This window comes from Dermacentor andersoni, chromosome 8, assembly GCF_023375885.2.
Source record: "Dermacentor andersoni chromosome 8, qqDerAnde1_hic_scaffold, whole genome shotgun sequence".
In the NCBI taxonomy this organism is placed as follows: domain Eukaryota; kingdom Metazoa; phylum Arthropoda; class Arachnida; order Ixodida; family Ixodidae; genus Dermacentor; species Dermacentor andersoni.
Window position 1 is genome coordinate 34010118 of NC_092821.1, and position 288358 is coordinate 34298475.

At 46.0% G+C, this 288358-nt stretch overlaps 8 protein-coding genes and 3 non-coding genes across 12 annotated transcripts in view; 5 read left to right on the top strand and 6 right to left on the bottom strand.

Annotated features, from left to right (window-relative positions):
- Positions 1-4135: 4135 nt before the first annotated feature.
- LOC140219783 (uncharacterized) lies at positions 4136-23548 on the top strand. Its single transcript, XM_072289628.1, has 8 exons — positions 4136-4519; positions 7005-7248; positions 10094-10326; positions 12454-12573; positions 17659-17880; positions 20525-20704; positions 22226-22327; positions 23380-23548. The coding sequence occupies exons 1-8, from the start codon at positions 4343-4345 to the stop codon at positions 23518-23520; spliced, it is 1419 nt and encodes a 472-aa protein (XP_072145729.1). The 5' UTR covers positions 4136-4342; the 3' UTR covers positions 23521-23548.
- A 2890-nt stretch (positions 23549-26438) lies between these two features.
- LOC140219784 (uncharacterized) lies at positions 26439-35534 on the bottom strand. The gene is made up of 6 exons (XM_072289630.1): positions 35336-35534; positions 34954-35047; positions 34730-34835; positions 30525-30729; positions 28660-28850; positions 26439-26703 (listed from the first exon to the last, which is right to left on the bottom strand). Exons 1-6 carry the CDS (start codon positions 35478-35480, stop codon positions 26644-26646), a joined length of 801 nt encoding a protein of 266 aa, XP_072145731.1. The 5' UTR covers positions 35481-35534; the 3' UTR covers positions 26439-26643.
- A 612-nt stretch (positions 35535-36146) lies between these two features.
- TRNAI-UAU (transfer RNA isoleucine (anticodon UAU)) lies at positions 36147-36238 on the bottom strand. Its single transcript is given in 2 exon segments — positions 36147-36182; positions 36201-36238. It is a non-coding gene; the product is annotated as a tRNA-Ile (tRNA).
- Positions 36239-37053: 815 nt separating this feature from the next.
- Positions 37054-90178, bottom strand: LOC126526454 (spermatogenesis-associated protein 20-like). 2 transcript variants are annotated; one of them, XM_050174367.3, is made up of 13 exons: positions 89858-90178; positions 87426-87578; positions 76143-76207; positions 73506-73660; positions 69883-70029; positions 64711-65103; positions 62678-62857; positions 59701-59910; positions 51233-51425; positions 45964-46132; positions 42882-43090; positions 40947-41146; positions 37054-38916 (listed from the first exon to the last, which is right to left on the bottom strand). In XM_050174367.3, the coding sequence occupies exons 1-13, from the start codon at positions 90007-90009 to the stop codon at positions 38656-38658; spliced, it is 2487 nt and encodes an 828-aa protein (XP_050030324.2). In that variant the 5' UTR covers positions 90010-90178; the 3' UTR covers positions 37054-38655. The 2 variants fall into 2 exon arrangements, with proteins under 2 accessions (XP_050030324.2, XP_072145730.1); XM_072289629.1 differs by having other exon boundaries at positions 90095-90168.
- A 494-nt stretch (positions 90179-90672) lies between these two features.
- Positions 90673-95433, top strand: LOC140219785 (cathepsin O-like). The gene has a single exon (XM_072289631.1). The coding sequence runs from the start codon at positions 90916-90918 to the stop codon at positions 92026-92028; it is 1113 nt and encodes a 370-aa protein (XP_072145732.1). The 5' UTR covers positions 90673-90915; the 3' UTR covers positions 92029-95433.
- An 11069-nt stretch (positions 95434-106502) lies between these two features.
- Positions 106503-147671, bottom strand: LOC126526451 (E3 ubiquitin-protein ligase ZNF598-like). The gene is made up of 6 exons (XM_050174364.3): positions 147321-147671; positions 136978-137235; positions 132842-133053; positions 124885-125102; positions 114649-114742; positions 106503-110442 (listed from the first exon to the last, which is right to left on the bottom strand). Exons 1-6 carry the CDS (start codon positions 147483-147485, stop codon positions 108780-108782), a joined length of 2610 nt encoding a protein of 869 aa, XP_050030321.2. The 5' UTR covers positions 147486-147671; the 3' UTR covers positions 106503-108779.
- Positions 147672-147937: 266 nt separating this feature from the next.
- LOC140212843 (synaptogyrin-like) lies at positions 147938-167029 on the top strand. Its single transcript, XM_072289632.1, has 4 exons — positions 147938-148641; positions 155292-155511; positions 156944-157083; positions 159017-167029. Exons 1-4 carry the CDS (start codon positions 148543-148545, stop codon positions 159239-159241), a joined length of 684 nt encoding a protein of 227 aa, XP_072145733.1. The 5' UTR covers positions 147938-148542; the 3' UTR covers positions 159242-167029.
- Positions 167030-175606: 8577 nt separating this feature from the next.
- LOC140219786 (guanine nucleotide-binding protein G(o) subunit alpha-like) lies at positions 175607-205034 on the bottom strand. The gene is made up of 10 exons (XM_072289633.1): positions 204596-205034; positions 199654-199887; positions 195508-195599; positions 192309-192401; positions 189822-189982; positions 188725-188853; positions 187171-187300; positions 185429-185500; positions 183367-183454; positions 175607-178774 (listed from the first exon to the last, which is right to left on the bottom strand). The coding sequence occupies exons 2-10, from the start codon at positions 199775-199777 to the stop codon at positions 178584-178586; spliced, it is 1080 nt and encodes a 359-aa protein (XP_072145734.1). The 5' UTR covers positions 199778-199887; positions 204596-205034; the 3' UTR covers positions 175607-178583.
- Positions 205035-205286: 252 nt separating this feature from the next.
- LOC140219787 (uncharacterized) overlaps positions 205287-288358 on the top strand; it is a 103774-nt gene continuing 20702 nt past the window's right edge. Inside the window, exons 1-3 of the mRNA XM_072289634.1 lie at positions 205287-205484; positions 282390-282779; positions 287554-287755. Of these exons, the coding sequence (XP_072145735.1) occupies positions 282724-282779; positions 287554-287755 (258 nt within the window). The 5' untranslated portion in view covers positions 205287-205484; positions 282390-282723. The remainder of the gene's footprint in view (positions 205485-282389; positions 282780-287553; positions 287756-288358) is intronic.
- Positions 246773-246935, bottom strand: LOC126526520 (U1 spliceosomal RNA). The gene has a single exon (XR_007598589.2). It is a non-coding gene; the product is annotated as a U1 spliceosomal RNA (small nuclear RNA).
- Positions 252995-253157, top strand: LOC140213050 (U1 spliceosomal RNA). The gene has a single exon (XR_011889987.1). It is a non-coding gene; the product is annotated as a U1 spliceosomal RNA (small nuclear RNA).

Consider the following 288358-nt stretch of genomic DNA (forward strand, 5'->3'; position numbering starts at 1 on the left):
ATGGGAGTTCGAGGCAACTGGCTGAACGTGATTCAGTGTTACCTCTCCAATCGCACGTTCCGTGTTAGAGTTGGTAACGTTCTGTCTCGCCCATTTACGCAAACGGCTGGTGTTCCACAAGGTGGTGTGCTGAGCTGCACTCTTTTTTATTGTCAAAATTAACTTGATCCAGACTGTCATACCAGGTATTATGTTTTATTCCGTATATGTGGATGACATCCAGATAGGTTTCAAATCATGTAATCTATCTGCGAGCGACAAGTACAGCTTTGCATAAATAAATTGTCTAAGTGGGCTGACGAAAATGTTTTCAAGCTAAACCCACAAAAAAGCACATGCGTCCTGTTTTCTAACAAGAGAGGCATACTTGCGGACCCCGCAATAGATCTAAATGGAGAACGGCTGTCTGTGAGCCATGAACACAAATTTATAGGAATCCTGTTAGACAGTAAGCTGACTTTTGTACCACACCTGAAGTATCTGAAATCAAAGTGCCTCAAGACTATGAATCTCTTGAAGCTCTTGTCACGTACATCTTGGGGAAGCGACAGACGGTGCCTTTTAAAACTTTACAAAAGTCTAATAATAACACGGCTTGACTACGGAGCAATAGTCTATAATTCTGCTGCACCTAGCGCTTTGAAAATTCTAGATCCTATTCACCACTTAGGTATCCGCCTTGCTACAGGTGCCTTTAGGACTAGTCCTGTGCAAAGCCTCTATGTCGAATCAAATGAATGGTCATTGCACTACCAAAGGACATATTTAACTTTCTCCAACGCCCTGAAAGTTAGCTCAGATGTTAAACATCCTTGTCATTCTACTATATGCGACTTGTCCACTCCTAGGCTGTTTCGTAACCGCCCAGCCACTAGGCTTCCTCTGTCCCTCCCAGTTGGAAGCACTCTCACAAAATACACGGGTCCCTCTTTTACACAATGTCCTAATGGCTCCTACTCGGCTTCCATCGCCTTGGGAGTGGCAGACTATCCAATGTGACATCTCTTAGAAATATCGAAACGAGCCCCGGAGGCTCACATATATTCGCATTTTCTGGAACTTAAGGAGAAGTACTCATGTGATGTATTTTACACAGATGCTTCGAAGTCTCCAGCTGGTGTTGCTTACGCAGCTCTAGGACCCTCATTTTCAACATCTGGAGCACTAAACACATACACACCAGTATCTTTACAGCGGAAGCATACGCTATACTTAAGGCTGTTCAAGACACACGGCTCACAAATATCGCTAAGGCTATTGTCTTCACAGACTCATTAAGTGTAGTGAGAGCCCTAATTAGCCTACGAAAACACAAGAACTCCGTTTTGAATGAACTATATGCCTTGTTGGGCTCTGCAAATGTGTGCAACCAAGTGACCGTTTTATCGTACCTGGCCACAGGGGTATAGAAGGCAATGGGGCTGCTGACGAAATGGCTACGTCAGTGAGATTTAGCGACAAAGATGGAAATACCCCCATCCCTGCCACAGACCTAAAGCCTTTTCTGCGCGGTAAATTGAGGAATCATTGGCAAAGCGAGTGGGCTACACAAGCAATGAATAAGCTTCACATTGTAAAACCAAAACTGAGGAACTGGATAAGTGGAAAAACAGCACAGTACAAGGAAGTACTTATTTCCCGATTAAGGATAGGCCACACATATGGTACTCACCCTTATCTCTTCACTGGGGGCGACCCTCCAACTTGTATTAAGTGCGGCAATAGTCTCACAGTGATCCATGTTCTTATTCAGTGCCCTGCCATAGAAACAGAGAGAAAAAGTATTTCCCGCATATCGCGAGAATATACCCCTTCTCTTCGCATTTTTTCTTAGCGATGAACCACTTTTTAATATGCAAACAGTTTTAGATTTTTTAGCCGAAACCGACACCCTGAAAATCATTTGGCCAAGCAACTTTTAGAACGTTACTAACAGCCCTGCATTCAAGGGCTCTCTTGAAACTCTCGTGTCAGTGTTATGCTTTATTGCATCATGTTTTAACGAAAGCCCATTGCCATAGCCCACATCACTGCTTAGTCACCGTCATTATTTTAGCACCTATACATTCACGCCACTTGGAGCTACAGGTTTTAGACCCTTTTACAGCCATGTCACATCTACCATGAGGAATTCATTGTGCACGCCACCCATAATACATCGTCAACATTACCACTTGTCATGGCGCTCTTTGGCCAGACCTGGCCCTTGCGCCATAAAACACCACACATCATCATCATCATCATCATCATCATCATCACAAAGCTCTGGTAACGGCACGTTAGGTGTGTTTGCGGGGAGGGAAGGGGCTTCGGCATCGCCCGGGGGGAGGGGGGCTAAGCCCCCTCCCCCGTAGTCGGCACCTATGCATATGTTTGCAAAGTTCGAGCGGGAGGTGGTGCGTTATATACCTGGACCTGCGCGCCTTTCCAGATCGGCTTCCAAAAGGCAGGTCCCTTTGTGCAGAACGCGGAACAGCTCTACCCACTTCCACAGGTGGACCCTTGTCTTTCAACTTATATCACAGGCTGTCCAGCAGCGCCATACATATGCCTTCCCTGCATCAAGGAAAGGGGCCCACTGTTCCCGCCCTTTGTAGCCGTCCCAGTTACGTCCAAGTAAACCTCAAAGAGGGATGAGAATGACGATAAAACCACGCTCCTTCGATATTTTTCATCTGGTCATGAAACTCCCCTGAAACTTTCATATAGGGACAAAGGGTGGCACCAGACGCCCGAGAGTAAGAAGAAGGTAAAGATGGTAAAGATTACCAGAGAAGGAAAACAGAGATGTGTACAAGAATGCTAGAATGAAAAAGCATTGATAGCATACCTGAGTAACTCGAGCATGCTAGGTGACGATTTGTCCCCGCCCCGTTTCAAAGGGGATGCCAATAGATCATCATCATCATCATCGGTGGACAATCTGCCGCGCCAGATGGCCGGGCTGCGCGATCATGCAAATCTTTCACGGGGAAAGAAGCCTCGCCCACATTTATTTCAGTATGTTTGTAGAGTGAACATGCAAAGGGAACTTTTGGGAAAATATTTTAATGTACGATGCGTTTGTGTTCGAATTATACACGGTACCGTTTTATGATTGACGTCACCCCCCTCCCCCTGTAGTAGCCTTCCTTGCACATACTGTTTCGTTCGGTTGTCTCTGCACTTTGTACAGTTAGCTAGTTGTAAGTCAGTGATTTGGTTCGCTAGTTCGGTGTGTTAGTTATTAGTTGATTACTTAGTAAGTTACTTATATTTGGTTAGATATTATGGTTAGGTAGGAGTGAATCATTTTGTTATGTATATAATTTGCTTAATCAGTCAGTTAGCTTTGTTAGTTTGATTAGTTATTTCGTTTTGTTAGTCACCTTATTTATTCAGTTAGTTTAGTTGGTGCATTAGTTATTAATATGTTTTTAGCTTATTGGTTAAGTTGGCTTTGTCACTGCAGTTTGTTACGTTACTTATTTTTTAGTTTAGTTAATGTATATATGTAGTTGTCAGATTAGTAAGTTTGGTTAGTCAGTCATTATTCGATAATTTGTTTAGTAATTGCCTATTCGTTTGGTTAGTTAATGAGTTGGTTAGTTTTGTTAGTTTAGTGATTACATATTTGTTTGGTTAGGTAATCAGTTGGTTAGCATTGTGTCTTTGAAACGCATTTTTTTAACGAGAAATGACATAAAAGTGCGACGTGAACTTCCTGTGTAGTTGGTTTCTAACGATGGAGTAGTTGAAGTGTACAATTTGAATTATAAATAAGCCGCCATTGAGAATGCAGTTGAACCAGGAAATGAAACAAGGCGTTGTAGTTACGAAATTGTTCGCGTTTAAGTTACTGAACACTATACAGAAACAGGGCGACGATTTGCACGTTGTATCGGCAATATTCAGACGCCGAAACAGGCAGTTGACCCTTGCGTATTAGCGAACGCCTGTGGCGTCCGTTGGGCGTCTGCTCCAGTCTACCTTCTTTAGTTGCTCTAGCGTCGTGGTGCGTTCCCTACGCGGATATGACCAGATGAAAAGTATTTATGGACCCTGATAAAACTTATTTAAAAAAAGAAGTTGAGAAAACGAATTGCGCTGACACAAATAATCGTTATCATTATCAATGTTACCACCATCGCCATTGGCATCAGCATTGTTTACATGGCGGCCTTCGCAAAAGCAGTGGCGTTTACGTTCGCGTGTGTGCCTCGTGCGTTTTCGCGGTTATACGTTGCCGCCAGCGTCCCGTGAAGATTGTCGACTGCATCTGTCACGGCGAAGCACTGTGCGATCGTTGCTGACGGACGACAACGCGCGTACGTCGTTCGGCGGGCCACAAGACGCGACGACGATGCCGACCGCCGAGATGCCGGCTGCCGCGATCGAACCGCAAAAGCTCAAAGCCGTCGTCGCCGTGCTTAGCATCGTGGTGAACGACTACTTGAGCAAAGTGAACACTCTCCTGCAGGCGGTGCAGCGGCAGCGGAAGTTGCTCCACATTCTGGCTGCGATTCGGCAAAAGAAAAGGGTGACAAACTTTCTCAATCTCCTCCGCATAACGGTTTACGTTTTCGCGATCGGGCATTTCTTACCTGATCCGCTGGAAGGTGTCCAGTTAGCGTCGACGTTTTATGGTGGAAGCTGTGGTTGTGTACGCAGTGATTTGAAACTGGAAATTTGCCGTACTTTCGTCGTCAAGCACGTAATGCAGAGCGTGCAAAAAAGCAGTCCACGGGACGTATTCTCGGGCGATCACTTTCGCGTGACGCGAGCGGTTTTGCTCAACCAGCCAATCAGCTCAAGCGGTCTTGCTCTACCAACGCGCACTGAAAGTAATATCTCCGAAAGTGACCATCCGCGAATACGTCTCCAGGAGCAGAGTTACCTGCGCTTCAGGTCCAGACAGGGCTAGAAATTAACGCTACGACCGTCGGACTACGAAAAGACAGTTGCAGTCTAGCGTTTGTCCGGTCCGCCTATTCTTTTTCCTGTCGTGTAACGCTTGTTACTTTATTTCAGCATACTGTTGGCCCTCAGGCCGTTACAGGGGTGGGTTACAGTAAAAATATTAATGCAAATCACCCGTACAGCATTACATAAAGTACGTAATTCAACTTTTATTTAAAAGTATGGCTTAGTAATGCAGTGGTGCATCGGTGCAATTAGTACGTCAATTTTACGCAATCGCTGCAGTAACGCAATCAAATTTCAGTTAACACAACATGAACATGGAAAAATAATATCGGCTTTGTAAAGCATTTAGTACCTCAACATTTTTTAGTTAGCACAATGTGAACATGAAAAAATAATATCAGCTTTGCAAAGCAATTATACATCAATTTTTTTTTGCTTAACACAACATGAACATGGAAAAATTATATCGGCATTGTAAACCAGACTACGAAAAGAATTTCTTGAGCCCTTTCGGAAAATTTTCTGATGACCTACTTTGGAACAGAGATCATGGCAATGAATTCCATTGTCGAGCTGTTTTGGGGAAAAAATAAATTTGCATATACATTGATACGCTGTTGAGGTACTTCATGCGTATGTTTAATTATTCCTCTGAGAATTCTTCCTCGGTGCTATGTTAAGTATTGTGTTATATCTATGTTTAGCTTATCTTTTGACAATAAGTAAAAGAATTTTAGCCTAGCCTGTTGTCGACGTTCTGCTAAAGTGGGAAGTTCTAATAGACGTAACATTTCTGTTACTGAATCTCTTGAGGAGTATATTGAAAGAATGAACCTAGCGTCCCTCTTCTGTACTCTCTCTAGCATTTTGATGAGCCTAATTTCGGAAGGATCCCATGTAATGTTTGCATATTCCAAAGTTGGCCGTAATACGTTAGGTACGCTGTTAGTTTCACCGGGGTGGTAGCAAGCTTCAATTTCAGTCGTAGGTAGAGCAACATTTTTTCTACTGCTGAACAAGTGTTTTCAATATGTATCTTCCGTTTTAATTTGCTTGATATAGTTACTTCTATTTTATTGCATCAACTGTAGAAAGAGGTGTAGAGCCTACTGTATAATTGTAAATGAACATGTCTTTACTCTTATTTGTCACACGTAGAGCAACAGTTTTGGATTTATTTATTTCCATTTTCAAAGTAGCGTACCAATCACTGATGACTGCAACAGTGTCATTAAGTGCTTTCTGGTCATATGCATTGTTTATAACTTTATAAATTAAGCAGTCATATGCAAAAGGTTGTACCGTTGTGTTGATCATTGTTACACGTAATATCATTTATATAGATCAGAAATAGTATTGGGCCTGTGACAGAGCCTTGCGGGACTCCTGAAGTAAATTGTAATTGATCAGATTTGTAACCATTTACTTCCACACATTGTGTTCGTCCAGTAAGGTATACGCTCCTCCATTGTACAATGTTATGGTTTATGCCAAGGTACACTCATTTTTGTATTAATTCAGGGTGCGGAACCTTGTCAAAGGCTTTTGAAAAATCTAGGCATATTGCATCAACCTAGCTTCTGTTACTAAAAGCGTCATAACTTGCATCATGCATCATAACTTGTTTAACCAGGTATCCCGTCTTAACAGGTTTATTAGCTAAGCAGCACAGAAATTCACATTCGCGCAAGGACAAACAAAAAATGCAAAAAGAGTGCAGCTTTTGTGCATGCTGGTTAGCTAGCATAAATTCCTAATTCCAACCCGCCCCGTACAGCATTTTATTAAAGTTACAGCATCAATTGAGCATGGGAGAATTTGGCACACTTTAGGAAATGCAACATTTGTGAAACCGCCACCTGTCCTCCAGAAAAGGAGGCCAACAGACAATACATTTTTATTACATGTGCGTGCACTGAGTCACAGCGAATAGGCTTCGGCACATGCCAGAAACCCGATCGTCAGAACTGTTTCTCATTTCCTGGTTACTTTTGCCACCTTCTCGTTGACAGCAGAACAACCCTTACATAAACAGTCAGGCACATCGCAAGTTTTGTAAATCTGCCCTCCGCTTATCCAGACGCATTTGTGTTGCGCAGGAGAGACCGACCACGCTTCCTCGTGTTCCTGTCAACTGCTGCCCCGCGGTGCGCACCCTGCTGCTCGACTACCTGCACGACGAGACGCTGGCCTTCGAGCGCCACTTCCGGATCAGCCGCAGCACCTTCCGGCGCATCTCATCCATCTTTACGCGGCCCAGGGTGTCGGGCTGGGCACGCGAGCTCGAGCTGCTCATCTTCCTTCACTGGCTCGCCATGGGGACGTCGTACCGCGCCATTGCCAGTCAGTCGCTGCCTTTGCTTAACCACCCGTCATAACCGGAGCTGCGCTCACCCTATCAGTATGTGATGTGGACAAGTATGACGAGTCGCACTCGTCTGCACCGCAGTTTCCATTGCTTCAGTCCCCTCGAGCAAGTCGCATGCCTGCTTGTCCCAATGCCTACTACCAAGTTTGGGCATTTGTGCATATTGCTTTGTACATATTGTGCGTTTGTTTTGCTGTTGTGCCTTGAGATAATATTATGCAAGACGCTTGAGTACTGCGCAAGAAACTTTCTACAAGAAACACAGTTTCTTATTCAATGCCTTCAATGTGTACAAGGAATAGCACTTATTGTGAGCACTTAATGCGCTTCATCTTCCTCATCTGTATGTGCACATCATCACCTGTTGTCAGCTTCTTCACTTCGCACCACTCATGCTTAGAGAAAAAAGCACGCCGGTTGCTGCTTGAAAAACGCTCTTGCATAAGTGGCGGAGGATTGGTTTGTTTAACTAGCACACTATGTGCAAACTCAATGAGAAGTAAAAAAAGAAAAAATATGGAATATTTTTTGTTGTTTTACACCGCACATCTTGGGAGTTAAACGGTTAAAGGAATACAGACATATCATCTTGAAGTTGTATAAACTCGCTACCACACGCGACTCGCTTGTAAAAGGATGACACTCGCCGAACACAAAGATTGGAAAACACGTACAAGATAATTTAATATGATGCTAAAGCTCCTCTAGAAACGCCTCCCTGGTGTCTTTGTCGTTATCGTAGCACCACAACACAGAGCAAAATTCGCCGACTTCGCATAGCAACAGAACTAGGTATGATGACATCACTCATAAAGTTACAGCCAAAGTGCAGCACGCATGTCTTCTGGCTGCACTTGCATGTAGCAGTTGCAGTGATCGCAAGCACAGACTGAGCCATGTCATGACATCACGACACATCCACCACCAGTGTACCAAAGCCTAAACCAGTTTTTATAAAGAAGCATTATGTGTAGTAAATAATTTATGGCTCTCTGATGGTGTGCCAGTATTCTTTCTAGGCTTTAGAACCCCACCTAAGTTAATACTGGCAGAATACTTTCGACTGTTCCATTTATTTACTTATTTTGCACTAAATGTATGTCCTATACCTCTAAACCCCAGAAAAAACACTGACAAGCCTCAGAATGCCCCAAGTAGTTTCATATAATAGTTTTTCTGCAGCCAGTTTCGGTTCCGTCTCTACAGTTGTGATGTGTCGCAGAAGGTGGTCACGTGGGAGCAAGGCATTGCAAGGTTTCGACTCTTGCTCGCTCGGTCATCTGCTGTGTTGCCGCATTTGTCCTCACCGTCGCAATGTCGTGCTCCCACGCAACAACCTTTTCCTTCGTGATGTCACAACACTATAGAAATGAAACTGGAACTGGCTGTTAAAAATATATTAATATCACACTTATTTAGGGTACTCTGAGACTTGCGAGTATTTCCTCTAGGCTTCAGAGGTTCCGGACCTTTATTTAATGCAAACAATGAGAAGTTGGAAATATCACGTCAATACTCCTTTAAGCTCTATGCCTGAGTACACCCTCCTGGCTTCCACTACATACTCCTGGTTCAAGAATTCAAGAATGCTAGATGATGTAGAAATTCTAGAACTTCTGAGCTGTGATTCAGGAGACTTCAATGTTGATTATGAGGTGTCTCTAAGCAACAATGACAGCGATGTAGAGGTTGTTTTGCCTGAGGAACAATAAGTATTCTAATTAGTATTATTAATATTTGTGGAATTTTTATATTTAAAGAACTCCTAAATAGTCATTTGCATATAGCTAATAAATAGTATTTTAATTTAAATCCTGTTAATTTGTTACTTAGACAAAAAATAGCTGTGTTGCTCTTCGGAAAAACACCTAACGCATGAAAGGTGTAGCAGTAGTTTTCCAACATGACACACCTTGTACTTTTCTGCCAGGAGTGCTATGTGCTCAACAATGCACCCCAAAACTTTAATTAAGCAAAAGAAATTTACGCAGGATCAGTGAAATTGTCATTGTGTTTACTGTTTAAAGGGTGTAACGTTCTTGAGGGTGCTTGCAGAAAGCTATACAATGGCTTCAAATACTGTGTCTGTTCCATTATAAAAGGCAGACAAATATATTAAGACCTCATTATAACGAAGTTAAAGGGTGAGCCAGAATTACTCCATTACATGTATTACTTTGATATATGCATTATTTCATGTACCACACTATGAATCTCTATAGGCACTTCGAGGGAAATTTCACTTCGTTATATCCATTATTTCATTATATCCAGTTTTTTTTAAATGAGGTTTGACTGTATTATGTATAAGTATGCAGCTTATGTTAATTTGCTATAGTGTTTATGTGATTTTGCAAAGGTAATGTTCACAAGTCGGTATAATTCAGAGTGTATAACAAATCAACTTTGTCTGCTTAAGGTGTCCCAATCTGCGGAGTTTGCAGAATTGTGATGTGATCTTTTGTAGATGAGTAATGAAGTTATGAACTCAATGCTTAATTTATTATTAAATTTTAGATCTTTGGCAGTATCTGTAAACAGGGAACTGGTGGCTTAAATAAAAGAATTTCTCCTAGCATTAGAGGATGTAGCTTTTTTTTTTTTTTTCAATGTGGACATCTTCATTATAATTGGTCAAGGGGGTGTCAAGCAAAGTGACTTCCTCGTTTATGTTTATTTATATAGGAGTTGCCTAGGTAAATGTTCCTCATAACTTCAAGTAATGTTGAGTAATCTCCTATACTTGGTGTTATGAATGTTGAACTGTTGCCATTTGTTCGGTGGTTGTGCATTCAACAACGCGGTCCTGGTTCCACGCAGACACTTTTGGCATACCACGCTCGACTATTCATGGCGTGGTGTACCGTTACGTGAACAACTTCGCCGGCCAACTCAGCATGCTGATCCAGCCACCCCAGACCGAGGCGAAGTTGCGCGCTGTGGCCGAAGGTTTCTCAGAGCTGTGCTCCAGTGAAAGCTTTGGCGCCGCCGCGGGAGTGGTTGACACTTGCTGCATCACGACGGCGTCTGGCGAGACCTCCGTTCTTGTGCAGGTGAGCGAAAATTCCACAACTGAGAAGCAAAAACAGAGAAACTGGCATGCAAGAAGTACAAGCTCAAAAAAAGAGAGTTACGCTGATCCAACACACATGTCAGAATCTATGTGTAGCGAACCTTAAGTGAAATGGTTAAGTAAGGGCTCTACAACTACCGGTGATGCTTACAAGTTTGTTTGCTTTCATACGATGCAACATGTAATCTAATGCAATGTTCTATGTTTACGCACTGCAAAAGTCACAACTTCATTGCAGTTGTTTTTGATATGCAGTGCTTCCTATGAGATAGCTACTTCATGTGTTACAACTTTTGCACGTGAGGTTATGTCACATTGCGTTTACGCGTGAGGCTATGTCAAATTGTGTATGTATTACCTTTGAACCATCGTACTTCCTATGTGACGTGCTATGGTTTGGCCACAAGCCATGCGCTGTGGCCGCTTGTCACACAAATGCGCCACTTCGCTAGTTTGGTGGCAAAAAGATTCAGATCTAAGACTACTCACAATGTAATATTATATAATATCTTGCGACATAAACACTTAAGGCTTAATGTTACATCAAATTACCTGATGCATTATTATACCTTTCTTTCATCTGTGACAAGCTATCTTTATTTAGCCGCAAATGCAGGTTGTGAGAGAAGTCTTCCTAGTGTTCATAGTGTTGCTTGCTACGTATACAATGGAGTATAGAAACCCTGTATCATCGTGTTAACCTTAACGCTGCATTTACCAACATTTATTTGTGCTGCCTTCAACACTCTACGAATTCTTGTTGCGACAACCGTGGTGCTATAGAAACAGTTGAGCATGTCCTATTTAGAAAGTCCAGCCTATAGAGATGAAAGCCATTTTGGAAGATGAAACAGACAGCACCACTGCTATAAAAAAGCACTTCAGGTTCCATCTCTTGTCTGTCTAACGCAGTAACAACCAAATGAAGCCAATGGTCAGTGAAGCATTTACGTTTCCCACATGTAAATCTGAATTTGTAGGTATGAAAAGTGATAAGTACCAAAAGCTTTGTGGGGTTAAGCGTGTTTTTTCCTTGAAATGTTTTATTTTGTCATCATTGTTTCCATGGCATTAGGAGTCGTAAAAGTCACTTTGAAGTTTTTTTGTTTGTTTTTTCCCCCCATATGGAGGTGGCTGTGTTTTAGCCTTGCTCCATGAAAATATCGTTACGTGTGTCTTTCCGCACGTAACAATATTTTATGTGTGGAAAGACACAGACGAAAGATGCTATTTACATGCTATTTACACTGGAGCCAGGCAGCCAGGCTGACACTCGCTCATGCCAAGGGCACCGAGCAACTTCTTCGTCGTTCTCGCGGCGGCTCGTCTCTTGAGCATCGCTCCATGATAGCGTAATAATATCTATGAGGCGAAAATTTTCCCCTTGTAGACTTTGTTGTGAGTGCTAATTTTGATGCATTAAGCTCTATGCAACACAGACAGGGGAGTATGAAGACTTTATTGAACCAGAATTTGTAATACATCCATTAAACTGTGCAACAACAGAGTGCTTTAGCATAGCATCACTGTCTTACCGTTAAAGGCTGCCGTGACTGCGCATGCACAATTTGCCAGGATGGCTCCGACCAGTTACCGTGGTTGTTTAACTACATGGCAGTGCCCAGGCTTTTAGCTTCGATCCTAATGCGCTCGGATTACTTGATCTCACTCGTGACAGCAAGAAATATGTGGCAAAATTGGCCATTGCTTAGTCTTACCTCATGCCAAGGCCAAACTAAAACGGATATTTTGTCATTAATATTGAGACTGCATGTTTGTTTCAACCTAGGGAGGTGGCAGCAAGGCAGGAAAGTATGTTGATTTCCACCTAACAAATGGCACCACATCATTCAACATTGAACAATGCAGTGGTCCCATCTGGTAAGTGGAAATCGACACACTTTCACGCCTCAGTTCCATCTGCCATAACTCTGTAAACTCCACGCATGCACCGCCATAGCAGCCGGTATTGCTAAAAGTAAGGTGGTAACGCCGCGCTAAAACTCTACAATTTCAGCCTGCCCGGCATGCTCTTCTGCCACTGTTGTCCGCGAGCTGATTTAGAGAGAGCACCGTCCATTGTTGTCTGACCAGCCCCTTGTCCCAGGCCCTGTGTGATTCCCGTGGCCACTTCCTCGACTTCTCCGTGGGATACCCTGCAAGCATGGAGCCAGCGGACGTCTTCCGGGCCAGTCCACTTTATGAGAAAGCCAGCTACCCGCCGCAGGTGAGTGGCTGATATGTGCAGACGGCAGTGCACACCAAGTGCATATGTGTGCGGCTTGACACGATCCCAAAAGCGCATTATGCTAAACGTGGCAAACAGCATAGGGGATGGCACAAGTGATTAGAACTGGACAGATGCGCTGTTCTCAACATCAGCGCTGTTCACTACGCCAGCGCAAACCCACTAGTATATTCTAATTCATACACAGGCAGCGCCATGGAAGCTGTGGAAGTAGTGCAATCATAGCCTTCTCACTCTGCACAGTTAGCAGCGCAGTTGTTTTTGACCTGCCATACTTTCCATGGAATAACTACTTTGTGTATTGCAACTACAGCATGTGGACATAAGGTTACGTAAAATCGCAAATCATTTTTGAGCCCTTCAGCACACAATGCAGTATATCTTGGTCGCTTGCGCTGTGGCTATAGGTTGCATGAGCATGCCACATCACTCGTTTGGTGATGAATAAGTTCAGATCTACGACACCTTCCGTGTGATAATTGCATCATACGTGATGTACTATCTTTTGGTCGTGAATGCGAAAGGTATGAGCTGTAGCTCTAGCCTTCATAGCATTGCCTGCCATCTACAGTGAAATCTCAATATAACGAACGTCAGTGGACCGCAGTAAATTGTTCGTTATTCCGAAAGGTTGTCATTGAAAGCCTTAAATTTAACCAGCCCACCCATCAGTTCACAAGTCGTCACCAAAACGTCGCTGCAGTAAACATTATTAAAATTGTTTGACGGCATGATTCAAACACAGGACCTCTAGCACAGATGCCTGGTATTGAAACCATTACACCACGGACGCATACACCGACAAGCGATGTGAAACGCCCTTATGAATTTATCACAGGCATGCCAGTGCCTTGAGACGCTTCGTGCCTTTCGATTTGGTAACCTCGACAAGCTCAATCGTTGCAATTAGTAGTGATTATGCATGTTCGCAGCGTCTTCTGCACTTCAAAGACTATAGATTGCTCTGAAGTTTACGACAATGAAGGCATACAATGGGTAATATAAAAATCCGCAAGAACATTTGAATCCACAAGCACAAAGATCAGGCAAATCCATGTACTTCCCATCATTCCCATGGTGGGTCAATGACTGCAGTGCCACAGTTACCTCTAGTACAATGTAGGAAACTTTATGTTCTCAGTGTGCAATTTCCCGCTACTTTCTTTTTCTTAATCCAGTATACATCCATTGTTTGGTGCTAACACAAACATGAGCATATGCCATGCCTTTTTTTTAATGTGCTTCTTACCGTTCCCTTTCCATTCCAGTGAACTTGCCAGTATCTAGCATCAACAGGTTCGTAGACAAATGCTTCATGACATTAGCGTAGCGGCGCGCACGCGCGAGCATCTCAGTGCACACTTTCTGCTACTCACCGCAAACATCACAGCCCCGACGTCGTAGCAGAAATCTTCCTCGCGGAAGTGCTTGCTACACACTCGAGTTGTAGCCGATGGCTGTTTGCCGGTTATAAGCTTCGCAATCCAAACTTTGCGCAGCTTCTTGACCTGTGGGTACATGCGAAGGCTGACACCGGGTTTCGTTCCGTACGTCCAGCGTTGCAGTACCGAGCAGCAGCCTACAGTGTTGGGGGCCTTGAAAGGCAGCCACTACCTATTATAGTGCTTTCGAGTGTTGTTAAGCAGACACCTGAAGCGCAGAAACCTCTGCACTTAATCAGAACCGCAGTGCAGGTGGGACTTTAAACTTTCGTTTTCAGCTCACTTCGCCACTTTTGAAGCAGCTGTGTCTACGTGGTTCCTCATACCACATCACGCCAACGGTGCCGCCAGCTTTTCAAGTGGTGGAGCTCACCCTCAATATTGAACGACGCGCGGGCACTCCATCGCTTTTCCTCCGATCCGGCGAGGCTGGCAGACTGCCAAGTGCCAAGCCAGCGCGTGCGATGCATAGCGAAAGAGCAGTTGAGTGAAAGAAAGCCAGGGGCAACTGCAAAAAGTAAAAAAAACGGCCAAGAGCTGCCACGCGTTTCTTTTCTAGCTTTCACTACGTTGCCAGCCTTGTGCACCTCTCTCCTGTCGTCCTTCCACACATTCCGGAACATGAATGGAGCGCCCCTCATTCTGCACAGTTCTGCCAACCAAGTCACTCGTGCTCGTCTTTGTTGGGTCCGTCGAAGTCATTCCTGGTCATGTGGTTCCTCAGCCTCATTTGACTCGCCACCAAAATGGAAGACGACTGATCCACCCACTGATCGTCAGCAGTGCATGATCAAGCAAATAAAGTGCACCGCTATCGAAGAAGAAAGCGGACTGCTATAGATTTGTAAATGGAGTGCTCCTAACCGATGAGGCGATCTTCGCGAAGTGCTTGCATCGGATAGCGACGGTGATGACGCAGTAGCGCAGGCTGCCTCAACGTTGTCCTCAGAGGAGGCCCTGCGTGTGATTCACTCCCTCCGGGGCTTTGTTCTCGCGAGGGACTGATCTTTCACACATGGACAACCTCAACAAAATAGAGATGAGCGTAATGAATTTCCTGGCTGGACACTGGAAGCGAATGAAGCATACTGACTTTTTCTCAGCGAACTAGATTACTTTTTGCACATAAAATAAAGTAAAAGTTACATTTATCATTTGTGGCAAATTACATAGGCTAGCTATAACGGCATGGAGTGTAGTAGAACCTCGTTGATAGTTTAAGGTAGATAGATTTCTGAAAAGTTCCTTAATCTGAAAAGTTTGTTAATGTGGTGTTTGTAGCAACAATGTTTCACTGTATGAAGTGGAGCAGAGCGCAGCTGAGGACACTTCATGCTTGTCAGGTTATGGCATCCACAATAACTAGAGAAGTTCCAACACCTGGAAAGAGAAACGAGCCTTGATGAATCTGGACAAAGCAGCCAATAGCAAAAGCTCAGGCATCTGCCGTAAAACTGGAGTGCCGAGTTACACTAAGAAGAGACGAACAACCAGATGTATGATCAGTCAAAAGTAACCTTTATTGTTTGTGCCAACCTAAATAGGCTAGCTATGGTGTCATGGAGTGCAGTAGAACCTCATGGATAGCATCCTGTTTCTTTTGATTTCCCGGTGCCAACGTTCTTGAGTGAGAGCAGAAAACATCACCCAATACAGTTATGCTTCTTTTTTACCGGTTAATGCTTTCTCAAAAAACATGATTTTTGGGCACCAACACTTAGTAAATCGCCAAAGTTTGATTGTATGATACATTCTCCAGCTACTAGACACCATGTGAACAAAGAAAGGCACAAGGCCCACAAGGTGCTCGCCGCAGCAGCTTCCCCGCAGTATTCACCTGCCCGTGTCCCGTGAAAATTTCGGCACACACTCAGTTTCCCCTTCCATGGTACCAACAGATCTGCTCGCGGGTCCTCATACATTACATTCACAGATACTGCTGCCAACCCTATTATGATATTCATCTGCAGAGATCTGTTTCACAGCACTTGTAACCTAGTTCTATTGGAAGCGTACTGCATGCTTTTAATAGGGGATAGTCCAAACACGTCGCCGGCCGGTGCAGCAGGCGTTGCAAAGTGAGCGGCATGTTTTGCTCTGGCATGGCCCACCAGCTTGACTTCCTTTATATTTCCCATCAGCGCTTTAAAGCACTGTGCAATAGAAAAACAATAATACGCCTCCCGAGCTGCTTTGCCCCATCAGAACAGCATGCGTCTGTGTCTCATGCCGCAAACCATCCCCATCTTAAACACTATGCTATAGGAAAATGACAAAGCGCCTCCCGGGCCGCTCAGGCCTAACCTGCTTTGGACACATCGGCAGCTCGTGTGACAATTCTTGCCGAGTAGGCACTTCAAAACTTCCCACCAAAATGCCCCGCCCGAAGAGGCTACTGATTCAGCTGAATTCTAGAAGCTCAAACGTAAGGTTTCCGAAGCCACAAAAATGACAACACATGTTGGCGTCTCGTGATGCAACGATTTGCTCAACACTTTGCATTACATAGATGTCAACTACAGTTAAGTCGGCCAATTTTCTTGTTGACTTTAGATTGTGCATTTTCCAGGTTAGTATGTTGTATCTAAATTTTTTTTCCCCAGATCGTATCATTGAGATTCCACTCTATGTGTTAACGATAATAACTGTTAACATTTATGCAATGCCTAGGGGCTCAGTTCCTGCTTGCGTTAGCGCTCTGTTATCACTTGCTTGATTGCATGTCAAATGCAGCGACCTGTGTTTTTATTCCTAAAACACACAAAGGATTTATGCTTACTGCTCATTTGTTTCCAAAACAAGCTTGCATTTTTGGGGGCTGGATCGTTCAAAAATATGGGTGCCATGGGGAACTTTACATAATTGAGCAAGTCGTAAATATCAGGCTTCCGAAAAAAGTCCTGTGAATTTTCTTGTAGCAGGGCTTGGCTGTACAGTACATGGCTTTGTTATTAGCCATGTTACCTGAGGAGTTTTTCAAAATGCTCTTGTGCAACCATGGTAGCAGCTGCACAGCTTGAAATCTTGTATGGTAGTTGATGCCATGGATCCCAAAGGAAATACAGTTAAACCTCGATATAACAAAGTCTGTAAAATTGGCAGTGGGCTCGCAGGCTGCACATGCTGTGAGCTGCACTGACAGCCATGACCACGCTAGGAAAAGATATGCAAGTCGACCTGCTCCCTTGCCCTTCTTGTGTGAGAAAACACTCAACTAGCCTCAAAGACTCATCAAACCACCGTTCTTTTCAGTTCATGCTCACATACTTCCACTCACAACCAAAGCATACAGCGTGCAGGACGCAATAGGATGTTATTGCACTTGTACTTTATGCGGAATGTGGTGCTGCTCCACTTCAACGGTCAGCCCAGGTGCCATTTGAGAGGTTCATCCGCAAGCAGCCGCTTGTATTTCAACCATTTGACCACCTGCATCCGTGGAATTTTGTTATATGTATAGGTTTCTAAATACATGGTTTTCTGTGAACAAGAATATATATAAAGTTAAATACTTTGCTGTATGGATCATTTTGTTATACTGAAGTTCGTTATATTGAGGTCTAACTGTATCAAATTATGCGAAGTTTCAAAGCATTTTGGGTTTCTCTCATGTGCCATTCAGGGATACTTTCTAATTGCGGGAGAAGGCTACCCGTGCCTTATGGAACCCTTGACGGTGCTGCCGCCCTTCCGCAAGCCACTCCAAGACGAAGCCGAAGCCAGCTTCAACGCCATCTGCAACCGAGCACTGACGGTGTTGCACGACGCACTGACCCAGATAACAGGCCGATGGAGGCTGGTGTTCGAGAGGCGCCTGCAGACGGTCAGGCAGCGGACAGCAAAGGTACGCAGAGACCTGTAGTGGGCGGGTGGGGGCACCGCATGTTGAAGGGGCCCGCTACAGTCTTTTCTACAAAACTACTAGAGGTAACTCTGGTGGTAGCATCATTTCAGCCACCGTGGGAATGGGGGTCAGTATGTGGGCTTGTCCGATCTTTGTGCTTGTGGCTTCAGACATTCTTGTGGATTTATTTACTACGTTCTGTGTGCCTTCGTTGGCCAAAGCAATCCATACTTTTTCTAAATGCACAAGGCAATTGGACTCTGCGAGCACACATGATTGCTACGTAATTGCTGTGGTTCCACCCTGTCGAGAGTCCCAAATCAGAACGTGTGAAGCGTCCTAACATGCTGGCTTGCTTGCAAGAAGTTATTTAGAGGGTCCAAACTAGTTTTTTATAGAAGTAAAAAAATGCATTTGATATTAAAATGCACCATTTCAAAAACACTTGCAGCAAAAAAGTATTTCAGTTCGTTCAGCCAAAGTAGAGTTATTGACAATCAAAGGTCGCCTTTCATCCCCTTCGCGCCGGTACCAAGGCATTCTGCCGTGCCGTAGCACTGGATCAGAGCTGATCAGATCTTGCGACCACAAATATAATGCAAGGGGGGACATTTGGTCTCTCCAAAAGAGATAAATAAGATCTGCATATTCTGATCATACATGTCATGACCCTGAATATAATGAAGGGCGGGTCCCGAGGCTGGAAATTCAAAAGAACTTCCCATTGAAATTCATGCAAATACAGTAATTGTCATCTCAAGTTTGCTGTACAGCATTGATTTGCATCATTTACCTTCTTATTTCAAGCATTGTATTGTTTTCAGCACGTTACAAATAAAATTAATTCTTTAAAAATATCTGCCATAGTCACCTACGGTAAGTGTCACTGCCTGAAAGCCGTTCAGATCTAGCGGTGTGCATACTTGCACAATATTAAGACTTATTCATGCAAATTGTGCGTGACTAATGAAGTATTTGCCAACTTAAAACAATGCACTGTTCTTACAAAGTGTTTTGTGTCTGGCACGCAACACAGCTCAACCACAAGGAACAACAAAACAGAACCTGTAGTTTGCTTTTTCAACGAAGCCATGGCAAATTGTTGGAAAATCCATCATTCCCACTCGATGGCTGAACAACTATGGGCCAGATTTCCCCATGCTAATTTTAGTAGGAAGCTCTATGGTGCGGCATAGTTTCTTAATCCACCCACCATGGCTCCGAGTGGCTCTGGCTAACACTGGCTCACACTCCTAGGGCTAGACTTAGCAAACATAAACACCCAAGTTAGTGTACAGATTGATAGCTGTCACTGTAGCACAATTGGTAGTGCAATGCACAGGTTATGCAGAGGTTGTGGGTTTCAGCTCCCACTGGCGACAAGTTATCGTTTCGTCCATTTTAATTTCCCTTTTCTTCATTATTTTCTACATTTAAACTGCAGCTAATGTCCCCAATGCTTTCCTTGGCTTCATTGTCTGTTAGCTTTATGCGGTCATAATTAACAAAGTAGAGCCCCTCTGTGTCCCTTCTTCTCTTGTTTCTTAACGTAATTTAGTGCTGTAAATTTAAAGCATAAATTAGTGCTGTAAAAAAATTAAACCCATTGTAGCGGCTCCTTTCTCTCCCTCGGTGGCAGACCCGGTTGGCCGAAGGTGTTGCATGTTTGGATGACGTCCGGGTCGCCACGCCATAGGGATCAAAACAAGGCCTTACAGCCCTTGGGACGTGTCGTGGGCTAGGCCGACAGGTAGACGACCATCCAGAAAAATCGCGGTTTCACCATAAGGGCCTAGCAATGAATGCAATAGCGGCATGTTATAATATTGCACAAAGCGTAAGACTCGTAGCTGTAGTGGGGGCATGAATTGAAGTAAATGTAAGCTAAGTAAAAATGAGTTGTTGGGCTAGGGGTCCTCTGCTTGAATCCTGCCATCAGACAATTTTATTTATGTTTATTAATTAAAGCAAACATCTTCCTTAGCGACATTACGACCACTTTTCCGAATCGGGCATGCTTCAAACCTCTCTCCTGTGCCAATCCCAGAGGTAGTGCACAGCTGCGCAATATAATTACATCGTTTTCGGATTTGAGCTCTGTTATTGTTTTGCACTTTTAATATTTAAGTCTGAGAATATTTAAGATGAAAGGCATGTGCTGTCGGTGTTTTGTTTCATGACATTTGTTTGTGGGCTGCCATTCTCAAAATTCTGAGGAACAACCTTGTCAAAAATGTAAGGTCTGGTATGAGCAACTTTAGTGATAGAATGGTGTGGCAACATAACCCGCATATATCGCATGTCATATAGCATGGCATGGCATATAGCATACATATATGTAAATATATATGGAACCTCACAGCGATGGAAAAAATTTCCTTGAAGTGTCCATATATTTGTTCTAGTGGTAATGGAAAGCAAGACAGAACTGATTTGTTATTCTTCTGAGTACATGCCTTGAGGAGGCTGAGCAACGGCATGTTTGCCGTGCCACTATCTTCGTCATTGTCACATCATCATAAGTGTTGTCACCATGAGGTGGTGACCATGCTGTTAAACTCCTTTTCTCGGTGAACGACTTCAGGCTGTTGCGGGTACTATATAACTAAGTCTCTGTCTGCTTGTTGTCCTCCTCCAAACGCAGGTGGTGGCCATCTGTGCCATGATCCACAATCTGTGCGTTGACGAAGGCGACGTCTGGTACGACCTGCAGGACGAGCCGCCACTGGGCATGGAGCCAGCAGGCGACTTCTCCTGGTGCGTGCCGGGAGACGAGGAACTGGACGACGAGGGTGGCCTCTTCGCACGCACAAACTTGGCACAGGTGGGCCTGCCCTGCTCACTCGCGTGCCTTTTTCATGGTTTTTCTTTTCTTTTTCTTTAATTGTAGAGGGGGTTCTCAAACTACCTAGCATTGGGTTCAGGAAACCCCTCCAGCCTTTGCACATTGCCAGGCAATTCTGTGTCCACGTGATGTATTGGAATGCTGTCGATGTGTTCACTTAGTTTCTGGCTGTTATTTTGTGTTTTACGTTAAAAAAAAAAGACGTAGTGCCGGCTGTTGGGCGCCATTTTACTCACCAACAGCAGTGAAGGGCAGCAATGGCATATGCAGCATCCCAACTCCTTGCTCATGGGCAGATCATTTGAATTGCGCTTGAGGCATGCGGAACCTTCAGACCGATTTTCAATCAAACTGCCGTAAAATTCCGAGCGAGCACCCCTGCCCGTGCAAGAGCCCCCCCTCAGCTTTACTGCTAATGTAAAATTTCCGTGCCGTTCTGGAAAAGTGCTCCACCCCCCAACCACCCTCCTCCACTTTTCGCCGCACCCTGGCAACACTGGCCTGCCACATCCAGGTCACGAAAAAAGTTTCCATGGCCTCTTTTTTTTTTTTTAGGCGCATCCTTGTTAGCAACATGGCAACTTGCCACACGCCGTTTGCAATTCGCGAACCACCAGCTGACAGCGGTCTTGCCGGCAACCGGCAAGGTCTACCTGTCACACAGTACAGAGCATCTCCCTGCGGCTCAGCAACAAGGCCACTCAGTGACAGAGGAGTAGTCACGGCTACACGCTGGCGTCCCCGTAGCCTCACGCTGATCACTCGCCAGGCTTTTTCCGGTTCCTTTTGAATCTGTAGCAGATGGCGCTTCAGAACGAACCACCGACACTCCCAAGCAGCAATGTTTCGTTACCAATATTGCCGCTTTACCCTCTCCCCACAATAATTTCACACGAAGAAGAAAAGTTGCTGATATTTGCGGCGCTGTCAGCTGCGATGCGAGCATGGCCAAGCTGTGGTTCGCTGTCCGCCGCCGGTAGCCATGCACTGCAACTCAGCTTGACTTGTATTGGAACTCTTGTTAGTGCTAAACATTTGACCGTGGGTTTCAAGCAGAATGCTGCGAACATTTTTTTGAGACCGACTTGGAGGAATATTTTAATTGTTTTGAGAGTGATAAACAGCTCTAACAAATCTTTGGCTTAGTAAAATTTTCAGTCTATGCCTACTGCGACTTTTCTTTAATTTTTCTATTTTGTTGTCACCATCTTAGCGCCCCCTTCAACCCCCCCCTCCCCACTTTGCCAGTAATCTCGACTTGCTTGAGAGGGGCTGCTTGCTAAGAATTTAACAGTAAGTGTTTTCTTGGCACGAACCATGCACTGCGTGGTTTCTGGAATGGTATTTTGATAGTCCACATTGACATAATAGTATTTGCCTTCAGTGTCCCTTTAAGGCGTGTACCAGGGAAGGATTTACACAGGTGAAATTCACATTTGAACTTGGATGTAGCAATACGTATTAGCCAAACATGTTTTTTTTACTCTCTCTTTTCTACAGGCCCTCCTGGCTGAAAATGCTTCATGCCAGGTGCAGTTGGAGCATGACTACTGCGGGCCGGAAGACGAGTCCTTGCCGGAAAACGCTGATGAGACAATGATGGTGCGAAACTGTTTGCCTTGCTGGAAACGTTCTTGCATGATGCACGCTCTTGTACGAGTCTTGGAAACTGCTTTCAAGAGCCTCTCAGCTGTTATTCTTGCGATGCCCTGTAGCACAACCAAGGCATTCTTTGGTGTGTAAAGAATGTGGAAGATCAGTTCTGCAAAGTACTGGAAATATCGCTTATTGTCATTCATCCAACTGTATCACGAAACTACGAGGAACACCCATATTGGTTTCACAGAAAGAAAGCCCTCAAACCCTACATTATACAGTCGGGTGGATGACAGTCTTCCCTTTCGTAAGCTTCCCTCCACCTTGCTGGCAAGACTTCCACAGAACTGATTTGTCACATTCTGTGTCCCCTTGCTCTGGCCTGTTGATTGATTTGCTTTTCAATCTGCCCAGCCGCCTGGCTAGCTGAGATGGTAGAGCAACCACTCTGAAAAAGCATTTTTTCTGCGTACGATCCAAACAGGACAAATTTTCTTTTTCTTAACGTGCAGCTTAACTTCTGAGAAACCCATATGGGTTTCCTTTGTAGTTTCGTGCTACGCTTGGGTGGATGACAGTTTTATTGCAACAGCAATTATATGGACACTCCAGGTAAATTTCTGCTGTCATCTTCACCGTGAGGTTCCATATAAAGTGCAAGTGCGACAAGATTGCAGCTGCACCCCGTATGCTGTAGGTGCAAGCGAAAGCGCAGGAGGATGAGCAGAGAAGGATGGTGGCTTGACAAGGCAGCGTCCTCTCGCGTACAAAGGCTCTATTCTCACTACGAATGACGAACTTGCTATAATAGAAGCTTATTTCTACACTCTAACTTGGCTTAATATTTTTGTTCGTGTTGATTAAAACAACTGTAAGTAAAGCACAAGAACTCCAGGTACGAGGGGATGTAAAACATCTAAAGTGCAAGCTAATCTTTGTATGCAATTTGTTCGTGGTGACATTCACAATGCTTCTTTACCCCATATTTGCTTTTTATGCCGTGCGCCCATTGTGCTTGACACCTGTACCAAGCAAAGCCTCGGTCTACTTGAATGCAGGAGGTGAGCATGGAAGAGGGCAGCATGGTGCAACAACCTGCCGAGGTCGAGGGCACCGAGGAGCCCCAAGATGAAGAAGGGGAGACGGAAGAAGGCGTCATGAATCAGGATTACCTAGTCGCCGCTGAATTCACCGTGTGACGCATTAAAGGATCACAATTTGTACAGAGCCAGTGTGCTGGTCACTCTTTTTTACCTGCCTCCTTTTGCAGCTCCTGCGAGGAACGTAGGAGTTGGAAGACTTGCAAGAGAAACTGTGCAATGCGTACGAGCTGACACAGTGATAGCCGAGCTTGCGCTTCTCATTTGTACTGTTGCTATTTTTCGTGCTTGTTGGTGGTTCATTCGAGCAGTAAACGTGGTGCCTATCGGACGTGGATAAATGAAGTAGAAACTGGACACGTTCACCACCGTACGTGTTCGGTTCCTTCTTTCAATAACGGTGATGGCACAAGGAGTGTCGCTGAAGCCATCATTTTGTCAAGGGGCTTTGTCTTTGTCAAGGCAGCAACTGTTTTCCTTGGCAGCGTATTTATGTACGCCCTGCTGACCCTTCGTTATTGGGAGAGGAGGCAAGTAAGCTGGTGTGGAGAGTAGGATAAAAGGAAGTTAAAGTGTCAGAAAAGAAATAGTTTTGTGGCACAGCCATCCTTTAGAGATGATTGGCGACATAAACGCGATTAGCAATCTATCTTGTGATGGGTGCAGTGATATGTTCTGTATGTTATGATGATTATTATGAAAAAGGACACATACCCAAGTTTGGATCAAAGAGGTTCATCAAGGAGTACTGTTGTTCATTCTTCCGGAAAGTGAGGACGACAAAAATTTGACAGGCTCAACTATAGTTGTCTAGTAATGCGAGGCATTCGTGATTTACACAGAACAGATGTAGTATGAATGATGTAACTCTTGTGTAGTGAACAGTTATGTAGAGGTTGTAGTGTTTAAATTTGTAATAACGAAGACAGAATATTTGCACTATGTAGTGGAATATATGCAGTGGCCCCAGTGCACATGAATACAGTGCAGGTATACAATACAGGTACATTGCAGAATTGCAATTTTGTATCTATTGCTAAATTACAGGTCTTTAAACTTCAGTACTATCAAAGTTCTTTTTTAATCTTGCACTGCTGAGAACTTTTCCACAAAAAAACTTCTTAATAAAAAAAATCTTCCAACAGTTGGTGGACTTGAGCCTTCTTTTAAATGCAACAAACCTCATCAAATTCTTGTCAAGATCACCGACATGCCAGCCTCAATGTTTCTGATATTGTAACAAAGAGGTTGATAAATGCTTCACATTCCATTCCAAAATTCTGCCGGCTCCTCTATTTCTTTCAATGCCAGCCAGATGCGGCCGATCCGACTATTCACCGCTCTCACCTATCATCCTTTCCTGCTCCCCGGTCGGCTAGCGTTTGCGCCTGCTTTACGATTACGGGGGAGAGTACCATCTGGGTGGCACCTTACGATGGAAGTCTGAGGAAGACAGATGCGTGATAACCTGACAGATGTGGGGACAGAGCATCTACCGCTTCTCTAGCAGGACGGCAGCGACGCAACCGCGACGAAAGCAGTCATACCAGTGGCACCATCTGGGTAGCGTCGCATCGCGACAACTCGCTGAACTAACTTTTTCGTATTCGCAACTTTTTCAAATTCATGCAGTTGGTTAAATTTGGACCAGTACTATCAGTGCAAGTCCAAACGCAAACAAATTGAAAACAATGAAGGCATCTTTACACTTGCAAGTTTACCTGCATTCATAACAGTTGCTTCATTCATGCCTCGGAACGTCCCGTATTTACCTATTCTAACGTGCCCTCTATTGTAAAGCTCATCTGCATTTTCTGTTTCTGGCCGTGAAAGTTGATGTCCTAAATTGTAGCACGCACTTAGATTTTAATACTTTACCTGCTTTGGTGGTGTAGTCGCTCTGGTGTTGCTAAGCCCGAGAGTGGGGAATCAAATCCCGGCCGCATTTTATCGGGGGTGAAATGCTAGAACTCCCGTGTACAGTGCATTGGCTGTGCGTAAAGAACCCCAGATGGTCAAAATTAATCTGGAGTCCCCCACTACGGTGTGCCTCAAATCATATCGTGGTTTTTTGTCCTGTAAAGCCCAAAAATTTGTCAGATTTTGATACTTTAAGCTCTTTTGCATCATCCTAGTATCCTGAATCCTAACCGGAAATGGCCAAACTATATTTAAAGGCCCCAGCTGCCAACATGTTTTACTTCCTTCTCCAGAATAAACTTGCTGCTGCTTGCACTGCACCAAGAAGCACGAAAAGGCACAGGGACAAAGCCAGCTCGACCTCGACAGTTTTTTTACTCGAAACGCGCAGACGAATGGAGCTACTATAGGTAGCTATGCAAAACAAACTCTCCCAAATTCTGCGCTCCTGTACTATACCCCACAGCAGCATGTGGACTGGATTGTATTACAGAAATTTTTAATGCCAAGAATAGCTTGTTACTGCAGTTCTGACTTCATAAATCCAATACACGTCATTAAAGAAAAAAAACAAAAGGTGCTACATTAGAATTGAGTACAGCACTTTTGCAACACCATGCAGACGCCGACACGGCACATGCGTCAACATGTGTTATTATTTGTTTACAAGTTATTTGTTTGCCTTGTTTGTTTACAACAGAAGGCACGCCAAAATGTTTCCTCTTACAACCTCCGTTGCTCTGGCAAGCGTTCGCACTTTCGTCTAGTTCATGCGTCTTCTGTCTGTGATCAAGAATGCGCTCGGCATCGTCACAAATTTAATCGAAGCATAATAGGAACCAGCCGAATGTTACATTAGAAATCTGCTACAAGGTGCTTGCACATCGCATTCTCTTGTAATTACACTTAACCCGTGTTCAGGTCAGTTCTTTTCCTATTTGCGTTTCTGCTTAAGTTGACACTACCTGTGCCCGCAACGTAAGCGACCACAACGGCCTTCTGCATTCACAACCATAGGACAGAGGTCCAGCAGTGTCCAAAGCATGCAAATGCAGCCACAAGGGTGTAAGAAGCGAGAACTCCAAATTTAAGCAAACGCCAACCAAATACTTCACTTTTAATGCTAAAGCGAGTCAAAAAACTTTCTCAAATGTGTACATAGAAAAGAGGTGGAATGACTGGTGCATTTCTCTAAACAACAAACACAGTTTAATGCCCCTTGAAGAAAATGAAAAGACCAGCTGTCCTGCACAGCTGGCCGGTGGCACAGGGTGGTGATCGCAAAAGCAGGCCAAGCGGGCACTACGTCGTCTTGCAAATTTCGTCTGCCAGCCGCTGCAGAACAGACAGGAGGGCATTCCCCTGTGCAAAAGAAAAGGTTGCAAAAGTGGACTAAGTCAACAAGCAGATTGACTAATGCGTACTGAAACCTGAGCCAACACTCACACACCAATATTTGTGCAGGCTGTGTGCCCAGTCACATTCCTACTTGCGCAAACTCGTATTAATCACTTCTACTCACACTTAGTGGCGCCCAGTCACGCTCATACTAGCATCCACTTGTTCACATACATACTCATATACAGGTGAGGACAAAAAGTAATCAGAACATGGGCGCTATGACCAAACTGCATCACAGCGCCCTCTGGTAGCCGCAAATCTGCCAGAAGGCAACAAGGTTGGAGACCAGGCTGGTTGGTGCTTCAAGATACGTACAGTCAACGACTGAATTTTCAGACGCCCAAATTTTCGGACATGCCTGATATTTCGGACGTCTTCGCGGCACCGCCACGAGCCCCATAGAATCAATGTATAAGGACATCTGAAGTTTCGGACGCTCGAACCCCCCGCCGTCCAATTTTCCGGACTTTCTGGCTCCTCGCACAGCACCCTTGCGAAGGAAATTGACTTGCAGCCCAAGCATATCACCGCTTTGAACCACAACTAGCCGAATCAAGCCGTCACACACCTATTTGGTCTGGCAACGCTGGCTATGTTCATCGCCGCAAATGGCCATACTTCCGCCTCCGGCGGAGTTTCCGGAGCGGCGCTATATAGGTGTTCTGTGGTGCTATTTCGTTTGTTTGCGCAGGCCACGTTTTGGCTAGCGTGGTGTGTGGTTGTGCTGTTGTGTCAAGTGTGCTCTGCGACGCTAGGCCTAGGTGCTTCGACGCTCGTCAGCGAACTCCACTGTTCGCAACTTGAGGATTTCGCTTGCCTTCGATGGCCCCCACTTCGTCTTCGTCGTCCTCGCCGATGGCATCGAAGCGCGGAAAGCAGTACCGTACCCACGGAAATAACTTTTGAACAGTTTGTTGACGCTGACAACGAGCTCAACTTCTGCGCAGAACTGACTGACGAGGGAATAGTCCGTCAGGTTGTGGGGGATTCAGTAGACTCCGATGTTGAAAATGAGGAGCCAATGCCTGCGCCGCCTACAAGCACCGAGTTGACGCGAGCACTGTTGACTCTTTCATCGGTGTACAGTGCTGACATGACCCTTGCTCAGATCGAGGTGAATATGATTGCATGCAACCGGAACGCCGTCCAAACAATCAACAAGTTCTTCAAGCCACTGCAGCAATAACACTGGCTGCCCGACGATGGACATGTACATAATAAACCGGCAGTCGGCTGCATACAGAGTTTTTGAACGCCTCTTTTTATAGCACGTTCATTGATGCTTTGGCAGGGTTTCGGAAGCATGGTACTTCGCCCTTTACCTCTAGATCCGAGAAAAAAAGAAAAGAGGTGCGTTTTTTTGCATGCATTTCATTTTTTCGGACTGCCTGAATTTTCGGACGTTTTTACGTTCCCTAGAGGGTCCGAAAAATGCAATTTCGGACCGTCTAGGGACATAATGCAATTTCTTGCTTCCCCCTGAGGCTGCTAGAAGGCATTGGGATGCAGTCCGACCACAGCTCCTATGTCCCAATTACTTCTGTCCATACCTGTGCATTCACACTCGCCGAAAGTAACTCACTTTCATACACAAGCTCACCATCACTAATCACCATCAGTTTGTACTGACCTTGACTGGCGCTCATTCCTATTCCCACTCGCGACACTCAATCTCATCGGCAGTCACTCCCCTCCATACTTGCACATTCACTCGCACCCTTTGTTACTTACTACACACTTTATATCACACCTGTGAAATCAGTGTGGAGCAAATACTATCATTTTGCTTGTGAGTGAGTAAAGTAGCATATACAAACTTCCCAAAATTTCCAGGTTTCTTTGGTAGATTTGCCACTTTCCTCTGCCTTAGTCCAAAAATCCTGAACAGTGTCCGACACAAGGTGGGCATTTCCTCACCTGAGTCTCAACTGTGCGGCTCACTTTCTCCAGCGTATCGTTCCCTGCCTCAACTGCCTTGAGGAGGCGCTCTTCGAAGGTCAGCTCTCGGCGGATGCGCCTCCGCGCAGCCGAGTTGAGGTGCGAGGCAAGTGGGGTGGGCATCGACTGCAGCGCTCGGGCCACGCCACCTTCCACGGGTTCGTAGACCTCTGCAGAAGCAAAATGACAGCTGCACTGAAGAAGTAGCCTCCTACAAGTCAATAACATATCTCAACAACACAAGTAATATTAACAGCCCTGCCAACCTTAAAATGCAAGAAATATTAACGTTGAAGCCAATGAAACACAGTGGACCTTTTTTAAATGGAACCTTAAGGGACCAGAGAAATAAGTTCTGCTTATCAGGAGTTCCATTTGCTTAGACTGAGCTCAAGGATACACAGGACGCTCTTTTGAGAATGACAGATAAGTTATTGCCAACAGCAGATAACAGGTGTAGCAGATTTGATTACAACACTGCTGGCAAGGCCTTAACTTGCACGCAGCTGCTGACTACAGCTAAGAGCACAAAATGTACCACATATGTATGATTCTACCGTGTCACTGACTGTAACGCACAGCTATGTTACCAGCCAAATATATAAAAAAAATAACTTGGTGCCGATTCTACCGTGCACATCAAATAACGAAAACGTAGTCGACACGTACCGTATTGAAACAATTCGCACACACTGCTCAATCTTAGCAGCTAGTGGCCATCGGAGTCCGATGGCACCTCCTTTTCGCTGACCACAGAAAGCAGCCTTCAGTTCCATTTATTGCACTAGAAATGCTACACTTCCAGAGGCTCGTACAACCATCGCCTGTGGGAGGGCATTCCCCACACCATGGGCCACCTTGCAATGTGGCCGAGCGCCACTTTCTTCGTACGACCCATTCCTCGCAGTGTGGCTAGCTACTACCTTGTGTTGATCTTAAGTAAGAATCGGCTTCGTTACTAATTAGTTACGATTGTAACATGCATGCAAATTTGAACACACCTTTTAATCAAAAAAGGTGCGCGTTAGAATGGCACAAGTACGGCAACTGCAATAAAAAGTTTTAAAAAGCTGCCTTTGTGAAGCAACCTCTCTTGAAGTCAATAACTTTAATCTTTGCCTCCAGCGTGAGTGCATTGCAAGTGCTGTCATTGGTTACAGTAAGCAAAATCAAAGCGCACGGACGTTGGTACCACAACCACGGTGAATCGACCCTATAGTGTCGGGAAAGGCATAATAGAGATGCATATTTGCAATGCTGTTAATATTCGGTAATATTCTTAGTTCCATTTAGTCAGAATTAGAAAAAACATTGTTCCATTTAATTAGTTTTTTTGTTGCATCGCCTTAATGCAAAACCAACCAAATTTAATTCCACTTTAGCAATATACATTTACAAAGATTCTACTGTATTTTGGGTTTGGCAACAGCTACCAAAAGGTTATATCAGATGCACACTGTGTACTGAAAAAAAATTTGCTAACTTAGTTCGGTAGGGGCACTGTGAAAGGCAAGGCTGCTTTATAATTGCATCAAAAATAATATGCACCCCAGAAAAATGGAAATGCTCATGAGTACAAAAGATTGCAAGCAGGGTATGGGGCATCATGTGCACTATTCTTAAAACTTTCTATGGGCATTTACATTTGTTCTTCCTTTGCTCCCAGCACCCTAACTGTGAGAGACACAGCAGTTGTGGAGCTGCAGATAAACTTCAGCAACCCGAGGTCTTTTTCAGTGCACCTAACCCTAACTACAGGGGCATTTTTGTGTGCCAAGTAGCCCACAACAGCGAAACCTCTTCAAGACCACCTCGGCAAGGTTTGCCGCGTGAGTGAAGCGCACCTGTCTCGACGAGGGTCTCGCCGTCTGCCGTGCTCTGGATGCTGGGGATGGAGTATCGCTGCTGGAGGAACTGGACGCGTGGCTGTGGCGAGGGCATCAGCACAGACAGCGTGCCGTCAATGTCCTTCATGACTGTGTCCATGAGCTTGTAGTACGGCCAGATGAGGCCCTCAGGCACGGGGTCTCCCTCGCGCTCTTTTTTTTCCTGCAAGACACGGTTTCATACATGTTGCTAGACTCTAGCTTTACCACGACTATAAGTGTGCCATCGCTACAGAACCACTATGCGACAACAGATAAGGCAGCACCTTTCTCTTTAACACAATGCAGACATGCTCCACATGCTGAAATGAAACATGCCAGAGACTGCAGACCACCTAGTTGTGCACCGCAGTTATCTCACCTCCAAGAAAAGGCACAGCGACATTGCACACAAGTAATCATCTGCACAGCCACTACAGGTGTGTGGGTCACAGACTCTGTTCTCTACAAAATTACGCAACGAATTTACACAGCCGAATCATTAACACTTGCTGAACCGCTGCCCTTGCCATCTGCAGGCAATCCTGCCATGGTATTGTTGGCAAGCTGCATGTGGCAAGTGAATACCCCGGTGATTGGACCATAGATCCCCTGGCGGCACCAAAGCCATGCATATAAACTGGCAGCGAGCATGGATACTACAGAGTGATCCAGGCAGCCAAATCATCGACATGTGCTGAACTGCTCCCCTTCCTATCTGCAGGTGGGCTGGAGACCACTCTCATTTTCTTGTTTCCCATATAGCAGCTGCTGGAGTGCTCTCATTTTGTGGGGTTGTTACTTGATGTTTTGACAAACTTTGGCCTCGCATAATGGAAACCAGCAAGATTGACATTCTCTGAGATTTCATCAAGTCTATTAGTGAAAAAGCGCCAGGATCCATAAAGGAAGTGGTCAAAACCCTGGTTGAAATGACCATGAAATTTGCCGATGCTTTGTCAGACTTGAAAACAGAAATGAGAAATAATGACCGATCCAATAACAGCATAAAAGCTGAGGTTAAGTCAATAGTAGCCTCAATGGGCTTTATTAATAACAACTTTGAAGAGTTCAAGCTTGAAACTGTAAACCTTCACCAAGAACTCGCAGACATGCAGAAACAAAGCCTCATCTGTCAAACGGAAAACAAGAAGCTAGGCAAGGAACTTGAAGAAATTCAGAAACAATTGATTGAATTGGAACAATATAGTCAAAGAAACAATTTGGAGATGAAAGGCATCCCTGCACTGAAAATGAAGTCCTCGGCAATGCAATGCTAAATATTGCAACATTCCTGAATGTAGAACTCAGTGATAGTAGCATTGAAGCCAATCATTGTGTGCAAACAAAAGTTGGTGGACCAGCTGATATTATATAGTAGTCAGGTTTAATTCATGCCAGTGGACTGGGAGAGTGTCGAGGTATCTGTACAGGAAAAACATTGATTCACAGTGGAAGAACTAGGAAGCTTATCAGCAAGTATGTGGCCTGTAGGGTGAGCAAGAAAGAAGGCCAAGCGGAAAGTCGGAGGCTGAAATAATCTCATGGGTGGCGGCAATGGAAAAGAAACCTGCTATGAGTAACCACTTATGAGGAAAAGCGAAATGATAATGATACGATAACTAAAAGGGAAGCTCGTTACTTTTCGAAGCGAGATCAGGATGCCCTAGAACACGCACCTATAAAGAGAGATATAAGGAAGAAGAAGCATGTGCTTGCTGCAGTAAAGCTAGGGGAACGATGGAGCATGTTTTATTGGAATGTGAAGATATCTGCCCAGCGGTCGATTTAGGCACCACTGGCCTCCTTGAAGCCCCTGGGTTCAACGAGAGCAGGGGGAAAGTAAACATGTCTGCAATAGGAGACTAGTAAGAGGCGATGGGAAGATTAGTGGAAGTATGGAAGCGACAAAAAACTGAGACTTACAAAAACAAAGTTCGCAATAGGGAGTCAGAAAATTTGCTTATGGGAACTCATCGTAGGGGGTGGGGGGTTCTTCTTTAACCCAGGTAGGACATTAGGCAGTATAATAGCAAGAGCTTGGTGGCACAACCCACCACCTCGTTCCAAAGGAGACACTCATAACATCCATCCATCCATCCACACAGGGTCAACTATGGTTTCATTCATACCAATTCCAGCAAAACTGCGGACTCATGGCGAGTTGGGGTTAGTATTCGCTTATTTATTTCTGCTCACCTGCTTTATATATTTGCTTTGTGCTCTTTACTGTGTTTAGTACAGATGTTCAGAGTGTTGGAAACAAACTGCCGAATCTGCAACCTTACTTCAAAGAGCAAACCACGGATCGAAAGTTTGGTGTATTTGACATAGTACACTGGGCGTTACCACTTACAAATTGGCACTTCTTTTGGTTGTGTTCCAGCATGGATACAGAGTTCTTCAGAAAGAAGCCATTTTGTCTCTTGCTCAATGCTCTGGATGCAGTTGAGAATGCAGAAAACATAGAAGTGGACAGTGATATCACGGCTGTGTTGCAAGAAGCAGCTGAAGACAAGGATGAAGAGGAAGGCAATGATGACTACACCGATGCTTTCACCATGAATAACATCTGCAGTTAATGTAGGTCAGCAAAGCCTGTAACAATATTCCGCCAAAATCGTTTCACTGGTATAGTATTATTAAAGACACCTTAGCCGCACTCGTGATGTCGGCATTACAATTGCCATGCTCGCTGGGTTTCACTATATGCGTGTTTGGACGCTCATGGCCGATGGTCACGGTCACTACCATGAAAAAAATCGGGAAGCAGTTGTGATGCCGATGTTTTGTCACACCTGAGCATCATGGAGATGTGAGAACTGCAGAGCCACTTTGTGCTTCAAAAAATGTCATACAAGGAGATACGAGCACAATGACAAGTGCCTTGGCCATTGAAATCCCATGCACCCAGTGTACTATATTTAGCACAGCAGTGTAGCTTGGGAACCAATAAATATTTCTCAATCATTTCTTCAAGACGTGATATTCTTTCATTATTCAGACACTTTGATCAAAATAGCCCTGGCAGTTTTATTATGGGTCATAATAGGTTAGCGCTGCATGCCCTGCACTTCCAGGTCACAAACAGCGTGCGCATTATCAGCATGACAGCATTCTCGACAGGAAGGTAGCAAGCGCCCAGAGTTTTGAAGAAACACTAGCAAACAAACCAGATGACGATTATTTGTTGTGGGACAATTTTAAGCCCCAAAGGGTGTAATACTTTTTAAGAGTGCAAGAAAAGTGCACCCTTGAAGCATATTTTGCTTTTAAAAAATTAATTGTTATTAATCTTCAGAGCCTTTCCCTTGACATCGTGCACCTGGTACTTTCAGGGTCACAAACAGCATATGCATATCACCATGAAACAGCATTCTTGACAGGAAAGCAGTAAGCACAATTTAAAAAAAAAATGCAAACAAGACAGGTGACAATTATCATTGTGGGACAAAGGTACACTCCAAAGGGTGTAGACTGTTTCTATAGTGTGACCCCGGGAAGCTCAGACAGACATGCAGATGCATTCAGTTCCTTAGACAGCGTGGGAGGTTCCAAAGAAATACTCAAAGCGTATACCTGAATTTAAAAGAAAGACAATGCTGGCTGCATGAGCAAGGAGGGCTTATCTTCTTTATGAATTGCACATAAATTCAGAATAATCTAAATGTGACTACAGGGACCACATGTTCATATTTATCCACCTTCAGCCCCTGCAAGGTAGCCAACTGGAACTACCGCTTGTAAACCTCCTTGCCTTTCTGTGCATACTTTCTCCCTTTACCACACAATGAGAGTACAATACAAATGAATGAAAAGATATTTTTTTTTTACTCAGGGCCATAAATAATATTTTTTGAAATGTTTACCTGAATTATGCACTTTTATTCTGGAAAAACAATTGCTACCTGGCTAGCAAGCCAGTCTAGGTGGCCACAACAGCTATTCTTGACTCCATCCACTTCATTTACGAACAATCTAAGGAAAATCGTGTTATGGGTGGTTCACATTGGAGAACGTCACTTTCGAAAGTGCTGATTGGCTGGTCAGCGGGCAAGAACGCCAGACGCTCCGTCACCCAAAAGTGAAAGCATCCTCAAATGCGGCGATGAATCGAGAACCGACGCTCATTCACACGCAAATTTCAGCGTCTGTACGCGGAATCGACGAAAGTCGCTACTTACAATCTCCGCCTTTTCAACCCGGTACTTGGCCATTAGGTTGTTCCACTTCTTGCGCGCCTGGTCGGCCGACACGACGCCTCCGAGGCCGATTTCATCCAGGATTTGCCTGCGGAACACGTACGACGGTTCATCGAAAGGCACACACAGGCCAGCTAACCAATGTTACGCGCTAAGAATAGGGCGAACTAGCAGGAAAAAAAAAAGGAATCGCAACAGCGACGTACTGGTACAATGCCTTGGTGGTGTTTCGTTTGCCATTGAAGAAGCGTCGCTTCTCGTGCCGAAGTAGGATGAACTGTTCGGTGACCGCGGGCGACCCTGAAGAGAAACACACACACACACACACACAACGACGTCACGAGTTGTTCAGCGCGTTCGCTTTCAACCGCAAGAATCAAATTTCGTGCGCTCGAACCCGCTGCCATCTAAGCCGCTACCTAAGCAAGGCGAGACGCTCGAAAAGCTCGCAAGCCACATGCAAAGCGACTTTTTTTTTCGAAAGCTGCCGCGACGGTTGCACGTAGCTCAAAAGGGGGGGAACGCGAACCCTTGCAAATGGCGCCAAACGGTCGAGGACGGGCTCGGACCTGGGGGCTCGCTACTTACATTTCCTCTGTAGTGTGCTTTCGGTCGGGTCGTCGGCGAAACGTATCTCGTAGACTGTCGGCACCTCGACTTCGCCGTCGTGCGCGACCAGTGCCTGGTGGCTTGAGTAGTCTTCAGATACGGATTGGGCTATGATTTCCGCCATGATGGCCAACTTTCGTTCGGATTGCGCTCTTTGGCTCGGATCAGATTGGATAGGCTTAGGCTGTGGACGACGCGAGCGTGTGTGCGCGCAGAGCCTTCTGGGAAACGTGACGTCACCCAAAGGAAGATCTACCGATGGGTGTACCGTGTCTTCCACTACATAACAGCCATCTGCTGCGACCACGTTGGCTGCGGCTGAATCCATGCACGAAAAGTAGAATTGGTAATCATAGGTACACGCCTTTGTGCTATCATAATGGTTACATTCGCATCAGATGTACCCTGTGATAGTTGTAATAAAGCAAGTCGCGCGTAAATATTTCGGAGTGCGCACATTTTTCACGACCAGAGCTTCTAAACTATCGCTTTAGTTCATCGGTTGCCAGTATATTCTTCTTTTTCTGAGAATGAGCCTAGACTGGACACACAGTGAAGTGAGAATGACTGTTATTCGTGGAAACTAAATAACAAAAGACACTTTCCGCGCGGCTTTATAAAACCTATGGAAAAGATTCTACAATGATGACATGCGCGGATTGTGTTGCATTGAGACAATTTGCATTTTCTTACAAGAAATTCAGGCGCAATCTAGTCGTATATGAGGTCGAAGGTACTGTTTCTGCAATTAGAAAATAAGAGTAAAGTTTTTGGACGCACAAAAAAAACATTCCCCAGGTGAGGCTCGAACTCACAACCCCGGCATAACTCACAAGTACTGTCTTATAAGTACCGTGCGCTAACCAATTGCGCCACTGGGGAGATGGTGACCGGCTTTCTAAAAGCCATTATAAACTTAAATCCACCATTGTTCAAAAGTTTGCGTTGCCGTTAAAATATCCTGCAGCTTGCTCTAGCACCAAATGCTGGCAGGTTTCTGCGTCCTTTCAGCTTCGATATTTCTGAGAGCGGAGTGTCACTCTTATTACATTCGACAGACCTCGTCTAACGATCCTTGCACCATTCTCACGCATCGTTTCCAAAGAAAGCTTTTGAAAGCGCAACCTTTGTCAAAAAATGCGTAGCTGGCTGTGCGCGCGGTAAAACTAGCGAAACGATTTTTTTTATGCAAGCCGCCTTCTTATTGCTTCGCTCTCCCATAAAATTTTGGCCCCCTCATTCGAGCTTGTTCAACACACATAAACGAATGTGTCGTGGATCGGTACCCTCGATACGTCAAGTTTCGCAGATTTGTAGCCCATGCGACACCGATGACAGTCGGCAAAGATCGCCTGCTCACGACAGCAACGTTCGGTTTGATGCTTCGGTTACTTACCATGATTATTACTAGTGCAAATTCGCTGTAGGCGGACTTCGATAATTATACTTTCAGTGCAGTGAAGTTGGCGCGAGAAAGTTTGTCCGACGTACACCCAGCAACGAAAAAAGCCCCCCGCGACTTCTGCTACACCAGTCTGAACCTTGCCGTGAAGCTAACCTTCGCGCTTTTGGAGGGGTTTCTCGCCGTAAGGAAGACGCTCGCAATACTTAACCGCCGTGAGTGCCATGCTTGCGAATGTTGTGCGATGACAAAGCGTGCCAGTCATCTATATCAAAGTATACAAGCACAGACTGCATTGAAGAAAAGAAAAATGGTTCGGAGCTTTATTGCGCGATTAAATTACTGTTGCATGTGCTTACGATAAGGTGCGTGGGCTCGCGCTCGCAACATTTGTGGCCAGTTGGCCTGTACTCATTCCAACAAACCATTGCTTCAACCACTTCACATAATATGTAGCACTTCACGTTTCTGACTCGTAAATACACATGGCAATGTGTAGCACAGGCAACCTACAGACCCTTGCACTGTTGTTGGCATTGTGGAAGTTATGGGTTAACCAAGATCACAAGTGCATGCAGTCACCGGCACACACACATAATTACTCAAGAACATACTAGCACTGCAAACACTTCAACCAGGAAATCGGGGCACTATTGGCAAAATGCAATATGGCTAACTGCAGTACAAGATTAACGTTAGGCCATTGTCTCAATAGTGTGGACGCACACAATTCTCCAGCACTCTTGCCAACTCTTGCCCTAAACTACAATGTCAACACTACTATAGAACCCTAACGACACTAGCTACCATTTCAGGTCAAAACATAATTTATGCATGGGAAGAGCTAGCCACACATACAATTTCAGTTCCAGAAGCTATGGTCACTGTTTTTGTAACAGCAAGAACAGGGCTTCAAGTTTAGGGTATAAAGTACAAAGGCAAAAAATTATGAGTGGCATTCTGCAGTAAACGCGGAGTTGAAATGATGACAGTTTCACAAACATCAAAGCAGTCGTCAGGCTTCATGACTCCATCATGTCTGAGAGATTGGCTAGTTATATGCAATTACATAATGTAAAAAAAAAAAAAAAAAACATGGACAAGAATTGGAAGACAGCAAGCACTGCTCCTGTGTCCATCGTATTCTATTCTTGTCTGCATTTGTTTCACTATTTTTCACATTATAAATTCAGGACTCCAAAATGGCATCATGCCACATGCCGTCTATTGCTTTGCAATTTACAAGCATACACTTCCACAGCTGGAATAACTGATACTGCTGCATAACACACACATGATGCTATCAAAGATTCAAAACGTCTGCTTTACCGTCACATATAGTATACGATGAGGCACACTAGATGCACCAGTGCTACAAAAAATTCAAAATGGTGTAAGCAAACCAAACCTCGATATAAAGCAGCAAATTTTTTAAAATTCTTGACGATATCAGCATGTAACAACTATATACTTGGAACGAAGATATGTTCGTGGTGGATGCAAATTTGTTATAAAGAGGTTCGACTGTATACTTTTCATATAAGAACACCAGAAGTCTTTCAAGCAGTAAGCCACACTGAATAAGAGAAGTGGGAAAAAAATTGAATCTTTATTCTTCAATTCCCACTGCCAAGGACACTTCTCTATAGAACAGTGCAACGAGTGCCCAAAAAAACTGGGCCACCAAAACACGCTACAAGGGCATAACAATCGCCTCAACAACCAACATCCTGGGACACATCAAAAACAAAAGCTCAAACAGATGAAGTAGAAAAAACATGGAATAGACTATGCATAAGAACTATTTCTTGACCTACTACACAAGTTTGTGCTATAGCTGTGTTGTGTGCCCTATAACAGCATGCCCAAAACGCTAAAATGCTACATCCACAGGTAGCTACGTCTCCTTAGGAGTTAAAAGCGCCTCGAGCTCGGCCGCAGTCGTGACTGGCTTGGAACACTTGAAGTCCTGGCAGACGTATGCAGCAGGCTTGCCGTCGACGCAGGTGTAGCTGTCGAAGTTCTCCAGCCGCTCGTGCAGCGGGTTCTTGGGATCCTGGTCAGCCAGAATGACGGTGACAAAGGGCAAGAAGTGTTGTCGCAGGCAGGACAGCAGTTCCTTTGTGCCAGGATCATCCCGGGGTCCTGCAATCACCACCTAACAAACAAGAAGCCAGCCATCAATAAGAGCAGTATGCCATCTCAGTCAAACAGTTCAGGTACTGACTGCACATAATTGCTGAATGCATCTGATATACACATATACATATAATAAGTATTTAAGTGTCCATTTCGGATCGCCAGACATTCTGCGACAACCTGTGCCCAAATTTTTTCATCTTTGTTTGCAAACCTGCCTGCCTGTCGCCATACCGCCTTTGTCGTTCCACTGACATTATTCCTTCTTCGTCATTCCATCGTTATCACTGCATCGGCATCATAGAGTCATTGTTATTCCGCCATGCTCATGAGCAACCTCTGCAAGCAAGTGCCATAGCAAAATGGGATGATACCGGAGTATGTCGCCATACCGCCTTTGTCGTTCCACTGACATTATTCCTTCTTCGTCATTCCATCGTCATCACTGCATCGGCATCATAGAGTCATTGTTATTCCGCCATGCTCATGAGCAACCTCTGCAAGCAAGTGCCATAGCAAAATGGGATGATACCGGAGTATGTCGCATACAGCCGAAGCATTGGAAGTCTTAGAATGACCACCACAGATGTTAAATAAGCATGAGTTCACAAGTACGGGGTGTCGCTACATTGCGCAAACGCTGATCGTTACCATCGCATACGTTACCATCGACAGTCACTGTGGGATGAGTCTTGCTGTAATTTTATTCTGCTGAGTTGCTTCCAGGTGCCCTAAACTTCTAACCATTCGAAGGTGTCTAATGATAACACTTGCTCTTATTTTACTGCATACATTACTTTTTTGACAACACATATTACCATTTACTGGCATGATTTTTCCCTTTATTAACCATTTACTAAGTTATTGTGCAATGATATTCCATTTCTCATTTTGCTTCTCACACCTCTAATACAATATTGTAACTCCACTTACTCAGTGCCCTATTTGGCCTGTAAGGCATGTTAAATAAATAAAATAAAAACTGTCTGATCACTCCAAAATGTGGGATTCAAGATGAGATCACAATTCTTACTGCCCATGACAAATGGGTGGTGTTGAAGACATGGCGTCCATGATGTGATCCCAGGTGCCAAATCACTTCTGGCGTATGCAACCAGCAAAAGCATAGCCTTTGAGATCTGGTTCTGTTATCCCCAGACAGCCATCGCTGGGGAGTGGATTTGGACACCAGCATCAAAATTTGAGCAATAATTGCTGATACAATCCTTAATCAATAATGAGTAGTAATGCTATCTAATTGTAATTCGAGGCAGTATGTTTGCAATAAGTAATGTCCGAAACATGGCAACCATAACATGTTTGTGACATCTCCAATCACTTCTGGTGCCTGCACTCTGCAAAAGTACGACCTTCGAGACTGGTGTCCATATCATTGAAGGAGAAGTCGTAGGATGTTGCGATGTGGACATCACCTATTGCACAATCCAAATCAGCTGGCAAGCTAGGCAGAACCACGCACAAGAAACCGTGTACCTGTCTTGAAAATACAGACTCAACATGCACTATGAATCACATTACTATTCCAGTTAAAACTCTCCCATGCTGCATATTTCTGCCGTGAAGGAACTTGCCATGTGCAGTCACGAGCAAAAGTGTTGTGACCATGGCAACAACAAAACATTAAAATTTGCTCTAACACAGCTCCACCATGTGGAACTGAAAGTGTACATGCAGGCTGCATTAAAAAAATTTTGTGGCACCATTGGTTTTCAAGCTTTTCCTTGCCCAGTCAAACCTCAATTTAACGAGCACGAATATAACAAATCACCAGACGCAATGAATTAAATATAAAATGTTTCTCATCGACATCAGTGCGAAATGAATATATGCCTATAAGGAATGTCAGGTATAACGGAGGTATCTTCATGTCAAATAGGACTTTGTCATAGCAAGGTTTGACTGCAGTACATATATGTAGTGCACCTGTCACTCCCAATCAGACAACAACACTCGGTGCAAGCTAGTCACAACTGCAAGCAATAGCGCTACAATTTTGGCCGGCAGACGGCTTCGGCCGAGCAGGCTCACCTCCTGAGGCCCAGCCTGCAGCCGCATGAGCCCGCACACCATCTCGGGCAGGGCGAGGGGCACCAGGATCATGCGCTGGCTGTACGCAGAGGCCAGCTTCTCGGCACGCACGCGCAGGTCGTCTCGCTGCAGCAGCACCGACAGCCGCACCAGGTTGTTCAGGGACACCGAGTTGGAGCTCGGCTCAGCCCCGTCCTGGTCTGCAGGCAGAGAAGGCATCGCCAGGTCACGCTGCCTTCGCGGAACACACTAGCGCAACCTAACGTGTTTACCCAAATATACCGATCGGCTGGTTGATCACAAAGTTACGCACGCGGAGTGCTACACGTTGAAGCAGCACCGCCACTATCCCAATGCACCAAGACTGACGCAAGTGCGACATCAAGGTGTTTTTTTTTTTACTGCTAAACATGCAAACACATGCGTAAGCCAATTTCCAGTGACCTGAATATGTCTCGACACTGTTATCGCACTCTTGTGCTTCCCATGTTCCAAGACAACCTCATAATTTTCCTGCTTTCTTTGTATCTTTCCTGCATGCTTCGCAATAAGTACAGTAAGTGTTCATTTGGCTCACAATGTGCCAAGTATACAACTGAAACCCATGGATGCTGGACAAAGACGATGATGCACAATCCTATTTAGAGGCTGTCCTGCTTGTCAAGCTCTGTTGTCTTTGTCCGGTGTGTTCTTCCATGGGTGTGAGTTGTAGTAACTGGCCCATTACAACATGAAAATGTTTGGAGCACATATTTCATGTTATTTTCCAATAAACTTTCACTTGGCACACAGTGCTTGTCTTGCCTTCTTTCACTTTACAACTAGTTCCTTATGTGTGGCATTAATGGACAAGTGCCAGCTTGTCCAGTCAACTGTTCTTTTGAATGGGCAAAAGCCCTTGAAAGCCCTCTAGCTAAACAATAAATTCATACTAAACCTTTTAAAGCTTACATTCAGCGAACCATGCATGACCCTTTTAGTTCACTATCTGCCTATTCTCCCTGGAATAATAAAGGCAGCCAATGTTGATGCATGCATTTCATAAGGGCTTCCAGGTCATGAGCTAAACCAAAGCAAGGTTTTTGAGATGTATTAAAGTCAGTGCAGACAAAATGTGCATACAGTATGGCTAACTGTTAAAGGGAACATTACATTAGTATTTCGCAACTGTTTAAAGCTCGGGTTTGACGTGAAAGCCCCATCAATAATGTTTTGTCGTTATAGGTCTGCCTAACATGTCACATCAAGCATTTTTTTCCTGTGAAGCTCTAACGTTCGAGTTATGTTGCTCTGAATACTAATTAGGCGTGCCCTTCAACAGCAGATCATAGTGTGCAGTCCTCGTGATGTTTGCCATGTAATCAGCAGCATTTTATTCAGAGACTCACTTTCAGGTATCCGGCAGATTGTTGCTCTCCTGACTGTGCAAACTTCGATACCCAAAGTTCAGTGAGCTAGAATCTTAGCTGGAATATTGTCCGACCCCATGTGACTTCTAATTTCAGTTAAGATCCCCCACTTTATCTCCAATCCCAGTCGAGATTTTGAAACAAGTGGAGTTGGGCAGGTCACCTTTGTTAGATGCTGATCACTGGTGCCCTCTTTATGTAGTTTCCATTTTCGTATAGATAAGCCTATTTGCGACTGGTGCACGGACACTTCAATGACTAATCCCATCCTGATAAACAACAATGTTGTGTGCAGAAGAGATAACTTGTTGTCTATCGGAGCAATGGGTGCTCAGGGAGGGGAAACACAGCACGAGCAATGGAGGAATACATGAGTCGATAAGAATTTAAACATTGCTGGCAAAAGCTGGGCTTGGTTGATGCCCAAACTGGAGATATCCTGGCGAGGTCATTGTGTAGAAGTTAACTTAAAAATGGGTCGATTACGACTCCTGCACACAAACGCCCTCTGGCAGCCGTTACACACCGTCCTTAAGACGCAGCACAACCGTGGAATCCTCGCCACTGCTAAGAAAGTAGCCCATGTCCTGGGTGTCCCAGAAGAGGCTGTTCTGCGTGTCCTGCAGCTCCTCGGCCCACATCAAGCAGGACACGTCGAAGGAGGCTTCGTACACGTCCAGCAATGCCTGGATCATGAAGGCGTAGTCCTCCAGCACTCCTCGGATGGGCTGTGACCTATATGGGAAAAGACAGCTGGTTATAACTGCAGCATTCTTATTTAAAGGAACTCTAAAGAAAAAAAAATACGTTGAGCTGTATGACATCATTAAATTTGACGGCGCCTGCTCACGCTTAGTGTATTTTTTTGTTGGCAAAGATGGACTACGTTGTATTCTTAAGGAGCCAAAGACTGAACTTGGCAAGTTTCAAGAACCTCTCCTGGACCACAAAGGTACAAATACGAAGAAGTACACTGAAATTTGTGGCATCACGCTGGCTTAATGATACTGGGGTTTCAGTGTAAAATTCGAGAACTGGAACTTTGATCTTCACCTTCTGTTCTAGAAATGAACATATTACCATGAAATCAACGACACTAGTTTTGAAAGGCCTATGAACAAAACTACAATTACCACCTCTCTCCTAAACGACTGTCTCAATTTATTAAATACAGGAGATTAGAGACAAAATGATAATTTTTGCTGATTCAGCTTCATGGTAGGGCTGAACATCAGAATCTGTGTAATAAATGCCAACACAATTACTAATTAACCAATTTATAGCAATTAACTTTCTCCACATTAAAGATATTATGGGTCATGTTGTGACTGCAGAACCCGAAGTCAGCCAGTATTCAGAGGCTAAACTTTTGGAGGAAGCTTTGAAGTTTTGAGAAGTACAGACTCAAAAAAATTTACAGCAAATTGCATTGCCATTTTAGTTAATACTTCATTGCACTGCGCAAGCAGAAACTTCCAAAATTATTGCAATACGTTTGTACCATTCCTTTAATGAGCACACATTCGTCCAATAGAGAGGAAACATTTCTCGCAAGTCATCATCCATCTGCCAGTGTGTGTCAGTAACGTCCACATGACTATATGGATGCAACGATGGTAAAGATCATGCCAACCTTGGCAAGGGTAACGTGAGTGCGCAAGAAGCAAGGTTCCTCCTCTTCGGTATTGGCGAGCCAGCACGAGTTATCCTAACCATTACTCTTCTTTTTAAGCTATTCACCCCCGAGAAATAGCTTTGCAGCAACATCTCAAACTAAACCTGGACTGACCTGAAACCTGATTCTGGTCCTTTACAGAGCCAAGCACACTTGCATCTATCGAGGTCTACAATGTTTTCTCTTTTTTTTTAATGCAGTCAATGGGAAATATCTCTTTGCAATCAACAGCCTCGTCAGGCAAACACTGTGAACAACAGAAAAACTTTGATGCAAGAAAAAAAGCTAAAAATTTTTGTTGGCTACACTTAAACTAAATGAAAGTTCTACCATATAACTAAACTGAAGCAGTGCCCAAGATGATATTGATTACAGCAAAATGTTTTTTGTTACACACAGTTCATAATACTATAGGTGCAGGCACCGGCAAAAAAGTGTCATGGTTTGGAAAAGTGCCTCAAAACATTTCCTCTTCCATACATCCGACTCACCTAGAGCATGAACGCATTCATCTCAAATGCCATCTCAAATGCTTGCACCACTTACAAACAGCAAGCAGGGCGCATCTCAAGCAAACGATCGACGTTATGCAGTTCTGAATGAAATCCCAACAAAATGGATGCATTCACACTTAACTTGTGGGTGGAAGCGTGTGCCAGTGCTTACCGTTTATATCATTATGAATATTTCACACAGTTAAACCTCGAAAGGACATAGTTGATAAAATCGGCACTTTACTTTGTTACACAGAAATTACGTTACGCCGAAACTTGGCATTTTATGCAAATAGGTACACTCACCAATGAATTTTTCTTACACAGAAGGGGCCATAAATTTTCAGTTATTGGGCAATTGGAAAAAACGAATTTCAATAACAAAAAAATATGTATTTTGTTGAATTTGAAAGCTGCCGACCAAAGGTACGGTCTCCTGCTGTGTCGACGATACTTTCACATCGGCAGCAAGCGTGCGACGCATTTGCATACACTTCACCACCGCAGCTGCTAGTGTTGCTCGCAGTGGGACAATGAGCGCAGGCAGAGAGCGCAGGCGCGAATGCTTCGTTTGCTTCTAGCTTCAATACGTCTCCGAAACTTGCGATTACGCGACCTCTAACGCTAACAGGTAGGAAGGCAGAGCACATGTAGCAACGCTGATCACGTCTCGCACCCCCCCCCCCCCCCCCCTCTCTGCAACTACCGCAGATTACCTCGAAGATAGGGCTGGCTGGCCGTGTACACGCTCAGCCATGCACCGCTACAGCCGGGCTAGAGGAGACCTATGCTCAACACGTATGTATGTTTTACCGCATATGACAAACATATTGCGGCAAAGCTGACTTTAGGGCACTGGCTGCCACTGTGCAACACAATTAGACTAGTGACCATTTTTACTGCTAAAAAATTGGGTGTGCATTACATTTACACTTTGTTTAGAAGTTTTAAGGCGGGCACAGAGAATGTGGACCTATGGCATGACACAGTATCCTCCTGAAAAACGAAACCAAAACTGCGTACAGGACAACATTCATTTGGGCTAGATGGTGCATACTTGAATTAGGAAGGAACAGCGCCAACTAAGACGATCACAAGTGGGGAGAACGACACAGGACAAGCGCCATCCTGTGTCGTTCTCCCCACTTGTGATTGTCTTAGTTGGCGCTGTTCCTTCCTAATTCAAAACTGCGTACAACAGCTATTATATATTGAATTATTAACGGCCCCCCTGAGGCCTGCTACTATATTTTTTCTAGGGTATAGAGGTCTAGGGCCTTCATCCAATGCAAAAGAAAGAAAACATATTTTTTAAAATATTATGTCGGTACCTCTATAAGTGGAAAGTCGAATTAACCGAGGTCAGATAAATGGAAGTCAACTGTATGGGTGAAAGACTGTGTGACCATGAGACAAGCTGAAACGTGCCCGTGACTCACACTTGCACAACCGAGTCGTCTGCTCCTCGGTAGGCACTCCGGATCAAAGTCTTCTCGTTGGGGTTGTAGAGATGCTTCTTGATGAACTCCACACACTTGAGGGCTCGGTCCAGGTAGATCGGCTGGTTCAGTGTCCGGGCCGCAGTTGCAAAGCCGGATATCATAAGCCCTGCGAGCAAAAGGCAGAAGAGACAAACAGGCCACCTGTTGCGAATGAGCCCCCAAAAAGCCCTAAGTTCCCAATCACAGCAAATGGAGTCTAGTGAATGCGTCGGTAGACGATATCGTTCAATGTCCGAAATGTTACAAAACGACACCAGCGGCAATCCGGCGAAAAACAGTCACCATCAAAAAGCAAAGCAATGTGCATGCGATGATATTACTAAACATGACTGAAGCTAGTGCAAGTGACTTTTAATGCAATTAGCTTTCTTTAATTTTTGTGCGCAGACAACACGGGCCACTGCGTTTGTGCCCGAACAGACCACCTTGGCACTGAGTATGTGATATTGGTATGTGCCTATTCAATCCCCAAGGACGAATGTGCCAAGGTGACACAAGGGGAATGTAACAGGGGTGTGCGAATACTGAATATAGTCACACCGTGATATGACAAACCTCGATTCAACGAAATTCGCACCCTCTCCCTCTAGAGCACGTGTCTACTCCTCTATCCTTGCATTGGCTGCGCATGGCTGTCCATGCGCGTGCCACGTGCCGTATCCTGGCGATAATCTTGGCAAGTGCAAAGGCCAAGCCAAGATGGCTGGTGTTTGAAGCGCACTGTGTTCCCGCACGTCTAGTGCAGATGGTCGAGTAATCTCAAGTTCCTGAGACACGGTGCAAAGCGTTAGCTAACGTTGTGACAGCGAGTTTTATGGAAATGAAGTGAGATCTGTTCATGTTTGCCTGGGCATGTGTGACACCAATAAACCTATGAACTTCACTTCATGTAGTTGTCTCTTTGCGAAGGAGATACCTCCTTCACCGTCTCCGCCTTCCTGGTGAAAATGAATTTTTGTTTTTCTCAGGACAAACATCTGTATATTTTTACACCTTTATTTTTAATTTGTGGGCACCATCTGATGATGCCTGCAAGCCATCCAAAGCGCAGTCAGCCATGGCATCCAAGATTTACGGCAGTGCGCGATGCACCATGCGCAAATCTCGGACGCCATGAGCCACGCCGATGCCTTGCTCTCGGCACGACCTGCACCACATATGCCGACGCTCATAACCGACAGCCACGCTATTATGGCACTAACTCCGCGCAATTTGTTTATCAGTGCTTACTGACAAGACACTATCCTCCAGGAATGTTCAGGGAATTTGTGAAATTATTTTTCACTGCAAGTACAACTTCGTCATATCGAAGTCTGAGTTAGGAATTGAATACCAAATCGAATCAAGAAAAAGAAAGCCAAATATCAAAGTGAATATTGAATATGAGAAAACATATCACAACATTCAATGCTTACAAACTTTTTGCTACAAAAGATGGTGCTGCACGTGCTTGATGGTCTTCTAGCATTGCATAACATGAATGTAACAAGCTATCAGTAACTTAAGTACACAGAAACGAAGATATACAGTGTGGTCTGCATTTATTAAATGGAACTCAAGATAAGTATGCAGGCACTGATTACAGCTTAGGTCTAGTATATGAAGGTCTGAAAAGTTTTTTTTTTTATCTATAGAATGTCTGCTGAATAGAATCAAGTGCTGTTTTTCCCTCTGAAGCTGAAAAATTAGTGACGTTGTGCTGTAATGAATACGAATGAGGTTCTCAGACTAGTGGACTTGTGCTTTTATAGCAGTCTTTTATTGCATAGAAAATTTTGGTTTTAGTTTTCTTCCAGAATACAGAAGGCCTTTCCCATCTTTACGGCAGGTGGGTTATCATAAGGGCAATCTACACAACAGACGAAAGTGTGAACCGCACATCATACGTGACTCGATCACCATTCCGCGGATCGACTGCAGTCGGCACCGATGGTAAGGAGCAGGCACCTTTTCATTGTTAAGTTCCGTGTGATCTGCCCCCTCACAAAGAATCTGAAACCTGGAGGGTCACGACAGGTCCGCACGATGCCCCCACCCCTCCTTCCTGCCCCCTTTCTCCATCTGCCAACCGCACAAATGTATGCCACCTGGTAGTCGGCTCATAAGCCACATGACTAATTTGTGCCTGCCAGATAAATTAAAAGATTGTCTTGTGATGGATTGCTCAAAGCTACAAAAAGAGACCGATGGGCACCTATGAACGACGTCAGGAATAAGAGGCCGTCATACGGTGTCACAAAGATGGCGGCCGTGAGCAACTTTGTTGCCATCCCATATATTTGATTTCATTTGAGAGGTGGTTTGTCTGCTTTCCGAGTGTCGTGTGGCTGCTGTGAATAGAAATGCATCGATCGAGTCCCAAACCACAACTTCGGTCATTGACGCCCTACGTTCACCATCCCCGATTAGGCCCAATGGCCTAGAGTGTGGCCGTGACAAAAATTCACCACTGGCCAATGTGGTAACGGACCGCAAGCCATCGTGGAATGCTTGTTGCTATAATATGTTCATACGGGTGATAGGTAACATCAGTGATTGGTTCAAAAAGCACACATTCGAGTTAGACTCACGGCTGCTGAAGCCAGTTGAAGCGGTGTTAAGTTTGTCGCCATGAATCCAATACAACAATACAATCTACAAACCACCTGGCCGCTAATTGGCTCCATCTCTGTACATGGTTTTGCACTTTCTGAAATACGTGCTATTTTCATTGATGTTCCCTTTGTCTTTGTTCGCGTCGCATTTTCATTTTCATCTGTCCTGTCGATCTGTGTGAACCTTGTAACAACAGAGGCGGCCCTCGGGGATGCGGCACCATTCTGCGATTAGCGGCGTTCGGGCAGTACGTGTGATTTCTGCATTGGGCAGACATTGGTGAGCACATGCAGCAGGGCAGAAGCGGTCGCAGAAACAAAGTTCATTATTGTGTCAGCTGGGGCAGCCCGTTTGCACAGACTCAGCGCTTCTTTCGCGCCGAAAAAAACTAAGTGAGACGCCTGCTTGTGCAGCATCAAGTGTGAGCGCCTTCGCAGTGCACGCGACATGCAGCACTGCGAGGGTCTCTACGCCGAATATGCCGAATGTTCAAAAATTCAAACAGCAGATATTCGATTCGGCGATATTCCAGTATTCACACACCCCTAGTATGCAGCCCCATATATATCAACCCTTTCAGTGTCAGGTGTTTTAGGAACTGACGGAGCTGACGGATATTATGGAACATGGACACAACAACTTATTTTTCGTTGCATAGAAATGAAAATGGCAATTCTCTCTTGGTGTGGTCCTCACATTCCTATCTAACAAAATGAATGTCAAAAGGAACATGGCGAGTCATAAACGTGGAAACACACCGGTACGTCAGTTATGCTGAAAGCGTTAAAGCGATAGACACCTCCGTGTCGAGCGCGGCCGCTTGATGGGATAGCCATTGCAACGACGATGCAGCCAGAATACTAGGGATGATGGGGGTTGCTACAGAGTTTCAACTGGGGTGCACTGATTAGAACAAGATACACTGTGTCGTGTTATCATTCCATCATTTGGCATTGTGGTTGGAAGCAATATCGCCACTTCCCGTGTCTGCTGACGTGCCCACAAGGTTTCGTGATTCACAGATGGCATGAAGATGCGGCATGGGGATAAAACAATCATCGTACTAATCATCATAACATGTAAAACATACCATTACCAATTACATACCCATCATAAGAAAAATTGCTAATCGCATTAACAATGCCAATCACCTCCAAACGATGGATGTTCCACCAATTTTTCACCCAGGTAGGACACTCAGAGGTTGTTTGAACTTCTTAAATGTTGAATTGAAAAGGGCATTGAAAATTTCTGCAAGGCTTAAATGAAGTCGATTTTTAAATTTCACTACAGCTGTGTAGATTTTACAACTGGAATGAGAAATAATTTGTTTGCCTCAATTGTCAGAGCTTGGTTACTTTCAGAAGTACAAAACTGGCACTAATGGTGGCAGTGACACAAGCGCTCGTTGTCAAGTTTCTAAAACATTTCAAGAATATCGTGGAGCATCCTGGTGTAGTGCCAACGCAGCTCCTTTGAGAACAATGGGTTGAGAAATCAAAAGGCTGCTGCCTTATATGACGGCGTAAAGTGTCCGCATGATACGAATATAGTGGTGGGTTCATATGATGGCCCTAATAGTGACTGGCCCAGTCACATATGAAGGCAAAGAGAACGTCTACAGTGAGCATTCACACGACAAAGAAGAAATAACAAACACGGGGTGAATGCAACTTACTTGAGTCCAGAGCCAAGACTGTGGGATCTTTAGTAGAGAGGTTTAGGTTAGGGAATGCAAGCTGCACCCAACCGTTGGGGGATGCAAACTCCAATGCGGGCCCTTCACGCTCTTTTGTGCTCGCTTTGGGTTCTTTTGTACACCCAGTGGTTTGCGCTTCCTGACGTTTGGATGCAGCTTGCATCCCTTAATCTAAATCTCTCTAACAGAGGATCCCAAGTCTGGTCCAAATGATATTGCAAATTGGCCGGCTTGGGCAAGTTGAGAGCAGCGGGCGTACGTGATGCATGATCACGTTATGCATTCTGCAGGCCCCTCTGTCACAATTAGATTGTCCTATATGTCACGCAGGTAAGCACTTCCCTAATCACATTTACACCACAGTGGTGACAGCGGCGGGCCAACAAAAAAACAACTTACAAAAAGAAAAGAAAAGTGCCCCAAAGCGATGTGCCACACCGCACAATCGGAGCAACACCAGCACCTGCAGAGCCATCTCATGTGACACGCTGCGAGACGGCCGAGACTTGAGATGTGTGCCGTGCAGAACAAGAAAAGCGAGGGATGCAGTGACGCTTTGTGTTGCGCGTGTGCCATGTACCGAAGAGACTATGCCATCACGACCGGTGTAAATAAATAAATTAGATAATAAACTGAAAAATGCGACTGGACTCTCTTGCCGGATGGCAGCAATAGTGCCATGCACTCGCATAAGCAGTTTACTACAGGGTACAAATTTACATGCATGTCAATGTTGCACTCTGCCACGCGCCACCAGGGTGCACAAACTTCTTCTGATCTTTCATCGTAACGTCTTCGTGTCGGTGCCCCCAACATCGTGTAATTGTGATGAATAAACTGAATTGAAGTGAATTTGGTCACTATGTGACCAAAGGAACAGGATGTGAATGATGAGAATACTGTGGCACTCGCCATTCCACGACGTGAGGAATTTGTCGTCCAAGTGTGGCTTCGGCCTCTGCAGCCGCGCCTTGAACAGGGTCTCCCTTGCCCGCTCCAACAAGGCGTCCAGCACGTCCACCTCGAGGCCGTAGCACGTGGCCAACGACTCCTTGGACTCTTGCACCATGAGCACGTTCTTCCTCTTGAGCTCGTCATGAGGATCCTGTGGTTACGGCAAGAATCAAAGGGTCACTATAACGAAATGCTAAATTAGTTTAGGCTCATTCAGTGTTCTTTCGGAGCTCTACGTTAGTCATTTCTGCGGTGAAGAGGAAATGAAGACGGACAGGTGTGTCCAGGATAAGTTGGGTCGGGCACGTCCGGTGACCGTGTTCAACATTGATGAAAAAAAATTCTATTTGGCAGTTTGAGCACCAAGGACAATGAAATCAATCTTGATTTCGCGAGAACGAGAATTTGTCTTCACAAAAATAATACAGAAGTGCCCAATCAGTCAAAAGCACCTTTTACGGATTTTGCCAAAACCTCATTTTGGTTAGATCCCAAATATAAACTGTTGCCCAGCTATGGCTAAAAAAAATATTTCGTGATGGACTGCGGGTAAACATCACTACACATAATTCTAATGAATCACCATGGAGTATCAACGCCATGATATGGAGCAAGAAATCTCAAAAACATACCATTGCGCAATATTAGACAAAGTCCCAATTTTTTTTTTTTTTCCACATCTATTTTCTGCGTCTCTTTCTTCCTTTACAACATCTAAATGTTCCAGAATGGTTCAGAAACCACATGTTGACAAAGCTGAAAATTTCTAAACACACACACTCGGCGCGTTTCTGGACAAGGATCGCAAAACGCGTGTACGGGCACAGCAACAGAGTGCAGGGGCATTGTCACATGGTTTGTAGCGCTTGCTCTTGACATCGGGCATTTAAGCGCATATCCTTCCTGCACTTCATAAGAAATAAAGTGAAGAGGATGTGAGAATGACGTTTTTAGCCGTACACAAGTTGGCAACTTGATTAGTGGTGAAGCGCACAGCGGAACTTGCAGTACACCTCATTGTGCCAACACCACAGTGGGCCACGCACCGCGATCGGCAACCAGGAAGGAATGGTCTACGCACTGAATCGAAATTTCAATTTCCCGGTGCCTATCTGATAGACTCTGCTGTTCTTGGTATCTCGCCAGACATACAGGGTGTCCCAAATAACATAGAATAACCTCTAAAAAATATTAATCATTTTACGCAAACATAACTAAGTAGATACTCCTCAGAGTTGAGTTGAGAAGCCACCACAAACTTTTTTGTTGATTATGCTCAATTCAGTAATTAAAAATAATTATCTCACTCATTACTTACTGTGCCAATTGACAAGACGTCAATTAAGCACTGTGCAAAGCAATAGGAAACATCAAATAGTGATTTTTTCCAGCTGGTAAAGAAAACCCACAAAATATGAAAAAAAGCCACGTGATTACGCACCCACCCGCACCAGAGAGCAGAGTTTTCAAACCGGATCCCTGGGTACGAAAGGTATTTCGAAAGATATTATGGCACATGCATTCTTTCGGCAACATACCATGAGCTTTCAGCGCTCATCCCTCACCAACAAAAAGCAACAGCACTCCATTGGAAGGGGTGGAACAGTTAAAGCGGTAGCTCATTTTCGTGAGGTTTCCCATGCTTCGCATACATACATACGTACGTACGTACGTACGTACGTACGTACGTACGTACATACATACATACATACATACATACATACATACATACATACATACATACATACATACATACATACATACATACATACATACATACATACATACATACATACATACATACATACATACATACATACATACATACATACATACATACATACATACATACATACATACATACATACATACATACATACATACATACATACATACATACATACATACATACATACATACATACATACATACATACATACATACATACATACATACATACATACATACATACATACATACATACATACATACATACATACATACATACATACATACATACATACATACATACATACATACATACATACATACATACATACATACATACATACATACATACATACATACATACATATATAGTCATATCATAAGAAGCCAACAAACACTGACACCAAGGACAACATAGGGGAAATTACTTGTGCTTAATAAATGAAATAAAGAAACGATAAATTATTGGAAATTAAAGTGGATGAAAAAACAACTTGTGGCAGGTGGGAACCGAACCCACAACCTTCGAATTTCGCGAAATGCGAAGGTTGTGGGTTCGGTTCCCACCTGCGGCGAGTTGTTTTTTCATCCACTTTAATTTCCAATAATTTATCGTTTCTTTATTTCATTTATTAAGCACAAGTAATTTCCCCTATGTTGTCCTTGGTGTCAGTGTTTGTTGGCTTCTTATGATATGACTAATAAAAATCGGGCCCCTCGGTTAACCCCCTTTCTTCTCTTATATATATATATATATATATATATATACACACACAGCATCTTCCATATTTGGCCGGTGGACTTAAAAAAGTTCCTGTCCACAAACTACCATATTTACTCGCATAATGATTGCACTCACATAATGATCGCACCTTTAAATTTTGTCATCAAAATTAGATTTTTTTTCTTTACCATGTAATGATCGCACTCGCAGCGATATGTTGTGTGCCAAGTCTAGCTAATGATGATTGCACTTACCATCTGTCGAATGCTATGCGAACGACTATTGAAGACATACCAAGCGGTCAGCACGCAGCCAACATTCTTAAGCAGACGCCCCATTTCATTCCTCTCATCACTTTCCGCACTTCCATGAAAAAAAAAACTACAACCAAGCTCGCCTCGGCTTTATTATTTGTAGGCTTCATAATGGTTTTGGTCAACAACAACATAAAGGGCGCCTTTCGATTCTTCTCATCTGTACTCGTGGGCACGCAACAAATCGCGAGCAGCAACGATAGTGGCCACGTTTACACTTATACGTAAGAAGTGTGCCCTATTCATACGACGACGCTTGTAATGCAGCTAAGATGTTCGTTCCCTTAGCGGAAATGTGCCATATTAGGATAGTAGTGAAGACAAATGCCACAGTTTCCGCAGCACGCCCGCCATGTGTTTCTATGTCACTGGCAGCTAAGCACGCCCATCTCGGTTTCTGTCCCCTCAAAGTGGACATGGCTATGTTATTGTCGCAAACTTGCCGACATAAACAATATTATTCATTACTGATATAAAAGAAACTATTTCAATGTGCGCAATGTACTCAAGAGAAGAAAAATAATTGCGTTCGGCGCGTTTGGCTTGCTTCGCCGGCTGCCATATTTGTTTAGGTGTCCCGCACTGACAGCAGCAGCTGCCTGCTTGTCATCCCGTAGCAAATGCGGGATGAAAAAAGAAAATGTTTCTTTTTGTGGGAAATTTAACCCACATAATGATCGCACCCCTGAATTTGCGTCAATTCTTTTAGAAAAAAGTGCGATCATTATGAGAGTAAATATTGACACGTGTGCTTATCTTTATCGGGCGACCACGTTTCGCTGCCTAACAAATGTTATCGGACAGTGCGGGACGTGCCTGCATGTCCCCAAAGTTTCTGGAAAGTTATCTATGCTTCTATCCGCTGTCTGTTGTTGCCGAACCTTGTGTTATCTGATTTCATCACCTGACGCAAATGGTGTAGAGCTTTGTGGAAGGCACGTGGGTCCCAACGATTAGTCTGGAACATTCGACGACTGTTGTATAAAAGCCGACACGCTTGACCCGCTGATCAGATTTTCGACGATGCGCCGACCGTGTTCGCCGCTATCATTGTGCTATAAGTGTAGCCCGTTTTTGTGGGCACAGGTTCGCCCAATAAAAGTTCGTTTTGTCTTTCACAGTATTGCTACTGTGTTCTTCAACATCACCACCACGTGACAATATGGTACTTGTCTAATCGAGAGCAAACATAGCTCACAGGGTAGCATATTGTAGTCTAAGTTGTTTGAGATGTACTTAAACATCGGTAATTGCCTGCATTTTGTAGGATGAAGCAGAAATTGCTTCTGGCTATGCGCACAGATTTTGCAGATGGGAGCCAAGCTGCTGATACGACAGGATGCGCCATCTGGCGGACAGCAAGGGAAACAACTTCTCGAGTTGGGGGGGGGGGTTATAGGAGAGAAGCACGCTAGCTTCGAAGATGCAGTTCTTCTGCCCATTGAAATGAATGTTGCAAGAAAAGAGTGGCGTAGGACATGCCTATTTCATCAACTGCACGAAGTCGACGCGGTCTAGGCCAATCGTGTGCGGGGCAACTGAATTCGTGCTCCGAACAACGATCCCCGATCGGGCCCCAATAGTGGTGCAGTAAATACGCACTTAAAGCTTTACACAAAGTATTTATTTATTTGGCTGAATGCACTGCAACAGTGTAGCCTGCTTCTTATTGGCAGCCGTGTTGCTTAAACACGGAGTCCTCAACATAGTCTTAAAAGATCCTAAGCCAGTAGCGCTGTAGAAGGGCCAAAGCAGCTACAGCCTCAGTTGAAGTCGGAAGTGGGGAAAGATCAGCGCTTGTGAGATCAACCTTAACAGCATCTTCGTTTGACCGCTGTTTCTGTTGCGATTGCCACGTCCGTCAATCGAAGCATTTTGAAACACTGTCAATAATAAAGTATGAAGTGGCATCTGCCAAGGCGTCTATGAGTGGGCTCAGTGAGCACGTGTTGTCGGACGTCTTTGCGGATGCAAACCGCCATTCCTCGCGAGGTGCTGTGGGCACAGAGCGTGGCACCGAGCAGGAGTCAGTGCGGCAAATGCAATGCGTCGTTGACGTTGTTGAACTAGCCAAGCCGCCTCGTGTGTACGCCACTATGTTCAAATGGCACCCTCATCACAATCGTTGTGCAGCAGTAGGGAACGCCCATCGCACTATCACGATCTTCAAGAGTTGCAGGAAAGCTCACCACCTGTCAACAGAGTGCATGTGGTCTAGGGTGGCAGAGTTCGATATATCCATTTTACGTCCCACACCGTCTGAAATAAAATATTAAAAATACACGCGATTTTCCAGGTGATATAGAAAGTGTTCGATATACGCAATAATTCGATATATCCGTGTTTGATATATCGAGGTTTGACTGTATGTATATACACATATATATATATAGTTCGATATATCGATAATTCTAAATATAAAATATGCATGTCTAAAGCTTCTCTAACCACTCCACACATCTCAAGGCAGTTTCCCGATGTCGTGACTAACGGGAACTTACCGATCTGTGCCTCCAAGGCGCGTAAGAAACAAAAACACAGCGCGGTGACCAGAGCAGTTTATTTCGGAAGAAAAAAATCTGTGACCTTTGCTTGCTTTTTCTTCTGCACCATCAAGTTCATTAAGCTGTCCTCAAGCTTGTTGACAGTGTCCAAATGAGAAAGGTCAGCTCCTTCCATTCTGCCATAACAGCGGCGAACAACGCTGAAAGCTGATACAAGTTCAGCTGCAGTGCATGGTGGTTGATCCTCTTCGTCGAAACCTTCGCCGCTGCTCGAGCTGCGTCCTCGTCACCCATGATGTCAGCCACAATCTTCGCATCAGTGCGATCCGCTACAGCTTGCACGCCGTCATCAGCGCTGACGAAATTGCATGTTGTAAAGCCGCCTGGGATGGCGCCTGGGAATGCCGAGAGCTCGCGAAATTCGCTGTCGAGGCAACCAGCGTCATCGTCTTCACTGTCAAGACATCCGTCATATGCAGCTACCACAAAGCCTGCCATGCGGAAGCAGTTCACAATTGTGCTTTTCTTCACGTCGTTCCAAGCACCAGCCAGCATTTGAATGGCTCCGAGGAGGTCCACCTTGAGTTCAATTCCTAATCGAAGGTTGATTAGGAGCCTCTGCACCAGTCATCATCTGTACCTAACTTAAAACGGTTTCGCAATGCCTTAGTCGAGAGGCTGAAGTTTTGCCGTTGTGTTTGGCGGTAGAAACTTGAGGGTGATCTCCTTTAATGGGCAGACGACATGATGGGCCGAACAATTGTCAAGAAGCGGACAAACTTTGCGGCCAGACTTCTCCAGTTCGGCACCCCACGCCTGTAGCCACTCAACTGCGTGTCATCGAAGCTTTCTTATTGGACACGTACCAAACTGGGAGGCCTTTGGCGTTCTTAAAGCAGCGTGGCGACCTGCTCTTTCCGATAACAAATGGCCATAGTTTGCATGACCCATCCATATTTGCAGCAAGCAAAATCGATATGCGCACATTGCTGTTCTTTCTACCATGGCATGCAGAGCCCTTCAGATGCAGAGTCTTGTTTGGCAGCATTTGCCAAAACAGTGCCGTCTCATCTGCGTTGAATATTTGTGACGGCGAAAAGCTGTCGGAAATATTTGGCCACTCTTTGGACAACCACATCTGTATGTGACTTGTGCTAGTCGCCTTGCTTTCGCCCAAAACGGTCTTTCTGACGATGCTGTAGCAACTCCTAAATCGCTGCTGCCGACCAGTGCCACCAGTGAAGCTTTCTTCTCCGAAGGCCACAGCAAACCATTTGGCCTTCTCCATGACCACTGGGCCATCAGCAGGTATGTTCTTGGCACGTGTCTCTAAAAACCAGGCGTACAATGCCTTCTCGACTTTGTCAAAGGTTGGGACGCGCACACGACACGCTCCAGGGTGACTGGACTGCACTGCCTTCAGCTTAACATCGGCTTTGTTCTTGAGGATCGTACTCGGGGTGTTGCGAGGAATTCCGAACGCTGCGGCAACCGACGACTTTTTCTCGCCAGCCTCCACCCGTCGAATGATGTCCGCTTTTGTTGAAAAATCCAAACAATAGTGCTATACTTTTGCATGGGATTTCCAAGGGGATTTTTCAACTGTTCGATATAGCCAATAACTCAATATATCCAGGTTCGATATATCCGGCTTTGATATATCCTGGATTGACTGTATATATATGTGCGCATGCCAGATGAAAAGCTCCAGCAAATCGATTCCTAAAACACTTAATTTCCCCTTCCTCCTTATTTGGAACATACCCAGAACCCACTGCCACCATCAAACTGTCACTAGCTCGAGACTAGATAGGGAGCACAATAGCAAGACTAGGGGAGTAGGACAGGCAGAGGAACGCTGCCTCCCAACTGTCTCTGTCTGTCCTGCTGTGCCTTGTACCTTGACCTTGTCATTATAGAATATACTACCAACTACCCCGCTCCGATACTTTGCTTAGCCCTTTGCGGTCGCATGTCAGGCCCCCTTCCTGAAACACGAAAACATAGTTTTTCTTTTTTTCTGGTTTCCTTTTAGTGTTTGTTGCCACTAGTCTCAGAAACTTTTACAACCACTGTTAATTGCATTTCCCAGCATCTGCATACGAGGGCAATGCTTTAAAAAACACAAAAAGAAATTTCTATGCACTTTTTGTTGCGCAAAGCATCGGAGGATGGAAATTTTCTCTGCATGTATTTTATGGAAAGAACTCGTGTGATTTCATTGATTCTAAAGAGGATCTTAGTGCCAAGTAGGTATTGCACCTCCAGATGGCTTCAAACTTCCTCAAGTGAGAGCGCCGAAGAAGAAAGTGAAGACAAGGGTCCTGTAGAAAACGATTCCTGTGGTGGCTGCTGATTTGATGCTGGCTGGAGACTGTAAACGGTGCAAGAGCCTCAGGAACACACACAATAAAAGTCGCAGTTTTACCCGAAAGCCAAACCATCAATTGCAATAGCAAATTAGTGGACAGATATACAAAGTAAAGATAGCAGTTTTATTGGCCGTATAAACTTGTAAACATAGGCATACTAACTAAATTAACAAGCATGGTGCCACGCACACACAAGCAAACATGACCACATCTCACTCAATTACCGCAGAAACTCATTGTCAAAACGCTGGAGTGAGAAAGTGTGGTAGCAGCAGCAAGCGAATTGACCTTCGTGCTGTGTCTTGCATCAGCGCAAACTAAGCTGTGAAAACACAGCAGCCAGAGCGAGTGGGCGCAACAGCCCAGGCCACCCGGAGTAAAATGCGCCCTCCTCACCCCCCACCCTCCCCGTGGAGCCTTGTGCACGACGGAAGAAAGCGCCCTTCCTCCTCACTTTCCTGGCTTGCACGCATGAGATTGAGCAGCAATTGCCACTCACCCTCACACACTTTCATTCACACAAACAGCATACAGCATGGAGCAATGATTTTATCGCCCTTGGACTTTATACGGAATCTCAAGGCAACACTAACGGTGATGACAGAAAACGCACCTGGAGTGTCCATCTAATTGCTGTTGCAATAAAATGTCTGAAATAAGCCACTCACTATGCAACTGTTCACACAAATTCTCTTCATGCACGGTGTCCGAAATATGCAAGCTTGTTCCTGACCGAAACAATTGCAACGCTGGAAAATGCTCATAACTGGAAGTTGTAGATTACCTGCATAGGGTCAACATTGCCGTTCTTTCGGATGTCGTAGTAGCGGCACACAATGTCAGCGACAGTCTTCTCCGAGCAACTGGGCAGTGGCTCTGTGAGCAGAAGACGCACTTGTTTCTCCTCCCAAACGCAGAAGGCGCCCTCCCTCTTCTCCTTGTCCCCTTGCTCGGGGTACGAGTCGGCGTCTTCCGCGCTGTAGAAGCCGCCACTCTGCAAGCACACAAATCTGCATTCCCACTCCTCTCTTGTCATACAGGGAAATTGCAGCCCGTCACGCAATTGTGCTGGGACAACAGGTAGCAGCAAAAAGACAGGGAGGGGGAACAGATAACACACGGTGCACCTGCCAACAGAAAATGTTGTGCAAAAACCATCAACGATAATTGTCAATGAATGCGAGTAGCCAAACACTTCTGGAAAGCTATATCGATTTATCGAAGGAATGATGCAGTTGAAAACGTATGTGTTTGTTGCAGTGAGAATATTTAGGTAGTGTTTGGTTTTTCATTGTCACAGAACAGAGCCGTTAACCAACACATCTATAGCCATAGTCTAAGTGGCTATACGTATAAGCCAATTTGTCACATTTGTATTATCTCGAGCAACACGAGCACCAGTGTGGAAGATGACTGTCATCATCCTCTCTCGCACATGTGTCTCAAAGAGTTATAATAGTTGGTGTTCGTCAACAAACCTGCACCACAACTTGGCTGCGTGAGAGCACGCACCCTTTGCATCGGTGCCCTTTGTACTGCTGGTGAAAGACCAACCGCTAATCACCAACCACCGACCACAACAAAAACGGCCAAAAGAGCCAAGGAAGGCTATTCCCTTTAAAACGTTGCTATGATAAAGCTGAATCGGGAGTCGAAATTACTTCGTCATACCCATTGCTGTCCGCCTTCACAGTCAACCCTGCCCAGCACGTTAAAGCCAAGGTACAGTGTCTCGTGTGCACAGTGTGTGTGTGTGACTTGCAGTGTTAGTAGTGTGCAGTGGCGAGAGGGCGACAGTAAAGTGGCCGCCAACTCCACAGCACCGCTGGTTTGCCATGTTACCAAGTGGGCGACAGCTCACGGGAGTGATTGGTTAGCAGCATGACGTGAAACCCTATTTTGGCCTTTGAGGTAAAATGATCATAAAACCTTGGCGATAAACTAAAACAGGTTCACAATACCCACTTCTAGGAAATTCTTGCTTCATTAAAGCAAGTTTTTAAATACATCGTTTCATACGGGAATTTCATGGGGATATTCAACTACTTCATTATATTCGTTATTTCATTATAACCTACTCTGTTATAACGAGGCATTTTTACCTCTACTCAACTCTCCCAGTGTGACCAACCACTGGCCTAAACTACTGCCTCAATCAATTTAATCTGGCCCTCAAGTGAAAGATAAAGCCGATATCAACCAATCGGAAGCATAGCTAGGCAAATGAAACTGTCGCCGTCTGCTCAGCCTCGAGCCCAGTCTCAAGTAATGAAACACCACTCGCAGCTTCCAGTTCAGTGCCACATTACCTCAAAATATTACGCTAAAGCTGATCATATCATTTGACGCACCTCTAACTGAACAGCTGAAACTAAATGATTGATTGATTGATTCCAAAAGCAACAATAGGGCAGTGAGAGGAGCCATAGTGCAAAGTTCTGGAATAATTTACACCACCTATGATTGTTTACTGTGTGCCTAAATGTAGGTACTACACTAACACTTCTGCATTGTGCCCCTGCAGGAAAACAATCACAGGAAAAGATTTGCAACTGCCATCTTAGTATGTTGCGTCAGAGCACAAATAAATGCACGAACACTCCCAAGAAAGGATGCTCCCCCCAACACACTTTTTGAAACAAGCGCAAGATGCAGCGCTTGTGTGAAAAAGTGAGGGGGGGGAGCATCCCTTCTTTGGGTGTGTTCGTGTGGGTGTTTGTGTGTGAGTGTGTGTGTACATGTGAGTGCGTTCTTTTGCAATCTCAAGCAACTTACTAAGATGAATTACCAACTAGCTCAGCTACAAGTTCTTCTGGTAACTGCTTGACATGAAAAAGTTGCAGGTTGCATGACAAGAGCAACCAGCGGGACACCAAGCTGTCATCACTACAGTTTATGCAAAAAATGAGTTTTAGCCGAGTGTTTACAGAGCACTCCGCTCAGGCCCAACGATATGTGCACAGCTGCTCGGAGGGAATAGGCAGGCACACAACAGTCATGCCAGAAGCAGAGGCTACTGCCAAGCTGACTGCACAGTGTCTGATGAGACATCCCACTTTGTTTCGTCGCTGTTTTGCAGTCAACCTGACTGTGCATTGCTCACGTCTTTGGGAGACATGCTACAACATGCTTATCAAAAAGGTGAAATGAACGCAGTTCTCTGCAATGCCTCATCAGGTGAAATGTGAGTGAAGCGTATCATAAGTGACGCTCAGCTGAAGCTGTCTAATACGATGGCATGAGACGGGTTTTCACACTTTAGTACACTTCCACAATTGCCGAAATTCATATATATAAAAAAAATAACAATATTATACATGTGATGTCTCTTCTGGAGCGCGAGATTGACCTGTTAGAAAGTGCCTTACTGTGAAAGTATGTGCAGGCAGGTTTGCTTTTTGTATGAACCTTTCTTTCTACGCTCTCAAATTTTAAATGTTAGTGTGAGTACTATCCCTGAATGTCATCCTGCTCATGTCTACATATTATATTGGTCATTGCTTCTATTAGTCAGTGCTTGTCCAACGCCCTACTGTGCATCTTCTCTCAGTTGTCCACTGTATTCAACACAATTTGATTCAATCCCACTGGAGTGTACTTTTGACTCTGCAAACGAGTGTCGAGTGGCCAAGCGCACACTAGATCAAGCATTTTGGGTGCATTTACAAGCATTTGCTCAACAAGTTCTTTCATCTCGACTCCAAATCAATATCTACCGTTCCTTGATTGTTTCACCAAAAGGCAAGTTCCGCATGACCCACCGGGTGGCTGAGGTCCCGTTCGACGTAGCACAGGATGTCACGTGCCACATCCAGTAGCCGCCGGTCGTGCGTCACCTGGTAGGCCTCGCTGTAAGCACGGGCCAGTTGAGCCTGGTCGTACAGCATCTTCTCAAAGTGCGGCACGTGCCATTTGCCGTCTGTCGCATAGCGGTGGAAACCCTGCATGACACAAACAGAAAGCTGGTAACACATTTTTCCAACACTCAGCTTCACGGCCATCAGGGCTGTAAGCATAGCGCCAACCTGCAAACATTGAAATTCGTAAAAATCCTGCAGACACAACAATAGGACTGGGGGAGGGAGGATAGCATGCAATCATTTTCGTGTTAGCCCTGAGAGTACGCCTTTTGTGGGATACATACGACAGAGTTTATTCTTCATGAAACTTGTCGTAATGTTCGTAAATTAAATTCATAGAACAATTCCAAATTTGTAAACCTTACGGAAAACTTGGGAAGTTGGCAGGTATGCAGGAGGATGTAGCCGCAACATCACTGTACTTCATCACAGCACCGGGGAAAAAGAGGTGAGCATGCTTTCGTGGCAGAAGACAAATATTTAAGCAGCCCTGAGCAGACTCAAAAATCAACATCCCAACATCTCTGCTTTGGTCTTGAAAAATCACCCCTGATGACTGTAAGGCCAGCCCTGACAGCTGTCCCTGCACACAACTTGTTGTCAGGGTATCCAAGGACACTCTGGTGATCAAGAGTCACCTTTAACCTAAGCAGGGTGCAGAAGACGAGGGATAAAGGGAAAGATGATGACACACTCTTCCTGTCTCTCATCTTCCGCAGGCTGCGCAAGTAAGAAATGAACCACAAGTACCAGCTAGCTTAAATGTAAGTCCTGTTCAAGCACCAAATCAACTAATGACGCTCAATCTTAGGAGACAATTCAACGCCGACTCAGATTTCCAAATTCTCTACATGTCCTTGAGAAATATACAAAAATCTATACTTCCATGCATTCCCCAAGTATTCAGATATTCCCAAAGTATGCACGTCACTTTTCCTAGTTTTTCTTTGTAATCGCCATGTTGTCCCCTCTGTCGTTTCATTTTCCACTGAGATGAAACTCTTGATTTTTACGCACAATGTCAGTAAATGTTATGGCACACATTTCTTCTAAGCTTCCTTAAATAAGTTTTAATTGTGCAGTCATTTACATGCACAAAGACCAACCACAGTCAAAGGATCAAAAAAGAAAACCTCTTCTAAATGGAACTACACGGCGTGCTCTCAGAATGTGGAGCTTTATTGTTTTTGTTTTTTTTCCATACAGACAGTGATGACTCAAAATGCAATATGGCCCAAAATAAATCTACATAAACAATGAAAAATATGTCAACAACAAAAATGGTCCCTACTGCACATATTACTAGCCAAAAGTGAAAAGCCCAGTGTAAAATACTGAAATTTCCTAAAATTTGAGCAAATTTCCTCCTTTCCCCAAACAATGCTCAAGATCCCTACATCTAAGAAGTTTCTCAAAGATTAGTTAGTTTCTCTAGTTTCCCTAAGAACAAAGCATCATAGTCATTGTGCTTCTAAAGCGGCCTCAAGCAGCCTCAACCTTTATCTTCCAATAACGTTCCTGGCAAGAACTGAAAAAAGAAATGCAAAATTTTCTCTTACCTCCAGAGGGTTTGCACATAGCGTGCTCATAAAGAAAATAATAAATACACGTGCTCTATTCCTCATACTCAATGAGGACACTGAATAACAAACTGTGTTTTGAGAAAGGTAGTTCTTGCAATAATACATAAGCGTCTTCAGTTATGTTCTCTCAACACATGACAATGAAACAAATATACACTACAAAACTCAGCAGCAGGCAGTGGGATGAGCAAACCCACTCGACTTGTTCCCGATGACTAATGCAAGCAATTGAAGACGCAGCAAGGACGAGAAGAGCTCACATCCCTGACAATAATGGTACAAATTGTTAGGACGAGCATAGCTCGTGCTTGGGGTTTAAACGGTTAATGCCCAGTCAAAGCGTGCGCTTGCCTTGCCAATGTGGTCGTGAATCCCGCCCTGCGCCATCATGATCAGCGTGTGGACAGTCATCTCGAGCGCCTTGTCCACGGCTGCCTTCACTTCCGACGGGGGCAACCCCTGGAGGAGCACGGCGCGGTATCGCAACAGGAAGTTCAGGTTGACACACTGGGGGAACTTTGGGGCACGCCCGAAGCCCCCCATGATCATGTCGTACGACCGCTCCAGCTGCCGGTAGCAGGTGGTGGCAACATCGGGCGCGAACGGACACCTCAGGTTTCCTTCGCTGCCTCGAGGGGAGGCGGGCACGCCCTCCCCGCCAAACACGCGCACGTCGGACGTCTGCTGCAGGATCTGGAAGATGCGGTCTCCCTGGTCGATGAGCTTGGTCCGGTTCTGCCTCCACTGCAGATGCGACGGAGTGGTGGGTCAACACTGAAGGTCACTGCAGTAAGCAGCATCTGCCACAGACGACATAGCGAGTACAAAACATATGTCACACTGCCAGGCCAGCGCTCAGGCCTTCACTATGACTCGTCAGCCTACACTACATCGACGGCTGGTCTCTTCAGCCCCTGAACGTGGAACGGCCACTTACGTCTTTTTGGACGTTGTCCCACAATACTGAAGACATTAACATACCTATAAGTGAAGGCCCACATAAATTTTTTAAAGAAATTAAATTGCACGTTATAATGCACCGAACCATGCACAGCAGGTTATGAGGGACACCTTACTGGAGGACTGCAGATTAATTTTGACAACCTGGTATTCTTTAACATGCACTTAAAGAAAGGTTCATAAGCACATTATGTATTTTGCCCCACCGAAATCTGGCCGACAGAGCTTGTAATCGCGCCCGCCACCTGGTTTGCAGCAGCACATCGTAGCCAATGAAAAGTGGAGGCAGTTTACATATGTAGTTTTTTTGTACTAGTACTGAATACAAACTATGCTAACAGCCTGAATGTTGTAGCACATACCTGTTTGTCTTTTTGCACTGACAGTTTAAACAGCTGCTAACATAACTGTTAATGTCATCGCTTGGCACAAGATGCCATCTGCATGTATTGGAACATTCTCAACTGTTGTCGCCGATTTTATATGCTGTCTATGTTATTGCCAAATCTAGTGTAATCGTATTACATGCACGACACAAATAGTGCTGTGAAATCTGCAAGGCTCATGAGCACCAATAGTCATGCTGGAACCTTCGACAAGTCACGTATAAAAAGTCAATGTGTGTGACCCGCAGGTCAAATTTTTGACAAGCAATGAGTGTGCTCACCCCTATCATTGCACTGAATGTTATGTACTTGTGTTGTTGGGCACAGGTTCGCCCAATAGACAGTTAGTTTCGTGACTTGCATTGTGCCACTGTGGTTGTTCACTGTCACAGCAATTTAACAATACAATGCGTGGTACTACATTCGCAAAAATACTATTACATACAAGAGTTTTCTCACTGACTAGTGTTTGAGAGTTTGCCACTTATGAGTGCAAACAGCATGCTAATGAGATTATTGTTACATTCATGGCCAACTGTGAATGACATATGCATAAGAGAAACTTTATCGATAAAGTCCATGGTTCCCCCCTAAGTTTCACCATAGCAGTATGTATTTTCTTTTATGCCTGCCTAATGACATAATCAGGGACCACTTTTAAGGCACCACATTCCCAGCAGTTGGTCACAGTTTATGGCACAAAGTTAGGGCCACGACAGCTTTCTTTCATCGCATGTTACGTGAAAGCAAAGGAGCAGGCACAGAGTGGCAGCACCCATTGAAAGTTGTCCATGCTCTAGCAACAACAGGTATAAAATGTCTGGAAGTGTGACGCCGTCGCAAGGAACCAGCTGGGCAGGCATTGCGAAAATACACGGGGCGATGTTTTCATTCATCTTGCTTTGTCTGATGAGCGCAGAATACAGGAAGCCGACGACAAGTACGTTTGGCGGCGAGCAAAGAAACAGCGTGAGAGAAACCTCGAGCTCGTGCAATCAAATAAATTGGTGGTGCTCGAGAAGGCTAAGAACTGACTGGAAGCTCGGCTATGATGGCAGGGAGGTGGCAGTGAGGCTCGAAGGTCAATGACCCTAGCCCTGCACTTGCTCACATACCTCTGGCCTGCCTCGACTGTTCCCAGGTTCCCAAAGCCATACAGGGTTTCCTACAAAAAATATACTAGAGGGATCTCTGGTACCATAATTGTTTAGCTACCACAAGAACGATGGTTAGTACATACATAGATTTATCTGACCTTTGCGCTTGTGGCTTCTTAAGTTTTTGTGTCCATGATTTACAGTAGAACCTCATCCATACGTTCTGGGAAAAAACATGAGAGAAAAACATACTAGCCGGGAAAACATACGATTCAAACTAAAAAACTTGACAGACTCAACTATTGTTACATCTGCAAAATGCAAAGCGTCGTGTGGATCGTTGTGGCACGAGACGCCGACGCGCGTCGAGCTGGTGGTGCTCCGGTGGCCCGAGACACTTTTTGTTCTATTCCTATTGCGTGGTGTTTTAAGAGGGCGACGGGAAAGTGAAGTGAAATCGAGCTGGTGGGCGACGCTGGATGCCGCCAAAGCAAAATGTGATGCCCACATTGTGCCGCCTGCAGCAGGGAATGACAGCACGTTTGGATTATCGCCTACTAAAAGCATGCAGTAGGCTACCAATAGCACTACACGCCATGCGCTGTAAAACAGATGGGTGAAAATGCTTGTCGCAATAGATACGGCAGAGATAGCTGTGAGTGCGGCGTGCGACGACCAGGGCAGAGATGTGCTGGTACCAGAACAAGAAACTGTGTACACCGTCATTTTCACATTAGACGGACAGCTATATACTGTTCTCGATCGTGGGCTCTGGGATCATATGGAATCACATGGCATCTAGCGGATAGAAAACTTTTACGACCGCAGTCTGCAGCAGGGAACAGCGGCACGTTTTGGTTATTGCCTATTAAAAGTGTGCACTACACTCCCGACGGCACTATGCACTGTGAAACAGATAGGCGAAGGTGCTTATTGCAATAGGATTGGCAGTGATAGCATGTGAATATCGCGTGCGACGACGCCGGAGAAGATTTGCTGGTACCGAAATGATAAACTGTGTGCGTGCCAGAGTTTTCGCGTGAGACAGGTGGGCAAGTATTGTGGTCAAGCTGCCGCGGCAGGCAGCAATATAGTCTTCTCGATTGCACGCGCCTCGCAAATTTTTTTGTTTACGTGGGATCTAGCGACCGGAAAACGTATCATGCGATCACACTTTGGTGATGTAGTGAACGTTGGCGCCTAAACATTGAGTTTTCCGGGAATGTATGAACCAGTAAAAAACGAGTGCAACTCTATTGAGTTATTTTTTATGTTCTCGATTGCGAAAGTTAGTGCCGGGAAAACGTACGTAACGGGAACATATCAACGACGTTTTACTGTAATACCCTTCATCTTTCCAAATTTCCAAGCAATCATAGTTTTCCATACGCAGCAAAGCAATGGGTCTGTTCAGATGCACAATCATTGCAAATTGTAGTTGCATCTATAACAGGATATCTTGCAGAAAATTATCAATATCCAAAGTCAAAATGCCATTTGATCCCAGATAGACGATGTTCAGGCGAATCTGCGCTACAACCATCATTACCATGCAGGCAGAACAACCACACTTGCTGGCTCCAATGGACATTGGTGCCACAGTTCCCTCTAGCGGTTCTCGTAAAAAAAAAAAAAAAAAAAAAAACCTTTATACTCGAAGGTTCCCAGAGGCTAGCTTATCTACTGAAAAACCTTAACGGATCATGCCATTAGTGTTGTTATTGCTACATGGGTGATGTGTTCCATAGTCACACACCTGTGCCAAGTTGTAAGGTCCCAAGATAAAAATGTAGTCACAAAATTTCTAAAGTAACCCCAATAGGCTGCCAAATAATGTTGTAAATTCCCCTAATGCTAATATTTTTGTTCACAAAGTTGAATTATTTCTCGAAATGGTGCTTGACCACTGATGTTGGCTGATGGTGATACATTTTGTTCTGCTCCTTTATAGTAGTATGAGTGAGTCTGACGATTATCTCACTGCCCTCGCGACACTTGACACTTACAATGATGCGACCATGTTATAGTGAAGCAGTACCAATTTGGACGGTGCACCCAGTTGCCAGATGAATCTGTGGACATATACATTACAGCTGCAGGCGAGTTCTCAGCTTCGTGCAACACTGGGTTGCAGGCAGGCAATTTTATCAAAGATCAGTTGGTTGCAAAGGAACAAATGCTTGCTACAAGAGAGATTTTTGCTAGCTGTTTCCACACTGACCTTAGACCATGCCCCTAGACATTGGCAGAAGCTTTGAGGAGACTTCACTGTATTTCAGGGAGCTATCATCGCCTGCAGACACCCACAGTGCTGGAAGGCATCGTAGTTGAAAACTGGATGCTGACCACGAAAACAAAAAATAAGAGACGTGACGTGCATCATGTACATATAACAAGAAAGAGAGCCACGCCTGCTGCCACTTGCATCACAGTTGTGCCCTTGCTACTATTACCGGTGCCACATTGGAAGTCGCGCACTCGTTGCTATCTGTTGTGTCGGGCTTATGGTGTGAATGCAGCCCAAAGGAAGAGCCTCAATGTTAATAACACAACACCATGACAGATCATGGAAGATCCTAAGCGCAATGAATGGGCTGAATTTTGTGAGAGGGGAAAATGCGTTACAAGTTCTTGTTTCTTTTCCAGGTGGTGCAACAAGTGACCCTCTCACCTCGCATAGTAGCCAACAACAAATAAAGGGGCAGTTGCCGTTTGGCTCCAGGCAAACACAGTGTGTTTACAGTAAGGCGTATCAGCATGATGCAACAAATGAGTTCATTATGTTTACTGCGCTATACTGTTCACACAATAAAAAAAATAATAAGACAGACACATATTTCCATTTGTTTACTTAAAACACATGCTCATAAACACATGTTATAATCACATGTGTGATAAACGCACATTTATAAACACCTTTAATTTATTTCATCCTTCATGTGAACAGCATAGTACAGTAAACAGAATGATGTCATACCAACTAGACACGGTCAAAGCCTTGCTGAACAAGGCTCAACTTTGCCATTTGCCATGCGCACTTCCTCCCAAATGCGCAGCATAATTACCAACTTTTGCCATACCTGCTCAGCAATGTTGGTTAGCAGAGTCTTGAACCCAGGCTGGCCGAAGTACCGGTCATCAGGAGGAAAGTAGGTGCCACCGATGACCGGCTTCAGGTCGGGTGTGAGCCATACACTCATGGGCCATCCACCGCCTCCGGAGGTGGCCTGCGGCAAATGGAGAAGGAAGAAATGTTCGTACCTCAAATAACCAAAACAACACAGTTAAAAGCATCGAATTCACTCGAACATTTCTTCAAAGCAACAGGCATACTTAAAGCGTACTAGGTGCCATGCTGGATAGTAACCACATTGTAAGCACACCCCTTTTCCATTATTTGTATTTATGTATATGCTATGTATATATTCATGTATATTAGAGTCGACTTTCATTACAACGGACCCCGATAATCTGGCAAAAAATTTGTTTTACCCGGAGTCCATAATATTCAAGACACCTCACTTCTGAAACTTCAGCCACAATGTGTAACAACCTTATTGCAAAGAGTGAGTGACTAACGTCTAAAGTAAAAGAAAAAAAAGAGAAAAAGTCACAGTTTCCTCTGAAAGGTGAAGGAGCGATTGCAATAGCAAATTAATAGGCAGCTATGCGAAGCAAGGATAGTAGTTTTATCAGTTGTATAAAGTTGTAAACATCCACTTACTAACTAAATTAAGAAGCATGGTGTCACGTGCACACAAGTAAATATGAACACATCTCGCTCGACGGATATGGAAAGTCGCTGTCAAAATGTTGGAGCGACGAATTGTGGCAGCAGCAGCAATCTAGTTGACCATCGTGCATCTCTCGCTTCAACGAGAATGAAACACAGAAAGCACAGCACATACAAATCTACCGGCACTATGCGCACTCTGCAAACATCGCGGATCGCTTCCAAGATGAGGTCCGCGTGGGCATGCACTTTGTCCACGTCGCAGATCACTTTCAAGGTGCGGTGTCCCCTTCCTGTGCCTCGCGCACATAAGACGGCGCGCTTCCGCCCTGCTTTCCTCCCTCCCTCTCTCGGGCGCACGCGCCTGATATTGAGCCGCGATTGTTGGCTGACCCTTGTAAGTCAGTTGGCAGCCGGTGTCTGCACGGTAGAAGTCCATTTTATGCACCCAATTTTGACAAAGATTGCTGCTAATTTCGTCAGCTGTAGCCGATAGTCCACTGTAGCGCTGTCCGTTTAAAGTGAACTTCGTTGCATCAATAAAATAGGTTGAGCAAACTAAGGTTGAAATATGGTCCGTTATATGCGAAAGTCTGTTGTACGCGGGCTCTCCACTTGCGTCCCCCCTTAATGATGTGGCAAGTGTAGTAACTGACATTACTAACTGTTTTAGAGCTCACGAGAATGACATCGAGAGCTGTAGAGAATGTCTGAAGGAAAAGGACATTCCACGTGGCCAAAGAAAAGGCAACAAAAACGAGCTGCACCTTTGCCTCTCTGTAGTGCAGAGTTTAACAACACAGTTAACAATGCCGTAATAAATACAGTTTCGCCAGACGAGTACAATAAACATAAGTGCGCATAGATAACATACGACATAACTAGTTGTCCCGACTTTCCGTTTCCTTTATATAGTTATTTCTATATTCAAATTAAACGTGCCAATAAACTTCCTCTATATTGTATCTGCCTTCATGATCTGTCACTCCGTGTGGTAGTGACTAACAAAAAATCGAGTGCCGACCTTGTTATTTTTGCATTTGAGATGGAGGAGCATGACAGAACAGCGACACATCAAATGGGAACACAACACACAAGAGCCAATGGGCTTTAGGTCAGAACCATCAAAGCATGACAGAAAAATGCAGCAACGAGGAATTTGCCAATGGTGTTCTATTATACCTCTTGAGAATACCAGTAAGTAAGCTGTAATTCATGACTTGAGAATGCTGACCTCATGCACTTCAAGTCATTTTTATTCAACTCCCAATCTGGCCTTGTCAACTGGAACTTGGCCTTGTCGCCTACTACCAGCCTCATTGCTTATTACCAGCCAAAATAGTTTACAACGTGACCATGGGAAGTGATATGCTACCATTGGCATAGCCGGAGAGGTGGGGGTCGAACACACTCCCCTCCCCCCCAAAAATTTTTTTTGACGAACGTCCCCTCCTTCATCTCTCTTTCCCATGAAACAATGTTTCAGGAGGTGGGCTCCGAAAGAGCGACATGGTTGAAAGGGGAAGCTTGAATGTGAAAGCAAGGTAAGGGCTAGTGGCAGTCCGAAGGGGGGGGGGGGGGGGGTGTCATGGGGGCAATCCCCTCTCCCATGCACACAGCATTGCGGCCCCATTCATGACGCGCCTCTACCTCATTACGGTTCATGTTGACCATAACTGCTGAGGGGGGATCAATGATAAAAAATTCCACACACAGATAAAGATGGTACGAGCATGCGCATCAAGCTCGGAGGCATTGTTGCTCCCCACCAGGCCTCCGTGTTGTCGAAGAGCTTCTCATTTCTGGTACTGTACTTGACCGAATTGTCGATCACACTGCGCGGAAGAAAAGCATTCCAAAAATATTGCACCTTGCTTGTCTAGGAAATGCATAATAAGCACTCCCCCCATTCTTTCTTCTTCTTTCTCTTTCCCTTGACTCTGACTTTCATTCTACTAATAAACTTCTAAGGAGCTTGCTAGGAGTCATGGCAAAAAGACTGGAAAGTCAGGCAGCAAAAGTTTTTTGCGTTCGAATTTTCAGACCTCCTACTACATTGACTCCATGGGGTAGATGGCAGTGCCGCGACACTAAAACAGAAGTCACTAACACGGCCGTCACTAACAAAAGTAATTGGTGATGAGCGCCTGCACCCGCCTTGCACACATTTTTCCGCCATGTTTTTTTTTTTTCCGCGGGCGGCGTTGAGGAGTCTCTCCTAAGCTTTTCGTCCCTGGTGGGGTCAGAGGAATGCTGGTCGGAGGCGCAGCCGCGTAATTTGGCCCGCTGCTGAGAGCATTGTCGAAGCACAGCATGTTCGAATTACCCGCCACAAACGTGTGTGCATTCATATTAACGTGATTCTACTGTGTGTGTGTGTGCACGTGCATGTGTGCATGTGTGCATTATGCACGTTTCTGTGTTGCTGAAACAACACTTTGCTTAACTTATGACTAAAGTTTTTCATTGCTAAGGCATGCAGCCCCTTTGCATCAAATTACGCTATGATCCTTGTGCTATTTGGAAAAACGGTTATAAAAAAAAATTATCAGTGGCATATATATATATATATATATATATATATATATATATATATATATATATATATATATACATGCCACTGATTACAACTTCTGTGTTTTTATCGAGCGCACCTTCTATTTAGGCCTTATTTCTTCCCCTGCATCCCATTCCATGCAGAGTAAGTAACATGCAGACAAAAAAAAAGGTCGTAGTTTCACCCGACAAAGGCCGGTCCCGTGGATGGAATGTCAGTACGGTCTTGTTATTTTTTTCTGTGTTTCTATTCTTTGAACCACACACACACACACACACATAGAGAGAGAGAGAGAGAGAGTGAAGGAGTGGCAGTTGTCTGCAGAGAAGCCCCCCCCCCCCCTCCTAAAATAAATTTATGGCTGCGCCACTGTATGCTACACTCAATCAAAGGTGGCAGTACTGCTACCACACCTGGATGTAGGTCATGTAGACACGGTCGACGTCCGGCCGTTCCTCACGGTCCACTTTGACGTTGACGAAGTGGTCGTTCATGAGCTTGGCAATCTCGGCATTCTCAAAGGACTCCCGCTCCATCACGTGGCACCAGTGGCACGTTGAGTAGCCTACTGCATATGCACGCAGGCAACATAAGGTTAACGGGGACAGACAATGGGAGGGTCACAACCAACCAACTATTCCAACTACTCCCTTTCACTAACAAATAATAAATAACATTAAATAACTAGAAGAAATAGGCCCCGCTTATACAACATGAATCAGGGGTACTGAGGCACTCAATATCCACCATATAAAGCCAACATATCATACTGTCACATTGTAGTGATGGTCGAGAACACAGTAGCGAAACTGTGAATGATGAATCGAACTCTTTATTGGGCAAACTTGTGCCCTGAAAGGCAAGTGACATTCAAAGCACAACAATAGTGGTGAATACAGTCAGCAGACAATGAAAATCTGATCTGTGGGTCAAGCAGGCATTGGCTTTTATACATGAGTCATCGAAGGTTCCAGTGTAATCACTGGTGCCCGTATGCCTTCCAGAAATTACTACACAATTTGTGTCACACATAGTACAATGAGATTACACAAGGCTCGGTGACAACAGACAACGAATAGAAGCATCGACAACATTCGAGAAACTTCGATACATGCAGGCACGTCCTGCGCCTGGCGATAACATTCAACATTTGTTAGCCGGTGAAAAGCGGTCACCGGAGAAAGATAAACAAGTACACGTGTCAATATAAATCAAATCGAATTGCGACATTTAATGTCCCAATGCAACACACTGGCTGTGAGGCATGCCGTAGTGGGGAACTCCGCATTAATTTTGACAACCTGCCTTTTCTTTAACATGCAACTAAAACCAAGTCAACCTCTGGCAAAATGTAACCACCAGGACCGGGAGTTAAACGTGTGCCCTTGGGCTGAGCAGAAGAATGCCCCAGCCACTGAGCCATGGCCAGTGGGTCTCAACATCACGTAAAGTCGTACAGCTACTGTATAAAGCCAACAGGTCCTGAAGCCACAGAAAAGGTGAAGAAAATGTATTTTCTTTTGTTAAACTGTCTGAGTAACTGTATTGAATATTGCAGGGGAAGCTCAAGGTGAAACAATTTTTTTTTATTATGGTAATACTGCCACTTCCCGAAATGTCAACACAATTTCAGCTTTTACACCTTAGTTTAGAGCCTACATCACCTAAGATTAATATTTAAAAACTGAATTAATGCAACTTCTTTATATTACATGCAAACTACTACTTACCTACGAGGTTAGAAACCTGGACACACAAATAGTGACAAAAACGTCACTGTCATTTATATTGTTCTAATTTTAAAGGTATGCAGCTAAAAGAACACCTGCATGCGCAACCTTGGTGAAAGACAGGGATAATTTAAGATCTCCATAAAAGGCCTTCATCCTTCAGTGGACAATACACAAAGATGATTATGATGCATAACACAGCCCTGGGAATGCTAGCCAGTATCACTTGTTGCCATGGCAGCAGGTGTGGAACATCCACTGAGCCACGGAACACATGTGGAACATGGGCTCCGAGCAGGCAAAGCCTATAATGTCTCAAGCCGCCTAAGTCATCAAGTCTGCTAGAGTTGAGGCCCTTACAATGCTACATGTGAAAAGAATCAAAGGAACTCGGGCACTAAGTAATTAGTCAAGTAACCATCCTTAAAAGTCCACAGACATTGATTGCACCTCTTTGCTTTGTATGGTGAACAGTGCATACAGCCAACAAAAATCAGTCATTGACAAAGAACGACATTATACTTAATTACAGTGTGCGCTAATGTAACAGTGACAAATGTCCTGTTTTTTTTTTTACAAGATTCGGCACAAAATGTCATGGGCTGTCTCGTTGAGGGGCACATGTAATTTTCTTTATTCACTACTGCCAGCTGCCTTTTGGCAGCCAAGGCAGGAGTGGTACAGGTACAAGAACAAGTGTAAAGATAACACAAGTCATCAGTTCAATGTTACAGATACATCAAAGAGTAGTACAAGAATAAAGTAACAAGCAGACTCTGCAACAAGTATGAAGAAAGATCGCAGGCACCAGAGGCAGTTGACCAAACTAGCGAAAGGAAAAGAGAAACGCATGATACAGACCCCAACAAGTGACAAAAATAAATGCGAACTGCTACAGAAAATGAGACACTGCCAATAAAATAAAGACTTGTGATGTCATCCATGTCACATCTATCTATCATCATCACAGGTGGGAGTACGTTCCATTCCTAGCATTTCTTGGGAAAAAAAATTAAACACAATAGGCATTCACTCCCATTTGCACTTGCATAATATTCCTATTTAGTTCTTTATATCCTTTTGTAATTTGATCTTGTGTATACCTTTGTATTTTGAATCTTGTGTTCTTTCTTTCTTTTTACATGGAACATCCCTTAAAAGGAAAAAACACAAATTTTATGTTTTTTGCAAATTCTTTTTAATACAAGAGGAATACAAATTTTGTTAAAGGTAGCAACAGTTTTGTGCATGTGTTGATCTAGCTATAGTGCCTTAGGCTGCTGACACCCACAGAAGAAAAGCAACCAAGACTCAACTTACCAGACAAGAAAATGAGTTTATCCTCATCTTTGGCCTTCTTGAAGGCATCCTCACCCCATGGATACCTAAAAATGAGACAGTGCATTTTCAACCATCTTCTTTTTTTCTTTCTTTCACCCCTCATGAAGCCTTTCTTTGCAAGCTCAAAAGAAATTGAAAACAGTTAGCATTCTCCAAAGATTGTTAAGCAACTGAACTAGGCTAATTGGTTATAAATAACTGTGATTAGACCAATCCCACATATGCCAACCAACTAGGTTTATTAATATTTTATAATCTTAATCCAGTTTCAGAGTTCTTTCCATTCCATTATCAAGGATGGCTATCACCAAGGGTGACATTACCTCCGGTGATGGACTGGGAACAACTCCAAAGCTTTTTGAACACTGAAAATTACATGCCACTTTTGAACTTACTGTGGCTCATAACAATAATCATTATCAATGTTTGTGCACTTCATTTATTAACATTCTGCCCTCACTACTTTCATGACAAGAAAGGAACGAGAAGTTGTAAGAAAGATTGTTGACGATTGTTATTGTGAGGCACCATATATCGAAACTAAAGGGTGTTTCGTACTGTATCCCATGTCCTCGACAGTTACACCTTTTTTTTTGTATGTCAGCAATTTATAGAAGTATTCACTAGGTATTGGGAAGTGCTCGCATTTGTGTTGTGCATATCACACGTATTTGTGGAGGCGGCCAAGTAGAGGAAGCCACCATGGCCAGGGTTTATTAGATCTGGCCAACCGTGGTGTTAATGGCCCTGGGGAGTGGCCAGTGGATGTGACGTCGAAAAGTTTGCCTTTGTTTATGGGGATACAAGCTGCTGCCAAGATGGCACTAGCATAAATTTGTGTCGCCACCTGCTGGCAGCAGCAGAGAGCAGTCATTAAGGGAGGGTTGTGCAAGTTCAAGAGGAGTGGGTAGCACACAGCAACCCTGCCTGAACATCTGGTTTCTGCAGATGCCACGAGGTGGCGACACAAGTTTATGGTAGCACCGTCTCTGCAGCAGCTTGTGTCCCCACAAGCAAAGGCAAACCTTACATTTCTTCCTTACAAACCAGGCAAGTAACTGCGCCGAGTGTTGCCTTGAACAATGCGCACCTCAACATACAGTCTTTCTGAGAAATTTGAGCAAGAACAGTGCAGCAGTAAGTGCAAACTCTTTTTTCAAAGATTTTAATTGAAATGCACACATTCCTGTGTGTGAATTTGTGCTTCTTTAGAGAAAACGATCAGTCTGTTGGCTTCAATTTATCTGTTCATCCTGCCCAGGAGGATATCCAGCAACTAGTGCGGTGGTAGCATCCTTTTGGAATGCGCATGCCAAATAGAAAAGTACATTCATGATGTACATTAACGGGGGTGCACATTTATGAGCATTTTTCTGCAGAGTACAATCAGCCTCTCTATATGGCTTTCATAGATTACGAAAAGGGATTTGATTCAGTAGAAATACCAGCAGTCATAGAGGCATTACGTAATCAAGGAGTGCATTGGAAAATACCTACAAAGATTCCACAGCTACCTTGGTTCTCCACAAGAAAAGTAGAAAGATACCTATAAAGAAAGGGGTCATGCAAAGAGACACAGAGACACCATCTCTCCCTATTCACTGCATGCTTGGAAGAAGTATTTAAGCTATTAAACCAGGAAGACTTAGGAGTGAGGATCAACGGCGAATATCTCAGCAACGTTCAGTTTGGAGATGACACTGTCCTGTTCAGCAACACTGGGGACAAATTACAACAAATGATTGAGGACCTTAACAGAGAAAGTGTAAGAATGGGGTTGAAGATTAATATGCAAAAGACAAAGATAATAGTAAATAGCCACGCATAGGAACAAGAGTTCAGAATCACCAGTCAGCCTCTGGAGTCTTTGAAGGAGTACGTTTACCTAGGTCAATTACTCACAGGGGACCCTGATTGTGAGAAGGAAATTCACAGAAGAATAAAAATGTGTTGGAGTGCATACGGCAGGCATTGCCAGATCCTGACTGGAAGCTTACCACTGTTAGAATCTGGGTCGCAAGCCCCAAGGGTAGCGTTGGCCTGGCGGCCTGGGGCACAACTGGAAGCATCCGAAGGTCCTGGCAAAGCATGAGTCGACTGGTAACAGAACAACTGGTTTATTCTAACATCGCAAAAGAGCGGGCGGTCAGGTCGACCGAAGTGAGAGACGGGAGAGCACGTAACTCGACAGAAGAAATCGGAGCCTCTCTCTTGGCGTCCGGGGCAGCTGCTCTTATACTTTCGCAGTTGAGGGCAAGAAGGAAGGCCTCGTGACGAGACCACGTGACGGCGGGTACGGACAGACTGAGAGACACGTTGAGACGAGTGTAGTGACGCATCGCCAAGCTGGCGCCTGTCAGACCTCCTCGCTTCACACTTGGGGAGCTCCTCTCCCCGGCTGCCGCGCTTTGACAAGCGTGGGCACACACACACACACGCACACACGAAGACACGTGGCACTGAAACACGCCTGGACGCGCTTGGCGGGGAGACTGCGGGAGCTCCGAACGGGCCAAAATGTCCGCCGCTTTGAACGAAGCTCCGGCGTCCGTTGCATCCGCGCCGGCTATACCGCGCGTTGTAGGCGAAACGTAACAGACCGCCCCGCCGGGGGAAGGAGATCCCGATGGTCAGGGGACTGCATCCGCTGTCCGGAGGGATGTCGCTCGATGATGCTCATAACCGAAGTCGGGCGTCCTTCGGCGTTTCTTGAGCGCAGCGCACAGAGAAGGCCTCGTTCTCTCGTTCAGTTTCACCCAGGACACTGCAAAGTGACTTCGGGAGAGTTGACATTTTTGTTCTCGTTCCCGGCAAGCGTTAGAACTACGCCGAAACTCAACCGCTCAGTCAGCAAGCACGGCACAACCCTCACTAAGCCCTGCCAGGCTCTTTCCCCTTTTTTACTACTGCCTAGTTCCTTACAGTAGTTTAGCAGCACTCAGAACACGTCCACAAATTGGAAAATTGCACGAGAAAGCACATCATCACTTTGAAACACTACACAAAAGCAATATGTTAAAAATCCTGCCTCAGGAAGAAAAACATCAGTAACAAACAATTTTGAGGCTGATTCCCACGTTAGGGGCTTCGACTTAAGCCATCGGCGTTACCGTTGAGACTCCCCTTTTTGTAACGCACCTCAAAGGAATATTGTTGCAAAGCGAGGCTCCAGCGCAGGAGGCGGCCATTTTTGGGAGAGATGGTCTGCAGCCATTGGAGAGGGCAGTGATCCGTCTCAATGATAAACCTCGAGCCGGCTAGGTAGCATGACAATTTCTGAACGGCCCACACGATACACGCACACTCTTTCTCGGTGGCGCTGTACGCCTGCTCACGACTGGTCAGCTTACGACTAGCATACAGGACGGGGTGTTCTACTTCTCCATTTTCCCGTTGGCACAGTACAACGCCCATGCCTCGCTCACTAGCATCACACTGAACAACGAACCCTTTTGTGTAGTCGGGCGATCGTAGCACAGGCTGGCTTGTTAGGGCGCTCTTTAGGGCGCTAAAAGCTTTTTCCTTCGTCTCATCCCAGACGACTGTTTGCGGCTCTGTCTTTCTTAGAGTATCCGTCAAGGGAGCCGCGATATCAGAGTACCTGGGGATGTACCTCTGATAGTAGCCGGCGACACCTAAGAACGACCGAATATCGGTCTTCGTGCGCGGTTGCGGGAAGTCTCGCACAGCGGCCACCTTTATTTCAGAGGGGCGGCGACGACCCCGACCAATCACGTGACCGAGGTAGACAACCTCGGCCTGTGCTAACTGGCACTTGGGAGCCTTGACTGTCAAGCCCGCATCGCGCAGGCGGGTTAGCACTGCCCGCAAGTGGGCCATATGCTCAGGCCAGGATGCGGAGAATATCGCTACGTCGTCTAGATACGGTAAAGCGAATTCTTGCTGTCCCCGCAACACTTTATCCATGAGGCTTGAAAAGCAGTATGGCGCGTTCTTCAAACCAAAACTCAAAACTTTAGGACGGAATGTCCCCATTGGTGAAATGAACGCCGCATACCTACTAGCCTCTTCTGTAAGTGGAACCTGCCAATAACCCCTGACAAGATCTAGGGTGGAAATAAACTGAGCGCTACTCACTCTCTCAAGGCGCTCCTCGATGTTAGGGATCGGATAAATTTGATCCTTAGTGATGGAATTAAGCCTGCGGTAGTCGACGCAAGGACGAGGTTCCTTGCCCGGTACCTCAACTAATATCAAAGGGGAGGTATAATCACTCTCACCCGCCTCAATAACACCGAGCTGTAGCATTTTCTTTACCTCAGCCTCCATAATATCGCTCTGGCGGGGTGACACCCGGTACGCCTTGGATCGTACTGGCTCTGGGGAGGTAAGTTCTATGTCATGAGTAAGGACAGAAGTCCTACCAGGCCTCTCAGAGAACAGACCTTGAAACTCTTGTAAGAGCTGGTGTAGTTCGGTTTTCTGCTCAGGCGACAGCGATGCTTTACTGATTAAGTCACTAATGACTTGATCGGTGTCTTTCCTGTTCGTTACTGAGCCTAGTCCCGGAAGCTCGACCGGTAGCTCTTCGGGAGCGTTTACCATCATACATACTACTGCTTCCCGTTGCTTATAGGGTTTGAGCAGATTACAGTGGTAAACTTGCTGTGCTTTCCGTTTTCCTGGCAGACTGACCACGTAGTTAACGTCCGACAGTTTTTGAACAATCCGTGCTGGGCCCTCCCACTGCACGTCGAGTTTGTTCTTTAGCGATGTGCGCAATATCATGACCTCATCGCCCACCTCAAAACGACGGCCCCTGGCTGTCCGATCATAATAAATCTTGGCCCTCTGCTGGGCCTTTGCCATTGCTTCACCTGACAACTCCTGTGCCCTTCTTAAGCGTTCGAGGAGCCTAAGCACGTACTCCACCACGACTGGGTCGTCGCCCCTGCCTTCCCACGATTCTCGAAGCATGCGAAGCGGAGACCGCAGCGAGCGACCGTACACCAGCTCAGCTGGCGAAAACCCCGTGGCCGCATGCGGCGCGGTACGTAATGCAAACATCACCCCAGGCAGACACAGCTCCCAGTCAGTTTGATGTTCAAAACACAATGCTCTCAACACGCGCTTCATGACGGAGTGGAGCTTCTCAACGGAATTCGACTGGGGGTGGTGCACTGAGCTGTGTAACAGCTTTACCCCGCACCTTTCGAGAAAGGCTGTCGTCAAAGCGCTAGTAAACACTGTGCCCTGATCTGATTGGATTTCCGCAGGAAAACCAACTCGCGCAAATATGGACAGTAGTGCATTGACTATCTCAACTGAGCTGAGTTCTTTAAGCGGCACTGCTTCAGGGAACTTTGTCGCTGGGCAGATCACAGTCAAAATGTGTCTGTACCCCGTGGCTGTTACCGGCAGAGGTCCCACTGTATCAATAACGAGCCGTCTAAAAGGCTCCGTAATGATAGGTACCAACTTCAACGGCGCCCTCGATTTGTCCCCTGGTTTGCCCACCCGCTGACAGGTGTCACATGTCCTCACAAAGTGGTCTGCGTCCCGAAAACACCCTGGCCAATAGTACTCTTGCAAGAGACGGACCTTAGTTTTCTTAACTCCTAGGTGTCCGGACCACGAACCCCCATGCGACAAGCGCAACAGATCCTGACGGTAGCACTGAGGCACGATCAGCTGATCGAACTCCACTCCTCTGCGGTCTAGATACTTTCGGTACAGGACCCCACTTCTTTCCACAAAGCGAGCATTTTTCTTGGCGACACCTTCCTTGACAATGCAGCGTATGTTTTCTAGGCTGCCATCCTTCTTTTGCTCGGCTATCAAAGCCGACCGGCTGACTTTTAGCAACCTATTAAGTCCGTCTGACGTAGGCGCGATGAGCAAATCTGCAGATAGCTCTTCTAACTTTCCCGCATCGGGAATTTCCTCTCCAGTATCTGGTGCCTTTAACGCTACAGGCTCAATTTTATTCAGTTCGGGCGTGCTCTGAATATCAGCTTGCTGCGCCTCTGACCCTTTCTCATCGTTCGACAACGTCGGCCCCGCAACTACCGCCTTTGCAGCGAGCTCCCGAACCTTCGATCTGGTTAAGGCCTGAACGCTAGCCTCACCAAACAAAAGCCCCTTCTCGCGCAGGAGGTGATCAGACCTGTTCGAAAATAGGTACGGGTACTGGGGGGGCAGCATAGATGACACTGCGGCCTCCGTCTCAAGCGCTCCGAAAGGTCCTTCAATAAGCACTTTTGCTACGGGCAGACACACGCTGTGAGCTTCCACGGCTTGCTTGATCCATGCGCACTCGCCCGTGAACATATCGGGTTCTACGTAGGAGGGGTGAACTACATCCATCGTAGCTGCGGAATCGCGAAGCACTCGGCACTCTTTCCCGTTCACGAGGAGGTCTCGCATGTAAGGCTCAAGAAGCTTCATGTTCTCGTCAGTGCTGCATAAGGACAAAAACACGACTTTTGTTTTTGTTTCTGGACACTGCGCCGAAAAGTGACCCGGCTTCTGGCACGTATAACAAACGCGCGCTTGCCTCGTCTCGAACCGCTTTCTGCGTTCGGCTTCGGCTGCCGCCGTCTCCTTACGTTCGGTCGGACTGCTTTCACTCGCATCCGCACTACGTCTGTCCCCCTTTGCTCTCATGGGCGTGAACTTCGGCCTCTCAAACTTGGAGCCAAATTCACCCTTTTGACCGTCCTTAGCTCCGCGAGCCCGACGCGTCACAAACTCCTCGGCTAGCTCAGCGGCTCGAGCCACCGTACTAACGTCTGGCCTATCCAAGACCCAGTACCGCACGTTCTCAGGTAACCGACTATAAAACTGTTCCAGCCCGAAACACTGCAGAACTTTCTCGTGGTCACCAAACGCTTTCTCTTCTTTGAGCCACTCCTGCATGTTTGACATTAGCCTGTAGGCAAACTCTGTATATGACTCACTTCTGCCTTTCTCATTTTCCCGAAACTTCCGACGGAACGCCTCCGCTGACAGCCTGTACTTTTTTAGCAGACTCGATTTCACTTGGTCGAAATCCTCTGCCTCCTCTCTCTTCAAGCGAGCGACTACGTCGGCCGCCTCACCGGGTAACAAAGTGAGCAAGCGCTGTGGCCACGTTTCCCGAGAGAACCCCTGCTTCTCGCACGTTCGCTCCAAGTTAACCAGGAACAAACCAATGTCCTCTCCAAGCTTAAACGGCCGCATCAGGTCAGTCATTTTTAACGATACTCGTTCTCCTGCACCGTGTGCCTGACTTCCATTACGAGCGCGTTCCATCTCTATCTCGAGACGCTTCATTTCCAAAGCGTGTTCGCGCTCTTCTTTTTCTTTCTGCTCTTTTCGTTCGCGCTCCTGTTTCTGTTCTTTAAGTTCGCGCTCCTGTCTTTTTGCCGTCTCCCTCTCCTCAATGGTCTCAAGGCATTCCGACAGCTCGTCATCCTCAGCTTCTAACTCAAGAATAGCCCTCAGCAGTTCTGGTTTTCTGAGTTTGTCTGAGACATCCAGACCCAACTCTCTTGCAAGCTCCAGCAATTTCGGTTTGCGCAACGACTTCAAATCCATGGCTGCTCTGAATGCTGCTTTCTCTACTGCCTACTATTGTCTTGCCGCAAACTAACCCGGCAGCAACGACAACCACAATTACCAGCTCTGTTTCTGACACTAACAAAAGCCTGGCAAAACTCAGTAGAAGAAAGTCCCGCACTCACCAAACCTCGCAGCCAAGAATTCAGCGCAGTCGTTCCGCTGCAGGCAACCAGTCATCACACAGGGCTCGTTGCACTGCTCCCGGATGGTCGTTGTGCTGCTCAGCATACAGTCAACCGCATATCTTCGCTGCTGGCCTCCGTTGTCGCGATCTCACCGCTGGCAACCAGCTGTTAGAATCTGGGTCGCAAGCCCCAAGGGTAGCGTTGGCCTGGCGGCCTGGGGCACAACTGGAAGCATCCGAAGGTCCTGGCAAAGCATGAGTTGACTGGTAACAGAACAACTGGTTTATTCTAACATCGCAAAAGAGCGGGCGGTCAGGTCGACCGAAGTGAGAGACGGGAGAGCACGTAACTCGACAGAAGAAATCGGAGCCTCTCTCTTGGCGTCCGGGGCAGCTGCTCTTATACTTTCGCAGTTGAGGGCAAGAAGGAAGGCCTCGTGACGAGACCACGTGACGGCGGGTACGGACAGACTGAGAGACACGTTGAGACGAGTGTAGTGACGCATCGCCAAGCTGGCGCCTGTCAGACCTCCTCGCTTCACACTTGGGGAGCTCCTCTCCCCGGCTGCCGCGCTTTGACAAGCATGGGCACACACACACACACGCACACACGAAGACACGTGGCACTGAAACACGCCTGGACGCGCTTGGCGGGGAGACTGCGGGAGCTCCGAACGGGCCAAAATGTCCGCCGCTTTGAACGAAGCTCCGGCGTCCGTTGCATCCGCGCCGGCTATACCGCGCGTTGTAGGCGAAACGTAACACCACTATCAGTGGAAAGAAAGGTATACAATCAGTGCATTCTACCGGTGCTGACATATGGGGCAGAGACTTGGTGACTGACAAAGAAGCTTGAGAACAAGTTAAGGACCGCACAAAGAGCGATGGAACTAAAACTGTTAGGCATAAGAGACAGAAAGAGAGAGGCATGGATCAGAGGGCAAACAGGGATAGCCGATATTCTAATTGACATTAAAAGAAAAAAATGGAGCTGGGCAGGCCATGTAATGTGTAGGATAGATAAACGGTGGACCACTAGAGTTACAGAGTGGGTGCCAAGAGAAGGGAACCGCAGTCAAGGATGGGAGAAAACTAGGTGGGGTGATGAAACTGAGAAATTCACATGCGCAAGTTGGAATCATTTGGTGCAGGACAGCCATAATTGGAGATCGCAGGCAGAGGCCTTCGTCCTGCAGTGGACATAAAGACAGGCTGATGATGACGATGATGACATTTATGAGCAAAAGTTTGCAGACCAATGGTACCGCAATTTTTTTTTTCAAGTGAGACTTTCTTCGCCTACCTACCCAAGTTCGGCTTGGCTGCTGTCAGCTGGGTCAGTCAGTATCTCAGCAAATTTATTTATGTTAACATAACCCTTGTATGCTGACCAACAAGGTAGTGCGAGTGGTGCATGTCTGTGCTGTGTAGCAAAAATATAAACTTCTACACAAAACCTGAAGATATAATGTCGGCTCACATGCATCTCCAAAGCACACTGACCTGTTAATGGAATGGCTCATCATATATAATGGATTCATTAATTTACTTCATCTTCTAATTGATTTAGCCATTCAGTATGTGGCGCTGTGTGTGTGTGCCGGTTCTTGGGCAATCCTCCAGAATGGGCATGTACCACTGTGACACAGGAGGTACATAATCCTTAAAGTGTTGCTTGATATGTGCCCTACTTTTCTGTGCATACACCAGATTTGGAGACATACCTTGTGAATGATTCAATGCATAAACATAAACATTGCATGTGATTGCACATTGCATAGGATGAATGTAATCAAAATTGTATGCATTGTGGTTAGTTATAAAGCATTTAAATCAACCGTTCTCTAAAGCTTCACTTCAGACAGATTGCAACCATGTGCGTTGCATCTGCATATTTTCTTTCAGTTTTTTTTTTCTTCTTTTTTTCCACATCCTGGGCATAGTAGCTGGAATCAAGTGGCACAGCTTGTGTCTGCACATTGCCCCAGTGCGGTGTATTGAAGCAATTCCACGTTGCGGACCTGTACCAGAAAAATGTAATTTTTTTTTTTGCCGATGCCGCGGTCTCTAAACTTTCGATTGTGACTGTACATCTCAAACGAATCCGACCAGGGCCCCGGGATAACATAAAACTATTTCCCTCTATTTTTATTTCAAATTAATCATTAGCCCGGTGTGATTGGTTAAAATTTTTTGAGCCACACCCACATGGGCATATTCGAAATGTTTTCTCTTCCACTTTGCCCATTTTGTGAGATTTTATCATTCCCATCTGATATCTTATTTTCCCACAATGCAACTCATCGGAAGACTAATAAAACTTGTTGCACCAGTACACGTCTATTCCTTTCACATTTGTCTGTATAGTGCCATATCTTTCTCTCAGCATAGTCAAAAGATAGTTGTCATATCCAACGTGCATCTTACAATAACATCATTACACAATGCTGTCAACCGATATTGATTCCTAGCTATAACAATTAGCATTTAATAGATCCTACTACTAATAAATTAATGACAGATTCACCGTAACTTTAAAAAGCTTAAAATTGGCATGGATGTGACAAGAAGTGGTTATAACAATCAGATTTTAAGTATTTTTTTTATTGTCATACAAGTGAACTGCATTGCTACTGTTTTACATTTACAAACACCAAAGCAAACAACTGATACTTCTGAAGTGGCTGGCTTTTATAGGAAACGTATTACTTTTATACATGATACAGCCAAATTTAGAGAGCCCAGTATGTACTTACCTGCAAAAATTTATTTTTTGTGTGTCTATGCTAGCCGATTGAATGGGGACCGAATAATGTAGTCATTCCATACATATCAGTCCAGTTCAACTGTTTTTCATGCTTCGTCACTGGCCTGAATACTTTCACCAGGATTGGTCACTACATAGCGGCGGATCATATGAATTGAATTGGAACATCAGAGTTGAGACATTACATGAGCCCTGTAATGTGAATGGGGTTACCGAAACACAAATTTGGCACTTCCTCCAGCGCATTATGTCTGGAGGCCTACCAATCTACTGTTAGACCTTCAATTGAATATGCCAGCATTGTATGGGACCCATACAGAGCAGCCGTATAAATGAAGTAAAAGAAGTAAAATGTCTAGGTGTTCAGTTAATATATGAATCATCTTAAATGCTGAGATTCTCCAACTTCGATGCCAACATTGGAAAAACTTGAGCATTTGTCGGAGCGAAGAAAAGCTACCAAGCTAAAATCCTTTCACCGACTCTACTCCTCAAAATTAAACATTCAACAGGTAGATCTTATAATAAAGACATAACTGGGCCCTCCCGTCATAAACACAGTCTGCAGCATTAAACCCATGTTAGTCTACACAGGCATACACAAACACTCATTTTTCCCTAGAACAATAGCTGATTGTAGTCCCTTGCCACACAATTCATCCCTTCTCAGTTCTGTCGTTTAAGCTGTTTTATGTCTATCCGCATGACATTATTGCTACTGCAACCAAAACACAAAGATCAGCATGCTATGCATATGTGTCCACATCTGATATCATACTGACACACTAACGTAACAGTTGTAGCTCACCAGTCGACAGGGTTGCTGGCATGCTGCAGGAGATACGGAGACTTTTCATTGGAAAGCCGATTTTTCCTGCAGCTAGCTGAAGCTGAGCCGTGTGCTGAGGAAGTAGAAGAAGCCGCCATCTCGCCTAAACAAAGCAGTGGTCGCCTGCAGCGCCTGCATGCCCACGGGCAAGGAAGATATAACACCAGTTTATCTGGCAGACACTCTTAAACAATATGCACTCTTCCCATGCGTGTAACGCACTTTGCGAGATCTTGCATATACGTGGCGTCACATCACCTTTCATTATTGTTCTTGTTTTTGTGTATTTCATGCAGGTTTTTTTCATTTTCTTGTATTTCGTATTCACACAGGACACATATATGCTAATATTCTAAAATAAATAATGTGGAAATCAGTGCAGTTCTCATCTATCATTGCCCAAGTCTTTTTGTTATTTGTAATCACAGTGCAGGATTTAGCCACCGCAGGAAAAGTTAGGAATACTTCCACATTCGTGACAACAAACTGTCAAGGTTCTAGTGCACCTTATTATCAAAGCACAGATAATACTGTGTGTCTGGAACCCACTCTGCAGATAACCAGCAGGCTGTGTTGAAAATGGAGGGTAAGTCTGTTTTCCTTTTGACACTGGAGACAATGATAATTATTGTATGCTGCAAGCACTCAAGCACCCTGCAAAGCTTAAAGTTATATGGTCGACAGGACATATTATTTTTTTATGACAATATGAGCACACAGTTCTTATAGGATAAACAAAACACCAGATGCCCCAGCAAAGTCCACAGTACAATGGTATATAAATCAACTGTTTAATAACAGGAGCCCACCCACTGATGTATGTACTACTTGGAGTGCATCATCATCACTTCACAGGGTAATATTAACTGCAATGTAACAAAACTAGCTCACATAATGGAGCGGAATTCACGAAGTCCTACTCTGCCCTGTACAAGTTTGTTTTTGGTGAAAGATCAGTGTCATGGTGATGAGGCAAAAGGCAACAGTATCAACAAGAACGCCTCTTTCTGTATCAGTGAGGCACCTGGAAGATTGTACACTGCGAAGTATAACTTCATGAATGTCGCTCTAGGACCTGCACAAATCTTCTTACGTCATGCATAGTATTGTGCAGTCAGGCAATTATGTGACGGGGCACACGCATGCCTATATCATGTGTTCCCCGTAACTGATGCCAAAATTTAAATATCTATGCAAGTGACACGTAGCTGGACAGAACCAAGTTAATGTTATTTGCCATTGCTTAGAACGAATCAGACAAATTTTTTTCTATTTTGCTTAATTGCATAATTAGTTATAATTAATTATTCAACTGCTCAAATATTAAGAGTGATAGAGTCAATGAGAAAATTGTAGACCACCCTGAAAAATTCCTCATCCAGCTTTCTGTTCCTCAATACATGCTACATGCAAGTTTTTTTCCAAGCCTTAAAAAAAGCTCGCAAAATACGAAAGTGTCTCGGAACTCATTGTGCAGTACTTTTCAGTATTTTTGGTGCAGTTGATAGTAGTGCACATCTTTGTGCTTTCTGTTTCTTTAAGCACATTGTGCTGATACATCTCAGAATGTAGAAGGGTTTTTTATTATAATTTTTCCATTACATATCATTCAGTCTTATGTGGACTTGGTCAAACAACGACTAAAATCATAAGTATAGACTGTGCCTATTAAATATTGCACAACTTTGGGCATGCACAAGTCTGAGAACTCAGTACAATGGCAAATTACGCATGGTCTCAATGCATTTAATCAAATTTTGGTTCATTGCAACACTAAGTGCTGTTCTTATATATCTGCACACTTCATATATATAGAAACATATCAGTGTCATTCCAGAAATAGAAACATTTTTGAAGTGTGCCAGCCCCAGGATCAGCTTATAGCGTTCCCTAAACAAACCTGATCGATAGCAGAGCACAGCTACAAGGGGAAACATTTCCGACATCATATGTTAAAGTATCACGCACGAAAAAGGTTGCAAAACTAGCGCCAAGCTTCTGAGCAAAGGAAGGCATGCACTGTTAAAAGCAACAGTACGTTAAGAAAGCAACGGCACACAGTACACTTCTCACTGTGTCAAGATGGGCGAGACAAGTTTCGCTTCATTACACGATCAACGGCGGACACGCGATTCGTTAAGCCCATACTTCATATACAGGAACAAGGATCCACGAACACTTGCATACATAACATTCACCGCAAGCGAATGCAGAAAAAAACACTACACCGAGCACTCAGCCGAGCTGCGTACGAGTAGAGGCTGCTGCTAAAAACAGCCCACTAAGAAAGTAAGGGCCGGTACACCGCTCTTGAATCTGTCGCGTATGTTGACGACCACAACCTCAAGCACAGAACTTTCACTTGAAGCGAAACCACCCCGCACAGCATGTGTCGCACAAGTGCAAGATACCTTGGCAATGCGTTCGCGAACAGAGACCTTCCAACGGCAACGTAGCAGAAGCACTTTCGATTCTCAAGCTCGTGCAAGCGAGGGCATCGACGCGAAAGCGAGTGGACGCCGCTGTGCCCAAGCAAGGATGTCACGCGAGCCCAGCAGTTCATTTAGGCGCGTGGGCACGGACTGCGCACACACCGCATCATCACACACACATGCGGTTTCGGAAAAATAAATAACGCGACGTTGTACCTGCTGCATGTACGTAAACACGCACACACGAACGAACACCACGGTTACACACGCACACTCTCTCCACAATCGTAACTCTCGCACCTCTTTGCGAATGGGGCAGCCGGATTGGCACGATCATTATTTTTGTTTGGATGGTTTCGGTCTCTAGCTTCGGTCACAGCCAGTCACAGCTTGGTTCCCATCTCGTAGAGTTACGAACATAATTTCTTGTGCGAGTAAAAATAGCTACATTTTTACATGGATACGTCGCAAATCAAAGCAAGAAGCTATCTTGCATTTTTTTTTAATTTAACCCCATAGGTGATAGAGAAAGGGAGGGAAGGGAAGGAGGTGAACGCGAGCGTGTTCTAGAGCGCGAGTTTCATAATTGTGATTGTGTACAACAGAATAAACTCGTATTAAACAACGCTGCAGCGTCTTTTATGAGGCGCAAGACCGCTCGAACTGTTACCCCAACAAAACAGGCACGCTATATTTTCGTTGACGGAAGCGCAGCTTGGCCGATGTTGCGTCAGTTGCATAAACCCACACGTGCATAAACCGTACCCACCCACTTCCGCAGCAGCTGGCAATCGCGCGCGCGTCTGCGTGCGTGTCGGGCCAGTCTGGGACGGCTGCTCGGCCGCCGCTAGCGCGGCTTTTGTCACGAGTGACCGCGCGACCAACGCACGATAAGAAGTGTACCACGCGAGGCGATAAGGGCGCGGGGGAAGCGAAACTTCGATATGTGATGTATCCGAACGAGAGAGCAGCAGCAGCCCGAGTCGTCCGGGAGTGCCGGACACTTAGCTCGACCGATCAGCGGTCCCACTGCGACGATGCGGCCGACCCCGCTCGCGCTGCTGCCGACGGTGCTGCAGCTGTCATTCGCCGCGGCCGCTTCGATCACGATCCCGACGGATGACTCGCGGCACCCGATCGTGGCGTCGAGCGTCGAAGACGCGTTCGCCCAGTACGTCGTCCGCTACAACAAGAGCTACGAGCCCGGCAGCGCCGAGTACGACCGGCGGTTCGCCGCGTTCCGCGACAGCCTCGACCGCATCGCGCGCAGGAGCCGCAACGCTACGGACGGCTCGGCGCGCTACGGGCTGACCCGATTCTCGGACTTCACGCCGGACGAGTTCCGCCGCGACGTGCTGTCGTCGCCTCCGGCGGACCTCGACGACATCGTCCGACAGCTCTTCCCCGACCTGACGCTTGGCGACGACAACGACATAGGCCCGCTCCTTCTACAGCCGATCACCCCGAAGAAGACCCAGCTGGTGCGGGGCCAATACCCGGACCACTTCGACTGGCGCAACCGCAGCGTCGTGACGCCCGTCAAGAACCAGCTCAACTGCGGCGCGTGCTGGGCCATCAGCACCGTCGAGAACGTCGAGAGCATGTACGCCATCGCGACGGGCCAGCTGGTCGAGTTCAGCGTCCAGCAGATGGTGGACTGCTCCAACAACTCCAACCACGGCTGCAACGGGGGCGACACGTGCTCAGCGATGCAGTGGCTCCGCGAAAACCGCATCAAGCTGGTCACCGAGGGCGCGTACCCGTTCACCGCGTCCACCGGGAAATGCCGGCACACCACGAGTGACGTCACCGCCGAACTCGTCGACTACACCTGCGAGAGGCTCGTGGGCAACGAGGAGCGGATGCTGGACCTCATCGCCAACGTGGGACCGCTAGCCACAGCCGTGGATGCGACGGCGTGGCAGGATTACTTGGGCGGTATCATCCGGTACCACTGCGATGCGGGGAGGAACCACGCGGTGCAAGTGGTCGGGTACGACCTGAGGGGTGAGGTGCCGCACTACATTGTCCGCAACTCGTGGGGTGCTCAGTACGGTCACGGCGGCTACTTGTACATAGCCGTTGGCAAAAACCTCTGCGGCATCGCAGAAGAGGTCTCGACAGTTTCTGTCAAAAAACCATCAGGGTAGTAGATATTGCCTATCTCTGGCAAATCAGTTCTGCGGCAACAGCAAAGTGCGGGAAGTTACATAAATTCAAGGGGGATATTTGCATCCATCTTAGAGATGGCATGAAGCTGCAAAGGAAGCTTCGCAGTTGAAGATAAATTTGTCCTTGTCTGCGAATCTAACCAGAGACCAATACCTTTTTAAGGCGGTCGATCTACCCCAGGGACCAGGACAAATTTTTCTTCAACTGCAAAGCTTCCTTTCTGGGAAGACCATATGGGTTCCCGTTGTACTTTCGTGCTACGCTCATGTGAATTATAATTTTTTTTCCTTTCGGATGATCTATTAGCATCAAAAAGTTGGCAGCATAACTCTTCAAAGCAAAAAAAGTCAAACCACATTTTTATAGAGCACTAAATAACCTGCTGTAAGCATCATATGATAAGCATATAATGATGCTTTAGGTTCTGCTTGACAGCTTGTTTAATACAAGGTAGACGTGCTTTTCTTCTATTTTTCTAAAATGCCTCATGAACAAATTAGTTGCTTTTTAAGTACTTAAAGACAGTCAAATGTACGCATGACAGGCATCAACATCCAGGAAACCGGAATATGCCTGTGAACATTATATTCTACTTACAGCACGCACAAGGGACAAACCACAAAGACTATGGCGAATACGCACAGCACTGACTCGCAGCTACAGTAAAAGCTCGTTAATTCGAACTCGTGGGGGACTGAAAAATTGTTCGAATTAAGAGGAGTTTGAATTAACGAGCGGGCGGCAAAAAAAAAAAAGATGGCCATTGCATTTGGCTGCTAGGGCCGAAGCCAAAATAGCCATATCTGGGATCGTAATCGAGGAATACGCACTACTACTCTTTGAGGTCGGCGATTGCGGGTATTAAAATAATGCGAGTCCAAACACCAAAGGAAATAATTTTATTTATTTATTATTTATTCTCGTCGCTGTGCATATTAAAAAAAAAAATTTCAATGCATTGTACTCGTTACGAGGCGACTTCTATTTACGAGAAGCAATGTCGGCTGCCGGCTCCTAGTTCGAATTAACCGACGTGAGTACCGGTACGTTCGAATTATCGGGCGTTCCGGCCCATTGATATACATAGGGCTTTGCAGGGACCCGGGCATCAGTTCGAATTAACCGGCGGTTCGAATTAAGCGATTTCGAATTAACGAGCTTTTACTGTAATAGGTTTACTGTTGCTAAACGTGATATGAATTACCAGAGCAGTTAAACATTTAACTGCCATGGGAAATTTTGAGAAATTGATGAAAAGTGTTGATATATTATAACCTGAATTTATTCTGGTATTTCTTTCCTAAAAGACATGATACCAGGAATGCCTATAGCACTTTTACTACTCTAATTGAAAAAAAAATAGCAAGAAACATTGTGTATTATTTATTTGTGTCAAAATTACAAGGTAGTACAACCTTTGTCATGGCATGTTAATTTGTCATTGACAGTAGTTAACGAAAAGAAATGAAGAACATGAACAATAAATGACATGGCGAGTTACCTACAAATGATGTTGGTTAATAGAGAATATATGTACTTTGCCATATTATTCACCAGTTGTGTTGATTGTCTTTCTTTCTTTTTTTTCTGTGCTTATTTATATAGTTTAGTGCCAATGAATCTTTTAGCTGCGAGTCAGTGCTTGTGTGTCATATTCTTTTTTTTGTGTGTTTGTCTCGTTCTTGCGTGTGCTGTAAATAGAAGATTGTGAATCACCACGTCACCCTAGCCATGAACATTATGTAGGGTTGGTGACGCCCGCTGAAACAATTGCTCTCTGATACTTGCTGTTTAAAGCAGTTTGTCAAGGCGGCCGCTCACAGATAGCAAAGCTTGATGTAACAGTGAACAAAACTAAGTAGCAGCAGCAGTTGTCTGGCTGCTGGCTATAAAAGAATGGGTTAGCACGATCAGGGACAATTTGGACTGAGTGAGATCAGTCATGACAACATGTCTATGTACATGGCTAGGAATAACGAACAACGGAAACCATTTTGTGTGATGGCTGCAACGCATACATTTTATCTTATCACCTGCATGATAATGCTATCGCAACTGACCTGAGCGAGGCACCTCGCTGATTTGTACTGTGACCGGCAGAGCTGCCGTATACTGTAAACAAAGGTTTGCTCAACACATCTGCTGTCTTAATAATATACAATGAGAAACACTGCATCCTTCATGTGCAAGAATGGGCTCCGTGAATAGCGACACAGGGCAGCCTAAGATCATCAACCTGAAGCTTTGAGCTAGAACAAAAAGTGGGGCTGAGAGAGTGTCTCACACCAGATTTTGAAACAATTAATTTCGAGGTCCCTCCTCTTTGCCTTTCGTAAATGAATTGCACCTGCTTTTGTGAAACATTTTTGCATGGATCAACCACTTGGTGCGAAAGGTGAAACAAATGAACAGAAATGAAAGGAACAAATCACCACCTGCAAGCCACCTGCAAATGCTCAATATTATTGCACAAGCCCAAATATATACTCATTTTTGAGTAAAAGCTCTGTTCTTGTTTTGTGGGCAAAAATGTATGCTCAAATGCTGACTCCCTCCAAGTGACAGAAGGAGGGCAGTCATTAAACTGTGCCAAAGATGTCTGTTTACTGATGGCGTTGCTTGAGGATGTTGTCTGATGAATGCTAAGACAGTGATAATAAAATGTGTAGACTACAATGACGTTGCTCCTTTTTAATTGCTGTTGTTAACAATCCAAAGCCTAGCCTGTATCATTTTTCTGTGCTTTTACTGTACAGCAATGTTTTGTTTTTCTTTTTACCGTTGTTTACAAGTACTCCACCCCAACCTTTCTTATCGCCTGTATCCTTGTTGTTCCTCGATCAGCCTTGCCTTATCACAGCAAGTCTGTCGTGTGATGTGTATGCATATTGCATCATCCAGTTGAGTGCATTCATTGCGTTGGAGGCAGGCTGTTGGTAGGACAACCACAAAATGTTTTTCATTCTGAGGTGTGAGCACCTCGTTGGACTCATTGTGTTAATGTTTGCTATTTTTTGGCTGTTTGTTAACTATGTCAGTACATTCTAGGTTAGGAAAGAGTTGCGCATTTATACACAACTGTTGTTACTGTTCTCCCCCCAAAAAAGTAACTGGTGTGAATACATTATGTGCAAACTTTCTCACTCTAGTAACACAGTCACATAGATTAACAGTTCTTTAACCTAGTGCAGATTCTTAGATTTAAGAGCTTGTTTTGAGGTGTGAAATAACAAATCTCTTCGAAGACCCCTGGACAGGTCCAGACATTTGAATGAACAAAGTGTGTTTTGCGCCCAACTGTACAAAATTTGTAAAATTGCATAAACAGTATGTATTGCTGTAAGTACGTTACCATGATATCAAATAAATTGACAGGAAGAACAGCAGTTGCAGCAACACTTTGTAAAACATAATGTTTTGTCCAAATGTGCTGCGTTGGAAACATTTTTTTGCATCAAACAGTTCCTCTTGCTGAAAAAGCGAGCAGTCACGTCTTATTGAACTTTTATGTTACTGCCAGTCTTTTATACCAGTAGATATGCAGGATGTGTCATTGCAATAAGAATCAATGTTAATCAAACTTAAAAAAAAAATAGATTTTTGCACACCTTGGTTGAACATGACATCACCAGATGTCGCCACAAATGCCGTTGTCTCCTTCACCACCTCTGGTGTCATGGTAACGCAATAACGGTAATGTCATTTGTCAGATGTTGTCTGTTATTAACTTGACACATCACAGGAAACCTGTTAATTAGAGCAAACGCCTTTCTGCCTGACAGCTGTGCTGATGCCTTCAGTGCAAGTTGACACAAGCAGTGGCACGCATTTGCATTGGATGTACTACTTCATCATTGGCTGCAGGAAATTCTATGGCAGCTCACAATGTTAGCAGAAACACTAAGTCACTGCAGAACCTGCATATAGCAATTGTGGCTGGGAGCGTTGATACATGGAGATTCCTACAAAAATAAGTTGTTGCACTGTGATAAAAAGAAAAACTATAAGAAGTGCGCACCTGTTATGCGAGACTCTTGTGCATGCTTCCGAATGAAGCTTACGGGCGCGTTAGAGCAAGAACACGTGCTGTATGCACGAGGGGAGAGCACACAGCAAAATTTTTAATTGCTTTGAACACCTGTAGCTCTGTGGTCGCTGTACTTTTTCAAAAGAGTCTTGCAGGAGAACATTCTGAAGAGAGTGCCTTAGAGCTGCCAGTTTAAAAGAAACTTTTCGCTCAACTTTGTGTTTCGGGACCTTGCTTATGGTTTGGACAAAGTGTCCCACTTGTAAAATAGTCCATCCTTGTCTTCAAGTTGTCAGTTATAGAATATATCTGAGAGTAGGTCTGCATGTTTGAACATTTTGCCTGCTGGCCTATACACCCCGTATGTCAGTGAACACTAAAAAATTTTTTAAATTGCCTGCAGTATTCTTCTAGCACTGACCCACGGAGCCTAAACTTTGAGGATAACAAAGGAAATCTGAGAAGATGCAAAGGACCTTACAACGAGCAATGGAACAGAAAATGATATAGACATAATTTTATCATACAGCATCCATGGCATACACTCATCACGTTTTGAGACTGTGTCCTGGTACTCTGAATATTAGGCCAAACTAAACCTGAATGTTCTAAATGACTTTACCCATTGGATTATGGACAGTAAATGCACTAACTCATTGCTGCAGTACTTGCATCACACAGGGCCGCATGCATTTATTTGATGTCCTTTTATTCATTTCCTTACAAGTTATGTCTTGTGGCAAATCCACCCCCTCAGAAAAAATAAAAAGAAATGGCAGTGTGGATTCGACGGCAAACAGGTACAGCTGATATTCTAGTTGAAGTTAAGAGGAAGAAATAAAGTGTAGTGGGTGTAATGTGGTAACGCAGATATAACTGGTGGGAAGAGAAATATAGTTGAAGATGGCCGAGGCTTAAGTGATATGATGAGATAAGGACATTTGGAGGCATAGGATGGAGTCAATTGATCCTAAACAGAAGTTAATTGGAAGTTGTCAGAACAGAGAGCTTTGTCCTGAAGTAGATGCGAAATGATAATGACCTACACTGTTGTTGCCAAGTCATGCAATGACACTGTCTGGGTGTCCTTGGTCATTTGTAGTGGCACTGAAACATCCTCAGCTTATGGCTTAGCGCGGCCCGAGACAAGGACCAAAGAATGGAAAACACAGGTGTCTGCATTCATTGGTGCTTGGTCCCTGTCTCTTGACGTGCTGTATCACAAGCTACGAGTAGCTCCAGCTTAGCCCACTCCCGTACCTCGTTAAAATGTGTGTTTTTTTTTTTTTTGGGGTGAAAACTCTTGCGCCATCATTTCGCAGCAACCACAGCCACGTGCACTGCTCACGTATAGTGCGGACACGCAACAATAAATCTCGTGGCAAAATGTCTCACCAAGTATGCCGCCCCTATTTCTTGGAGGCTCGGCTGCACAAGAGATTGAAACTTGATGTGCATCCACTGCAAAGTCATCATGCTATCACGCACGACCACACACAGAAGACAGAAAATCAGTTCTGCAGAAATGTACCTAGTTAAGTGCGAAGCCGCAAAGGAAGGCCGATATGGGTTTCTCAGAAAGAAAGCTTCGCAGATGAAGAAAATTTTGTGTTGGTCCGGGGGTTGAACCAGGGATAAAAGTCTGTGTGCCCCTGTGTGAACCCTGTGTGCACAGAGTGCACACAGGGTTCACTGGCAGGCGGTCTGCCTAATGCCGCATGACTGTACAAAACCATTCACACAGGGCAAGTATTTAAAGATACAAATATCTTTTCTGGCTGCTCTAAACTTACTCCCAAAACAGAGGGAATCTGCATTGCAAAGTCAGCTGGAGAAGCTTTTGTCCCACTTCAGGCAAAGGTTGGCTTGCTTTTAGCTGACTCACCCTCAGAACAATGTTCATTCCTTTGTCCACATAAATGTACTTCTGCACAAAGCCTTTCAACATAGGTGCGCTCAGAAAGACCAGTGCTCAAAAGTTGGTGGCCCAAAGAACATTTATACGTGCTAGCTATATTTCTCTGTGAAAGTTTTCAGTAATGTTACGACTGGTTGTTGCGACATGTATTATTCTGGCAATAAAATAAAGTGCCTTTATATCATCAAGTGTGCTTTGATTTGGAAAGTATGACAGAACATCTTGCTCTCAATGCACTTCATACTTTGCTGCGAATTTTCCAGAGTACTTCTCCGGACTGTTTAACCCAATTACATGTCCCGGCTTCCCTTCCTTACACCTGGCAGACCTGGCCCACTTCACCACAAGAGCTGCATCCTACACTATGGCCTCTGCTAGTTTAACACATTGACACATTAACATTTAACACATTAATGGGTCCGGATAACCAGGGCAGCGTTCTCTAGCATCTCATTTAATTTTCCATTCATTTTAACCTTCGTCATCGGCTCGGAAACAACTTGCACACTGCCACGCGCAGCCATTATCACTAGCATCAGTCACATGGCATGCCACATGGTGCTGAATGAATAATGCAATGGAATGTTACAAAATGCGGGCTCTAGACTCCGCAGCTCAGCCAAAGCCCAGCTAGACTGTGACAGCAATGACTCGAACTAAGAGTTCCTCAGAAGTAAAGCTTCTCTCTCTTTCTGTCATAAGGCAGTTTATGTTGCAAAGATGAAAGGCTGTGTGCCTTTGAAGGTCACGCAGTCAAGATATTTGTGTAGTGCATTGCTCTCACTGAAAATCTGTCATGCAGAGCTTTTTTTTTCCCACCAAACAATGGCAATGTTCTGATAAGTTATGGCCAGGCAGGTCCATCTTACACTGGGCTTGGCGTTGCTAATGTGTCCCATCCCAATGTAGAAACTCGCGATTGGTACGTCTCGAAACTCGGACGACCAGCCAGAAGGGTTCTATTAAGGAAATGGGTTCTAAGGCCATCTGCTATTTCAGCTCCGCACACTGATTACATATGTCTGTTTTGAGTATGATTATCCTTTACCACAGTTCCCTTCCCTAAGCACCCATTCTGTAACTCTTAAAGGGCCTCTCACAAGGTCTGGCCATTTTGAGGTGACAATTAAGCGCCGTGCATACAACGTGCACTAACAATCGTGTCTGCCAAGTATTACAGCACTACGTGCCACATAAAGAGCTGAAATTTCAAACTGAACGCCATTTGCCCTTCTCCTCGTGGACGCCGTGCTCCCAGAGCCGGAGTGTCAATGCATATTGCACACATGTGCCTACGTACGTGGCCGTGCTGTGACATCGCTCATAGTGGCAGGTGAATTGGAGGATTACTCAAGGCAACATCTGTTATCGGCGTAATATGTTGCTTCAGCAGACAAATTAAAGTTTAGAGAAATAATAAATCACACAAACCTAATGTCTGCATGTTTTTGTTTTACTTCGTACCGTAGCAAGAGAGATGTACTTCTGTTTTGTTTGCTTGTTCCCACGTCGTGCAGTCGCACGCGCACACAACGAAACTCTCATTTTCTGCCATGTTCCAGCGCGCGATCATGCTTTGTGATCCACTCGTGTCTGCATCAATATTCGTGTAGCACTGAGTTATGCTGCTAGTCAGATGTTCTCGTGCATAGTGCGAAACGAGACAAATGCAACAACTCGTGCTCATCACTGTGAGCCACCCGTGAGTGGAAGTGCGCGCCGCACAGCAAAAAAGCGAGGAAAAAGATTGCTGGATCTCCCATAATTGAGAGTAGATATAAGCATGAAATGGCTACCGGCAAAGCAGATTGGTTGGAGATGGTACTAGCCACTACCTTAAGATGGGTGTAGTGCATGTTCACAACGGCACACCCCACCACACCACACTGCAGCACACAATGCTGTGCACTGGTTCATATGGACGCTGCCCAGCTAGAAGAAGAAAACCGGCTGAAGGCAGCACGACAGGCAGCAAAAGACGCCAGAGAGACAAAGTGCACTGCCCAGCTAGAAGAATAAAAGTGCCTGAAGGAGGTGCCATACAGCGTGGCACCACCTCTCGAGGCGATGCAAAGCCCACGCCGTGGAACTCACGGACCGCTGGCGTTCAAAAGAGCACAGGCAAGCCTGTCTCAGCGCCAAAAGATGAAAATGAAGTGTATGGTGCCTTGTATATACCTTTTGAATGTCGCTATTGGAAATGACAAATAAAACTTCAGCATACTAAAGTTACAGCTTGATTGATATTGTGAACAAACATTAGGAAGAACTCGGAAGCAATATTTTTTGTAACTTGTTTGGGCAGTAACTACCATATGTAACGCTGTCCTGTACAAAGGGTTGACTGCATGGCTGCCTGCATGATCTAGTTTTGTTCTCTCAACGATGCCTGGATAACGGCTCTGGCTTTTAGCTCAAGGTCACTTGAAGGTCGCCGACAATGGGAGCTAGAAACATTTCATGCTTAATAAAAAAAAAAGTCGCAGTTTTGCCCGAAAGGCGAAGCATCAATTAGTGGACAGCTATACGAAGAAAGGCCATATAAACTTGGAAACATTTGCTTACTAACAATTAACAAGCATGGTGTCAGTGTGTACTAGGAAACACAAACACATCACACTCTACGAGCGAGGACACTCGCTGTCAAAACGCTGGACGCTGGTGTGAGCAAGTGCAGCAGCAGCACCGAGCGAAGTGACCTACACGAGGTCTATTGCTCCAATGCAAGAGCGGATAGGACACAGTGCACACAAAGGTATGAACCGTCTGCAGATCCCTTTCAAGATACGGTGCACGTGACTGGCTGTGAACGTACAAAGTAAAAAGGGGCTTTAGTGCAATGTATGCACTTGTTCGCAGAGTCGAGGCAGCCTCCCCTTTCTCCCCATTTTCCTCCATATATGGAGCAGAAGAGAGAGCCACGGTCGTCAGTTTTCCTTGCACCCGGTCGTGAAATGCACTGTTGCAGCCGGAGCACAGCACCAGCCTCCCCTCCCATCATCCCCCGTCCTTTCACACGACGAAAACCGGCACATCAGCTCTCCGTTTTTTCCTTCGTGCGCATTGAGCTGCGATCGTCGGCTTCCCTTGCGTGCTTTCGCTCGCACATACAGCATGCGATGTGAGGTGAAGGCGTTATCGCCCTTCGGCTTTATACGGAACATCACAGCGATGCCGACGGCAACAGCAAAAATGCGCCTGGGGTGTCCATATAATTGTCATCGCAATAAAGTATGAAAGCGGGGCTCGTGACGTATGCATCACGCGATCCTCGAGCTCCCATATGGGTGAACGCAGGGAAGAAATCTCATTTGCGAAGGCTAGACGAGGCAAGTGGAGAGTGTGTTTCTTGAAAGTGGCACTTTCCTCTTGAAATCATGGATTCGCGCGACGCTGAAATAGTATTACCTGTCTCGGCTATTAATGAACCAATTTGAAAAATTATTGTGGCAGAACGCTCCCTAGAGGGCACGCAACAACTTCCAACGTATAACCGAAATTTGCTATGTGGCCTGGTGGGGGGGGGGCGCTTTAACACAGTTAAGTGTCTATTCTACGCATATGAACTACCTGGCTTCACTTGTTTTGGTGGGGCAATGACAGGTCAAGAGTGTGCAGTAGTGAGTTGGCATGGTCCGTTGGAATCTGCTGTTCTAATGCGCTCTGATGAGCAAGCAGGCGAAGTTGGGACTATGGAATCCCCACAGAGGGCCATAAAATCACTGCTGTACTTTTTGAAGACGACTGGGCTCTGGGAGTTGCCTTTTATTGCACGGTGAACACTTGTGTGTGCATCACTTGCTATTCCTTTTCTAGCCCACTTCCCCCTCCCTATGTAGGGTAGTGAACCAGGTGCAACCTGGTTAACCCTTAACTACCAAGCTTTAGCTGTTTGTACCAATATCGCAAATGCAAGTTGTACTCGTCCATATGACAGCTTATTCTAATTTGCTTGCTGGAGATGAGCAAACTTTGCGATTAAGATGAAGCTTTAGCTCAGGCCCAACTCTAATGCCACCTATCCAAATACACGTAAAATGCAAAAATGCTTTTATGAGGCAAGTCCTGGACCAATTTGAATGAAATTTGTTGCCACTGGGAGAGAAATGTTAAATTCTACTGACTGCAGAAACAGAATTTAGGTTTATTTTATTAAAATTGCCGAAAATCACTAAATTAAAGAAAAAAGATAGAAGCACAAAGTTTACAAGCTCGTAATTGTGCACCAAAAACAGATATCACAGTGTTATAAACTGCATTGGTTAGAGCATCTAGAGCAGGCATATTTCACTTATGAATTTACAACTTACGTTAATTCATGACAATGTTTACAAGTGTTCTGTAAAAGCTTACCCACATTGTGGGTTATTTCAGAGCAATGTACAATACATCAAATTTGTCTGCTTTAAGTGCATTATTTGGGGTAGTTTAGAGAATTATATCATTTTTCATTGTAGTTACATAGTTGTAAATTTGATAGTTCTGCCTTAATATTTTGATATTGTTCAATATTTATTTAAAAAATCAGCAAACTAAACAAAAAGTTTGCTTCCATCAGTCACTAGATATTGACATATTAATTTTTTTAGTGCAACAAACCTTATCGAATTCAGTGCAGTGGTCGTCGAAAAAACAAGTTCTCCACTTCCATGTATTTAGATGGGAGTTTCAGCACTTGAGCACAATCCTGGGTGTGTTCGATTCCTTTTGTTAGTGTCTGCTCAGATAATTATGCTCGAACTTTTCACATGTGCCGTGGGAAAAGTCTCTTTCAGAGCAGATCTCTTATAAACATCTTTTGAGTGAATACAGGAGATAATTAAATCCCATTCATATCTATCGAATCAGGATATAATGAGCAATAATTTTCTACAATTAAAAAAGATAGTAAAGTTTGTGCACATTTTTTTACAAAAGAATCTGGCAGGTAAAGGGTCATTAACCTCCTTGCCTATCCTTCTCTCTCTCTTGCTGCGGTGACTCAGCAGCTAAGGCAGTTGTGTTGCCATCATGCCTATAGGTCGCAAGTCTCATTCCCAGTGATAGTAGCTGCATCACTAAGTGACCGGAATGCAAAAACGTTCGTATATCATGGTTCAAGCATGCGCGTTACATAACCCCAAGAGGTCAAGATTAATCCAGAGCCCATCACCACATAATCCCCCACAGCCTGCACATTGCTTTGGGATGCTAAGCCCGATCAATCAACCAACCACTAACCCCACAAAACTCCACCCCTAGAGGGACACTAAAGAAAAACATCAAGTCGAGCTAGATGGATAGATTATTCGTCTAGAAGTCTATCATCATTTTCTGTGTGCCAATATGTCGCTATATTGTGTATGAAATTGGTGCCGAAGGTCCCTATGCTGCTCTATCAATTTGAACCAACAACTGCAAAACGGACAAGTCAATATAATCTCCATGTGACTGCCCTCTACGGTGCTCTCTCTGAATCAGCTAGTGCCGAGGTTAATGGACAGAGGTGGCGCCACTCCAATTTTTCATTTTTGTCAGTTTGTTGCCTGCAAAACTTTATTCTCGCTACAATGAGGAATTCATTATTGCAGATGCCTAATCTTTCAATCTTGCACGACTTAATTCATTTAGCGTCTCTTTAATCTCAACTAAAATGCCCTAGTTCTGTGGAAACCTGCAAGGGTTTCCAGAGAACTATGCTGCAATCTATACTTGATATGTATAGTATTAGGTGGTCCTCCCCCTGACAGTGTCATAATTAGTATGGGACCACAGAATGTAATAACATCACTAATGCTGTTATAATGTATGCAAGAAAATTTTAATAAACTTCAAACTTGTTGATAAGTTCGACTTCGCCCAGCCATCTGCTAGCTGCCTGGTTAGCTCAGATGGTAGAGCAGCTGCCCCAGAAAGGCGGCGTTCCCAGGTTTGAGTCCCGGACCAGGACAAATTTTTCTTCAACTTAGAGGCTTTCTTTCGAGGAACCCACATGGGTTTCCTTTCTAGCAACTGCTACGACTGGGTGGACATCTCATTTTCCCTTTATTAATCAACTAATACTGTCAACCCATGTTTGATCTATGATCCACGATGCTGTCTGACTGAAGACTGTGCCTGTTCTCCCCCCAACACCCCAATTGTTCAGTGCCTGGTTGTTGGCTTTGACATTCTCCGTTATACTCAGCAAGATGAGAAAGAGGGCTAATACATTGTCGATCATTCATACCTCTTAACTGTCTCCTAGGCAAGGTAATTACTGTCTCCGTTATAAAATCATAAATTAAATCTGAGCCAAACCAACAGCTGACTACTGATAGAAGACAGATTAATTACAGTAGAACCTCGTTGATAAAATTCTGGTAGGATTTCCAGGCGCCAACATTCTTGATTGAGAACACAAAAGATGACCCAACAGAGCTGCACTCATTTTTTACCAGTTCGTACGTTCCCGGAAAACACGATGTTCGTCTTTTCTGGACATTCAGTAACATTCATTAACATTCATTAACATTCAGAACATTCCGGCAACATTCAGTACAACATTCAGTGCGATCATATGATACATTTTCTGGCCACTAGATCTTTGTAAACAGGAAAATGCGCGAGATGTATGCGACCGAAAACAGCAGCCACTCGCCGTACCAGCTTCCCCACAATGTTCACCCACCCATCTCATGTGAAAACGCCAGCGTGCACTCAAGTTTCTTATTCTGCTGCCAGCAAATCTCCTCCCGGGTCATTGCATGCTGCGTTCACAGCTAACGCTGCCAAACCTGTTGCGATAAGCATCTTCATCTATCTGTTTTACAGCATGTGTGGAGCATAGTGCTGTTGGAATTGCGCTGCATGTTTTAAGTAGGGGATAACCCAGCCCCACCGCCGTTCCCTGCTGCAGGCGGCGTGATGCGAGGGTCACATTTTGCTCCTGCGACATCTGGCACTGCCCACCAACTCGATTTCATGTCGGTTTCCTGTCGCCACCTTAATGGGACTGACAACTGGCCAGAATGTATTGTGAGACATTGATGGAAACGGAATGACCATGATTTATGGTGATGGAATGCAGCATGCTGTTCGCAACTTAAGTAGAAGTTTAAATTCGCAAAGAAAGTTTTAAAAACCGGTAAGTGGTGAGACCTGGCGGTGAAATCTTGCTACTTTGGATGTATTCGATGCGATCGCTGTATGTAAGTCAACGGTTGTTAAGTACAGCAGAATTGTTGCTTAAAGATTGCAGTTGGTATATTATTAAGACACTCGCGCATTATTCTACGCTTCGGAAATAAAAAATGCACGTGCGGCTACGGCAACACGCTGAACTACGTACCACGTGTAAAGGCATCGTTTCGTTTTCGATATGATTAGTTTCATTTTGACTGGTTAATTTAGCAAAGCAGTTGGACAGGAAACCATGAAAAGACGTAGCTATTATCACAGATATAATTTAACAATTTGGAAAACCTGAATCACAGGAACATTGACTTGAAAACAAAATTATACTTTGCTACAGCTACAGCCACACTTGTCATCTTCCTCCCACTAATGCCGACGTACAATCACTATCGCACTCACCAATCACAATTTTTAGCATGTTTCCAGTGAATGCTACATCCTCACTAGAGATCTAAAAATTCTGCTAAAAAATGTTCCATGAGATTTTCCACATTAGCACTTCATGATTAGACACTCTGAATGGTAAGCTTTCCACTACACTAAAAAAATTGGTATCCTGAACATTGGTTGCCAGTCCCTTTAAAGACCCGCAGTGGTGGCTTAGTGGCTATGGTGTTGAGCTGCTAAGCACAAGGTCGCGGGATCGAATCCTGGCCATGGTGGCCGCATTTCGATGGGGGCAAAATGTGAAAACATTTGTGTACCTAGGTTTAGGTGCACGTTAAAGAACTCCAGGTGGTCCTAATTTCCAAAGTAACTCACTACGGCGTGCCTCATAATCAGATTGTGGTTTTGGCACGTAAAGCCTTGTAATTAAATTAATTAGTCCCTTTAAAACACTACACAATAGTAAAACAACCATGTGTGTCTCGGTTCCCACCAGATCGGCGCACGTCAGCAACTCGTGCTGCGATACTTCACACAGCGCTTTTCATTACGTAGATGTCAACTACAGTTCAGTTTGTCAAATTTTTTAGTGACTGTGAATTGTATGTTTTCCCGGTTAGTTTCGTCGCGAGTTTTTTCCATAACGTATGAACAAGGTTCTGCTGTATGTACTTTTCTAAGATGTTTGCAAGCTGCTGCTCGTAACTCAGTGGTGCCCGTTAAATACTCAACTCATCTCTGCATATTTGCAGACAGCGTACAAAAAAAGAAAGAGGGGGTGGCACCTGGTCTGTTCGAATGCGCCCGACCCTTTCTTATGCTTGTTAGGAATCCAACATTCTCTTTACCAACTTGATGTATCAAAGTACCTTACTAAGTCGGGAACACCCTGGCACCCAAAACTACTACAAACGTAAAGGCTGTGAATGTGTACTGCACAAGAAGGCACAATAAAAACATTTCACTTCCAAACGAAACAAATAATTTACTCCTCGAAAAAGCACCTCTCTCACCATCTGTACAAGCAAAGTACATGTTGTGTGGCAATCACTCTGCCACCAGCAGAATTAAAACAAGCGGTGCAGCAGACAGACAAGCAAAAAGAATGTTTCTAAATTCTGCATAGCTGTGAACACAGTGCTGCATGCCAGCCTCACAGGGTCTGTCGGACAGTCCACCAAAAAGCTAAAGCAGGACAAAGGAAAAAAGAAAATGTGGCCACGCATTCTTTTTAAGGTTGTCAATGTTAGCGTGGAACGACTCTCTAGGGAAAGACGAGAGTACTTCTCGACTCGAAAGTGCAACGACCTGAGACGGTAGTCTGCAGGCATGAAAGACAAAGGAACTTGGTTCAAATGAAGCAGTTAGGAAGTTATGAAAGGATAAAAATAAAATGCTGCATCAAGGCATACCTGGTGATGCAGAGCTATGGGAGCTCTGAACAGTTTTGAAATGAGTAGATTCGAAAAGTGGGCAGCGCAGCTTTTACGATACGCACTGATCAGTAGTCCCCCTCGGCACATCAAAAATGCAAAGCATATCTTCTGGAAACCATATATAAAAAACAAAAAAAGGGGAGGGGAGAACGGAGGGGGGTCAACCGTTCAAATTCATTATTACAAAAAGAAAATTTCATTCGATCTGCATGACAAGGACAGCTACGAGCAGAACACACAAGGATTGACATATCCACCCAGTAATGCAGGCCAAATTGATTCGGCAGCAAAAAACATTCAAAAGAAAAGAAAAAGAAATGGAAATAGCAACAGTGAACTTGCAAAAATAATTATCAATGTTGGTCTTCATTGAGCTGGTGGCAAATGAGCCATTGCGTTCAAGGATAAAAAAAAGAAATCAGTTAAAGTTCACTTAAAAATGATTAATTTCACTCGTGTTTACGGAATATGTCCGATGTGCAAAACCCAATGAACAGGGAAAAGTTCATTATGAATGTGAACAAAGGCGCCCACAACATGAAGCGAATTTGAAGGAAAATCGATAGGCAAAACAGAAAGAACAGAATGCTTTGATAATCCATCTGCCCATAAATTATATTAGCCAAGACGTGCTATCTGCAAGGACCGGTAAGCTAGACAAAATAAACTAGTGCAGAAACAACCAAGATCCAACTTAATGATGGTGCCAGTCACCCCCCCCTCAAAATGCTGCTAGACATCTCTCCAACTAAGATTGTGTGTATTACTATTGCTTCTACAAAAGTACAAAGGAAAGTATGCGTAGGAGGAAGTGTGCGCACTGTTATTGATCCAAAATTGTTTAGACATTAAATAATCCGGCGTTACGGTGAAAGGCACACATGATCACAGTTACAAAGAAAGAAGAAAAAAAAAAAGTCTAAAAGCAAAGGTTTAATAACAGAAACGGGACTTGTTAAGTAACAATCAACGATCCACGCAAATGAACATGAACAACAACGGTTTGAAAGATCGCTACAGATGACTTAGTCCAAAGCAATCGCGGGAAATTGCGTTAAGCAAGAAAGAAGAAAAAAGGCCCGCAAACACGCTGTTTGTTCAGCGGTCACACTTCCTTTGTCTTTCGGCAGACTGGAACCAGTGCATCAATGCCTTTTGACACTACGCATCAGACTAGCAACATTGGCATTCACGTCTTGCGCCGACGTAAGTGGAAAAAAAAAAATAGTAAGGTTGAGTCAATTTCCACAGCACTTTATACCCGAGTACTTCACCATTCCATCATGCATTTGGTGAGTTCAGAACAAGACAAGACTGGCCATCTTTAGACTGGACATTACACAAGCCTAAAATAAAGATGATGGAAGCGATCAAAGATGGCACCACTATCGAGCAAAGCAATGAGGTTAGTTAATGACCTTTACATTTGCGATGAGTGAAACAGCGAGAAGGGGAGGGGACAGTACAAACAAGGCAGCGAAGCCACCTGCTTTTGATAATAAAAGAAGTTCTTTATGGGAAATACCAGTTCACATCAGTCCCAAGCACTCACAATCGGCGCTTCGAGTTGGGCAAACTTCACTTGGCATCCTGACACCAGATGTTCAGAAGCCCAAATGTGCGCCCGACTGAACAGCCGATGGCGATGGTGGGAATGACGGTCACTCTCCTTAAGACGACCTTCGGTGGAATTGCCAGTGGCATCACAAGTAATCCGGCGACATCACCAGTAATTTTTTGGCATTACCAAGTTGTACCGAGATGCTGAAGTGAAGAAGGCACTTGGATGTATGCGGCAAGTTCGAGTCACGAGGGGTCGTGCACAGTGCGGTGACTCCGGAAGTCCTCGGCAGACAGCACCTGCTGGCAGGTTGCGCACACAAGCAGTTGCACAGGTGACCCTTTGGGCAGTGCGCCAGACGTCGCCGCCTGCGCCCTCCGGTGTGCGTTGAACGTGGCCATGAGCTCCTGCTGCTTCCGAATGTCCGGCAGCAGGAACAACAGCTCGGGAAAGATGGCAATGAACTCCTTCTCGGAGCCAAACAGCTCGATGCAGCGGGCAAAGTACTCGTCGGCGGTCAGCACCCCCTGGCGAAACGAGCCCGACAGCGACTTGAACTTGGCGAAGAGGCCGTCCTCAGAACGCTTGGCCAGGATCTGCTGCACGTCCTGGATCAAACTGAGATTCCGCTGCTGAAAGCCTGCTGGTGGCATGTACTGCGGTGGCACGGCGGGTGATGCAGGAGTTGTAGTCGTGGTCACGAGGGAGGACAGTGTCCCCATCGGTGCGTCGCATGTGCTGGGTCGCGCAAACCCGGGCGGTGGCTTGGGTTTGGCAAATCCCGGCGGAGGTGCAGCGGTTGCCGTTGGTCGTCCATTGAGACAGGGAAAATCCGAAACCGTCAGCCTCGGCGGCCGTTCGTCAGAGTCTGAAGTGTCGCCGTCGGAGGCCAGTTCGTGGGTAGGTGTGGGAGGTGCCTGGATAGTGGTCCCTTTCCTTGCTGCTGCAATTAGTTGGAGTAGGTTGTTTGTGGGAGCAGCGGTGGATGGCGCTGTTGATTCAGTACTCGTCTCAGATGGCTGTTTGCGTGCAACTGTCAACGATGCCTTGGCAGTGCTGTCGGTGCTGTTGTTGTTGATTTCAGCCGCCAGTGGGGGCTGCGACGACTCTGTTTGTTTAGTCTCCTCCCCCTTTTTCTTTTTCTTTGTTTTTGCCAACTTCCCCGTGTTCCAAGGCGGTTCCGACTGAGGTGGAGGCGTTGGTGAGGAGGAGATTGAAATCCGGGCAATGCTACGCGTTGCCAGCGTCGGAAAGTCCTCCTCGAGCGCCATTTTTGATGAAGCCTTGGAGGCTGGCTTGTTTGCCCTGGATGGCTCCGGTGCAGGTCGCGCCGTCACCACCACCGAAGCCATCGGCAGCTGTGGTTTCACCGAGCCACGGTCTCCTGATGCCTGTGCCAACCAGTTCGCTACGGATTTCCCTCCAGTACCATTGTTGTTTGCATCCTTCTGCTGCTGCTTCTGTTGTTGCTGCTGCTGCTGCGGCTGCTGTTTTGTGACCGACCCTCGACCCGGCGGTATTCCATTGGCCTGGCCTTTGGCTTGTGCCTTGGCTGCCTTGCGAAGCGACACCATGGCTGTTGTTTGCGGCATAGCTGGCACCTGCTGCGTCGCGGAAGAGGATGACGGGTTGAGCGAAGGAAACTCGTCGACACTGTTGACGTTGACCTTGTCCGGTTTCCTGGGCGGGTATGACGAAGTTGCCACTGGAAACGGGTCAACGGACGCCTTGTGCCCAGACGAAGTAGATGTAGATGATGCTGGTGCGGCCCCGTCACTGCCCAGCTGCGGGAACTCCTTCTCGCAGCGATAATCGACTGGTGGCTGCAATTCCCATGTCATGTTCAGATTCTGCGGCCCCTGCGATCGCGACTGCGCACCCTGCAGATTCCGTGCCATCTGTTCATCCCTGCAGAAAGAAAAAGGTAGCTGAGCGGAAGAATTTTTATAAGGACTCAAGGAACGTCAGTAAATCAGTTTCCATAGTGGCAAAGCACTAGTTAAGGATTCTATATGCACTTCTCTCGGAAAAAAAGAAAAATAGGTTGGTTGTTAGCAAACAAAATGAACAGCAAAACTTCCATTTGTAACCTTTGTGCCCAAACTGCAACGGTGTTGTGTCAGAGGGACATCACGTATGTAGCAGCTTTTCTGCATGTCCATGACCAGGCCTAAGAAAGCAGTGACTATCAATACTGGTGAAAAGAACCAAGGTTGGCCTAATAAAAGGTGTCAAGAAAATGCACATGCCAATTCAGCCACTGAGTCAACGTAGTCGAGCAGAAATGCGATATTTTGAGATGTAGCTGGCACCGCCTCGAAACCGAAAGTAAGGGTCTGCCTAGTCACCAAGTCCATCGAGTCAGAGCCGATTCCATCCAAAGTGCCGCACAAGCCAATTTGAGCCGCTAACTAGAGAAGGTCTGCACCTACAGCCTGTTGTGCGAGTTCTGCGAGTCCAGGTTTGTTCCTTTAAGTGTTAAATTGTGACATGGTCTTAGGCAACTTGTTTAATTGCTATCACAAATTTTTGTTATCAATCAAGCAGCTTCAAATGGCCCCCAACTCCACCTTTGATGTCTTCGTTGAAGAAGGCGGCAATTAAGCGAGGGAACTGCCACACAATGACTGTTGTGAAAAAACACACGATCATATCGCTACGAGAGTATGGTCAGCCTCTATTTAAGATGCAAGGGATGGAGATTTGGTGCTATTTGGAGACCGTACCTCTGCTTCTTAAGCTTCACCGCGATACTTCACGTATGCTTCACGCGTAACATCGTTGTGCTGAGGCGAAGCTGCCTTTCAGGAAGCGGCATTATGCAATGCACCATGCTTCCTAAGCCAATTGCGAGGATTAGAGGCATAGTTGGTGCCATTACAGACAGCGGAGAATTATTTCAATGAAAAACACAGCACCTAATGGCAAGAACCTTAATAGCGAATGTTGAAGCAGCTAAGTCTTGCGTTGCCACGGTGGTGGCTACGGCTGCCAGTGGATCTGCGTGCGAGAGCGCTGGTTAGAGGCGGCGAGATAATCAAAACGGCGGTGTTGGCTTTGATTAATGCCGTTTCAGGCCTGCGGGCACGACAAAGAGTCCGGAAAATTGGACAGCAAAGGTTCTTGCGTCTAAAATTACAGACATTCTTATACATTGACTCTATGGGGCATGTGGTGGTGCATCGAAGCTGTCTGCATTATCGGGCATTTCCCAAAAATCGGGCGTCCGGAATATCGGGCATACAGAAAATCGGTTGTTGACTGCACACAGGCAACTCCTCCAGCCGACGTGGCAGTGTCAAAGACGATTCATTACAATTCATCTCTTTTACTCGAGCCAGCAGCAGGGCGACTTTCGTTCCATTTCAATAAAATGACAGCTAATTTTTCCTGATAGAAGCACAAATTCCATCAGTTTTCCCTGAGTTTTTCACCCCCGGCCGCGGCGGCCGCATTTCGATGGGGGCGAAATGCGAAAACACCCGTGTTCTTAGATTTAGGTGCACGTTAAAGAACCCCAGGTGGTCGAAATTTCCGAAGTCCTCCACTACGGCGTGCCTTATAATCAGAAAGTGGTTTTGGCACGTAAAACCCCCTAATGTGTATGAGTTTTTCCAGACTATTCAATATCCCTGAGAATTCCTGGTTTTCCTCGTTGGTAGACACCCTGAGTTTCTGGTTTAATGGGCAAACTTGGCATGGAGCGTCACATAACGAAATGTGCACACGACATGCACAGAGCCGCTACTAGGCTTCAGGCGACACACTCAACCAGAAGTTCATGGCGAGTCCGTCAGTGTCACATCAACTAGGAATACAAACGAGACTGGCGTTTCAGAGTGCAAGAACCGGGAAAGCGTAACAAAGAAGAACATATCAATTACGTATTACTGTATTAGAAAATATTGAATACCGTATTTACTCGCATAATGATCGCACCCCTGAATTTTGTCATCAAAATTGTATTTTTTTTATTTCCCGTGTAATGACCGCACCCCGAACTTGCTGCAGCGATATGTCGTGTGCCAAGTCTAGCTAATAATGATCGCGCTTACCATCTGTTGAATGCTACGCGAACGACTCTTCAAGACAAACCAAGCGGTCTGCACGCACCAAACATTCTTAAGCAGATGGCCCCATTTCATTCCTTTCATCACTTCTATGACAAAAAAAAAAAAAAGAAACTACAACCACACTTGCTTTTATTATGTGCAGGCTTTATAATGGTTGTGGTCAACAACAACAACAAAAAAGGCGCCTTTCGATTCTTCTCGTCTGCACTCGTGGGCACGCAACAAACCGCAAGCAGCAACGATAGCAGGCACGTTTACACTGATAGGTTAGAAGTGTACCCTATTCATACGCCGACGCTTGTAACACAGCTAATATATTCGCCCACCCTTAGCGGAAACGTGCCATATTAGGATAGTAGTGAAGACAAATTCCGCAGTTTCCGCAGCATGCCCGCCATGTGTTTCTATGTCAGTGGCAGCTAAGCGGGCCCATCTGTTTCGGTCCCCTGAAAGTGGACATGGCTACGTTATTGCCACAAACTTGCCGATATTAACGACATTATTCCTTACAGATACGAAAGAAACTGTTTCAATGCACGTAATGTACTCACGAGAAGAAAAAAGATCGCGTTCGGTGCGTTCGGCTTGCTCCGCCGGCCACCATATTTGTTTTCGTGTCCCGCACTACATACAGTGGCAGCCACCTAATTGTTGAGCTGTTGTCATCCCGCAGCAAACGCAAAATGAAAAAAAAAATTTTTTTTCTTTCGGGAAATTTAACCCGCGTAATGATCACACCCCTGAAATAGCGCCAATTTTTTTTTTTTTACAAAAAAGTGCGATCATTATGCGAGTAAATATGGTACTCACACAAGCCAATTTTTTTCCTCTCCCTAATTCTGAGCAGATTAATCAATAGGAATATAGGGATCAATAGTTTTATGAAATAGAAAAGGACACTATGCTACTAAATGGAGAGGTGACATGCACTGCAATATTACAGGTACGATGGCTCGCAGAGTGTTGGGAATTCGCAAAAATCATGATAATTATGTGTCCTTGCGGGAACCAGCAAGTACGTCAATACGGAGTCTCTGGAACGATTGAATATTGAGGGACCGCTGGTATACATTATCCCTGCGTAGTTTAACAATTTCTTGTCCGTACTTTTTTTTTTAATGAAGCGGAAATTTTATGTTATGTGCATATCTATACGACAAAGGATGGTAAGAAATTCTCGCTAGAGTTACTGGCAATGAACTGATAGTTGTGTTTCCTCCTGAACTGCCACAAACTGATGTGTTGTAAGCAGCATGTGGTTCTTCAGGCATTCTCAATTCATAAACATAACAGAGTGAAGTTTGGACTCAGATTATTATTGTGATAGCAATTACATGGACGCTCAAGGCAAATTTCCACAGGCGTTGCCGTCGCCCCAATGTTCCATCAAAAGTCCAAGTCCTATAAGGTTGTGGCGGCACACCATATGCCGCAGGTGCAAGCGAAAGTTTGCAAAGGTGAGCCGAGAAGGATGGCGATACAGTGTGTGTGTCTTCTTGTGCTTGCTAGGGACAAATGTGGGGAGGGTGAGTGCATTATGTGCTTGTTAATTCAGTTATGAGCGAATGTTTACAGCAGTTTATGCAGCTGATAAAATGACTAACCTTATTTTGTATAGCTGTCTAATGATTTGCTACCGCCATCAATGCTTTGCCTTTTGGACAAAAAAATGACTTTTGTGATGACTATTTTTGTAACCATCCAAGGCAGGTGCCATGCATTATGCAGCGGGCTCCAAAGACACAGCACAGAGGCCTAACCTCGGCTTAGTGCCACTCAAACATTTGTGAAATGTCAGGGACAGTCACTTCTAATTGCCAGCACAAAGTCGACAAATTACGTAATTTGGCATTGCCGACATTCACGTTTGTGAAAATATCTTTGTTGGTTGTTTTTCTGGATGTTGGATATTTGCTGCAGAAAACTAAGACTCCCACAGGAATCATTGGCCCAACAAAGTTTCGGTGCCTGGCTGTACATTGACCAGAGTTCCAGAGCTCGCCGAAAATACATGCCAGTGCACCAGGATGCCAAAGTATACCTGCTCGTGTCTGGCGGTGGGCCTCTCCCTGACCGCGGTTGTCGCAGTGGGCGTCGTCCGTGGCTCCCAGAGTCATCGTGGTAGCTGCTGGATGCTGCACGCCAGGCCATAACAAGGTAATGTTAAAGGGACACAAAAGAGAAACATTAAATCACTTTATATTGATAAAATGTTCACCATGGAAGTAATATTCAGAGCGTTAAATACGGACAAGAAAAAGTAGATGACAAAAGTACTCACTGAACTAAAATTATTTGAAAGAAAAAAAATGAAAGAACATATTTACATACACAAATCAGTCAAATGGTAGCAGCACATGTGCAAAAGAAAGCTGATGATCTCTTTCCAGCTAGACAATCAAAGTCTTTATCGAGTAGTGTATACAAGGGCAGCTTATGCAATGGACTCATAGTTTCATATGGTAGGCGTTGGATATCTCTCTGGTATGCCGATGTATGTCCATACTTAATGATCGCCTACTTGAGAGGAGGCAAACAGCCGCACAATAAATTACTCTTTCAGAACTCTACTTTTGTTTATTTTGCGGTAAAATATTGGTCACTAAAGAGAAAAAGAAGGTCAAAGTTTCATTTTTAGAATTTGGTGCCGAAACCCCAGGCCCAGTATGCCACAAATTTTCAAAGTCTCTTTTCTCATTTGGGCCATTGTGGCTTGGTAAAAGTTCCCGAGAACTTCCCGAGCTATGCCTTTGACTCTTTTAGAACACAATCTACAGTCCTGCCAAACCAATAAGGATTTATTTATGCTTGAGCAGACGCGGTCAAAATTCATCACACGACGGCAAGCTGGTGCGGGAACTACCACCTGCTTTTCGTTCTTGTATCTTTTAAGGCAGCGTCTTCTTGCAGTAAAAGTGACTTTTTGGTATTGTAGAAAGATTTACTAAAATAGTTTGTCTCCATAGACCATTTTATCAGCGGGGAGGAAACATAGCCTAGAGCCAGCGCGCCGCGCCTCTCTTCTCCTCGCAATGGTATGTGCAGATTTCCATTTCTCCCAGTGGCAGCTTGGCACAGTAATGGTGTCACTGTGAATTGGTGCAATTCTAACATGTCCCGTCCGTGATTCCTGCAATGTCAGATGATGCAAGGTTGACGGGCTACCACTGCGCTATATTTGACAGCAAAAATAACTTTCAGAAGTGAATGTGAAGTGCATCTTCAGCAGCAGCAGCTCTGTGGAGTTCACCGTTGTAGTTGCGTACAAACATCGGCTTTGGATTGCCAGCATAAACACAACAGTGTTGATGCCATCACCTCTGTTGCGTGTATGTTCAGAAAATTTTGTTTCCAATGAGCGCATGGCAATGGACTGGGCACCCATGATCAAACTGGGATGTGAATGAAAGGTGCATATTCGAATCGGTCAGCTAGTGCCAGTGGACAAAGTCAACCATTTTACGGGCATGCACATTAAAGTTAATCTGTCCAAATGTGTTCGAATATAATCATGCTTGGCAACCAACGTTCTGGTGGAAGTTGACCGGGGAAGTATTGCGAGAACAGTACATGCCGACAAAGGAAACGAAGGTGTGTTCTTTTTCATTCTGTAACCAAAGCTATGCCTACTGTGTGTTGACTGCCCATAGTTCACGTGGGCTCTGTTACGCTTCCGAATCATGCCGCCGCACATCGCGCGCTGTGTTACTTCTGGAGATAAAGTTGCCATTGGAGAGAGTAGCTTGTTTTTCAGCTCTCTCAAGTTGGTGATGTGCCCTTGCACAGGCACCACTCGAGACCTAAGAGTGTGCATACTCTTTCAATGTGTCGCGTGCATCTGGTTGATTGTGGCATATTCGCCGCCACTGTCACCACGTTGTTTTATCGAGTATGTTTCCTCGGAGTTCAGCTAGTTACCTGGATTTGGATGTACACTGGTGTGGCACACCACATGGTACACCACATGGCACACAGAAACACCTCTGATTGTTGTCACCTGAGTGATAATTTATTAGAGTTCAAGGCTAGATATACAATAATAGCACATTGCATGTATTGCTAATGTTCTGTCTTGACTCGCCTCCTATTTTCATGGCAGGCAGTGCTGTAGCAATGCCTCTAGGCCTGTTGCCATTCGATATTGCGACTATGTTGAAGCTCCAAGTTTAGTAATGACATGCTAAGGAGTTTCCCAATCGCAAGAACTTGAGACCTCTCAGAAAAATGCGAAAACCACCTGTCAACAGCATGTTCGCTGTGCACCCACCAGTGGGATCCCACATACCAGCATGGCACCAGACGATAGACAGTGCTGTGATCGCAAAATGGCGGCATCCTCGATAAGACGGTCTATGGTGTCTCATTATTCGCCCCCGATTCGTAAGGGTGGATATTAACGGACTGTGTTTAAAACTGCCTGCTAGACATGCCCTTTTGGTAGCACATGTGCCCTGTAAACACATTATCCGAGTACAGGGTGTCTACCAAGCAGGTTTTCCCTGAGCGCTTTTGCAAAATTCACTGAGTGACATAGAACCTTGTTTTATGTCAAGGCAGGCTGACACCATGTTGCCCAATGCTATCACTCTCCAGTAAGCATGCTAAAAAAATAAACAAAGCGACTTAATTCAGGGAGAAATATTTATTTTATTAAAAAAAAAATCCGAAGGGAGAGGTTTATTCACTGTGCACTTTACTAATTAGTAAAGTGCACAGCAAATAAAATATATTTGAATAAAATAGTAAAACTCATTGCAAATGGAATTGAACATTATCAATATGAATAAAAAAGAAATGCATGCAGAAATAAATATTTTCCAATATCCCCTTCAGTCACGAATTGATTGACTGTCGATACATGCGTGAAACATAGCTGTTGCTTGAGACTCCACTGAAAGCAAAAGAATGTCTCTGAGCATATTATGATGAGTCATTATAATTACAGAGTAACTAAATATTTGAGTACTGTAAAGTCAGACATGCTACGTTTCTTCATAAAAAGGATTAAATCCCCTGCTCGAATTACACGCACAAGTCATTCATTGGCCTCAAGCATTTCAAGAAAGAATATATACAGTCGAACCCAACTATATCGAACCCGTTTACATCGAATTATTCCATATATCGAACAATTTCTGGACACAGTATAGTTACAATGAGTATATATAGCAAAAATTACACTTACATCGAACAAAACTACCGTATTTACTCGCATAATAGGCGCACTATTTTTTCAGAAAATCCGGCGCGAAGTTCGGGGTGCGCCTATTACGCGGGGTAAAATTTACGAAATTTTTTCAACTCGCATTCCCGCGCTTTAAATTTTAACATATGTCAGGAATATGGCTACTCTCACATAATTCACCAATAAATCCAGCATAAAAGGGAAAATAAAAGCTACCTACTTACCTTTTAATGAACAGGCGAGAGACGTTGACTGAACACACACGTAAAATTTATTAAGACTATTCAGAGTCCGAGTCCGAGAGAACATCCTCATCACCGCCGGGTGGAGATTCGTCTTCCTTGTCTGAGCTCCACAGCATGTCGTCTTCGCTTGCATCCAGTGCATTGGAGATCCCAGTCTTCTTGAAACTTTTCCTGACGACGTCATCCGAGATCTCCCGCCAAGCTTCCACGATCCATTCGCACAGCATTTCCATAGGCGGCCTCTTAATTTTGCCACCGGGGGTTAGTTGACGCTGTCCTCCAGCCATCCAATAGGTGTAAAGCCTTCGAACGTTGTCCTTAAAAGGTTTATTTAGGGAAACGTCCAAAGGTTGCAGCACGGAAGTGAGGCCTCCCGGAATCACGGCAATATCCGTACGCACCTCTGACAACTTCTCTCGGACACGTTCTACAAGGTGCCCGCGAAAACTGTCTAAAACGAGCATGGCCGGATACAACAGGCCGCCCGGCCGCCGGCCCCAGACGGTCTTGACCCAGTCCACCATCAATTCCGCGGACATCCAACCTTTCTCTTGGACCCTCACGTGTATGTCTCGAGGGAAATTTCCCTTTGGGAGCGTCTTTCTCTTAAAAATAACATAAGGCGGCAGTTTGCGTCCATCCGCAGTCACTGCCAACATGACAGTACACCTTTGTTTTTCAGCGCCAGATGTTCGAATAAGCACACTCCGTGCACCTTTTTCCTCTACTGTTGTATTTCTTGGCATGTCGAAACAGAGAGGAGTCTGATCTGCATTACCTATTTGTGACAAAATGAAGTTTTTTTGCTGCCGGAGCCGTATGACGAAACGGTGGAAATCGAGTACCTTGTCCTCGTATGCTGAGGGCAAGCGCTGGCACAACGTTGTGCGCCTCCTCAAGGTAAGTCCGCGGCGTCGCATGAAGCGCGTTGTCCATCCGGAGCTTGCTTTGAAGTCTTTCGCTTCGATGCCCTGCGCTCGGGCAATTCTGCGTGCCTCCGTCTGCACTATGTCGAGAGACACTGCACAACCGTCCTGTCGAAGGCCCCGTATGTGTTGAACTAGTTGATCTTCCACTTGCGGATACTTCCCCGACTTTGCACCGCGGAAGGCCCGTCGCGACTTCTTTGTGGCCTGAAGTTTTTCTTGCTGACCTCGCCAGTAGCGAATGCTTGTCTCTCCGACACTGAAATGCCTGCTTGCAGCACGGTTCCCATGCTCGAGTGCATACTGCACAGCTTTCAGTTTGAATGCAGCCGTGTAGCTGCCGTACTTGCCCATAGCGGAACACGCGACCACACGAACTGCACGCCGTTTGTAAAATGGCGAGATGCGGCGATTTGTCTTTTCTTTGCCTGTGTCGGCATGTGTAGAGCATTGATGGCGATGGCACTGTCGCTTGTGTCGAGTCGCCCGGCCTCCGAGAGTCGCCCAGCTTTCCGAGCTGCCTAAGCGAAGGTAGCGAAAAGCTTATATCCGCGCGGCGGTTTGGAGAGGAGGGGGGTGTTATCGATAGTTGATGTAAGAATTATTTTTCGCTCGTTGATGCGTTTTTTTTTTCTTTTTACGGACGCGTTAAGTCCTCGTGCTCGCTGGCTACGCGGCGGTTCGGGGAGGGGGGTGTCGGTAGTTAATGGAAGAGCTAGTTTTCGCGATGTTCCATGTGCTGTGGGCCCTCAGCAGCTGCGACGGCAGCAACACTAATGAGACTAGTAGTCCAGCAAATGCGTTGATAAGCTTGGGTTGTGAAATGTGCTTGCGTTTCTTTTTTTCACCCGAGATGGAGGGGGCAGGAGGGCGTCGGCTTGCAATAGTGTAAATGCGGTACTGACCACAGTGCCAAGTTCGGGGTGCGCCTATTATGCGCGGAAATAAAAAAATCAAATTTTCCGCGACCAAACTGGGGGTGCGCCTATTATGCGAGTGCGCCTATTATGCGAGTAAATACGGTAGTAGCGACTCCCGATATATCGAACGTCAAGCGGCGGAAAGTGCCCCCGGAAGTTGGCTTTCCCTCGCAGTGATGGGAAAACCCGGCGGCGTGGCTCCATCCAACCGCTCTCCCTACGTGACCGCGCTACCTCGGAGCCGCCGACACCCCCCTACAAAAAATGATCCTGGCCCGCCCGCCCGCAGCGCTTGCTCAGACAGCCAATCAGAGGCTCTTGTGCCCTCGTCATGCAAGATGGCGAAAGCAGCGAAAGTGCGAGTTGTCTCGCGGCTTATCTGATTCATTGTGTGCGCCTTCTCCCGCAGTGTTGCCGTGATGAAGCGGCAGAATTCGCCTTTCATCGTGGAGCTCGAAATCATAAATCGGGTCGAACGCGGTGACAAGTCGGATGTCCCCGCAACGTACAAGATTCCGAGGTGCACTCTCGGCACGATCTTGAAGGGGGAAATTAGGGCTAAAGCGGCCTAACTCGCGACCCGGTGCCCGTAGTTACGCCCGTGGCGCCCGACGCGTACGCACGGCCGTGTACGAGTGCTTCATCCAAAATAGCTTCAGCCGTACCGACTTCCGCATGCTCGGTGATGACTGTAAATTCTGATTAATGCGACGAAGCCGTTGCCGTTGTTACCGAAGTTTGGAGCGAGCTGTCAGAATTTCTGGAAGCTGTTGACGAATCAACGGTGGACAAGTTTGTGAGCGCAAATGATGGTGTCGCGACCACGGGAGAGCCCGGAAACGAAGACTACATTGCTGACATCATGCCGAGCACAAGTGAAAATGGGCACAACGAGGAAAGCAACGACCGTCTTTGGCCCACATCCTCCGAAGTGATTGGTGCGCTCGCACTAGTCCGGTGCTTCTGCGCGAATGCGGAATGTTGCGGCCTCAGCTGCTCCGACTCCTTAAGGGGGGAGGAGGGGATCAGAATTAACTTTTTTGTTTCTTGACAGAAAGGGCTGAAATTTGGCACACACACTGCACATTGCAATAAAGAGACAATTCTAAAATTTCATTAGGATATCTTAATTAGTTTTTGTTTTATAAGAATTTATAAGTTCCTTGCTTGTGGAAAGCCTGGCACAGTAACAAAACATGATAGGGAGCTGGAAATACTTTGCATGTTTGCCCAGATGTCTAATCTACATCAAGACAGTGTTCGATTTTTTTTTTAGAGCGCTAATAATTTTTTGCTCAACATAACATGCACATGACTGTGCTTCACTGCATGGAGCCATGTAGTAATTGTGAAATAATTAAATAATGGAAAGATAAAGAAACATTTCAAGACTGTCTTTAAATACAGCACAGCTTGTGGATCACAGCAAAACAAACTGGACCAAAATCAGTCAAGCCATTGTTGTGCTACGCTTTCCACGAGCGAGGTGATTGACAAAAAAAATGCAATTGAGAAAACTGGCTGCAAAGTTTGCAAAGTTTTAAAAGCACTGCAAATTTATTAAAAAGCATCAGGGCTGTAATATTTTGAATCATTGCTGTCAGGCATCTTCTTACACCTTTGCCTCTTTATTTGGTGGGCTTTGGATGCCTTCTTCAGGCGTTCTTTATCCTTTTCTTGCGCCGTTTGGAGTAGTGCATGACCACCATTTTCACTGCCAGGCCGAGCCTGGTATCGTAGTGTACACCCACAGAACGCTGTTGGCATCTTGGGCACAGAGCTTTAGCGATCAAAGAGTTCATCGCGGAAACAGGCATAATAATGATCTCGCAGTCACAAGGGGCCTAAATTTGTTCTTGGCATTGCTGCTTCCGCTCAGTCGCTGACACTGCGCGAAGGGAGTCGCGAACGCTGCATGCCTGCGCTTCTGCAGTCACCGCTGACACAAAACACGGCTCGAGGTGCGTCTGAATCGTGCGACGATTCGTCTGGTGAGCCTTGAGTCACCATACAGTATGCAGCTCGTCGACGGTCGGGGCTCACTCGCAGGCTGCGCGTCCCTGTCGCACGATGCATTGGAAACGCACACCGTCTCTGCCGGCGATGGAGACCTTCGACCCGCGTCGCCTCCAACAACGCGATCTCGGTTGCTGAGTCGCGCGGCCATACGCACAGGTGCAAGAGCCTCCATTGGCACGTCTTCCGGTGGCTTAGTTATCAGTATCGATGTCACAGGGCGATTGTCGGCTTCGCTGCTGGAATAGCACGGTGCAAGATAACGCGGCACGTTATCCGCGTGTTCAGTCGGGTTCTCCGCTTCTCCCGCTGGCCGCCGTCCTTTTCTCGCCGTAGGAGGCTTGCGCTTCCGTTTTCCGAAGGCATGCTTCATTTAAAAGTTCTTTTCGAACGAGCGACGATCCATCACTGACCTGGGAGCTTTCATAAATCCGAATTCTGCGAGTGTCAAGCGAAGAACGACGCCGGCGTGGTTTTCAAAGCAGACAACTGCCGTCCGCTGTGGTTGCCAGCTTGCCTGCTGCTGCAGCAGCAACCAATGGCGAGACGCCTTTCAGTACGGCAACCAATCGGAGGCCCGCTTTCATCGCAGGGCCCGTGTGACCGCCTTTAGCAGACCCGCGCTTCTTTTGTGTTTGTGCGTTTGTTACAAGATGGCGATGACCGAAAAATTCGGAAACGGAATGGCGAAACGTCGAGCGTTCGAACGATACCAAGATGGCGGCGTTCGGTGGCGGGAAAGACGAGTTAGGGCTCCGCGAACTGCGGTGATTTTACGCGATTTAAAGCTGTTTTCTCGCCCTACGCACTGATAAATTAATTTTTTTCGGGCACTTTTAGTGCGTTTTCAGTCAAACCATATTGATACAATGTAGATTAGGCATTGCAGATACCGAAACGCGTCGTTGCCAAAAATCGATCTTTTTTGCGATTTTCGCGATCTGATCCCCGCGTCCCCCCTTAAACAAAGTGGAAAAGTGCGTGCCTTGCACGCAGCGAAATTGCCCAAGCAGAAGAAAATGCAGGACTATTTCATGCGAAACTAAGCTAGTTTCATCAATAAAGTGATTTTATGAATGGTATGTGCTTTTATGACATCCAATTATTTAGCAGGCTTATATCGAATTATGCTCTATATCGAACTGATAGGCGTTTTTTGGCGAGTTCGATATAGCCGGGTTCGACTGTATATACTTCGAGGTTGCTACTGACATGCTCCACGTCAAATGTTGCGTAAAACACGGTAGTGCCTTCACCAAAGCAGTACTTTGTAACGATACATATCACTCGGAAGTAAAATGGAAGTAATTTAGGTTATCAGAATGTTCAATTTACCCTAAGCTTAATGTTTGTGCTCTATTCCTTACTACCATTGCACAGAAATGGCAAAAATAGGCCACACCCACCAATGTGGACGACATGACTGAAGGGGATGTGAGGCATTTCTCTCAACTAATAGCAAGCTCATTGGTATGAGGTTCGAACTTTGTCACAAGTGAGATTCTCTCTCATCATCTGGTGGGTCAACCTCAACTGTCCTGACGTACTCTCAGCCCGCACACAATGCCTCAGTGTTGCATTTCACTGCTTTAAAGAGTTTATTTTGGTTTGGATGAGGGACACCTGTCATCTCGGTGTCAGCCAACACTGTTTTTTTGAGCTCAAGCTACGTGAAAGAAGCGGCGGCATGCTTCCTTTTCTGTTCATTCCTCAATGCATAGGTCCTTTCTGTTCTGGTCCTCCTTCCACCGTGCGTTCGTCCCATGGACCACTTGAAGGATCATCTTGGTCAGTTTTACAGTCAACGTCCGATTTTTCGGACTACATAGAGGCCGCAAAAATGTCTGAAAAATCGGGCAGTTCAAAAAAATGAATCCGTGCCTTTTACTGCTCTTTAGGGCTCAAAACACCACAGGCACGTCCGACAAGGCCTGCCAGTATGCTTATTAGGCATATCGGTGCTCGTACTGTGACATGAGATGGCAGGCTGACGCGTGTATAATTGAGGAATACGTACTGTGTCCCGTGGGAATTGCCCCTTCTCAAGCTTGTTATGCTTCACCGCAATACTTTTGCGCATGCTTCACCGCGTAACATTGGTACATAGAGGCGAAGCTGACTTTCGGAACTGGGCATTATGCAACTCGTCGTGCTTTCCAAACTTCGAAGCCAATTGCGAGGACCGCGGAGTCTGTGCCAATGCTAACAGCGGCGAATTCTTTCACTGAAAAACACGGCGCTGAACGGCAAAAAGCTTAATAGCGAACGTCGAAGCACCTAGCGTTTGACGCGGTAGTGGCTACGGCTGCCAATGGATCTGCGTGCGAGAGCGCCGGTTCCAGGCGGTGAGGTAATCAAAACGGTGGCAGTGGTGTCTCTGATTAATGCCGTTTCGGACCTGCGGTCACGGCAAAATGCCCGGAAAGTCTGACGGTGAAGCGTTCTTGCGTACGAAATTTGAGACGTTCTTATACGTTGACTTTGTGGGGTACGTGGTGGTTTTACGAAGCCGTCCAAATTATCAGGCATTCCGAAAGTCGGTCATTGACTGTACACTAAAAACTCCTCCAGCCGACGACACGGCATCAAAATACGATTCGTTTCGATCTCTCTGTTACTCGAACCAGCACTACCACGACTTTCCTTCGCTTTCAATAATATTACAGCTAATTTTCCCTGATAGAAGCACGAATTCCCTGAGTTTTCCTTGAGTATTTCCAGACTATTCAAAATCCCTGAGAATTCCCGGTTTTCCCGGTTGGTAGACACCTTGGAGTAGCTGCTGCTCACCTCCTGCCTGGCCCATGGGCCTCATGAATCACTGAGCCATTGGCAGTGGCCCCTTGAGGCCATCAGGTGTTTCACTTCAAAACTGAACCAGATCTATGATTGATGGAGTACTGACGGGAAATTTCTTTTATAGACTGTGTTCTAGGGGATACAATACATACTATAAGCTCAAAAAAAAAAGCAAGTGGGACTCACAGTGGGAGTTGGCCCTCGGTGTGACAGCAAACTCGAGGTCAAGGGTGCGTGCCTGCTTGGCCTGGGCCTTGGTGAGCGACCGGTTGTGCTGCTGGGCGCGGTGAGCCTTGAGGTCGATCTCGCTGCGGAAGGCGGCCGTGAACGTCTCGTTGCGGCAGTCGCCCTCCTCGCACAGGAAGTGTTCTTCTCGGAAGTGCGCCCGCAGGTATTCGTAGTTGCTGAAAATCACGATAAAAAGGTCACTCAGGCATACCACAAACAGAGCACTGAGAGAGGAACCAGTAAGTTTCACTTGTGCCACACGTACAACATTATTGCCATTAAAGGGGCCCTGAAACACTTGCTAACTAATCATGGAATGGCCTCATTATCAAAGAGCGTTGTCTAATGAATCTCCTGCTATAAAATTTTTAGGACGGAGGTGTTTTGTGTCAGGATCCACAATCAACTTCCTGTAACAGATGTGACGTCGGCACAAATACATAAAACATGCTATCTCTTGACAGGATGGCGCTGCTATCTAGGAGTGGTGAAGCAAAGTCAGGGCTGGGCAAAGATAATTTGCAACTGTATCGTGATACGATACAGGTACAAGATACTACTGCAATTATTGTACTGGAACAATATTTTCCATTTATTTATTAAGATACTTTGACACATTCACAAATTTCTTATCATAGATGATGTAGCAGCAGATACGCATTCACAAAAATGTTTGCTTGGAAATTTCATAACTTCGACCAACCTTGTTTCATTTGAATAAAATGTCAGTTACTCTCTCAAACTTCTTGTCTTTCTTGCTCGAAAAATATTTTCATCCCAAAACAATGTGTGAAGCTTGCAGGGCGTCGGAACAAGATGTTTTTCATTCTGGTTTTAGTTTTGTTCCACTGAAAGAAGTTCCATTCCAGTGCTGCTCCAGAAAAATAAAATGATCCGTAACAGTTCATAACGGTTTTTGTTTGAATGCAAAGTATTAATTTTTCTGAATAAGTGGATTATGAGTTCTGAGATCACGCTCAGTGCCTTGAGTCAAGGCCCTGAGCAAGCTTTCTGAAGCAGCACGTCATCGAGTATACTTGCCGAAAAGCGAGATCGCTGTTCCAATAAAACCAACATAAACTAACATAAACGAACTACAACACTTCGGTAACAAAGCGTTGTATCCATAGAAAACGAAACAATAAGTTCTGCATGCAGGCCCTGGGTACCCCAAGCCTTGACGGCCTTCCACAACAACAGATGATGACCGTGTCGAGAGTTCATGGTATGATTTGTGGAAATCGTCGTTTAACTGTTCTGGAAGTTGCTGACGAAGTAAGCATTGGTGTAGGATCATGCCATCGAATTTTGAGTGACAAACTTGGGATGCATCATATGTCAGTGCAAAATTCATGCCGCGTTTGTTGACTGACAATCAGAAACAAACATGTGTTGAAATCAGCCAGGACCTGCTTGCCACTGCCAAAGACAATGAAAACTTTCATAAGAACATCATAACAGGCAATGAGACGTGAGTTTATGGCTATGATATTGAAACGAAGGTGCAGTTGTCGCAGTGGGTGGGCAAAGGACAGTGTTTCCATTTCTGATCGTTCTCTTTTTCGCTATTCTTTATCTGCACACCTACATTGTGACAACCCTGCTTAATCATTTCATGTATCTCTCCTACCTAGCCATTTCCTTTTCTTTTTACATGTGTCATGATGACTGAAGTTTCGTTTGCTTTTCTTCGTGTTTTTTTCCCTTCTTTTTATTCCTTTTCAATATTTCTTTTATGTTTATATTTTGCTGCTACTGTACAACACTCTTTTTCTTCTTCTGTTAAGTTACTTCTGTTTTTGTTATTTCATTCTGTTATATTTCATTTCACATTTACAATTTGTCGCTAATACTGTATAATGCTGCACGTTGAATTCTGTTTTCTTTGTTTACATATTGTCGCCTACTCCCTTCCGCAATGCCTCGGTGATTGAAGGTATTGAAGATAAATAACTAAAAAAGGGTCTCCTCGTCCAAAAGGAAAGCACGCATGAGTCGGTCAAAGACCAAGGTGACATTGCTTGTGTTTTTTTACTGCAAAGCCATTGTGCATCAGGAATTTGTACCATGTGATCGGATGGTAAACAAGGAAGTCTTAGAGGGAATTCTAGTGCATTTGAGGGATGCAGAACTGCGGGAAAGCCAGACTTGTAGGTTGCATCACGACAATGTGGCGGCTCATGTGTCGCTCGATGTCCGCAGCTATCCAGCAAAACATTACACTCCCATTGTGTCCCACCCACCAAGTATTCTCTGGACCTAGCCCCAGCAGACTTGTTCCTGTTTCCAAAACTGAAAACCACATTGAAAGGACGTCGTTTCCAAACCATCGAGGAGGTTCAGGGTAATGTACCCTATGTGACATCCCAAAAAATGCGTTCCAGAAGGCTTTCCGAAAATTGAAAAACACGATGGGATCATTGTATTTATTGCCAGTAGAGGGGACTGCTTTGAGGGGGACAGTGCTTAACACTTTCATGACTGCATCTATTCCAATCGATAACATGCTATCGATGGTTACTAATTCAAATTTTGCTGCTCTCTGAGTGCTTCAGGACAGCTAGCGCCATCTAATGCGTTAAAAAGAAGCATTTTATCAGTCTTATTTTTTTGCTTCTATTTTCTACCATGCAGGGATTTTTAAACCGGCATCGTAGTTGGGATGACGATTGTTCATATTTTTGAAGATGGTGCCGACATTGCGCGCCGCTGCATTGCGGAAATGGCAAATTTCAACAAATTCCGATGCATCTGGGCTCAAATTTCCGGATGATGGTAGCAGCACTGATTTGTAAGACAACTTCAATTCAACTTTAGTACGGACAGCGAAAGTGCATCAAACCACCCCAGAACGTCAACAAGCACCCACCAGTCATTTTCGCTTTCTTCTTGGATCATCGCTGCCGTGCATTGATCTAAGTATATCCGGCATGTTCTAAAGGTCACAGTTCTTATCTGCAGGGTGCCAACCTTGTTCGGGTGGGACCAAACAACAAAATTAACAGCCGGTGGCCACGCAGAAAGTGGAGTTTTGTGCACGAAGATGGCCAGGAGTGGACCTTGGCATTGCACTCCAGAGTGCCGTGTGGCGGTTCACTAGGGCTAATGTTTTCCTATGCATCTAAAAAAATTTTGTGAATACAGTACTTACATTTACAGGATTATCACATATGGTCCTTGTGTTCAAAATGTACGTATCAAATTTTTTTCTATGTTCATTTTGTGCAAAGTAGCATTGATGGTTTTATGTATCTTTCTTGTGTTTGTTACTGTTGTTTTGTTTTAATAATTCTTTTCATACTGTAATTAATAACTATGTTGTTTGAAACTACTACCATTAGAAAGATAATTGCTTCCTCTACAATTTGACACCATACACTTTACCATCAACCATTTTCTGTAGCAGGAAAAAAATATTTCCTAGACCACCTGAATAGTACCGATTTTCCTGCAGTCAGGAAAGTGTGAAGATGTACAATAAGCAATAAAGATGTCATAGCAAAAGTTCAGTTTCTTGTTGAACACACCTCAATATTTACTCGATTCTAACATGCACCTTATTATTCTACAAAACTAGGCCGAAGATTGCCTGCACAGTGCAAACGAATATCAAACCAAAACAGCGTTCGTGGCGTTCATATGCTTTAGCGCATAACACAATTGTAATGCGGTGAAGCTGACTTTAGGAGAGTGGCCACCATTGTGCAATGCACATTTTTCTTGCTAAAGAATTGGGTGCACATTAGATTTCTACTTTGTTTGGGAGCTTTAATGTAATTACGAAGTCAGTTTTCTACTTTGGACACATAAAGTGGGTGCGTGTTTGATTAGGGGGCATGCTAGACTGCGGAAAATGCAGTCAATGTCCGATTTTTTTGACTCCCTAGAGGCCGCGAAAACAGCCGCAGAATCGGGCAGTCTGAAAAAAAAATTTATGCATGCCTTCTACTGCCCCCAAGAAATCGCCACAGGTACATCTGAAATACCTCTGAAGGCCTGTCAGTACAATTATCAGGGGTATCGGTGCTCATACTGTGATAGGAGATGGCAGGTGCACGTGATGCACGTATAGTACGAAATACATACCGCGTCCCGTGCCAGTTGCCCCTTTCGACTCTTGGTATGTTTCACCGCAATACTTCGCATATGCTTCGCCGCGTAACACTGCTGTATTTAGGCAAGGCTGACTTTAAGGAACCAGCATTATGGAACGCACTGTGCATTTCAAGCTTTGAAGCCATTGGCGAGGATTACAAAGATGAAGTCGGCAAAATTGCCAACAGCGGTGAATTGTTTCTATGAAGAACACAGCACCAAACAGCAAGAAGCTTGACAGCGAACGTCAAAGTAGCTAGGCCTAGCGTTGCCTTGGTGGTGACTACGGCTGCCAGAGGATCTGTGTGTGACAGTGCCAGTTCGAGGCGGCGAGATAATAAAAATGGTGGCAGTGGTGGCTTTGATTAATGCTGTTTCAGACCTGCGGTCATGGCAAGAAGTCCCCAAAATCGGACGGCGAAGGTTTTTTTTTTTTTGCACCTGAAATTTCAGACATTCTTACATTGGCTCTATGGCGTATGTGGCGGTGCCGCAAAGGCGTCTGAATTATCGGGCATGTCCGAAAAATTGGTCGTTGACTATACTGCGAAATGAATTGGTGATGTGTTTTGGCATTTTATATGCGTCTTGTCTAATTCAACCCGCTGAATAATTCGATAAATTTTATCGGTCCCATCAGGGTCAAATCAACACAAGTCAATGATACTATAGTACAGAGTAGTACAGAGTTAAACCTCGATATAACGAAATTATTGATGTAACAAAGTATTTAATTTTTTATAACTTCGTGTTCATAAAACACCATGTATATTGAACCTCAATATAATGATGGGATTGCACACGATTTCAATATAACGAAATTTCATCCCCATTGCAAAGGAATACTGAGACAATAAATGGCAACTTCTGCAGATGCAGATGGTAATTACATGCAGCTGCTAGCGAACGCACCTCTCAAATCATGCACCGCACCACCGAGAGCGACCACCAAAACAGAGCAGCATGTTCCCTATAATGTCTAAGTGCGACAAGATCCTATCACACCCCATGTGCTATATGCTTTGGGTGCGAGTGAAAACATGAGAGTGAGCCACACGGTGTCTACCAAGTTGACATTTACAAATTCCCCGAGTTTTCCGTGTTTTCCCTCAGTGTCGTTGCAACATTCCTTGAGTGATATAGATGTTTGTTTTATGCCAAGGCGGGCTGAAAAAATGTCACCCCATGTTATCACACTCTAGTATCTAAAAAATTAAAAAGAAGAACCGACTTAATCCAGTTTAAATAGTAAGGAGCAGTGTTTATTTTATTAAAAAAGAAAGACAGAAGGAAGAGGTTAGTAAAATGCACAGCAACTCAAATATCATTGAAAAAAAAAAGGTAAAGCCCATTGCAAATCGAACCGTATATTTTCAAATAGGAAAAAAGAGACGCATACAGAGCATACAGAAGCAAATATTTTCGAATGTGAGCTATTTCTATCAACTGATAGCAAGCTCATTGGTATGAGGCCCGAATTTTATCCCAAGTGAGTTTCTCTCTCAGCAGCTGGGAAGTCAACCTCAACTGTCCTGACATACTCTCAGTCTGCGCACAATGCCTCAGTGTTGCGTTTCACTGCTTTGAAAAGTTTATTTTGGTTTAAATGAGGGACACCTCCATCTCGGCGCCAGCTAACACTGCTTGTTGAGCTCAAGCTCCTTTAAAGAAGCGGCGGCACCCTTCCTTTCCCGTTCATTCCTCAATGCGTCGGTCCTTTCTGTTCTCGTTCTCCTTTCGCCGCGTGTTCGCCCCACAGACCATATGAAGCATCCTCTTGGTCAGTTGCAGTCAACGTACAATTTTTCGGACTTCCTAAGGGCTGCAAAAACGTCCAAAAAACTCGGGCAGTTTGAAAAAAATGAATGCGTCTTTTACTACCTTCAAAGGCTCAAGTTGCCGTTATTATTAGAGTCAGCGTTATTGTTAACAATGGCAAATTGCTAACAGTAGCGTACGTCGAAGTAGCTAGGCCTAGCGATGCCACGGTGGTGGCTACGGCTTCCAGCGGATCTGCATGCGAGAGCGCTGGTTCGAGATAATCAAAATGGTGGCAGTGGTGGCTTTGATTAATGCCATTTCAGACCTGCAGTCACAGAAAAAAGTCCAGAAAATCGGATGGCGAGGCGAAGGGTTCTTACATACTAAATTTCACACATTCTTATGCACTGACTCTATGGGGCACAGGGTGGTGCCGCGAAGCCAACTGAATTATCGGGCATGTCCCAAAAATCGGGAGTCCGGATTTTTGACTGTACACTGACAACTCCTCCAGCCGACGACACGGCGTCAAAGACAATTCGTTACAATTCCTCTCTGTTACTCGAGCCAGCATTACCACGACATTCATTCCCTTTCAACAAAATTACTGCTCATTTTCCCTGATAGAAGCACAAATTCCCCGAGTATTTCCAGACTGTTCAACATCCCTCAGAATTCCCAGTTTTCCCAATTGGTAGACACCCTGGAGCCAAGAAGGAGGTGGATTGACAAGCACTGTCTTCCCGCGAGAGAAAGAGAAAGAGAGGGAGGGAAGTGAGCTCCTCGTGGTAATGCAAACATGCCGGTGCATGGGCAGGGAGAGTGGAGGGAGAGGGGGGGGCAGGTCAACAGTACAGTACTCATTACTACGAACACTACATTAACAAACTTTTCATAAATCCCCTGCTGACGGCTTATAGCTTCAATGTGAACATACCTCAGTACTACGAATTTCAGAACAACGATCACTATTCAGTTTCTTGGTCATGCTAACACCTCAGTACTACATATGAATGTTATGAAATCTGGGGATCTTTAGATTTCCATGTATCCTTTACAGCAGCTGGAACAGCAGGCTAGCAGAAGACAAGGTGCAGAAAGCAGATGATGCGGCACATGGGCTCCAAAAACCTGAGATGGTGCCAGAGGGGGAAAATGCAGAAGAATAGGAGAGGACTTAATTTTTTACCTATTGAGGAAGTGTCAATGCATCAGCTATAATAAGCGCATGCTCGGCTAAGACAAGTGTCGCCTAGCAACAAAGGTGCATGTCTTCATCTTTTCGCTCCTCTTTCTGCATATGCCCCTTCATTCCTTTGCGCTTTTTTCTGCGGCCGTATCAGCTACACGTGTGGAGCAATGTAACCTTCGTGCTCGTGGGGATGCCACATGGTCGCATTTTCCGGACTTTGTCGTTTACATGTGCTTGCACTTTGGAATAGTTCAGGTGCCCACCTCGAACAAGACAGTTGCGGTGTCCATGACAAGGAATGTGAAAAACAAACATATGAAAAGAAAAATGAAAAGAAGCTTTGGAGGCGACATGGTGCTTCCTTTTTGTCGGTTTCCTCGGCATCAGCATCTCTTTTGCACACCCCACTCTTACTACATGGTGCTTCGGTAGTGCGTGGCGGCGGAATCTATGGCAACAGCTTGAGCCGACAGCCAACAGTGGGATAGCTCATAGGGTGACAACTGATGAGTTGATTGGTAGAATGTTAATTCTGTGGTTTTCACTGTAACAGTCTTTCAGAATAACAAACACTTTTCCACGGTCCTCTGAGGTTCATTATATTGAGATTTCGCTGTAATTGGCTGTTTACTTAAATAATTAAATAAATAAAGGAAAAGTAAAATAGGGAGGGAAGGAAAATTGCTGCAGAGTGGCAACTGTCTAGCGCAGTCTGCTAACACCTGGACGGGGGTTGGCAAGTTGGCGTGCGTTTCCTTTCTTAGCGCAACCATGACTTTGCACGACTGTCAGTAGGCTGAGTGCATATGCAGCTTGCATGCCCCGTTTTAGATGTTTTAGAGCGGAAAGATCGGCAGCAGCACCCACCGGTAGTACTGGAGCCGGTAGTCGTCGCCACAGAAGTGGCAGTAGTAGTGGTCCCGGCGCAGGTGCCGGTACAGCTCGTCGTTGTCGAAGTAGCGCATGTCGCAGAACTTGCACAGAGGGTGGCCCTTGTGCGAGGTGTCATCCAAGTCCCCCTGGCTTAGGTGCCGTGCCATGTCCCTCCGGGTGTATGCTGTCCGCTCACAAGGAAAGATCTGTGAGACAAGATGGACAAAGAGTTCAGAGGCAAATTTCTCAACCTAATTGCACCATACACTGCCCTGCCACTGCTATGCGTTGAAAGCATTTCTCTTTCCTGAGCATCCATTATGTTAGTCCAACAGACCACCAGCTATCTGTTCTGTGCATTACATGACTTCTCCATCTCCATCTCTAACTCCTGTTATGGCTCACCTCCAGGATTAACATTCATGTTACGCAGACAAGAACAACTACTACTTCAAATTATCGCTCTGACAACATAAACAAGTCGGCTGATTCAAAATGCCAAAAGACCTGTTTTCCTGCGGCAAGCATGAACAAGCATGACTGCGCATGTAGGTGTCTGCGAGTGTGTTTGTGTCCCATTGTGAAACCTTCTCTCTTTTTCTTACCATGTGCTATGCAGGAAGAGCAAGCAAAGTTCACTGCAGGAAAACAACAGCATGAAAGGCTAATGGTGACGTGCCAAGATGTGACAACCAAGCACCGACAGCGCGTGCGACTGACGATATGCTCTCTCTACGCGGCAAGTGTGTTCCTAGAAAGCTATAAAAAACAGTCTGCCTCGCCAGTGGAATCGCCTCTGCCTTTTGCTCACGAGCTGCTCATTAAGCTGATGGCCATTTACAGAGATAATTAAATGTTTTGTTTTTAGAGTAGAGCTCTGAGGTGCCCGTTCCGGCGGCGAGCGTCGGTGTAACCGAGTGAACGAGCACAGTGAACGATGAAAGCGAACGCGGAGCACAGCAGGGGATGAAAGGTGCAAGGAGGAAAGTGGAGAGGAGGGTGCACTTCCCTCCATTTGCAACTTGCTGCACGAGACAGATTGTCTGCGCCATTCAATAAATCACGAAATGAAAACACATGTAGAGCTGCGCTCCAATTTCAAATTAGGGAGTATCGTAATCATCAGTGAATTTTTTTTTTCTGCACTGCTTTGTCCATGCTCAGGCCCTCTTCGCTGATCTACCAGGTCAAGCTGCACACCACTGAGTCTACACTACCTTTGGGACTAAAAACCCAGGAAACATTCTCAACTAGAACGTCACCTGTGCTTTCTTTCTGATTTACACAGCCTTCTAGCTGTCATTAACACCTATCACCTTCTATTCCATCACTCACTGTGCAATCGTTAGCTCCTGAAGTTTCTTTGTGTTCTTCTAAGTTCCAGCCTCTAAGCTGGTTGTGGCAGAATACACTGGCTGCATAGTTTTCTTTTCAAGGATACAGGTAAGCTATATGTCACATCTATGTTTAAGTAGCGAGTGATTTACTGTGTCTGGTTCAGTAACCGCTTGCCTTTGCACATAGCGAGTGACCTATGTTGTGTACCACTGTATTTTGTACTTAACATTTTTCAATTTCACTTTGTTGTGCACCCTGCTAAGGTCCTGCAAACAGGACCGCAGTGTCAATAAATAAATAAATAAATAAATAAATAGCTGCTGCAAACAACTTGAGAGCGCATGCCGTGCACCAACCAATTTTTACTCTTCTCGAGATCTCCATCTTGTAACCTGGATGACTTGGTATAGACGGCTCTTCTGCAAAGTTTCAACAGCCCTGTTTGTGAATTACAATTTCCCATTCTATTGCCAGGCTATCGAACATTACCTTCGTTTTCTGCATATGAACTATCAAACCTACTCGCAGGCTAGACAGGACATCACTAGGTTGCCGAGACATTCCCCCTATCCATCCTAACACCTCATCCCTCCCAATCTCGAATATTAAATATACTTCTTGCAAGCACGCAGTGACATTGGAGATACTGTGTCTTCTTGCCTGACAAGTATCTTAACCAGTATTTCCGTGCTCTTTTTCTGAAGGAATATGGTAGCTGTTGAATCTCTCTAAGCATTTCCTATGATATCCAGTTGTGTTTTCTACGCTCCTTGACCACACTTCCATGAGTGCTGGTACCTCTACTGAATTAAAATAATTCCCAGTGACCTACAGAGGCCATAAAGGGGCTGGTTATATTCCATAGATTTTGTCATTGGCTAATTGATGACATGAAATGTGGTCCATTGTTCCGAACCACTTCTTCAAGCCAGCCTGTTCTGTAAGTTTACTGAAGTGTTGCCCTGATTTTATTGGAAGCTACCTTCATGAATACTTTATACAAACTGAAAGCAAGCTAATGGACCAACAACTAACAAATCCTTAATTACACTTGGAACTCCCACCTCGAAGGTCACAATGCAGGGAAATTGGGACCTTGAAAGAGTGCTGTCCCAGTGGACAGTAAATGAACAATGTCAAATGAATGAAGCACTAACACCGTGACCTTGTTCAATACAATACTGCCTCTCTAATGCATTTACTTAACACCAACCAATTACATTTAACTAATGTCCGCTTTTCCCTCTCACACAACTCTCTCCACGTTACGCCATTGGTACCTTCTTTTCGAAATACATGCTAATTATTACACTCAAGCCTTTGAATTTTTCCGCAGTATAACTGGGAATGATTTAAACAATAGCGCCAATCAGCAGATTCTTATACAGTCAGACGCTTCATTAAACAAGTCACTTCATTGTAAAGCCTGCACTGCATGCCACTCACAACAGAGGAGCCTAAGCACGTTCAACAAAAGAAAACCTTGATTTAACATTAATTCCAAAGAGACTTAGTGAAACAGGTCGCTAATTTACTATGCGCACCTTGCCCGACAAAATGCGCAACTGCAGCCACCGTTATCGCACCGAGGTTCACAGTACACTCCGCAGCGAAACACAGGAACTAAGCAAAGTAAAGCTGCAGATCGCGGAATGCGGCTGTCGAGTCCCTCGCAGTCAAAATTCTTGGTTCGTTTGCAGCATTCTCTCTCACTGTTGCCTTCGTTGAAATATGCATCCTTTCTACCTTTGATGTCTTTGAAAACATCTTTGGTCATCAGTTAAAATTACATAACCATGTCATCATCAAATGCGACGTATTCGTAAGCCGTTGCATCCGTTGATGCATTACTGCAAGCAGTGTACTAGTTCGGCGGTTTCTGGAGCAGGGCAGCAGGATTACTTCCGATATCGACAGTTTCGTCAAGCACGTCACTAGCGATGACCGTACCTTGGCGACCTTTGCAGAGGGCAGTGGGCGGCATTGCTACATGGCTTTAAAGCAAAAAATCAACCATCGGGGAGGCCTAAGTTACTTCCCTGTACAGGCCAATTGGTTGTAGCGGCCGTTGTTGTAGAGGTGTCCGCAATAAATAGGAAAGATAGGAATTTAGCCGGGAAAAAGTCAGTCTTTCTTTATACAGGTCATTTCACTGTATAGGCGTTCGACTGTTGTATGTTCCAGAAGACTTACAAACGTTTGCTATTAGAGTTACTAGTTCATAAGTGCCGCATTTTCTTGTATTGCGTTCATGCTTTTGTGTTTACTCGAGATTTATTCAATTTTTTCTCTGCTTATTCTGCTTTTTTGTTATTTGCATCATTAGTATTAACACTCCCACGCTGTTTGCATGCTGTCTATTGATGCATATGCCCCACGGTATGTTTTGTTCAAACCCTTCAACAATTTTGTTGGGTCCTGAGAGCTCTATTCCTTCTGTACAGCACTGAGCAAAAGTATACAAAGCACAGGCTCATTGAAAAAAAAAAACACAAAAAGCAACTGAGCTCGTTTGTAATTCAGACACACAAACTGAAAATGCAGAGTGCACTGGAAAGGTCACAATGCCAAATATGGAGTGCAGCAATTTCAAGTTGCATTCGTAAGTGGAGAAGAATATCGTATTTGTCGCGAGATCCCCAGTCCTTACACTTCTGCTCCAGGGTGCAATTCAAAAGACTTTGCACTAATGCAACAAAACCGAAAGGCAAACAATGTGCAATAGAAAAACTCGGAAGGCAAATAATAAAAAAGTGATAAAGCAGGCAGGAGAGCGTGTGGCGGCCAGCTACCTTGAGGTGCTCGACGCAGAGGTCGCAATAGGTGCGGTTGTGCTCCTTGCGCACATGGTTCCGCAGCATGCCGAAGTTGCTGAAGATTGGCGCCGGCTTGCCCTGTGCCAGCGGGCAGTACTTGCAGCGGTTGTCGAGTAGCTCGCGGTAGGCCTGCCGCACCGACTCATCCTCAAAGCATATATGCGGCCGCACGTCCACCTGGTACAGCCGCTTGTTCAGCTCTTCGTAGGGGCGGCACTCCTTCACAAAGATCACCTGCATATAGAAGGGCGGCGTAGAATGAGCAGACTGGCATGGTCACGTGAATGCATTCACTGACTCTCATCATGAAAGCACAAGCCTTTCACAGTGCTCTTCTTAACTCTTACCTTACTGGGAAATGGGGGGAGGAGGAGGGTAAAATGGCCATTTTTTGTAGGTTACACTAGATTGTTTTTCTGAAGGAACTATTACAATTAACATTTTATGCAAATACGCGAACACAAAGTTTAATAAATGTGCTTTTCAGGCATAGAAGATTTATTAACCAGTTCTTTGTGGCAACACATATTTCTAATTGCCAAAAACAAAATTGTAGAATAATTTTGAACAAAACTTGCAAAGATATCCTTGTACCTAAAAAGAAATATTCCTATAAAGATTATGAAATATGCAAAACCTTTTGCCATCTAACAGTCACTATCTGTGAAGAAATAAAAATTTTGTCCCAAGCAGCACTCCCACTAGAACCAACTTTCTGGAAGCCCTATAATTGCGTGCGTCATGTGGCAAAACAGCTCCTTGATGTAAAACATGGGGAAATGTTGCAAATGCTGCAGTAAATTGTTTTTTTTGCTGGGTTTTGCTAACATCGCATTTTCTGGAATTCTGGTATGCATCCACTTTAGCTGGCTGGTGCTGAATGGCCTGGTATAGTGGAGGAGCACAAACCGGCAATGCATCCCCCATTGTAGCCCCCCTCAATTAAATTCAGATGAAAAGGCAGGATATCCTCTGACTTGCTGCTGCTCGAGTCATCTTAAGAAAGCAACCACAGACACAGCACAATCGTGAAATTTGCAATGTTTTGGAGTGCGTCCAGCACTTACAGTCCAGCACGTGGCCATTTCTGCTTGCAAACTACTGCACCTTCCGAGCCTGTTTAAAGATCGCCGCCACAAAAAAAGAAAAAATTTAGATGGTGCAGTGTGCTTGTGAGTGCCGTGGAAGGTCTTGAAAATGATATTCCAAACCACTGTTAGCTAGCTGACGATGCACAATGGTAGCCCGAATATAGAACACGACAAAGCACGAATACAGAATTTGCACAAAAAGAAAGAAATGATCATGGTGCTATGTTCATTTGTTTTGTCCAAGCTCTATGTTCGTAGTTTGATGCACAGGAAAATTAAAGGCCAACTGGAACAAAATTTCATTTTGGCTAAATTTGTGTTAAATGAGCTGTATATACCCCCGAACCAATCTTGGCAAAGCTAGAGAGCTGGTAAATGTATAGTCTTTTTTTTGGTAGCAACCTAAGCTGACGATGTGTGCATCTGGTGGTGTCACTATGACGTAAATCAGAGCACCTCGCATCTGTGTTCTTGAGACATTTTCGGCTTGCCGCGGGTGCCAGGGATGGCTCAAGTCACCACGCCTGGAGAACTACAGAGCACAATTAGAGCACGTAGTAGTTCCGAGCGTCTTGGCAGCGAGAGGGCTCGTCGTGGCAAACCGCGGTGTTCACAGGATCTACAATACGCAGCCGCGTGGCCTCCGAGATTCTCGGTCATGCCGAGAGACCACGAACTTGGTCCTGTGTCACTTATGGCAGGCTCTAATGGCAGTGTTTTTTTTTTTTTCAACTTAGTATCAAAAATGGCTAGTCTTTTGCAAGCATTTCGTGATGCTTCCGCTCTTATTTCGAGTGTCAAATTTTGCAAGGAGGCTGCTCAGTGTCTGTATTATCTTAAACTAGGCTCTTTACTCAGTCCAAAGTTTTGTTGCAATCGGCATGTAACTGTGTTTTTCAAATGAAATGTAGAAATACTAAGAAACAGGGGAAACAAAAGAGGAAGAGCATTCCACCAACTGGAAGCTGCACCCACAACTTATTATCATTTTTAGATCTTAAATATTTCTTTTAAATATTGAAAATTTGAAAAGATGGCCTTTCTAATGACTGTCCCAAATACACTACTCAGGTAAGTATTTAAAAAAAAGCAATGCATAAACAAGAATTGACATGCACTACATACACATACGAGGGCTTCCAGAGCAGTTTTAGGCATACGTGCACAGTTGGGAAAAAAACCTGACAAAATCATGATTCTAAATGCAGAAAACCTCAAAGAGTTTTCTACGAAAAGTTGACATCGTAGATTCCAAGCTTTTTGTTTTCGTATTCAGGCTGTTTTCGTGCAGACAGAACTCTCATAACGTGCTAAGCTACACTGCTTTGCAAGCTTATATAAATGCTTCACAGCAATGGCAATGCCCAATTGTCTAGTTGAACTCTAAACCTGTGACGTCATTGTGAGCTAGAGATGGGACTAGAGGCACTGTCGAACAATTCTCAGCATTTTTAGGCACTGCTGTGTCACACTTCTCGTCTTGGGGCCCTTGCGTGGACTTCTCGGCAGTGCCATTAGATGGCGCAGCTTGTCCAGAAAGAAGCGCGAGGGAGGAAACCAGTTCATACACGACGTGTTTGCATGCACCAACACACCATGCATTTCAAAGGCCAAGCGCAGACTTCGTGGCAGTGCCACTAGGTGGCGTGTGGTGTTCTTAGGGAAGTGCCATAGTAGAGTCCTGCTACAGTACACGCCTCATACATAACTCAATTCAAAGGTGGCACTATGTTGTGACACTACATTACTTCAATGCTAATGCATTACTGGAGATGTGTTCTGCCACAATTTTTTATTTCAAATGTGCCACTAGCCCTGGATGATACGTGAAATTGGGCCAGGCCCCGCCCACAGGTGGGCCCTGCGACATGTAAGCGAGAGCCTCAGCTGCCAGGGAGAGTGGCTGCTCTGAGAATAGAAATGCGTAGGCTCTCGCCTGAATTTTCAGCTGTCCTTGCAGCTGCCATATGTGTAATATATTGTGGGTGCTTCAAACATGGATATAAGAACCGCCACGGCATCACATACATATTTGAATGCGATTAGCCTTTTTTAGGGAACTTCATCCAGTTTGCAGATGTCTGTGTGTTTGTCTCTGCCTAACCGTTTCCCGCCTACTTGGGTCATTGCCGCTTACGGTCACATGCAGCAGTGGGAGCTCAGGGGAACATGACGACTGTCGACGTTAATGTGATTCATCTGCTGAAGTTATTTACAAGATTCTGCACAGCTGTACTAAGTGCTCAACTGGCCACTGCTACAATGAGCAGCAGGAAGTCGAAGAGGAAGAAGACTCCGTCTGGCTGCATACATGCTTCAAACGTGATGCGCTTTGGCGGCACCAATACGGCACATCGCTGCATTGCTTCAACGCTAATCACATTAACGTCAACATTTATAGTGAGATGGGTCCTGCCATAATTCTTTTTAGAATTTAGTATTCATTTCCCACATGTGCTATTATCGTGCTCAATATGAGTTGCAACAGGGGCATGCACCCATCATTTCTCTCAATAATAAGTATGACAAGTGCTATTCTTCCTGCAAACAGGGTGCTACCAGTAATCGGAACGGAGTACAGCAATTTTTCTGTGTAGGCGCTGCCATATGGCCACTGTACGGATAGTCCAGCTCGCACAAGCAATAGCTTCTTGTGTGCAAGGTTTTGATTGTCGCCACACAATATATGCACCAAACTTGTCTGTCTCCAATGCCTTAAACCTGGTGAGGAGCCCTTCAAGATGTTCAAGCAGGTAAATAAGGTGCTCCAGCCATGAGCCTCTTCAGCATGAAGCAGGGGACTGGTTAAGGGACTGCGCACCATGCTTGTTTATGCATGGTATTAGAACAGAAAGAACGGCAGATATTTGTCTGTGCATGTTAGCTAAACCTGCAAGCTTTTTGTTTTGCTCTCATAAGCTTCATCAGCTAAAAAGCAATCCCTGGTGTGCAACAGGCACTTAGCAGGTAAGAGCTAGCACAGCACTCTGTGATACAGCCTGATGCATATCAGATACTGCAGTGTACAGAATTGAGGGTGTTGCAAATAGTAATTTTTAAGACCAAATCAAAGGAAATACTTTCCGAATAATCAATAGCTGTTCTCCCCATTACTACAAAACAATGTTTGCATCCTAGTATTAGTAATGTTAGCCAGTTTCTGTTATTACACTGCACATTATGAAACCTTGCTTATGAAGCCCAAATGGAGCATTAGGAATAAATATGTATTTAGTTTGTATATGCAGGACTCTTCAGAGTGAAGAGTGTGAATGACAGGTTTAGCCGGTAAGATCTGGCTCCATGAGCGACTTAGCCTGCTCCACCACTTGTGCTTTACGTCTATGGCCACAGGGATTAAACTTATCTTACTTTTGCTCCAATTTTATGTCTGATTGAGCACAGTTGACAATTTCAATAAATCTTATAACTATTAGAAAAATATTCACAATTACGAATAACGACTACTCATTTCGACGACCGAACTGAATAGGGCAATATTCAACTTATTCAAAAGTTTCTAATATATTCGCAAGCACCCTATAAGGTATCATAGAACTCTTATATCCTCTTTACTTCATTTTAAGCTCAATTATATAAGTTAGAACTGCAACTGGTAATTTACTCGTGCATACTACAACTGGTAACTAAGTGGTGTGTACTACGTTTGTTTTTCAAAATATATTGTTTCTTTCTTTACAATTATTTTTAATGTTGCTTGCTTTGTTGCAAGTTCACGGTTGTGAATGTTATATAGGCCTACGCTGCTACTGTGCATTTCTCATAGGTTGGCAGAATAAGTGGATGCTCACTCACCAATACATTCGCAGGACGTGTGCTCACTCACACTTGTTAGTACTTGTTAGCACTTTAGTACTGTTAGCACTTAGTACTGTTAGCATGTTAGTACTGTTAGCACTTGCCATGTTCCTACTCATACTCACCAGCACTCACTCGCATTCATAATCACTTCCGTTCGCACTTACAAGCACCCACTCGCACTGATATTTGCGTGCAATTCCACTCACCGGCACGCACTCACATCCATTCAAAAGCACCGTAACTGACTTTCCCTCGTACTCGGTTTAAGGGGAGGCTTTAGCTCAGACCCAACTTCGATGCCGCTTATTCAAATACACGTAAAATGCAGACACTTTTCCAAGACAACCACTGGGCATATTTTAATTAAACTTATTGCATTTGAGCGAGAAAGTTAAATTCTATGGACAGCTGAAGCAGTGTGTTGATTTAAGGCCTGAATTTTAAAAAAAATGGGGGAAATTTCAAGAATTGGCAAGTTAGAAAAAATGTAAGCACGAAGTTTACAAATTTGTAGCTCTGCACCAAGAAGCGATATTGCAGTTCTGTAAACAACTTTATTTCAATTTATATCTTACGTGAATTTGTTATGTACTTAACTGTTTTGCAAAAGTTCTAATCGCACATTAGTGGTATATTGAGGGACATGTATATCAGTTTCGTCCACTTTAGATGTACTATTAGACACAATTTACAGAATTGTGATAACGTTCTTTATTGGCATGTTAAAAAGCTGTAAACTTGATAGTTTCGTTTTCTGAAAATCTGTCATATTTCCCAATCCTTAATAACAAATTTACAGCCTAAATCAGAAATTTGCAACCAACAGTCCCTAAACTATTTTTTTTTTTGAAGTGCAACAAACCTTATCAATTTTGGTGCAGTGGTTGTCGAGAAAAACAATTTCTTTGGCCCTTTGGCCGAAACAACCCTTTGGCCGAAGCCGAGGCCAAAGGGTTGTGTTGTCTCCGTCGATGGAGCCATGAAGGCCCTAACACTACGCATTGGCTCAACCCCCAGGATCCTCTTTTCCCCGGACACCGCTAAGCCGCTCATGGCTAGACGCAAGAAGGTCCAACCCTCGTGTGCTCGGGTACCTGGTGACACAACACACCAAACGCCTGCTGACGCAGATGCCCCTGTGGGGGGGCACACTTATAAATGAGTTTCGTTTGAAGGGGTTTCCCTAAGAGTTTCATCACCTTGAGACTTCCGAATGTGATCATCTCAGTGTATCCTCTCTGTGATGTACACTCGTATAGAACCAAACTTGAACTTGGGGCCATTGAGCTTTAACAAAAAAAACCGGAACATAGAAGGTAGCACCAACTCCATACTTGAATCCACAGCGAGTGCAGAAACGCTCTCCTTCAGCAAGTGCAGGACAGATCTTTACCTAATTGGTTGCATTTGAAATAACGATCAAGCTGCAGTGACTCAACAGCAACTGATTTCAGAAACAAAAAAGAAAGACGTCAAATGTGTAACTTTCCACTTTTTAAGAGAGCTGCTTTCCGGCCTAATGAGTATTTCCTCAAAGCAGCAAATTTGTCTTTAACTTTTTAGGGGCAGTGGATGAGGTATTTTCTCTGCATAACTGCGTAATTTGTCTAAACTGCAAGCTTGAATGAGAGTGCTTTGGAATAAATGAACCAACGATAAATGGAATTCATAACGAGCCAGCCAATCTTAACTAGTATGCATTACGGTGGCCCTGCGACATTTTTTTAACATAGCCTGCCTGGTTGCCAGAATGCACTTATGAACATCAAGCTAAATATTGATATTTAATCGAGTTTACACATACAATTGCACAACTGTCGAGGTTCTTTTATCAAAATTGAGACGCCATCTTTAATCAGCTCACGTGTGGTGCTTAGCGTTTCATGTCCATGTGGTTTAATATATCTGCTTTAATTCTCCATGTTCTTCAATATACTTCATCTAGAATTGTTTCTTTTGTATTTCTTTATCAGAATGTGGAATGAATGATTCACTAATGTATGTATCAATTCAACCACCGTTTTTAACCTGCTCACCTGTGGTGCTCAGTATTTTTTTGCGTTTGGTTTCATATATATATGTGCTCTTATGTATTTTTTCTTTCTTTCTTTTTGTCAAATTTACTGTACAAACAGTGTACCGATGAGCAGGTCATTTGACCCACATTTTCGGTCACAGGCCAACTCCTCGAGTGGGCTGATCATGTCTGATTTTCTTATTTGCTTGATTCCCATCTGCTTAGGCGGGTTCTTTTTTCTGTTATGCATTTCTGCCCTTTTAGTACGAGGGGGTACCCAAAAGTAACCGATATTTTTTGAAAAAGCTACATATTTATTCATTTTTTTACAAAACAACCTCCCCCCCCCCTGATCACCTTTTAGTTACTCTCCACAACACTTAATACATTTGTCCAAATCTGCAATTCCATTCTTCGAAACATTGAATTTTCAAACTCATCTGTTTCGATGGCCTGATAGCTCCTCTCTAGTTTTTCCCCTCACTTCTTCGATGTCGTGAAATTGCAGCCCTTTCAAGTAATTCTGGATCTGAGGAAACAAAAATAAGTCACACGAAGCGAGACCAGGCGCTCGCGCTACTTACTCACCTGACCTCACACCGTGCGACTTTTTTTTTTTTTCCGATGAAGAATGACATGAAAGGCTATTAGGCCATCAAAACAGACGAGTTCAAAAAATGTTTCGAAGAATGGAATCACAGATTGGACAATTGTATTAAGTGTTGCGGAGAGTACCATCAAAGTGACAAGGTTGTGTTATAAGAAAATGAATAAATATATAGCTTTTCAAAAGTTATTCCCGTTACTTTTGGGTACCCGCCTGTATGCACATACCACTCCTGCCTAAGGCCTTCTGCAAAGGCTGGCAGTAATTCTGAAACAAAATGAATTAAAAAATAAGAAGATTGCCTATCCTTTCCCTTAAGATATCTTGTAGTACCCAGAACTTATCATACATATTGTGACACACCATTACACAGTGGCTGTTGCCTGTATCTCTTTAGACGTCGCGGCAAAGCAGTGCTTCTGACAGGGCCATGGGCAGAAATCTCACAGTGGATAAGGCAGTGACGCCATCTGGTGGTGGAAATAAAAAATAAACAATGACTAATACGGTATGCCAAAGTGAATTAACTTAGGAGGCCACACTATTACCAGAGCTCCGTGTAGTGATAGGTGAAGCCATGCAGGAATTGCTCCAGTTGGCACAGCAGCGCAGCTTCAAGCACAGAAAGAAGGACAATAAGTAGAGGTACGTTGTGAAGCTGTGGCAACAGGTGATCATTGGTGGCTTCGTGCACACAAGATGATATCAAAAGCTTCGTCGGAAAATGTTCATGATGCCATGCCCTTTCGCGCCATGCCCTACCCTTTAATAAATGGTATTCTATTCCAAGCGCCTTCACAATCGTGACTGAACCATTCAAATTTCGACGGTCAAAATTTTACTATATTCACAAGGAAGATGAAATTCTGCCGCGTGTGAAGTGTGCCATGTGCGACACACCTGCATTGCGCATGGTTTTTGTTCGTGTGGCTTTGCAGCTTATGTAAAAACTGCGCGCTAAAACTTAACCACTATGTGCAAACATCAGCAAAGTACATGCTCAAAGATACTGCAATTTCCATGTGCACTAGTTTTGCAACACTGCAATAGTGCTAGAATTAATTCGATTCCGTAGGACAGAAGGAAGAAACAGACGGCGTCTAGTCATCTGTTCTGCCCGAAAGTTGCATTTCTTTGGTGTTTTAGTGAAAGATGCACAACCAACCAAAGATTGTCCCGCTTCGGAACTGCACGTCAGTGCAACTGACTGGAAAGCATCCCACACAAAGTATAATGGGGATCACGCATGGCAGTGACTGATATCTTCTGTGTGAACAAATTAAACCTAAAGAAAAATGTGAACGTAAAAAGTGCACATGAAGTTGCTCACAAAAGGTAGTAGATGGCACAAGCTGCCCTGGCGACAAGTTAAGCAGTCAATTGCAGGTTGGCCGCAGGGCAGTGACAAAATCCAGTTTTCTTTCTTTGCTGGATTCATGAAGTGTGGCCGTTTGGTCTGTAACACTGAAGTAGCTGCGCCACACATTCTGTACAGTCCATTCCACGATTTGCGACAGGGAGGCTAAGGGTTCTGCAATTTCTTCACATCTGGCAGCCGAGGCAGTTCCCATCATAACATAAAGCGCCATACGTCCCTTCGCATTCTTACTATGCAATAAGAATGCTCAGACTAATCCATAACGAAACAAGATCAAGGTCAAAGACGTCAAGGCTGCTCGCCATAGTGTAGGCGCTGACAATCGCGCGTCCTTGGCATAGAGACGTCGACACTGCTTCGGAACCGGCGGCAGGCGGATGAATAACAATTAGATTGCTGATGGTCGCTGCAACAGGTGCGAGTACATTCAAGAAAGAACGGCGATCGAGTCAGCATCGGCGAACATCGGCTGCATGGTGGCGGTTAATCAAAGTTGCAAGACGGGCGCCCACCTATTCGTGATTTCGCGTGACACCGAAATACAACTCTCTTTCGGTGGTTTCTCTAGTTCATTCATTCGTTCATTCATTCATTTGAAGACGGCCGTTTAGACCACATACAACGAAGCAGACGTGCCAACACTACCACTCAAGACTATCAAAAACAAAGGGCGTATGCCTATCTCAGCCATGCTTTTTTCGTTACGAAACATTACCGTCGGGTAGGCGCGGCGGTTACCGAATTGAACTGGCGGAAGAGAGCTTTGCCGCTTTTGCTAGAGCGTTTTTTTTTTTTTTTTAATGAAGAGCGAAGGGCGCAATTAACGTGACCTTCGTTTACATCCAGCGAGGCGATAACAGCCAGAGAGGTGCCATGCCGTCACGGCAGTTTCGTTTGAACGAAACTGCGGGGTCGGACCTTTGTCATGACGTGTGACCGTCTGCAAGCTGCGATTTCTGGTGGCAGGAACTGTCCCGAGTCGCACTCGGAGATCGGATTGAGAATAAAAAGAACGTTGTAATTCTCGGACGGCCGCGACTACCGCTCGCAGCGCAGAGTCGGCACGCATTCTTTCGGTTTCTTCCTGGACACGACGACAGCAGCACAGACCGTTCCCCTATCTCCCTGGCCACACCGGTTAAGGCCAGAATGGGCAGATGCGATGCCTACCGATCTGTCCCAATTGCAAGCAATGTGATGCGGTGCACAGAGGAGGCAAGCCAAAAGAAAAACGACTAGTACGTCATATTGCCGCTTCAATTTCACACAGCTCTGGAAGACATTGCCGGCGGTTATTAAGACCGCGGAATTGAACCGCCTCGTTGTGTGTCGGCGGTGGGATTATCTCGGGAGCCGTTTTCCGCTGCTAAAGACAGGAGAGAAAAATTAGGTAAGCATTCTCACCTTGGGAAGGTTACGGCGACAGATGGGACACTCGCTCTTACGGCACAGCACACGCATGCGAGTGGAACACTCGTGACAGACGGGGTGGTCGCACAGGCCGATCGCGTAAACGTGGATCTCACGCCAGCAGACGATGCAGACGTTGTCGTCTTCCTTGACGTCCATCTTGGAATAGGAGGCTGAACGCGGAGAGGCACAAAACCTGTGGCACTTTCCTTGCGGAGCAAGTGGGACACGAATACGGAGGCTTTTCCTTCGCTCGGTGCTTGAACGGCGGGCCCACGGACACTCGGCGCCAGCCAACACCACAGATACGGCCGATAATGGAGAAATACAACTTGATGAGCGGAAGTGACGGCACGGCCGAGGTCGGCGCAATTCAAAGCGGAAGCTCAATGTAAGGCAGTTTCGCACACACAGATCAGTCCATTTGATCAGTCGCAATTTGTGCACAGCAGGTATTTGTTTTTACTGGTAACTATGTGCTTGGTGTTCTGCTACAAATAATCAGCAGTTATTATACGGCGTAATTAAGTAATAACACAACGCGTAATTTCGGTTTCGGTACCGTCTAAAACAGCGACAGGTGCAACAAAATCGAGAAACAACACTTATCGGCTCTTTAATTAATGCAAAAAGCAATGTAAATGAACTATTAATGTTCACAATTTTAATTAGGGTGTACAGCTCAAGATAAAACATTAAACTTTAGTTAGTATTAAGCGGCGCTGACGGCGCGTCCCACTGTTCTACTGCTCTCCATTCGCACGGTGATGCCAACCTCTCCGCGCAGGAATAAAAAAATAATAATAATTGAAAGAAAAAAAAGTGAACCGATCAAAATAAGAATCTGTGGCGTGCCCTCATTCAGTGTTCGCGGAGACGAGGTTCCTAGCGGCCCAGATAACCACCCCAGTTCCTCCCACCGTGGGGCGTCGGCGAGGCGAACAAAGTTCCCAGCGATGGATCGGCTGGCATGAGTGGCGGCGTTCGCCTCCTTCAAGTGAACTTCTCCTCAGCGCAGCGCGCGCTGGCGCCGAAGACGCTAGTTTCGCTAAAAGCCAATCCAACGAACGCGAGCCCTCGCAGTCGCACGCGATACACCGCCGTAGTCGTCGACGAGTGAATTCACGCCGGTTTCTCCCGCCGAAGCCGTATAGGAAAGTTTGTGTGTGTGTCAAGTGGACGTCGATAGCGCCGGTGACCGAACGACCGATCCAAGATGAACGGAGGAGCGTACGGCGCTGGCAAGGCCGGCGGAGGATTCGACCCGATCACTTTCGCGCTAAAACCGCAAGTCATGCTTAGGATATTGTGCTGGGTGAGTCGCTCGGTCCCTCAATCTCGCAACATTCTGACCGCGGGCGAGAGAGATCGCCCGCGCAGCCTGTTTCTTTGTCGAGGTGCCGCAATCGCGAGTGGCGCGGCGTGCATCTGTGTGTGGTGGTTCGGGGGAGGCTATATTGATTTTTCGCCGCGGACGTTCCCTGCTCGATTCGCTGGGAATGGCGGACCGTGTCCTGCCGGGCCGGCGGGCGATGCTGCGCGGCTGCTAAAAACGCTCTCGCGCCCTTTGCGTGTCGTGCGTATCCGGCGCGTTCTTTTCCAGCTCGATGAGTCGGCGGCATGCGGGGACGCGCGTTCGAGCATGACCGCGCTTTCACTTTCGCTTTCCGAAGAACGCCGACGCGCGCGGGGAGAAGGGAACGCCGCGCGGCGAAGCCCAACCCTGCTGGCCCTGCTGTGGGATGCATGCAGGCGCAGCGGACTTCGCGCGCGATATCGAGCTGCTCGCGTGCAGTGAATTATCACTCACTGACTGCACTTCGAAAAACGTGGGGCGGGGCAGTAAAAACTGGCGTGCGAATGAAGGCGATTACTCTTACGCACAGCTGCGTTGCACGTGCATGCATTTGTGCCGGCTTTTTCTCAGAGTACTTGCGAACGGCCAGACGACAAGGCCTTAAGAGAGAAAGGGTGGGAGCGACTGTTTATAAACGACGCGCTATGTTTGCAGTTCATTGAGCATTGAGATCGCAGTATGTATTCGTAATTATGACGCTTAAATAAGTTTGTTTCGCAGGTTTGCTAGAATTGTTGGAATCGATATACCATGGAAATTCGCTCACGTACAAAGACATGCAGTGAACATGGATATTCCTACTCATAAGTGGTGCACAATGAATTTGTATTTAAGCTTGCTGGAAACGCACATACATCGAAGCATGCGTTTCAGAAGTGGCTATTATAATTAGCAGCACATATAAGAACATGATGTATAACTCTTTCTCCAAAATGGAAAGGACAAATAATTTTTTATAGCCGGTGCACTCCATATACACGTACACAACATACACAATTTGTGGCACATATGCATTACGTATAGACATGCATACAAAAAAATAAGATGAAGAAAATGTAATTAGGTGTATTCTTCTTTATGCAGTTAAGTGCATATTTGTCTGCATGTTTTTAGGTAGCAATAAAGAACATGTGATTTAGTGATCGCCTACATACAATCTATGAATTTTTAATGCTGATGTTATACCTACATCACCCATATTTTTCTCTTTATTTCCTTAAAGACCCCACATGGGGGTATTACATAAGGGGTGGGATTACAACAATAGTTAAAACAATATTAGTTAGGGTGAGAGAATTGCTGACATTTCTTTTGTGAATGCAGATGAACTGGTGATGGCAGCGATGTCATAAGGAACACCATTCCAGTCTACAACTACACGAGGGAAAGACAAGGACGAAAAAGTGACAGTGCTCATTTTGGGGCGAGCAACACTTAATAAATGACCAGTACGACGTGATGTTCGTGCCAGCGGTTAAATGTATGGTGCAATGGCGAGCAAAGTATAAAAAAATTTGTGAAATAATAAGCTGGCGATGCAACAGCGATACGAAAGAGTTAATAAATTGGTGTCTGCTTTTAAGGATGATGCGCTGATGTTGTAAGAATATGCTGAGTGAATGAAACTAGCTGTGCGATTCTGTATGGCTTCAAGAGTGTTAATAACGTAAATTTCATGCGGGTACCAGATAGCAGAAGCGTATTCAAGTTTAGGTCTGATGAACGATTTGTATGCTAGTAGTTTTACGTGGGGAGCAGCTTTTCGTAAGTGGCGTTTAAAAAAAAACCTAGCTTTTTGTTAGCAGATGTTATAACGTTATTCACATGCGAACACCAGTCAAGGTCATGAGAAAGTGATGCCTAAGTATTGGAAAGATTTAAATGGTGCAATAGACTTGTTTTCTATTACTTAAGAGATTACGAGAGGATTTTGACCGCGGGTTACTGACATTGCTTTGCATATAGAAGGACTTAGTAGCATTAGCCAGTCATCACACCAATTTTGAATATTGTTTAGGTCGTTCTGAAGTAATACTTGGTCACTGATGTTAGTTATGGCGTGGTAGACAACACAATCGTCAGCAAATACGGGGATGTGACTAGAGACATTAAGTGGTATATATTAAGAACAGGAGGGGTCCTAGCACAGAGCCCTGTGGAATGCCTGATGTTACAGGAAGCTGGTTAGAAGCACTATTATTGATTTGTACACACTTTGAGTGATTAGTAAGAAATCCTTTTATCCATCTTAGAACATTAGGGCGAATATAAAACTGTGATAGTTTTAGAAGCAGGCATTGATGGGCTACTTTGTCAAAGGCTTTTGTGAAATCGAGGAAAAGTGCGTCAGTCTGTGTATTAGTATTGAAGTTCGAATGCAGATCATGAAGAAAGATTGCCAACCGAGTTTCACAAGAAAATCCCTTGCGGAAACCGTGCTGTGATGAATGAAAAAAATCGTGTGAGTCGAGAAAGTCCATTAATTGTGGTAAAATGACATGTTCCATGATTTTGCAAGGGACGCTTTTTATAAAAATCGGGAGGTATTTTAGTGGCGAGTTCCTACTACCTGATTTGTAGACCAGAGCGACCTTGCCCACTTTCCATTCGATCGGTAGGTTACCTGTGGTTAATGAATAGGAAAACAGCAAGATTAAAAAAGAAGCAGAAATGATTTTAGTGTTCTTTAGGAGTATTGAAGCAGTTTTGTCAGGGCCAGCAGACGATGACATCTTGAGGTTTTCTATTATGTTGCAGATACCGTTTAATGAAAAAACGATTGCAGGCATTTAACATGGTAGGAGCAGAAATGCTTTGAATGGGCGTATCGGATTCCATGGTGAAAACTGAAGAAGATGTTGCATTAAAAATGTTAGCGCAGTCAGCGTCTAATAAGGGATCACCCATTTCGTTTGGGATACTGATAGTACGGGGTGTGTGGGGATGAATGATGTGCCAAATTTTTTCGGGTTGTCAGTTATCATGCAGTGAAGGTCGTTATGATAAAATGAGTGTTTATGTCTGCGGATAGCGTCCAAGTAGACATGCTCAGACTCGTAGTATCTTTCCCAGGAACCGGGGCTTGATTTCATTCTTGCAGGTTGAAAAAGACATCTCTTTAGATTCTCGAGAGTTTTAAGTGTTTTGTTAAACCATGGCTGATGTCGGTTAGCACGAACAGTTATAGTTGGAATGTACTTCTCTGCTAGGGCGTTAAGTTTATTCTGAAAGAGAGACTGCAGTTGTTTTCCACAGAGCGCAAATGAAAACTTGATTCAAATATTTTATAAACGTCGTGTCGTTCGTTATTTATGCCTTTGTCATAGAGGCGGATCACCTTTTTGTAAGAACGGCGTAAGCTGGGAATAAAGGTGAAGGTGACATGGATTATTTTATGATTACTAATTTGATCATGATCAAAGTCCAGACTGTTTCTACTTAAGGTCCGAGATCACGTGACTATTTCGTTTATCCTCCTCCGGTCCCAGTGCTTGCAGTCTACCAGAAGTTAAATGCTGCCATCTATTTCAATCTGTGCATGGCACACAGAGTTTTCATAGCAAGGAAAAAATTGCCTTTCACCGTGGTGAAGAGCAGATTCAACAGGGCCACACAGGACATGGAAAGAAACACAAGCACAGGTGTGCTAGCTGCTTGCTATAAAGGTACTTCCTGTGGTGATGCCTTAACTCTTCGAAATACTAGGTGGAATTCAGCTGCATCCAAAAGGTTTGTGAGAACGCAAAAACAAGAAACAAGGAAAGCGATGGCAAGAACACTGCAGGCATACCAAGATTTTCTTTGGCATTATTTTTTTTTGCGCAAGACGTCTAGAAAAGGGTTGCCGTAAAATTTATGGTAAATTGTTGTCACCATGCATTGATGTGTGGGGTCAAAAGCCATGTCTGAGCGGCATTACATGTGCAGGGTTTGCACAACATCAGGGATGCAGCCTCGAAAATTGGTGTGATTAGCTGTGTGCTAGGACTGTGTGGGACATGGGCGTAGTCCACTACAGATAGTCTGCTAAAACTGTTACAGTTAGACTTAACTATAACTAGCACAGATATGACAACTCATTGGATATAGTGATGTAGACTTAAGTGTTCCTTCTTAAGTGTACGGTTATAAGAAATATTGGATACAATAAAGCTATTGCAATATTGGATGCGACTCCATTATTAAAGAGATTCACCTATAGGACATAGTCCATGACTATCTGTGTCTGAGGACTAGCCGCTGGTTAATGAATGCCGCCATGTGCTGTCAAGATGTTGCACACAGGAGAGGCAGAACAAAGTGAAAGTGAGGTTATCATTTTTTTCAGTTGCTTTATACAGTATCAGGTTCATGCTTCATTTACATCTGGTCTTAGATGTGAAAGACTTAAACTTAGCATATCAGAGCTGTCCCTCACGCATGTGTCTCAAAAAACAAAGGCGCGACATGCCTTATTCTTATAACCTTGCTCATTGCCATTTCAAAGCTGTTCTGTGCATAGAAAATAGCCAGTGGTCTACTGTGGTGTTCCTTGGACTGTGGTCAGCAAACTTACAAATGTCCTCAAGTGAATAATCGGAAGGGGTCTGCACTGACGACTCTAGAGGCACGATTGACAGCTTGCACAGCTGAGAGATAGGTGACTAGAAAGCCATTTACAGCAACATCTCTGTGTAAAGCTGCATTCTTGTCATAGATTCATCTGACCAAAAATTTAAAAAAGAAGAAAAAAGAAAAATAGACTTGACTATAAGTGAAACTGTAGTGACTAAGATTGTTGTCACCTGAACATGGTATCAGAGCTCTTGTTCCCAGCATGCAACTCAATCAATGCCAAAATCAAAATGTGCACGAGAATTGAAAAATCTAACACATTGCTCTGGCAGCTGAGGTATCAATGCCTTTTATCTGTTGTAATCCTAAATCGTCCGACTCTTTATCAGTATGGTTTAGCATAAAACAGTAGAAACTTGCACAAGGAAACCTCTGAATTGACTGTGGGTTGGTCAAGGGGTCTCTCTCTGATGGCTATAAATGTGGGGGGACGAACATCCTTGTTAGCTTCTTTGTTGTTAGTCTATTACGATTGGTAACAGATATCAGGTGAAATTGAATACTTTTAAGTATATTGTGAAGTCAGATGGACTGACAAGGTTAGAAAATTCGCATGCAAAAAATGGGTGCTGTAATAGGATAGGGATACTCGAAAATCCTTGCGAGGGTGATTTGTCCAGCATTGGACCAGCTGATGGGGCTGGTGGTGATTGGTCTAATGGCTATAAACTGACCACGTGAAGAGGAAAGATTTTAAGCTAGCTAGGATGAGCACTGTTCAGAAGGACTTTTGGTTGTCCAAAAATACTGCCACATACAATATTTGTCACAGGTGTCAAACCAATGTATGAGTGACCAAATCTCAACTAAGTTAGCATTGTAATGCCCAAATACAGTTCCACATCAGTGAAAAGTACAACAACTTGTTCCTCTTTATTTCTAGCCATGGAGAGTACATTTGTAAAAAAAAAAATGCATTTCCGAGCAAAAATTTAATTGGGGCAGAAATTAGTAATTGGCTTGCTGAATTCTTCACAACTGGTTGAGTTGAAGGGATGGAGACCTTGTTCCAGCTTATCAAAAACACTAAAGCGTATGTGTCAAGTTTAGCATACTTAAATCAGAAGTTTGTGGTATCAAACTAGGCATAGTAGAAATGATATGTTAGGCACTATAAGGTTCTATTATCAAGCTCCTATTCTCCAGAGCAACTCGCAATCAGCCTATGAAAGATGCCATAATGGGGAGCTCCGGATTAGTTTTCACCACCTGGAGCTCACGTAACCCCAAGTCTACATACACAGAGACGGCAAGATCTTTTGCAGAGCCTTTGTGTCACGTCTCATGCTCTGACACCTTTCAGAGTTTTTGAGTATTAAGCAGCACCCTCTTAATCTGTTGGGCTTTAGAGCTACCAATTTCTACAGAGGTCCTAGGCTGCAGCTCCACAACATATCTCATCGTAGGTGCTGTGGATTGAATTACTTTGAATTGTACGTGAAATGTATGTCATGCTGTTCAGAAGGATATGTTACCTTCAGTTGCGACAACTCGTTGCCTCAAAATATGTGCAGACATGAAGGACAACTTGCAAATGCAAACTACTCTTAAACTAGCAGTTGTCTTCTCAGTCTGCTAATTCGCACTTCTGCTGCAAGTTGTCAGATTCCAGTATCAACCATTTAGTGTACTGCAAAGCAGGAGTGATTAACGGCAGTCAAACAAGGGATGTCTCAAGCGGGAGCCAACATTTCGACAGGGACAACATCCGTTCGAGTCCCTGTCTTTCTGTGAACCTCTGCCATGTTTGAACAAAGCAGAAAGCAGTGCAGCTGAGCATTGTTATAACAAAGTCATATCCAGCATGAAAATGACTTCCCTATAAACATATATTTGTTATATATACTATATTCTTTATGTTGGATAATTTGCTGTATTGAGGTTTTATTCATATACTAAAGCAAACTGTGCAGAACATTGGTTACATGACTGCGCCAGTTCTGTGTTTTGCTACTTATTGCTTTCCCTTGCCTCTGAACCATTTTTCTCCGCAGCTATTCGCCATTGTGGTGTTCGGGTGCATCTCGTCTGGTGCCTGGGTGGACGAGCGGTGCCAATACAACAGTGACTCCAATGCTTGCAACTTCGGCGTGGCCGTTGGAGTGCTCGCCTTCCTGGGCGCCTGTGGTTTTCTTGCCATTGAGGCCATGTTCGAGAGCTTCTCCAGCATCAAGATCCGTCGCCGGGCCGTTGTCGCCGACATGGCATTCTCTGGTATGTCCACAGCTGTCTGCGTGTGTGTGCTTTTTACTCGCTTTTCTTTTTGACCATCAAATCGCTTCTGGCATTGGGCATTCAAATCTGAGACAGGCATCGTCACAGAATCCCAGATGCCATTCGTTTTATCCACAAATATGTACGCAGGCTTGCTGCCACTTTTTGTCGCCAGCTGCACCATAGATGACCTGCAGTGATTTGGTCATGATGAAAATGTGTACGATACAAGATGGCGTGCACTTACCAAAACGCAGGTGCAGTGATCACAGCACAGACCAAAACCTTGATGGGCTTGTGCCAGTTCACAATAACTAATTTATAGATGACTAAAGTGAAAGATTAAGCTAGTATCTGATCGCTCGTAATCAGTGGCAATGAGTCTGCTAACCAGTGGTTACAGCAAGTTGCTTATGTAGGTCATGGTCCCTGGCTGCTAGCCTCTTCCACATTCTGTAATGTAGTCTGGTGCAACCCATGATGTCGCAGTGGCTTGAGAAAATGCTGCACTTCACATTTATTGAATCTGATGTTATAAGCACACTTTTTACCAAAACGGAAGTACCCTGCATCTGCGGATGTATTGAAAGAAAATAATCACACTAGACCCTCATTATAACCAAGTTTGTAACCAAGTAATCAGAACAGGTGACAAACTTTGTCCTAATAAAAAGCAGTTTTTTGTTAAGAGTGAGGAGTTCCTACAAGGAGCCATAGTATTGCAGGAGGTAAGCTCCGACAACTCCGAGGCTTTCAAAATGCATATTGAAATAACGCTTGATAGCGGTAAAATTTCAATGGTGAAATTTCACCAACACCTGTGCTTGATAGAAAGGAAAGAAAAATATTGCCATCAGTCCACTGATTGGTCTCGTGTAGATTTCCCATTTCACATTCTAGAACGCACTCGCTGTCAGTCCAGTCTTTTTCACTAGTTTCACTCCAGTTTATTTACTTCACTAGTCTTCACTCCAGGTGTGTTTATTTCTGTTGTTTTAGCCTGCTGAATGCTTTTGTAATAATGCTCTTATAATGATAGGCTTTATTATTATTTGCTTTGTTGTTCACAACTACCACTGCAGCACTTGCGCCCTTCCTGTTATAATCCCAAGAGGGATTGACAGCATGTGTAAATGAATGAATGAATTGAATGAATGAATGAATGAATGAATGAATGAATGAATGAATGAATGAATGAATGAATGAATAATCAGGTCTAAAGTGCATGTGTTGCAGTTGAAACCATGAAAAACTTTGAATAAAACAATTTTGTTATAGCAAGAGCTTACTGCATACTGTTAGACACATGCAGCACTGTATGCTAGCTACATCTAGACCACACTAATCTCCTGCTGCGCCCTGGTATATCTAGGAGTTCACTGCTCCTCTGCTATACGAGGGAGTTACATGTGCTCTGGTTTGTTGCGTGCAGGCCTGTGGGCATTCATGTGGGTCGTGTGCTTCTGCTACCTGTGCGACGCCTGGCGCAAGTCGGACATGCCAAGCGATGGCTACGGCCTCAACAACATTCGAGCGGCCATCGCCTTCAGCTTTTTCTCCATCTTCACGTGGGTGAGTGTGGGCTGTGGCTTAGTACTCCTTGCCTTCCCAAACTTCATCGCGCAGTGGTTGCCTTGGAAAAGCCAAGGCAACCCAACACAGGCGAGCAGGAGGAGCGCACTGTGAAGAGTGCTCTGACAGAGCCACGAGCACTTGCGGCACCATTTCATGGCAGAGGCAAGAACCTGTGGTTAGGCCGATTGTCAAGTGGTCTGTTGTTCATCACTGCAGCTCATGGTTTCCAGTCGTGTACCACTTGACTGGCATGCACTTGCCGGTTATATGGTTCCTCCTGTATGAGTAGTGCAAAACTGCGCTGCAGAAACATCGGTAGTGAAGACAGCAAGTTAGAAAATTCAACATAACTCGAGGGAGTAGGTGAAACTTCTATGAGGTGTTGAACATTAATCGTTGAACACTGATTGCTGGCAAAGAACATTTTCTATGTGCGACTTCATTTCGTACAGGTATCAATAGAGAGTTTAAACTTAGCCAAGAAGTGTCATCATGGACATGCACCATAATACCAGGTGACATGACCAAGACTTAGACCAGTAGTACTACTGGCGACATCAGGCAACACAGCGATCAAGCACAGCGTGCAAGAAACATCACTCTGTTCTGCAACACTTTGAGGATGGAAAAAATGTGTGTGATTATCTTACTTGCTGCTGGCATGTTTACGCTGGCAGTGAAGTGGATACACATTTGGTAATTGCAGTAAATGTTTTGCGTGCTTTGGTTTAACCCGCTACCACAGTATGTCCCCATTAGTAAGCACTGCTGCTTGCATCTGTGCCTTCCATTATGCATCTACACTACAGCATGTCAGATTTCATTCTGTCAGGTCATTCCTGTGCTGGCATTTGTCACATGGCCGCAAGATTTGCTGAATATCGGTGCGGAAGTTGAAACTTAATTTGTGTACTACCCTCATGCTGCTGTGATGGCTGGTGCTGAATGCTTCGTAAAATAAAACTGAAGGTAGTACATCCAGAGCAACTGCTGTACTATTAGCAGATTGCTAATTTAATGCGAGCAATTTTTTATGCACACTTGGGAAATAAAGGAGGCACTGTTTTAGAGCAGAAGACGATACACGCAAGTGCTTGCATGTGTAATATTTTGTTGAAATAAAAATAAATCAAGGAGTTATCATCACCGTTCACTGGTGATAGCTACCCTTTTCCGTTCGGTTATTAAAAAAGACAAAAATAACGATGTATATTCCTGCAATAGATAATGTTTAAATAAAACAATTATTTTATCAGCCTCTTGTTTTAAACCACTGCACCTTTTACAGTGCACTTACTACTTACTGCAATTTGCCTGCAGCAAGTCACACTTGGCAGTAGCTGCCAGGTGACAAAGGAAAGTGTCAATTGAATTTGATGGCAGTGTCAGTCAGTAAATAAGCCAGCAAATTTATTTTAAGTAATATTTGCAAAACCACATTAACAGGATCAATTGTCATGAGGAAAGGCAAGATGGCATCACGCTCGACACCCAAATGGCATGCTGCGTGTTCCAAAGTGCTGAGAATGGCGATGCGTTGGTGTCTACAAGATGCCCTTCATTGAAAGAGAAAGAATAGCATTTTCCATAAGCAGGGATGCTCAGATCACTTGAAATCGCAACAAATCGGCTCCAGAAGTAGTGCCGACCCTGCACTGAGTATTATTTTATTGATTTTTGAGACACTACCATTGAGGCTTCACACTTCAACACAGTGAAGTGAGTTCGAGAAACACACTCGCCGGTGAGCGAGTTCTTCAGCAAGTGTCACTAAGCCTTCCTGTGTGACAGGCTGCGAGTGTCGCTAATGGCGAAGTGCATTCCCTCAAAATGGTGCTGAATTTGTCCGTCTGACAGGGGCACAAGCCAGCGAAAGCAGGGCTCGTTCTTTGGGAAGAGCACTCTAGCACAAACCAATGTTACACCGCAGGTGGGCTGCGTGTTGCTTGCTTACCAACGCTACCGACAAGGCGCTGATGCACCCTTCATGCCGAGCTACGAGGCTGACCCAACCGGCATGGGTGGTGGGGGGGGCACACCCTTCACTGGTGGCTACCCTGGGGACATGGGCGATGCCTACCAGGAGCCTCCCTTCTCCACCAAAGCTGACCCCGGAGGCATGGGTGGTGGAAACTTCCAGGCACCGGCCTACTAGCCTGCCCCATGTTCCCCGTCTGTGATCCCTCTAGCTCCCTCTCTTTTGGGCCCTCCTCTACTCCTTCAACCTGTATGCATGTCTCCAGCCAAGGGGAGGGAAAACTGGTGATCTACGTGTCTTCTGTCTGTGTGTCGGCCGTGCACGCAAGAGCAGGGCCTCGTACTGTGTGTACAGCTGGGAGGCCCCCCCGTTTCATATCTTCGCCACTATACGCTATCAAGGAAAGAATTTCGAGCCGAATTGTGCGCCATGGAGTCCTCTCAAACCATTCTATGCAGAGTGTGACCAGGGTGTTTGTTCCTAGCGTGAAAGTACTTGTGTGATGACAGCTCCAAAGAGACAAGATCTGGCTGGAACTAGGTGTTTGGTGTCCTTATGAGCAGTTTTTCTTTTGCACTCACTGACAGCGTAAATTTTGCTGTTACAGTGCTTTCTGGTTGTGTAAATTGAAGGTCCTGCCCACTGTATATGTAACATGTGTCGAAGTAAAATAATTGCAATGTTGGCTGGACAACAAAGCCTAAGAAAGTGTGTGATACTTTGCTGCTTACAGAGAAAAAAAAAAAGAGAAAGGCTTAATTAACTTTCTTGTGTTGTTACTAGGTGGCGCGAATGTCGTCTTTCTTTAAGTTTGACTGTATGTCAGGATCTTGCATAAGGGGCCTCACAGCCGCGCACAGTAGGAGACTCTGCTATGGGTGTACGGTTACTGTTTGTGTATTCGGCCAGAGGAAAGCATGGCATTTGCTCTGGCTTGCCTGTAGCTGGGAGAAAGAGCGGGGAATTAAATTAGGTTTATTACTCTAGGCAAACCCTACTTAGCAGTACGGTGACAATGAGGTCAGTAGTGGGTCAGTTGCTCGGCTTGTACTTAACCTAAAGTATCGGTACATTTGTTGAAAAAGCTTGTGCAGTCAGGACATCATGCGTTCGACTTACAGCCACTGGTACTACCATAATATTCCGTGTCACCGCCCACCCCACCAGCGGATATAGCTTGTCAGGGAAAAATGGGGTGAATGATTTCTCCACGTTCACAAGACATGCTTGCATTGCCGACAGGAATTAGTAAGCAATACGTTTGTAAGTGTTTGCCAGAGAGAGGAATGTGCTTGCCATACATCACTAGTGAACACTTACTTTCGACAACAGGCAGGCAGACATGTTGCTTACAGTCACTGTTTTTGCAGTCACAAGTCACAGTTACAGTCACAACAAGAAACATGTTGCTTACAGTCACCTACAAATTGCTCCTTGCACGAGTGTGCAGCACTGCGCGATTTGTGGTGCTTTTGCCTGGCAGCTCATGATCTCTCGGTGTGTTTTGTCGAAGTGATATTTTGCTACACAAGGGAGGTGGGCACAATTTGGGTATTGGAGATGACTCGGGATATTGTGGTATAAATCCTGGAGAATGAGATGCAGCAATGCTTGTGTACTAAAACTTAGAGACATTTGCAGTTTTTTTTAGGATCCACGTCGGACATTCTCTCTCTTTGCCAACACGTTTTCTTTCAAGAACAGGATTGAACACAATGTGCAGAATACCTGGTGGAAAAAAAAAAAAGTAAACAAGGCGACGAAAAGTGCGCAGGTCGTCTGGCTTACCCATTGAGAACAATGGTATATCCCCAGAGGCTGTACGAGCCTGGCATCCTTCTAGCATTTTTGTTAAAGGGCTGATGTTTGCTTGAAAACTTATCATTGCGACGTACAGCTAGTGGAAACTGTGTGTGGATGAAATTTCAGATATTTTATGATTGCCTGTGTACTTTATGTGCAAGTGCCATGTTTCTCTACAAGGCCACAGTGAATGGCTGTGTAGATTTCAAGTGTACTCTGGGTTGTGTTGAAGACGGTGTGCGTTTCCCCAAGGCAGCTTAGTCGAGTAGACACTCCATCGCTTTTCCCCGCAAGAAGAGTCTACTCTTTCTTACAGACTGTCTATCCAGGAACTGACTTGCATGTCGACGGTTGATACAGTGTTGATGCTGTTGACAGCCTATATATGTTGGAGTGTAAGAATACTAACAAACATCTCCTGCGCAGAGGAAGGAAACCAAATATCGAGCATGGGCTTGACAAATGCTTAATGCACGCTCAAAAGGCGCTCGACATAAGTCAGAAGTGGCATGGAAAACATCTGCGAGAACAAATGTTGTAGATGACAGCACGCGCGTTCCGAGACACTGAAGCTGCATCATGTGCCAGTATCCTCACCATTCCCACTCTAGTTTTTCGAGCTACTAGGGCAAGCAATGGACTTGTGGCTAATCGAAACCTTGATCGAAATGACCATATTTCCAGACTCCAGATAATGAAACCCCGTATTACACCCATTTCCTACACACAAAAAAATTTACACGCTTTGGGGCTTATCTCGTCCCGCAACGATAATTGTCATCTGTCTTGCCCGCATTTCCTTTCTTGAACACTGCGAGCCCGGTACTTCCTAGTCACAAACGGCTTGTGCGTTACCAGCGTGACACAGCATTCTCGACAGGAAAGTAGCGAGTGCCACGTTTTCAATAAAGGAAACTCAAGCACGGCAGATGACAATTATTGTCGTGGGACAACATAAGCCCCAAAGGGTGCAAACCTTTTTAGGAGCGTACACTTTGGAAAATTCGGCGCCCTTTAAGGAGCAACTTTGTCTCTTGGTGTCAATCTCGTGTGCATTTCTCCCAACACTGCCAGCCCAATACTTTTCTGCCAGGAGAGCCATGCTAGCCTGTTTCACAGTATTCCTGCCGAGAGTGTGGCTGGTTCAGGAAATGCGCACCAGATTGACAAAAACCATTGATGCATGACCAGAATCACATGCAAGAAGGTGTATAATCTTAAAGAGTGTAAAGTGTGCACAGGCTCTCAGAGCACCTGTGTGAAGCTTATCTGCCACTATCAGGAACATCTGTTGCTAATAATGGCAGGGGTTCTTGTTTTTAATAAGAACCAGAGCATCACAATATTTTGTAAAACTGTGGAGAGCGGTGCCAGTGATGGTGATCGTAGCAAACAAAAGTGCGACCTTGTGGGTGATGTAAGAAAGGCGCACCCCACAATTCACACGCCCATATTTCTGCTGCAGGAAGCAGAGCGTGACGCACATACTGTTGTGCAGTGCGTTCACTGCTGTTGCAAAGTTCATACTCCAGAAATTTCTGGCGTGCCACCATTAGGTGCTGTCGTGAACATGCGTGGTTGTGGCAGAGTCTCTAATTACAGAACTTCTGCCATCCTTTCTTCACTGTCCAAGTCTTGGAGGCACTACCTTTCAGCCTCAAGCGTAACATTGCCGCAACCTTTACTTGCGACCTTGTGAGGTCGCTCACAAGGTCAAGGGGTGCACATTGGTGCCACTGAATTGCAGGCAAAACTGAATGTTAGCTGTTGTTTTAATTACCGAATTATTTTCTGGGTGATCTCATTTGGCACTACGTGTTCTTATATATTGTGGAGGACAATATGTACTGCCAGGGACGAAAGTTTGTGGACTGTGCCCGCAGAGAAAATGCCGAATTTCACTGTGGCCCATGCATGCAGCTTTCTACATAGAAGGGACCATTAAATTTGTTCGCCCAAGAATGCTAGTGTGTCACTTAATTCCCGGTGGTGCACTGAATTCGATGAAACCCTTCATGTTTTCACATCACATGCAGTCCAGAAAGTTTTGTCCCCGACCCCCAGGTCATTACTTGGCCATAAGCATCTGCCAAGAGACACTTTTGTGTTCGTCATTGGTTCCAAATGGCATGTGTAAGTAGGATGGACTATGACTCTAGTCAAAGTACATTATTTTCTGTAACATTTTTGTCCTATTTTGAGAGGTTGTGTTGGCACAACGCCTTGTTAAAGACATGTTGCAAATCGTTGACGGCGCTTTTGCACTTCCAAGTGCATGCAATGTGAGTATCTCCCTTGGAGATGCATTTCAGTGATGTTCATTTGCATTTCAGTTGCAATACTGAAGGTGGCCAACACCATGAACTGTCCCCTCTGTAAACTATTACTGTCAGATTGTTGCACTGCAGAGCCGCTGTCAGTGTAACCATGAGATTCTTTTTGTCCGTGCAGTGCTGCCGCGACGATAACAGGCGCACAGTGGACAAACTGGCACAACCTCGGCATATCTAGTCTCTGCCCAGAGAGCTATGCTCGGTGGCAGAAAAAAATGGACGGTGTTGAACACGCCGTTGACATTCCACACTGTTCCTATAATCTTGTCAAAATGTTGTCCTTGCTTCTCTCCCATCATTCAAAAGTCATGCCCGCACAACTAGACTCGACGTCAAAAGGTGCCAGCATTAGAATGATGAACAACCGCGCACACTTTCTCTGTGCTTCTAGTCGTCGTTACAAACCCTGCTGTGTCTTAAACACTCGTCAAAGAAGTCCGTGCCCATATATCACCACTTTCTCTCTCTCCGCGACTTGCGATTACTTCCGTCACTCGGTAAGAAAAAAAAAAGACTGCAATAACAAAAATGTATTTTTGTGCGAGGCGTGCACACACACACAATAGACTCCCGCAATAACCGTGCCTCGGAAGGAAACGTTTGGTCGGCTGTCGTGTGCTGTCTTTGGGCATACGTTGGATAAGGAACGCATTTTTCCGCTCCTCAGTGGCTAACTCGCGATCTGCCCAGCTTTCATGACCCCATATCAACAATGCATTCATGAACTAACATAACACATTTGCCTGTTTAAAACCGTTTTGGCTAGGTTTTAAATGGACAAGGGATCTCCATTTGTTTCTTTGTAGTCCGAGACACGTTCTGTTGGAACAGCATGGCATTGAAATATAGCTGCACCTTTAGAAAATGTGGCCCTATGTGTATGTTTTAAAAGATGTTTCTTTTTATCCTGTCAGCCGCCACCGCCACATTTCCAATCTTACCTACAGCAAAAGCCACCCAAATTTACGACATGATTTTCTGTAGTGAGGAATGAACCACAACCTTCTGACAAGCTTCCCTTCCATGTCGTGCGGAACATCTGGGACCTTTTGTAGCAGTAAATGCGGCCCTTGGGCAGATGGGCAGAACCTAATGTCGCTTACTTTGTAGTCTCTGATTTATGGCGCAACGTGGAGATGAACTTGCAAGATGTTGATTTGTTCAGACACATTTTTGCACCTATCGCAAGTAATCTTCAAGTACGCTAGAGTCAATGCAAATCAAACTCAATGCAGGCTGGACATTGCTACATGTTTCTTGCAAGTACGCTTGACTTCAGTCTCGCAGTACTCAGCTGCGCTCTGCATTTTACTCTTACTCGAGAAATTCAGTACTGATCAGCCTCGCGAACGATTGAAAGTGGCCGTGTTACAGAAGGTATCACAGCAGGCACTGCGGTCCTTAGAAAGTAAGACATAGACAGATGTCATAATTGGCAAGTCATTGCAAACTTTGACGGTTTGATTTACGACTTGTACTTATGTGTGCAATTTCATGTGCAATCTTTTTAAGTGCAATTTCATTTCACTGAATCATGCTCGTTAATGTTTTTTAAGGAGACTGCCACCATCACACTGTTTCCCTTGCACTTGCATCCTGAAAGCTGTAACTGCCATAGGTGACGCTCCTTTAGAATGATGCCAGTAATCAACAATTTATGCCTTTTTGCTTGCTTTCCCGCTGATTCTGATGGCCAGAATATTACCATACAAAATAAAACCTATTATCAAAATTTTTTAAGCACTTTCACCACTGCACTGAGGACACCCAGACAGCATGATGGATGCTCGTTCCAGCATCTGCAGCCAAGCCGAAGGAAAGTGCTGATGCCAAGCTGTCAAATTTGCAGTTTATGAAGAGCCATCATTACCGCCTCACGCATGCATTAAGCTTCCCTCGCTAGCTGCTTTTGTGAGCAAAATGCCATGCAGATAATGTGCAGACATTTCAGCTGTGCTCACTGTTGACATTCTACTGGCTTACAGTGGTGATGTCGCGCCAAATTTTCGCAGCCGTAATCTGTCCCAATCTTGAAGGTGGCTACCAAAAATCTGCTAGCTTGCCCAGTGTAACATGCCCCGATCGGTATGTGGTCATCTGGCATAAGAACAAAAGGCACATGTCTGCTGAGGAACTGAACACAATGTACACTGCTCACGGAATGAAATGGGACACGGGGAATTTAGTAGAACCCTACGTATGTGCAAAGTACGTGAGAGCACCATGTCATGGCGCTAGGAATTTGGTCACCAAAGGTGACGAGGACTCCGATGTAAGTGTACGCGCCAGAATTACGTCGATGTGACCCGAACTGCAGCCAGTTCAAACGAAAGTATGCAGATTACTTAGTCCTAAATTGACGCGTTTCGTTCCGTGAGCACTGTGCAACATATTATTCCAAAGATGGATTTTTTTTTTTGCTTTTTGTATAATGCATCCGCCTGATTTTAAGGGAGCTAACGGTCCTGAAAGTCTTAAAGTCAGCAGCGATCGTAATAAGTGAGTTTATCTAAAACTGCCTGAATGCGAGTGTCGACTGCTCAGAATTGGCGACTGCAAAGCAGACGAGCAGTAGATTACAGCAGCACATGGCATTCGTGAAATTTGTAGAGTAGGACGTAACCCGACAGAAGTGAGCAAACAGCGCAGCCATACGGAAACACCCGTCAGCTCCATCTGTCTGCAAACTTTTTCATGTTGGCCTTAACTGAGACAGAGCCCGTTTGAGCAGACGTTACACACCCAAGGGAAGGCGTCGTGTACCATATTCTCAATGTAAACACACCTATTCACTGGTCAATGTTGTAAATATTACAGTGTCTCTCGCGTGCCTGTACATATATGCTTGTGACATCCGTATCGCATATGCCTTGTTTACAGTGCAGAGGACATTTGCAAGCAGGCTGGTGTCGTTCTATGTGTTCACTGCAGCACAAAGCAGCTTCCAGAACCTTACCGACGAGTTGCAGCGAGGCAGGCAATTTGTGCATTACATACATTTCTCACACAAGCTAGGCCCATGGACATTTTTTTTTTTTTTGCATTACAAAGACTATTTAGAGGTGCCGTCTGTCAAAGAGTCAATCTTCACCTTTTTTTTTGTTGTTCCAGTAGAAATGTAAAATGGCTTCTTGCTGACAGTGACTAGCTCAAGTGTTTTTAATGCCTACACCATTGTGTTTCCTTCTGCTACATAAGCGTGACGAAGCACTGCATTATTCTTCACCTCAACCAAAAGCTTCTTTGCATGCCACATGTTTTTTGAGCCAGACTGAAAATGTGGGTCTCCAGAGCTTTGCGAACGACACGCAGAGGCCGTTCCACACATTCTGTCCCACCCAAGAATGCATTACACGCCCTCTGATCAGCACTTCGGCACCTAGTGTACCTTGAAGCTTTTAGGAAAGATAAGCATGTGCGAGTTATTTATGAAATGCGCGGCAGCTGTTATTTTGGCGGCTAACACTTATTTCCCATTGCGTAGCTGCCGACACGAATGCACGGCAACTCGTGGGCTAGCAAGCTGCAATCAGTTAGGATGCCTTGGTTGTAAAAGCTCGCATTTGATTTCTCCGGTGGTCACGTGCACCTTGTTTGCGTGTTTGTTTCATCAGCAGTATGTTTGTGACACGAGTGCATTTGGTGGTTTCGTGTGAGGTTTCGCGAGGGTTTGCAATTTTTGTTCATGGTGTCACGGTTGCGAAATAAAGAAAAATGCTCTAGATGATGTTTGTGCATGTGCACGTGTGTGATATAACTATTATGTAGTTGGAGGAAGCAACATGTTAATGTAACTAGTTGGGAAGAAATAAAGGATGCTGTCACACCAGCGTTTGCTTGGTCTGCAATTTGGGTCAACACTGTTGAAATCCATATGCCAGTCCCACCGATTCAGTGCGGCTATCAGTCCATCATTACAGGTCTGGCACACCGCTGAGAGCAGAATGTCAGACCGGTACTTTTTTTTTTTTGTATTATTTCAGCAAAAATGGTTCAGTTCCGGAGCAAAAAAAAATGACAGTCTACTGGTCTGTTTTTGCATTAGCTAAAAATAACTACAGGAAAACTATTTATGCAGTTCTCCTGAGCTGCTTGGAAAGACAAGAAATGTATGCATGACACTCTTCAAGCTGCAAGTAGCTTAAAAAGAACACACATTGTGGAAGCACACCTCGGAAGCAATGCGTCAAAAGTGATATTTTTATAGCACCTACTTAAGTTAACCTACTAGCATGATAAAAAAACTTCACTGCCCAGGTAGGAAGCTCTTCTTCATTTCAATATTTATCCACTGTTAGTTATCCATTGGTCTCCCACGAGTGGATAACTATTTCACGGTGGCCAATTTAAAACACGTGGGTGCGGCCCGCGACCCCTGCCGAGCACTAAACCAAGAGTGGGTGGGGAGGCGTACCTTAGGACTGAATAAAGTTATTTCCTCCTCCTCCTCCTCCTCGTGATTGTACTGGTAGCGTGACACATTGAAAACCACACTAATGGGGCTGTCACTTCTGGAATGCAAGCGATCTTGCGTGCGACAGCGACAAGCGATGCAATGGAGATGGCTGTTGCATTCACTCGTCGCCTACAACCCCATGTGAGCGGCAATTATGAGCAACGTCTTCCCGATGTTGCCGGTATGAAGGCAGCAAACACGCATCGATACTAGCACGACGCATGCTTTGTTAATTTAAGTTCATGTATTTTACTTTAAAAAGCAGCAAAAAATACCTCTGAAGGTATTGCAGTAGGTTCTTATTCTCGTACGTATAAAATTCAATCGTTTAATCGTTCTGTGCGACAAGCGATAGTATTTGAGTGATGTACATCCAGTTCTGGCTTCGTGCTATTGGATAATCGCTCAAAGCACTTCTGGGTGACGAGCGACAAATTCTAAATTTCCAGAACCGAGCGATCGAGCGACAAGACTGTGCGATCTGTTCAAGCGACGGCCCGTTTTGTTGCTCGAAGCCGTCGCTCATCACAGTCGGGCACAAAATCGCTCTCATGGGGTTTAGCCTTTACAAATGAGGTAGCATGATTGAACTACAAGTGCACGCAGTGCAAGTATGAAAAACTCCAGAAAAAGTGGCCAACTCGAATTGATGCCTCTACTTTTTTCTTTATATAAAGAAGAAGAAAAATTGTACTGGTTTAGTTTTGATTTGTGCAAAAGTAATGTTTTCTTTTTTTTTTGTTTCAGCACAGTTTAGGTTGAGCACCCTGGCTAACAGTGCCACGCCTTTAACGATAATTACTGGTATGTTCGCTATCCCTACTATGGTATAACTGTCACTGTTAAGACGTCACACTCGTTATTGCTGCTAAACGGCCTCTTGCCACGTCTCATCCAAAATTCTGGTTATACACTGGGAGTTGTGAAACAACATCCAGGAAGCGTTCTGCTGCAAAAATGTTTAAAACGAGTTTGGTAATAGTCGAGAGAATAACAAATGAATTGCTGCAAAGTGACGGTGCGAGGACGGGAGGAGCTACCCTTCCCCACCGCAGAGGCTCTCTCCCACTGCCTCGACTCTAGAAAATTGACAAATTTACAAAGAATTACTGGAGGGTTTATTGCATGCTAGCCATTGTACACTCATCCATTCCCTTTTACTAAGTGTGCAAGTACTAGTTACCCAGTCCAAATTAAAAAAAATGTTACTTTCCTCCTCCTGCATGTGGCATCTTTCCTATCTACTGTGCAGGGCACATGCTCTATATCTATGCCTTCCACTTGTGTGTTTCAAGTACCTGGAATGCCTCAGTAAACTTAGACGTGCTTTGCGTGTGCAATTGCACGCAGTTAGTGCAAGCGCACATACTAATTGTTGTTAGTGTATGTAACTGCTGCAAAAATCCAAATCATTCTCTATCTTTCTGACACATTGCCATGCCCTGCTCCTATATTTCTTTCACTAGATAGATTTCACACCCATGCAAAAACCATGCATGTTGCATTGCCCAGTGACGCAGCACTGGAGCTTACCTGTATGTGTTATGCTGGCTGCATGTTACCCATTTGAATGTGCTTCCCGCCAAAACACAACGAATGTGATCATCCCCAAGTAATTCATGCATTCGTGTCAAAAATAACGATAGGGCAAGACTTGTGTGACACCCACACATCGGCGTATGTTCATGTTTATGTCTGAGCACGGAACAGGGACAACAGAAATGTTTCTGCATTCCCAATACCTGAAAACCAGGAGAGTTTCCCTAGTGGATTACCATGTTTGCATGAGCATAACATGAATGGAAATATCATGTGAAGGGGCCCCCGATGTCCTCGAAAATGAAAAAGTGTCTTGCATTTATAACATGCACTACGGAGACATAGCCGAATGGTAGCTGTGGGTTGAAAATGGGGCACTTTAGTTCCATGCAATGGACGCCCGTGACAGATGGGCTGTAAATGCAGTAGAGCACAGATGGATGTGATGCACGCAATAGATCACACTGAATTCCCCGAAAGAAGTGTGAGGCTATGCTCAAGGTACACACGCAGGGACAGCTGCACTCATGCAGGCGAGGCCATGCGGGCACACACGGCAGAAACAGATCTGGCTGCTTGACACCGACTGCAGGCAGCATCAGTATCATAATGATGTAGTATTTACAAGAGCGGCCCAGCCAGAGACCACGATAGAAACCAGCTTGTTCCAAGCACAGATGCCTGTCTTCGTCTTCCCTTGTGCTGGTCTAGTGCTCTTGTGCTGGTCTCTTTAAGTGTCTGCTGTATTGCAACATGAATTGTGGCATATGTGTGTGACAACGAGAAAAGAACAACACAGAGACATAAAATCCATATAAAAGAGATCAATATTTAAGCTCCACCAGCTCCTTACAAGCAAAAAGAAAAGCTTCAGGCTGCACAAAATAAATGCGGACACTTGTAAAAAGAATGGCACTTGAGGCATGTATACATCTGTGTAAATTGGTCCCGAGCCGCTAAGCATGAAAAACACTGCTTCAGCTCTAGTTCATTATTAAATACTTACATTTGATGGCGACACGGAAAAAAAAAAAAAGAAATACTGGCACACACATGCCTTCACATGCACAGATGTCAACAGTCTCACAACAGCACAAACCTTGTTTGAGTACAAACCAACGAGGCTGCGTAAATGCATTCTTTCACCCTCGTGTCAACCGTTGAGTCAGCACAAACATGAAACAGGGCTGCACCAACCTTGTTGGTACAGGCATTGGCAGCCTGCTAACAATGAGCCTTAACAATTCACACACGCATAAACCAGTCCCAGCAAAATATGATGCATCACAGCCACGCGAAATGAGGTCTTCAGACCTGGGCGCCCGAGGATGGAACTGTCTCGAAGCACACCGAGAAAAATGCTGAGCTTGGTGCCAGCGTTTAGCATAACTAACAACAAAAGAGAGACGAAAATTAATCATATCACATGGGCTTAACACACCGAAGCAAACCAGGGGCCATCAAACGTGCCATGATGGAAAGCTCCAAATTACTTTTGGCTGCCTGGGTTTCTTTACCATGCATCCAAATGATGGTGCACTTTCTATTCCACCCCTTTGGTATGCAGCTGCCAATGGCTGCCACTACCACAGCCACCGAGGCCACTGCGATGGTTCTCAGTGATCCCTGTGCAAATTTTTTTTTTAACTTCTGAAGTTCACACGTTAGGAAATTTTGGTCGCTTATGGCACGAGCCCAGCGTTCCGTGCACTTTTGTTTGCTCGGGCCCTTTCCCAGATTTGTAGGTGCACTTCCCTGCACTGCACACTTGACCAACAAATGGAGGCGCCAGTCATTATTCAAATGAAGACAAAATGCTAGTGACACATACAGAGGCTTGTCTCTTGCGCATGCTTTCATCACCTGTACATTTTCCATCTTGTAACACAAGCAAGCTGTGCTTGTACACGCTGTTTCCAAAACTGACTGTGACATCAGTTGGACAAACTACCATGCAGAAAATCTAGCTTCGCAATTACAGAAAGGGTCTATCCAACAATGTGCTTGCAGGATTTATTAATACTACAACTGAATACTGTTGAAAAGTGAATAAAGAACGAGCTTGAGACTGACTTATTCGTGAGAACAAAGCTTTTGACAATCACCGAGTGACTTAGGGAATACCTAGCATGGCAAAAATGTGTTTCTTAGCAGCTAAGAGGTGTCGCCGCATTCTGAAAGGAGCTCGGTCTGATTCCGCCGAGGTTCTCAATGAAGCCACACTGGCACGAAGCTCAGCACAGTGAAGAGCATTCCAAAAGCTTCCCTTGTGTGCCAAGTGTCGTCACGCCAGAAGAAAACGCAAAAACAAGAAAGTTAACTAGAAGACAAACTTCCTTCTCCAAATTGGCCACTGTGCGTGGCATTGGGGTGATTAACCTTTTGAGGGTTTCTTCTGTATATGCGTACCAATCATTTGTTTGACATTTCATGCATATTTGAGACTACTGGTTGTTGAGAGCTGCTGCCATTTCTATGGAGTCGCCCAAAGTCATTTAAGATTGCGTTCCTTCTCACCGGGGTGCACAACTCGACTTGTTTACCTCTGGGCGCTCACTATTGTGCTGGTGAACTCGTCAGCTACCTACAAGACATGCCTGGAGGCGATGCTACAGCCTTTTACGGCTGTCGCTATTGTGTTTCTGGTAGCCGAGATGTAGCCCTGCACGGCGAAAGTTCCAAGATAGTGACGTTTCATTTTTCTTTGCCTTCGGTTGTGGCTTGTGTATTGCCGTATACTGCCACGCACACACTCGTGGTTTTGGTACAGTTGCTGTAGACGTTTGTCTTGACCTCTTGGTGTACAGCATGTTTGTGCCTATACTGTTGGTGCGCGTAAAGCGTTTCTGATACAAAATATTGTTTGCAATAAGTTTTTACTGCATTCATGAGTTTTCAATTGGTCTTCAAGCAATTTAAGAGAGATTGACCATGCAGGCATGTTTTCTGAGAAAGACATTTTACCCCCAAAGGGTTAATTCAAAGAAGCTCACTTTCTGGGCCAGAGTGCACTTAGCACCCAACTACAGGCCAACCACATGTTTAACTTTCAAGTACTCTGGCACAAGAGATGTTCTTCACTTGACCTGCGAGTTTCATTCTGGCGCGACGCTACATGGGGTGGTAGGACATGCGGCACACATTGACTACATGTGAAATTAAAGAACTTGCATCACAGAATGTCTTTCTTGCCACTGCTGTTGCGTCTGCAGGCAAAGAGCAACATTAACCTGTACTTCTTTGGATGCCTTGAACAGTCTGAGCATCCTTATTACCAGCTGCAAGCAGCAAACAGTTATACATTGGAAACAAAAAGTGAACCGGAATGCAACAGACGCACCACTAAGTGCTACACACAGACATCAAAAGTACAAAGGCTGGCAAAACATAAGAATGCCAGCCACTTGACAGCAGTGAGCATTGTTGAAAATCAAGGTCTAGCAAACTCACACTTCCAATCAAAACTCAACTTCAGAGTGAACGTCCAATTAAAAACTTGTCAACGTGCAAGCCCGCCTACGTGAAAAGCACGTATAGTAAGCCACAAAAGCGTACGAGATACGGATTTGCAAGAATGGTGAATTCTCGCGAAGCCTGCACACGCAGTCTCGACTTTAAAGGTTCTATCTATAGTAGCTTTTGCAACCCACGCAGTCATCCACTAAATTAGAAGCGCTACGCCTTGACAGAGCAGTAATTCGCATTTGTCATGGAACCTGTGCCCCATGAACTTGAGTGGCCGACTGCACACGTCTTGTGAACAGCGCTTTTGCCTTGCCAGAGACAGGTTCCTGCCCAAACAGATAACCACACATATTTCTCAAATGTGCACTGGTTCGACGTCAACAGGAGACGGTGCACAATAGCACAACCTCGAGATCACCTAGCAGTGCCACCCAAAGCCCGAAGAACTACCACTACATCAACAGATATACCACCCACAACAGAGTTTAAGAACATCTAAGGCACACATGGCAGTGACGACAACAACAAGAATAATAATAAAAAAAAAAGAGTACAAACAGGAAAGTCCGTTCACAGTGGCCACCAAGCAATTAAAACCATCTCCTAACAGAAGCGTACTTAAGAAATAGCTTCAAGGGACACTAAAGGAAAATATCAAGTCGAGCTAGGTTGAAAGATCAGGCTTCGGCAACAACAAATTCGTTGTTCCTAGCGAGGACAAAGCTTGTGTAAGCAAGAAAATGACAAAAATAGAAAATGTGAAGTGGCGCCACCTATTCTGGACTATTGGTACCTCGGATGAGACGTCGGCACTTGCCGATTGACACAACATGGCACAGGCTGTTCAAATTGAGGAGGAGCGGAGGGACCGTCAGTGCAAATTTTCTATGCAACAAAGTCGTATACTGGCACTCAGAAAACGACGATAGACTTCTAGATTAATAACCTATTGATCTAACTCAGCTTAATATGTTCCTTTGGGTGTCGCTTTAGGAGCATAACCGCACAAGTAAATCACATTATTGCAGTTATGGAAACAGAAGTACAAAACATCCCCAACCAAAGCACCGAAAAAGAAAAGGCCAGAGAAGATTCTATGACAACTTGCTTCTGCAGTTGCACGTAATTAGAAGGTTGAAGGTGAAAGGCTGACATGAGGTTAAAGAGAAGAAATTAAATGCGATTCAAAAGAATGGATAATTCTAAGCCTTAACCGCCGTTACCGAACACACTGTCATCAGCTCAAAATGAAAGAGCCCTAGAAGGTAGATTTCGAGTGATTTTTGTTTTCAATCTTTGGCGCCATTTCCTTTTGCATCATATATACCTTCTCCATGGTACACCGAAATTCCCAGCTCAGTGAAAGCTCCAGTTACCAACTTTCGCTCGAAAAAAATGAAGTGACTAATTGTATCTATAATAATATGGGGACAAAAAAAAAAAAAAAAAGAATATCTGGGGCTTCCAAACTGAAAGCAAACACCAAGCACAAAAGAAAAAAGTTGATAATAAATATGCAAGTATATGCTTCACAACCATACAGCAAGACCATGTTCCGTGCAAAAAAAAAAAATCACGGCGTTGTTTTGTACACAAGTGATTCTGCATATGACCAATAAATAAAGAGAATGTGAGGGGAAAGAAAATGCGCTAATGGACGGATGCTCTAGAGGACTTCAAGCAGGTTTGAGAATGACAAATGCAATAAAAATATAAACATGAGCAAAACTAGATGTGGCAATGTAAAGAAAAGAATCAAATGGTGACTGAGGGCTTACTATGAACAAGTCTACAGGTAACAACAATGTACGAGTTGTGTTCTTGCAGACGATATGCAATTTAAAAAAAGAAGCTGCTGGCAGATAGCACAATCCTTGAGCTGGAGTACTTGAAGAGGCCGGCATTACATGCACTAGAAATCAAAACGCATAATGAACAAATCATACAAGTTAGCTACTTAATTTTTTTCTTTAACTTACCTTACGGCACATATTGCAACGTATAAATCATAGCCGGTGAATTCGCAAGGCGTATCCACTTGGAACGAATTCTAAGAATGGCAAGGGTTTCAAGATCTTCATTCCCAGAGCAGGCGATGAAATACACTGGCAGTCCATTTACTTTCGTGCTTCTATGCATAAAACAATGTTCTGATAAAAAAGCAAGAGGGTCAATGGTGCATTCTTACCGTAAGTCTGACGACGCGGATTTCAAAACCGCTGCCATCCTCATAATTTGTCCGAAGTCGATATGCCATGCAAACTTGCTGGCTACAATTCATAAACTGAATTATATGCCATGCAGTAACTTGTAAAAAACTTAATTCGTGAAATTTTGTCAGTCGATTACAAATTTTTACTTCTTGTCGAAGTAATGTCTGTTTCTTTGAGTAATTCAGTTCAAGGATTATAATTGTGCTGCAAAACACGTTGTGGGGCTAGTTGGTGCATAGCTTTCAATAGATGAAGCGCCAATAGTGACGGCACACAGGAAGGAATACAGACCAGGACAAGGCGCTACTTGGAGCTGTTTATTGAAGTCATAAGTGGCTGATTATACAGAAACGAGGAGAGGGGAACGCTCCTCATGGCTATATAATCAGCCACCTTTGACTTCAATAAACAGTTGCAAGTAGCACCTTGTCCTGTCTGTATTCCTTCCTGTGTGCCGTCACTATTGGCGCTTCATCTATTGAAAAATGTAATTGAGCTATCTGCCGCAGGCGATTTGATAAAATTCTGTATTGTTTAAAAAAGAACACCCTGTATATTGTCATGCTGGCAAAATGACAAATGGCTCAACTTTGCCACATAGAAAACATGCGAGATTTCCGTGGTTTGCACTGGCCAGTTTTTTGAAGAAACACCGCTGGGGAGAGGATGCGAACAAGCCAATTGTGATATCACTGGGCTCAGTGCTGAGCTAAACACCGTGATAGGTTAAAAAAAAAAAAAAAAAGAGAAAGCACAAAATAAATCCAAAACATAAGAGGGCTGCAGAAAGCAGTGAGAAAGCTTGAGGCAAAACTGTGTCAGTGTTGACACAAAATGCTGAGCAAGGACATAAGTTACCTAAGCCGACTGCATTGAGAAGCAATAAGTGTACATAGTACATAAAGAAATAAAGGACACTGTTCTGGTTCAGCTTGATTTGCAAGCTTACTACTGAAATGGAGATTAATAAAGAGAGAAGCAGAGCTCATGCAAAGCCACATTAAAAAAAAAAAAGCTATATAGAAAGGTATAGAAAGCTATATAGAACTTAGCGTTTCCACAGCCACGCCACCGGTCTTTGTTCGTGTCATGCACCAGAGATCCCTTGCCAATGTGGCACACACTACCCTGTGAACCTTGTGACAATGAATGCGGCATCTCCGAAACAGCCGACATGGAAATGATAAAAGCGAGAGGCATGTTCACAATCGAGACGACGACCAATGATGATGACGCAACTACAACACTGTTCTTTCACTATGTGGTGACAGTCAGCTAATACCCAGATGCACAAGTGAACTCCTTGACAGCTCAGCGAGTTTTGGGTAGTTTGCGACAGATAGCAGTCATTTCTTCATTACCAGAAGCTCCACTGCTTGTGTGCTTCCAGCTATGTACTGAGCTTTCATTCAAGCCCCGTCAGTATAGTGAAACAAAAAGTGGACTAACACCAGTGCAAGTTAAGTGCATGGCACCATTATGGTTGGTATCACAGCATGTTCATCCTGCAATACCCATGCTGATTTCATTTCAGATGACCACTGAAATACTTTCAAATGAAATCGTTACTGGTGGCCAATTGGCGAGTCAGGAATAGGGCTACATCTTTTGGTAGCGAGCACGCCAATCGGTTCAGCAGATAAAAACACACACGTCCGGTAAACAGAAGGCATATTCTATGACATCGAAGTCTGTATAAGGACCTCTCGTCCCCAGAAGGCACTTTGTATCCCTTGTAGGCTTTGCACCGGCTGCACCAACAATCACACTGACCGGTATGCTAATCATGAGCAGGGTAGGCAGAAGAAAGGCTGCCCTTTATGGACATGTCTGTTACATAGGAACCACAACCAAAATATTGTTATATATACTGTTCCAAAAATACATGAAGCATAATTTTCTGCTTTTGATTCGACTGCAGCCCTCAAACCTTGCCGCTTAGAAAGATGTGGTAGTTCTCAGAAACGGTACCCTTAGCTGGTCGCTCTTGGACCTTTAAGCCGCAGTCAGTGTACCCGAGCTGAATAAGTGTCAGATTTTTGTAGGAACAAGAACACCGGTAAACGACGCAGATGGACAACTTCTGCACCTCGGAGCTTGCCTCTGAAGGAGGGTGACCGCACAGTCATTTTGCCCTGTACTAGCCAGACCTCACAGCTCCTTTGACCAAAAAGACGCTCAGAAAATGTAGAAAAAGAACATCAGAGCGCTTTCCGTTGTTGCCAAATGCATGAACAAAACACGCCAAATAAATGCTCCTTATCGACAAGCTAAATATGTAGCTGTGCTTCAGAGCACCGCAGCGTGATGAGCCAAAAATATGCTTCCAAGACACGTGCAGTAAAATTCCCAGGATGCAACTCATGTCCCGACATCAGTTTTACGGAGTGCGAGCAGTTTGAACATAATATTGCACAATGTCACCGCATGGTTGAAAAATCTGAAGTTAAAGATGGGCAAGGCCAGGACTACACCAGGGCCGAAGATCCACTACCAAACCGACCGAAAGAAATGCAGGGGCGGCAATTACAGATGCTGCTTGAGCATGAACACGTCAAAAGGTGGAGTGGACGCATATTGCACGTGACCTGCAAATTGTTCCAGAAGAAGCATCCACTCATTCATTCTTTCTCGTGCAGCATATAACATGCACATAATGGCGAACTTGCATCGGAGTGAATAACCCTGTGGCAAAAGTCATCATTATCGGAGAGGAACAGAGCAAGAGTGAGGGGGAGATTCTCAACAGGGATCTACAATACCCTGAGCAGCAAGGTAACCAGATTGCCATCACTCGCAGTTTCAAATAGAGCCATTGCCTTTCAAAAAAAAAAAAAAATAATAACGATCCTCCTACTATAGTAGACACTCGCATGCAGTAACAGGCTAGATCTTCAAATGACTATGCCGCCCGTAAAAGAGTTTTAGTTCATCCATAAACGCATTAAACTTCATGTCATACCAGGCTACAGGGAACGTGAGCGGCAGAAACAACTCTGGTGGTGACATCTCGTGACGTTTTGTCTAATTACAACACAGTAGACACATCCTCGTGTTTACGTGGGTGTTCTTGTCGAATAAAAATGAACAAAGGCCGCATGTTAACGATCATGTGGCAGCCAAAAAATTTACCTCAGCAATTAAGTAGAATGTACTTGATCAGTGCAATACCAGCTCTGTGTCTTCTCTGGTTAACCTACATGTCACCAGATAGCAGCACCATCCCAACTGCCCACATTTATGTCACTGATAACCTAGTATTCCGCAAAGGGAAATACGTTTAGAGACAAGCTAAAACTCCCTATTTCCTTTTGCGTGCTATGCAACTGTCAATAAAACATTACAGCACAAAGGCTCCAGCGATGGAGGGCATCCCTCTCTTTCGCCGTCAGCGCGGAACCTGACCACTGCTCACGATGTGGGACCGTGAGCGGCACAGATGTCTGCAGTGTCCACAGATGGAAATCATGGGCAAATGTACAGAGAGAAATGCAATGAACTCGACTAACTGCGACATGCATTCATTGTTCACGTTGGACAGCTGTAATCAAGCGTACACATGTACAGACATCTACATTCCGCAAAACATACGAAAAACTGTGCACATTTTCTCGAGATCTCTGATGTGCTGCCTTTTGTTCGCAAGCCCGGTAGCATCAATCATCGCCAGGCTGACTACGAAATGACCATGGAGTGACCGTGCCGATCACCTAAAGGAGGGTGGCAGTACGCAGGTTTCCCCTCAAGACGGTGTCCATGGCAACCTGGAACACCACCTGGACGTTGCTGGTGTCAGTGGCCGTGGTGAAGTGAGGATACACCACCTTGTTCGGGTCCCGGTTGCGGCTCTGGAACTTGTGCTGAATGAAAAGCGCGCCACTGTCCACGTCGTAGTCGGCACCTGCATACAGAAGTGCATTCAACAATGCAACTTGTCTTGGATGCACCAGTGCCTACTGAACTCAATGTATGAGCCTCACAACCACAAGAGTTCTGCAAGTTTCCTGGGAGACATCCACAATGCAGCAAGTTCTGACATCTTGTGAGTTTATTAGGAGTTTGTGAGAGCACCCTGTGTTAACGTCGTAATGGGTATGTGCACCACGGAGGTACACAGTCCTTTCTATTTCGAAGGAAAGAAAGAGGTGACAGGACAGAGAGACAGGAGAGAGGCACAATCACAAGGACCCACAGAAGTAAAGAAAGCTAATGCTTAAATAAATATGTGTGTGGCTTCCACTCAGTGAATTGAGTTGGTTATGTGATCCACAGTCATTACGTCACATCTTCAATGTATATACCAGTGTGATCGAATGCAATCACCTATCTAGGAAGCCTTTCCTTATGACCTGTGATCTGTGCAGGTCTGCAGCCACTGCCAAGCCACTTGATGGCAACTAGTTTTGAATGCTGCAGAGTGTATCGCTAACATGCCTGCTCCTGGCGAGCTATGCTGAGATCCATAACAAGGGTTCTACCACCTCTAAAATGACATTAGGCCCATATTTGTTCATGAATGTGCCACGCATTGGAACCACAATTACAGAAAATGCATGGATGAAGTTCTTAAAAAGGATTGTCAAGCCTGAACCAAAAGCTGTCGTTTCTTGTTTGTTTTTGGTCTCCCTCCGGAGTAGAATAAACAGTTAATGTTTCACTCCTGGTTTGTGCAAAGGTAATGTGTTTTATAGCGAAGCTTTCTCTGCCTCTTCCTTCAACTTTCCACTGCTGCTGCTGCTGCTGCTGTTACTGTCTTGCATGCCACATCAGGAGGTGGTTCAGAGCACGCATATTTACATGGCAGGAGGGAGCCAGAGAGGAAAGGCGATGCCAAGTAACTTGTTTGGACCTTTCCATTGCGTTGCATGTGCACAATGCTCTCTGGAGCTCCCTGGGGGTCGCCACAATACCCTCTTGACAGCTGTAATTATCCGTGGGGCCCCCTCCCCAAAAGCACCGCAGAAACTGCAGCATTTACCTTTCTACTAACATGTAACAGTCTAGAGGGAAAGTAGATAGAATGGTAGAGCGGAGGTAGGAAGGAGGTAGGTAGAGAAGGTAGAGAATGGATAGAACTGATGCAGCCACCAAACGAGTGAATAACAGCCTTGCAACTCTTTGCTCACAGTCCCCACATTTGGGGGGAGGGCATGAGAGGGAAAGGGAAACATGAGAAGGCGAGGAAACGCTACTACTAGACATGACAGAGGTTGCGGACAAACTGGATAAATTTAAGTTCAAGGTACAGTACGGTACATTTCTGCTATTTCTGAAAAATAAATAAGCAAATTTGTCAAGCGGACAACTGACACATGGCATGCAGACGCAAAGCTGCATTAACGTCTAGGTGACGCTACGGAAGTGGTCACACATCAAACCAATACTTCTGTGGCTGCTGTGGTAGTTCTGTGCCTACGGCATTGCCGAAGGTTGCGGGTTCGATCCCGACCATGGTAGCCACATTTTGACTGTGGTGAAATGCAAGAACGCTCGTGCACTTGGATTTTCGTGCCCGTTAAAGAACCCCAGGAGGTCAAAATTATTCCGTAGTCTGCCACTATGGCGTGCCTCATAATCCACTTGGTTTTGGCACGTGCAGCCCCATAATTTAATTAAAGTTTAACACTTCTGCCACAATGCGATGTGACATGTGAGGCAATGACAGTACTAAACTTCTCGGAGGTTAAGAACAATTTCACATAACACCTCAAGCAAATACGCCTTGCTGTGTGTTCTGCGTACTATGCAGACAAATAGCAGTAGTGCACAAAAGATAATGTTTAACATCACCTCTCTTGTATTTGACTAAGTGCTGAAGAAATTAAACATCCGCCGTCAACATAATCGTCGATCAAAGCAATCAGCACAGAAAGCTTCGCTTACGTCAATTCCCACAGTGCATGGGATCCACATAATTTTTATTTTGGTTTTAGGTTCCAGTTTAGTTCAACACCCTGTCTTTTGTTGGCAACAATGGCTAAAGTGGCGCGCAAAAGAAGGAGAGAAAAAAGAAAAGAAAGAGGAAGAGCTCAATGCAAGTTGTACAGCCCAATCCCCCGCCAGTACAGCTAAGATAGCAACTACAGTTACGATAATACCATATTTTCCCGTGCTTAACATGCACCAAAAATTCTAGAAATATGCAGTGCAATGTGGGGGCGGGGTGCTGTATATGGCATGTGAATTTTACCTCTAGGTGCGCACTGCCGTGAAGCAGCATACACCTAATGAAGCATGGATTGCTAGTCTTGTGAATGCTTGAGTGCATTTTTGTATGTGGTTATTCACAGATGTGATATGCATGTATTATATTTTTCATTAATTTCTTTTCTATTTTCTGAAAGTTGTAATTTCAGGGTGCAGGATACAGTTCAACCTCGATATAATGAATGTGGATATAGCGAATTATTGCTTATGCCCAACTCAAGCCCAAAATTTTTAAGGATTACATGCCGTTCAAAATATTTATAGTGAACCCTTTTGAACGTGCAATGGATAAACAGAGTTTTCTACGGCCGGAGTACGAGCACTTTGAGAGCACACACTAGGCTTCTCTGCTGCACAGCAGTAGTTTGCAATGGCGCGGCGAGCTCTCGAGCCTAGTCATTGCTGTGCTTACATTCGAAGTGCCTAGAGCGGCACTAGAACGTAGCGAAAGGTAGACGGCGGTGGCATTTTTACATTCGATGTGCCTAGCGCACCACTCGAGCACAGCAACATAAATGGCCAACTTGACACGTCGCCATTTCTAGTTTATGCCGGTTGCTTTTGTGCATGCGCATTTGGTGTTTCTGCTTGTTGCCTAGTGCATGTGAGCTTGGCGGTCGGCAGGCTGTCGGTACTGTGTACACTGACCATGGCGGGAAACGTTGAAGTTGAAGGAGGAAAATGGAGAGAGGAGAAGGATGGAGGCAAGCATTCCAACACACAGCGTGTTCGGCCCATCGCATTTAGAGGTGTGGAAGAATGCCTGCACAAGTGGTGGGTTGTTGACGTCAGGGCTCGAATTGTTGCAATGTCGGGGCCGACGCTTCAGCGCTATGAGAACCACTACGACATTGTTGCAAAAGGCGTCTTGGGAGAGAGAGACTCTGCCAACACCATAGCAATGAGTAAGTGACCGAGAGAAGAGTGGCCTCAGATGCTCGCCAAGTACCAACCAAGGAACATTTTCAACATGGCGAAATGGGCCTCTTCTGGCAGATGTTGCCATGGCAAACTCTTGACATTCGCAGGGAGAAATGTCACGGTAGCAAACAGAACAAAGCCTGGATCACGGTCCTGCCTGCTACAAGCATAGATGGCACAAAGAAGCTTTGTCCATTCGGGGATTGCAGAGTTACAGACACCGAATTGTTTGAACAACTGCCCCCCAGTCAACCTCCCAGTCACTTTTGCTTGGAACAGGAAATTGCGGATGACGTGAAATGTTCGGGAAATGGTTGGGGGATTGGGATGGAGAGCTCGAGGATCGGTGCCGGAAAGTGTGCCTCCTCGTTCACAATTGCCCGACACACTACACAGATGTGCTGTTGAGCAACATAGAGCTCAAGTTGCTGCCATCAAATACATACCACGTCTCAGCTCCAGCCACTGTATCAAGGCTTTATTCGTGCCTTCAAGGGATTCTACAAGTGAAGGCTAAACGAAAGGCTACTCGTTCGCGTTCAAATGAATGTAGAGCTAGAAATTTACCTGTTGGGTGCAATACAATTCCTGAACGAAGAAACGGTCGCCAGCTGCTTTCAGCACGGTGGCGTCATCGTTCGCGCCGAAGCGGCTGAAGAGCACACTAGAGATGGAACTGCTGACGAGCGTGAAGAAATGCTTGAGCTTAAAGAAACATGGGGCAATATTTTTTATAGTTGGTGGGCAATGTGTCAGACACGGTGACAGTGGCCGACTTTATTGGCGACAACGGCGCATCATCAAAGGTGGTTGCCAGACTAACAAATTTGGAAACTGCTGCAGAGGTGACACACCAGCAGCTTGCGAATGAAGCCGCATAGGATGAAACTGTGGACTTCGAAAACATCTTGCCACCAAGTTCAGGCAAGGCTGTGGCTGCCTTGACTTTGACGCAGTGCTATTGCTGCACAGTGGATGTAACAGTGAGCAGCAAGGCATTATACGGCACACCATCAATGCAGAAAAACAAACATCCTGCCAATGTCTTTTAGGTCTCAATAAGTTACTGCTTTTGCACAGGTAAGTGTCTCATCAATTCTAGGCTACCTGCCGACTGATTCATGCTAGTGTTGGGCGATTTTCCAGGCCATTTTATATTGCATATGTTGGCTATAACAAACTATTTTGCAAATCCTGCGGAGTTTGGTATAATTAGGTTCAACTGTGTATTCTGGGTGTGGCTTGTATGTATAAAAGTACAGTATTTATGGAAACTATTTGGTTTATTAGAAGAACATCCAGAATGAGTCCACCACACTCAAGGGGGAAAAAAATATGATTGAATGAGAGTATGAGCTTGCCTACCTTTGTAGTCTGGCATGTAATAGCGCAGATGCCGGTCTGAGTAGAGGATCTTTTCCCGGAACAGGTCCAGCTTGTTCAGAAACAAGATCTGCAATAAAGTTCATGTTGGTGTTCAAGTGCATCCGATGACACGCTGAAATTCCCATCAGCCATTAGCCGCCTGTTATTCTCTTTGAAATCGCAAATAAGCAAACAGAAAAAGACCTCAAAACACCTGAATTGCTGTTGCTCACGAGGATTTATACGAGGACAAATTATATTCAAAATAAAATCAATTCAAGTGTTGTGGATTACATTTGATAAAATCTGTACAAACCAATAAGGATTGTACAGGGGCCATATTCTGTAATGGTTCACTCTGGATGTTATGTCACTCGGAGAAAGAGTGGAACCGATCAACGAGTGGCGATATGCCGGGAAGTAACGTCATTGTTTTTGTTTGTACTTTGGGGATGAGACAGTAACTAAAGGATGTCACTAGTTGGATAAAAATCATTGGCTTGTATAAGATACATTCGTTCCATTTCCAGTAATAGCTGGGGAGCTTCCGACATGGACTGCACTGTTTATTTATTCTGTTTTGGTCGCTAGGTGGTGCACCATACATTAAGTAATCCAGGCAGTTCTCTAGGTGTAGGTTGCAGCTCTAATAGGATTCCGTTTAGATGGGGCTGAGCTTTTTAGGGCAGACTACTGCGATGAAAGTTCTATCCACAGATCCCACAACTTCGAAAATCTTGCCAGGGTCAAGGATGTTTCTAGAATGCAGCTTTCTCCTGCATCGTGGAGGGAAATCTCACCTACACCTTTTATTTTCCCTCATCCGTACTGGCCCTAGCGATGGCGGTAATGATGCGACTGACTGACGGTTGTGGCAATGCAGCCGCTTCTTCATTCTAGACAGAATGCTGAAAACGCATGAAAAACAAAAACGCAACACGCACAGTACTTTTGCCATAATGTCAACGCTACTAAATCTTGTGGTCCGAGATATTCTAGCTCGTCACAAATCCATCGCACTGTGTCTTCGGAGAGCCTAAAATGCCTTCGGAACTCTCCCTCACTCATGTCAGATGTGTCGCGCCATTGCCTCTCACCACGTCCTTGTCTTTCGCCAATGCTTGCAACCAAACGAGCAGCCATTGGCGTCTGTCTCATCGTGCCGGCCAGCGCAAGACTAACTGGCGGCCTTGGTTGCCTTAGCAACCCTCGAGATCAGGATCTCGACCCTTGAGTGAATCACTTCTATGTGGTTCTGGTCGTAGCAGATGACGAGTTCGCTTTCCAGATGATTGGCAAACTGTGCGACGACAACAAAATTTGTAGTCACGGCCACCAGGAATGACGACCATGAAGCGCCAGCCAATGGCATTTGTGAAAGTGAACCGTTACAGAATATTGCCCAAGATCAGCTGCAAGATGACTTAAGAGAAAGAAATACAGCAAATAAAAAGTCACTGCGAGCAAATCGAAATAAAATACGGCACAGACAAGATTTTGGCAGAGTGTTTATATGAGACTTGATGAGTAAGCAGGAAAAGTTTGCAGCTAAAGTTGAAATTTATGGCATGTTTCATTTAAGTTGGAATGGTGTTCCAGATCCTTACACCTACAAAGTCCTACAAAAACCTTTCAGCATATTGCCATTTGCGTAAACAATAAACTGTTACAGTCGTAGTGATAAACTGCAGTTTATCATTGAACTTTGCCTCTATGTGTTCCTGCCAGGACACCGTCACCACTACATGACAATATACATTACGACAAATAAACAAATTGAACTTGCCATTGGAGACATGACTGCTTTTTTAGCTGGCAAAAAAAACAGGCTTGATATAATCTGGAAGTTGTCTACGGTTATAATGTTAATGAGAATGGAAAGCTCATCGTAAGATTCTTCCACTGTACTCTTTAGAAAAGATGTCCATTATCTATAGTGCACATTCCTATAGCAGTTCGAGATGTGTGACATATAGATATTTAGGCGCGAGTTTTAGATGTGTGTGGTAGGCGGCGACTTCAGCATCGGTGGCAGACACAAGAGTGGAAGTAAGTTACTGACCATGGACGTGTCGGTGAAGAACATGTTGTTGCAGATGGAAGAGAACAGCTTCAGGCTCTCGTGCAGCCGGTTCTGTAACAAGCCACACACAGAACGCATACTATTAGTGAGCAACAGGCTCACAAAGAAAGCAAGCAGTGAGGCATCCCCACCATAGGTACGATCCCAAACACTCACAACACAAGTACCTTGCCAGGAAAAATTATGCATCTACTGGACAAGTCGAGACATGTCACCAGCTTCTCCTCGAAACCAAAACTAGCAAAGCCTAGTCGATACAGTAGTTGCCAAATGCACCCAAACTGCAGGACAAGCCAAGCCACTAAGTGTTGAGAGGCTGCATCGGCAGCATCTGCTGTTTGTCGCACAAGTTCTGCGCATCGAGTGTTTCTTTAATTTGCACATAAGATAGTGACACAATGCTAGGCGACTTCTTCAAGCATTTCAAGTGGTGTCAACTCTGCCCACGATGTCAGCACCAACAAGGACGGTGATTAGGTGAGCGAAGCGTTGGACAATGTCTGTTGCAAGAAACCTGTGCTCAATTTGGTTATCGCAACATGTTTGACTTCAGTTAGGTGCATGCATCGTCTATCTATGGCAACAGCATAACATTGGTCGAAACACAGACTGACCGGGTCACATGCAAGTGTATGTGCTCGTAGCAACACATTGACAAGCTTTCTTGGACGACCGTATTCTCGGACGATCACTTTCGGAGATACTACTATCAGTTTTGCGCACTGGGCCGCTATTTTGTAGCGATGCCTTATGCCTTATTCTATGCTATTCTTATCATCCACCACACACGGCCGCCTGATCCCGTTGATAATGTGGGTAGATCGTCGCTCTGACCACTGGCCAAGCGCGAAATGCCTGAAAAAGCATAGAATCGGAAAAGGCATCGCTACAAAATACCGGCCCTAGATGCGTCGATAAGCAACAGCAATCCTGGCACTGTGACAAGACCATGTGTTTGGCACTGAGCCAAGAAAGCCGCCGCTCATAGATGCCGATGCGTTCAGCCATCTTAAGGGTAAGTCACTCATTCTCTGCCGCATCCAATATTTCGGACGTTTAGGTTGTCCCCCTCTAGACCACATTATGACTGTGTATCCTTTGGAGGCTGAGCCATGCAGTGTCTGTTTTAATATTTAACTGCATGTTTGTGTGATTTTAACAGCATATTCGTGCAATACGTTTCTCTGGTGTACATTTTCTTCAGCAGTTATGAGGAAAATGTGTTACAGGAGTTCTACCGTAGTTGCTGCTTTCTTTACGTTCTTCCTCAGCTCAACTCGTTTGTGCTGAAGTCTCTATGCACAAAGTTAGGCTTGAACTATTTTGCCTAGAATTTCTCAAAGGCTGCTTGGTTCGCACATTGAGATATGGCAGTACTATCACAAATAGAACAGGAGAAGCAAGGAGCAGATAAACCAAGTCAGTGTAAAGCATATGCCCAGTGAATGCTACCTGAGTGAGAAAAACATTCTGGAGTTTTATGTGCCAATACTCCAATCTGATTATGGGGCACAGTGGTGTACTCCAGATTGATTTTGACCACCTGGGATTCTTTAAGGTGCACCTAAATCTATGTACACAACCGTTTCTGCATTTCATCCCCATCAAAATGCAGCCACTCCGGCCGGGATCGCCATAGCTACTGCACTACCGCAGCGGGCACTGCATGGGTAAGTGCCCAATGCAGGGAACTTAAAAGATTCTTCGCATCGCCCACTCACCACAGTGGGGTCCTCTTGGAGGGTCATGTCGTAGCCGCTCAGGGCCACGACATAGAGGACGGCCTTGACGTCGTCAAAGCACTGGATCCACTTGCGCCGTTCTGACCGCTGGCCACCCACATCAAACATCCTGCAGGCAGGCGATAACCACAGAGAGAGATGCAGCGCAACAGTACAGTACAGTCTCAAGTGGCATAGCGGTGAACAACCACACATCCCAATAGGGTATGACCTACTGCAAAGGACCTGTATGCTATATCTGCACACAAAAACATCTGCGTAAAATGCACATATGGTGCTGGAAAATTTGGTTCTCATATCTGTACCCCTATCTGAGAGACCTTTAAGGCTTTATTTGTTAAAGCTACAAAAGGTGCTGTTTTGACAAGCAGTCGAGTGAGATTTGTAGAGGTGTGAACTTCTCACCCTGTTCCAGTATACTAGAATTCTGTTAGTAGCGGCCTTTCAAAGCAAAAAAAATCGTGAAAAACCTCTACTTTTAGAAAACTGCATATTTGGGCTGTATATGCCATAAACTACCTTTTCAGTAATTATAAGTACTTAATTCATTGCAAAGCTACCACAAATAAAATATATAACGAGTTGCGGCGGTGACAAGCATGCGCTGAAACAACTCGAACTTAAAGCGAGCGCCATTCAAGCGCTGCCTAACCAACCGATGCCATCTTGCAGTGATGGCAGATTGGTCGACGCACGATTCAGTTTATTACTGGACCACAGCACACATTTCGAAAGCACTGACTACAATTCCCAAGAATCTTGATCTTTTTTCCATCGAAAAGTGAGGAATCTTCATTGCAGTAGATGACGCAGTGGAAGGAGGAAGTGCAAGCAGACAAGGCGCAGTCAAGTGGAAGCTATAAAAAGTAAGCATTCGATGCCACTAGACGTTGCCTAGGCAACTGATTGTTGGTCACATTACACGATGGCCGAGCTTTTGTTTTCTTCTGAAGGTATAAACCTCTTACTGGTATGAAAGAGACAATGGTTTAGCGTATTCACAAGGTTGCATGCAAGTCAGATTACGGAAAGCATACCAAGCCCAAGATAGATGACAGAGTTGCAACAGCAATTAACACTAGTGCTATGTTGCAGCCCTTCCATTCACTTCAGATGCACTTCAAGGCATTTTACAACCAAAATTACAACCAATAAGCCAAGACCTGGGTAATGTTGAAACAGCTCCTTCACGAGGCAGTACATTCAAAACAATTGGTAGTGGCAAACATTGGCGACACCAGCTTAACCTCCACATCAAATCAGCCAAGTCAAAGCAAACGTGTTACTCGCTACATACATGCAACCAAGACGTATCGACTCCACGCAGAATCAATTGTGGAGATATTATTGCAATACAACAGGCGCGCTTAAGAGACATGGCTGGCGCAAAGTAAGACAAAGACAGGCATCTGGGCTTGGCATGAGCTGGTCACCATATTGGCCTCTGGCTGTGCTGCTCTCATGAATATAGTGTAAATACTAGTCTCTTTTGTCTGTGTCTTTCTGCACGTAACAATATTCTGTGACCCCCACCTGAAGACAATGTCGTCGATCTTGAAGTGGGTCTCGATGATGCCGTTGGTGCGCACTCGGGCCCTGAGTACGTCCCGTGGCGTCGGCATGTACTTCTCCGAGCAGATGCGGTCCATGTTCTCAAACAGGCTGCAAAAGAGGCGGGCACGGTCATCCATTTCCCCACATCGTTGTTCTGCTTGCAGCTTTGTCGCAATGAAGCATCATCATGTCACCTTGCCCTCTGTAGCCTAGTGGGCATGCACACATCACCTCCTGACTTGCAAAAGCACCTCAAAGATGACTTCTCAAAAGCAGGCATAAGAAAACATTACCCCAAGAGACATGAAAAGGACAACACAAAGCTTGTTTTCTTGTTTTTTTTTGCCTGCTTTTTAAAATCATAATGGAAACTCCCTCAGCTTGTTGTTGTTTTGCACATTATAATTACAATCTCACATTATATTCTGAGCCTGGTTGCGAATATAATGCAGTGTGCTATCTCAGGCTGTCAAATATAAACATATGCGTGAACACATAGAGAAACAGTGTACCACATTTACTAGCATAACAAACAGATTTTTCCTCCCGGACATAGTGCAAAATTAGGGTTAATTCATCATGGTTGATTAATTAGGGCTGTAGATTAATTTTGATTGCCTGTAGTTCTTTAACATGCACCTAAATCTAAGTACACAAATGTTTTTTGCATTTTGCCCCCATTAAAATGTGGCTATTTGCAGCTGGAAGTTCAGCCAGTTCACACAGGGCTCTGTTCACACAGGGCTCTGGGCTTACTGTTCACACAGGGCTCTAGACGACAGACACAGATGGAAGAAAGGGGACACGAAGGGAGGCTAACCAGAGGGGAAGATCCGGTTTGCTACCCTATGCTGGGGAGAGAGAGGAAAGGGGCAGAGAGAGAGTAGAGAGAGAGAAAGGGAGCACAGGTACACAACCACAGACTGTCACTATCACCGCACACTGTCACTGCACAGCTTCCCCCCCCCCCCCCCCCCAGCAGCACTTGCAGCACTATAATCACCAGTTCAGGCTGCAGCTGCTTGTAGAAACAAGGCCCCCAAGTCTTAGAGGAAGTACATTGGTGCATCACTCACTACAGCGCAGAGTCGTTGAGCTCGTACTCGAAGCCCCGTGCGACAGCCAACCGGACACCCTTGTCGTTCCAGAGGTTCTTCAGGGCAGACGCCACAAATGGCAGCATGGTCATGCTCTCGTCAAAGCAGCACTGACAGCTCAGCACCGTCTGCGCATACATCTTCAGCGCAATGGACCAGCTTAAGGTTAGGCTCAGATAATTGCCATTGCAATAAGGAGAAAAAAACATACATAAACGCTCGCGTAAAAAGTGCATTCATCAATAGAAAGTAAGACGTCTCGAAATGCCTTAACAACTTTAAAGGAATGATAAGAGGAAATGAATATTAGATGGCAAATGAGGGTTGCCAATATTCTAGTTGACGTCATGAGGAAGAAATGGAGCGGGGCAGGCCATGTTAATGTATAGGGCAGATAACTAATGGTCAAGTGGAGTAACAGGCAAGAAAAGGGAAGTGCCGTCAACAACAGCAGAGAAAATGATGTGATGAAATTTAGGATATTTGCAGGCATAAGATAGGTTACAGTTGGCACAAGACAAAGGTACTATAATTAGAGTTCACTAGGAAGAGGCCTTCATCCTACTGTGGACATAAAATGAGCAGATGATGATGCTGGTATCAGGCCATGTACAGTCGGACTCACTTATAGTAATATACCAGTTTTAACAATACACTGGCTGGTGAACCATCAACTTTTGTATGCATTCTATGGCGAAATAAACTGCTTACTATAATGCTCACGTGCCGCATTGTCAGTTATAACAATTTGGTTACCAGGTGTGTGCACCGAAAGAATAAAAATAAGCAAAATCCACAGAATAAACAGCAATGAGCAGCTTCACCACACGTGTTTGTGCCATACACCAAGCACGAAACGCCTTTGTCGCACTGAAAAATAAAAAAATTATTATGCACAAACCATCGGCAACAATTGTCAATTAAGTGATAGCCCAAACGAACAAACGGATGGACAAGAGAGTGAGCTGATTCGCCCCTCCCCCTCTTGCCACCCATCCCCGCTAGTACTCGCTTGATCGAGAGCATACACCATTTCCCTCGCCATCTCTCTTCACCTTCAAGGAGTTCTTTCCCGACAGCCATGGAGATAGACATGTGACAAACGATGATGATGACAAAACTTTGTCGCTAGCGACACGACACCCTTATTGCAGGGTGTCTTTCTGGCTCAGATAAAGACACTGCTGGTCTCCTGCAGATGTCGCTTGATCGAGCCAGGCTGGGCCAAGCGGGATATTGGGCCAAGTGGGGCCGGATGGCGGGACATTCCCAAAGGATGTGTGGTCCATTAGAGTATCCCACACAATAGAGGCAGGCAGGAGGGTCAGTCGAGTTGATGCAGTGGGCATGTGCATGGGTTAAAAGCGTGCTAACAGCAGTTAGGCCTTAGCTGCTTCAGTATGTTCCTGAAACAGTGTCAAGGACCTAATATATCTGGTGCCTGGAGTAATTCAGCTCGGGCAAGCAAGCCACCTCTTTTGTCACCAGACGTTCCAGCATGTCCTGTTACGAACGAATGAAAGCCTCATCTCTCCTCCTCCCTCCAGCTCTTCCCCGCAACTCGCGCGCCCGAGAACATGCGAACTGTCCCTTGTCTTCCTGCGGCAAATGAGCAAGCAAATTAAGGAAGTGACAGTGCCCTTGCCTCCCTTCCCATCCCTCCTCACCACTCCATTGTGCGAGAGCTCATGCACAATGACCCCCCCCCCAACTCCTTGCAACTTGGTTGCCTGAAAGTATGCGCCTTTTTCGCTGGCGCTTTTCTTCGCCCACGTCCGGCTGCCGCCTTACCAATGACCTACAGTAAAAATGGCCAAAAGGGCCAAAGAAAGCTATTAGCTTAAAAAAAAGAAAGGACAATGTGAGCCACTTCGCCACATCCACCTTTGTCCCGCATATCCTGCACGGCACACCTTCGTCGCATCACATTGTCGGCCTCGTAGCCCCCTCACACTGGAGGAGTGGAAGAGAGACGAAAAAGGGGTGACAAGGGCGTGCCGTGCAGGGTGAGTGGCACAAAGGCAGGCGCTGTGGCAAACTAGCTGGCATTTTTTTTTCTTGCCCTGCGTTTCGTTACTTTTCAGCGAAGACACCCAGTAGCCAGATTTAATCTTTATAGCCAATAATGCAGCATAGGAACATTATAGTAAGCAGTTTAGTTTACTACAGAACACATACAAAAGTTCAGAGTGCAGCAGTTCCTCATTGTTACATCCGTGTATTGTTAAAACCAGTAATGCCATAAGTGGGTTCGACTGTACTTCTGCCTAATTAAAATGTTTGAATGTTTGTCCCATTAGCTTTTTTAGTGCAACCTGGTCATAACAATTATTGGCTATAATGGCATTTTCTTGGCAGTTGAATATTGTTATAAGTGGCTTCGATTGCCCGTGCACATGCATGACTCAGCAGGCACTGTAAAAATGCAAGAGGCTAGGTTTAAACCGAAGTATCTTGTGTGCCCACCTTGTTCTTGGGATTCTCGAGGTTGATGCGCAGGATGCCCATGCCTGTCAGGACGTACTTCATAGAGCCCAGTATGTTGTCCAGCACCGTCGGCTGCATGGCACAGGCACCATTTGACAAAATATAGTTGAGTCACTGCCAGCACACACTGTGCTCAGTATAACAACCCGAGACTGCCACAAAAATTTCGCCCACAGAACCACATCTCGGGAACATAACTCCCAAGAAATGCCGATACTGAAAGAAGTACATTTTTGCTGTGACATCACACTAATGGGCTAATGCAGCTGTCTGGCTCATCTATACACCATATTCACTCGATTCTAACGGCCAGAACCTTTTTGTAGAAAAATTTACTGAGATATGATGTGCTCGTCAGAATCGACTACGAATGCGATGGGGGATGCCCAAATTCTACCTGCCCAATATCAAACCCTATCTTCCAATCTCAAAGGCACTGCTCTGTCATACTCTGAGCACAGGAAGTTTGTCAGCATTGGGACGCGTCTAAATCTTGCCTCCAGCAACTTCAGAGTGTAAAATATTTATTTTTCTGAGGGAAAACAAATTATGCTGTTCCTCTCGATGATAGGAGTGTGCAGTGCGATCAAAGGTGTTTCACTTTTCATTTCTGGCCGCGAATAAAACCGGCTGTGTGTTACACTAGGGGGTGCATTATCGAGTAAACATGGTACACATTCAATTTCAGGTGCCCAGTAGAGTATTTTACACTGCATTCTTAGGTTTCCACAGACTACCATGTTGTGTCACCACCAAATTGTTTGTGACAGCACCTACCCCTTCTGCGCAAGAACACAGTTTGCAGCAGTCTGAAACATTTAGTTTAGCTCCGAAAGCTACTTGTTTTGATGGTATTGGAGTGATGGCAAAAAGTGGCCAGTTCGTTGCAGCGTTGGCACAAACTAAGAAGACTGAAGACTGGAGTTAGCCAAGGTGCGATGGCACTGAGTGGATAATGTGGCAACATTTAAGAAGTATTGCTTCCCTTGTCTACTTGAACAAGTAAATTCATGACCAGTTTAAGTATATCATAATGCTCTCTCTGGCCGCCGAAAATGCTTGTTTATTAAAGCATCGATTACTGTTAGCGTGTGTCTAGTGTAAGACATTCAGTGAGAGCACATTTAGGCCACGACTAATGTGTCTGATATATAACTGCATATAAATGTGGGTCTAACTGAACAGTGCATGGTATTCCTTGGAAGATTGATCCGAGAGGCAACACACCACATTTTGTTGCAGAAAGCCACCACAAAGACGCCAAGCAATCGCACAATCGCACTGACAGACCAGTGCCAGTAAGAGTGAGCACAAGGACTCCTGAAATTCTGTAAAATCGGCATCTGTTGCATCACTGTCAATCCCAACCAACTGCCACGAAATGAAAGAGATGATCTTCCAACACAGTGGAAACTGCAAAATTCCTTGAACCCTCTATCGACTGAGCCCAATGTAGCAAGTTTGACTCCCAGCCGCTGAGGCCACGTTTTGATATAAGGTGCTTAAAGCATTCGAAGTCCTTGCAAATGAGGTCTCCCGCGGCACTAGTTGTTCCCTTAGCATGTTAAATGGTGCCAATCAAGCCACAGTGGACTTGCTGTCCAACAAAGTGATTCTTAGCAAATGTGTATCAATACAGTCTATTGGGTCATTTTTGTCAATTACAACAAAACCCCAGTTATGCATCGCTCAATTTTGCGACGACCTGGGTTTAACGATAAATTAGTGCAGTCCTAGCGAACTCCCGCCCTCATATAAACAATACATTAAAGACCTCGACTATACGATGCGAGATATGCTCATCCCATCTCGCGTGATGACCCAGGTGAAACTGCGAACCTCACGGCAGGCACGTGAGAAGCGCCACCCAGCCTCCAATAGCTCCTTTACGACGCTGTTCCCTTCGTATGCAGAAAATTAAAAGTGGTTTCTGGGCTCTCTCCCTAGCCTCCTTTTTCCTTCCTTCAAGTACGCTGCCGTCTTAGCGTTTGTTTTTCCTCCTCCTCTTTGCCTCGCTCAACCGCTGCTAACCTTCGTCCTTTCATTGCTGTTTCATTGCGCTTCCTCTCTTTCAGTGTCTCTTGTGTTTACTGCTTGTCCACGTGCTTCCACACTTCTTTTGCCAAGATGGTTTCACTTTCACGTGACTTGGCATTGAATGCCTCCGCATTATTGGTCAGAGTGTCAGTCAAGCTTGCCATCTTTGCACAGTGCCAAGACTGCTATCAGCCGTCTGCTTCAATGCTTCCAGTGCCGAGTCACGCGAAAGTGATCTTTGAAAGTAATTACGCGAGACTACTGCCCCAGCAGGTAAGTAACGTATAAAAACATGTGTGAAGATCGAACCGATTAGCTACCGGAAGGTACGCAGATTGTATCAGAAATGTATGTTCACGTACACAGTCTGGAGCTTTCTGTTAACACGCAAGCCCACAAGACCTTTCATGCGCCCGTCGCTGGGTTACTGGTTTCGTGTGGGTCGTTGCAAGAGACGGGACGTGCGAGGTGCACTGCCTCGTGCTGACACTGCTGGCCATTGCCTCGGAGGAGAATGACACCACGGATGCTGCCGTGCCAGTGCCTGCGCTTGTGGATGCGCTACGTAGCATCGACAACATTCAGAAGTTCATCTGTACAGGTGATGCTGTAGATAGCCTCCTAGCCGATGCTGCTCACTCAAAAGAATGCTCTTGCTAAGTGGTTCAAAGAAAGTCTATAAGAAACTGACCAATTTTTTAAAAGTTTGTAGGTTAGAAGAAAAAAAGAATGTTTGAGCATGCTGGCAGGGAGGATCGTGGTACATGTTATGCTAAATCCATCCAATAAACCGTGACTGGCACCTGCACTGCAGTATTTTTTTTTTTTGCATATGCTTTCCTGGCAGTTTTCATTTCTGAGTCCTGCAGGGTATTGTTCTATAGCTTAAAGTGAAGCTCCTTGCAACTCTGCCACACAAAGTCATGTATTATAGACATAATTTTTGTTAGTTGGACTATAAGATGATCGGATTATACAATGTTTTTGCAAGGTCACACAAAAGTCATATAATCGGGGTTCCACTGTATTACTATTATTTTTTATGTTGTTCACTGGAAACCCCTGCCACGAGGGCATCATGCTACGCAAGCACGCAGTCGTGAAGCCAATGGGAAACGTGGTCCGAGACCTCGTCGCTCACCCTGAAGCTGCGCAGCTCTTCATCAGAGAAGCCTTCGCTGTGGATGATTTTCATCTGCTTCACGATGGTGCTCTTGCCGCTCTCCCCAGCACCTGGTGGGACATGGAAACAAAGCCACTGTCAAGACTCCTGCTGTCGCAACAAACTTGATGTGTGGGCCATTACATATTAACCCTTTCGGGGTCACCACCCCACATGTATGGCACTGAAAACAAGCTGCAAACAAGGCATACGTGTTTTCTTTCATTTTTTTAAATTTTTTGTTTGCCAATTTCCAAAGCCCTAGCAAATGTAAATCCACACTGCTCAAACTTCATATTGAGGTTGCAGTAATTGTAAATAAATAATAAATAAATAATAAATAAATAATAAATAAATACACATATCACGAGGACTGCATGTCGGAAAGATGTGCCTTTTGCAACGAAGCACCAGCAAAAAAATATATTTATGTTCATTTGCCACTTGGATCCTGTGAGAAACAGTCATCACTTTGCAAACTGGTGGCCACCACCACACTGGCTGCATGCTTCACCTTTGCTTGCTGCTGCATGCTCACACCTGCACACAGTTTCTGGTTATGGGGGCAGCAAAAACTGATTTGTATCACATTTCCTGTCATTTCCATGAGATGCTTGCCAGTATAGTTCTCTCACAGGCTTGCAATTCCTCTGCTGACGGGCAAGTGTTCAGAGATTGACGACAATGCCATGCATGTCTTTCTTTTCTCTTGACATGGGAGATCAGATTGTATCCAATTTAGTGATCCGACAAGCAACTACTGCATCGTATTTGTAATTTGCTTGCTCTTTCAGACAAACTTATATGTGCGTGCTCACATGCACACATGACTTTTACTATGGCTGCATATGCTGGTTGTTTCAGCTATTTTGGAGATACAAACTAGACACAGGAATCTTACTATGTACTTAAATACTTATTATTGAACATTCGTGTATTAAAGAATAAACCACATAGACGGTACGAAATCTTTTTTGTCATTCTAACGTTACTTAAGAAAAAAAAATCATTTGCTGAATTTTTCTGGAAACAAGTTATTCTGAATTTAGAAATCTGCAATAGAAAAACATAAACTGCCCTTTAAGGGCTAATCGATAAGTGTGATCTCACGCAAAGATCAATGGATGACAACAAAGAGGTCATTTAAATATGGTACTATGACGGCTAGCTGAGCATGTAAAGGCACTGACAACGAGATTTAGTGTACAAAGTGAGATGCAAGCTAGGTTTTTCTGTATATAACCGCTTTCATGATTGATCCCTATTGAGCACAAACTACGGAGACATCCCTCAACGAGCTGCAACCTAACCTGCAGTTATGTACGATCAACTCTTAGTTGCACAGTGCTCCACACCACACCAGGAAAACACTGCTGCTCACCAGAAGTCGCGGCACACCAGTTTTCCAGATAGTGTGGCCATGCATTTCTTTTAGGGGCGAAAATTTAACCAACTAGGCTCAGTGACACCACTTTAGTCTTTTTGCACCGATTTCTGTCTTTTGTTTTTCCCATGCCAAGCTGTCTGGTCACAATTCACCATTTGCATTCCATGCTTGCCATCTTGTGGGCTTTCTCACATTTTCTTTGACATTGTGCACATTATCAACATTCATTGTGCCGTAGCAAAGTAACAGATGCACATGCGCTGAATATATATTGGGTGAACACAACTCTTCCAAGTCACTTGCATTCAAATTTTGCACAGACACAGCACTTCGAGGTGCATGGAGTTTCAACACTGCGCTATATGCTTGCCTAGCTTACTACATGCCTATGAACTGGAAATACTTGTTATCTGCAGCCATGCAATGCAAAAGAGAGAGAGAAAGAAAGGAGAAAAGAAAAAAAAGTTGAGCAGGTGATTTTGCTGAAATGGAACAGTGGTGCCATCTGTCATTATTAGGGTAAAACAAAACATGCACCCGGTTTCGTCGTTACAGTTGAACCCACTTACAATAATGTTCAAGTGCCAAGAAAATCCCACTGTTACAACTGACAATTGTTATAACAGGGTCAAAAGAAAGTAAGCAGAGGGGACAAACATTCAAACATTTCATTGAGACAGAAAGAAACAAAGTCAAACCCACTTATACATTACTGTATTTAACAACATTCGAATGTAACAATAAGCAGCTGCCCCACGCTGAACTTTTGCGCGTGGTCTAGGGTAAAGTAAACTGCTAACTACAATGTTCCCATGCTGCTTTATTGACTACGACAATTGAACCTGGGTACTAGTAGGTGTCTGCAACGAAGAGAAAAGGAATGCGAAATCCAGGAAAATAAAGAAAAGAAAAATGAGAGCCATTTCGCCACACCTACCTTCGTGCAGCACACCCGACACGACATGCCTTTGTAGCCTCTCTTCCATCTCCCTTCCGCCCCTCCGACATCGGCAAGAAGGCAGAAGGGAAATGGGAGAGGGCTGCACGAGGCCACTGATGCGATGCAACAAAGGTGTGATGAGCAGGATGCATGGCACAAAGGCAAGTGTGACAAACGGGCTTGTGTAACCCTCCCTTCAACCCTCCCTCCCGAGGATCTTGCATTAATTTTCCTTTCGGTGGACACACCTAGGAGCCAGATTTCAGTGTTACAATGAATAACACGGCATGGAAGCACTGTAGTCAGTGGTTTATTTTACCATAGAGCACATACAAAGTTGACGGTGCATTGGCTGCTCATGTTATATCCAAAATATATTTAAAACTGGTATTGTTATAGGTGCACTCGACTGTACATCGTCCTGTTCCTGTGAATGCTGAATAGTGTTTTTATATAGCAATGCTGCACATGACATATACTTCCGATCGATTATGAATTAAACACCTTAAGGGACACTAAAGGCAAATATTAAGTCCAACTAAAGTGATAGATCAGTGCTCGAGAAACAATAAGGCGTCAATATTATCCCGAACAGAGCCTTCATAATCGAGAAATTGAGGTAAATGCAGGACGTGATTAGACACTCCCCTGGGATATTCAAGTACTTGCCCAATGACGAAAGCACTCCTCAGTTAAATTCTGTCACTAGTACTCAACCACTCGTTGCAAAACAACACATCCTTGTATTGTATCATAAGACGAAATAAAATCCTACTTGTCCAGTTCTATGTCACGTTTACAAAAGGAACACAGTGAAATTACCCTTGACAATGAGACGGGTGGTCGAAAGGTTTCGTTTTCGCTCGATTCCGCACCGCCCACGCTTTCGTGTTTTAGTAGTTTCGTTATCGCATAGTGCTGTGCTGGTTTTGCTGGCTCGCGAAACTCGCACAAACTGCAAGTAGCAGAGAATTCAACTTCCATGTATTGTTGCGGGATGCCCGAATGGTCTAGGCCACTTGACCACAAAGCAGCTGCAGCGACGAATCCACCGCTCTGTCTTGGCTCAGTACCACCGTCTGTTGGGTGCCGTTTTACTCACCAACGGCAGCAAAGGGTGGTGATGGCGTATGCAACGTCACCACTCCCCCGGTTGGGTGGTGGGAGATTTGAATTTCAAAAAAGGTATTCGGACCTTTCAGATGCAACTTTTTTGTAAACTAAGTCTTTTCTTGGCGCGAAACAAGCGCTGCAAGGTTTCTGGAATGGTATTTAAACAGTCCACGTCGACTTAGTATTTGCCTTTACTGTCCCTTCAAGGAACGTAGCACTCATATGTGGTTGCATGCACTTCCTCCGCTGTATGAAGTATGAGCATAAGAGAGCTGGCGCATGAGCCGGAAGTGTCATGTATACCTCACGCAGCCATTTACAGAACAATCTATCTCGAGCAGGAAAAGAAAGCATTATATTTGGTTTTTACGTGCCAAAACCACAATCTGATTATGAGACATAACGTAGTGGGGGACTCCGGTTTAATTTTGACTGGCTGAGGTTTTTCAATGTGCACCCAATGCATGGCACAAGGGAGTTCTTTAATTTTGTCCGCAATGAAATGCGGTTGCCATGGCCAGGATTTGATCCCACGACCTCGTGCCGCTAAGCACGAGGTCATGGGATCAAATCCTGGCCACGGCAGCCACATTTCGTTTAGTGGTCGCTTAGCAGCTATAGCCACTAAGCCACCATGGTGAATACCGAGGAGGAAAGGAAGAGGAAAGGAGGACCGTGCACCCACCGAGCAGCAGGATCTTGATGACATTGCACTCCTGGCGTGCAAGCTCGGCGATCTGCCGGTCGATCTGGGCACTGCGCAGGCGCGCCTTCCTCTCCTCATCGTCAAGACTGAGGCATCCCCCCATGCTCCATCACCACTGGGTGCCGCCACGTGCACCACCACAGGGAACTGACGACACGGCGACTGGTGGGAGACGACGTGCACCGCTGTTGCCACTGATGGAACAGCAGCTGCCTACAATGAGTCCATGCCAATGTGATTGTCAGAACAGCCTTGCGCACACGAAATCGCACCACGAAAAAGCCAAAGCAGAATTTGCAGCTTAAGGACAAAACAAATGACAAAGGCCTTTGTGTTGCATTCCATGTCATGGTTAAATACAAAAGACAGAAAGAAAAAAGTTCCAGCAATGTTTTTTTCATTAGGTACTTTTTAAAACGTGTCGCTTAGTACTAATAACACACCATTCGTATAACAAATTTTGCCACAACATAAACGCTACCTGATGTAACCTGATGTAACAAAGCACCACCTGTGACCAATACTATTAAAAATAAATTTATTCAATGTGCTACGAGACTCCTTCGACACTTATGAAAGTACAGAAGGCAGTCATCGGGACTTCCAGTAGGATGTGCATAAATTACTTACATGGCAGCCACATAAGACTTAGTTTCAGGTCTTGTATGGTGCTACGGTGATTCTTCCCAGGTGCCTGGCCTATATCGTCATCAACCTACCTAAGTCCAGTCCACTACAGGTCAAACGCTTCTCCCAGTAATAGTTACGCTTGTTCCACATCAACTGACTCTTATCTTATGCCTGCTAACTTCCTAATTTCATTGCAACAGGCAATCATCCACCATCGTTGAATGTTTTTCTCTTCCTTTAGCCAGCCTTAGCACACATTCCGTTTCTCTGATGGAACACCAATAGACCTTTTTTTCCCCACTTTACAACTGCGCTTCCCTGCACTTGGCATTAGCCCAGCTAATGGTAGCACCGGTAATCTTACAAATGGAGTGCTAGCTACCCATGCTGGGTCTCATTTAATGCGCATGGTTTCATCATAAGAGCCACGTCTGCATTTTTCAGGTCACGACACAACCAAACCACGCTTGTATACGCTGTTTGCAGAAATGACCATGCCGCCATTAACTGGGCACACTGCCTGGCTGAAAAGCTAGCTTTACAGTTATGCAAAGGGTTCATTATCTGCTCTGCACATTACACGATTTGTCAAACTCCATGTATCTCTCTTATCCTCGTCAGTGGTGGTGCGTGCATACGAACACCGAAGGCGCAAACTGCATTTTCATCCATTTCAACTTCTCTGAGGTGCAGGGTGCACATTTTTTTTCATGCTTTCTGAATGAACTGCCAGCACCTTATCGCCAGCAGCAAGAATTTTAGACCTAAACATTACGCCAAGAGTGGCGCCTTTGACATTGTATGGGAAAGCACATAAGGGACTTTTCATATCCTTAATTAATTTTCAGTGCAATGTTTATCGCAATAAAAAAAATTATATGGTACTAAAGGGCAAGTCCTAAGCTCCCTCCTACTGCAATGTTTAACTGTAATGTGCTTGAGAATGTTGAGACCACTGCATCAGAGGTCGACGCGCAGCTCTCGCCACCTAGTAGCGACATGCAGAACTACGCAGCGCGCCAAAATTCACCGATGCACGCGAGCAGCATTGCTCAACGATTGCTTCTCCGCTGGAAATGCTTTTTTCCAAATTTTGGGCTGCCAAGTTCGGAGTGCAGCCCTTACATGCATGCGGCCCTTACACGAGTCTATACGGTAGTTTTAGAAAGTAGCAGAAAACAAATTTTGCCGCTGCTTTAACGCACATTAAGGAAAATGCAGCAGGATGCAGCAAGGTTTCCTTTTGGGGCAGTTTGGAACAACTAGAGTAGCAATCACAGCACTGAAGGTGTTATAGGAGGAAATTTGCCGATGATGACAATAGTACCACGCATAGCACGTGGAAATAATGTGTAAACCATGTATTTTGTTAGCATATTGCAGTATCCATCCAGAGATCAATGAGGGTGTAGAAATCCTATGCTAGGCACTGGGATTTTAGGGTCAGTAAAGGAAAGCTTACCTAATCTGTGGTGGAGAACGGTAAAAAATAAAGATTACTGCTGGTGCAAGAGTAAGGAACATAAAGAATATAATTTAGGGCAATAAATTTATTTCTGGATTAATGAGTTGTTAGCACAAACCGGGGATGTTAAAGACTGAAACTAGGCGCAGAAGAAAAGTAAAGGTGATGATCTTGGTGGCATCTGCCACCACACCATTTCAATTGGGAAACTCTTAATATCTGTCCATCCATTCATCACTGAGGCATGCACACCTCAAGGCCAATGCCGACGAACTCCAGAAGATTTGATGACAGCACTCACTGGCCAATGCCTGTGGACTCTCCACAGAGTGGCTGAAAACTCGATGCGACTCGAGCATGCTGATTTATTGCCGAAAGTGTGACATTTTCCTGTGCATCATTGCCGGCACAGACTACTACTCTTAATTTTCATTACGTAAAGTATAACACTGCCAGCTCTCGGCATGTGAAAAAATATGTTCACAATGTAAAATGTAAGAGAGAAATGTTAAAAATCCCATTTTCTAGCACACTGAGCCACTGTCACAAGTGTTGGCTTAATGCCAACACTTGCCACGTTTGTGCAAGCAAAAATTTTCTTATAATGAATACACTTTTTAGGTGTTTGTTTGGATTCAGGCCACATTTTGTTTTCCTATCTGTATGATGTTTTTCTCTCTCTCAATTGCAAGTTTCAAGAAGCGCTCAGCTTGAGATAGTGCGAAAGAAAATGGATATGGGACAGGTGCTTGGCCGTGCGTCTGTCTTCTTTCGTCTTGCGACATGGCGTGTGTGCACTTTTCAAATCCTGCAAGTACAAACCAACTAGCCCAGCAACACGCTCTTGCTTCTAACGTTACACCAATCACACTAAGCACACCTTACGAGCTACACAAATGATGCTTTTAAAGACGGTTTATGCTCTTTGGCAAATATTATTTGCAAAAGCTTTGCACTTATGAAACACGTACTATGATTCATGATTTACATTGTTAGCCTTAGATCTCGATGCCATGCGATTGTGGAATTGAAGCCAATGAGTGCTCAAGGAATGCACATTCACATTCAACAGAAATGCTTTGGCTATCCCCAGTTTTAATATATACGCCCCCAAAATATGCGACATAAGTATTGCACGCAATTTTGCACACCAGTGTGCATCGAAAGCTTTGTGGAAAAACAAAGGCCTATGTGCTGGCACTGCCTTTTGCGTAAGCGTTTGTTCGAAGTGCTGTGTTCGGCATTCCCTCCCACATCTTTAAGCACATACTGGCTCCCTAACTGCACAACATGTGTGCTAAAGTTCGCAATTAAAAAAGTTTATTAGTGAATTTTTGTTGACATACTCTCAGGGCGCGTAATGCCCGTAAGGACGCACAAGGCATGTGCAACAGTAACATCTACTTGGCTTACACAGCGTTTCTTGTAAACCTGTAGAATGCTCTTGGCTAAATTTGTGAGTGTATACAACAGTGCAGGCACACAGACTAGTTATCAGAACGACTCCGTGACGCTGAAAAGAATACACAACGGCAAGCGGGACTACACGCAAAAGCCCCGCACATTTAGTTTCGAGTGCGCGCCCAAGACAGCTGTGCAGAGACAGCCTTGTGCAGCTGTGCACCGATTATTACTCGCGCTCCCGAGCCGAGCGCCTTTGCGCAAGACAGACGCGAGAAAACAAGCAGCTACGCGCCAATCGCAGCCGACAAGCGAGCGCTTGCAAGCTCCACCCCACCACTTTTTCACGCCGCAATCACTGGCATCGCTCAAAAGAGCGCGCGGCAAATCTCTTGCTACACGCCCGTGCAAAGCCACCGAGCCACACCTCGGCGGTCGATGCACGCGATTTCAAACAACAAAAAGAAACGAGCACGCAAACAAACGAAGCAGGCACGCAAACTGCGCGCGCCCCGAATGGAGCGTTGGCGGCCGGTGAGTTATGCAGCTGGCGTCAAGAATAGTGCCGAGATCATGCGGACATCCGGGTCTCGCGGTTACGCGCTACAGGTGCGTAGCGTAGCACCGTAGCGGAACGGCGGACCGTGGGAGCTATCGACCCCGCCGACGCCGTGTGTTTGGTGTATTCAACACGGCGGACGCTGCGAACAGAAGAGTTTTTCTTTTTTCTCGCTCGGAGATCTCGCTATCACGGTGGTAGTACGTGAAGCCAGCAGTTATACGAGCGCAATATGCGACGACCAACCCCGACCTACTACGGAGCACGCAAAGGCAGCGATTTAACCGCTGCGTACCATGAAAACTCGTTTCCTCGGGCTATATTTTAAGCTTTCGACATCGGAGGTAGTACATAAGAGTAGACAGTCTGTTCTACACGCATGTTCCGCTAGCCCGGATGGTCGAGCACCGGATCGGAACTGCCCCTGAGGCGGTGATGCACCCTACTAACACGCAACAACCAACATTCGAGCAAATGTTCCAGCAAAAGTCGCAGGTTGCAGAAATTTACAACACACAAGTGACAGCGGCACAGAAGACGGTCTAGTATTTAACTTCGTGCTATGGGCCGAATTCGCGGCCGAGCACATTTATCGGCTGCGGGTAGCGCACGTAAAACGAAACGCTGCGTAGTGTGCAAAGCAGCCTGGCACCCTAGCTTGGCGATACTCGCCGATAAGACACTACGCGCGAGGAATGCTCCGCCCAGCTATCCCTTCCGATAAGACTGCGCGGCTTCGTCAAATGAGGTTGCTGCGCACGTGACGACAAAGCGAGCAAGCTCATTTGCGACAACAAAGCGCGCGTGAACAGCACGCTGCGGCGGACATTTTTAAATAGACGGTGTGATGCTAATGGGTCGCTTACGCTCTTTTTTTTTTTCGTTGAGAGGGGTCGACACGGACGCGGTCACGATGCCTCGCCGGGCGCAGTCAGTCAACGTGGTCTCAGCGGCACCTCCATATGGCTCGTTCGGTCACGGCACAGAGCAAGGTCGATCACCAGAGCGTCGAGGCGGAAAAATGACAAATATACGGCGCTGACAACAAAAAACGTGCTCACGCAATGACTCACGCACGCACGCACAGGCTTGTTGACATTCCCAGAAACCCTTACGAGAGACGCCGACGAAGCTTCGACAAACCGCCGTGGCGCGTCGCCAGCATCGACATCGTTCAGCACTGAATGAAAAAAAAAATTATGTCAGCCGGCAGGTCACAAACTTACTTTGCTCGCAACTGTTATTACTTTCCACTAGAACGAACCAAATAGATATACCATAAGGAAATAAAATGAGTCTACAGAGCCACAAATAAAAGAATACTTCATGCGTTCTTTCAGTAAATACACTGTATACGTTTCACAATACTATCAAACAACACTCGTAAGACTACGCGGACGTTAATACGGAGATAATTCCGAAGCGTATCAATGCATTCATTGAACTAACCTATTTATTTACCTTTGAGTGCCGCGCTTCCGTAAACCAGATGGCGACACAGTCTGCCTTTCGTTGTCGCCTTCGGGTACTCTTCACCACAAAACTCGTTTCGGAGGATGTTGTCAGCGGTGTGTGTGCGTGGTTCTTTGTTTTCCAAAACACACTTCCAGTGCCGAAAAGAACAACCAGTCACAAGCTGCCCACCTAGAGTGTGCAAAGTTTCCTCATTGCGTTCGGGTCACGAGTGAAACCGAGAACGGCGCTTTCGAGAAACCAGACGGAGTAAGCCGCACGCATTACCCCAGCGCTGTGCAGGTAAGCCCAACCTACAATTCTCGGGCAGCCTTGTGTTTGCATTTAGGCGCTGTCAGATATAATAACTGCGCTCATTTTCGAGAACTTGAAGTCGGTCGAAGCTGAATTTGATTAGATTAGGTTGACAGCGGCAACGCGTACTTTCGTCGCATTAAAATATGCGGGCTAAAAGAATGCAAATGCCTCTGTCAGGCACGCTCGAATTTAATTCAGCAGACAAGAACAGATCTGAGAGTTTAACTGCAGGTGCTTGTGAGGTTATGAATGCTTCAACCACAACTAAATATTTACGCAAAAAAATTTTTTTGCACCAAACCAATTTTTACAGAAATTTATGTGACTGTTGGCGCGCATGGTTTTTGCAACGTTGTTATCATGTCAACTATACACGCATATTTTGGTTGCAGACGCGCGTAACAGTGACCCGAGGCTTCGTGCATAATAAACGTACAAATAATCATATTTAGGTGCGACGTATGTTTCTTAATGTAGCTCCAACTGAATAGTCATATCGTGATGCGTACGTACGCTCCTGATATACTATGGTTGGTAAACGCATAATATTGCATTTGCTTCCCGATTCGCACGCCCGCTTCTTGACAGCAAGTGAATATGTTTCTTTGTTAACATATTCATTAATTATCAAGCTTATCCGCTGCAGAAGGTGATATTTATGGCGATTAGCACGTAAATAATTACATTGAATGGCTTCTTCCACTGATCGTTGTTATATTTACTTATCGTCAATTGCAGTGAGGCAACCCCGCTTTCATACTAGGCGGTGCGAACGCATTGTACGATTTATCTCACCCCAATATGGGGCACGTTCTCGCGACGAAAGTGTGGACACCGCCCTCTGCATACGCACGGCGACCCGTTCCATTGTTTGCAAGTATCGCGCGGTATCGACATTTACCATGCCCGCAATCAATACAGTATAATGAGGAACTATAGGAGATTGATGACGCGTCTTCTGCTGTGCGGCGACAATGCGCCAACCTTTCGGTGTAAGATCGGCACGAAGGGCGTGAAATAATGGTTGCTCGATAATCGTAATGCTACATCTCTCTATATACTTTCATCATTCATCTCCGCTACCTTGAGTTTATTCGCGTGTAAAAACACATATTTGTTTTAATACCTTCAATCCTGACGGTATACAAGTGATATAGTCGTCGTCTGAGACGAGACACCGTGGTTTTAGGTTGTCGTTCGCTCTTTTTTTTTTCTTTCTTTCTTTTCGGAAAGGAGGAAGCCGATGTGAGAAACGATTCGATATGACAGCATTGCACCGAGCCTTTTTCGCAGATGCGGGTGGGTGTGAAGCACGATATGAATTAATTAAACGAATCACGTCTCGAGCTCTCCGACGGCGGTGAAAGAAGAAAAAGAAAAAGAAACAAAAATAGAAAGGGGCGCATAATTCTTCGCATATTTTTTTTTTTTTTGGGGGGGGGGGGGGGTGAGACGACGGATTTTCAAGCAGTTTCCCTTATACGACGAGTCAGGAGCGGTAAGATGCGCGTTTCGTATATGTGAGCCCCGTAAACGTACGTGTTCATTCCATTACTTTCCTTCTTCCTTTCGCCCGCAGGCTGCCGGCGGCCGCATTTCGACGAGCGCGAAATGCGAACACGCGTTCATGCGTCTAGATTGATAGGTGCACGTCAAAGGGGTCGCCCCATTCATGGTGGCCGAAACTCATGCGCGGCCCTCCAATACACTCTCATAGCCCCCGAGTCGCTTCGGGAGGTTAACGCTCGAAAAAAAAAAAATATCGAGTAAGAGAAATGAATCGGGAAAGTAATGACAGCTGGCCGCGTAAAGGTGAACTCGCTTGATCGAGAAATAATCGTTCGGCTGACCTGCGTGCGCGCATTATTTTCTTTTTTTTTTTCTTCTCTCTTTCCACGCCACAACGTTGCTCTTTGTCCACGGCCGAGACTTAATGCGAAACCTGCATTCGGGAACTTGGAGTAAGAGTCATTTTTTTTCCCGTCGGAACCGCTCGCAATCGCGATCGATAAGTCTTTGTCCGAAAATGCGAAAGGCAATTATAACCGTCCGGATCAGTGGACACGCACTGTGCATAAAATTATTGTGAAGCCTATCGTATAACTTGAAACTTAACTTGTGAGTACCTCAAATTAACTGCACGTGACTGGCGCGAATGCGAGACTGCAACATGTGACGTGAACCTTCGCATCTTGCCACGGATGGTAACGAAGCTTTTTTTTATTATTATTTTTTATTGAAATCATTAATAGGAGAGGTTGGCGCCTTTATGACGGCACTGGCTATACTCCTTGTCACTTAGCAAAGGAAGCAAATATGCACAAAAACGGAGAATAATGTCACAAAATACGACACTCAGTAGAACACTATATGTATAAAAACAACACAGTCCAACATTTAACGAATCGCAAAGTTTTGTGCGTGAGTTCAGTGCACATAGGCATATATAAAGTCAAATATTTCGAATGGCCGAAAACGCAGAACACAAGCACTTGCGCTGCAAAATACACAACGCAAGTAAATACAAATAGCGTAAAAACACGCGATCACCACATAAATCAATTTTGGACACATTTATACCGCCAATTTAGCTTATGATAAACTGAAATTTAATATTTCTCCGAAATGCTCGTGTATTCGAAAAAAACTTTTGAAAAAAAAAAAAAGAAAGGAAAAAGAAGAGCATCCCACGCGTAATGCGAAGACGTGGGTCATTCGCCACCTGCGGCAAGTTGTTTTTTCATCCACGTTCATTTGCCATTAATTTATCATTTTTTTTATTCAATTAGTAAGTATAAGTAATTTCCCCTATGTTTTCTTTGGTGTCCTTGTTTGTTGGCTTCTCGTTACATGATTAATAAAAAATCGGGCCCCTCGGTTAACCTTCTTTCTTCTTGTTCCCATATGATCATACGAGATTATTGGATATGTGCGGCGTACATGTGATATGACACGCCTATACTGGCCTCTCGTCGACAATACGGCAGACTGTAAGGGAAGAATTACTACGACGTGAGCGAGTCTCTCATATTGCCCCGGTGGCTTTCAGGACGGCTATGCATGAGAAACAGAACGCACGCGAACGCCGGCCGCTTCGGCCCCATGTGGCAGCCATGGCAATTAACGCAGCAGACGTCGTCGATGAATACCGAGGAACACCACGATCTGGGTACTCACATCGACCACCCTCCAATTACGGGCGCCGTTTTCGCTCGTCGCGTTTCTCTCGACGAACGTCGGCATGGATACCGTCCAGTGGCGTAGCAAAGGGGGGGGGGGGGGGCGTGGCACCCGGTTGCAAGGGGCCAGAGGGGGGGGGGGGGTGTCATATGCGTCTGAAGACACCCGGAAATTGTCGATATCCTCGCCTTCCTCGCCTCCCCCCGGTAGGAGGGGGGTTCACAGAAGACCTATGGGCCCCGGGTGCCAGACGACCTAGCTACGCCACTGCTATACCGTCCCCACCGAAGGAGCGACATACTATCCATTCAATGCCTTCTGAGAGGCCTGGCTATTCCGAGCTGTCGCACGAGTCTCGACCTCTTCCGGTGTGCTATACGGCTCGCACTTTTGCAGCTACACCTCCCTTGTTACGAGCCAGATCCCCTGCACACGTCTTCGCAGCTTTTCGACCGCCCGTTCTCTATACGCCACGGCCACCACGCACGCCTTGCCGGCCACCCCGTCACCTCCGCCAATCTGTTACGGGCTCTGGAGAGGGGTTTCAGGGGGTGTTTTAATGATCACCGAGGCACAAGGACCGTGGAAGTCGTAGGAGCAACAACGTCGCCCTCCTTTTTCTCCACTCTCGCTTCACGCGTTTCAATTGCAGTGGCTCTTTGTAACAACACACACACACACACACACACACACACACACACACACACACACACACACACACACACACACACACATATATATATATATATATATATATATATATATATATATATATATATGAGGTTTCTTGGCAAGGATAACAGAAATACCATATGCAGAAGGATCGAATCTCATAAGAAGCCAACAAACACTGACACCAAGGACAACATAGGGGAAATTACTTGTGCTTAATAAATGAAATAAGGAAACGATGAATTAATGGCAATTAAAGTGGATGAAAAAACAACATGCCGCAGGTCCACTTTCATCCATTAATTCATCGTTTCCTTATTTCATTTATTAAGCACAAGTAATTTCCCCTATGTTGTCCTTGGTGTCAGTGTTTGTTGGCTTCTTATGAGATGACTAATGGGGACGTAAGAATCGGGTGCTATTTCTAAAAAGAGAAACCCGGGGCGAAATCACGGTTTTGTTTCCCGGTTGTCCAAATTTAGGGATTTTCCCTGGTTAACCTTTAAAAAACAATTAACACGAACAACGGTTTTTCTTTTTACATAATTAGCCTTCTTTAAACAAGCGGAATGACACACGCGAACATGTAACATATGGCGAAGAGAGCTGCTGGCAAATTATGAGACCGACTCACCTCCCCAAATGCTCGTTGTCACGCATTATTGGTATATTGTAAAGAAACCACATTAACAAAAACAACAAACAGACACGCGGGTTTGTTGATTCCTTCTTTGCATTGTTCTCTGCGCTTTTTCTATAAGGCAGAAAAAAAAACCTACGAAAGCTGGTGCACGAGGGTGTGTTTCGCAGGAGATGTGATGCTTTTCCTTATAACTATATTGCAAACGCTCGTTGACTAACATATATGCACTGTGAGCATTTCTATGTCCATGCATCTTATAGACCTGTCGGACTTTTCGTCCTTGCCTGCTGCATGTCGTCCTGTTTTATTGGGACGCGTATACACTCTGTTGCAGCAAAAAACTACTGGGACACCAACTAGACGAATCAGTCACACTACTTTAAGCCTAAAGTATAGTTATAGGCAAGCATCACACCTCAACGTCACAGCTACCACTCGCAATGCACAGTAACATGTGCGCTGCGATAGTTTGCTTCCTAGCGCATAACCGCCGTTTACATTATGCGACGTGGTATTCATTTAACGCGGCTATTAAAAAAAAAAAAAAGGGCAAGTGAAGGCCGGCACGTGCTGAAGCTATACTGTTATATATATACCAGTTTTCGCTTTAGTGTTAAGCGAAAACGCGGCATATACCGTATTCATACATCTATAACAATCATACTAACACCTTCACCACCTGATTACGAAACGTAGGCAGCACTCATTAGCTACGTAACACCTTCATTAATTATTCTCCTTTACAGAAGGGCGAAAGTCGGGTATAGAAGTCGCATTCAGTAACCCCATTTTCATAAATTTTGTTCGGCATGGAAAACATTTATAATTAGAGGATTCCACCTGAAAACGAAGGGCCCAACACACACGTAACCCAGAAGTGACCAGATCTCCTATTATAATCCTGTCTAGGCGTGGTCAGTCAAGACTTGTCCGTGAATAATAATAAAAACCAGACTAAACTGTGTTACAGCGCGAACGCAAAATGTATTTTCGAAAATGTTGCTCGATTTTTCTGCAAAACATATATTACTGATGCTAGTAATATACGCATTTTCCTGGTCATGTCGCACTATTTTGCTAAGGCAATGGAGTACGTTATACACTGCATTGCGATGTGTACATGACACATATATATGACAAGTAGTTCAGCAGTGACATTTACACAAACAATTCCATGGCATAGCACCGGTATGTAATGATATTCAAGTCTAACGCAAACGGATGTGGTCGCGTCCTGTAAACGCGTACCTAAATGATTGCAGAGAAGGCGCTGGCGCCGTGCCCAAAGAACGCGGTCACATGTATGTGATTTGTACGGACAAATGGATCCAGGTAGGATCAGTTGAGGACATTTCTAGGACGACCTGAGGATGTTCAAATATCTCCAATTCCACGTCCGCTTGGCAACCTCGTAAGTCCTTGCGCTGCCTGGGATTAAGGGGGGATACGGAGCTAATCTGCTCTTTTCTTATCCCTTAACGTCACGCCTATCATTCGTCTTTCCATAGCTCGTTGCGTCGTCCTGAATTTAAGTAGAACCCTTTCGTAAGCCTCAGGATAAGAACAGATTGGGTGAGGGAACAAACGCGAGTTCACGATATCTTAGTTGAAATCAAGAAAAAGAAATGGGGCATGGGCAGGACATGCAATGAGGAGGGAAGATAACCGATGGTCATTAAGGGTTACGGACTGGATTCCAAGGGAAGGGAAGCGTAGCAGGGGGCGGCCGAAAGTGAGGTGGGCGGATGAGATTAAGAAGTTTGCAGGGACAACATGGCCACAATTAGTACATGACCGGGGTAGTTGGAGAAGTGTGGGAGAGGCCTTTGCCCTGCAGTGGGCGTAACCAGGCTGATGATGACGATGACGGAGCTAAAATCGCGATTTTAACCAGGAAAAAAAACTATTCTATTACATTATTTATATTGTATTTCTAGACGTATAAAGAAGCTCATCACCAAGTTTGGTTCTAATCTGCGCCGTAGAAAAGAAGAAAATGAATTCTCTTCTTAAGACGGCGATGCACACGCTCGCCGCAGACAGTGAACACTGTATCAACAATGATAGGAAGTTAGTTTTTGGCGCGTTTCTATCATGGGAGACCTTCCACCGAGAGTACTGCAGACCGCAAAGTTAAAAAAAGAAACTAAAAATGAAAGGCACAATTCTGGCTGCCGTCTCCTTTTTTGTCTGCTCCAGCAGACAAGGGCGGCTGCTCTACAAAGCTGAAACACAAAGCGCTTGAAGACTTGGAAGCAGTTGCCGCAGAGCAGGGTCCATCCTATGAAGCAGGGCGCTTTGATTAGTTGTTTTGGGTCTTAAAATAGAGTAGCGTGTCCTGAAATCTATGACGGTCAAATTTTTCTCCGTTTGCACTTTTCGGCTGAATAAAAAGCTTTACGAAAACTATCGTTTCCAAACTGTTTCGCCAACACCTGCTTTCAAAAAACAACCAAAACGCCTTCACAGTGGCACCTGCGTACGCATATTACGTAATGTCCACTGGCGCTGTCTCTGCTCACATAAATTATGTCAATGAAAAGGGAAGGACAAGTGGGAGAGACATATCCAGGAAGCAGATGGCGCGATGACGCACTATTGTCCCTGTGTATCATGGAGGAAGGAAACTGAAGAGAGGCCCTACCCCCTCCGCGCGCTAGGAGAAAAGTGTGGAGGAAATGACGTAGTAGGTTCCCCTCATTTTTCCTGCTTTTTTATTTCTTTGCCGTGGCAGCCACGCCTTTCGGTCCACAATGGCGGCTTTGTTTTGGTTCTCTGCGCTCACACGTGTTGCTCCGTAGGTTTCGTACTGTGGCAAAGGCGCTGTGCGGGCCAGGTTCGCGTTGGTCTCCGTGTTTTGTTGCGCTGCGTTAGCTGGACCGTGCTCTCCCGGATGTTGCTGTGGCCAGGTGGGACACGAGGAACTAAAGTTCGTGAAATGAACGCGCATGCAACGCTGTACGCAATGTACCGCGCCACGGCAATGGCAACGGACGAAGGAATATCCGTGGGAAATATTGCCCTCTTTGGCGGAATCATGCTAACATGCTAACGATTGTTTAGTATTGTGGCGGAGCGCGCGCGTCCGAGCACCATGTTTGCGCGCAGCGCGGCGTGGTTTCGCGAGAAATGTAAACAAGAGAGGAGAGCTGGCCCGATAGGCGGAGCAACGCTATGAGCAACGCCAACTTCCGGCTTCACTTTAGCTTCAGAAAGACTGACGTCATGGCCTCTCCTGAGTTTCCTTCCTCCGTGGTGCTGTATATGCTCCCGCAGGGAGCATATACAGAGACATTATATATGACGCATGCTCCGGCGAAACTTCAACTGAGGCTGACGCCGCCGGTCCTCGCCGCGCCGCACCACTCCCTCCTTGCCACGTCACGTGACAACGCCCTCTCAGCATAGCCGAAATCAAAATTATAACGCGGTCATTCGGACTGCATCAGCTGGCACGGAAAACGCGGCCATCTTATATGGTGCGTTTGAACCACATTCGCACGCATCCATACGCGTTACGTGCTTTGTAACGTCACTGGCTGTGAATTTGAACAAGAAGGTAAAAGAAGGTAAATTTTAGAATCTTTCATCTTCCACAATGTGCTTGTTTAAAAGTTGCGGGCTACTGACGACGCTCTTCGTCACCCCTTGCAAAATTCACAGTTGCAACGAACTCTACAGCATTTCCTAGATTGAAACCGCGTAGACGGGCAGAGCGACGATAGAGGTTTTATCCTAAAGCATACAAGCATAGCAACGTTAACGTATGACCATCGAAGTCAAGTTCTCAGACGATCACTTCAGTGATAATATCACCTTCGCGTGACGTAGTGCTCGACCAACCAATCAGCTCATCCGGAGCATTCAACTAGCCACTCAGCGCGCGCGTGATGGCCGAGGTGATAGTATCGCCGAAAGTGATCGTCCCAGAATACGTTCCTACTTTTAAGTGCAGTTCACATTGGCCGCGAGATTAGGCTATAGGTGGCAGTACCGTCGCCACCTTAGTGTGTATGGACCGTCCGCGGTACTTCTCTGTGGGTGATTTAGGCCAATTGTTTGGCAATTAAACGCACTGACTGCCGTGAAGGGATAATATACTGCCCTGCAATGCCACTTTATTGAACAATTAACGCGCAAAATATTCCTGCTATACGTGAACGAATCGCAAAGCGCTGTTTATGTTTCTGTGCATTCATGCATGGTACTTGGGCGCCCGTTCCTGCGGCGAATGTCGGCGCCGGCGACCTACCTCGCAACCGAGCGAACGGGCACAGCGAAAGATGAGAGCGAACGCGGAGCCCAGTGGGGGGATGAGACAAGCGGCGAGAGCGAAGAGAGCACGAGGAGGAAAGCGGAGGAAGAGGGTACGGCGAAAGCGTGACAATAAAAGCGTTGTGCTGCGCACGAGGGACTTTGCGGTGACGATGGCTACGCGATGGCGCCAGCAAGAGTAGCACGTGTCGTCTGTACGGAAACAAAGCGCTGCATGAGCGGAGGTCTGTCTGCGGCGGCTGCTGTGAATCGCGCCCACGCGTCACCGACGCGCTTCCTCTCGCGATCTCCCGATTAGCGAGACAGTCGCGCCACACTTCGCTCCGTTTGCAACGTGCCGCACGAGATAGATTGTCCGCGCCAGCCAATATATCGCGAAATGAAAACACGCGTAGAGTTGCGCTCAAATTTCGCATTAGGAATTATGGTGATTTTTTTTCTTTAATTATTACGCGCGCATGAAAATGATGCGAACAATCTTCAATTTTTTAAGAAGCAACCTTATTACGTTTTTGCCTTTATTCGTAAAAATAATGGCCGCCACAATCCGTCAAGCTGCAACACTAAAGAGCGCATTATATTGGCCGCCAGCAATTCAGTTTTACGACGTCCTGTGTCTTGCGACTTTAATATTATGCCTGACCCTCTTGTAATACTCTATTCGCGCTTCCCGTTTGTAGCAAATAATCAAAGTACCAAAGCGCAAGATAGTTCCGAGCCTAACTATAAACTCGGTTACAGCAAAGAAATGCCACCGTATACAGTGGAGCGTTTGCAAAGCCTTGGGCAGATTTCGTGCAGTGGCATAACATACCCCCAATACTTCCGAAGCGTGTGAGAACGCGACACTTACACAACTTCGCGTTCTTTGATGTATACCAGTTGCTCGGATTGACATACACATGCGAATTTCTGTCTTTTTCTTTTCATTCTGTAGATTCCCTTCTCATAAAATCCTGATTTCCTGTCACCAATTAATTGGCCTAGGTACTCCTGTACAGATTCTACAGCCTTAGTCTACCTTAATCTTACGCTACCATAGTCTTCCGCTTATTATGTTTTTAATTATTTATAAGGTCCACAATACCCTCGAGCTGCCCGTGATATTGGGGCATAAACATTAAGTATCGGAAAGAATCGAAGTGTTTCTCCGAAAGCGAATGATCGAAACACCTGCGGTAAGGTCACGTGAACGAAGTAGCAACGCGCCAAAGTAGGCCGTATCAGAAAACTTCAGGCATGAAAGGCGAACCTGGCAGCGTAATCGATATCGCGCCCAGAGGGGAGGGAGGGGGTGGGGGTGAATGGCGCCATTGTCACTTCGTCGATTTCCGCACACGGCCTATTATACGCAGCTGACTAATATAACGTTGTGCGCGGGACCCACGATGGCAGGTTTGACAGCAAGAAATAAAGAAAAGAAGGAAACTTGAGATAGAAAGGCCAGATGTTTATTGGATTGGTACCCCGTGTTCCGAAAAGCAGAACGAACCAAATGGAGCGAAAACGCGCTGTCGCGGCGACGAAGCTAAATAATACACGTCTACTGTGGAATCGACACTCCAGCGCAGGCGTGGGTCAAAGGCAATGCGGTGAAGTGCCCAGCCAGGATGGCGTAAAGCAATCGAGGTTCAGCTGCGGGAACACAGAAAACGTTTTATCGGCGACGAACCCGCCTGGACGACCGCGAATTAAACGCGCAGGAGAAAGAAAGACAGAAAAGAAAAGAGAGAAAGAAGGAGATATTTCGAACCTGACGTGCAAGTAACGCCGCTGTGGTAAATTCTCAACATTGCTTTCACGTGTAAAAACGTGAAGCTTATATACGCGGCTTCACGACTGCAGCGCCGTGAATCGGACGTTTTGCGTTGTCCTAAGAGTGGTGCATACTGCAGCGTCTCGTTTGGAATCGAGACGTCTTGAACGATTGTGGCTTTGAATGGCTCGATCGTTTCACGCGTTAGATTATGCTTATACAGTGTACACAACTAGAACATGAAAACGAGGTGCCCGGTTTGTTTGTTTGTTTGTTTCTTTGCTTGTTAGTCACATCACAAGAAGCAATCAGAGCCACGGAAAGCGCAACAAAAATTAACCGTGTTTTTTTTAATTGAAGTGTATAAATAATGAGTTATCGTTTCGTCTCCTTTCATTTTCCGTTTATTTCTTATTTTATTATCACACGTCACCGGGGCTCAGTGGCTATCGCCTTCTGATGCTGGGCACGAGATCTTCGGTTCGAATCCCGGCAGCGGCGGCCGCATTCCGATGGGGGTGGAATAAAATAAAAAAGAAGAAAGAAAGCTCACTTAAAGCGTTTGATTGCGCGTTAAAGAACCCCGCGTGATCAAAGTTAATCCGAAGACCTGCACTAAGCCGTTACTCACAGGCCGCTGTGCGGCTTAGTGACGGTAGTTATGCCAACAGCAGATGGTGATACGGTGATACCCTTCTTTTTTTTTTGCCTCTCTTTCAATCACTTCCGTAGAATATCGAGGCGGTGGCCTACGGGCAAATTGTGGAGGTTCGAGAACGCAACCGATCAAACCTCGTCCCCGAGAAGCACACTCACACAGCGTGTGTGCGTGAACCGAATGCTACGTAGGTAAGAGAAGGTGTACGTGAATTTTCTGGCCATACCGATGGGTCGATCGTTCGCCTATTTTGCCCCTGTCATCCTTTCGCCTCTCTCTTTCCTTCCCCGCAAATGTTGACTGATGTTTAGATGTCATCTATCTATCTATCTATCTATCTATCTATCTATCTATCTATCTATCTATCTATCTATCTATCTATCTATCTATCTATCTATCTATCTATCTATCTATCTATCTATCTATCTATCTATCTATCTATCTATCTATCTATCTATCTATCTATCTATCTATCTATCTATCTATCTATCTATCTATCTGTTTGTCTGTCTGTCTGTCTGTCTGTCTGTCTGTCTGTCTGTCTGTCTGTCTATCTATCTATCTATCTATCTATCTATCTATCTATCTATCTATCTATCTATCTATCTATCTATCTATCTATCTATCTATCTATCTATCTATCTATCTATCTATCTATCATTCTGTCTGTCTGTCTGCCTGCCTGCCTGTCTGTCTGTCTGTCGCTTGCACGATGACCTTTAAGAGAAAGTCCTTTGTGTAAGGCCACACCAAGGCGACAGTGGTGAAACAAGGTTTCCACGCTTCGCGGTATCCTCACATATACACTGAATTTCAGCCCATGGTTACGAAGCATACGAAGTTTACCTCTTGGGCTCTTCACCGAATCATGCCGCAGATGATATTCTCACTGAGACTTTTCGTAATCTGTTACTAAACTCGTTGCTACACAGCAAAATGGTATATGCTTCTCTATGTTGGCACACATGTTCTGCAATTCCGTCAGCTCGGTCATTTAGAACCGAGCCGGTATGAAAGAAGCCCAATCAGGCTGAATTTCGTGACCGCGAGTTCCCGCAACGGGTGTATAACTCGGGGGTCTTCACGATTATTTTACCGCCCTGCTTGGTTCGGAATAAATGAGAAGCATACGTGTTGTGTGCGGCGACGCGACACCAGAGAAGAACTGTAGACTTTGCGTATACGGAACGTGACATGCTGGCCCGTACTTTACATTCTGTGTACGAAACAGACAGCAATGCGTTCAGAGCATGTGTTAACTTGCTTCCGCTACGAAATGTCACGTCTGCACGAAATTCTAGAGCGCGAACGAAACAGGGGTTCAGCCGAAAGAAGCACGCACACCTCCCACTCACGGATCATTCAACGCGGGTTTATGTATGTATGTATGTATGTATGTATGTATGTATGTATGTATGTATGTATGTATGTATGTATGTATGTATGTATGTATGTATGTATGTATGTATGTATGTATGTATGTATGTATGTATGTATGTATGTATGTACAATGGCATCGCCAGAAATATATTTCGGGGAGGGGGCTTCTGCCGACCACTGTGTGTGTGTGCCGACACACACACAATATATATATACATATATATATATATATATATATATATATATATATATATATATATATATATATATATATACAGTCATATCATAAGCCAACAAACAATGACACCATGGACAACATAGGGGAAATTATTGTTCTTTCTAATCAAAGAAATGATAAATTAATGGAAATGAAAGTAGGCGAAAAGACTTGTCGCAGGTGGGTACGATCCCACGTCTTCGCAATACGCGTGCGATGCTCTAACCAATTGAGCTACCACTTTCTTGGGTATTTATGTTTTTACTACTAGAACTAACCCTGGGAGTGTTAGCCAGCGCCACCACTCACAAACTTTGGCGGCGCATGTGGAAGATCCTTTATGCCCCAGGCGTCACGAGTACGTAACTTGCGACGCCTCCGGACTCAGTGCCCGCCCCCTGAAACTTTCTGTTCCGTGGGAAAGGGTGGGGGGGTTTCGTCAGAAAATTTTCGGGGAGTTCGACTCCCCAACCACCTCCCCCCTGGCTACACCAATGTGTATGTATGTAAAGGCAGCCTGGGCGAGTTTGTGTTTCATGATCGACTAAGAACAACCCCAGAGAAAGAAATCGCGCAGAATCACAGAGGACGGGCGCACACACGTTCACGGGGCTGTCTGGCAGCAGATAGATTTATTGACACTATCTGTGGTCGATGAGCGCTTTTCTTTCGGAGTCTTGACTGCGCAGATACTTGTTGTCACCTACAGGTCGCGTAAATAATTCTTAGCATAGCCTCCCAGCGCTGTGTGGGCACGCCTTTCGGGGCATCTCCTCGAGCGAGCTGTCTCCACGCACGCTGTTCTCAGTCGATCGGGCAATATGAGAAGTAAGAACATGAGAAGAAAACAACAACCACAGCAACCTTGTAGTAGAGAAAGACATTGCTACGGGCTGACCGGTCATATACGTCTGGCCTTGCTAGTGCAAGTTCTCAGTGGAAAGAAAGAAGAAGAACAAAGAAAGAAACACTAAATCAGGAAATTAAAATGGAATAGTAAAAAAAAAAGAATGAGAGTGCAATGAAGTCCCGTCTATCGAAGGAAAGCTGAGAGAATGGGAGAGGAGGTTGTTGCTGGGACGACACCGCCGAGGCCCTTTCGCAACGGGAGACGCTGAGAACACAGCACGATGCACGGCTGAAAAAAAATAATATAATACAAAAAATCGTTAAAATCGAGTGAACTAATCATCCGGTATATCACCCGCACGGCAGGAAGTCGACACAAACAACGCGAGCGAAAGCTACCAAGATGGCCTCCGTTCGTGTTTGAGAGCTTATACCACTCTATACTTGCCGTGCCTGCAGGCGCAGGCACTTCTTGTGTATACATGCACGAACTATTTTTTGTTCGTCTCTTTTTTCTCTCGAAGCGATGATTGATTGGAAGTTCAGCAGGGTGTTGTCGACATGAATGGGTTGACGCTTCCATTAGCAAGCCGGCTACCTTGTCCTCGCTTCTCTCCCCCTTCCCCCCCTACTGATGTATATGGCAGCTTTTGCGAGTTTCATCCACTCGGCAGTGGCACCACGCTATAGAACTGTCGATTCAGTTTGTTTCAGCGGTGAGTCACCCTCTCTGTCGTGCTTTCCATCATCATCGTCGTCGTCATATTTTATATACACTGCGGAACGAAGGCCTCGCCTATCGATCTGTAATCGGCGACCAAGCTGAACCCCGTCATATACTCCTGCAAGTTTCCCGATTTCATCCCACCGCCTTATAACAGTTACATTTGCCGTCCTCGAGTGCGCTTCCCTCCTCTTGGAACGTAACCCTATAGAAGATCGCTTATCTGCTCTGCGCATCACGTATGTCACGCCCGGCTTCATCCTTCTTTTCTCATAACATAAACTCACATGTCAGCTGCCCCCGTTCGCAGCCTCTCTAATGCGCACCACTGCCTTTCTGTCTCTTAAAAAGCCCCTCACCAGACCCCACAGCAAATTTTGGTTACACGCTGGAAGTTGTTACGTGCCCTCTAGGGAGCGTTCTGCCGCAGAAATTTTTCTAATCGGCTCACTAATAGCCGATATAGAAATATTTTAGTGACGCGAACCCGTGATTTCAGAAGGTGAGCTCCACGGAATAGTAAAGCCCCTGCATCCACGCGCCACCGCCGCTTTCTTAAGTAGCGACAACCTTTGTTGTGCGCCGCCTTTTCTCTTCACACCAAATCCGGTTCCGGTATTTCCGGTTCCGGTATTTCCGGTTCCGGTATTTCCAGTTCCGGCGTTTCCGCTTCCTCGAGTTGCGCTACGGGAATTTCCGCTTTGACTGCTGTTAGACGATGGTGAGACGCCCGCGCGTGCTTAGCAGAGCTGTGGCAGTCACCATAAGAAGAATGCAAAGGGGACAAGCTGTTGTATTCCGCTGAAGTAGTAGTTCGCGGTCACTGTTTTCCAAATGCACGAAAAACGGCAGTGGTCTCCAAGCGCACAGGCACTACATTTCACTGTACGTTGTCGCTCGTGCCACAACCGGTCGCAGGTTAACGCGAAGCAGCGAACACGAGCAGATCGCTGGTTACAATGGGCGGTGGTTCTTGGATGGAATCGCATTCACAGTTTCAACCGCAGCTGGTGCAATTAAAGCCTCTCTAGCGACGCGAAAGTAACCAACACTAAAAAAACAAAACGTCACTTCCACTCGGAACAGGAAGCTGCAGCTACGTAAGTTCCGCTTGGCGCCGGAAGCTAAGGGGGTGAGTGGGAGAGGAGCGTGGAGGAGGAGGGCAAGTTGGCGGTACTTAACCTGCTCGACGGAAACGTGTATGGAGGGGTTTTAGTCCCGTCTAGCCTCCGCAAGCGAAACTCCTTCCCTGCGTTCTCCCATACCGGACCTCGAGGATCGCGTGACACATACGTCACGGCATGGAGGAAGGAAACTGAGGAGAGCCCCTAGCCCCTCTGCGCGCTAGGAGAAAAGTGTGGAGGAAATGACGTAGAAGGTTCTCCTTTGTTTTGCGGTTTTTTAGTTCTTTGCTGTAGCGGCCCCGCCTTTCGGGCCACAATGGCGGCTTTGTGCGCTCACACGTGTTGCTCCGTAGGTTTCGTACCGTGGCAAAGGCGCCGTGCGGGCAGGTTTGCGTTGGTCTCCGTGTTTTGTTGCGCTGCGTTATCTGGACCGGGCTCTACCGGATGTTGCTGTGGCCAGGTGGGAGAGGAGGAACTAAAGTTCGTGAAATGAACGCGCATGCAACGCTGTACGCAATGTACCACGCCACGGCAATGGCAACGGACGAAGGAATATCCGCGGGAAATTTCACTCTCTTTGGCGGAATCATGCTAACGTGCTAACGATTGTCGCGCGCGTCCGAGCACCACGGTTGCGCACAGCGCGGCGTGGTTTCGCGAGAAATGTAAACAAGAGAGGAGAGCTGGCCCGATAGGCGGAGCAACGCCATGAGCAACGCCAACTTCCGGCTTCACTTTAGCTGCACAAAGAGTGATGTCAGGGCTTCTCCTGAGTTTCTTCGTTGCCATGAGCAACGCCAACTTCCGGCTTCACTTTAGCTTCACAAAGAGTGACGTCAGGGCCTCTCCTGAGTTTCCTTCACGAAGGAAACTCAGGAGAGGCCCTGACGTCACTCTTTGTGAAGCTAAAGTGAAGCCGGAAGTGGGATCACTTGAGCTGCAAACTTAACACAGTTTATTTTTCTTTAAATGCGGGTTAAATGCTTTATCACACTGTTTCTCATTCAAACTGCCGGGCATGACCCCCAAATGGGCCACGAGCTTTGTTTTTCTGATAAGTCATTGAGGGTCGAGCTATGTGTACATTCGGCTTGCTGGAACACAGATGAATTTTCATTCTCGGCGCCCGTACTCTTTCAGCGCCGTTTTCTTTAACAGTATATATATATATATATATATATATATATATATATATATATATGTGTGTGTGTGTGTGTGTGTGTGTGTGTGTGTGAACGAGAAGAAGAAACTGAGCGACTCGATTTTCGTCATTCAAGGCCATGCATATAATGCAAACAGGCAATGCAGCTAAGGAAAGCATAGGGATTATTAGCTGTGGTCGAAATTGAAATGTGGAAGATATAATGAAGAGAGCAGAAATGAAAGTGGCCGAAAAGATAACTTGTCGCCGGAGGAGACCGAACCCACAATCACGTTACGCATGCGATTCTCTGCCAATTGTGCTATACAGCGACGACCAGATATCGATCCGTCCCCTAACTTAGGTATTTATGTGTACGCAAGGGGATGGACAGTAGGACCACACCGACTTTAGTCGGTTGGTTGTGTCTCGCCCACGTGATACAGGCTACGTGACGTGCAATCCAATCGCCTCTTCGAGCTATTCTGTAGCGTTGACACGAGAAAGGTAGATGGTCAGAGCATCGCGCTGTTACGCCGGGAGGCCGAGGTTTGATCCCACCATCGGACACGTAATTACTTTGACCTTCGCGCCTCTTAAACAGTAGCACCCAGCAGACTGTACGGTCAGCAAAGTCCGGCTGCCTACGCGCGTGAAATGCTGTTTTTGAGCCATCGGTGCATGTGGCGTGACGGCCCCGAAGTATTCGCCTCAGAAAATGTTTACGCCGTGTTGTACAGCACAAGGTGATTTTGCACGGACCCGCCACGGTGGCTTAGCGGCTGTGGCATTGTGTCCGCATTAATGACGAGACCGCGGATTCGCGCCCCAGCCGGAATGGCCGCATTTCGATTGGGGCTATATGCAAAAAGAAAGAAAAAAAGAAGCGCTCGTGTAGTTCAATGTATAGGTGCACGTTCAAGAACCCCGCGTGGTCAAAATTAATCTGGATTTCCCTCCGCTACGGCCATGCCTCGTGCTCAGATCGCAGTGCTGGCACGTACGTAAAGCACCTCAATTTATTTTTACAGCGCAACTCTAAGGCGACGAGCGACGAGCGTCGGCGCCCTCGTAACCAAGCGAGCGAGCACAGTGAAGGATGAAAGAGCGAACGTGGAGCGTAGTGGGGTATGAAAGACGGCGATAGAGAAGAAGCGCTAGGAGGAAAGCGGAGGAGGAGGGTGCAGCGGGACCATGAAGCGGAAACCAAAGGAGGAGGGTATGACTGAAGCGTGAGAAGAAAAGCGTTGTGCTATAGTGAATCTAGTACACTATAGTAGTGCCGCGCGATACGGCGTCTGCGGCGATGGCTACGAGATGGCGCAAAAGTAGCGCGCGTCGTCTGTTCACCGATGACGTCACCGATACCATATTGGAAGCGCTGGATGAGCGGAGGTCTGTCTGCGGCGGCTGCTATGAATCACGTACGTGCCACGCGTCATCCACGCACTGGTTCTCGCGATGTCCAGATTAGCGAAGCAGTCGCGCCACACTTCGCTTCGTTTGCAACGTGCCGCACGAAACAGATTGTCCGTGCCAGCCAATGTTTCGCGAAATGAAAACACGTATAGAGCTTCGCTCAACTTTCGCGTTAGGGAGCATCCCAGTCGTCGGTGAATTTTTTTAAACAGTTCTGCATTTCTTTGTTCCGCAAACGCCGTAACGTGTCCTATCGGTTTACAATGCCAGAAGAAAAAAAATGCTCTTTACTTTTGCAAATAACGGTAACGGGCCATATATAAATATAAATATGTGTAATTTCTCGCGTAAGTTGCAACAAAGTGATTTTGTAAATTTGCGATGAACTGCAGAGCTGTGTTGAAAATCGCATTGATTTTGTTATAGCGCACGACAGCAGGCTCGCTATTGTGGCGTTTGATAGCGGGCAATTTTTGTGGGCAGAGCCGAAAGCCTTTCAGGGGTTCTCAGTGCTTACAAACACGGGTCCCAGCCTGGAATAGCGGGTAACCTAGCTCAATAAGAGATGCAATCCCCTGTAAGTATACTAAACTACCGACGCTCGAGCTGACCCCTATCTCGCTAATTAAATAATTTAACATTGCTCGGAAACGCTCAAGAAAGCCGATACTTTAGCTCGACGCACGTGGCGCGTCTCTTGTTATATTCGAACAAGTGAATAAACACGTGCCCGTTAGTTGAGTAAACTGAACAAAATACTCAATGTTTTTTTTCTCGGCAAACTCGAATTGCGAGTACCGCGTGACCGGAAGTTTTCTGGCAGCACGATCATACACTAGCTGTCACAGTGCGCGTAAACACCGCCGCGCCGAACTCGGCCGCGGTCGTAACCGGCGACGCGTCGTAAGGAGGAAACAGCGTCTTTTTGTTTCTTTTTGCGCAAGCCAGGGGGCGCGCCTATTCGCGAAGCCTCGAGCACCGCGCACTCTTGCTTTCGACCCGCAGTAAACCAGCCTGGCTACAGCCACGGGCGACGTCGTCTTCGACGCGGAAAAGGCGGACGTTGATGGAAGTGCGAGGCTGCTCGGCATGATGAAAGACTCCGTGCACCACTGTCGATCGTGTTTAGTTTTAAGACGCGGTGAACTGAGGCCATAGAGAGCCCACAAAGAAAGTGCGTGGTCGATGCATGCGCGAACAACGAATGCCAATAAATGCAGGAGGGAAAGGAGAATGGGGGGCATGGAGAAACGAAAGCAAGAAAAAAGAAAGGAATGTGGAAGGCAAGCTAAAACAAAGCATCGAGGGCTGCCGAAAAGAGCGTTAGATGGCCCGAGGACAAGCACGATGGTACACTGTGCAACGCCGACACGACGACGGCAAGACGATGAGAACGAGACGTGACGATGACGCGATGACAACATGGCGACGGTGCGAAGTCCTAGCACTAAGCGTACGAGGCCGAAATCACTCCGAAATGACGCCGCATTGGCAAAAGCGGGAACGAAAGTCCGCGTTCTCTCCTTACTATATCATAACACGTTCGTGTTTCGACTGTCCACGATAACCGAGTCACGCACCATTGACTGCATTCACTCTGGGCGATCAATTTAGTCGCATGCAAATGCACTATATAGCCCGTGCACGATGATTTGAGTGAAGGCTGATAACCATGTGTCAGCGTGCCATAGGCCTATAGTCGCAGAAAGCTGCTGCTGAACGATCAGCTGCCGCCAAGCGTTTCGGGAACGCTAACGTGTAGCCGTCTTGCATGGATGGCGTTTACTGTATGCGTGCGGAGAAGCATCACCGAACTTTGCTTTCAGAGGTAGCATGGATGATTTTTTGTCGGTTCCCGGAATGGTAACTGTCACGGAACGAGCGATGAACTTCCCAGGCCGGTCACAAAAAAAAAAGAAATAAATAAAGAATAGGAAAGAAATGGAGCAATTGTAGAAGTATGTTATGGTCAACACTCGCGTATAACTCACATCTCAGCTCCATCTAGCGGGTTGAGCCAGGGTGTCACGCGATGGGTGGGCCTCGTGTCCTCTCGATATGCGAACAGAATGACGGGAAAGTTACCCGCACAAGCGCTTCTTCATTCGTCGTCGTTGTTGCTGCTGCTGCTGCTGCTGTTTTACAAATAGCAAATGTACCGTACATTTAACATTGTAATCCGATTGTCTGGAGTCTGCGGTCGATCACGCTGACTAGCCCGTGTATAAATGGCAGACGAGAAGCAGTGGTTTGGCGTCCGTTTCATACACCGGCTGTGCTCCAGTACTCTCTGTAGACGGCAAAGTAGATGGCTAAGAGGAGAGCGGCCATCTTAAGTTTCCTTCCAAGACTCCAAAGAAGGCAGCTTCGCGAACACAACATCGAAGCAATGAATCACACAGGTACAATGAACTGGAATATTGGTATTCCATAGTTCACTATAGATCAGGCTTCTTTGCTGTCTAAACAAGTTGGCGGCTGAGCGGGAAGCTTGTAAACTCGAGTGGAAGGTCGCCTGCGCAAAAGAGAACATAGTCACGCTTTCCTATATATGCCTAATATATGTCACATCTGAGTGAGCGAGTGAGTGAGTGAAGAATCTTTATTGCAGGTCCTCAATCCTCAACTCGTCGCGCACCCGACTAATCCCACGTCGGGACCGGCAGGTCTATCCCACTGGCCCGGTCGCGGGCATGCCGGACAGCCAGAATTTGCTTGTCTAGAGCGTGGCTGCGCAGAAGCGAGTCCCACTCCTCCTTGATGAACTTGGGGTATGTCGATCCGCACTCCCAGAGCATGTGTGCAAGCGTAGAGGTCTGCCCGCAGGACGGGCAGGCGCCGTCGCGATATACGTCGGGGTAAGCCTCGTGGAGAACGGACAGACACGGATATGTGCTGGTCTGCATAAGTCTAAGGGAAACGGCTTGCGCCTTATCCAACTTGGGGTGAGGGTGTAGAAAGACCCTTCTAGACATGTAGAAGAATTTAATCACCTCGTTGTGGGGGGGAGTAGTGGGAGCGTCCCTGCGGCCGTAGGGAGGAGGAGTCGGCGCTCCTTGCAGAGGAAACGCGGTCGGTGAGGTCACGCGCAGCCTCGTAAGCAGGCTCATTGAGGTTCGAGGGAGCACCCTCGACCGGCCCTACATGAGTGGGAAACCAGTGAATCGAATTATGCGTGAGAGCATATGGACTCGAGCCGCCAAGAAGACGAGCAGCTTGCTTGGCGATGCAACCCTTCTGAAAAGCCCCAACTGCCGTTTTGGAATCGCTATAGATCTCGGACCCACGACCTTCTAGCAGGGCGAGGGCGATTGCGGCTTGCTCGGCGACTCCGGGTTCTGAAGTGCGAATCGAGGCGCTATTGGAAATCTTGCCGCTGGAGTCGACCACAACGACGGCAAAGGTCTTCCCATCGCTGTACTCGGTGGCGTCGACGAAGCTTGCTCTGATGTCTTGTTGCTTGATCTGTTTGAGGATCGCTGCTGCTCTGGCCTTGCGTCTGCCCTCGTTGTGGACGGGATAGACGTTTCGAGTCACAGGAGCCACTTCGAACTTGTTTCGAATGCACCTAGGGATCGGGGTACTGACCATCGGGAATCCCGCAGAGTGGTAACCCAGCTCTTCGAGGATGCGTTTACCTGCCGCTGTAGTGGTCAGGCGAGTTAGTTGCACGCGTCCTTGGGCTTCGGCAATCTCCTCAGCGGTGTTGTGCACCCTAGCTTGAGGAGATCCTCGGTATGGGTCCTGATGGGTTGCCTGATAGCCCTCCTGACTATTTTGTGAATGAAAGCGTTGAGCATGTCCCTCTCCGCTCTGAGCCAGTTGTGCATAGAAATCGTCTACGTGAAGTGGCATATATAGTACGAAGGCATTGATGAGCCTGAGGATGTTGTTTTTCTTCATGCCTCGGTGCCAGTTCGCGATTCTGCGAACGAGGCGGAAAGCGTTGTCCGTCTCTGTGATGATCGTGCGGAGAGCCGTTCCGTTCCCGCTGTTGAATTCGACAAACACGCCCAGGACCCGAATAACGTCGATCCTGGGTGTCAACCCCCCCCCCCCCTCCCCCGTCACAAGAGCGAAGGCTGATGCTGCTTTCGGAGACTGGCTTCCAATCTTTGGGTCCTGCGCCCTTCTCTTTTCTGTAAAGCAGGAGCTCCGACTTGGCAGGGGAGCATCGAAGTCCGGTGGGGCGGAGACACTCCTCGATCACGTCGATAGAGGATCACGTCGAACACGTGTTTTTCGTAAGTCAGTACGCGCGAAGAGTTAAAATACAGAAATAATCTGCGCTTTTCTTAGTTCTTTTTCGTCGCCGCAAGGTGACGTCATGTCGCAGAGGCGGCTTCCCTACCGTCTTCCGGGCGGTTCCCGGCGCGTCGCATTAGTTAAGCTCGAAGCTGTCTCCTTAGCTGTCTATGTAGACGGTCTGCAATGCGGGTCAGAACTGGAACGCACCCATAGCAGATAGCGCTGCGAAGTCCTCTCACTGCTCGCATTTATTGGTGACGAAAAATCAAATGCGGAGAAAATATCTGGATATGTGTGATGTAATTTGATGTAACATTAGGGGCTTACTTCAATGTCGCAAAATAAAGCGTTATTATTACTTGCAGGGCGTCGCACACCCGAACCTATTTACCACCGGACGAGCGGAACGACACATTTCTACGACCAGCCGCCACAGCGGTTTGCTTGAGGCTGCGACCAAGAAGTAGTGCGTCGCATACTGGAAGCACGACGAGGCACAAATAATACGCGATTTGTCGCCTCCACACGTCCGCAAGTTGTAGCTCTAGTATGTGATGTAGTTATTTTCAAGACAAGTGCACCGCGAAACGCGCGGAGTGAGACTTCTATGAACGTACTACTTGCGTAGACTTCGCATGGCGCGCTTGCTAAGTGTGACACGACGATGACACGAAATTTAAGAGCGCGCTCCTCAGTGACCGAAATACGACAGTCAGACGTTATAGCATTGTGTTCAATGGAAGTCTTAGGAATCGAGCAGAATTGGCGGTGCAGTTGAGTGAGAAAACTAAGTCTCCTTGCCCGCCTTCGTCTGAACGAGATCGCCTCCAACTTTTGTCCGCAGAAACTTCCGCACCGAGCTCGTTTCGCCTCAACGTTTGTTCCATTGAGTTCTCGTACGTTCAGAGCAGTCCAAACTCCGTGACGAATGACAGCACTTGGCGTATATAGAGAGTTGGAAGTCCACAATGTGCCACCGAATGCCGTGCTATGTCTGAGGTCGTGCTGCATAAGATCCCTCTTGGGGAATTTTGCGCATAGGTGGATAGCTCTCATTGTGATCCGCGTACGCTTTTGACGTCATTCTGACGCAGCCAAACCGCATCGAATCACTGCCTCGCCGGCCAGTGGTTACCTATTGGCAGTGGTTACCTACTGAAATGTTCCGTATTCGGTCGATATAGAGTATATTCCTTGAGCAATATATTGTTACGATAGTTATGCTGCAGTGATTGGATATTCTAATCGATTTCGTAACAATAGTACAGAACACTATTGATCTAAATATGGGAATGGTTCCGTAAGAACAGCGGACGAGAAACTGTGCCTTTGTGGCTGAAACTAAGCGACGCGGTCTGGTGCTGCGCGTCATTGGTTCTTTGCAGCCGCCAGCAACAGGTTTGCAAAAAATGCCATAACCATGTTTTATTGGTTGACAGGAAGAACGACGCGAGATTCCTCTTCCTCCCTGTTCATCTTGTTTCATCGACACCCACATTAACAAACGGCGCCATGTATAAGAAGGGCACCCCCCTACACACACGCACGCACACACACACGCAGAGAGACACAAACCTACCCTCCCCCCTCACACACATGCGCATATGATGTGCTAGATGGTGCACATAATTCTGCGTGTGTGATCGTTTTACGTAGCTCTCCATTAAAGAAAAACTTTTTTTGACAATAAAGATCCGATTAGCGCTTAGGCAACCTTTTCATTGCTTATTTATCATCTCGCATTTGTGGCAATGAACCGAAATTTCTCCCACCCCACTTTCACTGAAAGGGAAGGAGAAGGTGACTCTGCGGCGCTATCCACTTGGGGTCGCACTCACACTTAACGTTGTCGAAAGATGGCGTCAACAAGCTGTTGAATGTGCCACGGTGCAGAAGAACATGAGACGCGGCGCGCTCACTCTGAGTGTGCCCTAGAATTGCACACCCCAGAAGAAGACAAATTCCTCGACCGCCACACCTCGCCTGTAGCAACTCGAACGGTTTCCGAGCATGGGTGCACGGTCCTCACTGCATCTCTCTCTCCTCTCCTACATCACGGAATCTCGCCTCAGTCGAACGAATGAATGAATGAATAAAACTTTATTTGAAACGGCTCTTCGTCCGTGCCGTCCGCCGCTTCGGTGTCGTGTGATCATGTAGTAGCACCCGGAGCGGGGGGTGTGGTGGCGCCCTGGACGTGCCTTATGTGTTGCACAAGGAGGGACCAAAAAGCGGCTCGGTGGGGTTCAGGCGGAGTGGTCCAGCTCTCCCAACAGTAAGGAATAGATGGGCTCAGGGAAGAGGTGGGGAGATAGTAAGTCGAGGACTGTGCACGGGGGCAGGTCCAGTACGTGTGGCGAACGTCGGGATAGCCGCCGCACACTGGACATGCCGGATGGCCGCGGCGTTGTTCAATAATGTGTTGCATGGCGTCATTCGCCAATGTTAGAGTTTGAGCCTGACGAATTAGGGAGCCGTCGTGGCGGGTGAAGGAGGGATCGGGGGCCGGAAGGGTACATGCAGACGAGCGCAGTTCGCGGAGCCTAGCGCGGCTTTGCTTGCGGTGTTCAGCGCGGTGCATTCTGGCGCAATAGGTGTCAGGCCATGGAATAGGAGCGCTCGGTATTTTAGACTCGCGAGCGAGGGAATGAGCACGCTCATTTCCCTGTATCCCCTGATGGCCCGGCACCCACTCCGAGAGGACGTGTAGTGAGGGATGTTGTTGCATGTGTAGCGCGAGGGATGCCCCAATATGACAGGGAAGTAGGTTGTTTGCGAAAGAACGAAGGGCTTCCTGGCTGTCTGAGCGAACGGTTATGGTTGGCGTGGAGTGAGGGGGAATAGTAATGTCTTCCGATATGGCAAGGATCTCGGCGTCGGTTGGAGACGGTACTCCGCTATGCCAACGAGTGATGTCACCCTGAGGGCCGATGACTGCCGTCTTGGATTCGGTCGGCGAGAAGGCGGCGTCAACATAGTAGGTGTCATGCGCTGGGTCAGTTAGATGGGTCGCCCGCGCCTGTCGCCTGCCTGCGTTGCGTTCGGAGTGCATATTCCGGGGTATCGGTCGGACTTCGATTCGAGGGATAGTTATCCATGGTGGAGGGTCGATGGAAAGAGGTGGAAGTGGTGAAGTGTCGTGTCCCAACATTCGCAGGATGGCACGTCCTTGGGACGAAGTGCTCAGACGGAGATGCTGAGACTCCCGGTGAGCTTGGACCTTCACATCCAAGGTGTTGTGCAGGGTTGCGCGTTCAACATCGATGCTACGGGCATACCTGGGAACACCCATTTCAATGCGGTGACATCTTCGCAAAGAAGCCTCGAGTCGTTTGGTCTGGGTGCGTGTAAGTGCAACGTATGGCAGGCCATAGAGGATTCGGGAGTAGATTGCTGCCTCAGCAATTTTACGGAGTTCGTGTTCACGCAGGCCTGTGTGGCGCTTGCTTACGCGTGTCATCATGTGTATGACCTGACTTGCCTGATGGAGAATGCGCCGTAGCCACTCCGCACTACGTACATTCTCTTGCCACAGAAATCCGAGGATGCGGACGGATTTTCTGCGCGGGATAGGTTCGCCGGTCATAGTCAAGGTGATGTGGGCGCGTTCAGCAGCTGCTTTGCGCGTAGAGGAATTCAGTACGACGACGTACTCTGATTTTTCCGGGGAGCATGTGAGGCCTAGCTGGTGTATGTAGGTGTCGACGATGTCTAAGCCGGTTTGAAGTGTGGCTTCCTGTTCGCCTGGGTTTCCGGTGGCACATCAAAGTGTGATGTCATCAGCGTATATTGCATGGCGTAAACCTGTAACGAGGTTGAGCTTTGCAGGGAGGTCCTTCATCGCCAAGTTGAAGAGAGTCGGTGACAGAATGGAACCTTGGGGCGTCCCTCGGTTTATAGGGAAGCACATGGATGGCTGGGTGTCCGGACCCAAGAAGCGCACTTGCCTAGCACTGAGGAAGCCGCAGACGTAGCGAACCATGCGTTCTCCGGGTTTGGTGGCTGCTAGGTTGTCAATGATGGCTTGGTGCAGGACATTATCGAAGGCACGTTTGATATCCACGCCTACAATTGTCCGGAGTTGTGCCGAGCTAGGGTGATCGTAGACATCTGTGGTAATTTGCAGGGCCACGTCTTGGGCGCATACGTGCCTGCGGAAGCCGATGAGTGTGTCTGGGAGATGGCCCTGGCTCTCAAGGTGCCATTCTAGTCTCGTCAGGGCCATCTTTTCCATCAGTTTTCCCGCGCACTCTGTGAGGGATATCGGTCGAAGGTTTTTAAGCGTGTTGGGAGGTTTGCCAGGTTTGGGGAGGAAAATAACTAAAGCTTCCTTCCATGACTGTGGAATGTTCCCCGTCTCCCATGCATGGTTAATGAGGTGTAGAAGGTGCTTCTGGTGGTTTTCGGGCAAGTTGCGGAGCATGGTATATGTTATCTGATCCGGACCCGGAGTTGTATTGCGTCAGAGCTGCATGAGTGCTGACCGCAGCTCCTGGAGTGTAAATGCGGAGTCAATCCCTTCTGGCTTGGTTGGTGATTGCGGAAAGGGTGCAAGTGGTGGTGGGTTGAACTCCGGGTAAAATGTCTCTCGCAGTTCTTGGATAATTTCTCTTGTGGAGCGCCCGGTCTGCATTTGATATCGTTGGAGGGCGTAGCGAGGTTTGGCTTGGCCCATGAGAGTGCGAAAGATTTGCCATACTCTAGGTGTGTGAAGCTGGCCATTGAGGTCTTCACATGTTTGCCACCACCGTTGAGATGCCAGTTGGTCAGCGTATTCCTGGCTCTCCTGAGTTATGGTGTGTATACGTTGGTGGAGCGTCCTATTATTCTTTGCACGGCGCCACCAGCTCACCAGTCTGCGGCGTCGTTCCCAGAGGGTTAAGAGGTGAGTCTCGACCTGGGGTTGATCCTCTGTGGCGGCAATGCGGGAAGCATATTGGGACACAACCTGCAGTACATTGTTTGTCCATTCTGTGGGGTCAGTGTTCTCATCAATCTCATCCAGTTCGAGTCGTTTACGCGCCTTGTTCCAGTCAACGAGACAGATGGTTTTGTGGCGGGGTGTCCGACTTGGCCTTTGTGTACGCAAGAGAAGCCGGATCTAAATAATAGTGTGATCGCTCCCCAGAGTGTCTTGGGTATTTTCCCATTGAATGTTGTAGCGGCTGATTGACCAAGTGAGATCAGGGTTTGTGTGCTTCTCACGTGAGTTCCTCAGTCTGGTGGGAGTGGTAATGTCGTTTAGGAGAGAGACTTTGTAGTTTGACATGAAGGTGTCTAACTAGCGGCCGAGCGCTGATGTTTGGTCATATCCCCAAGAGGGGTGTCGACAGTTGAAGTCTCCGAGGATTAGGACAGTATGGTGAGGTGTTAAGCGTTGCTGGGAGGGGTTGTAGCTTGATAACGGCCAGATATTTTGGTTTGGCGTCCAACAACAGTTCAAAATATCTAGACTGTGACCATGAACGTCTGTCCTCGTGCTCACGTGCTCAGTAGTCGGTGTATTCATATGCGTAGTGTCGAGTTGGATTGTGGGCAAGGAGCTCTTGACGTAAGTCACCGTCACTGTAGGAGTAAGTGGGTCTGACGTGCCCCGTTGTTTGTATGTAATACTAGGAGCAACAAAATGTTCATAGCCAGTGAGGGGAAGGCACCGTGGGTCTCCTGCAACACAAGAATGTCCGGTTCTGTTTTCATGAATAGCATATGTTGCAGGAGATGTTGTTTATTGTGTCTGAAACCACGACAGTTCCATTGCCATATCGTGAGAGATGGGGATGGTGGCGTTGGGATTGGAGGTGTTTGCCTAGAGTTAGTGGCCATGTTGTGATTCAGAAGGGTTATGGGGGATGGGGCGTTTGTGTGGGTGCATAGTGTCCTCTATATGTTGGAGGCAGGTGGAAATTTGCGCAAATTGGTTTGACAAGGGGGTCAGAGCGGTCAGAATGGCGCATTGCATCTGTTCAGTAATTATAGTTGCGATAGTAGATTCGATCGCTTGTTGCACGATGCGACGAATACGTGCATCTAACTCCTCTGACAGAAGGTCTGAGCTCAATGGGGAGGGCTGCGGAGTGGGGGCAGTTTCTGGGAGAGCTGTACCGCTCACCTTTAAAGGCGTAAACTGCGTCTGTCGCTGGTTAGGTAATGAAGGCCAGTTAGGGTCGTCAGCAGCAGGCTTGGGTTTAGGTAGTTGCTGCCACGAAGGACGGCGCGGATCGTGTTGTTCACTTTGTGATTTAGCTGTCTGGCTCTGTCTGAAGTCCATCTTCTGCTTGTGGGCAGGCTTCGGTTTTTGTTTGGGCCCATTTTGACTGGGCTTGCGGTTGTGACTTTGACTCTGGTTGCGACTGCGGCTATGGCTACGGCTGCAATCGGTGTCGAGTGCCGAAAACCGGTTGCTGGTTGGCACGCCGGAGTCTTCTCGAGTAGGCGGTCGTGAGAGGTGGTGGGCTGCTCGGTGATTTGGATTGATCCATGTCGGTGCTTTGCGCCGGCGAAGTGCCTCTTCTGCAGCGCGGCGGTGTGGGCAGTTTGCGTCGGTAGCCGGGTGGTCACACCCGCAGTTGCAGCAGCGCATATCGCACTCGTGAGGAGTAGTTGACGTGTCAGTTCCAGGGGGGAAATGTTGCCCACAATATCTACAGCACGAATATGTCGAGGCGTTGGGGCAGACATCGGATCTGTGTTTCAGGCTGTAACAATGCTAGCACTGAAGGCATTTCGGCTTGGATGGGTAAAGCCGGTAGACCGCTGAAAAGAGGATGGCGCTCTTTGGTATTTCAGGCTCCTCTACCGTGATGATGAGAGACGCCGTCTTGCCAAGTCGCCGAAAAGACAGGATTTTTCGGCCCGGAATAAGGAGTTCTTCCTGTACGGCATCTTCAGAAAAGGAGAGTGGTACACCGTGCAGGACGGCGCGGGCGTTCTGTGGGTCGTTGGCGCAGTACGCACTCACAGGGTGCGATTTCCCGCAGACATCCACGGACTGCAAGGCGAGTAGTTTGGTGGTGGCCGATGCACGGTACGTGTCGATGGCGATGAGGTTTTGGGTAGTTCGAATTTTCACGACTGTGTCCTGCCTCTCGAATTTGGCAAGGTGGGCCGCCCGACGAATTTGTAGGCTCAACTCGATTGGTGTTACTGTGGAGAGGTTGAAGCCATCGGTCAACTTCACAACTATGGTGGTGGCCTCGTCCTGCCGTGGTGCTGAAGGGGTCACGCACGTAAATGCTCCCTGTGAAGCGTCACCAAAGTCCATGCCCTGTGGGTTCAGCGTGGTGGATTACGCAGGCTGCGATGCAGTCGTAGCTGTTGAGGGCGGCGGATCCATGCCGAGCACAGCGGCGGCGGCGGCGAAGCGCCTGCAGTGCGGCGCGGGGTCGGGGGGCCCTGTGCTGGGGTCGACCGAGGCCGCCGGTGTTTAGGCGAGGCGCAGTGCGGCGGGCCAAAGTTCGCCCAGCGATGACAGGGAGCTCTCAGATTTCGGCGGAGCTCTCGTTGCGCACGTCCGCTCGGGGCGAGCACTGAGCGCCCATCTGCCAGTCGAACGAAGGTCGCAGCGCTCGTCGAGAGAGGCACGTCCCTTCGTCTCCGCTGACTCGCAGTGGCGTACCCGTGACAGTCAGTGAGCGGACTTGCCGCCGAGGCTCGGTACGAAGTCGCACAGTGATCAATCAATCAATCAATCAATCAATCAATCAATCAATCAATCAATCAATCAATCAATCAATCAATCAATCAATCAATCAATCAATCAATCAATCAATCAATCAATCAATCAATCAATCTCTTTCGTCTGGATTCTGTGCTGTAGGAGGCGGAGCCAAAAGCAGACCCTGAGGATAACATTTGGCTAAATATGTTTATGCCGCCGCCGCCACCGACCCCTTTCTCGGAGAAAGCTTTTTTGCACAACGTGTCTATATGCAGTGAAACCAGCTTTACAAAAAAAATTATCGCCAAGTGTTGTATATTGTTACGTTTCGCCTACAACGCGCGGTAATGCCGGCGCGGATGCAACGGACGCCGGGGCTTTGTTCAAAGCGGCGGACATTTTGGTCCGTTCGACGCCGCCGCAACGCCTACCCGCCAAGCGTGTCCAGGCGTGTTTCAGTGCCACGTGTCTTCGTATGTGCGTGTGTGTGTGTGTGCCCACGCTTGTCGAAGCACGGCAGCCGGGGAGCGGAGTTCCCCGAATGAGGAGCCTGGAGGTCTCTCGGCTCAACCGTTCGCGCCGTCGTGTGGGCGGGTTGGCGATGCGTCACTGCACTCGGTTCAGCAGGTCTCTCGGCTCGACCGTGCGCGCCGTCGTGGGCTCATGGTCCGCCGTCCCGTGACCTTCATCCCGTGACCTTCATCCCGTGACCTTCCCTTTTGGACCGCGACGCCGAGAGTATAAGAGCAGCTGCCCCCGGACGCCAGGAGAGAGGCTCCGATTTGTACTGTTGAGTTACGTGCTCTCCCGTCTCTCCACTTCGGTCGACCTGACCGGCCGCTCTTTTGCTATGTTAGAATAAACGAGTTGTTCTGTTAAGTCTTCTCTTGCTTTGCCGGGACCTTCGGATGCTTCCAGTGCCCTAGGCCGCCAGGCCAACGCTACCCTTGGGGCTTGCGACCCATTGGCAATAACGGGCGTCAGCACCGAGACCCCAACAACTCGTGCCAGCGGTGCGATTCCAACAATATTGTATGATCCTTTACGAAGTGAGGAAGAGGTGATGATGACAGCGAAAGGCGAGAGGGAAATATAAAAATAAAGAAAAAAAATGGCGAAAAAGAGAGAGAGAAATAAGCGTTTTCTTTTTTTTCGGCGTGATGGAGTGCTGTCCATTCTGCCCCGTATGCAATTCCAGAGTTCCCCCCTGTTCTGCCGTTCTTGATGTTTCAAAGATGATGAGGATGGCGACGCGATAAACGTAAATAATAATAATAATAATAATAATAATAATAATAATAATAATAATAATAATAATAATAATAATAATAATAATAATAATCTGCCAATCAATTATTTATTTCGCATGCCCAGAAACAATCCTAAGGTCTGAATTCTGGCGCACGAATGCATTAAGAAAAAGGAACTACAGAAAGAATAAGCTAAATAATACTGACCGCCGCCGTGGTCAGCTGCGAAGCAACTGACCACGGCGGCGGTCAGACCTGCGACGCTGCAGAGGGTGCTAAGAATCCCTGGCTCCGGACAGGCCGCCATTGGAATATGAACCTGGCAACGTTTAACGCTAGAACGTTATGTAGTGAGGCGAGTCTAGCAGTGCTATTGGAGGAATTAGAGGGCAGTAAATGGGATATAATAGGGCTCAGTTAAGTTAGAAGGCCAAAAAAAGCATATACCGTGCTAAAAAGCGGGCACGTCCTGTGCTACCGGGGCTTAGCGGAGAGACGAGAACTAGGAGTCGGATTCCTGATTAATAAGAACATAGCTGGTAACATACAGGAATTCTATAGCATTAACGAGAGGGTGGCAGCTCTTTTTGTGAAACTTAATAAGAGGTACAAAATGAAGGTTATACAGGTCTACGCCCCTACATCCAGTCATGATGACAAGGAAGTTGAAAGCTTCTATGAAGACGTGGAATCCGCGATGGGTAAAGTCAAAACAAAATACACTATACTGATGGGCGACTTCAATGCCAAGGTAGGCAAGAAGCAGGCTGGAGACAAGGCAGTGGGGGAATATGGCATAGGCACTAGGAATAGCAGGGGAGAGTTATTAGTAGAGTTTGCGGAACAGAATAATATGCGGATAATGAATACCTTCTTCCACAAGCGAGATAGCCGAAAGTGGACGTGGAGGAGCCCGAACGGCGAGACTAGAAATGAAATAGACTTCATACTCTGCGCTAACCCTGGCATCATACAAGATGTGGACGTGCTCAGCAAGGTGCGCTACAGTGACCATAGGATGATAAGAACTCGAATTAGCCTAGACCTGAGGAGGGAACGGAAGCAGCTGGTACATAAGAAGTCGATCAATGCGTTAGCGGCAAGAGGGAAAATAGAGGAATTCCAGATCAAGCTACAGAACAGGTATTCGGCTTTAACTCAGGAAGAGGACCTTAGTGTTGAAGCAATGAACGACAATCTTGTGGGCATCATTAAGGAGTGTGCAATAGAAGTCGGTGGTAACTCCGTTAGGCAGGATACCAGTAAGCTATCACAGGAGACGAAAGATCTGATCAAGAAACGCCAACGTATGAAAGCCTCTAACCCTACAGCTAGAATAGAACTCGCAGGACTTTCGAAGTTAATCAACAAGCGTAAGACAGCTGACATAAGGAAGTATAATATGGATAAAATTGAACATGCTCTCAGAACGGAGGAAGCCTAAAAGCAGTGAAGAAGGAACTAGGAATTGGCACGAATCAGATGTATGCGTTAAGAGACAAAGCCGGCAATATCATTACTAATATGGATGAGATAGTTCAAGTGGCCGAGGAGTTCTATAGAGATTTATACAGTACCAGTGGCACCCTCGACGATAATGGAAGAGAGAATAGTCTAGACGAATTCGAAATCCCACAGGTAACGCCGGAAGAAGTAAAGAAAGCCTTGGGAGCTATGCAAAGGGGGAAGGCAGCTGGGGAGGATCAGGTAACAGCAGATTTGTTGAAGGATGGTGGGCAGATTGTTCTAGAGAAACTGGCCACCCTGTATACGCAATGCCTCATGACTTCGAGCGTACCGGAATCTTGGAAAAACGCTAACATAATCCTAATCCATAAGAAAGGGGACGCCAAAGACTTGAAAAATTATAGACCGATCAGTTTACTGTCCGTTGCCTACAAAGTATATACTAGGGTAATTGCAAATAGAATCAGGAACACCTTACACTTCCGTCAACCAAAGGACCAGGCAGGATTCCGTAAAGGATACTCAACAATAGACCATATTCACACTATCAATCAGGTGATAGAAAAATGTGCGGAATATAACCAACCTTTGTATATAGCTTTCGTTCATTACGAGAAAGCGTTTGATTCAGTCGAAACCTCAGCAGTCATGGAGGCATTGCGGAATCAGGGAGTAGACGAGCCGTATGTAAAAATACTGAAAGATATCTATAGCAGCTCCACAGCCACCGTAGTCCTCCATAAAGAAAGCAACAAAATCCCAATAAAAAAAGGCGTCAGGCAGGGAGATGCGATCTCTCCGATGCAATTCACAGCGTGTTTACAGGAGGTATTCAGAGACCTGGATTGGGAAGAATTGGGGATAAGAGTTAATGGAGAATACCATAGTAACTTGCGATTCGCTGATGATATTGCATTGCTTAGTAACTCAGGGGACCAACTGCAATGCATGCTCACTGACCTGGAGAGGCAAAGCCGAAGGGTGGGTCTAAAAATTAATCTGCAGAAAACTAAAGTAATGTTTAACAGTCTTGGAAGAGAACAGCAGCTTACAATAGGTAGTGAGGCACTGGAAGTGGTAAGGGAATACATCTACTTAGGACAGGTAGTGACTGCGGATCCGGATCATGAGACTGAAATAATCAGAAGAATAAGATGGGCTGGGGTGCGTTTGGCAGGCATTCTCAGATCATGAACAGCAGGTTGCCATTATCCCTCAAGAGAAAAGTTTATAACAGCTGTGTCTTACCAGTACTCACGTACGGGGCAGAAACCTCGAGGCTTACGAAAAGGGCTCTACTTAAATTGAGGACGACGCAACGAGCTATGGAAAGAAGAATGATAGGTGTAACGTTAAGGGATAAGAAACGAGCAGATTGGATGAGGGAACAAACGCGAGTTAATGATATCTTAGTTGAAATCAAGAAAGAGAAATGGGCATGGGCAGGACACGTAACGAGGAGGGAAGATAACCGATGGTCATTAAGAGTTACGGAATGGATTCCAATGGAAGGGAAGCGTAGCAGAGGGCGGCAGAAAGTTAGGTGGGCGGACGAGATTAAGAAGTTTGCAGGGACAACATGGCCACAATTAGTACATGACCGGGGTAGTTGGAGAAGTATGGGAGAGGCCTTTGCCCTGCAGTGGGCATAACCAGGCTGATGATGATGATGATGATGATGATGATGAAATAATACTGAGGGCTGGCAAAGCAACGAAGACCTTCGTTCATCAACCCCTCGAAAGAATAGAAGAAAAATTCATTCAGAAACTACACCGGAGTTATTTAAGCATTGTGCCACTTGCTCCTCTCGAGCAGCCCGACGTCATTATCAACCTTATCAAACTTGATCCGACCAGTATAAGCACTTCTCAACCCTTATCAGTCGTTATCAACCTTATGGAACTAGACCCGTTTCTTATCAACCCTGTCGGTTGTTATAAACCTTATCTAACTCGATCCTACACTTATCAACCCTTATCGGTCGTTATCAACCCTATAGCAATCAATCTGATCCTTACAAACCCTTATCTGCCCTTATCAACCTTATCGGGCCTGATCTGATCCTTATCAACTATTATTCGTCCTTACCAACCTTATTTGACTAGATCCGACCCTTATCGATCCTACCCGTGGCCAAGTTGTCTAATAGGGTATGAGACTGGGCTAGTTGGTATTTCATGCTTGTCTTTGTCACCTCTTTAGTGTACCGTGTCCACTCTTGCGCTAGTCACTTCAGCATTGTCTAATAGATTGGGCCACTAGGTATGTGCTCATGGTCGTGATGACGTCTTAGTCGTTGCGTCGTCGTCATTCCAGCTTTGTTATCCGACACTCGTAATGCCGCCACCGACACGCCATCGTCGTCATATAGTCGTCACGCATTCGTTGTCACGCAGCCATAGTGATGCCGTCGTAGTGGTTCAATGGTCGTCCTTCCAGCTTCCTGCGGAGGTATTCTGCAAGAGTCCACCTAGTGCACATGTCAATTTCATCTGCTGCTGAAGTGCTGATTGGCTGTGGTGCCTGGTTGCCTCGTTCGCGCAGCCAGTTCAACCAATCAGAACTTCAATGGCAGACGAAATAGACATGTCCACTAGGTGGACTCTTACAGAAATACGTCCCCTGATCTGACTCTCGCCATGCTGTCGTCGTCACGCCTTCTACTTCAGACCAGTGGTCTTAGTTTTCTCATAGATTTGGCCACTAGCTATGGGTCCGGAGTCGTGATGCCGTGCTGGCCATTGTATTGTCACCACTGCAGCTTCTTCCTCAGACTCTCATCATGACGTAATCACTTCAGTACCGCCATCCCAATTTCGTCAGGGTGTCGTCGCCATATCACTTTCCATCGACGTCATTTCTTGTTCGCCAGTCTATGGTAATCACGATGTCGTCATTCAACCGTGATAATGCCGCCTTGTCATACCACTGTCGTCATTGCGTCGTCGTCACATAGACGCTATCATGAATCCATTGTCATACCGTCGTCTTCATGCAATCTTCATTGTATGGTCGTCGTCGTTCCCGCTTATTCATGCCGTTGTCGTCATAGCGCCGTGGTCGTGCCATCATAGTCACTCCAGTTTCGTCAATCGACTCTCATCATGCTGTCGTCGCCACGCCACTGGCATCATATACCCGTTGTCATCCCATTGTCTTCCTGCCGTTTTCATGGCAGCGTTGTCACAGCGTTTTTGTCATACAGTCGTCGTCATGTATTCGTTGTCATACCGTTGCCGGGATGCCGTCGCGATTGTTCCATCATCATCATTTTATTTTCGACATGCCACTCTCATCGTGCCATCGACGTCACACCACCGTCATCACACCATCGTCGTCATTCAGTCGTCGTCATCTCATTGTCCTCATGTGGTCGTCGCGTTGTCGTCGTTATTCCACTGTCGCCATTGATTTCTCGTCACATATACGCTATCATGAATCATTTGTCATGCCGTCTTGGTCATGCCATCATCGCCATACCTGCTTCTTCTTCCGGTCGACGTCATACCATCGTAGTCATGACATCGCCGTCATTCAGTTGTCGTCATCTCATTGTCCTCAAGTCGTCGCGTTGTCGTCGTTATTCCATCGTCGTCATTGATTTGTCGTCACATATACGCTACCATGAGTCATTTGTCATACTGTCGCCATCATACCGTCTTGACCGTGCCATCGTCGTCATACCCACTTCTTCATACGGTTGCCGTCATATCGTCATCGTCAAGCCATCGTCGTGATTCACTCGTCGTCATCTCATTTCCTCCTCTCGCTGTTGCCATTTCATCGCCATAATTTAAGAATCGACATCTCATTGTCGTCATACCTTCGTCGGCATTGATTTGTCGTCACATATGTGCTATCATGAATCATTTGTGATACCGTCGCCATCATGCCGTCTTGGTCATGCCATCGTCGTCATAACTGCTTCTTCATCCGGTTGTCGTCATACCATCGTCAAGCCCGTGACATTCCCATAGGACCAATGGAACCGATTTTCGCAGGCGACGCTAGCTCCGCCTGGATTCTAACGGTAGTTGCACTGATACCAAAAAAATGTTTGCTTACTAATAATAGATAATGTTTTGAATATTATTCCCTTACAATCTAAATTTAAAAATTACGGGCGACGTCTGAATAATTTTTAGTTGCTTAGAAAGTTACATGCGTATCGAAAGCGCAATGACGCTTCTGAGGAATGCCGCACAGGAGACGACCGACATTGCGTCGTCTGCTTCTGCTATTGCTTTTGCGCTGCCCGCTTGCTTTGGCCAGGTATATCCCACTATATATATATTCTTATTTACCTTTGAAGGTTGGCACTGCTTCATAGGCTGAGCGAAATCACGACGCTAATCACACTAACTTGCTCCCAATAAACAGCTTTATTATAACATCATCGATGTTTACATGAAATAAAAAGCACATGAATAGCGTTTCAAAGATATACTGGTGCGTAACATGCATAGTTGTTTATGTACAGTCTCGCCACACATTTCTGGTGAACACAAGCTGTCCGCCGCTGAGTGAAGGAGTACATCCGACCAGATAAACCCGTCGCACGCTGGTATGTTGATAATGTTCCTACACTTTTGTAGCTGAAGATATCACTTCACTTCGTTCACAATATTCATAAACTGCAACTTGATTTGAGCCAGTGCTTCATGGTTGAGCAGAAACATGTAGCTTTCACAAGGGCGAATTCTGTCGCGACTGTTCGACTTCTGGTCCAGAATGCCTGCTCTCTCCCTCTCTTGCAGTTAACCATTCGAGAAGTCACGATATAAAAATTTTAAGAGTTTAAGCTGACTTTGCTTCGAAAAGTTTATAATTTCAGATAGAAATGTTTTTCTGTGCGTGCTGGTTTGATGCGTTGCAAATAAAGTTTACATAATAAAGGCTTAGCTGGCGTTTTGATTACCGCCGCCGGCGGTGCGCTGTCGTCGTTTCGATGGTGGTGCCACCCCAAGGCTTGGACGCGAAACACGCCACATGCCACAGGCTTGCCATCGTCGTCACGACATCGCCGTCATTCAGTCGTCGTCATCTCATTGTGCTCGTGTCATCATCGTCACGTTGTCATCGTTATTCCATCGTCGTAATTTAGGAACAGGCGTCTCAGAACAACGTCTGTTCTGCCACTGGTTATGGTAAGTGGCGTTTAACGCGAGGGCATATGAAATACAAGGAATGGGGGCAGGTAATATGAAGGTAAACAGGCCTAACTATTCGTGGCGGTTTTAGTAACTATGATGTGCGCGCATTAAAAACATGAGCCTGGATCTATTGAAGTGGCGCACAAGACGAAGAAGGAGGAGAAGAAGAAAAGTGGGTTTGCTATCGTCCGAGTGAACGGAAGATAACTTCCAGGCGAGGCTAAAGGCACCAGAGAGCGCCGCACGACAACGAAGTGCTATTTCATTGAATAAAGGCCAAATAAATAAAGTTGCTTTATCAAAAAGGGCTGTAAGGCACCCATCAAGAGAGAGAATCAGATAAAAAGAAGTAAAAAGAGTGACGGAGAGAGCAGGCAGGAAGAACGCGCTTTATCATTAGTGAGGCCCGTCGTCGTGTTGCTCAAGGTTTTAGATCCTCTCTTAATGAAATTCCAATCCCTTTGGGTTCCGAAAGGCGGCCAAGATTGCTCGTGACACGTCGACGGCGAAAAAAAAAAAAAGAGGCGGGGAAGTCTGTGACGTCAAGTATAGGAGCAAAGGGGCCTGGTGTGGCTCACTTTATGCGTAAGGAAAGCGCACAGCTCTCATTCTTGGCGTGTACTCGGCGTCGGTCGCTTGCCAGAAAATTGCAAGAGAAACAAAGTACAGATAAAACGCAATGAAAGACTATTTTTAGCTCGAACGAGCTTTGGCAGGAGCGCTGTCGTCGGCTTCGCTATCGTCTGCTTCACCGTTGTCTGCTTCGCCATCGTTGCTGTTGCTGGGGTGCTTCGGGTAGAAACAAAAATATAGTAGGGGAGGGGGAGCACTGTAAAACAAAAAACACCCTTAAAACCTTAAAAGTGAATAACGGCGTAAAAATCAGTCTATAACTCATACCCTATACACCTACATACGCCTTTGGTGTATAGGGTGTATAGGGTACGAGTTAGAGACTGATTTAAAAGATTATTCACTTTTGAGCGTGCAAATTATTTTACAGTGGGGAGAGAAATAATTTAGAAAACTGCTGTTACGATCGTACATTTCTTTGTGCGGCTATTCATACCAGGAATCGCTCATCAAGTGTCGAGTTCGCTCTTTAAACCAGACATATATCCTTCTCATTATACCTAGAGTGCTTCCCTGCACTACTTTTAGCGTATTTATGAAACCTAGCTTTACATTTGAACGTGCTTTGTGTTATATTTTCTTTCTTCTTAAGTAACCTGTACCCCTGAAGAACACCGTCATTTCTTGAATATAATCTACTTGCAAAAGGAGATTGCATTCTTTTTTTTTTTGTACGTAATGTTTCCATTCTTCATTCTCAGAATGGTCGTCTGTTTCGATTATCTCGAACAGATGACGACTAAAAGCAACAGAAGATTCTAAGGACAGCGTGAACGCGAGGACACTGTCTATAAGTGCGTATCCCCCCCCAAAAAAAAAAAAAAAATAAAGATCTAAACGTCGGTTGCGTTCAACAGCAATTAGGAAAGAAATTTTGAATCCCTTTACTTTTCTTTAGCCTTTCACACGGTGTAACGGGGCGAACGTAGTCGTTGATTAAAGGGACCAACCGATGAGCTAAGCTGTCAAGAAAGGAAAAAAAAAAAAGAACAAGCGACGAACGGCAATATACGATAAGATGAAAGTCTTCTACACGGGCACCGGAAATTAGTTCGCGTTTAGAAGTCGCTATCAATCTTTGCCGCTTCTGTATATGTTCCTCACAAAAGCGTGTATTAAGAGGAAGCTTTAGTTCGGGCCCACCTCCGACGCGGCCTATACAAATGCGTGTAAAACGCAAGAACGTTTTTCTGAGACAACTCCTGCGTTGATTTTAATAAAATGTGTTGCATTTGAGAAAGAAAGTTAAATTCTAATGACCGTTGGAAGCGAAATTTCGATTTAGAGCCTGAATATTGTTAAAAGAATGACCAATATGTCTAACGACGGCTTGCAATGACCACAATCGATTAGAAATGAATAGAAACACCTATTAATTAGTAGTGACGACTAAAATGGTTACTATTGATTTGTAATGACTACTAATGACTATGAAACGACCAATATGTCTAACGACGAATTGTAACGACTACAATTGATTAGAAATGACTAAATTTTTTTAGTAATGACGAGTAATGACTAATAATGAGTGAAATGACTTGTAATGACTACTGATGACTATGATATGACCAACATGACTAACGACGTCTTGTAATCACCACAATCGATTACAAATGGCTAAAAATGCTTAGTAGTGAGCAGAAATGACTAATAATGACTGAAATGACTTGTAATGACTACGAAATGACCAATATGTCTAACGACAACTTGTAACGACTACAATTCATTCGAAATGACTAAACATGCTTAGTAATGTCCAGTAATGACTAATAATGACTGAAATGACTTGTAATGACCATGATATGGCCAACATGTCTAACGACGGCTTGTAATGCCTACATTTGATTACAGATGACTAAATATGCTTGGTAGTGAGCAGTAATGACTAAAAGAAAGAAGAGAAAGAGAAGAGGCAAAGAGAAAGAGGCGAATGATAAGATGAGGAAGAGTAGGCTTTGGCCGTTCACCTGTTGGGAGAGACCTTAAAGGACCCTGTTATTTTTGACGATGGTATATGCCGTAAGCTTCAAAACGATGAATACTCATACAAGGTGCCGTTAGATCCGTGCAGTATTGTGGGAGTGCGGAGAAGCGAGTGGTCCAGTTCGTGCAGCGATAGAGAGGGTTAGCTGTATAGCTCCGTCAATTTTTCTTATATTATCTGCTCGTTTTCAGCTTCGCCCAGCTTGAAAACAGTGTGCTATTCGCAGTGAGCCACGTCACAATGGGGGCTAGGCGTTGTGTGGAGAGGCACACGCCCCCCTAATGCGAAATTAGCCGACTGAGGGTTCAGCTTGATTACGAAAATCGCTAAACAAAAGCACTCCTCGTAGGAGAATCAAACAAAGAGCAGCCGTCTTAAAATACGGATGTCTCAACGCTTCAAGTATAATCACATACTACAAGCGTGGCACATATAAGTAAACTAAGAAGCCTTTAGTTAACTATATGTGTACGATAACTCCAACTGTTCGTGAAAATTGTGTAGGCCAAAGCGCATAAACTGCCTTAGCATGCAGATGTTGTGTTTTAAATAAAATTACTGTTATTTTAACTTTGCAAACCATGTACATTTCTTGTTACACCCGACGCGTGCTTCTGCATGCTACGCCGACTTTACCAACGCCGGACTTTACAGCGCTATTTGATTCTGCGCCTGGTAATTGACAACTTGGGCAGCGTGAGAAGGGCACGTTGCCCACCTACCTCATATATGGCGCGAATGAGCCCAGTGCACGTGGTGTGGTCAGGCTTGCGCCGATGAAGTTGGCACCCTCGTGTGCTCGCTGATAATGTTTCCTCTATTTTTTGTATTTGTACATAGAAGGGGCTGGCGCGTACGCCGAGCCCCACTACCAAAAATTACATGCCCCATCTGCCCCGGTTTGGGGTAGTGTCGTGCTTCAGCCAACCGCAGTGCGACGGCAAGGCCTCGGCACGGGGCGCCGACCTGAATGATCATCGGAAATTTGGCACCAAGTAAGTGTGCAGAGAAATGCGTCGGCATAAGAAGCCATTCTGAAAGGTGCACCATATGGAGCGGGTAGTCTGGAGTACTCTACATGAAACAGGAAACTTTGCTTAGCAAGGAAGAGTTGCTAAATTACCTACCGTAACGGACAAGCACTCCACACATACAACTATAATCCTAGTTTGCCAGTTTTTTTTTGCTTGTAATGGCCGTATTAACAAAACTGTGAGGAACTATCGGGCGACGATTGTCTCGGTCAAGCGATACTTGCTTGCTGTAAATCCGCCGAGATGGAGACGACAATACGACGGCGGCGGCGATGGCATGAGGACGATAGAAATGACGACGACGTCGTGATTACGACAGCACCACCAGAGACGTCACGACGATCGTGGAACGACCGCGACGGCACGATGATGTCCGCACGACGATGATGCAATGACGATGACGGCACGACTCCAATGGATGAACAAGGGTTCATCACGTCCAGGGCTTGACGATGACAGATTGACAAAGACTGCATGATGACGACGGAATGAAGGCGACTAACAATGAAATGACTGCGGTGGCGTGTTTGAATTGGAGCTCCCGTCGGCGCTGACAAATAATGCATCACCCGCTACTCCGTGCCGTCTCGCTTTGCACTATCTCCGGCACCGGGTCGCACTACATCTCCGGCGCCGGCCCATGGTTCGAGACGGCAGCACCCACATTTTGGTCAAGAAGCAAGAAAGGCTTCAATTTAATAAACAGGTCAATAAATAAAGATGTCCAGATTCAACGCACATTTTGGAGTCTACGTGAAGCTAGCTTTCGCGAAGAGGTTAAGTGCGTTGAATCTGGAATTATTATTTATTGACCTGTTTATTAAATTGAAGCCTTTCTTGCCTCTTGACCAAAATGTGGGTGCTGCCGTCTAGAACCATGGGCCGGCGCCAGAGATGTAGTGCGACCCGGTGCCGGAGATAGTGCAAAGCGATGATGATGATATGTGGGGTTTTATGGCGCAAGGGCCACTCATGGCCAAAGAGCGCCAAGCAATGTTTTAATGGAGTGAGTGATGCAAATAATGATCAATGGCGTCGTGGTTGGCTATAACAATGGAACCTGGTTGTATAGGGGCCTAAAAACAATCGTAAAATAAATATATAGCTATTAAAATTCTCACAATGACTCTTCAGATGTACTATGAATTTAAAAGATATGTTCTGATGGAAGGAGGGAATAAAATATGTAAATGCCAATAGCACTAGTGCCTCAAGAGGCCCTTAAATGCAAGGGCCTGTAGGCACGTTCTCTACAAAATGCTATACTATCGGAACAGTTGCCAGCTTTCGTTGCAATGGATGTGGCAGTTTCATCTGCAAGCATGTTGCCCTTAATGCCTCTGTGCCCAGGTACCCAACATACTATGACGTGCTGATTAGATGTATATGCTATGCACAGGAGCGAATATAGCTCATTGAGTACAGGATTGTTGCGTTTCTGGAGTGACATTAGATATTTTACGACACTGAGGGAGTCTGTGAATACAATGGCCTTTTGCAATTTCATTTTCTTGATATGGTTAACAGCTGTCAGTACAGCATATGCCTCAGCAGTGAATATGCTTGTTTCTGGGTACAGGACGTTAGAGTCTGAAAATGATGGACCGACTGCTGCATACGAAACGCCGGCATGCGACTTTGTGGCATCTGTGTAAAATTCCTGGCAAGAGTACTTCGATTGAAGTTCAAGAAAGTGCATTTCAATGTGTACCTGGGGAGCGTTCTTCGCTATTTCAACGAACGAGGTATCACACTCAACGAGCTACCATTGCCACGGCGGACATAGCGTGACAGGAGCCATTAGAGGGTTTTCAAAAAGTGTAACATCCATTTCTTGACTGAGTTTCCGTACATGCAGTGAGAAAGGTTCTCTAACTGCCGGTCGATTATTAAATAGAGTTGCAGATGTCATGTTGTTTACACTTGAGTAAGAGGGATGTTCACGGTTTGCATTTACCTTCAGAAAATACATAAAACTTGAATACGACCTCTGAAGATGAAGCGACCACTCATTAGCTTCAACGTAAAGACTCTCCACAGGACTTGTCCTGAAGGCACCGGTCTCCAGGCGGATACCTTGGTGATGGACAGGATCCAGCATCTTCAATGTACTGGGGCTAGCCGAATGATAAACTATTGCCCCATAATCTAAGCGTGTTCGAATGAGACTCTTGTAAAGGTTCAGGATGCATCTGATATCACTGATCCACGTTGTGTGTGACAAAATTTTAAGAATGTTCATGGTTTTTAGGCATTTGTTTCTGAGGTACTTAAGGTGTGAAATAAAGGTTAATTTCGTGTCTAAAATTACGCCTAAAAATTTGTGTTCTGTGCTCACAGGTATGTGCTGCATGCCCCTGAAGTTCAACTTCAGGATTTGCTATAAGACCTATTTTTTGTGTGAGAAGACAGGTACTCTTGCCGACATTGAGCGTAAAGCCATTTTCATCGGCCCACTTAAACACCTTCTTTAGACAAAGCTGTACTTGTCGCTCACAGATAGCGAGATTACATGACTTAAATCCAATCTGAACGTCATCAACATATACCGAATAAACTATATTACGCAGTATTGATGAGCGCAAAGAATTCATTTTTAAGATAAAATGTGTGCAGCTAAGCACGCCACCCTGCGGTACCCCAGTTTTCTGTAGAAATGTCCTCGAGAGGATATTGCCAATTTTAACACGGAACGTGCGATTTGATAAATAGCTTTCTATTACATAAAGCATTTTCCCGCGGATGCCCATTTCCGATAAGTTACGTAGAATTCCATACCGCCACGTGGTATCGTAAGCATTTTCCATGTCTAAGAATACAGAAAGAAAGAACTGTTTATGTATGAAAGCGTCGCGAATATATGCTTCAATGCGAACGAGGTGGTCTGTCGTCGATCGGTCTTCCCTAAAACCACACTGATATGGGTCGAGGAGCTTGTTTGATTCAAGGAAGTGCAAGAGCCTGCGATTTATCATTTTCTCAAAGAGCTTACATAGACAACTTGTGAGCGCTATGGGCCGGTAGCTTGCCACAGAGGACGGATCTTTACCTTGTTTCAAGACAGGGACTACAATCACCTCTTTCCATGCCAATGAAATGTATCCTGTTTCCCAGATAGTGTTGAAAATAGACAATAGAGCCATCTGCGTGTCAGGGTGAAGATGTTTTATCATTATGTACATGACTCTGTCGGCTCCTGGTGCCGATTTCGTGCAGCCGTTCACGGAAGCTCTGAACTCAGCAATGCTAAAAGGATGATTCTACGGTTCACTTCCGCTAGCCTTACGGTTCAGTGCCTTACTTTCAGCTATCTGTTTATGTTGCCGGAATGATTGCGAGTAGTTCGCAGAGCTAGAAACTCGCTCGAAGTGTTCTCCCAGAGTGTTCGCCTGGTCTTGAAGGCTGTGGCCTTCATCATCAACCAAAGGCATGTTGTAGGTTTGTCGAGTAATTAATTTTCTTAGCCTGTTCCAGACCTTTGCTTCTTGTGTATAGGAATTTATGCTTGCGACGTTTTTTTCCCAGCTTTCTCTTTTAGCGAGATGACGCGTTCGTCTGCCTTTGGATTTCACGTGCTTAAAGTTGATCAGGTTTTCTGCCGTTGGAGACTGACGTAGTAAACTCCAGGCTTTGTTTTGCTCCTTACGCGCATTCTTGCATTGCTCATTCCACCACGGCACGCGCCTCTTTTTTTGTAATCCCCTTCGTTTGTGGAAGGCACTCTATGGCAGCGTCAATTATAGAAGCGGTAAAATAAGCAATAGCATCGTTCACACAAAAATCTTTAAAAGTATTTCGCTGCATCTGGGTGATTTTCTCAAACTTTTTCCAATCTGCGGATGCAACTTTCCATTGAGGGGGGTGTGGGAGGGATTCATTTTGTTCAAAAGTTTTGAGGCAGATGGGAAAATGATCACTCCCATATGGGTTTTTAACCGCCTCCCATTCTAGGCATGGTACAAGTGTAGCCGAGCAGATAGCTAAATCTGTCGAAGAGTATGTGCCATGTGCTGTGCTATAGAATGTCGGTTCCTTTTTATTTAATAAACATGCGCCTGAAGAAACAAGAAAATTTTCTATTAGGCGGCCTTTTACATCGCAACGAGAGTCCCCCAGAGAGAATGGTGCGCGTTGAAATCCCCTACGATTACGTAGGGCTCAGGCAGCTCATCGATTAGGCTAAGAAATTCTGTTCTTTGGAGTCGATAGTGGGGTGGTATGTACACAGAGGAGATTGTAACGAGTTTTCCTAACAGTAAGGCTCGGACCGCAACTGCCTCAAGAGGCGTTCGGAGTTCAAAGGCCTGACATGCTACACGCTTATCCACTATAATTGCGACACCACCGGACGAAGCGAGAGCATCGTCCCGGTCTTTGCGGAAAATGTTAAATTGTGGTAGAAAGCCTGTCTGTGTACATTTTAAATGGGTCTCTTGGACACACAGCACCTTTGGATTATATTTACGCAGGAGTTCCTTGACATCATCGAGGTTATGTAGGAGTCCCCTGACGTTCCATTGTAATATTTGTGTATTCATATTTAAAGTAAATTATTGCTGTGTGTACGGAGACGGAAGTTATGCCTTAGATTACAGAGCTCTTTCGAGGCCTTGTAATCGGGGTTTTGCCGTTTCTGGAGCGTTCGAGGGAGCCTCGCCGCTTCTTAGGCGCTTGGTGCGCCTTGAGGATAGGTGTAGTGTCCATTGCCTCTTGTGAGGCACCGGACACGTGCTCTTGCGAGCGAGAAGTTACCAGCGAGGGTCGCGCCTTGGAGGGCAAGACCCCTGCGCCCACCAGCCCGGAGGTCGATGGGGCTCCCTGGGGGGTTTGGCTGCGCCGGCTGTTGCCAGCGCTGGAAGGGGCCGGGGAGGTTGGGGCAGCCTTGGCTGCGCCCACCTTCGGGGTCGGTGGCCCCGTCTGCTGGGTTGACGGAGCAGCGCTAGCTGCAACCGCCGCGGGGGCAGATGGCGTAACTGCCGACTCGCTGGTTGTGGGTCGGACAGCCGCCGGAGGCCGTTGTGTCGCTGCCCCCTGACGCGTCACATCGGCAAAACTTTTCTTGGGCAGGTATGAAACCCGCCTGCGTGCCTCCTTGAATGACATATTCTCTTTTACTTTGATCGTTACGATTTCTTTTTTCTTTCTTCCAGGATGGACACGACCGCGAGTACGCGGCGTGCTCCCCATCACAGTTTACACAGTGGAGAGAATTCTCACAAGCTTCAGAGCTGTGTTCATGCGCGCTGCATTTCGCACAAGTTTGGCGGCCTCGGCAGCTCTGCGAACTGTGGCCAAAACGCTGGCACTTGAAACATCGGAGGGGATTTGGCACGTACGGCCTAACACGGAGCTTGATGTACCCGGCCTCGATCGACTCGGGCAGGACACTCGAACCGAAAGTGATTATCAAGTGTTGGGTCTGGATTTCTTTTCCATCTCGCCTCATCTTAATTCTTTTGACATTTATAACATTCTGTTCACTGAAGCCCCCCAAGAGCTCAGTCTCAGTGAGCTCCAGCAAATCATCGTCCGAGACAACGCCGCGGGAGGTATTCATCGTGCGGTGCGGGGTTACTACTACTTGGGTCTCCCCAAATTATACTAGCTGAGGCAGTTTCTCAAATTGCTTCTGATCGCGGAGCTCCAAGAGGAGGTCACCGCTAGCCATCCGCGACGCCTTATATCCTGGACCAAAAACTTCGGTAAGAGACTTCGATACAAGGAACGGTGAGATTGTTCGCACTTGTTTAGCTGGTTTTTCTGCGTGGATCACGCAGAACTATCGCTTGACCGAGACAATCGTCGCCCGATAGTTCCTCACAGTTTTGTTAATACGGCTATTACAAGCAAAGAAAACTGGCAAACTAGGATTATAGTTGTATGTGTGGAGTGCTTGTGCGTTACGATAGGTAATTTAGCAACTCTTCTTGCTAAGCAAAGTTTCCTGTTTCATGTAGAGTACTCCAGACTACCCGCTCCATATGGTGAACCTTTTAGAATGGCTTCTTATGTCGACGCACACCTCTGCATACTTACCTGGTGCCGGGTTTCCGATGATCATTCAGGTCAGCGCCCCGTGCCGAGGCCTTGCCATTGCACTGCGGTTGGCTGAAGCACGCCACTACCCCAAACCGGGCCAGATGGGGCATGTAATTTTTGGTAGTGGGGCTCGGCGTACGCGCCAGCCCCTTCCTACGCAAGCCTGACCACACCACGTGCACTGGGCTCATCCGCGCCATACATGAGATAGGGGGGCAGCGTGCCCTTCTCACGCTGCCCAAGTTGTCAGTTACCAATGAGCTCTTTGAATGTGTAGTAGCTCGTGACACTGTCACTTCTTCAGTGCGCCCCTAATATATTTAGGCCGAGTGAGAAAACGCCCGTTGTTTGAAAGGTTGATATGCAATTTTGCTTTGCGTGTTACACCACTAGTCGCATCAGAGTTAAGCCGCACCGAGCATCGCGCTCCCTCTTCTAGCGCATTACAACTGGACTGTCGAGTTACCTACAGGATCATTTATTTGTTGACGGTGAAGAACGCTTCCTTTGCCGCTGGTCAAAGTTCTTGACCATGTCGGGCGGAGAGATGCTCTTACGACCTCTTGCGCGCTAAAGGAATGGTGCAATGTTATATCGTTTAATGTTCTTGGAGCTAGCGAGCGTTCATATTTAATTACGCTTGTATTCCTTGAACTTCCTCAATTTTTTTAAATAACCGGCGAGCCATCAGGGCCTTGAGAATTTCCGTTGGAGTCGTTTCCGCAATTTCCGTTTCCGAAACGCCGCGAAGGTCCAGGCCTTCTTAGATATTGTCCGCTCCTAAGTGGTTTATTACGGCGCTTCCGGTGTCAGCCGGGACCGGAAGTCGTCCGCGCTTGAAACCTTTAAACGGCCACTCGAAGTTGTGCCGAACATGGGACCACGGAAGAGCGCGGAACAAGCGCTTTTTGGGGCGCCGGCTCTGCACCGTCGACGAACCAATTGCCGTATTATCCGGGATATAGTCCGCATGCGGTGTATACTCCCTAGGGGCAAATTAGGGCTTGAAGTAAAAAAATAAGAGCTCTTTCTTCAAGAGGCTGCATCGGTTTTTATACTGCCAAGGGACGCATTTTGGCTGATAAGATTTTTTTAAAGATTGCCAACAATCAGTATGCAGTCGGTTTTGCAATGTAACGTATTGCAGAAAAAAATTGATGACGCAGTCGGGCTTAGTTTCTTTCTTTTCGCGCCCGTGTCTATATATTCCTAAAGAAAGTTAAATTCTGCAAAGTCCTCCTACACAGATAGTCCGCAGCACACAATTTTTATGTGTACGGTCAGCACATTATAGTCTGGTAAATACGGTATACCAGGTGTTCTTATATCTGCACCAGATTTTAAAAAAAATTGCCTGTGGAAGATAGAACAATTGTAATCCTTGAGCTAAATTACGCGGTGAGGCGCGGCCATCACTTCTACGAAAAATCGAAATGCGTAGTTGCATAATTAACTCCACTAGGCTAAATAAACGCTAATTAATTACTTCATGACACGTATTTCAATGTACCGATTGTGGTTGGTGAATTCGCAAGGCGAGTATCCACTTCGAGTAGCGAATTTTCTGGAGTATTTGGGTTTCGAACTATTAATTTTCAAAGTGTCCGACGAAATGCATGGACGCGTTCCAGTTCTTTTCGTGCTTCAATGCATAAAACAGTTTTCATTAAAAAAAGTAAGCCGAACAAGAGCTTATTTTTACCGCAAGTTTATCGTCGCGTAGCTCGAAACCGGTCCCATTCACGGAATTCGTCCCAAGTCGATGTGTCTTGAAATATTTGCGGTAAACAAAATATTTAAAAGTAATTAGAGTAATTATATTAGTCACTCAATTAAACATTTTGATTCCTCGTAGAGATAATGGCCGCCTAACCAGTAATTTAGCTCAAGAGTTAGAATCGCGCTATTTGCCACAGGCAATTAAAAAACTAAAGATGGTGCAGCAAAAAAAAAACCTCCTATATTTAGTCCGGCCTACGTTATGTCGCTCCTAATTTACTTGTTCCGTGCCTCCAGATACGCCGTTAGTTTTTGTTCCATCGTTCTTTTCTTTTTTTAGCTGGTGCCTTCCATCGCGTCTGAACGCAAAGCGTAACTCTGTCCCTAGCTTCTCTCGAGTTTTATCTCGTTATGCGATGCACTTAAATATTCAGAGCCATTCCACTCATTGAAGTTGGATGACCAGCGGAGCTGTACATTACTACAAAGACAATAAAATAAAACAACAAAACAATATTGCACAATTATGCACTTATTATGTTTATTTCGATTAACGTTTATTTCGTGACCATAGTAATTATGGCTTTATGGTCGCTATGATAGACGGCCACGGGCTCTGTGACGACACTGGAGATCTTAGCGAACGTTAGATCTATGTACGGCCGATGGCGCGTCGTGGAGACGCTAGTCTTGGTGTAACCCTGAAGGCCGAACCTTCCCAAGAGAAACGCCAAGAACCACTTTCCGTCGGGACGAGACACGTTGACGTTAAAGTCACCCACATTGACGATGGGTTTCGGGTCCACCGGGAGGATCTAAAGCCCCTTAAACTTCGTAAAGTAGCGACACTCTGCTCCTCCGCCTTCGCTCCTCCTCGTTTCTCCTCTCTTTCACTCTCCTTCCTCGACCATGGAGCCGCCTACACCGCTCGAGCGTAGCAACGGCGCCAACATGCGCTCCTCGCCACTCCGTAGGCGCTTCTCGAGCGAAAATGGCGCTGAAGCACGGCGCGAGGGCCCACGTGATGCTATTAGGCCAATAGCGACGCGGTGTCGGCCTCGGCCAGAGCGCACGAGGAGGAGGCGGCATTCTTCAAAGCGTGGCGCTACTTTACGAAGTTTAAGGGGCGTTCGTAAATTCTTCAAGGTCCCTCTTTGACGTTCCGGTATGAACGTATACGGTGGCGACAACGATTCCGTCCCCAGTCTGTACGGTGACCACACTAGCTTGACCAACGGAAATTGCCTTCGTCGGCAACTCAGTCCAGTCATTCTATCCAGGATGAGGGCGAAGGCACGTAACTCGATGGGCACCCAATCGGCCATGATCTCGATCCCCCGTCTCCAAGCAGCATGCACGAGGGGCTTGGCTTTGATCTGAGCCAGACGGCCAGTATGTGGCACATAAAGTATAAGCCAAATGCGAATTGCCTCGCGCGCTTCGCCTTCCCTGGACTCGATCTCTCGAAGTACACCGACGGCACCGTTCACGAGTCCGTCCTTCACGTCGATGTTGAACGTGACCATGTAGGGCTTGCCCCGAACGAGCAGTATCGTATGGAGTAAATTGCCCATTTCGACATGCGTCATACCGCCCCTTTGGCCTGTGCGCGAACCCACTCTTCGCCGGACCTGTGTCCGAGGTATATATGAACTGCTCTAGCCTGGTGCACGTCTCCCACACCCTGTATGGCAACATCGGTGCTGAACGCATCGACGTCATTGTCGGAGTAGAAGAGCCGCACAGCACCGGGCGCAACGACCAAGGTTCGATCGGCGCTGACGAAGCGATTCTCGATGCCGCGCACCTCTTCCGGTTGGAGGTGCGCGTCATCGAGAGTCGGTTCTTTTTTTTTTATTGAAATGAAAACAAAAGAAAGAGTCGTAGTCACCTAAAAATGGTGACGGCTACTCCTTTTCTCATAGCGGAAAGAACAATACAAAAAATATGTAGGAAAATGAAATCACTTCATACGGTCAGAAATCCACAGCACAGTCCTATGCGTATAGGACTGTGCTGTGGATTTCTGACCGTATGAAGTGATCTCATCATGAACATATAACAGAGTCGGTTCGTTTAATTTATAGCATTTAATAACGGGCCGTTGATTGAAAACGTTGTTATTGAACCCATGGCCGCACATAATATTAGCAAAGCGAGCCATCAAGGCTCTCTTACAAATTTTATTAACACAAGCCTCGATCCAAGACTGAACGGACACTTTGGACACGAAAGTGTCCACCCTACTAATCTACCTGTCTACTAATCTACTACCTACTACTAATCTACCTATCCTAATCATCACTCCTTATGCCCTTCTTTTGCTCCTCGTTCCTTTCCCTGTAAGGAAAGTAGCAGGCTGGAAAGAGAGAGAGACAGAGAGAAATAGAAGAGAGGAAAGACAGGAAGGTTAACAGACGCACATCCGCTTTGCTAGAGAACTATTATACCTTAGGCCAACTTCACTGCGTTTTCTGAATAAGTTATATATCTTTCTGTTTAGCTATTCGTTTGATAACGCATACTTCAGATGCTCGCAACTCGCTGACATTGGTCCAGCATTCTTCTGAGCCAAGCCCAGCCGAGCAGAGGTTGACTAGGCTGAGCTCTAACAACTGGAGAATGACGTGCAATGTAAATAGTTGTGCTCATAGTCCCTTTAATATGAACGAAGAAGGAGCGGTCACAAGGGCGCCCACTATAGCGGTCTCCGGAAGCCTCAACTCGCACAGCAGTTTGAAGTGTCCGCATAGATCAATAAAGAGCAAGTGCGATATGCTGCGTCACTACGTTGATCGAGTCCCGAGATATAAACTTCGGAAGCAGGGCGGTCGTTTATTATTTTTTGCTCCATTCATTCGTTTTTGTTTTTTTTTCACATTCGATCCCAGAGTTACTCCCGCTTCGCTGCAGGCAATAACATAGAGGCTCCGGCCGAAGTCCGGCTTTTCGAAAAGGCATCACGTGGTAAGCTCCCCTGACGTGGGCGAAGTTGGTAGGCTGACGGGAAAAGAACTTTATGTAAGGAAAGCCAAATACTTCGAGGCACAAATTTAGCGAAGACGAGAGGCGGGGGAGAAGGCCTCGAGAACTGCGAACTGCCGTTCAGTAGGCACCACTGTGCACTTTCGACACGCTTTGCTTTATCGCGCGATATATATTTTTTTCGCACTTGCTTTCCGTTTAGACGAATCGAAGGGAACGCTGCAGAATAATGGAAGGACAAAGTTTTGAAATGCAGAAATATTAGGAATGGCCCGGAGATTCTTTCCTCCACGTGGCTCTAGATTTGGTCCGAAGCTCTAACATGCGAGGTAAATAATAAATTCGTTTCCGCTCTTTATGGAACGATAGGCGTCTCTTTGGACGCTGTATAATAGCGTTTCTCCTGTACTGAATGAGGATAGCAGAACGTTTATGCTACAGTACGTCATAGCTAAAAAAAGATCCAGTGTTGGATAACCTACCTGAACAACTTTATTAAGAAACATGATGCGTAAAAGAAAATGTGTTAGCAGAAGGTAGCAATAATGCGGTACAAAAAATATTGCGGTTGAACTCATCTCGCGATGACTGCCGATGGTAATGCGAATAGCGATCGAGCAACGTAGCGACAGATTACATTCCAGAAGTCACGTTTATTTAACACGTGTAGCGGTAATTATGAGACTTTCGTAGCTTAGCCTATATGCGACGTACTGCAATGCCGTATGCCGCTGTGCTACGGAACTCGCTTGCCAAGGTGGCCCACGGGCATAGAGGCGTGGACGGCGACTGTATGACGCCGACGCCGGGACGATGGAATGGAGAAAAAGGAACGACATCGATTGGACGACAGAGGCGTACGACGACGACGGCACGAGGACAATTAGACGTCGTTATTTAAATTATTAAGACGTCATAAGGAAGACAACGCTGCGACGACGTGAGTACAATCATATGACAACGACTTTATGACGCCGTTGTCCTGACGATGATGGTACGACGACAACCGGAAGAAGAAGCAGGAACGAAGACGATGGCACGACGGCGGCGGTGTGACAACGAGTGCATGAAAACTTCTGCGTGACGAGGACCCAATGACGACGATGGGATGATAACGGGGGCACTTTCGCTCCAATTTTAGGTTTAAGTGGGCGGAGTTGACGTTTCGAAATATTCGAAAAAGTGTTCGAAAAAATATTCGTGTTTACGAATAGCGACTATTCGATTCGAAGACGGAATCGCATATTCCGAATATTCGCGCAGCCGTATACTGTTCTTACTACAGCTCGCGCTCGTGTTTGTACTTTTGCAAAGCCGATGTCAGCGGACATCAATCTTGGCGTATATTGTTGCATATAGCTTGTAGAATGAGAGCTGCCTCATGGGTTGTCGCCCGTATACGTTGGCGTCAATGCTTCGCGGTTTTGCGAAACTTATACTACGACGATTCTTCGTCGCGTCCGTAGCAGATTTCTCCAAATCTGTCCAAATTTGTCCCAATTTGTCTCGGACTGGTCCTCTTTACGCACCACTCCTCATTCCCTGACGAATGAGCGTCCCTGCAAAATCAAGTTGGGTTTCGTGACTGTTCGATAAAGTTCGCCAGTCCCACATTGTCGTCACGTTGTAGTGACAGTGAAAAACAACTGCGGCACAAATGCGAGTGACCAAACTAGTAACTCGTTATTGGACGAACTGACGACCAGTGCAAGTGTTATGGCTCACTGGATAAAACTGTTCACTGATCTCGTAAACGAATTTTTGTATTGAATCATTGGTCGACCATATCGTTGTTTTCAGCATGCAGCCGGCGATCGATCCCGCATGCCGCATCAGCGCTCTATATTTGGGGCCGTAGCCTTCTTCTACATTATCAGGCTGCTTCATTACCAATCGGTATTGGCTTCTGTATTCATCCGGTATCTTGTACTTTTGTATTCACTATGAAATAAATATGTATTCACTACGAAATAAATAAGTAAATAAATGAGAAAAGCAAGTAACACACAAGCACGCGCACCAATAGCGGCGACCACAGTCGTCGATCGTCGAAAATCTCATCTCTGGGTCAAGCGCGTCGGCTATTCACACGTGGCTCGTCGTAGATGCTAGTCACGTGTGTTGCAGTGTGGGCATGCAATCTGATTAGACAAGGTTCCCTCGCTATGGAATCGCCGACAACATTCGATAGAGTTCTGATACGTTAAGGCGAGCCTAGTGCGAAGGGCAGTATAACTCTGCGTTGGCGGTGCAGTTAGTGCGTTGACCCTTTTCACGGCGATCGCGTGGGCGCTGCCTTGTTTGATCACGTGCTGACGCGCCCATTGCTTAGCCTCAGCTGCCTCGATCCGTCTGTGTTTGCAATGGATGTATATACGTGACCTTTGTGCACGTGGATCGTACAGACGGTGACTGGGTGGACGACACGCGGAGCTTTGGTGACAGCTTCAAAGGACATGCAAACGCTTTCGGAGCTCATTACGCTTTGTTAAAACGGCGCGAGCAGCGTGAGCGGTGCTTGTAATAAAAGCGGGGCTAAATATGTATTCCCAGCTACCCTAACCTTCCGCTGATGAATTGAATCACTGTCAATGTGTTTATCTTTTCCGTCTTTATTTGGCAATTATAAGCGGCGGCTTGTGACGTTTCTGACTCAGTAAAGCTCCCCGCGGGCGGTCACTATCTGATTGTTTTTTTCTTTTTTTGCTGCCTGATCGCTCGCGTGTTTACTCACTTGCGATATAGAGTTGTTCTTGCAGGGCACAAGGCTTGTAACCTAGCTATTGTGTATGCTGTAATAGCTTGTAGCAACTATGTATTATCGCTCACTCGCTTACTGTGTAGACAGACGGTTAGGAAACGCTCAGCTTCGAACATGAGTGTGCTATCGACGTAGTCGCCGTCGCACATGCTTCGGCGCACTGATTCAAGTGTGCGCCCCGTTCACTTATTCTTGATACGTCGGCGATAGAGTGGGCGTAGGTTTGTGTGCGAGTCTGGGTGGACGTGTGTAGACTACGTGCGAGAAACTTACTATATGCCGAGAAGCGGCGCTACGCCCTTTGTCACTGTACAACGAGCGCTACGCACTCGTGCAGACGTTCCGGGGTTGAAGTCATTTCCTTGGAGGTTATAGCGCTACACAACGCTGGCGGATATGGTGTGGTATGGTATGATGAACTTTATTCACGTCCTGAAGGTCAACCCTTAGGGTGACGCAGGCGGCTCCCACGTCGGGACAGTTAAGGTTTAACCTTACCGCCGTATCGTGGGCCTTCTGTACGGCGTGTACTTGATCTAAAAGAACTCCGCTGTGAAGAACTCGTCGCCACCAGTCTCTTTCCTTGTCCCAGTCTGTGAAAGACACAGGACACTGCCAAAGCGTATGAGTGAGTTTTTTTTATCGTCGAGGGAAGAAGTGCATCGCGAAGAGCCGGCAAGACAGGTAATCCTTACATAGCAGCGGTCCGTGAACTTCGACATGCAGAATCATTCCATTCCTTAATGTGCCATTCCCAGTTTCTTGCAGCCAACTACAGCACACGTCTTCACCCCACCGCTCCATATATTGCAGCATGAATGGAGCACAGTGCGTTGGCGAAAACCCAATTGCATTTCCGACAGCTGATCGCGCAGAAGCAGGGCAGAATAGGTAACGGTTTCGTATTCTTGCGCTTTCGCTGTGGTAGGGTGGCCACGCTAGCTGAGGCAACGTTCGGCGCCCAGGCAAAAGCGCCATCCCGTTTCTCTATAGAGCAAACTGCTTCGCGAAAAGCGTCAAAAGGCGGGCAGGAAAAAACTTCCTCCATGAAAGGCTCCCTTTTAATCCCACGATGCTACGTCACGAAAATACGGTGGCGTTGTGGTCGGAAGTGATATTCGCACGGTAGGCACTCCGCCGCCGAGCCGCCGCGCCTACCTGAGTAGTCGCTGGGTTTCGACGGTGCGTGTGCAATACTGTGTACGCGGTTCTTATTCTATGCTTTTACAACGAAGGAAACCCATTAAGCCGAGCTGAGTTGCACCGAGAAATGCAAGAGACTGAAGTTTTGATAAGTTTCCTGTTGATTAACACCGTCGCAAGAAATGCACCGCCGCCATAGAAAGCGAAAGTTGTGTTTCGTACCAGATCATCGATTACGCGCAAACATTTCGTAGCAGTTAAGCTTCTTTGTGATTTTGCGTGGTGTGCATTAGCCAAGAAGGGCACTTAGGATCGTTCATAGCGCGTCATTGCAGTTTCTTACCGCATTGTGAGAAAGCTATATAGATTACATTGAGCCATGGATGCATATAGGTCGACTAGCAGATTCCCCTCAACACACGTCACGTTCAAATTTATTTTCCTGTATAGAAATTGAGCCACCTGCAGTATAGATAGCCTAGCACACGTTCACGCACGCAGGCAGCGCGGTCACAGCAGCGTTAATTGCAGTGTCGATGTCATAAACGAGCCCATAAACGCGTTCATAAATTTCCGCGCGCGAAATAAGATGTACAGTGTTGGTACAGAGCTGGAGCGATTCGACGGCCGCGATCAACAGCTGAGATTGCGCGGCCCTACACAGCCGGCGTCGCCGTAGGACGGTACTTCGCCCGTCCGATCACCCAGCCGAGGAGGAGGTCGCTTCCATCGCCGCTCACGGCGACGTAGAAATCGGCTACATCTTGTTTTTCACGTGAAATAGTACTCAACAGAAAACAAAAATACCGAATTCGCGCGTGTTTCTTAAAGCAGCGCCCAGTACTAAGTCACCGTCGTGATCGTGTGCAACGATCCGACGGCATTTCGTTTTGCAGACGGAAAGCCAACACAGACCGCCTCAACGAGACGGCTCGGCTGGCTTGCAAGCGCTACGTTTTGTAACTACGCTTTGTTTGCTATTCGCATCGACGACATCGAGAAGACCAATTCATTTATGCCCACGTTAATCGCGATGTGAAAAAATTGGAGGACGCTTAAGCTTCGCCTTCAAGAGTGGAACGCAATAGCGTTATCGCACTCCGTTCGCACCGCCTACTCAAACGCGCTACGCCAGCCAAACGTCGCGATCGGCACAGATAGCCGGGCCCCGACACGCCATGAAGGCGGACGCGATCATGGGGCGAGTGGCGCGCCACGTGTCGGGGCAGCGCCGTACATTGCGAGGAGGGGGTCTTCTGTGTTTGCCGCAAGATAGGTCTGCGTGTGCGCAGAGCGCAGAAGAAATGTAGCGGAAACGTACTTCGCTACTCGTGAAACTGCGACTTCTGTAAGTTACATGGTCATAATTACCGATATACACCGCGGTATAACTTTCTACGGCACGTTTCTAAGGGAACACCGCATTCACTAGAGGCGATTTTGTCCCGTTTTGAAGGAACGAACTAGTGGCTGAGTGGTAGCGTCTCCGTCTCGCACTCCGGAGACCCTGGTCCGATTGCAAGATGTTTTTTTATTTATGAAGTGCCTTCTGGGATTTATCGCTCACGGCCAACGCCGCTGACGCCGACGACACCGGCTTTTCTGCGACACGAGCTCCTTAACCCTATCGCGTTAAAATGAGCGCGCTATGATAATCTGTGCCCAGATCGCAAGCACCGTCGGCGGTCATTGCGGCGGTCAGCGAGCTAGGCCTAACCATCTCGTTCGGCCTTATTTCGATGGGGGCAAAATGCAAGAACGTGCATTGGCTGCACGTTAGAGGACTCCAGGTAGTCAAAATTAATCCGGCGCCCCCACTACTGCGTGCTTCACAATGAAATCGTAGTTTCAGCAACCTCCCCCCCCCCCCCCCCCGAGTAAAAAAAAATATTTAAAGAAATGGAGGACGCTGAAGCTTCGCCTGGAACGCGAGAGCATTCAAGGACCCCTCACTGATTTTCAGGCTTCCCGGCAACTGCAGCTTATGTAACCGTAACGTTTACCGGGAAACGCTGGCTGCGAACGCTTTGCACGAAGGTGAGCTTTCTGGTAGAAACGCGGCTTCTTGCGTGGGACGATCTCATGTTATTGTTTCGCACTTTTAATATTTCAGTCTGAGAAGAGCTAACATAAAGGACATGTGCTGTCGGTGTTTTTTTTTTTTGTTTCTATTAGATTTGTTTGTGGGCTGCCTTTCTCGAAATTCCGAGGAATAACTTTGTAAAGAATGAAAGCAAGGTATGAGCAACTTTTGTCGTAGAGAAGTGGTTGAGTATTCGTGGTTCAGAAGTAAGTTCGAAATTTTTGATGGTCGAGAAAGTGCGCCCTTCCCCCTTATCTGGATGGATGTTATGAGCGCCCCCTTTGGAACGGGGCAGTGGGTTCCGCCACAAAGCTCTTGCTATTACACTGCCTAATGTCCTACCTAGATTAAACAAGAAAAAAAAAACGATATGAACTCCCACAACCAAATTTTCTGATCCCCTATTGCGAACTTTGCTTTTGTACGTCTCCGTTTTTTGTCGTTTCCCTACTTTTCTTCCACCAATCCTCCAACCGCCTCTTACTAATCCCTATTGCACACGTTTACTTTTCCACTGTTCTCGCTGAACCCAAGGGCTTCAAGGAGGCCAGTGGTGCCTAAATCGACCGCTGGGCAGACGTCTTCAACTTCTAATAATACATGCTCCATTGTTTCCCTAGCTTTACCGCAGCAAGCACATCCTTCTTCTTCCTTCTTATATCTCGCTTTATAGGTGCCTGTTCTAAGGCATCCCGATCTCGCTTCGAAAAGTAATGAGCTTCCTTTGAGTTATCATAAATTGTTTCTTTCCTGATTTCGTTTTTTCCCTCTTAAGTAGTTTTTCCTCTTAATTTTTCTTTTCCATTGCCGCCACCCATGAGATTATCTGAGCCTCTCTGACTTTCCGCTTGACGTTCTTTGTTGCTGTGTTTCCCACCCACAGGCCGCGTACTTGCTGGTAAGCTTCCTCTTTCTTTTCCTCCACTGTGAATCAATATTTTTACTCTCCCAGCCCATTTACTCTCTTCCATATTCCTCAGTCGTTCTTCATACTCAATTTTACTGCGAGCTTCCCTCACTTCAAAACTAGTCCAGCCCATATCACCCTGCACAGCTTCATTTGTAGTCTTCCCGTGAGCGCCCAATGCGAGGGCGCTCACGTGGTGTTCGTAAGGGTGCCCTCTATCGTCAGTACTTTGTACTGGGGATAGAGGGCAATACTCTGTGCTGAGCCTTGAGCCATTTCTGCGCTCAGTACTGAGAGACCTTTACGTGTGTGGTCTCCCACTGCCTGGTAGCGGTGTTGTGAAGGTGACAGCCTTCGCCGATAACATCGCATTGTATCTTAAGAATGAAGATAGCTTATCTCGCAGCCTTCGAATATTCACTGAGTACGGAAATATTTCAGGTGCTGCGCTAAATTTTTCAAAATGTCGTTATTTGTTCATTGGTTCACCACGGACACGCCTAAGTCCCGTTTTCCGTCTTCAAGAGGGCGACTGTATTCGTACTGTCTTGTTTACACCTATGATGGCATATCAGACTCTGTGTGGCTCTCATTTCTTCAAGATGTAAGACGAAATATTCAAGATGTTCAACGGCATGATTTGCCCCTATTAGAAAGAAGGTACTTAGCACAGTCTGTATTCTGCGGCCGAGTGTGGTACGTTTGTCACGTTGTACAGCCATCATTACGGGTGACTAGGACCTTGCAGTCCCTTCCTGGTTCCTTCTTCTGGTCGGCCAGTACAGTACTGGTCTTTCGCGCGGTGCTTGGGCAACCACGCTCTAGCGGTGGGTTCGCGTTACCATCCGTGTCTGTCCACTGCCGGCTGCTAGCCCTGCGATTTCTGCTCCGTCTGTTACATCATGATGAGTGTCCTGCGCGTGAACTCGCCTGCTATTTCCTTGGCACAAAAATTCGTTACTTGCTACCGGGCGTGTACTTAAATCGCGGACCACAAGTGTTAAACGCACCTGCATTTTACTCTACGGCCGAGGCATATTATCGCCACATACGACAGGTATGTTCTGAGGTAGACGTTCTCGAAAACCGTGTTGTGGATACAATGTCAGCCTTACTGCTTCCTCTAGTTCCTCCAGCGCGCCGCGCAGTTTACAATAATCTGTCGTGGGATGCAATAACGGCGTCATTTTTGCCTGGACACCTACGCGACTTCATGTGGCGTCTAGGGTGGCAATTGAGTGCTTCCAACTCAGGACAGGCTAGAGCGGTGGGGCGTAGTCCCATCTTCACTGTGCCCCAATTGTCCCCTTCAGGAATCCAATAAACATATGTTGCTGCAATGCGTCGTTGCCAGGGTGTTTTGGAAGGCCGTGCATACTGGTTTCCGTGGCCTTAGAATTAACCACTTTATCACATCTGGTCGCTGCTCACGTGGCCGCTTTGGGCGACTTTTAATTCCTGCGGGGGCATATTGTCTATAGCGTAACCGGGGCGAGGCAGTTGCTGTGGGGCATCGTCGCTGTGCTCTGTTTCCACTTCTGGGGAGGCTCCACTTTGAGCTGCTATCGTTTCTGTCAGAGGAATTGTTCTTCCTTTGGGAAGAAGAGTTCCTTCGACAGTGGTCGTGCCGTTCCCTGTCGGTTGCTGATGGACGTGTACAGCTTAATTTGCGACCAGCCTGGTTCTTGTAGCCAGGACATCAGAAGTGTTCATTGAATGTGCACATAATGTAAGTGCCTGTAACTTCTGCGTGTGCGTGTACTCTTATACACGATCATTTTTGTATATACACATCTCACAGCGTCACTTCAAAATTACGTAAAGTGTCTGTATCATATCATCATTGTACGTAACCGTGTGTACACTGTATGTATTGAACATCATTTCATACATGTGACAACTAAATGTGACAACTGTGCTTTAACTTGCTTTAACCGTGGGTCTATGTTGTTATATGTTAATGAGTGAGGACTCGGACACTAATTTGAGAACGTGCCGTGTATACAATCCTTCGTTTCTAGTATACGTTATCGTCCTGGTGCAATTTTGCCGTGAATGTGACTCTGTGTTCGTAGGGTCCCTTGTTTAAATAAACTTTTTCTAAACACGTGGGACACCGACGCCTGATTTTCTGAGACAGGGGCTCCTTAACGCTGTCGCGTTAAAAAGCGCCATCTTACCGTGTAAGCGGGGTCGGCGAACGTGGGCGGAGACCGCGCGACGGGCGTATACAGTGGCGCTGCCACGCGGAGTCTTCCGTGTGACGTACAAAGTTGGGATTGCTGCGGCAGCCCTCTCCTGCTCAGCCTACAGCCACTTTAGCGTCGTCTTTTTTTCCATTATTATTGTATTTCACTTCAACGAAATCAGTAAAATACTCCTATAGCTTCGTCAGTGACTGTACGAGGTGCTAAATAACTGTTCCGAAAAAAATAACTTCGTTATAAAACCTTACACACCGCCCGGCTGCTATCGACATGGAAACCACGGATGCCGAGTGCGCTGCCTTTGTAAAAGGCAAGGAACCGTTGTGTCGAATTAAAACTAAGCATCAAATGGGCTTTGGCGTGTGCTTGCGGTAAAGAAACATATGTTAGCTCCAAGAAAGGCCTGCGACGTGTCCACCGTGGAATCTAATTCGTTGTAGGTTTCCATCTACAAACGGGCCGCGGTTGACACGACAAAGAAATGGCATTCGCAAATTTACATTCCTGTTTAGCAAGCATAACCTCAAGGAGCACGACGCAACTGGCTTCTCCGTTTTGTGGAAAGCAACCCAACAAGCTTCGAGCTGCCTACAGCCGCGACCTTTCTCGCATCGTTTCAGGCACACGTAGGTACGAGAGCCATGTGCACGTGCGCACTTCAGTCAGAGAATTCAGCTTCGGTATTTTTCTGACAGGGGTCCCCTTTGAGATGTTGTGTAGCTAGACAACATTTTACACTTTCGCTAGTGTGACGATGAGCACAAGTTTGTCTACCGAACGATTTTAATATTTCTCTGTTGCTTCTTATTGCGTGAATTCTGTACGGTCGCCACACGGTGCATTTCCGATCGCGATCGAGCCACATCGGGATCGAATTTTTCGACGATTGACTCCCTTCGGCAGCTGCACAAAGGGACCAATCGCGATCGAGAAAGTTGGTCCCGATCGGGCTCGCTCGCGATCGGAAATGTACCGTGTGACACTCGGCAGTTTTACTTTGCGCATTCGAATGCATTAGCATGCTTCGAGTTGTAGCTTGCGTTTTGCGGCCAACGAACGGTGTTCAGCGACTGAAACGCGATACAGTACTGGGAGCGCGTGGTTGCCGGCACTTGTTGCGCCACAGGTGGACGCTGCGGACGTCGCGAGGTGATGCATTCCTGCAACGCATGAGCGCGAGAGTCTTTGTGATGCGTTGTGACTGCATTCGGCCCCTCGTCCATCATCTACTCCTATGGAGTGGCTTAAAAAAGCACCGATCGCCATGCGGTTCAAGTAATGCGTATCACTCGACCGCTGGAACACTGTACGTGAGCGATTGTCTCAAGTCGTCTGCTACTCGCCGAACATTTTTTGCCCTCCCAGTCCGCACACAAAGTCTTCTTCGCGGAAGTGCTTGCTGCAAACACGTGCGTAGTAGCTATGTTCTTTACCCATTCGATCAGTTATGCGTCGTGCAGTTTCTGATCTTTGGGGCAAACGTGAGAGCTCACGCCCTGCTCCTTTGCGTACATGACGCACTGCGGCACGCAGCATTAATCATGCCACCGCTAACTTTGAGCACACTTTCCCAGCCTGTGCAGTCTCTAGGTGGCCGCGCACGTGAAATGAGTGCAAAACAACGCTGTCCCAAGAGTAAACATACTAGGAAATCGTGGTTAAAAAAAAAAAAAAAAACGCTTTCCAGCCGTCCGCTTCCCTTAGTCGGAGCAAGGCGGGATCACGTGATCCAATTTTCCACGGCAAAACGATTGCAGCGCCCGCATCGCCACTGGTGGGCCTCGCGCTTAACCTCTGTTTGCGAACATGGCATAGGCAGTAAATTTACCGCAGCAGTGTTTCTGTACAGTGAACTAGAAGAAAGCCTTCTAGTTCACTATAGTTCCTGTATGTGCTCCCGGTAGCGCATACAAGGACACTATACCGCAAGCGCGCTGCGCGCCCTCTGGTGCGGAAAGGGTGTGCTTTTTATTAGATCACATGCTGAGCAAACATTCCTCGAATAGAAAAGGCGAAGAAATTAATTTGCCACGATACTTGCAAACATGCGCCGGTCAACCCTTCTTTCTTTTTTCCTTTTTTTTGTTGTTGTGGTTGCTCTGAGCAAGCGAACGCGTTACAAAAATGACGTCACCCCGACGGTCGAGCTGCTTTATTTATTCCGTTCGATTTATCGAGCGCATGTGCTGCACTTGTCACTACTGCGCGACCTCGGATGATATACGGTCTCTTTGGCCCCTTGCGTGAACGCAAATTTAAACCGCGCTTCTTCTCGGTCGTATACACGCTGAAAGTCAGCCGGCAGTGGCCTCTGTAGTTTAAGTTACCCCAACAAAAAAAAAAAAAAATGTCACAGACCTGCGCGGCACACCCAGCACAGTCACAGCATAAGCCGGAGGAACGGTTCCATAGGAGCTACATTTTCGGCACCACGCACTACAGGGTCTTCGCGGCGAAGTCTCTTCGCGTCGTTTTCCCGAGAACGAACTGGACCGTCCGCCCGCCGTCGACGGCGAACTGCGGCTTGTGCTTCCCTCTGCATAGCTGTCTGCTGAGCCCGACGTTGCCTGATTACAGCTGCGAGCGTAGCTCTACGATTGGCTTCTTCAGCAGTGGTTCGTACCTTGCGAAGAGGCGCCATAACGTGTACCGACAAGTGTCGAGACTACGCGGCGCACATGTCTCCTCGCTTGACAGGGGCCACTATACGATGCAACTGCTACATGTCGTGACACCTGGTGGAATCCAACGCAACTGCAATGCATAGTTTGCACGCATCGACTCTGCGCGGCGCGCATGTCACATCGCGTCAGATCCAGCGACAGCAGAGGGGCCCCCGAGACCTAAATTTAGCATAGAAATGTTTTACTGGGAAAACGTAGAAGCAAATGTCCCTAATAACACGGCCGCAGGACCTGATAAATCCCTATATCGCTATTCAAAAACCTCGGTCCAGAGAGCAAGGCACTGCTGACTAACGCCATAGAACATAGAACAAGTGATTAAAGCGAAGAAAATTCTGGTCGGATGGCGTGAAAGCAAGATGAACCTCACCTACAAAGACAGAGGTGATAAGGCGAGCTCGTAGAGGCCAGTTACAGTAACGTTGGTTATCCATAGAATGGATATGCAATCCATAAAATTGGAACTGTCGAAGCGGGTGGAGAAAAAATAATGTACTGGGGCAACTACAGAATAGGTTCAGACCAGGTAGACGCCTAGAAGATAATATATTTGTACTAACTCAGTGCATAGAGATTTCAGTAGCTCATAACAGACCGTTATGGATAGCATTTCTAGACATTAAGGCGGCCTACGACAACGCAGACAGGTAATTGTTATGGCATATTCTCAAGAACGAAGGCATAAATGAGGATTTCGTGGAGCTGTTGAGGGAGATATTGAGACAACCGGGTACAAATTGTATGGGAAGTTCGAAAACGTAATCAAGTGGCGGAAGTTCATGAAAGCAGAAGCAGGGATGTCCTCTCTATGCATTGGTGTCCCTGCTTTATGTTAAGGGCATAGAAAGACAACAGCAAAAAGCGAATGAGGGTTTGAGATTTCATGCGTGCGTAATGGACGAATGGTGCAACAGAAGGTCCCTGCAATAATGTATGCAGACGACATAGTGCTGCTAGAGGACAATGCAAGAAATGTACAGACACTTGCGAATGTGTGTGACAACACAGCGCCAAATCTAAGCCTGAAGTTTATTGCAGCGAAATCGAGAATTATGGTCTTTAATGAAGAGACTAGTAACTACATGTTGTCAATTACACAGAAAGTGATACCCATACTCAAGCAATATAAGTACATCGGCGTATACATAAACGAAGGAAAGACTTACTCAAAGCACCCTACCAAGATAATCTGAAAATAAAGGGGAAGCGTAATGCAGCAATTATGAAACATAGATTACTTAAAGGCTACAATAAATGTGAGGCGGTGCATGGAATCTGGAAAGGAGTGATGATGACAGCACTGGCGTTCGCAAATGCCGTTCTGCGCTTAAAATCGCTCATCTTGTCGGGGTTGGAATTTACCTAAAGATCGGTGGGCCGGTTGGCTTTGGGAGTCCACGGTAAAACCGGAAATGAGGCAGCGCAGGGTGACCTAGCTGGGTTGGGACTTCTTTGATGTGAGAGAAGCGCAGGGCAAAATTAGTTTCGATGAAAAGCTCCGGAACACGGATCAAAATTAATGGACGGGTAAAGTGCACAAGTATCGATGCTTGAAAAGCATGGACGCAGAATGGAGGAAGAGGTCAAGAAAGTTGGCAGCCAAGTACAAGGTAACTGAAACTGTAAAATGACAACCAGGAGTTATCAAAAAAAAAGGGAGAGAAACGGTGCAGGGAACTGGATGCAAATAATGTAAACAAAGAAAAGGCCATGGAGATTTACAAGAAATAGAAGTAACAAATTAGAAGAGAAAATTTGTACGATAGCACAAGGATAACACAAAATAACCACCTTGTTATTTGAGGCTCGAGCTGGTTGCCTAAGGACAAAAACATGCCGGAACACAAATTCGCAACAAAATGAGGTGTGTGTGCGCTGCAGCAAAAAATCTGGAGACCACTTAGCACGTCCTAATGGAATGCGAAGGGATTCATCCAGTGAGAGCCGTAGGTAATGGACCCCTTCTAGAAGTGCTGGATTTAAAGTGGATGGAAGCATCAACCGATGAGCAGTCGAGATAAGCAACAGTCGTATAGAGGATTGATATTTATAAAAAAAAAAAGCAGGGAAGAGACTGATACGAGTGGATCCTTTGCAAACATAGGTAGCGGTTCCACAAAAACGATTAAGTAGACGTTTTCAAAAATGCTAGAATGAGAAGCATGTATAGCACACCTGATTAACTAAAGCACGCTGACTATTTGTCACCGCCCAGTTTCAAAAGGAATGCCACGAAATGATCACCCTCATCATCGTGTCCAATAGCCCGATACGGTGCTGATGATGATTTGATGATGACGGGGCAGTGACCAATGGTCACCTAGCCTGCCAGAGTTACTCAGGTAAGCAATACATACTTCTCATTCTAGCGCTGTGGTTACATCTCCTCAATCTTCATTTTCTTCCTCCAAACTTCTCTATCTATCTTGTACAGCTACCAATGCAAGTTTTACATAGTGCGCCACCTGGTGCAATAATATGCGATGGCAGTGCAAAATGTGCACGTATCGAAGCTACGCGGCGCGTGTTTCGCATCGCGAGACTCTTCGCGCGCTAGGACGCATGTGTGGGACATGTCTTCTCAGCAGCCAGCAAGCTCTGGCGTGGCGTATGTATAGGAACTACTTACATTGATTTAACAAATACCACGTAAAAACGAAGTGCTGGCGTGGCGTATTGGCAGAGTAGCTGACTCCCGCGCAGAGGGCCCGGGTTCGATGCGGTGGGAACTGGTTTTTTTTTTCTTCTCATTCCTGGCGATAGCTGCGACGGACAGCATCGCCAGCCGAAACGGCTATTCGAATGAGCCCATAACAGCTTACTCTGTAAAAAAAAATTACTCCGAACCGAAATTACACGCAGAAATATAACTCCGGAAACTATAGCATCTCGGACGCCACGATGGCGCATTTTAGTTGTAGGATGTATTTCTCAGCGCGGAGGACATGGGTTTAAAGGGACCCTGAAACAATTTTGGCGATTTTCTACAAACGTACTGAGTCGTTAGAGTAGGTCCTTCTGATCATTAATTGACACATCTAAGTGCTCTGCGTAAAGCGTGTAATTTATTATAAGGTTTTAAAAATGCACATCGCTGTCGATCGCAGCGCACTGCTCGGTGGAATTTTAAGCCGCCCCTACCCATATGATGCAAATAACCCATATGACGTCACATGCGCGAGCTATCTGATTGGCTGACCAGGGCGCGTGGTCGATAATTTTTCCAACTTTATGGTGAACAAATGATGCTCGTAATAGTTGGAATGTTAGTTACTTTGTCTTTGTAAAAAGAAAATAACTTAAAGAGAATACACAAGAATAGTTTTTTAGTACACTTGAGCACTTCCGGCACACAGCAAGTGTCGTCTGCTTGTGTTACAACGTGCGCAGTCTTTGACGAGAGCTCCGCCGTCAGTGTCGATCAGTCTTTTCGTGAGCACGATGAATCACCCTTGTTGCGTTGTGGGCTGCAGACGTAGCGACTGGAAAGATGTGAAGTTGCGAAATCGTGTCCCTCTGCAAGGCAGCATACGAGCGAACTGGCTGCTGCGCATCGGACTGCGGCTATCCGATGGGCGCCAGGGTTTGCGCGTTTGTGGCCGTCACTTTACAGCGGAAGATTACTAACGCAATAGCGTTTCGCAAGTCCGGTATTAGGGCAAACACAAGCGCAAGGGGACAGGGTCTGGCCGCTTGACTGTGCCGCGATGAGCCATGAGATGAGCAGAAAGGTAAATGTGAATGGTCTGCACGGTGCAGCCACCTGGTGGCACAGAGCTCAACCATACACAGTAGCAGCAACGAAGTGCATTCTTCTTTGCTGCTGGTGTGTATTTTTCGCAGGAGTGTAATCATCAACACGTTGTTCTTATAAATGTTTAAAATGTTTTACACTTGGTTAGAGCAATATTAGCGCTTCGTTTGACTGGTTAAGCGCTGCGCCAACAAGTGTCTGGACCGTGCAGACCGATCAGGCTGCTCACGTACGTCTACTCTGAAGTTCCTTCATCAGCTTGAGTTTATGCCTCCAGTCATTTGCCGAAATGACCAGCTTGCCTGTGGTTACCGGAATACCGGCCACCTTCGGCGCTACGACAGAATGCTCGCAACGCACGCTGCTTCGATGGCTCTCGGTCGACGGCCAAGCGGCCAGCGGAGAGGTCTCGCGCGGGAGGAGGCGTGCTCCAACAACCGGAAGTGGACGATGTGACGTTGCATCGTGACGCAGGACCAGTGAAGGCGGAGCTTAGCGCCGCTCGCTCGGCGAGCGAGTTGAGGAGGAAAGGCATGGCTAGGGAGGAGGGTAACTTCTAATTGCTTGTAACTCTATTAATACGTAACGCTTCACTTAAATTGTGGTGCGAATGTTCTACTTAAGCTGTACCCTATGCGCCTACAAAAGTTGTCCGAACCGTTTCAGGGGCCCTTTAACTCGCGGACGTGGCGGCCGCGTTGCGGGCGAATGGGAGTGCAAAAATTATGCAGATGACAATGCACACGTTGGAATGTACGTGAAGCGAAACTGCAGCAAGGAGGTAATTAACTGCTATACAACTGAATGCGATACGTACACAGCTGCTCTTAATATTTTTTTTTTTTTACCCTCCGCAGCGTGAAATCTGAATACCGCATACCAGCATTGCGCTAGATTCGCGTGACGGGCACGCACGTATTTACATGTGTGTGTGTCGCATTTCGTTTTGCGCGCGTACACACGCCTATACTCCCCGCTGTTTTCTCGGCAAACAGCGCCGCGCCGATAAGCCTCACAGCGAGCGCGTTCGCTTTCGGTCACACCCCGTGAGCGGCGTACTGCATTTACACAAGCGTTGGGTGACGTTGTTATCGTGGCGGCGCGTGTATAAACATAAACATTTCGTGAAGTTTTGTAAATGTTGCCGTGAGATTACACGTATAGAGCATGCCGAAAGTTATAAACACCGTTGTACGCCTCGCATTCACTTCTGCAGATTATACCGGAGTCACGAAAGCGTTCATGCACGTAGAAATAGTCCAACACGTGTACGCTTTTCTTCTTTTTTTTTTCTTCGTTGCCTTCTCGCATTCGCTGGCGTGTATCATTTTAGCGATAGTGCGTTCCGCGTTTTGCATACGCGCCGCTGCCGCGCAGCCTTGCCCGGTGTAGCACACGTCGAGACGGGCCTATAGGTCGCGCATACACTGACTCTGCGGGCTCGCATTTCGAGAAACGTGATTCGGCTGCAACCGCATGCGAAGCCGCGTGACGTCGTATTTATTGGTTATTTATTTTTCTCTCTCGTTCTCGTAAGCGCCTGCATCCGCTCAGCGATGTTGTCCGCGACGAGATGCGTTTCGACGTCCGCTTGCATGCGGGTGGGCGAAGTGTGTGCGTACACCTGGCAGATGCGGACGACGTTGATTCCGTGTGGCGTGTGCATACACTGTGTGCGCGTGTTTATGTTTGCATTTGGTGCCGTAGTGGGTGCCTGCATCGAGTGTTCGCTAGGCCTACATAACTGAGTTAGAATTACGCGCCTAAGTTATACCCCGGAGGGCGTTACGTGAAATAGGGTAGCGAGAGCATGGGGGCATTTAGTAAATGTACAAAATTAACAGCAACATCAAGACCAACAACAAACAAAGCAGAGGTTGCAAGCTGTTGCAGCTGAAACATTAGGTGAGCCATTAGGAATGCGAAAAAACAAACAAACAAACATATAAAAGGCGGCGTAAGGAGAACGGAATGAAAATTAAACATATAGAAATCACACATCGAAAAGTAATTACGCGACGATACAGCGCAGTCTGTCGGAGTATTAGAAATGTCAATAATAATCTGAATGTAGAAGAATTTACATTTGGGGAAGTTGATTCTCGTTGAACATCTTGAAGGGGCAGCGCAAGACGACTTAGACAAAAAGCAGGAAAGACGCAACGTAACGCTGAACTCGTGACTAACTTTATTAGAAAGCATACACGCACTTGAGTGCTATACCACCCGCGCCCAGATGCTCCGCCATCGATGGCGCCGTTGTCAGTGCGCAGGCAAACAGCAGAGTCCTCTAATCTAATGCTACACTATGGAGCTGTTCAAAAATGCGAATTCACTGTCATGCAAAGTTAATCGAGGCATGCTTACAGTGTGTAAGCATGCCTCTCGTGGGTATGTGGCACGTTGAAAAGGACTCAACATCCATTTCTGACATTGTTGTTTGTTTGGGAGCGTCCTCCTATGTTGGACACGTTCATAGACGAAGCTTGCGCTGACGAATTTTCCATTTGCTTCAGGGCGATTTTCTCGTTAATTGTTTGTGCAATGTGTTATATTCAGTTGCTTTGTTCCCCGAATGCTACCATTGTTTTCTTGAGGATAGCAACAGGGGCTTGTTGGTACGGCATATCTTCTATTGTTATAGCGCAAGCTTGTCAAGCTTGCGCTATAACAAAATAAGATTGTTTTCTTGTCAGTACTAAGTTCACTTTCTTCCAATTCCATCCGAATCTTGACCAATTCTCAATAGTGGATATAAGCCATCAGAGGAAACAAACAAACAAGCAAACAAACACGTGGAAAGACGGTGGTTTACCCGGTGACTGCCTGTCGGACTATCGCCGCAAACAAGTTTAGCCCCAGAGGAAACACTGAAGTCTAATGACCGGCTCTGCCTCTCCCTTTTTCTTTCTTCTTTTACTTGAACCTTGCTCAAAACGGAACGAAACGAACATTGATATGGTCTTTGACAACCTCTCCCATTAATTTGACAGGTGCCCCTCTTTGGCAGGCTTTGGTTTGTTTCGCTTTCATTCGAGAATCCCAATGGACACTTCTGCCGTCACGTTCAAGCTTAAAAGTTCACGGAAGGTTCTCATGGCAACGTTCGCGAAGACAAGCTTAGCTAATTTTTATTTTTAATTGTTCGTCGCCCTTTCTGTTCGTTTTCTGTTTCTGTCTAACATAGCGAATTCCCTCGTGCGATTGGACCAACTTCATGTGTCTGAAACTTCCTGTTCTTATTTCTTTTTTGCGCGCACACGAGAAGCTCGTTATTTGAGAGCGGTGCAGCTGTCAGCGAGCGAACGTAGTGCAACACAGTCCGCGGCGCGCTCCTCGCTAACGTGGTTAAAGGCGCGTAGCTGCGGACGTGGTTACTACTATTTGCGCCCAGCCGCGCACCGCAATCCAATTTAGTGGCGAGCCGGCGCCGCGCTGTCAGATCGGGGTGAGTACACATGGGAACGCGGATTCCCCCGCGTTTTGTATCTGCCGCGCACTCGTCCTGTAGCTTCTGCGCGCGCGCCTCCACCCGTCCCGGTATATATATTTTTCTTTTCTCTCTCTCGCTTTTTTTTCTCCCTTTCTTTTCTTTTTTCTTTTTTTTTTTTTCCTGGCAGCTCCACGAACTCCCATCAAGGCGCACACGTTGTTATTGGGACCATGTACGACACCTCTCGTTCTCGTTATTCCGGTACCAACAGAAAACAAAAGAACTACTTGCAGATATTAAAAGGAGCTAGCTCGATGCGCACGTATTGCTGTAGCGTGCCGAGGCACAGATGGCGGGTGGTGAAGATGAAGACGATGATTATGGGGGGCGGTGGGAAAATGTTATCCTCCGACGTAGTTACCCAGGGTATCCCTTACATCGTAAAAAAAAGAAAGTTTACGTTAATTGTATAGCCGCAGTCTCGGTTCGCTGGTCGTCTGTTCGCTAAATATTACGCCGTTAACCGACATAGATCGCTAGCCGCGGGCCCAAGCCCTTCAGGCCGCCAGCGCCGACGGCATGCAGCGGCATGTTGTCCTCACGTTACGCGTGCTGCAGACATTTGTTGTGGCGCTTGTCGCCCGAGAGGGGAACATCTCTAGCCTGCCGTTTTATTGGGTGCGTCCTGCGCTCTCTAGTGCGGCAACATTTACAGAAGTGAATGTATTCACGCTTAAAGAAAACCACGCTTAAAGAAAACCACTAAAGTACTAATCCCTTCAAACTACGTGTTCATTATTTTGCTGTATGCGGTCAGTTTGTTAGAGGAAAAAGGAAAGCGAAAGCCGCAATTTTTATATATATATATATATATATATATATATATATATGAAAGCGCAACGCAGACGTCAGTGGGAGGTCGCTCAATTATATCGCGCATTGAAGCAGTTTTTGCCGCCTTGGAACAACTGGCAAACTTCATAGCTTCGGACCTTGGTTGCTCTCTAACACAATACAATCTTTCTGTGTAGATGAACAGCGAGCTACCTCCAAGCGAACGCTGTTACAATACGTCACGGTGGGATAGCTCAGAAATTCCGTAGTATAGCGCAAGACAGCCAGGTCGCTTTGCATTACCTTTTAAGGGGGGATTGGACGTAGGTTGCATCAAGCCTACGATTACAGTAAGACTCATCCATATGGTATTGCAGATGTGTACCCTACAAATCGCTTTAAAGCTTCTCGTTAAAAGCAACGTTGAATTAGGACTGGAAGTTGGTCTAGTTGGATATGATTCATGGTTGTGTACAAAACTCGGCGCTAATAATACAAGGCACGAAGAAAGAAATAGCTCGTGTTGTCTATTTATTTATTCGTACTTGCGTTAACGCCGAGTTTTGCATAGAAGTAACGTACGTGCGGTAACCTTGACTTACTGGTTAGAGCCGTGTGGGTTTGATGTGCTCCATGCCTATTTATGGCCCGGTGTTCTTTTTACCATGCTTGTTACACGTCGACTAGACCGCCGCGTTTCTTCTCCAAGACAACTTTCTCGAATCAATCCACGGCATACAAATACCACTCAGGCATTTTCTTTTTCGCGCTTTTATACGCGAAAACTTTCCGAACACTAATCGAAACGGCCGACACCACGTGATGTGTGCGGCTAAATGAACATCGACCACCTAATGTGCCACTGCCTTCGATTTGTACTTTTCTCTGCCTACTCCTCCTCTCCTAGACTTTTCTGTTTCCCTCTTTCTCCTCTCACATTTTTTTTTTAGAGAACCGGCGGGAATTCCTGTTAACCACTGTGCCTTTTTTGTATTTTTCTGTTCGTCCTTGCTCTCTTTGGCTCTGAAAACAGAACGTTCCGGCTTGCCATATCGTGTTTCTTATCCGTCCTGATTGTCAAATGCTCGTGTGCTTGTATTTAGGTGCGCGTTAAAAAAAAACTGGTCAAAATTAATTCCGAGCTGTGGTCTGCATGGTGTTCCCTCCTAGCACCAGGGTAGCTCTGTGGCGGTAAACGCCACGAATCAGTCGAACAGATCGCGCCTGATGAAGAGGGGGGGATAACACCAACAGCCAAAGGCGCAGAAAGAGCGAACAACTTAACCGTCGCGCGCAGGTGCATCGGACAGACGTTTCGTACAGCTCTCAGCGAGCAGGAGCTGCGTAAAAGTCCCGAAGTGCACAGTATACTTGTCTGCGGATGCGTGGCACTTACGTAATGTAGGGTGTAGGGAGCTAACGTTAGCCGTGCAACCTGTTAACCTTAAAACAAAAAGATAATGAAACGCGGCGGAAGGTACGATTCCAAGACCTACGGTGCGCGATCGTCAGCTCTCTGACGACCGTACACCGCAAGTCTTATGTTTGTATATTGCACCGTGTTTCTTTAATACCAACTTTTTTTTTCGATCAACAGCTTGGACAACGTTAGCTTGGACACGCGGTACATGCCGAAGGCTCGTGCCTTTCGTTAAATTACGATTCGCGCTTCGCACCTATGTCAGACGTAGCTCAACGGCTGCGCCTGACGCGTAGGCACCGACGTGAAAGAGTGTTTTCTCCACGCGACGCGCATGTGGACAGAAATAAAAAAGTGATAAAAAGAAAAAGAAAAGAAAGAAAGAGAAACAGAAAAAAAATTCAAAAGATCGACGAAGGTTGTACGAATGTTGATGCGCAGCAGCAACGAAAGGCGGAAAATGCGGCTTGCGCAGCGAAAGCATTTGGCATGTTATCCGAGCGACGTCTTCGGCGCCTAAGCGGGTTCGTTATTTGAACGCATCTGAAAAAACCGCCACGACTGCCATTACAGAATTTTTGATAAGCAAGCATCAAATGGCCCATTGAGCGAAAACGCCGGCGAATGTAGCTGCGAAACGGCACCTAAATTCCCATTGGTTGCGACGCCAGGTCACGTGCGCGCCTCCACGGAGCAGACGGAGCGAAATGGAACCCCTCTTGCTGCAGCGCTGGCACGCCAGATGTTGGGTGAGGGGAGAGGGCATCGCCGCGACGCCACGCCACGCTCTCTCCCTCTCCCTCTCGGAAGCCTGCGTTATCCGCGCGTTCCTTGTCCGGGCAGCGTATTTTCATCCGCTAGCAGCTACAACGGGGCGTGCCACTTTTGACGGAGCTCGACGTTTCTGCGCAGGCGCGAGTAAGAGCGGGCGCGAGAGAGAAAATCTGGGGGCTTTTGCTCCTTGAATATATGACTCAGCCTAGGCACTACGGAGGAGGTTTCTTAGATTGCGTTGTATTCGTTTGTCCCCTGACATGCCGGCATTGCGGAGTTCGGTCGAGTTGGTTTATACGCTCCGCCGCTGGCTGCCCGCGCGGTGAGGCAGTGGGCGCGGACGCCGCTTGGTGATCGCTGTGTCTGAAGGGACAATGTTCTGACTGGTGTTTTATAAGTCACGGGTCGAATTTTTCGTCGCGACGATAGATCGGATTTTTTACAAGCACTGCTCCAGGAGGGCACATGTAACCGGCAAACGGAGGCCTCAGGAGAGCACCTGAGGTTATATTAAAGCAGGTGGCGCAGGATCTCCGGGGCACCCAAGCGGTAGCGGGGGGATCAAAGCTGGAAGCCGGGCGGCCCGTGGGTTGGGGCCGCAGAGGCCGAAGCGTGCCTGGGGGTGTTCGCATAAAACATTGGCTGTCCGCGATAGCGGACAGCCGATCTTATACTCCCCTGGCACGCGCAGGCCTCTGCGAGCCCCAACCCACGGACCAGTCCGGCTTCTAGCTTTGATATCCCCGTTGCCGCTTTGGTGTCCTGGAGGCGCCGCCAATAATGCGAAATAATGACACGTTGTTTTCATTAGTAAAAACATGATCGATTAAATATGATTGCGTCGAGCCGCCAACTTGCGATGCTAAGTTCAGCACAACCGCGCCCCGCGACTTCTGCCGGCACGGCGCGCCTAGGGACAAGCGCATACACCGCGCCCCAAGGGACTCCTCCGTAGTACCTAGGCAGAGTCGTATTTTCAAGAATCAAAACTCCCCACATTTCCTCTCTCGCACCCGCTCTCACTCGCGCATGCGCGCAAACGTCCGTCGTCTCCGCAAGTTCCACGCCCCGTTGTACCTACGAGCAGTTGGAAATACGCGTCCGGGCAAGCTCTCGCCTACGTTTTAATTCGCGTCTCGGAAATCGCTATAAAAACTGATGTATAAAAAACAGAATAAATTCGAAAAAAAGACGTTTGCGGTAGTGACCTACGACACCACGCTCAGATGCCGAGTGCCTTGCCCATTGGGCTAAACGAGCGTTTCCCAGATAGCATGCAGGCGTGTGCGCTCTGCTTTGTGATGCGATGCTACTCGGACCGAAATTTCCATTGCCAAGCCTGGCAGGCCGGAAGTGGTGACGTCAAAATCACCGCGGCTTGCTCGGGAGCGTCCCCATTAGATTATGTGGCAGTCGAGCAAGGTAGCATGACGTCACGGATCGAAGTGCGCCGGCCTTGAGCTATCTAGGAGGCGTTGGCCAAGTGTCTCAACGCGCTCGCTTGCCCGTGAGGAGTTTTATAACTCGAGGGATCGCTCAGCGGCATCCAATTGGACACCAATCCTTTCGCATTCACAACTCTTAAGAAGTGTTTAGGTGCCCTCAGACTTTGTTTTTCTTGGGCTAGTCGGTTTATATTTAAAGCAATGGTCGCATAGCACTCACAAGACGGACGCAGGAAAGGTGACACAGTGTAACATTCGTCTTGTCACATTTTTCTTTTTTTTTAAGTTCAAATAAATTATGGGGTTTCAAGTGCCGAAACCACGATATGATTATATGCCACGCCATAGTGGGAGAATCTGGATTAATCTTGACTACCTGGTGTTCTGTAACGTGCACCCGATGCATAGCACACGAACGTTTTTCGCACTGCGCCCCCATCGAATTGCGGCCGCCGCGGCCGGTAACAGATCCCGCGGTCTCGTGCTTAGCAGGGTAACGTCTTCACCGCTAAGCAACCGCGGCGGGTTTTCACCTTTCTTGTAGCCGCACTGTTAAGGCTATTAGTTTACAGCACATTACCCCGCCTGCTCTTGCAGACATCATAGGTGTATACATATTTTTTTTTTCGTAATACGAACGGATTTAGACAGAGAGGGAGAGGAGACCACGTATAAGTGACTGACCAGCTGAACCACTTTGTTTTCCAGTCCCTAGCATGCATTCACATGGCTTCTTGCTGGTTCCGGGTGGTTTTAGCTGCTGGTTACAAACGAGAGCGGTACGATGGCTTAGCGCACATGAAAGTGCGATCAAGACCTACGTCTCCTCTCTTTCGTTTACTCCCCGATCTCTCTCCTCACGTGTAGGGTAGCAAACTGGACGGTCTAGTTAACCTCCTTGCCTTTCCTTCCTCCCTTCTCTCTCTCCCTATACGATAAATCATTCAGTTTCGCCAGACCATTTAAACTCTTCACCGGTGGCGCAACTGAAGGGTCTTTTGTAACCGGCGCCTCGGCCACGATGATGGGTACCATCAACACAAATCACAGTACGAGCAGGATGGACAGAAAAGAAACTACTGAACGCATCTAACGCGAAGTATACGCTGTTCTACCACTGCGTGCGCGGTAACGGGAAATGCTCTGTAACCCCAGAACCGCCTACATTGTACTCGATTGCGCACGCACGCGTACTACACGTGTGACAAGGAGGACTCTTTTCCACGCATGCGCAGGTGCGAACTCGAGAGAGCGAGAGAGAGAGACATCGTAGCAGCGATCTGTGATCACCGCGGTCGTCGCCGGCGGCGCTGAACCAACGGCGCTGTGCGGAGCTGCCGCGGACCAGTCGCTGCTGCTGCTGACGCCGACGTGAACCCAGGGGACAACCAAGCTCGACGGGGCGGATACATCCCAACCAGCACAACGTCGTGCCAACACAGCGAGTGCTACCATCGCCGTTCGACGCCGTCCGCGCCGCCCCAGTGCTGCACGACCCACGACCGGCTGCTGCACCAGGTGGGAGTGGGGTCGCCCTGGTCTTGCCCGGGTTCCGCCACTGGAGACGCCATGGCCACTCGCAAAAGACCGCCCGGCTACGGAGGCTACCTCAGCGCCTACCACAGGTCGGGATTCGTGTTATCTTGTTGCACATTTTTACATGACGCGGAAGGGGCCACAGACCTGATTTAAATTTACGCGGCAACTTCTTCGAGCTGCGCTGCATTTTTGGTCCTCGGAGAGCATCGCTACGAGTGCTTTGGGCGCAACGAAAGCGCTATTAGCATTCATCCGGGACACTAGCATAAACCAGACACTCAAAGTGCCTGATATTGCATGTTTCTTTTGCATGTTGTGTGCGTATGTACAGCGACAAGCCTTATCATCGTGAGCACAGGAGCCCGTGCCGTTTGACACGCTCTGGTGATCGACTAGCGCAGTCTTGAAGTTTGTACGTGTAACCATGACATCCGAGGTTGCGTGCGCTGGAAGATTTTCCAGCGCGCGCAATCATTTCTTAGGCTATGGGTTAACGGATGATCGCGCTCATACGTCGTCTGCTACAGTTCACAGGCAGACAGCAAGTCAATGCACATGAAACTGCATGTTTCATCATTTCCAGATGCATGCTAGGCGTATGGCCAGGACCTCTGTGTCCCGGCGTATTGGCCGAGATTGTTTGGTTCCCTACATGATTTTTAATCGATTCAGCACTTGTTCGGCTGCCTGCGTGCCCTATAGCTCTCTCTGCCTGCAGAGCCGAAGCATTAGCACGTGCCTGCGCGCACTGTCGTGACGATCAGGTGTTGGGCCGACCCGCGTGGCATTGCGTGTTGCGCAATGTTCTCTCCTATAGTTCTTCGCTTCCTCCGTGTTGTACGAGACGGTCTTTGCCATGGCTGCTGCTGCGACCAATCTGTCGCGTGACAGGCGACGGATGGCTGAATCTACAGACGCATCGTATCGCAGTCATCCATACCAAAATGACGCGCGGAAACTAACTAAGCAGCATGGCCCGCGTGCACAAGAAACTATATATACAGGCGATAACTGTTTGAACTGGCAGTTCAATCGTGATGACGGACATGCTGTTACCTATGGCAGCGAGTGATTGGGAGGCCGCACATATACCCCCCCCTCTCTCTCCCTTTCTCTCCGACTTGCATTAACTCCTGGCACTGGTGGTGCGTAAACACAAACAGTGCATAATATTACACGATGCATAGTTTTTGTTTGTTTGTGCACCTCATGTGTCGCTTCGTTAAGTACTCTGGTTCTTCAATCGCAATAGTGCGCTATAGCGATAGAGAAATACGGCTCTTGCGCGGGGCTCGCGACCGTGTTGCGTGCGCGGCACCTTATTACCGTAAACCCCGCAAGGCTTCATTGGCAGGGCTTTCGGTGCGATATAAAAATCGCCCCGGCACTGCCGTATACGCAGAGGCAGCGTCGCATCCGGTGGCGTAAGACCGAAGGGTGCATACGTAGCTACACCGCCCGCTCTTATCAGTCACAGCAGCGCGTGCTCAAATTTCCGAGGGGAGGCCGAACAAGTGTCGCAGAACAGACTGGAACTTCCTACAGCGTGAAACGCCGGTCGAAGAAGATAAATAACATCCGCAGAGCCTTGTCTCGACTTCTCTGCCTCCTTTGCTGTTTCCTTTCGGTTCCAGAACATAAAACTTCGCACAATTCAATGTACTTTTACAAAAACGCATTTAAACGTGGTACTTTCTCAGTCTGACAGCGTGCCCTGCCGACCGAAACGCAAGTTTAATTTAGGAACAAAATAGGGAATCGTCTGTTAAAATGGTGCCTGATTATTTGTTACTGTACTGTTAGTTGTGTTATACTCTGAACGCACGCACACCTTGTCGCCCGGAAACGCCTTTCCCACAACCCTGCGAGCCGTCTGCGCCGGAGGGCCGACGCCTGTTTATCCGGCTGACGTTTATATTGCGCAGCCTCGCCTTTCGTGACACGCTGGCGCGTCTTCGGCGCTGACAGCCTGGGCGATGCCTGGGCTGGACGTCACCGAAGCAGGCACAGCCGTCCACGCTTCCGACATGCCTCGCCGTTATACACTTCCGTATTTTTTACTTTTGTCGCCGTCACTTCGACGTCTAGGCAAAGGACACGACACGGAGAAAGAGAGAGAACCGGCGTCAACGTTGACACTGCTAAAAGCGACGTCTGAACACGGTTCGGACAAGCTTTGTTTTCTTATGTTGCAGACGACGGTTGGTCGAAACGGGAAGGGAAACTAGAGGGGACTTCATTTCAGTCAAGTACAGTCACCGTGTAAAGCCGACAGTGAATCCAAGGAAAGCACGACGTGTGGGATGAAATCTTCCCAAGTGGTCTTGTGTAATAAATGTTCAGCGTATAAGGCTAAATTAACGCCTATCTTTCGCCATCGTTTTAACGCGAAAGCAAGTGAAAGTAAAGAAGAAAGAGGACATCTTGACGTCAGTCGGAGCACAGCCAGCCGAATGAGATCAGTTTGACTGAAGTTGGTTTGACTGAAGTTGGTTTGACTGAAGTTGGTTTGACTGAAGTTGGTTTGACTGAAGTTGGTTTGACTGAAGTTGGTTTGACTGAAGTTGGTTTGACCGAAGTTGGTTTGACCGAAGTTGGTTTGACCGAAGTTGGTTTGACCGAAGTTGGTTTGACCGAAGTTGGTTTGACCGAAGTTGGTTTGACCGAAGTTGGTTTGACCGAAGTTGGTTTGACCGAAGTTGGTCTGACCGAAGTTGGGTTGATAAAAATCGGCTTAATTGAAATTGGTGATGTTTTCTATGTAAATAAACAGATGGAAGTCCTGCGCTCATGTCATTTAACTGTGCGCCTTCACGTAGTGTCTATTCGCGCTGTAAATGCGCAGTTTTCAAGAACAAAGGTGAGCAATACTGAAGAACAGAAAGGCAGGCAGGTGAACTAGATTTTGTCCAGCTCGCTGCCCTAAACGTCCAGAGAGGGAGGGAGAGAGAGAGAGAAGACAGGAGTTCAGCTTATGTGCGTGCACTGGAGAAAACACAGCGTTCATGCACCCTTCTGTGAAAACCTGGGGAGGGAAACTTCTGGCAGCTGGTGGCGGGAGTAAATAAGCGCGAGCGTGGGACACGGTGGAAAAATCCCCTGTTCGGGGAATGCGAATCACGTAAAAAAAAAAGAGAACGCCGTTGTCGCACGACGAGCCAGTTCTAAGGCACACGGCTTTAAAAAAATAACTCGAAGCAATACTTAGCGGCCCACGTTCGCTCTATTGTTGTTCTCATACAATGTGGCTCTTACTCACCGTACGGAATTCAATTTTACCGGATTTATCGTGAGCCCATCCCGCTGGGAGCGCCGGTCGTGTAGGGCCTACGCATACGAGGAGGATTTAGACCACTTTAGGAATTTTTTTTATTGAGAAGTAAAATTCATAACCGTGTACGACCTCAATTAATTCGACTTTTCGCATAATTCTCGCGCACTGGAACGTCCCAGAGAGAAACCACACGTTGCTATGAAAGGAAAACTCGTTTAGTTGGAACGCGAAAGCGCGCCTCTTCGGTTAATTCGACCTCCCCTCCACGACTGCCATCATCGGCCCCCTCATGAGTGCAACGGTTACTCAAAGCTTGAAAACAAGATATTCAGCAGACGGCTTTAGCAGTAAAGCCGTCTGCTGAATATCTTGTTTTCAAGCTTTCTGCAACCGTTGACGCGACGCTGTTTCATTTTTCTCTCTTCGTGGCCGACGCTCCATCCACCCGTGAAGCCATCCGTTCTCGCTTGTGTCGTGCCGTGTTACGCCCCCATATTCAGCTGTCGGCTTGCTCGAAACGTTCGGCATGGCGTCGTGTGGCAATTGCACGGCGTTTTATACCGAGGCCAAGAAAATGATTTTTTCAGTATAGTATTTAGAATGGTTACTTGAGCGGGAAACAGACTGGCGAGAAATACGGCGCGAAGAAAAAGCACGCTCGCGATGCACCGAACGCATTAATCTTTTTCTTCGTTTCGTCGCCTCTGTTGATTAGGCCTTTCGAATGATTCGAGCAAACCTTAATTGTGGTCCCGCAAGAGTCGAACTAACGGGAATTCGAGTGCAACAGAAGACAAGCAGCACCGCACGGAATATCTATACAGAAGCCGGGCATACGGAGTGGTGACGAAAACACTGCAACCAAACAATAAATTTGTCCTTGGTGAAATGTTGTATGTGCATGCCTGAGGAGTTCACACAGGTAATAAAAAAGCATGTATACACAGTAGACGCCGCACACCGCGAAGGGATCCAATCCTGACGAAGCCTCGGTCGAGCTATCGACGAAGCGTCGATGGAACCAAGTTCTATACATTCTCCACAGACTCGAAGACAGCTAACTAGTTTCGAAGCTGCAGTTTCTATTGTATAACATTCTGCTACCATTATGTACTCCCTCCCCCCTTTTTTTAAATTCCGAGATTAGATACGGAAGCCAGCATCTCCGTATACGTGGATAAGTTGACCGTTTCCTCTCGCTTCTTGTCGTAAAAACCGATTTCCTCCGCCTGAAGATGAAGATACAACATTGTGCGGCAGGTTGGCACGTTGATGCTACATATAATTTTCGAGTCAACTCGCAGTATTCGAAATGCTCTTCACGGGTGCTTTTCGTCGCCTGTGACGACACAATAGTATAGCTAAATTTTCACGCAAGCCGTCAGGAACAAGCCTAAGTTATTTCCGAACCCTTCTGCATGCATGTGATTTTTCACATTCAATGATGTCTTCTTTTTTTACCTGATTGCTTCCAAGCTTCATTTCCAAAAAGAAAAAATAAGAACATTGAACTCGCAACGTCCGTCGCAATGCACAATGTGTCGCACGCGGATACACCGCAACGCGCACCTTCACCGCGCATGCAGGCATCGAGGCGGCGTCGGCGCGGGTTCGTACGGCGGCACCAGCAGCAGTCGACGGGCGGTGGACCGCCGCTTCCTCTCCGTGTACATGGCGCTGGTGTTCCTGCTCCTCTTCGGCTGCCTCTTCCTCACGCAGCTGGTGTCCGACGCGCCCAACCGGGTGCTCGACCCCCTGGAGCCGGGCATCCTGGACAGCCTCTTCCAGGTAGACTGGACGCGTTAGTGCGTGCATGTTCGTGAAGCGAACCTCGCTTCCAATGTTCCCAGAAGGCCGCAATATCATTTGAAGAGAGAGTGCGTTTGTAGGGAGCGAGACGTCGATTGGAGATCTGGCTTTTCCGTAGCGTGTTTTTTTACCTCGCTGGCCCCATTTAATCGTGATCCCACCGTACCACCGCGCACTCCGGCTTGTCGCGTCCCAATTTCTCGCACAAAGTATAAAATATGGCACTGCAACGCAGTGTAGTGTAAGTTGTGCTGCAATATCTTGCGTCTAGACACATTTTCGCAATTTCCTCGCGGACATCTGCGCCCGTTATCTAGCTAAGAGCGTTTTCTTTACAAGCGGCGAAGAATCGTAGCTGTGGCTACTAAAAGGGGCCGCCTGTGTCAAAATGTTACAGCCGACGGAAAGCAACGAGAAAGAAAACTCAGGTATGGCTTGATACCGAAGTTAGCTGAGCAGAAAGACGACGAAAACTGACAGTAGGCGAAATCAGGAGGAAAAAAGTGACTGATACGCTGTAAGTTTCCACAGGTTCTCGAAGCATCATTGTCCCTCCGAGATGCGCAATCGCGCAGAGTTCAA

Excerpts from the sequence above, each read along its gene's own strand:
- LOC140219783 (XM_072289628.1), top strand. The coding sequence starts at position 4,343 with ATGCCGACCGCCGAGATGCCGGCTGCCGCGATCGAACCGCAAAAGCTC. Across the intron at positions 4,520-7,004 it reads CGATTCGGCAAAAGAAAAGG|GAGAGACCGACCACGCTTCC; the intron begins GTGACAAACTTT and ends TGTGTTGCGCAG. Across the intron at positions 20,705-22,225 it reads CACGCACAAACTTGGCACAG|GCCCTCCTGGCTGAAAATGC; the intron begins GTGGGCCTGCCC and ends TCTTTTCTACAG.
- LOC140219784 (XM_072289630.1), bottom strand. The coding sequence starts at position 35,480 with ATGGCGGAAATCATAGCCCAATCCGTATCTGAAGACTACTCAAGCCAC. Across the intron at positions 35,048-35,335 it reads AAGCACACTACAGAGGAAAT|GGTCGCCCGCGGTCACCGAA; the intron begins GTAAGTAGCGAG and ends GTTTCTCTTCAG. Across the intron at positions 26,704-28,659 it reads GCCGCACAGTTGAGACTCAG|GGGAATGCCCTCCTGTCTGT; the intron begins GTGAGGAAATGC and ends TCTTTTGCACAG.
- LOC126526454 (XM_050174367.3), bottom strand. The coding sequence starts at position 90,009 with ATGAACTGCTGGGCTCGCGTGACATCCTTGCTTGGGCACAGCGGCGTC. Across the intron at positions 59,911-62,677 it reads AACGGGACCTCAGCCACCCG|AGTGGCGGCTTCTACAGCGC; the intron begins GTGGGTCATGCG and ends GTGTGCTTGCAG. Across the intron at positions 41,147-42,881 it reads TGTGCTGCGTCTTAAGGACG|ACCAGGACGGGGCTGAGCCG; the intron begins GTGTGTAACGGC and ends CTCTGCCTGCAG.
- LOC140219785 (XM_072289631.1), top strand. The coding sequence starts at position 90,916 with ATGCGGCCGACCCCGCTCGCGCTGCTGCCGACGGTGCTGCAGCTGTCA.
- LOC126526451 (XM_050174364.3), bottom strand. The coding sequence starts at position 147,485 with ATGGACGTCAAGGAAGACGACAACGTCTGCATCGTCTGCTGGCGTGAG. Across the intron at positions 133,054-136,977 it reads TCTGCGTCGAGCACCTCAAG|ATCTTTCCTTGTGAGCGGAC; the intron begins GTAGCTGGCCGC and ends CTTGTCTCACAG. Across the intron at positions 114,743-124,884 it reads ACCGAGGGCCAACTCCCACT|CATCCAGCAGCTACCACGAT; the intron begins GTGAGTCCCACT and ends CCTGGCGTGCAG.
- LOC140212843 (XM_072289632.1), top strand. The coding sequence starts at position 148,543 with ATGAACGGAGGAGCGTACGGCGCTGGCAAGGCCGGCGGAGGATTCGAC. Across the intron at positions 148,642-155,291 it reads TGCTTAGGATATTGTGCTGG|CTATTCGCCATTGTGGTGTT; the intron begins GTGAGTCGCTCG and ends TTTTCTCCGCAG. Across the intron at positions 157,084-159,016 it reads TTTTCTCCATCTTCACGTGG|GTGGGCTGCGTGTTGCTTGC; the intron begins GTGAGTGTGGGC and ends GTTACACCGCAG.
- LOC140219786 (XM_072289633.1), bottom strand. The coding sequence starts at position 199,777 with ATGGGGGGATGCCTCAGTCTTGACGATGAGGAGAGGAAGGCGCGCCTG. Across the intron at positions 192,402-195,507 it reads AAGAGCTGCGCAGCTTCAGG|CCGACGGTGCTGGACAACAT; the intron begins GTGAGCGACGAG and ends TGTGCCATGCAG. Across the intron at positions 188,854-189,821 it reads CTCAACGACTCTGCGCTGTA|CCTGTTTGAGAACATGGACC; the intron begins GTGAGTGATGCA and ends CCTCTTTTGCAG.